The sequence below is a fragment of the Aedes albopictus genome, chromosome 1 (genome assembly GCF_035046485.1).
Source record: "Aedes albopictus strain Foshan chromosome 1, AalbF5, whole genome shotgun sequence".
Lineage (NCBI taxonomy): Eukaryota > Metazoa > Arthropoda > Insecta > Diptera > Culicidae > Aedes > Aedes albopictus.
In genome coordinates this window covers 67232541-67520898 of record NC_085136.1, presented here as the reverse complement: position 1 = coordinate 67520898, position 288358 = coordinate 67232541, and the positions used below count along the sequence as shown (strand labels likewise).

The window sequence follows — 288358 nt, the reverse complement described above, 5'->3', positions numbered from 1 at the left end:
ACTACTCAAATTAGAACAAATTTTATTCTCTCTTCTTGAACAATTTCTGGCGTATATTATCGTCGCAGCACCAAATCGAAGTTGTGACTCGTGCGACATGCGAAGTTGCAGATGAGAAGTAAATTTGAACCGATGAACGTTCATAACAGACTAAAACACAGACGACCCAAATCGAACTTTCCGTTAGCGAGTGATGAACGGTATTTTCTCCGGAAATTACACAAGAATTTCCTTGTGGAATCCCTTTAAAAATTGCACCCTGAACTTTTTTTTCTCCAAGATTCCTCCTGAATCTCTTGGGGGATTCCTCCTAGAAATTATTCTAGAATTATTTTAGGAACTCCTTTCGGGATTGCTCAGAGAAAGCGTTTCAGCGATCCTCCTCCATCCTCCAGCATTTTTTTTATATGGGATTACATATCTCCATGAATAAAACGCAATCAGTGAAGTACTAGATTTGTAGTATAATGATTTGTATAATCAGAAAGTAAATTCTCCGTTACTGCAATAAAATGGAAACCCAGAAAACTCGGTGGAAATCCTTAAAGGACGGAGTGAATTCCAGAAGGAACTTTTGGAGGAATACTGGTAGAAATCCCGGTTGAAATTCCCAGAAGGAGGAATTTTTGAAGCGAAGAGTTGCTATAATACAAATCCTTGAAACAACTCCTGGTCGTTCTTGAAAAATTTTGGAGGAATTCCAGAAGGAACTCCGGGAGGTATTCGTAGAAAAAACTCCTGAGGGAATTGTTGAAGGAGCTGAGCTTCTACAGGAATCCAAAAAAACTCCAAGAAACTCCTATAAGGAAATCCTATAAGGAACTTCTTGACGAATACTAGAAGAGAATTCTTGAAGATTCCTAGAATTAATTCTTGAAGGAACATCAGAAGAAATTGCTGGAGTAATTTCAGTAGGAACTCCTGGGGGTTCTTCGAAGGAACCTCTGGAGAAATTTAAGAAAACAAAACTTTAAATCAATCTCTGAAGGCACTCCTGGAGGAATTTCAAAAAGAGCTCCTGAATGAATCTCAGAAAAAAAAACCAGAAGGAAACCAAGGGGAATGACATATCCTTTTCTAATAGGAAAATCCGCATATATCTGTTCCTAACCGTCGCTAACCGCTGCTAACTGAGCTGCAGGTGTAGTTAGACGCGATTAACGATGGTAAGCACCGGATAACCAAACAACGGATTGTACCGGTTAGCAAAAGAAAATAGAAAACTGAGAAAGAAGGAACTTCCGTTGGGAAATCAGAAGGAATTCAGAAGGAACATCTGAAGGAATGCCTGACTAAATTTATGGAGGATTATCACTCCTGCAGCAGGCGAATTTGCAAGAATATTTTTACTAACTGAAGTTCACCCAGAAGCCCAACACTGTATATTTAAAAATAATGAGCTTTGCAAGGATTTCGCGACGATCGTGTAAATGTTCAATCTTTGACAGCACAATGTTCACACATCCAACAACAAAGGAAACCGATTAGTCCGGAATAAAACAACCAGTATTCGAATAAACTCACAGTTCACTTCGGAAGAACAATGAAATTAATCGAAATTAAATTTGACGGGTACTATTCTCAGGTCCGGTCCCGGAGCTCATTTTTTATAAGCACGGAACGCTCAAACGTTGAAATTTCGGGCATTAGTCCATTAGCTTGTGCGCCCTTGGATTCAATGTCTTGCACTCTGCCACAAGAAATTTGGCGTGCATTTGGTTGGTGATCTTCCGGATTTTTGTAAGCTATCCAATTCGATGTATGTATGTCAGCGTGGACATTAAGAAAGATGATATTGAAAGCCATTGTCAAAGGAAAATAGCAGTCACCAGGGCAAAATATAAGTTAATTTTGAGGGTGAAAATTTCAAATTTCGAAGTGAAACAATTTCGGCGACGTTACAATGAGGGAGCATTTAAATTCTTCTACAGATGTATTCGTAGATGTCATCTAATGAAATATAGCGCATTTAGTTCATCACTGGACCATCGCACGAGTTTTCATGAGTGCGAAAACGTAAATTAAAGTGCGCGATTGCAACAAATCAACTCGGTGTGTTCAGAGCACTTATTCAGCATAAATCAAAGAAATAATGCGCTGAAGTCATCAACTGGATTTGATGCAATCGCGCACTTTTATTAACGATTTCGCACTTATAAAGACCGAGTGCGCAGTCCAGTGGTGAACTAAATGCGCAATAATATTTTGTTTGTGTGTATTGTGAATCGATTATTTAATATTCGATTATTTTGGAACAAAAAACTTTGACACCCCTAATATCTTTTTTCAGAAATGTCACCTTGCACGGTAAACAAAAGTTGATCAAAATACAAATTTTGACTTTTTCTGACAGCAGGTGGTGCTGTAATCATTCGTAAACGGCGTCTCCATGTTGTTGTATGTGAAAACACGAAGTGACCTATATTGTTAATATAGTATATTTGATATCATTGAAACTGATGGCCTAATCAAAGTATGCTTGCAATGTGAATTTCTCTGGAAAGAAACGACAAACAATGATCATCGGCGTCGCATCCAAGGCATCCTTGATCCGATTGATGATAACTCGATAAAAAGCAGTATGTTGATGTAGTAATCTGATGAAACCAAGGATGAAACTATCGTTAAATGAAACGATATGTTTCATCTTTCAAGACGCTTTACGGTAAGCGTCTGTGTGAACCAAATTTAGACCAATGACTGAACCGCCTGCTTATTATCTATTTGCATTCTAAAATTCACAGTCCTTCATTATCTCCTTACATTATTCGTTAGTCCTACTCTTTTAAAAAATACTCAAAGTCTGATAAACGATAAATATTGATTTATTTTTTTACTAATTTGCTTTATCATTATTTTATTTTATACTACATAATGCAATCGTTATTTATCAAACACAACTATCCAAATATTGTATAAAGAAGCATGTCCTTAAATTTAGAAGGTTTCTTCAATTCACGAGTTGACCTCCTTGGTTCGTCATCCATAGTGGAATGCAGATCTCGTTTATCATCCGAATTCAAACCACCTGTATATGTCAAATAACGTATAAGAAAAATCCTAGAAAGTATTAAAGTATAATCAAATATAACTCACGATTTAATCTGTTTTCTTCGTTATTCTGTGTAGAGCTCTGTCCTTGTTCGTTCAAATGTTCGTTGGCCGATAGTAACTCCGTTGCAGATTCATTGAAGGTTTCTGGCACTCGCTTAGCGTCTTGCACATTCCTCGAAAACTGAACGCCTCTATCACTGCAAACGACTATTTTGGCACCATCTCGTGCCACTACAGTATACTTATCTGCACCAAACGTGGGATCACTTTTGCATCGTTTTGCCCTGCTTAAAATGACTGTATCACCAACCATAATATCAGACGGCTTTGCTCCCCTCTTTTCATCTGCATATAGCTTACTTTCCAGTTTTGAAAGCGCATCTTTTTCTCGAATTTCCGTACGATCCAAATTATTTTCGTGGTTGTCCCAGAGGTAGGGAAAGGAGCCACGAAACTTCCATCCTACTAACAACTCGAAAGGAGTGACCCCTAGGCGAGAGAGCGGTCTGACTTTATTATGCATATGTACATATTTGTCCAAAGCAGATTTCCAGTTGACTTTGTCGATTCTCGAAGCAGCAAGTGCTTCCTTTATTCCCCTATTTTGCCTCTCCACTGCTCCGTTTGATTGGGCACTCAGAGGAATAGATTTCCATATCTTGATACCCTTATCCTCCCATGTCTTGATGAATTTCTCGCTCTGGAATGGTGGCCCGTTGTCGCTTTGGATAGCTAACGGATATCCCCATACCTCGAATATACGGCTCAAAGCAAGATTTGTAGCGTCAGCATCCATTGTTCTCATTTCGATGACGTAGAGGTATCTCGAATAAGTATCGACCACCACCAAGAACTCTCCATAACCAAACTGCTTATCCGTAAAAAAATCAATTTGAAGGATCTCCCACGGCCCATTTGGAAGAGTTCGAGTGGACAATGGAATTGGTGGGTTTTTACGAGATAAGAGAAGACATGTTTCGCACTTTTTGACAAATTCGTCGGCTTCTTTGGTCATTCCAGGCCACCAAAAGTATTCGCGAAGAATACGCTTCATGGAAATTGCTCCCATATGGCCCTGATGAGCTGAACGTAAAGCCTTGCGTCGCAGACTTCCAGGTAGCACAACTTTGTTATCTTTAAATATCAAAGGACCCAGTAGTCTAAGATGTCTAGCTTCAGATTCAAATCTTCGCAATCCTTGATCCCATCGTCCGGATATCAAGGCATCCCTTACTTTTTGAAGCTCTTGATCAGCTTCTGCATCGATGGTAATTTCTTCCCATGAAATTTCCATCATGCCCACGTCAAGAAAATAGAGCAAGTGTTTCTCATGCGTATCATCAAACGGTTCTGTTCTTGAAGGGTGAATCTAAAATTTAAAAATTTGTCTATATTGAATATCCTTTAAACAAATGTTTGTAAATTACCAGTCTTGATACAGCGTCTGCAATGTTCATGTTCCCTGGTATACTTTTAACATCAAAATCGTAAGGCTGTAAACGTAAAGCCCATGCTTCAGCGCGGGATATAGCGCGTTTACCGATTCTGTGCTGCCCGTTGAAGATAAACACGTTTGCTTCTGCGTCTGTTCTCACAGTAAAATGCTTACTGGTGAGGTACATTGAAAACTTTTCAATTCCCCACACAATTGCTAACGCCTCTTTATGGGTATGTGGATACCTTTGCTCTGAATCTGAAAGGGCTTTAGACGAACACGCTATTATTCTGGCTTTGGATAGACTATCGTACTGGACCAAGACGGCTCCCAGCGCATAAGGAGAAGCATCGACGAATAACTCGGTTTCATCGTCTCGACTGTAATAGCCGAGAATTTCAATCGCCTTCAACGCCTGTTCTTTGAGATAGTTGAACTCACATTCTAAATCATCATCCCAATAAAACTGATCCGATTTTGCCAAATCTCTCAAGTTCTTAGTCTTGTCTGCCCTGTGGTATATGAATTTCTCGACAAAAGTGATAAGGCCGAGGAAGCTTTTTACTTCTGCTAAACACTGCGGCCTTCGGAAGTTCTTGATTGTGCTCACTTTTTCAGATTCAATACTCCATCCTTCCGATGACAGTGTAAATCCGAGAAAATCCACCGAAGATTGCGAAAATTTACATTTCGTTTGATTTATTCAGACGTTGTGATTTTCGAACCGACGCATGACTGAAATAAAAAACAAGCTGAAGACCTACATACAAAAGTACAATAATAAATTTACCCTCTTGAAGGTTTTTGTCATGTTCCTCTTGAGTCTCGCCGAATACGAGCACATCATCCAAATAATTAACTACTCCTTCACAACCAGCAAGGATATCGGTTTGCATTATCTCCTGAAAAATGTCGGGAGCATTGCATAACCCGAAAGGCAGACGGCAATAACGGTACATCGTATCTCCAGCGAAAAAATTGGTTAAATGACGGGAATCTTCTGCGATCGGCACGTGGTGAAATGCGCTTGTCAGGTCTATAGTCGAAAAATACTTTGCTCCGTGTAGTTCCATGATTATAGATTCGAATGTTGGCATCTTGAATGGCGTTCGAAATATGCACTTATTAGGGCCACGTAGATCAATCACTAAACGAATGTCGTCCTTTCCTTTCGGAACTACTAACAAGGAAGAACAGAACGACCGGTCCATAGAATCCGTCACCTTCTCAATAATTCCTGACGAAAGAAGTTCCTGTAGTATGCTTTTGGTTTTATCTTTGAACGCTGGAGGAATGTGCGTGAAAATGTTCCGAGCTGGAGCTATGTCCTTATTGTAACGTAGGCTTACTGGCGCAATGTTAAACATTGGAAACTTCTCGGATGATAGGCAATCAATTTTGTTGATATTCAGTTCACATGGCCAACTCGCATTTTCTACTACTGGAACATTTAGTCCAACTACCAGAACACTATACCTTGAAGCCGTATTGAAGCCCAACAGCGATCTTGTTTCGTTCACCACGTAAAACTTTTCAGTCAATACCGGACGGTCATCCGATATGAACAAGTTTGCACTGAATGTAGCAATAACTTGGATTGTAGTGCTTGAAGCATAACCTTTCAAAGGTTTATCCGTAGAATATTTCAAATCAAAAATGTTCTCAGAACTAGTGAGAATTTTATCAAAACATGCTTTCGTAAGGGTGTTAACCTGGGCCCCAGAGTCGATAAAGAATAGAACCTCCACACCTGCTACTTTAGCTATTATGAATGCGTCCTTTTCAGACTGAGGCTTGATTGAAGGTATTTCAATTTGATCAACTTTGAACGTACCTCTGTTCGTATCGTTATCAACAGTTGCTGGGACCAGATTTGATTGGGTCTTGAGATCTTGAGTTGTAACTACAACAACCGGAGTCTGATATTCCTGCAAATTGAAATCTCTCTTGTAATTAAACTCTGTTTTACATAATCATTTGTATTAAAACAAAACAAAATGCGTTTAGTATTCGTAATTATCTAATGATATTTTGTTTTATTTCAGTTTATAATTAATTGTTATCGATACGCTGATTGCTTTATCCTCAAATTATATAATTTATCAAAATTATTCATCTTTAGCTGAATCCTGTACCTGTGTCATCGCTTGTGTCGCTTCCTGGGCTTCATTCTCCATTTTCGCCAGTACCGCTATCTTCCGTGGCGGTTGATCGTCACTAGTGTCACTCGAGCGCTTCTGTCCAGATCTGTTTTGGATAAAACGTTCCGTACATGCGCGAGCAATATGCCCTACGCGATTGCATACTCGGCACACTTTGTCAGAAACAGGACATTGTAGTGGGGAATGAAAAACACTTCTGCACCTCCAGCAAAATTTTGTACGTGACGCATCCTGACCACGTGGCTCAAACCTCTCCCGTTGCCGCGAAATTGTTGGTAAGCACCGCGGCCACGAGTGTGTTGCGTGTAACTGGTTCCCTGATGTGAAACTGCGGCAACAACGGCGGGTTGCAGTGCTATTTGTTTACGTTGGAATTCTGCTTCGTTGAGCTTCTCGATCTCACTGTCTCGAACCATATCAATGAGATCTTTCATAGATCCCTGTTTGGTCCAATTCCGATATGCTAGAGAACGCACGGCACTATCATTGGTTCCCTTCGTGATAGTTCTTGTAATCGCCTCCATCTCCTCATCATTACTGTACTCACACAACTTGGCAGCTACACCGATACGACGTACGAATGGGATGTTCTCTTCATCTGGCGACTGGATTATGTTCATCATTTTGCTTCGTTGGGATAGTAGGTATGCTCTTGACCCGTAATAGTTGTCAAGACGAGCGATGGCATTCGAATACGGGGCTGTCTTTTCATCTGGCATGCTCGGTTCCGAAACCGTACCATTGAAGATCTCCAGCAGTCCTGCTCCAGCCTTGATTTTAAAAATCCCCATTTTCGTCCGCTCATCGGTAGTGCTGATTAGGTTCAGTGATGTGTCTAAAATCTCCTTCCAGCGCAGGTATGCTTGTTTGTCCACTTCGAATTCTCCTTCAGAGGGTTTACACTCCGGCACATTCAGCGTACTCATTGAAAGGTTCGTTACCGAAGCCATCATCAATGATTCACTTGCAGTAGCGGGCCGCTCGGTGCGAATTGCGCTGGACTGAGCTTGCGGGAAATGCTCTTCGAATTCCGTTACCGATGGCGAACCGAGATTTACGCTGTTTTCCATTTCTTGGAGTTTCGCTTTCAGGGAATTGATCTCTGCAATGGAAGCTTCTAGCTCTTTTTGTAGCTTTTTTCTCGAAGCCGACTTCTCGCCAGCTCCAGAACATTTTTTCGGATCCGTACGGTCGTTGCTAAAATGCATTGATTTACTAAATTGATTATTTTCATCTCGAAATGAACATTTCAGGACTTACCCGTTTCTCTTCAACTTTCTAGTTTCCATTATCGCAAATGTAAAATCGAAATATCATGCCAAAAAGAAACTACTTTTTCCTCGCTGCAGATGCCGAAAAGTGAACGATTTTGATGGATGTACTCGTTTTTTTTTTCACTCAACTAGTGTCAACAAACTCGTATCCAAGCAACTGTAAGCTCTACAACCATGTCGCTGAGAAACGACGCAAAGCGTCGCGGCTACAAATTACACTGAAAGTAAAACATCCGTTAACCTGCTATCTTTTGTCATTCATTTATATTTAACAATGTCTGCGTTTATTTTATTTTTTTTCTATTTATTTCTATTTTATTTTAAAAATTTGATAATATTGCTTAAATAAATGTAAATTACGCACAATATCTATATTGCACAATATTATCTGTTTTGCAAAACATTCATACTCTTTCAAATCAATAATGTTTTCAACTTAATTCTTGATACGCTTTTTCTTCAGTGTCCTATCTGAGCAGTTTTTTTTTTTCATAACAGCAAATGTCAAATCATTGCAGTTTTTGTCTATCATAGAAACGTGTTATTGTGGTTCTGCCCTTTTCCGTCAGAAACCAATGACTTTCATCTCCGCCCATTTCCGTCGGAGACTACTTTTATTTCAATTTTCAATGACTATCTGTCTTTGTCCATCAGAAGTCAAAAATTTTCATCTCCGCCCATTTCCGTCGGAGACTACTTCTATTCAAATTTTGAATGGCTATCTACCTTTGTCCATCAGAAGCCTTATAGTGTTGAATTTCGCTTTCGGATCCCTTTTTTTTTACCGGCTGCGCCATTGTAGTAATCTGATGAAACCAAGGATGAAACTATCGTTAAATGAAACGATATGTTTCATCTTTCAAGACGCTTTACGGTAAGCGTCTGTGTGAACCAAATTTAGACCAATGACTGAACCGCCTGCTTATTATCTATTTGCATTCTAAAATTCACAGTCCTTCATTATCTCCTTACAGTTGACAGCTGCGGTAGCTTTTTAAATCTTCCGTAAAACGGAAAGTTCTAGATTGAGTTTAAATAAGGGCGAAAGTAACATGAGAGAGTTCTCTTCATCGACTCTCTCTTCTGCAAATAAAAGTGACAAGATGCAAATTCAATCAAACTTTTTTACACTTAGACGCTAGATTGCATCGCAACCTAGCGATTTATGACCTAAAAGTGCAACAATACTTGCATCTTGTCACTTTGATTTGAAGAAGAGAGAGTCGATGAAGAGAACTCTCTCATGTTGCTTTCGCCCTTATTTAAACTCAATCTAGAGTTGCCTCTAAATTAGCAATATTGTAGCTGGTACACTGTATGGTGCAGAAATGGTTTTCACCAAACACCCTATGGTTAGTTTTTATCCGGGTATACCTGTATGTACTGACGAATGCTATGTATGTACTGACTCGAACCCTCGAACGCGTCCTGCTTCAGTCACGCCTTGTAAGTCGGCGACAACTTTCGCGGACCGGAGCTCCTACTCGTGAGCATCTTTCTTTTCTTGTTAAAAAAAATCTTGAAATCTGCAGGTTAAATCTGGGCTCCATAACATGTTGCAGAATGAAATACGTGTGGTTTAGTAAACAGTTAACACAAGAATGAAAATGTTATTTCTGACAGTAGCGGCACGGATTATCACCGGCCACTATGATTACTTATAATTAATAAATTTTTTTACGTACTCCAACGAGAATACTTGGCAGTACTATACTACCGTGAATCGCATATCAGTCCCATCTTTGCTGGATGTCCTATGCAAATGGGACAGATATGCGATTCACGGCAGTATATGAGAAATACAGGGGATGGCCAAAATGTTTGGGATAGGCAACTTTTTTTTCTCTCACAAAATAGTTCAACAAGCTATAACTTTTCATAGAGCTCATCAAAAAATCTCAAATTTTGACTGTTTGTCAACCTATTATGTGTGCATCATTGGTACAAATTTGGGCTCGATTGATTAATATTTCGCAGTTAGAACCGTTCGGGTAAAACACTATTTTTCAAACAACTCATTTTTGAGGTGTCATATCTCGGAAACCAGTGAACCGAATTCAATGAAATTTTGAACGTACACTAACAATATGTAAATGCTTCACAAACTATAAAAACATAGGTACTTTTAAAACGTTGAAAAAAGTTATCATGGATTGACACTTTTTGGATTTTTCTCGAAAAAATGTATTTTTTTATTAAATGTCAATAAATTTTAGTGTTGATATTAAAATATTTTCCACTTCTGTTCTCAAATTATGTGTAATCAGATATATTAGAGGCTATTTAGATTGAAAGAAGAACACATTTCATAATTTTTGTGTGGTATTGTAAATTTCACTTAGAAAATTTTACATTTTATAACGTCGTATTAAGTATCAATATACTGTTGATAAACGTTAAAAAATTCATTCAATTCGGTTCACTGATTTCGGAGATATGACAGTTTAAAAATGAGTTGTCTAAAAAATAGTGTTTTACCCGAACGGTTCTAACTTCGCAAAAAAATAATCAATAATAGGTTGACAAACAGTCAAAATTTGAGATTTTTTGATGCACTCTTTGAAAAGTTACAGCATGTTGAATTTGTTTGTGGGAGAAAAAAAGTTGCCTATCCCAAACATTTTGGCCATCCCCTGTAGAACCATGTACATAATTAATGACCTGACAAGTTGATTTCCAATAAAAGTATCTTAAAACCTGAAGAGTTATCGGATTATTATTCCCTACACAACAAAGGTGATGGGCCCAGCAGCCCAGATCCAGTGGTTAACTGACCCAGCAGCATCCAGTAGTTAACTGGCATCGACTTCCCAGTGGTTAACTGGAGGCAGCAGCGACGGAACGGTAGGATCTAAGCCGGAGCCAAGACTGGTTGGACAGACTACTTCCGAGGACTTGGACGAACGGACGGACGAACTCTACGACAGGATGGCTCCAGGCGGCTACAGTAGCAGCAGCAGCGATGGTCAGAGGAACGGTGGCTACGAGAGGGGAACTCTCGAGCGCACTATGCCGATGACCACTTTCTTCGTTGGTGGAGACAGAGCGAACATCTTCGACGGACAGGAGACCAGCTTCCCGGCCTGGTAGTGGCGTATTGAGCATCGGCTGACCAAAATGAAGCTAGCTCATACGTTGATAAGGACGCCCGCCGAAGAAACGTTCTTCGCTCCTGAGCCCGGCGCTACCACAGAGCAGGAGACAGAGCGGAAGGAGAAGCTGAAGAAACGGCTTGAACAAGACGTCGAAGCTCTTGATGAGATAGTGATGCTCGTCAACAACGAAGTGCTGAATAAGCTGATCGGCTTGGAGTACGCCAAGGAGGCTATGGACGTCTTGGTCAAGACGTACGAAAAAGCTGGGACCGCTTCCATGGTCAGAATGCGAGAGAGACTATTCTCGATCAAATATCGACAACAAGATTCGCTGCGCAAGATTTTCGACGAGTATATGACGTCGTCGTGAGGGAACTCGAACGGATGCGGTCCGGAATCACGCAGAAGGAGAAGGTCCACGCGCTTCTCAGTGCGGTTCCCGAGCGGTTCAACCACGTCAAAGGAGCGTTGCTGGTACTCTCCAACCAGGAACTTTGCCAGAAATCCATTACGGATATCAAGCGGATCAAACTGTTCCTTGATGCTGAAGCTGGGGAAGAAACGATGGCGGTTAAGAACGTTGCCCTCAAAGCCAAGAAGAGGACTACAACGCGTTGTTTTGGGTGCAACGAGACCGGCCATTTCAAGAACAAATGTCAACTAATCAAGAAGTTCATGGCGAAGGAGAAGCAGAAGCATAAGGAACAGCAGGAGAACAACAAGCGCGCTTTCGCAATGATGACGCAACCTAACGGCGGCAGCGAGAGGACGGACAACAGCAAACGAGTGCGGTTTGTCGTAGATTCGCGTGCGAGCGACCATATGGTGAACGACGAGCGCCTTCTGGAGGATATCCAAGATTTGGAGACACCGGTGATGATCACCGCCAAGTCCGGCGAGAAGCTTCGGGCTACGAAGACGGGGAAGATGAGGTTGAAGAGCGTTGTTGGTATGAATTAAATAAAGAATCTTGAATTGTACAATGTTCTTTTTACACTTGGTCTTGAAGAAAATCTCCTTTCGGTTAGAAGGGCGGGTAAAAATGGTAAAAGAGTTACTTTTGCCGGGGAAGAGGTCATCTTTCAATATAAAAAGGAAGTAATTGCTTCATGAAAGTTCACTGATGGTTTGTTCTACCTTGACTTTATTTGGGATGGAAAATCCACGGAATCGGGTTCATGCTCAGCATACGTTGGAAAGCGAGAAAGTCTTGAGACTTGGCATAGACGATTGGGGCATCTGAGCACTTCAGGAATAGGAAAGCTGATCAAGAAGGGAATGGTTGAGGGCATCAATCTACCTTTCGAAGAGTTAAGCGAAGCAGGCGTATGCGATGGTTGTTTGGCGGGAAAGCAGGCTGCTTTCAAGTTTCAGAATATGAAATTGCCAAGATCAAAACGACCATTGGAATTGATACATTCAGACATCTGTGGAAGCATGGAGCAAGAAACACACGAAGGCTACCGTTACTTTGTAACTTTTATTGACGACTACACGCATTTTCTGGTAGTTTACCCGTTGAAGCATAAATTCGAAGTCTTTGAGAAATTTAAGGAGTACGAAGCCATGGCAACAGCTCATTTTGAAACAAGAATCTCGATGCTCAGATGCGATAATGGTGGAGAATATACTTCCAACGAATTTCAAAGACACTGTAAAGAAAAAGGGATTCGGATGGTGTATACGGTTCCGTATACTCCACAGCAAAACGGAGTAAGTGAACGAATGAACATATCTCTGATGGAGAAAGTCAGAGCAATGCTCTACGAAAGCCTAAAGGTATGTGGAGAGAAGCGTTATACGCAGCAACATATCTGATCAACAGATCTCCAACCAATGGATTAGAAGATGACAAAACACCTTATGGCTAGTTTCCACCTGGTAAGTACTGTGTAAAAGGATAGGACAAGTAATGGTCAAGTAAAACTTTTGCAATCAAAATTACTTTAGCGTTCGCAGTTCCCAGAAGTTCCCCGTTATTTCTTTAAGGAGTATATCCAGGAGTTCCCCAGAAATTCTTCCAGGAGTTCTTCGGGAATTCATCAAGGGGATTTTCGAGAATTTCTGCAAGCGTTCCCCGTGAATTCTTGTAGGAGTTCCCCAAGAATTCTTGCAGAAAATCCCCTGGAATCCCCCAATGAGTTTCCAGAAAATTCCCCCAGGAGTTTCCCAGGAACTCATCTAAAATTACCTCGGTAATTCCACGAGAAGTTCACCAATAATTCCATCATGACTTCTTCGGGAAATTTTCCAAGAGTTCCTCTGAAATTCTCGTGCAATTCTTCCAGAATTCCTGCAGGACTTCCCCGAGAATCTTTGGATGGATTCCTGGAGAAATTTACCGGAGAAATCCCCGAAGCAATTTCTTGAGCAATCACCAGAGGATCTTCTGGAGCAAATCTCTAAAAATTCCTTCTACGATTTTTCCAACAATTTCTCCGGAGATTCCTCCAATAATTCCTCCGGAGATTTCTCCAGGAATTGCACAGAGATTCCTCCAAGAATTCCTGCGGAGATTCCTCCAGGAATTCCCCCGGGAATTCCTCCAGGATTTTCTCCGGAGATTCCTCCAGGAATAGGAGATTCCACCAGAAATTACTGCACGAATCTTTGGGGGAATTCCTGGACGAATCTCCGGAGGAAATTCCTGGAGAAATCTCCGGAGGAATTTCTGGAGAAATCTCCGGAGGAATTCCGAGAGGAATTTCTGGAGGAATTCCGAGAGGAATTTCTGGAGGAATTCCGAGAGGAATTTCTGGAGGAATTCCGAGAGGAATTTCTGGAGGAATTCCGAGAGGAATTTCTGGAGGAATTCCGGTAGGAATTTCTGGAGGAATTCTGGGAGGAATTTCTCAAGGAATCTTTAGAGGAATTGTTGGAGAAATTTCAAGGAGGTATTTCTGGAGGAATCTTCGGAGGAGTTGAATGAGGAATCTCCGCAATGTTTTTTGGAGGGATCTCCGGAGGAATCTTCGGAGGAGTACCTGGAGGAAACTTCGGAAGAGTTCCTGGAGAAATCAGCAAAGATAATCCGGAGGAATCCCCAAAGAAATTCCTGAAGGAATCCTCAGAAGAATTCCTGAAAAAATTGGCGGAGATAATCCAGGAGGAATTTTCGGAGGAATTCCTGGAGGATCTTTTGGGGGGATCTCCGGAAGGTTTTCCCCGAGGAATTTCCAAAAAAATCTCCGGAAGAGTTCCTGATGGAATCTCCAGAGAAATTTCTGAAGGAATCTTTGGAGATTCATCACAAAGAATCCTTTGTGGATCTTCATCAAATTTCCGTTCAATTCCCTGTGAAGCTTTGTCCCAGTATTTCTTCAAGAACTCCATGAACTAACCGTCAGAGACCCAGCAGAATTCCTCCCACCGTAGTGCGAATCCGTAGTCTGGGTTTTCCCCAGCAGCCCACCCAAAAGTTATAAATTAAATCATTTTCCCCACACGTGCGCGAAAAAGTACATTTCAATTTCAATAACATTTCCTGAGGAAACGAACGAAATTTCTTCAAGTCCAAATCGTAAACAACCTGGTGCCCTTTTCTTTCACATCCGTCTTACAGCATCGTTTCGTTAAAATGCTGTCATTTAAACAAATGTCAAAATTGCTTACGGAAAAAGGAGGAATTTTACTTGAGCGCTCTACTTGGGAGCTAGAAACTAAGCTTTATGAAATGTGGTTTGCAAAGCGCCCAAGTTTGAAGCACCTGAGGATTTTCGGCTGCACGGCCTTCAAACAGATTCCTAAGGAAAGGCGTCGAAAGTTAGACTCAAAAACTAAACCGTTGATTTTTGTGGTGTACGCAAACAATGGATTTAGATTATGGAACAAAGATACACATTCTATCGAAATCGGTAGAAACGTTGTATTCGATGAGTCTGTCATAGTCAATCGTGAACTTGGATCAGCTGATTCAAACCCTGGGAAATGTTCTGGTCAAGAATTGATTGTGGGTGCACGATTTGATGACAACAATATGTCTAGTGAAGATCTTGTGGAGCAACAATTGGATGAAGAACCAGAGGAAAATCTGAGGAATGCTGATTGCATTGAGGATCGTATGTTAGTCAACGATGACCTAGAAAATCGCGATTTTCTTGAAGAATCGGTTGGTGAAACTGATTATGAAAGTACGTATGAAAGTTAAGCTGACGATGAAGATGAGGAGCAGCAATCATTACGGCGAAGTAAAAGTAGCGGAAATATGCAACGAAGAAATTCCCCAAAACATCGAAGAATTGAAGAAAACCGCAGACTGGGAAGAATGGAAACTGGCGATTAAAAACGAGCTTGATGCATTACACCAAAATGAAACTTGGACAGTGGTTAACTGTGTGCCAAATGTATTAAAACCAATCCACTCTAAGTGGGATTTTGCAATCAAGGAAGATGGAAGACATAAAGCAAGGTTAGTCGCAAAAGGATGTTCTCAGCGGCCTGGATTTGGCTACAGCGATACATACGCACCTGTAACCAAACTAGAAAGTGTGCGATTGGCGCTACCCGGATAAAAACTAACCATAGGGTGTTTGGTGAAAACCATTCCTGCACCATACAGTGTACCAGCTACAATAAAGTGTATTGTAATGAAATGGTTCGCTATACTATACATTTACATTGGATTTTTATGTAACAATGTATCATACTGTTTTTCTTACGTTTGGACCATTCACTTTTCCGAAACATTATTTTTCCGTGAATTTTTAATTATTTATTCAGTTTAAGATTTTGTTGATGATTGTGACTGTTTTGATGCAAAGGAAAGGAAAGAGATAAAGTGAATAAGTGGAATCATTAATTTGAAGTAAATAACATGTTTAAATCAGTGGTAAACCAGATGTCCTAAAAACTGCAGGTCCAAGCAGGGGTCCAAGAGATATGGCGGGCTAGGTGTGTAGAGTGCGATGAGAGAAATACGAATGTAGGCCAACCCGGAAAAATGCAGGTCAGATTACCGTAAATCAGTGGATGAGTTTTTTTTTCCTGTTCGGGTCTGTCACTGCGACCAGTTTTTAGATCTATTGTGACATTACCCGTATCCTTAGTGTAGTGCATGTCGCATTACTCAATAGGGTCCTAAAATGAAAAATATTTTCCCGCTTTTGGTGCATAACACGAAAGAGCTTGGTTTTCTGATCTCAATGATAATTTTTCCGAACTTGAACAATAACAGAATAGTTAATAAACTCGAAAATAAAATAATGATGAGCAAGTCTTGTTTGACATTCGAGGTCAACCTTGACGTAACGAAAGTGAAACGGCGGGTTGCAAAAGACACCACATTGGCTCACTTTTGACAACAAATATGTTCCTGTTTGACATACACGGTAAACAAAATTTACCCAAAATTGAGTGTTAAACAAGGAGTGTTGCAAAAATTATTAAAATTTTGGAAAATATATTTTATGGGCTTTACCTAATAGGAATACTTAAAAAATGAGTAAACATGTCGTTTTAATCAATGCTTGATCGAATTATGCAGAAATTGAGATAGGCCTTTAGGAGCCTATTGCCATTGAAGGGCAATAAAGTATCGATTTTGATACAGTTTTTGTTTTGCTTTCTTGGAAATTTCTTTCTTATAGAAAACAAAACAAGAGCACTGATAATTGGCCATGCATCGGAAACCTAGCATTACCTAAGCTAAATTCTCCCCAGTGAGAAGCCCCGGGTTTTAACATTAGCAGCAATACCATTCCAATAATGGAACAAATGTTCAGTAATAAGGATTCTAGAATGTTCCTTGCGTACTAGCACTTTCCAGTCTTCGAAGAGTTAGTACATACATGTATCCCTAGCCCAATTTGATTTCCTTTTCAATGAGTTTAGACTCAGATGGTGAGGTTTTCAACTAAATGCAAAGTAAAGTTGGTAAACTTAGTTTAATTCAAATACTGGAAGTCATCACAACACCAGTAGCAAGGACTAAATACTATAATGCCTTTAATTACCAGAACACATATTCCAAAATTGAAAAATAGGACGACACTAGATTTCGGTTTGGTAGATCTATCACCGCAACGCAACCCAAAAAGGCGATCTACCCACGCTACGGGCTCCGTTAAGGTCTGAGGTCAAGCTCGTCCGTTAAAAAATTGATATTGTCACGTGTTGTCGTTTAGAAAGCACGTTATAGTTCTCTCAGAGAGGAAAACTTTTCCGCCTGATCAAGGATGGCAGGGTGGCCAAGATTGTGTGGGGGGAATCCCCACGACATGAATCAGTATCATAACTCTGGTTTCTATTTGGCCAGGTTTTCTTATAACATTTATATGTAAGTTTTGTATAATTATTCAAGCAAGTGAATAGTTGTATTCTTCATTCTGAAGAAAAAAATTGTAATAATAACTGTGGCAGGGCTCATAAAACAGTAAGCTGAGAAGCAGGCCGTATTCCAGTGTACATACGTTAGGTAAAGAAAAAATAAGAAAAATAAGCTGCTTTATAGTAATGAAAAGTAATGAAAATATCAGGGCAAGGATAGTTAGTATGGAATTACTCACGAATAAATTATTGTCAGTTTTGTATAATAAGCAATATTAGTACCAACAATCTTTTGACAATTCATAGCAGCTTCATCAAAACTATATAATATCACACAAAATAAAATCATAATTGTTGTCAATTTTGCCGAGTGGCAGAAACATGATCATTGGCAACCATGAAAACGATGATCCGTGCACATTGATTTCTATTATATCTTTACTCTCCTGCAAACCATAGCACAGAGCAAAAGGAAAGAAAAATCACAAGAGACCAATACACGACATAACGGATTTGACGTTTGAACGGGTGACTAAAAATAAACTCGTTTTTAGGCTGCCTTGATAACACAGCACCGCTCAGGCGTCAACCGGGGAAACAATTGCATCGGTCGGTACATACAATGCTCAGCCAGCTTGTTTAGAGAGGAGAGAACAATGAAGCACGGTAAAGCGGGTGCGTTTGGTAGCTGCTGAAACAGTAACAATTCTGGAGCTCGATTTGAAAAGGTCGTATGTGCTTTTGTCGATTAAAAATTCGATCAGTTGGATTCGCTTATTATAGCAAAAACCGTTGAAATTGAACAAAGTTGATACATACAGCAGAATCGTCACAAAATAGGCTTTCCGTTCCATCATTAAAAGTCTCCAAAATATCTTCCCTATTGCTACAATAACTAAAATAAACTGATCGAATTTTATATCGACAAATGTACATACGACCTATTCAAATCGAGCTCCAGAATTGTTTTGGAAATAATTTCACGCTGTTCGAGCGAATTGCTCGAATATACAAACATTCAATGATATTATTTATGAGCAGTTTGAAGTTTGTATGAATAAATATAATAAAATGTAAAAGCTTTCATTCAGCGCTACATCCGATATGTGTAATACTCAACACGTAACAATTTGGTCATTCACATAAACCATATTTCATTGAACTATGAATAAAAATCACGACTGCTCGAAAGCTCTCATGGTTTGCAGTCGTTGATGAAACGTGTAACTCTGGTGCATATGTGAGTTCAATGACCTTGCACGAAAATGTTGAAGTATTTGCACGTATATCAAATATACTATATTAACAATATAGGTCACTTCGCGTTTTCACATGCAACGACATGGAGACACCGTTGGCTAATGATTACAGCACCACCTGTTGTCAGAAAAAGTCAATAATTGTATTTTGCTCAATTTTAGTTTACCGTGCAATGCGACATTTCTCGAAAAAATATGTTAGGGGTGTCGAAGTTTATTGTTCCCAAATAATCGATTATTAAATAATCGATTTCCGTCATATTTGCCTATTGTAACGGCACCAGAATCGTTTAACATCAATATTTTAACTTTTAACCCTCAAAATTATCTTATGTTTTGCCCTGGTGGTTGCTATTTTCCTTTGACAAGGCTTTTAAGATCATCATCAAACAACATACATCGAATTGAATGGGTGAATCTGACGGAAGCTAACGATCCCTCCGCATCTGGTGGCAGGAATGAGAATCCTACGAAAAACGTGACTCCGCCAAAAAGCGCCATGGCGCAGCATAGACAAAGTGCACTTTATTCATTTTTTCGTGCCGAATTCCGCATCGTAGAGAAACAAACGAGCACTTTTTGGAAAGAAAATTTTCTTTCAGATGCGCTTAGATCCGATAGGTACTTACGAACAATATATGTGATTAATTTGAGGAGCTCTTGCTATGTCCCCGGCGGGCGATTTTTCGGATTTTTTGTTAGCTGGCCAATCCGGTATCTGTCGGCGTGGGCATCAAGAATGATGATAATGGAAGCCATTGCAAATGGAAAATAGGAACTTCTAGAGCAAAAAATGAGTAAAATTTGACGACAAAAAATTGACTTTTTAAGTAAACAAACTATTTTCCTCATATCTCACCAAGCGCCTCTTCAATTGGGGGTAATCCGAATTAGCCTATAGTTTACAAAAGATCCGGAAGATCACCAACCAGAGGCATGGAAGAGAATTTACTTCTCTGTACAGAAATGGCTCGTTTGTATTTCTATGGAGCAAAACTCGATAAAAAGTGAGACAAGTTCACTTTACCTATGCTTTGCTTTGACGGAGTTGTACTTTTGTCAGGGCCCTCCGCATCAGGAATGAGAACTCCATGAAAAGAGTGACTCCGCCAAACAGTGCTATGGCGTAGTATAGACAAAGTGCACTTTTTTCACTTTTTCTTATGGAATCCCGCATCGTAGAGAACCAAATGAGCACTTTCTTGATAGAAAATTTAATTCTTTTTTAGATGCGCTCAGATCCGGTAGGTACTTACGAACAATTTATGTGACTAAATTAAAGAGCAATTGATGTGCCTTCGGCGAACAATCTTCCAGATGTTTTCTTCGCTGGCCAATCCGATGTCTGTCGGCGTGGACATTGTGAATGATGATGTTCGAGGCCATTGCAAATGTAAAATATTCACTTAAACAGCGGAATATAAGTTAATTTTGAAGACACAAAAAAAATGAACTTTTGTTGTAAACAAACGATTTTCACCTTATCTCACATAGCGCCTCTACTATTGGGGGACATTCGGATTCGTCTTTATCACGCCAGAAAATGTTAAATAAGAGAGAATTAAATTTTGTTTTAATTTGAGAAGTTCAAAAAAAATCGATTATTGTTTAATCGATTATTTGAAAAGAAATGGGCATCCCCACCATGCAATGACAGTTCGACAGAATAAACGTCATTCGGATAGCGCATGCATTTAGTGTGTAGTAGTACCTCTTCTGCCGCTTGGTGGCGACACATTCACTAAAAAGGTGTCGCCAAAAATTCGTAAGAGTGACCTATATTGTTAATATAGTATATTTGTTTTATCCCTCTTAAAAATGACTGTTGCATCTACAAGTCGAAAACCAAAGGAATAATACTGATACTCTATGTAGATGATATTTTGGTGATAGCCAAGAATATTGACGATGTCTCTTGGATCAAAGAGAAACTAGGAAGATTATTCCAAATGAAAGATTTGTCGGAGGTTAAGCATTTCTTGGGAATGGATATAAATCGTGATTTTGAAAATCAGACGATAGAAATTTCTCAATCACAATACATTGAAAAACTTCTCAAACGGTTTGGAATGGCCGAGTGTAAAGCGGTGGGGACACCATTGGATACAAACACTAAATGGTCAAAGTCTGTGGAGAAAGTTACAGAACAACCCTATAGAAAATTGCTAGGATGCCTACAATATCTTTCAATTACATCTAGACCGGATATTTACGCTGCGGTTAGCATCTTGAGCAAATACACAAATTGTGCTACAGATTGGCACTGGTCTGGATTAAAACGAATTCTGAGATACCTACGAGGAACAAGCAATACGAAAATAAAATAGTATACGAGAAAGTTTGCATTAGAATTCTTTGTATTTGTATTTATTAGTTACACGTAAACCCGGTGGATAAACCTAGGGGCGAGACACTGTGCAATCCGGAGCAACTCTGAGCAATCCTGAGTAACTCTTTTCGCTCGAATCCATTCAGAAACGTCGATACGAAGCGAGAAATCGGGCAAGACTGCTCGATTTTTCACTGGTATCAGGCAACTTTTCGGGCAAACCAGAGTGATCCAGAGCTATCCAGAGGAATTCTGAGCAACACTTCGATAACAGAGTTACTCTCGCTGTATCTGTCTTGCCCCTAGGGATAAACCTTTCGTCAGGCCAAGGAAGCTTTGAAAAAAAAACCCTAATTAATCCACCTAGCGGTGATGGCGCCTTTCTCGTGCCTTCGAAACCCCATTTCAATAAAACTCATGCGAAATGTCTATGTATATCGCATTTTCATACAATTAACAGAAATCCATTTTATGATACCAGAAATCATATCGTTTATCTGGCTTTCAATGTTTGAGCCTCAAACTCATAAGATAAAGACGCTATCTTGAATTTGAAGCCACCATTTAGGATTAAAGATTGCCATCTTGGATGTTCTGGTCGCCATTTTTGGAATCCAGACATCATCCCCATACCAAATATACCAATAATGCATTGTTTCAGGCCCTAAAACTCCATTAAACAGCCGCGATATTGAATTCGGAGCCGCTATCTTAAATTTAAGATTGCCATTTTGGATATCCTGATCGCCATCTTGGACTCTGGAAGTCTTCCCCATACCAAATATACCAATATTGCACGGTTTTAGAGCCGAAAACTTCATTAAACAGCTGCCATCTTGAAACTGAAGCCGCCATCTTGGCTTTTAGATCGCCATCTTGTACATTCTAGTCCACATTTTTTTTACTCCGGACATCTTCCATGGTTTTAGAGCCTTAAACTTCTTTAAACAGAAACCATCTTGAATTTGAAGTCACCATCTTGGATTTCAGATCTTGGTCGCCATTTTAGGAGGCCAGACATCTTCCCCATATTAAATATACCCATATAGCATGCTTTAAGAGCCTAAATCTCTAGTAAACAGCCACGATCTTGAATTTTGAGCCGCCACCTTGAACATTTGGCTGCCATCTTGAATTTTGGGCCGACATCGTGGAGCTTCTGGTCTCCAGTGTTGATTTCCGCACAAAACTCGTCAACCATGGTAAAGTTTACACAAATCGCCGCAGTTTGATGTATCGCATGATGGGGCTAGTTCAGTTTAATATACGGCCAGTTCTACCGGTGCTGGTCCGGATCAATGAAATGGCCATAACTCCGGAACGCCTTGGCCGATCTGGAATAGTTTTATAGTACACTAAGTGTGCGAGAAAGGCAAAATACTACTTTCGAGTTTTTTTTTGCTTTAGTTATCTAACTAAACCAATAGATTCCAAGATCTTTTTGGTAGTAAATTTGATAATCTTTCAAATGCGATAAGTTTGACCATTTTCAAGTTATAGCCAGCTTGAGACAAGCAAAGTCAAAAACATGTAATGTTCAATTACTACGTAACGGTTGAGATTCGACCATATGCGTAAAACATTTTTTTCACCGGTCGGAACCTGTTTGCTTGCTAACGTTCATAAGGTTATCAAAAAATCATAGCCTTGCTGTGTCGCATACATAGGTGCAGTTCAATTTTATATTTATCCGCTTTCGGAGGTGTTCCATCGGTCACTGTTCATCGACGCGTTGGAGCGCCCCTTGAAGATGCAGCCGATCATAACCATAGCATTAGTTCATTCATTATTCATGATCAGTTTTTCTCGAACCACGAAGGTGTACACAAGTAATAAATAAAGTTCTGTTTTAGAAGTGTATCTTCGTGTTTGATTCGTGGCATCCACGATTTCTTGGCAAATCTGTCAGCCAAAGGGTGTCCGGCCTAGTTCCCACGGAACCCCAGCGAGTTTACGTTGGACTCAGCTCCGAACATCCGATCCCGCCGCCAAGCGGTATCCAGCAAAGGTCCCACCGAAACCCCAGCGAGTTTACGGTGGACTCAGCTCCGAACCTCCACTGCAAGCCAGCTTAGACCCAAGGAAAATCGAGCAAATTCCTCCGGTCTTCGCCCTCCAAGAAATACCCTATGTTCCCCAGACGGAACATATTGGTCCTCACGAACCGGACACAACAGCTATCGAACCAGCGAAGCCGTTCCTGCCGTGAGCAAACTGCAAACACGTTACGACAGGAATAGCACGCAGCGAGAAATTTTCGAATCAGCGACGCAGCTAGAAGGAGTGAGACGTGTGCTACAACAGACGAGTGTACCTCACTGGCAGCCAGTGAAGAGTGAGTGAATTATGTCAAATGAACAACATCCACCAGCGTCGTTGGCGCCGCCGCCGCCGTCGTCGGACCTGCGACACAACGCTGAAAGTGAAGTGCAACAAAATGAAGATGAACAGGACCTTCCTTCGCTACCACAATCCCCCGACAACAGTAGTGACTTCCGTGGATTTCAAGAGTGGGAAATCGCCGCCGATGCCGATACTGTGAAGAAAATTAGTGTGCTCGCCCGTCAACGTTCAGAAGTTCATCGCAAGCTGTTGCGGCTCCACAGTACGTTTCGACAGGGAAAGAGTTTTGGAGTGGCACAACTGAACATGATGACGAAAAAACTTGCTACGGCATACTCGGAGTTCACCAACGTCCACAATCAAATTTTGTGTCTCGTTCCGGATGAATCTGTACCAGAACAACGACGAACATCGGATGCGTTTGAAGATCTACACGATTACCTAAGCGCAGCTGTCGAAGATCTAATATTGAGGACGAAAACAGTAAACATCCCGCCGCCGGCTGCGCCGCAGGTGATTATTCAACAACAACCGTTGAAGGCGCCTATACCCACTTTCGACGGCAGTTACGAAAGCTGGCCGAAGTTCAAGGCAGTTTTTCAGGACTTGATGGCAAACTCCACGGACACAAATGCCATCAAATTATACCATTTGGATAAGGCCTTGGTAGGCGCGGCTTCAGGAGTATTCGAGAGTTCGAAGGTACGCTGCTGCCACCTGGAAAAAGTTTACTGTATGCGTGAAGGACCGATTTTCTAACATGGGAAGCATAGGAAGTCAGTTTTCAAATGCTTATAAAAAAATCAAAACAATATTTAATTAAAAGCGGGTGGGTGTACGTGATGAGAAATTCAATTAGCAAACTTTTTAGCATATAATTTTGATTAAAAAGTTTTTTCCTAGATTAGGTACTGATTGTGTAGAAAACGAAGATTCTTTACGCGTACATCAATCCGTTTTTAATTAAATAATGCTTTGAATTTTTTAGAAGCATTTTAAAATTGACTTCCTATGCTTCCCCATGTTAAAAAATCGGCGCTTCACGCACATGATCAACTGTGGTAATTTGCTTCGTAGTCCCCAATTAGATGAAAGCCTAGGGGCAAGACAGATACAGCGAGAGTAACTCTGTTATCGAAGTGTTGCTCAGAATTCCTCTGGATAGCTCTGGATCACTCTGGTTTGCCCGAAGGGTTGCCTGATACCTGTGAAAAATCGAGCAGTCTTGTCCGATTTCTCGCTTCGTATCGACGTTTCTGAATGGATTCGAGCGAAAATAGTTACTCAGGATTGCTCAGAGTTGCTCCGGATTGCACAGTGTCTCGCCCCTAGATGAAAGCATCATCAGCCAGGGCGACTACGGCCAAGCCTGGGCCGTGCTAGCAGAACGATATGAGAATATGCGAGTAATCGTTGAATCACACATTCGGGGACTGCTGAATTTGAAGAAAATGACTGCAGAATCGCATAAGGAGCTCCGACGACTGCTCGATGAGTCAACTCGACATGTGGAAAGTCTGCGATTCTTGAAGCAGGAGCTATCCGGGGTGTCAGAGCATATCATTGTCTATGTAATCACCAATGCTCTGGACAAATCAACGCGCAAGGCTTAGGAGTCGACTCAAAAGCGAGGAGAGCTGCCTCGATACAACGCAACCATCGCTTTCTTGAAGAACAGATGTCAAATTCTCGAAAATTGCGAACCTATAACACCGACAGCGACCGTTTCAACGCAGCAGGCGAACAAGCAAAAAATCATCATTCCTCCTTTGAAGTTCCCAGCACAAAAAAGCTACGCTGCAACAACAAGTCCTGCCGGTCTAGCAGAGTCCTGCGAATTTTGCAGTGGCGCACATTTGAACTTCCAGTGTCCCACAATGAAAAACATTCCGGTTTCCCAGAAGCTGGAAAAGGTTCGAGCCGCTAACGTGTGCTTTAATTGTCTTCGGAAGGGCCACCGGTGTGGCAACTGCCCTTCAAATAATACGTGCCGTAAGTGTCAAAGGCGTCACCATACCATTTTGCACGAGGATAACGCGGAGGAATCCAGCCATAATGGAAAGCCAATCACCATGTGCTCTATGCCGGAATGTCAATCGGAAGACAATGCTGTCCAGGAACCGACGCAAGATGTTTCGGACATGCCAGTATCTACAACGTGCTCCTTCAGTTGCCACCAGTCAACAAAAAACGTTCTTTTGTTGACAGCTGTGGTTCACGTTATTGACACGAAGGACCAACACCATGATTGCCGTGTGCTTCTCGACAGTGGCTCGCAGGTGAATTTCGTTACGGAAGAAATGGCCAACATCCTTGGATTTCCGAAGCAGCCAGCCAACGTACCAATTACCGGAATCAACGCATTGAAGACTCTTGCCCGAGAGAAAATGTTCGTCAAGCTTCGATCCAAGCATGGATCTTTCTTCGCTAACATCGAATGTCTAATTACACCCAAGGTAACAGGTGCAATCCCAACTGCTAAATTGGACATCACACGATTGCCTATTCCTGATCACATCGAACTCGCTGACCCAACATTCCACATTCCGGGAAAAATCGATTTGCTAGTGGGAGCAGAACTTTTCTTGGATCTTTTGAAACCTGGTCAACTCGTTATTGCAGAAAACATGCCGCAGCTGAGAGACACTCACCTAGGGTGGGTGGTTGCAGGTACAATCAATATTCCACATTCATCCGAAGAACCAGTACAGCATTCAAATCTCGCTTCCATCAACGTTGTGGAGAATATGATTCGCAAATTCTGGGAAATCGAAGAGGTACCTAACGTTTCGCCATTGTCAGCCGAGGAACAGTCTTGTGAAGATCATTTCAGGTCAACCACTCGGCGGGATGAAAATGGGCGGTTCGTAGTGAATCTACCTCTGAAGGATAATTGCGACGAAGTTGACGATTGCAGAGCTTTAGCGTTGAAAAGATTTCTTATGCTAGAAAAGCGATTGACACGGGACCCAGAGCTTCGTATGCAGTATGTAGACTTTGTTAGAGATTACGAAGCTCTTGGACATTGCAATGAAGTGCAGGAAGCCGATGATACGCCGAACCAAACTGTGCACTATATGCCACACCACGCTGTTCTTCGACCATCCAGTTCGAGCACCAAGTGCCGCGTGGTGTTTGATGCCAGCGCGAAATCATCATCGAAGCCGTCACTGAATGATGTTTTGAGGATTGGCCCCACTGTCCAAAGAGATTTGTTCTCCATCATGTTGGGGTTCAGATGCCATGTCATTGCATTCTCGGCGGACATTACTAAAATGCATCGCCAAATACTCGTGGCACCCAAGGATACTTGCTACCAACGGATTTTTTGGAGAGAGCAGCCTTCGGACCGTTTGAGAGTTCTGGAGTTAAAGACGGTCACCTATGGGACGGCATCTGCACCGTTCCAAGCCACTCGATGTCTGGTGCAGTTGGCTGAAGACGAGTCAACCAACTTCTCCATCGGATCCCGCATCGTAAAAGAGGATTGCTACGTCGATGATGTCTTGTCTGGCGCTAACACTGTTGAAGAAGCCATAAAATGTCAGTACGAACTGAAGGCAGTGCTCGCTGGAGGATGCTTCCCCATTCATAAATGGTGCTCCAACTCACCGGAATTCCTGGAAACAATACCCCCCGAAGAACGCGAAGGGCACCTGACATTGCAAGAATATGGTGCAAATGAAGCCATCAAGGTATTGGGTCTACTTTGGGATCCGAGCAGTGACCAACTTCTCATCGCCCACCACCATAATTCAACCCAAGATGAACCACCCACAAAGCGAGCCATCTATTCGCAGATAGCACGGCTATTTGATCCCCTTGGCCTGTTCTCCCCATTTATTGTCATAGGCAAACTTCTTATGCAGCAGCTTTGGAAGACCAATACCGGATGGGATGAAGTCGTGAACGAACGTTTGCAACAACAGTGGTGCTCCTTCAAAAGGGCACTGCCGCAACTAAATCTCATCCAAGTTCCACGTTGCATCCAATCACCAGAAGCTGTAGCCTTTGAACTGCATGGATTCGCCGATTCGTCGACAGTGGCCTACGGTGCCTGCCTATACATTCGTAGTGTTTTCTCCGATGGGTCAGCCACTGTTTGTCTTCTCACCAGCAAATCTAAGGTTGCGCCATTGCACGAGCTGTCCATTCCAAGGAAGGAGTTGTGCGCCGCTTTGTTATTGGCCCGTCTACTTGATAAGGTGTGTCCTGCCCTGCCTATGACGTTCCAGAATATAGTGCTTTGGTCCGATAGCACAATCGTTCTGGCCTGGATGAAAAAGCCATTAGATCGTCTACATATTTTCGTGCGCAACCGCGTCGCGGAAATTCACGACAGAACCAGAGAATACAAGTGGTGTTATGTTCGTTCGGAGTACAATCCCGCAGATGTAGTATCCAGAGGACAACTACCGGATGAATTGAAATGCAACAGTCCTTGGTGGAACGGTCCGGCATTTCTCAGCACGACGAGCTACGAAGTGGATGAACCAGAAGAAGTTCCCGAAGAATCGCTTCCGGAGATGAAGGATGTAATCGTGATGTCAGCCATACAATACGAACCGTTTCCGCTGTTTTCCAAGTACAACAACTTCCGCAAGATACAACGTGTCATCGCTTATGTTTTGCGGTTTGTCAGCAACTGTCGAAAGAAAACCCCATCAGAGCGCATCACATCAGTTCAACTGATGTGGCAATCTTCAAAACAGTGCAACAAGTTCACCTGATGGATGAAATCCAGCGCCTTCGTTCCAATAAACCTTGCAAGATAATTGGAAGTCTGCGTCCTTTCATCGAGGACGGGCTTCTTCGAGTCGGAGGCCGGCTCGCTAACTCCAAGCTACCTTATGCGTCGAAACATCCCATCATTCTGCCACATCAGGATCATGTGGTAAAGATGTTCCTAAGGACCATGCACGTCGAATTGCTCCATCCTGGTCAGGCAGCGCTCATCAACTTTATACGCCAGCGCTATTGGCTATTGAATGCCCGGTCAACAGTGAGACAAGTGACACGGAAGTGCGTAAAGTGTTTTCGTGTCAATCCCCAAGCATCCGCTCAATTAATGGGAAATCTACCTCGAGCCCGAATAGTACCATCTCCACCATTCGCTGTAACTGGCGTAGACTACGCCGGTCCATTTCTTGTGAGACAGGGAACCTATCGTCCGAAGCTTGTCAAGGCGTATGTGGCGGTGTATGTTTGTATGACGACAAAGGCAATACATCTTGAGATTGTCTCGGATTTGACATCTGATGCATTTCTGGCTTCACTGAGAAGATTCATCAGCCGCAGAGGACTCGTCCAACAGCTGCATTCAGATAATGCCACCAATTTTAAGGGAGCAAATCACGAGATGCACCGGCTCTACTGTCTTTTCAAGGACCAACAGGCACTCGACCAGCTACATCAGTACTGTGAACCACGGGAGATTGAATGGCATTTTATCCCGCCCGACGCCCCAGAGTTCGGTGGGCTCTGGGAGGCCGCCGTAAAGTCGGCCAAATTGCATCTGAAGAGGGTTTTAGGCAACGCGAAGCTGACCTTCGAAGAATTTGCCACCCTGTTAACCGAAATCGAAGCAGTGTTAAATTCAAGGCCGTTGTTCAGCATTTCAACCTATCCAGAAGATGTTCAGGTTATAACTCCAGCGCATTACTTGATTGGTCGTCCTCTTACTGCGCCCGCTGAACCGTCGTTGGAAACCATCAAGGTTAGTCGTCTCAGCCGTTGGCAGCATTTGCAGCTAATGCGCGAGCAGTTTTGGCGCACTTGGAGTAAGGATTATTTAAATTCGTTGCAACCACGTAAGAAGAATCGCAGGATGATGCCAAATCTACGATCCGGCATGATTGTTCTCGTGCACGACAAAACACTGCCACCTCTGAAATGGAAGATGGGAAGAATCAGTGCTGTTTATCCAGATGAAGAAGGACTGGTGCGAGTTGTAGATGTTTTCGTCGATGGATCCACTTTCCGTCGACCAATATCCAAGTTATCCGTTCTGCCTATTGAGGACAATGACTGTGGGGATTCTGACGAGTTAGTTGCAACGTCGTAGTTACAACGGGGGGAGTATGTTCCATCGGTCACTGTTCATCGACGCGTTGGAGCGCCCCTTGAAGATGCAGCCGATCATAACCATAGCATTAGTTCATTCATTATTCATGATCAGTTTTTCTCGAACCACGAAGGTGTACACAAGTAATAAATAAAGTTCTGTTTTAGAAGTGTATCTTCGTGTTTGATTCGTGGCATCCACGATTTCTTGGCAAATCTGTCAGCCAAAGGGTGTCCGGCCTAGTTCCCACGGAACCCCAGCGAGTTTACGTTGGACTCAGCTCCGAACATCCGATCCCGCCGCCAAGCGGTATCCAGCAAAGGTCCCACCGAAACCCCAGCGAGTTTACGGTGGACTCAGCTCCGAACCTCCACTGCAAGCCAGCTTAGACCCAAGGAAAATCGAGCAAATTCCTCCGGTCTTCGCCCTCCAAGAAATACCCTATGTTCCCCAGACGGAACAGGAGGGATACCCGGAACTGGTTACGGCACTACCGGCTGTCCCTGATGTGGTCCTAACCCATTTCTTTTATAACCAGTCATCAGGTTATCAGGAAAGCTATTATTTGTTGTATCGCATGCATAATTTTGGTACTCTTTTATATTTGACCACATCCGTCGAGACCTAGGGGCAAGACACTGTGAAATCCGGAGCAACTCTGAGCAATCCTGAGTAACTCTTTTTGTTCGAATCCATTCAGAAACGTCTCTACGAAGCGGAAAATCGGGCAAGACTGCTCGATTTTTCACTGGTATCAGGCAACACTTCAGGAAAACCAGAGTGATCCAGAGAAATCCTGAGGAATTCTGAGCAACACTTCGATAACAGAGTTACTCTCGCTGTATCTGTCCTGCCCCTAGGTCGAGACCCCCGGAACCAATTCCGGACAACTACCGGTTCAGATATGGTCTGATACTGCTTTCCTGCTAACCGTTCATCAGGTTATCAATAATGCCGCTGTTTGATGTGTCGTATGTATGGGTTTGGTTCACTTTTATATTTGGCCACATCCGTCGGGACCCCCGGAACCAGTTCCGGAACACTGCTGGTTCAGATATGGTCGGCTATTGTTTTCCTGCTAACCGTTCATCAGGTTATAGAAAATGCCGCTGTTTGATGTGTCGCATGCATGGGTTTGGTACTCTTTTATATTTGGCCACTTCCGGTGGGACATCCGGAACCGGTTCCGGAACACAACCGGTTCAGATCTGGTCTGAGAATGTTTTACTGCTAACCGTTCATCGGATTATCGAAAAAGCCGCTGTTTTATGTGTCTCATGCATGAGTTATGATCAATTTGATATTTGGCCACTTCCGGCGGGACACCCAGAACCGGTTCCGGAACACTACTGGTTCAGATATGGTCTGAGACTATTTTTCCGCTTACCGTTCATCAGATAATCGTAAATGCCGTGGTTTGATGGGTCGCATGCATGGGTTTGGTGCATTTTCATGTCTGGCCCCTTCCAGGGGTACCGGTTCCGGAACACCTAAATGGCCATAACTCCGGAACGGCTAGACCGATCCGAACCATTTTCAATAGGAAACAATGGGACCAGATGCCGCGTCGAATGAGCCGTCGATCGTTAAAATCGGTTGATATTTACTATCTAAAAGTGAGGTGACCTTTTTTGTACATACACACACACACATACATACACACACACACACATACACACACACAGACATCATCTCAGCTCGTCGAGCTGAGTCGATTGGTATATGAAACTTGCCCCTCTGGGGGCTCTATCGAAATTTCATTTTTGGAGTGAACATATAGCCTTTCGGTACACCTTGGTGTAGGGTAAGAAATCAAACTTTGAACTAGTCAAATTGTAATCTTAATTTGAACCATTTTGAAATTCATTAAAAAGACGTACTTTTTAGGCAAATATTGTCCCGAAAAAGATGTCAAACAGCTTTCCGTAATATAACCTGATAACATGGACTTTAAAAGCATTGAAAAAGGCTTTTTTGTCATGGAAAACAGGCAATTGCAAAATCACTGTGATTTCACCCATTTACCCCCAGAGAAAGCACATTTTCGGTGCACTCGTACAGCTCATGCATTGTATCACACGCAATATGTGAACACGTTAAATGAAAGCTTATTTATCGTAGAATCGACCAATTGAATAATATTCCGCATTATTTGTCATAAAATTATCAAATTTAAGTAATTCTTACTTGGAGAATGTTATCTTAAGTTGAACCATTTGTAATCTAAATTTGAACTAGTAAACGGGGGCGAGCTTCCAGTGTTGACCAGCAGACTGCGCTAGTGGTTGTTTTGTTTACTCCTGGGGGATGAAAAATTCCAAATTTAGTTTCCAAGTTCCTGAAGAGTTTAGAACATTCTCAGTTGAAATTCCACTGCCTAATGAAAAATAGTTATGGGAATTAGCAAATCCATGTGTTTTTCTATTGTTCAGCACGAAATTGGCTGTTGTGGGAGTAGTTCAAATTAAGATTAAAATTGGTTCAAATTATGATTACGATGGTTCAAATTAAGATTAAAATCATTGTTCACGAATAATCGAATTTTTCAATGAAATTCGGTGCAAATAAAAACTTTTTACCACTTAACAGAAAGCTTATACCCGTGGCTTTCATGTATATAAGATTTTGCCGCAGTAAATTATTTCCATGTGGGAGAAAAAAACACTCAAAATTTGCGCTACTTCGGAAAGCCACAATTTGGTTCAACTTTTGATTACCTACCCTACGAGAAAGGCAAAACATCAATTCTAGAATTTAGCTGTTCTTTGTGGATCTTTTGATTATTTTTTGAGATAGAACATGCTCAAAAAACTTCTACAACGACCTTTCGGTAGCTAAAAACTAGAAAAACCTATTTGCGAAAAGTGATCGCAAATAACAGTAGTTGTTGTATTAATGGACATGAATTTAAATAGATCGAATACAGTACTCACCACCACCGTTTCGAATCCCACCAAGCCGAGCTGCTTCAGCTTCATCGCGAACCCGCCGGTAACTCGGTTCTGATCCCGCACGTAGCAATTCCATCCACCGGCAACGACTGCAATCAACCGCAGATTCCCATCCGCGGCGTCATCCTTCAGCAGCTGCTCCCTGCTCAAAATATCCCCCGAGTACTGCTCCGGACAGCGAGCGGCCACATCCAGGAACTGCTTCCGGCCTTGGTCCCACAGGAGGATCACGTCCGGTCGCTGGAAGTGCGGCAGCAGATGTATTATGTGTGCGAATTGATGGCGGCTTTGGAAGGCGCTTTGGATTTCCAGCAGCATCCGGTCCGATTTGGTCAGCCGGTATTCCCGACTGGGAACGTAGTCCTGGGTCAACTTGGCCACCACCTTGAAGGGTTTTTGCGGGAAGTAGTTCCCGGTGTAGTTGGCGTTTTTTAGGTTGATTCTTAGGAAGGCGTCCAGAGATATGACTTCGCGGCCTGCGCCGGCAACGTTCCGACCATAGGTCATGAACAGGAAGCGCTTCTCGAAGGCGGCCGTTATGAGAGGTTCGCTGTAGATCTCCTTAAGGGTCATGAAATTGAGCAGGGAGAGGTAGCTCTTTGGATATTGGGTTATCTCCTGGATGCGGTTGGGCAGTTCTTCAATGATGGCCTTCAGCAGTGCAATGTCTTTTTGATCTGGGATGGTCAGGTTGAAATGGCCAATGATGAAAGCGATCCGCTCCATGTCCTTCAACCGCAGGAGTTGGATATCTTTGGTGAATCGTTCGATGATAACCTCGAGACTCGCTTGATGGCACAGATGGATGTCCGAACCAAGTAGAGCCAGATGCAAGCAACAAAAGAGGGACATCCTCGGAATCTCCGGGATTAAGGCCGTTAGAAGGCGCTCCATAGACGGAGCATGGGGTATCTTTGAAGAGTAGCGTAAAAGTTTCAAAATTGCCGCCAGGCTGATGTCCTTGACGTCCTTCGAGCTGTGGATCGTAAATTGATAGATCCGCTCGATCAACTCCACGCTTCGGACGGGCGTGGCCGTTTTGAAGAATCCCATGCAAAGGATTGCGATGTCGTCGATTTCAAAATCGAAAAAGTTGTCCTTCAAGTTGAACTCAATGTCGATCATATTTTCCACCGGCGTCCTCGTAAGATTGATGTAAAACACGGCCCGAACCAGCTGATCTCTCGGGAGCTTCCTCAACCTGGTGCTGATCTTCCACATTGCCTTCCCAACAAACTTCCCTATCTTAGCCACCTTCAAGGGATACCACTGATCCGCCATGTACAACAGCTTCTCCGTGTTCCACTTCGGTACCCTCGCCAGACACACCCGATCCGCTGCGTTCCACAGCTCCATGAAGTTTCTCGCATCCACCGCCGGCGTTTCCGGTCCAATCAGTGCCAACAGATGCAGCACCTCGACAATCTCCTCGTCCGTCAATTCCACCATCCGTCCGACCATCGCTTCCACGAATCCGTCGAATCTCTCATCGGAAACACACATGCCCTCCTGCTTGCAAATGTCCGCCACCCGATGAAACCAATCCAGAACTTCCCGCGTCGAGTACGCCTTCCAGTCGCTCACTTCCCCAAAGTCCACTGGCTTTCCAACCACCATCGCTCGCTGGGCGAGCGAGTGCACCCCAATCCCTGCCGCCACCGACACTTGCTGCTGCTGCTGCAGAATGCCATGGGCATAGTCGTTTTCCGTGTCGGAAAACTTTTTGGCTCCGATCGTGCCGGAAGTGTGCAACCAGGATTTCGCGGAAACACGACCGCCATCGCAACCTTTCAAGCGATTCACGAGAGGCACCCGGATCCGTTGGGAAAGAACACGAACTAGAGCTGGGGGGAACATATTGTGGTGCACACTTTATCACAGACTTTTACGCGAACCGATCACCATAATAATTCCCTTGGCCTTGCGGGGATTTGCAATTTTTGGGAACTTGTTACGTTACGGAACACTCCTTCGCCGCGCTCGCCGTCGCACAAGTAACGAATGAACGGAATCAAAACAAACAGTGTGCTGACAATTCGAAACATACACACACACACGTAAACTCGAACGCACGTGGCGCGGCGTGCACGCACACACACACGTGCATGCACAACCCTTCAGAAACCACCAGCTGGAAACAGCTGGTTGGCGCAGCGTGTGATTCCGGGATTTTCGACAGAAGTTTTTCCGGGAATCCAGGAAAAAGTTTGCAAATAGGGAAGATTCATTTATTACGTCCATCGTTTTTCGGGATTTCTAGACCCCCCCCCCCTCTGTCACGCTATTTTCCTATACCTAATACACGTACACTGAACCAGCACACCCTCTCAAAATCAACTGAAAACCAATATGCTCACGCCCCTTGACGATTGTCAGTCGGGTTTCGGATGACGATCATTCGGTCTGGCTCGCACTGGATGACAAGCAGTCGTATGCGCATCATTCGATTTTTGTAGGAACTGCTAGTCGCAAAGTGAATGTTAATCTAATCAGTGTCGAAGGGCAATAAGACGCAACTTGGATGCCATGAAATTTACTTTGTGGATGATGTACAGTAATTTTTGGAATTCATTAGATTTGTTCTTTTCATTCAATTCAAAAAAAAAATTTAACTCAAATAATTTTCTTTTGGTATTACTGGTATCACTGTATTAAATAATTAAATGAAAATAGGAGCAACCGTTTAAACTTATTCTCAGGTCATTTGTAGATTGGTTTGCCAAGCTTATGTTTAACAAATTGATTAGCATTGGCCAACGTCGTGAAGAGCTGCGTAGCCCCAAAAGTGATAGTGATAATTATGGTCACTTCCCGGCAATCCAAATTGAATTGAATTGTGAGCGATGTGAATTGCAGAGCCCCGTTCGTGGACTTGGACCTAGGGGCGAGACACTGTGCAATCCGGAGCAACTCTGAGCAATCCTGAGTAACTATTTTCGCTCGAATCCATTCAGAAACGTCGATACGAAGCGAGAAATCGGACAAGACTGCTCGATTTTTCACAGCTATCAGGCAACCCTTCGGGCAAACCAGAGTGATCCAGAGCTATCCAGAGGAATTCTGAGCAACACTTCGATAACAGAGTTACTCTCGCTGTATCTGTCTTGCCCCTAGGAGTGGATATAAAAGTAGGTAATAAAATGAAAATTGTGTTTAAAGTTATTGTGGAAATTCCAGAATTTGCAAATGTTTTTCAGCTTTTATGATGATGGAATCAGGGGCAACAGCTATGAAGGTGCGAGCAAGAACACGTGTCAGGATGAAACCTGAAGGTCCAAGTCTATAGACTTGGACCTTCAGGTTTCATCCTGACACGTGTTCTTGCTCGCACCTTCATAGCTGTTGCCCCTGATTCCATCATCATAAAAGCTGAAAAACATTTGCAAATTCTGGAATTTCCACAATAACTTTAAACACAATTTTCATTTTATTACCTACTTTTATATCCACTCCTAGGGGCAAGACAGATACAGCGAGAGTAACTCTGTTATCGAAGTGTTGCTCAGAATTCCTCTGGATAGCTCTGGATCACTCTGGTTTGCCCGAAGGGTTGCCTGATAGCTGTGAAAAATCGAGCAGTCTTGTCCGATTTCTCGCTTCGTATCGACGTTTCTGAATGGATTCGAGCGAAAATAGTTACTCAGGATTGCTCAGAGTTGCTCCGGATTGCACAGTGTCTCGCCCCTAGGCAGTCCGGTGTCCTCAAGATCTCACAGAAGGCACAAGTGGACAGGATTCTTCAACGCTTCGGGATGATTGACTGCAATGCTACGAAAACACCAATGGAGAAAGGTTTACAACTGAACCGCCTTGGACAACCTACTCAAGAACCGTACCGGGAATTGCTCAAAAGTTTAATGTACGTAATGCTTTGTGTTCGTCCCGATATTTGTTTTTCCATAGGCTACATGGGTCGGTACCAACAAGCTCCTACCGATGACCATTGGAATTGTTTGAAACGGATCATTCGATACCTAAAAGGAACCTCCGAGATGACCCTGGAATTCAAGAAGAACAATTCAGACGTTCCCCTGGAAGGATTTGCTGATTCTGACTGGGCGTATGACACAGAGGACCGAAAGTCAGTGAGTGGCTTCACTTTCAAGGTACAGTAGAAATTCGATAAGTGCAACATGTTTACGTTTCAGTTACCGAATGAAATTCGCTAACTGCAACGGCTGACAGCTGTCAAACAGTTATCAATTGCTGTTGGACGCAGCCAGAATGCACTCAAAAACATCGCAATGCAGCTGTAGTGCATCCGAAAAACATCGCAACTCAGTTGACGTTTTGTTTTTGACAGATAGTGGTGCGATAGCTGCAAAATTGTTGCACTTAGCGGACTTGCAGTTAAAAAGCATTGCAGTAAAACCGTTTGCACCAAGCGAACGTCTACTGTATTCGGATCAACTGTATCGTGGTCCAGCAAAAAGCAAGCAACGGTGGCTGTCTCATCAAGCGAAGCAGAATACATAGCTCTGAGCGGTGCAACAGCTGAAGCTCTTTGGTTATTTGGATTACTGGAAGATATGAAGATTACCCGTCCTGGAACAATCGTGGCTGTATAGGAATGGCCACTAACCCAGGGGGTGAGAAACTCGGCACACTTCATTTTGTGCCAATGTGCCGGCGATGTGCCGAAGTGTGCCGCCGTACTGGCAGTCATGCTGTCAGTTGACTTGAAACTTTTTATATAACTGGCAACTACGCGTTTGTTTTGGTTTTCGTTTTGTGTTCCATAAATGTTTTGTGATGCGGCCTGTATCCATTTTGTGGCTGAGAAAATGATGGTGGATGCCAGTGGATTCCGTACGTGATTCCGTACCAGAGTCCTTCATAATTGCCCAGAACTCGCGGCTAGAATCTATACGGAAAACTTACGATGCGGAAAGTTGGCCTTCGTCGTGAACCGGAAAGCTTTTCTGGGAAACCAGTTTCATAACCACCGCTGCTGTCTTGGGTGCTACCGGCTTTCAGGAAGGTAAGATTTGTGCATTCGTCAATATTGCATGATTGCGTTTAACGATTCTTTAATTTTTTAGATTCAAATACCATACCAAGAACAGCGACATCGCAGTCAACCATCCCCCAAACCAAAGAACTAGGTACATAAATTTGCACCGCACGCAGTCACCGACCGCATCCTGAAGCAATAACTGATGTTCCTGAAACGCTCCGGCTGCAGCTATTGTTTCGAAGAGAGACTAACGACCAACCATCCCAGTAGTACCTATATGGCTCGCACAACCAACTGGCCCACCTGAAGTACCAGCTAAACTACTACCTGATCTGGATTTATGGAATCGCTGCCGATAAACGGATCAATGTGACCTTCCGGGGAAGGAATTCACTCATGCATTATGGAAAGCTTCGAGTGTCATTTCTTGAACATTTCTCTCCATTTTATATGGATGTTGGACATATAATGACTAAATTGTCGAGATATAATAAATACAGTTTAATGTGTTAATATTTGTCAATCAAAGAGTATTACTTTTATTATATAATAAGCAATAAAGCATGTGAATATTGCATACAAATTACTACGAAAAATAAATTTCATGCACGTATATTTCGATTAAACTTACGTCGAGTTTGTACGTGTTTTATTTGAAGAGATTTTGTGTAGTATTTACTTGCTTCATTGTTCATTATTCAATTCGTTATTCAATAAATCTATTATGTTATCCTAGGGGCAAGACAGATACAGCGAGAGTAACTCTGTTATCGAAGTGTTGCTCAGAATAGGTGAATTTGACACAAACTTTTTTTACACGGAGACATCTAGCGAGAATAAGATGAACTAATGAAAAAAGTGGCCGCGTTGATTTCGCTGCAGCTCAGCGAACGCGATTCGGAATTTTCACGGAAAGTTCTCATTGTTCCCGCGAAGTGACCGGAATAAAAATGGAACCTGCCGAAAGAAAACAAAATTCTCTTTCCTCTGGTGAGTAAATTTTGGGACTAATGAAGAGGAAACATCTTTATTTTACATCAAGAAGAATATCCCCCCGTTGAGGTTATTGTTTTGTTTACAGAAAACGAGCGGAATGATTCCAGAGATGTTGACATCAGTTTGGGAGACATACTGGATTATGTCGGTGATTCCATCAGACCGCTTCGAGAAGGCCAGACCGTTTTTCAGTCGGGTCATGTTGTATGCATCGGGTATACTAAGTCAGCTGCGCATTTGGAAATAAGCGGATTTGTGCTTCAGAGCTCCCATCCGGGAGATGTCCCACACGAGGTGGATCTTCAAATCTGGCCCGATTATCGCCAGTGGGTACTACGATGCTCATGTAAGGCAGGAACTGCTAGATGTAAGCATATAATCGCATGCTTGCTCCACCTTGAAAAGTAAGTACTAAAACAACAGATTCATTATTGATTGCATTTAAAATGTAATAAAATCCCTCGTAGAGCTGGAGCAGTGGAGTATTTGACGTGTACGAGCTCCCGGCAAGCATGGGGAATAAGTAAGGCTGAGAAAACGCATTTGTGGAAAGCAAAGCGGATTATGGATCTGTGTTGCGTCCGGAAACCATCCACACCTGTTGAGGTTGACATTTCTAAGAAGGCTGAACTCCTTAGAGAATCGTTTCGGCGTATTTTGGAAGGTAAATATGTGAAAGTTTTTATAAATATGTATCATATCGTAAACTCTGGCGAATAGAAACACCTCCCTGTATACTTAGCATTGCTGAAATCGCAATTAAGTTAGTTGGAGGGGGGTCAGTTACGGCTTAATTCATACGCAATTAATTACTAATTAAATACTTAGGTACACTCTTTATCAAAAGTTTGGAGCAACCCCTCATTTATTTATTAAGTAGAGATAAAACTGAATCAAAAATATTTCTGCATAATACACGGTTCGTGGCTGCCGTTCTTTATCCTCGGTTACGCCCGATGCTCGCCAAGTCACGCTCCATCTGATCCGCCCATCGTGCTCTCTACGTCTTCTTGTACATGGTGCATTTGGTGTGGGTGTATTCCGCCAGGAATTGCTCCAAGAATAACTCCACGGATTCTTCTAGGAAGTCTTCCTAGGACTCCTTTTGGAATGCATTCAGGGATTCCTCCATAAATTCCTTCAGGTATTTTCCTCAAATAGGGGTAGGCGGGGCAATATGGACACCCGGGCCAGAATGGACACCCTCAAAATTTAAAATATGCTAACTTTTTCGAACTTTTAATGAATGGAGAATATAGTCCATTTGTCTAAAACGTAGTTTCAGGAAAGAAACATTCGAAATTAAAATTATACTTGATTTTACACGAAAAAGTTGTGTCCTCCGTTTTTTGTGCATGGAAATTATAATTTTCACACCATCTAAAATAAGATTTAGTGATGAATTTATTGCAGGTCGATTAAAACCTGATATTTCTAGAACACATGCAAGTAGTTTTGCTGTATCTACATGCTTAACATGTTCATATTTTCTTCTTTATTATATCAAAAATCAAGTTTGGAAATATCTTCTGCTGCCGGGGCAAAATGGACACCCACCTTTTTGAAAGGAGCGGCAAGGGAAAAATATAACCTAAATCACAAACCAACCAAATTCTTCGATTTCAGTATATTTTCGGTTAAATGTTCACTATAATAGACATAGGGTGAAACAAATTGGTCAAAAAGCGACAGCAGTGGAAAACAGTTGTTCTAGGCACAGCTGTACATGCCGACAAAAACGAAGCTTTATCCAAAACAGCCTGAATTTAAATTAACTGAAAAAAATGAACTACTTCGGCGTATTATTCATCCATAATAGTTGTTTTGTAATGAAATGACTTTATAGGTGTAAATAATGTACGAAATTCGTAAAAGTCTCATGGTGTCCATGTTGCCCCGTATGATTGAAGACGGTCATGAAAAACTAACATTTTTCATAACATTTTTTGAAGGGGATAAATCATTTTTCTTCGTGAGAATTCTTATGCAATAGATGCTAAATAGACTATAAAAGGATACATGTATCAAAAAACTAAACTTGTTTGACATCTTGCCAGGTAAAATTTGCAAAAAACCTTAGGGTGTCCATATTGCCCCGCCTACCCCTACCACCAAGGATTCCTTCAGGGATAACTTGAAGAATTCCGAAAGGAATTTCTGCAGGAGTTCTTCCAAGGTTCCATCGGGAATGCCTACAGGGATTCCTCCTGAAAATCTTTCAAGAATTCCCGTGCCTCCACAGATTTCACCAGAAATTGCTCAAGGAATTCCTCCACGGATTCCTGCAGAAATTCTTCCATGCATTCCTCCAAGAATTGAGGGATTTCACCAGAGATTCCTCTTACAATTTTCCAGAGTCTCCTTCAGAAATTCTTCCAAGGATTCCTTAAGGAATATATCCATGGATTCCTTCAGAAATTTCTTCACAAATTCCTCCTGAAATAAATACAACGGCTCCTCCAGGGATTCCACGAGGGATTGCTCCAAGAATTTTCCAGAGCTTTCCAAAAGCTCTTCCAAGAATTTTTCAGAAATTCATTCAGGGATTCCTCCATGGATTCTACCTGGAAATTCTCCAAAAAATATTCCTGGAAATCGTCCATGAACTCCTCCTAGAATGCCTGCACGGCTCCTCCAGAAATTCCTCCAGGTATTACTTCTGAAATTCTTCCAAGGATTCTTTCAGGATTTTCTCGAAATTTCTCCATGGATTCCTCCAGAAATTTCTTTAGTTACTTATTACTACAGCAATTTTTCCAGGGAATTATAAATAATTCTCCAGGAATTCTTCGAAAATCCTCCGGGGATGCTTCCAGGAATTCCTCAAAGGGTGTCTCCAGAGATTCCTCTATAGATTCCACCAGGAACTCTTACAGTAATTCTTCCAAGAAAACATCCAGGGTATCCTAAAATCCTACAGGAATTTCTTCAAAAATTTCTCGATGATTTCATCCAGGGATTCCTATATGAATTTCTCCACGGATTCCTCCGGGAGTTCTTCTAGTCTAGACATTTCTGCAAAAATTTCTCCTTGAAAGCCTAAACAAAAAGATTCGTCCAGGAAATCCTCCAGAAATTCCAACAAGTATTCCTCCATAAATTTCTTCAACAATTCCTCCAGAAATAATTACGGAAATACCTCCACAATTATCTGCAGTAATTCCTAGAGGAATTTCTTCAGGTATTCCTTCAGGAATTCCTCCACGGATAGTAAAATAGTACATTTAACACTGAAATAACACTTGTAATAATTTTTCCTAGAACTCCCCCAGAAATTCCTCAGGTAATTCTTTCACGGATTTCTCAAGAAACCCTTCCAAGGATTCCTTCAGGAATGCCTCCAGGGATGTTTTAAAAAACTCCTTCAAGGATTTCTCCTAAAATACCACCAGGTATTCAGCCTTCAGGAAATCCTCCAGGAATGCCTCCACGGATTCCTCCAGAAAATTTTCCAGGAATTACTCCAGAAATTCCACAAGGAATTACTTGACGGATTTCTTCAGGAGTTCTTCCCAGGAAACTCTTGCAGGGATTCCACCAGGGATGCCTCCAGGGATTCCTCTTCTAGAGATTTCTCCAGGGATATCTACAGGGATCCCAATGAATTCTTCCAGGAATGCCTCTAGAAACCCTCCAGGAATCCCTCAATGAATTCATCCAGGAGTTCCTCCACTGATTCGTCCAGGAGTTGCTCCTGTAATCCCTCCAGGGATTCATCCTGATCAATAGCATAGAAATGGTATAATATTATGCAGAATATTTTTTCTGGATATCATAGGTCATCCAAACTGTTCTTGACTATAGATCCTAAAGTCTACATGTGGAACGGTAACTTCTTTCATTATACAAAGCTACGATTTGTAATCTATCATGTCCAGTAAGTCTTCTGATAGTTCAATAGACAGTATCAGATCAGCCGGGATATCCTAGGTCATCCAAACTGTTCTAGACTTTAGATTTTAAAGTCTACGGGTGCAACGGTAACTTCTTTCATTATACAAAGCTATGATTTGTAAGCTATCATGTCGAGTAAGTCTTCTGTTAGTTCAATAGACAGTATCAGATCAGTCGGGATATCCTAGGTCATCCAAACTGTTCTAGAATTTAGATCCTAAAGTCTACGGGTGTAACGGTAACTTCTTTCATTATACAAAGCTACGATTTGTAATCTATCATGTCCAGTAAGTCTTCTGAAAGTTACAGTGGTTGTATTTATCAACTAAGCTTCACTAAGCGCTTATGCTAGTGTTTATCAACAATGAATCTACATTCTGACTGACTTGGAATGGAAGCGGAACAATCGGCAAGAACAAGTGAACTCCCCTACCAGAAGCAGGCATGAATCTACTGATCTGGACCGCAGCAAACTGGAAGATTGACCAGCAATCCGAGGCGCTCCAGCTCTATTTGACCGATGATAATCTGAGCGGGCCAACTGGCTGTCTGCTGCAACCGGACATGATATGTTTTTGAAAACATCTAGCTTCTGGAAAAATGGTATAATTTCGATTTCGAAAAGGAAATGCTTCGGGTATTCGGGTAATCCACCGGCGCTTCCTCCAGGGATTCCTCAGGAGTTCCTCCTGGAATTGCTCCAGGAATTCCGTCGAGGATTCCTCCAGAAATTTCTTCGGTGATTCCTCCAGCAATTTGTGCAGATATAACTCCAGGAATTCCTCCGGAGATTCATCCTTAAAATCCTTCTAGAATTCCTCCAGGAGTTCTTCCGGGAATTCCTCCTAGGATTCCTTCGGAAATCTATCTGGAAATTCCTTCAGAAATTTGACCAGGAATTCCTTCGGAGATTTATCCAGGAATTCTTGCGGGGATTCTTTCAGGAATTCCTTCGATTTTTTTTCCAAAATTTCTCCAGAAATGCGTTCCGGTATATCTACACGTTTTCCTTTTGGGATTCCTTCAGGATCGTCCGGTATTTCTTTAAGAATTCCTTCCAGGATTTCTACAGTAATATCTTACGAAAGATCTCCAGAAATTCCTCCAGGGATTCCTCCAGTAATTCGTTCAGGGATCCCTTCAGGAATTCGTTCGGTTGCAATACAGGAATCCCTTTGGGTATTTCTCCAGAAATTCCTATAGGGATTCCTAGAGACATCTAGGAAGATATTTCTTGAAAAATCCAGGAGGAATTTCAGGAAGAATTCATGGAGGAATTCCTGGAAGAATTCCTGGAGGAATTCCTGGAAGAATTCCTGGAGGAATTCCTGGAAGAACTCCTGGAGGAATTCCTGGAAGAACTCCTGGAGGAATTCCTGGAAGAATTCCTAAAAGAATTTCTGGAGGAATTCCTGGAAGAATTGTTGGAAGAATACGTATACGCCTATTTGAATAGAAAATGCCGTGAGATGGCGCGCAGGTGAAATGCGTGGTCACAATCGAAAAAAGTGTCAAGCGTGGTGTACTTTTTTTCAAAACATTGCAAAAATCTGTTTTTATGTGATTTTTTCTAGTTTTCAAGTTGAAAAATTAAAAGAATCTGGAAGAAAAAAATGAGAGCTTCAAGATGGTATACAGGAAGTGTTATTTAATAGTGGTTTAGTGGCTAATTATGTTATTTGCTTTTTTAACCCCCCCCCCCCCCCCCCCTCCCTTAGCCACGAAGGAGGAAACAAGCAGTGAAAATCCAGCGCTGCCTCATAGACACTTGCCGGAATCCTGCACCGACGCTGTTTCCGGTACCGCATCTGGAATGTCCATCCTTCCAAAAATGGCAGAAAGTTTTAAAAATCGACGGTACGCAAGGTCATCGGATTTGTAGAGACCATTTTACATCAGAGGATTTTCAGTCGTACAAACGATTCAAATTGAAACCAGCCGCGCTTCCAAGCATCTTTCCGACCACCGAAAAGACAGCGATTCCAAAAGAAGGATGCTGGATACCTGGGTGCAACGTTAAAGCGAAAAAGTTGTTAATCAAAGTGCCTACTGGTAAAACACATATTCGCGAGAAATGGATTCATCTTCTTTCATTGGATCGTGCTACTGTACGCGATGCGAGAATTTGTCATCATCATTTCCGCAAAGAAGACTGGGACTTCGGTAAGTCCTAAATGTCGGTAACCGCGCAAGCTTGATCCGAATATAATAGATTTTTCATTTTATAGTTACATCGACGTATCTGAAAGGAGGAGCAATCCCGTCCCGAGCTCTTGGGGTGTTGAGACAGGAAAAATGCATGAACAATCCAAAAATATATGTTGATCCGATGGTGCAACGGAAAATTGACACATCTTTTACACCCGAACACGGATATGCCACACAATTGACGCTTCCCCGCAGCAAGAGTATTTGTTTCGCTATTGGTTGTACTGCACGTTCCGGCAATGGGATAAAGCTGCACCGATTCCCATTGAACAACAAATGCTTGAACAGCAAGTGGATGCACGCAATTCGACGAACGACGAATCCAACAAAGCATTCGAGAATTTGCAGTAGACACTTCCTGCCGTCAGATTACCAAATAGGTAAATACCATACTTAATTTATGAGTGTTCTTTTACTAAGTTGTAAGTATTTTCGAAGCATCTTCATAAACGAGATTCTTAGTCCGGGGCTAGTTCGGGGCCCACGGCTTTACTTCCTTTCCGAAGTTAGCACTCACATTTTGTGAGTATGCTGGGAGTGGAATTTGATCCCAGGTCCCCGGCGTGAGTCACGGATTTCAACCATCACACCAGATCCGCTCCACGCCCATTTTTTTGTTAATCTCTTTCTCTTTGCAAATTGTAGTTAATGAAGCGAAATTATTTTATCATTGAAAATAATAAGCATTCAGTCTATTAGTATTCGATATGAACACGGAATGCTCATTTTTCTCCACCTAAAGTGCTTGCTCATTAAGCTGGGTCATTAATTAATATAAGTAGATTCAACTTCAATAATTCAAATGAAATGCAGTGACAAGTTAACCCAACGACCATTCGGCCCAATGACCTTCGGCCGAATAGCCTGACACCATACTTATTATAGCCCACCTGCAAATAGAAAAATACGAAACTAGGATTATACGTAGAAATTTCACATTAGTTCCGCCTAGGCACCATTAGCATAGTCTTACAGGCTATTCGTGCATTTACCACTTCAACCGTATTGCCCGTTGTGAAGATTTATAGATTCCGACGCTAATAAATGATTAGGCTCATTTTCAGCGTAGGGGCGTTAGAAATGTTTGTTTACAATGCAAAACTATCACCAAATGTATACCTAAAAACACAGCGTAAAATATTCACCAGGACGCGGTCTGGTTTTATATCTGTGGGCCCACGCAAGGAAAATTCACGCAACTAATTTTCGCGCAGGAGTCTAAACAGGTGGAATCTCCGCAATAAATTATCATCTATTTAATATTTGCAAACTTCAATTACCAATTTAAATATTTTTTTAATAAACCAAATGAGCTATTTATAATTCTGTGATTAATCATTAAGGTTCTGTTTTTTGTTATTTTCAATACTCTAGTATTTTCATTATGGTTTGTTCATTCTATTATGTTTGTCCGTGATACTCTTTAACAATATGTATTTTGAAGAATCAATACCATACTGCAATAAGCATATCTACATTACAATTCTTATTTTCATCTATTCCATTTTAGGAGGAAAGCGCTTAAAACCGGATGCTGTTCCGTCCCAGTACTTACCTCCAAGGACCACCTCCCCTGTAAGTTCTTCTAAGAACAGACTACGACTCAAACCCGATTCTAACAGGTCTACAGATGACTCTATTGTTACGTTGACGCAATTATCAGATGCCGAACATGAATTAACTGACAATCATGCGAATGAGGATTTTGGAAGACCTGAGTCGGTTACTGAGCCTACTGTAGCTGCTGGCGAAATCGATGCATCCACCATGAACGCGCCGACGAATGATTTCAGTAGTGATCACAAAACACCTCAGCATAAAGAAGACTCATTTTCAACATCTCAACAGAACATCGAAGGCGAAAAATCAAATCAAGATCTGAACCAATCAATCCCACCATTTATAAAAGAGGCCAAGAAGAAAATACGTAAACTTGGAAATAGGGCCACTCTAACGACATTAATTGAGTGCGATAAGGACGCTGTTATATGGACAGGTGTCTCCTCATTGAAACAGCTAGATGCTATTTGTGTTTCTGTTAAAACGGTTGAAGATCAGGTATACCGAAAACAATTACGAACGCACACTGTCGATCGTGTCATCCTAACTTTGACAAAGCTGAAACAAAATATTTCGTTTGCTGCTTTGTCAACATTGTTTGGTGTATCGCCTTCGACTGTATCGGATTATTTTAATCAAACTATTCATGTACTAGCAGAAATTCTGCAACAATTTATATACTGGCCAGAACAGGATGAAATCGAGCGTAATATTCCCTTGTGCTTTCGAGGAAAATTTGAAAAAGTGCGAGTCATTTTTGACTGCACAGAAGTGCCTGTGACGAGCCTAAAATGCATTAACTGTTGCATTTCTTGCTATTCCAACTACAAGGGCAAAAGAACCGTAAAATTTCTAATAGGGACCACACCAGCAGGTCTAATAAGCTTCGTCAGTAAAGCCTTTAGTGGGAAGGCTTCGGATAAACAAATTTTCAATGAAGAAAATGTAATTTGTCTTTTTGATGCGTACAAAGACGAGATTATGGTAGATAAGGGATTTAGCATTGAAAATGAATGTTTGGCAAAAGGAGTAAAGATACACATTCCACCATTTCTCCGAGGAGAACGTTTAACAACTCGTGAGGCCGTACTAAATGAAAGTATTGCAAAAGCAAGAATACATGTTGAACGTGTAATTCAACGTGTCAAACTTTTCGGAATAATGAATAGCACAATCGAAGCATCAGTGCTTCCGACAATTGATAAAATAATGATAGTAATTTGTGCAATAGTTAATTTGTCTTCCCCTATATTGCGCGACAACAAGTTTTAGCACATCCCATGTTACACTTCTATCAACAATAATTTATTGTTTTAATTTGTTCATTTGTTTGTCGAAAATAAACACATTTGGATAAGCAAACATCATTACTTTTATTACTTACACCCAGCATCCCAACTAACAAAATGTAGCTGCATAACCATTTTTCTATTTCTGTTAGAAATTTTCGTATTCATTTAATTAATTAAAGCGTGAATAAAAAAATATATATGAAATATTGCTCATTGTCATATTTTATTTTTCACACGAAAAATTGAATGATGGTATCTCTTGCATATTTATCAAAGTGCAACATTTTTTTCTGTCTTATTTGCTTAGATATACTATTTTTCTTTGGTTGCGATTTGTGGCAGAATATATGTAAAATAAATAGCACGCAGTGTATTGACTAGATTAATGGAAAAGTTTTTATCATAATCGATTTCTACTACTGCAAAATTTCCTTCGTATTTGGAAAAAATAATGAAATCACACTTTTGTATATTCAAAATGTGCATTCCTAATTGTACCTGGGCATAGTATTTATGTTTTCGATTAATTTCTAATACTGAGTTTACTTGTTTGACATAGCACTTTGTAGCTTGACATTCGTTAATCAACCATTCGATGCTGTGTTCAGCCCCTTTCAACGGACATTTAATTTCTAAGAGTAGGGTGGGGCGGGGCAAGATGGGTCAGTGCCATTTTCGGGCGCATTACTCATGTTTTGATTATGATAATAATTTTGTTAGATGACCAGCATGAATATACAAAAGTTTGGGGCATTGATTGAAACATTATTCACTCTCATTGGAAATAAAAAATAAAATGGTTTTTAGCCATTTTTCTTATGCGATACATTCCATATAATCTCCATATAAACGGCCGCGGGGCAAGATGGGTCAACTATAATTTTGAACGTATTTTTGGAGCATTCAAAAGTTATTTATTTTTTATTACAAGACTATCTCATAAATGACTTCAATCAAGCGGAATGAACGCTCAAAATTATAACATAAAATTATGATAATTTTTTAGTGAAAACATCGATTTTCAAGTCGCCTCAGAAACACTCAAATCGTAAAGTTTTTTATATTCCAAATAAATTTATAAAATGTTTACTAGTAGCTCTTGTTTACTCAGTATGGATATTGAGCATATATGAATGCGGAACAAATCTTATATTTTGACGTTTTTCGTTGAGAAAATGTGAATTACTTAAAAGGTGACCCATCTTGCCCCGCACGTTTTTCACGGCGCAAAATCGATCACTTTTTAAAACGGTTTGTTTAACATCATATTTTGTATTTAATGAACTTTTTATCGACTTTTAGCATAGCTAACTAGTGTATTAAAGAGTAGCGAACGAATGCAAACCAATCCGATTTGTATTTACAAAGTTATGATGATCCATCCTTAGGCGACCCATCTTGCCCCGCCCCACCCTACTTTGTTAAGCGGATCTATGCCATCAGGGCTAACTCCCATCCAGGAATTCTCCGGGCTCACAACAAATCCACATTTTTTTATCAAAGGATTTCGTTTTTCTTTGTAGCAACTAAACGCAGCTTGTTCCATATCTTTTCCATACTGAACTGCTTTTGTATGAAGTGGTTTTGGATTCAGATATGATTGAATCTTCTTAGTCCAATCAGGATTCTTATTTTTCGAATATGTAAATAGTTCATAGCATGAACTTCCTGTGACTCTAATAGACCTGTGTAATCTCCATGCGTTGTTATCTTGACACTTAGTCTGCTCGCATATTTTAATGATTTCCGCTACTGTTTTCACAACTTTCTTCTCGTAGAAGGCTTTGAAATTGTCTAAATCGTCTCTCGAGCTGCTGGATGCGTTTGAATCCCAGCCTGCAAGATGATCGCAATCGACAAGAAGATCGCGTAGCTCGTATTCGGTGATGTATATATTCATATCTATGTTCTGCAGTGGTCCAGAAGCAGGCCTAGGACAGCTCAGTTCTCTTCCTGTGATATGTTTTTGGATGGCAGACGTTGGTGAAACTGTAATTTAAAGATATTTTATGAAACATTTTCTCTAAATTGGTTCACATATTATATGAGAAACAAAGTATCAAAGACTAAATGACTAAAAATTTAGAATCTTACTCTTATTAGCTTTTTATTTCAAACGAAACTTGTTTAAATATTATCGTATATTTTCGGTTTGATTAGTTGTTCTAGGTAATTTAAAAAAAGTGTAATTGTAACTTCATACCTGTGGCAATAACCTTCTTAGCAACGTCACTCCCATCGTTAATATTTCATATTCATGATACGTATACGGAACGGTTGGTACGAGATGTCCCCGTTCTCTGATTTCAATAATAATAACAACGCTGCACAGTATGCCTGGCCGCTTTAACTCTTGCACTACATCTCTAGGATGTCCTCTAGGAACTCTTCCAGGAATTCCTCCAGGAATTCTTCCAGGAATTGCTCCAGGAATTCTTTCACGAATTCCTCAAGAAATTCTTCCAGGAATTCCTCAAGGAATTCTTCCAGGAATTCCTCAAGGAATTCTTCCAGAAATTCCTCAAGGAATTTTTCCAGAAATTCCTCAAGGAATTTTTCCAGAAATTCCTCCAGGATTTCTTCCAGGAATGCCTCCAGGAATTCTTCCAGGAATTCCTCAAGGAATTCTTCCAGGAATTGCTTCAGGAATTCTTCCAGGAATTCCTGCAGGAAGTCTTCCAGAAATTCTTCCGGAAATTCCTCCAGAAATTCTTCCAGCAATTCCTTCAGGAATTCTTTCAAGAATTCCTCGAGGGATACCTCCAGTAATTCGTTCAGGAATTCCTCCAGGATTTCTTCCAGGAATTTTCCAGGAATTCTTCCAGGAATACTTCCAGGAATTCTCCCAGAAATTACTCCAGGAATTCTTCCAGAAATTCCTCCAGAAATTCTTCCAGGAATTCCTCCAGGAATTCCTTCAGGAGTTCTTGCAGGAATTCCTTCAGGAATTCTTTCGGAAATTCCTCCAGGAATTCTTCCGGGAATTTCTCCCGGAATTCCTCCAGGAATACTTCCAGGAATTCTTCCATGAATTCTTCCAGGAATTCTTCCAGGAATTCCTCCAGGAATTCCTCCAGGAATTCTTCCAGGAATTGCTCATGGAATTCTTCCAGGAATTCCTCCAGGAATTCTTCCAGGAATTCCTCCAGGAATTCTTCCAGGAATTCTTCCAGGAATTCCTCCAGGAATTCTTCCAGAAATTCCTCCAGGAATTCTTCCAGGAATTCCTCCAGGAATTCTTCCAGGAATTCCTCCAGGAATTCTTCCAGGAATTGCTCCAGGAATTCTTCCAGGAATTGCTCCAGAAATTCCTCCAGGAATTCCTCCAGGAATTCTTCCAGTAATTCAGGTATTTTTCCAGGAATTCCTTCAGGAATTCTTCCAGGAATTCCTTCAGGAATCTTTCCAGGAATTCCTTCAGGAATTCTTCCAGGAATTCCTTCAGGAATTCTTCCAGGAATTCCTTCAGGAATTCTTCCAGGAATTCCTTCAGGAATTCCTTCAGGAATTCTTCCAGGAATTCCTTCAGGAATTCTTCCAGGAATTCCTTCAGGAATTCTTCCAGGAATTCCTTCAGGAATTCTTCCAGGAATTCCTTCAGGAATTCTTCCAGGAATTCCTTCAGGAATTCTTCCAGGGATTCCTTCAGGAATTCTTCCAGGGATTCCTTCAGGAATTCTTCCAGGGATTCCTTCAGGAATTCTTCCAGGGATTCCTTCAGGAATTCTTCCAGGGATTCCTTCAGGAATTCTTCCAGGGATTCCTTCAGGAATTCTTCCAGGGATTCCTTCAGGAATTCTTCCAGGGATTCCTTCAGGAATTCTTCCAGGAATTCCTTCAGGAACTCTACCAGGAATTCCTTCAGGAATTCTTCCAGGAATTCCTTCAGGAATTCTTCCAGGAATTCCTTCAGGAATTCTTCCAGGAATTCCTTCAGGAATTCTTCCAGGAATTCCTTCAGGAATTCTTTAAGGAATTCCTTCAGGAATTCTTCCAGGAATTCCTTCAGGAATTCTTCCAGGAATTCCTTCAGGAATTCTTCCAGGAATTCCTTCAGGAATTCTTCCAAAAATTCCTTCAGGAATTCTTCCAGGAATTCCTTCAGGAATTCATCCAGGAATTCCTTCAGGAATTCATCCAGGAATTCCTTCAGGAATTCTTCTAGGAATTCCTTTAGGAATTCTTCCAAGAATTCCTTCAGGAATTCTTCCAGGAATTCCTTCAGGAATTCTTCCAGGAATTCCTTCAGGAATTCTTCTAGGAATTCTTCCAGGAATTCCTTCAGGAATTCTGCCAGGAATTCCTTCAGGAATACTGCCAGGAATTCCTTCAGAGATTCTCCCAGGAATTCCTTCAGGAATTCTTCCAGGAATTCCTTCAGGAATTTTTCAAGGAATTCTGCCAGGAATTCCTCCAGGAATTCTTCCAGGAATTCCTCATGGAATTCTTCCAGGAATTCCTCCAGGAATTCCTCCAGGAATTCTTCCAGGAATTCTTCCAGGAATTCCTCCAGGAATTCTTCCAGGAATTCTTCCAGGAATTCCTCCAGGAATTCTTCCAGGAATTCCTCCAGGAATTCTTCCAGGAATTCCTCCAGGAATTCTTCCAGGAATTGCTCCAGAAATTCCTCCAGGAATTCCTCCAGGAATTCCTCCAGGAATTCTTCCAGGAATTCAGGTATTTTTCCAGGAATTCCTTCAGGAATTCTTCCAGGAATTCCTTCAGGAATCCTTCCAGGAATTCCTTCAGGAATTCTTCCAGGAATTCCTTCAGGAGTTCTTTCAGGAATTCCTTCAGGAATTCTTTCGGAAATTCCTCCAGGAATTCTTCCGGGAATTTCTCCCGGAATTCCTCCAGGAGTACTTCCAGGAATTCTTCCATGAATTCTTCCAGGAATTCATCCAGGAATTCCTTCAGGAATTCTTCCAAAAATTCCTTCAGGAATTCTTCCAGGAATTCCTTCAGGAATTCATCCAGGAATTCCTTCAGGAATTCTTCTAGGAATTCCTTCAGGAATTCTTTCAAGAATTCCTCGAGGGATACCTCCAGTAATTCGTTCAGGAATTCCTCCAGGATTTCTTCCAGGAATTTTCCAGGAATTCTTCCAGGAATACTTCCAGGAATTCTCCCAGAAATTACTCCAGGAATTCTTCCAGAAATTCCTCCAGAAATTCTTCCAGGAATTCCTCCAGGAATTCCTTCAGGAGTTCTTGCAGGAATTCCTTCAGGAATTCTTTCGGAAATTCCTCCAGGAATTCTTCCAGGAATTTCTCCCGGAATTCCTCCAGGAGTACTTCCAGGAATTCTTCCATGAATTCTTCCAGGAATTGTTCCAGGAATTCCTCCAGGAATTCCTCCAGGAATTCTTCCAGGAATTCCTCATGGAATTCTTCCAGGAATTCCTCCAGGAATTCCTCCAGGAATTCTTCCAGGAATTCCTCCAGGAATTCTTCCAGGAATTCTTCCAGGAATTCCTCCAGGAATTCTTCCAGGAATTCCTCCAGGAATTCTTCCAGGAATTTCTTCCAGGAATTCCTCCAGGAATTCTTCCAGGAATTCCTCCAGGAATTCTTCCAGGAATTCTTCCAGGAATTCCTCCAGGAATTCTTCCAGGAATTCCTCCAGGAATTCTTCAAGGAATTGCTCCAGAAATTCCTCCAGGAATTCCTCCAGGAATTCAGGTATTTTTCCAGGAATTCCTTCAGGAATTCTTCCAGGAATTCCTTCAGGAATCCTTCCAGGAATTCCTTCAGGAATTCTTCCAGGAATTCCTTCAGGAATTCTTCCAGGAATTCGTTCAGGAATTCTTTCAGGAATTCCTTCAGGAATTTTTCCAGAAATTCATTCAGGAATTCTTCCAGGAATTCCTCCAGGAATTCTTCCATTGATTCCTCCAGGAATTCTTCCATAAATTCCTCCAGGAATACTTCCAGGAATTCTTTCAGGAATTCTTCCAGGTCTTCCTCCAGGAACTCTTCCAGGAATTCCTCCAAGAATTCTTCCAGGAATTCTTCCTGAAATTCTTCCAGGAATTTCTTCAGGAATTCTTCCAGGAATTCCTTCAGGAATTCTTCTAGGAATTCTTCCAGGAATTCCTTCAGGAATTCTTCTAGGAATTCCCTTCAGGAATTCCTTCAGGAATTCTTCCAGGAATTCCTTCAGGAATTTTTCCAGAAATTCATTGAGGAATTCTTCCAGGAATTCCTCCAGGAATTCTTCCATTGATTCCTCCGGGATTCTTCCATAAATTCTTCCAGGAATTCCTTCAGGAATTCTTCCAGGTCTTCCTTCAGGAATTCTTCCAGGTCTTCCTCCAGGAATTCTTCCAGGTCTTCCTCCAGGAACTCTTCCAGGAATTCCTTCAAGAATTCTTCCAGGAATTCCTCCAGGAATTCTTCCTGGAATTCCTCCAGTAATTCCTTCAGGAATTCTTCCAGAAATTCCTTCAGGAATTCTTCCAGAAATTCCTTCAGGAATTCTTCCAGAAATTCCTTCAGGAATTCTTCCAGAAATTCCTTCAGGAATTCTTCCAGAAATTCCTTCAGGAATTCTTCCAGGAATTCCTTCAGGAATTCTTCCAGGAATTCCTTCAGGAATTCTTCCAGGAATTCCTTCAGGAATTCCTCCGGAAATTCCTTCAGGACATCTTCCGGAAATTCCTTCAGGAATTCTTCCGGAAATTCCTTCAGGAATTCTTCCGGAAATTCCTCCAGGAATTCTTCAGGGAATTTCTCCCGGAATTCCTTCAGCAATTCCTTCAGGAATTCTTCCAAGAATTCCTCCAGGGAAACCTCCAGTAATTCGTTCAGGAATTCCTCTAGGAATTCTTCCAGGAATTATTCTAGGAATTCTTCCAGGAATTTCTCCAGGAATTCTTCCAAGAATTCTTCCAGGAATTCCTGCAGGATTTCTTCCAGGAATTCCAACAGGAATTCTTCCAGGGATTCCTCCATTAATTCCTCCAGGAATTCTTTCAAGAATTTCTCCAGGGATACCTCCAGTAATTCTTCCAGGAATTACTCTAGGAATTCTTCCAGGAATTTCTCCAGGAATTCTTCCGGGAATTTTTCCATTAACTCCTCCAGGAATTCTTCCGGAAATTCCTCCAGGAAGAATTCTTCAAGGAATTCCTGCAGGAACTCTTCCAGGAATTCCTTCAGGAATTCCTCCAGCGATTCTTCCAACAATTCTTCCAGGAATTCCTCCAGAAATTCTTTTAGGAATTCTTCCAGGAATTCCTCCAGGAGTTCTTCCAGGAATTCCTCCAGGAGTTCTTCCAGGAATTCCTCCAGGAATTCTTCCAGGAATTCCTCCAGGAATTCCTCCATGAATTCTTCCTGAAATTCCTCCTGGATTTTTCAAGAAATATCTTCCTAGATGTCTCTAGGAATCCCTATAGGAATTTCTGGAGAAATACCCAAAGGGATTCCTGTATTACAACCGAACGAATTCCTGAAGGGATCCCTGAACGAATTACTGGAGGAATCCCTGGAGGAATTTCTGGAGATCTTTCGTAAGATATTACTGTAGAAATCCTGGAAGGAATTCTTCCAGGAATTCCTCCATGAATTCTTCCAGAAATTCCTCCTGGATTTTTCAAGAAATATCTTCCTAGATGTCTCTAGGAATCCCTATAGGAATTTCTGGAGAAATACCCAAAGGGATTCCTGTATTGCAACCGAACGAATTCCTGAAGGGATCCCTGAACGAATTACTGGAGGAATCCCTGGAGGAATTTCTGGAGATCTTTCGTAAGATATTACTGTAGAAATCCTGGAAGGAATTCTTAAAGAAATACCGGACGATCCTGAAGGAATCCCAAAAGGAAAACGTGTAGATATACCGGAACGCATTTCTGGAGAAATTTTGGAAAAAAAATCGAAGGAATTCCTGAAAGAATCCCCGCAAGAATTCCTGGATAAATCTCCGAAGGAATTCCTGGTCAAATTTCTGAAGGAATTTCCAGATAGATTTCCGAAGGAATCCTAGGAGGAATTCCCGGAAGAACTCCTGGAGGAATTCTAGAAGGATTTTAAGGATGAATCTCCGGAGGAATTCCTGGAGTTATATCTGCACAAATTGCTGGAGGAATCACCGAAGAAATTTCTGGAGGAATCCTCGACGGAATTCCTGGAGCAATTCCAGGAGGAACTCCTGAGGAATCCCTGGAGGAAGCGCCGGTGGATTACCCGAATACCCGAAGCATTTCCTTTTCGAAATCGAAATTATACCATTTTTCCAGAAGCTAGATGTTTTCAAAAACATATCATGTCCGGTTGCAGCAGACAGCCAGTTGGCCCGCTCAGATTATCATCGGTCAAATAGAGCTGGAGCGCCTCGGATTGCTGGTCAATCTTCCAGTTTGCTGCGGTCCAGATCAGTAGATTCATGCCTGCTTCTGGTAGGGGAGTTCACTTGTTCTTGCCGATTGTTCCGCTTCCATTCCAAGTCAGTCAGAATGTAGATTCATTGTTGATAAACACTAGCATAAGCGCTTAGTGAAGCTTAGTTGATAAATACAACCACTGTAACTTTCAGAAGACTTACTGGACATGATAGATTACAAATCGTAGCTTTGTATAATGAAAGAAGTTACCGTTACACCCGTAGACTTTAGGATCTAAATTCTAGAACAGTTTGGATGACCTAGGATATCCCGACTGATCTGATACTGTCTATTGAACTAACAGAAGACTTACTCGACATGATAGCTTACAAATCATAGCTTTGTATAATGAAAGAAGTTACCGTTGCACCCGTAGACTTTAAAATCTAAAGTCTAGAACAGTTTGGATGACCTAGGATATCCCGGCTGATCTGATACTGTCTATTGAACTATCAGAAGACTTACTGGACATGATAGATTACAAATCGTAGCTTTGTATAATGAAAGAAGTTACCGTTCCACATGTAGACTTTAGGATCTATAGTCAAGAACAGTTTGGATGACCTATGATATCCAGAAAAAATATTCTGCATAATATTATACCATTTCTATGCTATTGATCAGGATGAATCCCTGGAGGGATTACAGGAGCAACTCCTGGACGAATCAGTGGAGGAACTCCTGGATGAATTCATTGAGGGATTCCTGGAGGGTTTCTAGAGGCATTCCTGGAAGAATTCATTGGGATCCCTGTAGATATCCCTGGAGAAATCTCTAGAAGAGGAATCCCTGGAGGCATCCCTGGTGGAATCCCTGCAAGAGTTTCCTGGGAAGAACTCCTGAAGAAATCCGTCAAGTAATTCCTTGTGGAATTTCTGGAGTAATTCCTGGAAAATTTTCTGGAGGAATCCGTGGAGGCATTCCTGGAGGATTTCCTGAAGGCTGAATACCTGGTGGTATTTTAGGAGAAATCCTTGAAGGAGTTTTTTAAAACATCCCTGGAGGCATTCCTGAAGGAATCCTTGGAAGGGTTTCTTGAGAAATCCGTGAAAGAATTACCTGAGGAATTTCTGGGGGAGTTCTAGGAAAAATTATTACAAGTGTTATTTCAGTGTTAAATGTACTATTTTACTATCCGTGGAGGAATTCCTGAAGGAATACCTGAAGAAATTCCTCTAGGAATTACTGCAGATAATTGTGGAGGTATTTCCGTAATTATTTCTGGAGGAATTGTTGAAGAAATTTATGGAGGAATACTTGTTGGAATTTCTGGAGGATTTCCTGGACGAATCTTTTTGTTTAGGCTTTCAAGGAGAAATTTTTGCAGAAATGTCTAGACTAGAAGAACTCCCGGAGGAATCCGTGGAGAAATTCATATAGGAATCCCTGGATGAAATCATCGAGAAATTTTTGAAGAAATTCCTGTAGGATTTTAGGATACCCTGGATGTTTTCTTGGAAGAATTACTGTAAGAGTTCCTGGTGGAATCTATAGAGGAATCTCTGGAGACACCCTTTGAGGAATTCCTGGAAGCATCCCCGGAGGATTTTCGAAGAATTCCTGGAGAATTATTTATAATTCCCTGGAAAAATTGCTGTAGTAATAAGTAACTAAAGAAATTTCTGGAGGAATCCATGGAGAAATTTCGAGAAAATCCTGAAAGAATCCTTGGAAGAATTTCAGAAGTAATACCTGGAGGAATTTCTGGAGGAGCCGTGCAGGCATTCTAGGAGGAGTTCATGGACGATTTCCAGGAATATTTTTTGGAGAATTTCCAGGTAGAATCCATGGAGGAATCCCTGAATGAATTTCTGAAAAATTCTTGGAAGAGCTTTTGGAAAGCTCTGGAAAATTCTTGGAGCAATCCCTCGTGGAATCCCTGGAGGAGCCGTTGTATTTATTTCAGGAGGAATTTGTGAAGAAATTTCTGAAGGAATCCATGGATATATTCCTTAAGGAATCCTTGGAAGAATTTCTGAAGGAGACTCTGGAAAATTGTAAGAGGAATCTCTGGTGAAATCCCTCAATTCTTGGAGGAATGCATGGAAGAATTTCTGCAGGAATCCGTGGAGGAATTCCTTGAGCAATTTCTGGTGAAATCTGTGGAGGCACGGGAATTCTTGAAAGATTTTCAGGAGGAATCCCTGTAGGCATTCCCGATGGAACCTTGGAAGAACTCCTGCAGAAATTCCTTTCGGAATTCTTCAAGTTATCCCTGAAGGAATCCTTGGTGGTAGGGGTAGGCGGGGCAATATGGACACCCTAAGGTTTTTTGCAAATTTTACCTGGCAAGATGTCAAACAAGTTTAGTTTTTTGATACATGTATCCTTTTATAGTCTATTTAGCATCTATTGCATAAGAATTCTCACGAAGAAAAATGATTTATCCCCTTCAAAAAATGTTATGAAAAATGTTAGTTTTTCATGACCGTCTTCAATCATACGGGGCAACATGGACACCATGAGACTTTTACGAATTTCGTACATTATTTACACCTATAAAGTCATTTCATTACAAAACAACTATTATGGATGAATAATACGCCGAAGTAGTTCATTTTTTTCAGTTAATTTAAATTCAGGCTGTTTTGGATAAAGCTTCGTTTTTGTCGGCATGTACAGCTGTGCCTAGAACAACTGTTTTCCACTGCTGTCGCTTTTTGACCAATTTGTTTCACCCTATGTCTATTATAGTGAACATTTAACCGAAAATATACTGAAATCGAAGAATTTGGTTGGTTTGTGATTTAGGTTATATTTTTCCCTTGCCGCTCCTTTCAAAAAGGTGGGTGTCCATTTTGCCCCGGCAGCAGAAGATATTTCCAAACTTGATTTTTGATATAATAAAGAAGAAAATATGAACATGTTAAGCATGTAGATACAGCAAAACTACTTGCATGTGTTCTAGAAATATCAGGTTTTAATCGACCTGCAATAAATTCATCACTAAATCTTATTTTAGATGGTGTGAAAATTATAATTTCCATGCACAAAAAACGGAGGACACAACTTTTTCGTGTAAAATCAAGTATAATTTTAATTTCGAATGTTTCTTTCCTGAAACTACGTTTTAGACAAATGGACTATATTCTCCATTCATTAAAAGTTCGAAAAAGTTAGCATATTTTAAATTTTGAGGGTGTCCATTCTGGCCCGGGTGTCCATATTGCCCCGCCTACCCCTATTTGAGGAAAATACCTGAAGGAATTTATGGAGGAATCCCTGAATGCATTCCAAAAGGAGTCCTAGGAAGACTTCCTAGAAGAATCCGTGGAGTTATTCTTGGAGCAATTCCTGGCGGAATACACCCACACCAAATGCACCATGTACAAGAAGACGTAGAGAGCACGATGGGCGGATCAGATGGAGCGTGACTTGGCGAGCATCGGGCGTAACCGAGGATAAAGAACGGCAGCCACGAACCGTGTATTATGCAGAAATATTTTTGATTCAGTTTTATCTCTACTTAATAAATAAATGAGGGGTTGCTCCAAACTTTTGATAAAGAGTGTACCTAAGTATTTAATTAGTAATTAATTGCGTATGAATTAAGCCGTAACTGACCCCCCTCCAACTAACTTAATTGCGATTTCAGCAATGCTAAGTATACAGGGAGGTGTTTCTATTCGCCAGAGTTTACGATATGATACATATTTATAAAAACTTTCACATATTTACCTTCCAAAATACGCCGAAACGATTCTCTAAGGAGTTCAGCCTTCTTAGAAATGTCAACCTCAACAGGTGTGGATGGTTTCCGGACGCAACACAGATCCATAATCCGCTTTGCTTTCCACAAATGCGTTTTCTCAGCCTTACTTATTCCCCATGCTTGCCGGGAGCTCGTACACGTCAAATACTCCACTGCTCCAGCTCTACGAGGGATTTTATTACATTTTAAATGCAATCAATAATGAATCTGTTGTTTTAGTACTTACTTTTCAAGGTGGAGCAAGCATGCGATTATATGCTTACATCTAGCAGTTCCTGCCTTACATGAGCATCGTAGTACCCACTGGCGATAATCGGGCCAGATTTGAAGATCCACCTCGTGTGGGACATCTCCCGGATGGGAGCTCTGAAGCACAAATCCGCTTATTTCCAAATGCGCAGCTGACTTAGTATACCCGATGCATACAACATGACCCGACTGAAAAACGGTCTGGCCTTCTCGAAGCGGTCTGATGGAATCACCGACATAATCCAGTATGTCTCCCAAACTGATGTCAACATCTCTGGAATCATTCCGCTCGTTTTCTGTAAACAAAACAATAACCTCAACGGGGGGATATTCTTCTTGATGTAAAATAAAGATGTTTCCTCTTCATTAGTCCCAAAATTTACTCACCAGAGGAAAGAGAATTTTGTTTTCTTTCGGCAGGTTCCATTTTTATTCCGGTCACTTCGCGGGAACAATGAGAACTTTCCGTGAAAATTCCGAATCGCGTTCGCTGAGCTGCAGCGAAATCAACGCGGCCACTTTTTTCATTAGTTCATCTTATTCTCGCTAGATGTCTCCGTGTAAAAAAAGTTTGTGTCAAATTCACCTATTCTGAGCAACACTTCGATAACAGAGTTACTCTCGCTGTATCTGTCTTGCCCCTAGGATAACATAATAGATTTATTGAATAACGAATTGAATAATGAACAATGAAGCAAGTAAATACTACACAAAATCTCTTCAAATAAAACACGTACAAACTCGACGTAAGTTTAATCGAAATATACGTGCATGAAATTTATTTTTCGTAGTAATTTGTATGCAATATTCACATGCTTTATTGCTTATTATATAATAAAAGTAATACTCTTTGATTGACAAATATTAACACATTAAACTGTATTTATTATATCTCGACAATTTAGTCATTATATGTCCAACATCCATATAAAATGGAGAGAAATGTTCAAGAAATGACACTCGAAGCTTTCCATAATGCATGAGTGAATTCCTTCCCCGGAAGGTCACATTGATCCGTTTATCGGCAGCGATTCCATAAATCCAGATCAGGTAGTAGTTTAGCTGGTACTTCAGGTGGGCCAGTTGGTTGTGCGAGCCATATAGGTACTACTGGGATGGTTGGTCGTTAGTCTCTCTTCGAAACAATAGCTGCAGCCGGAGCGTTTCAGGAACATCAGTTATTGCTTCAGGATGCGGTCGGTGACTGCGTGCGGTGCAAATTTATGTACCTAGTTCTTTGGTTTGGGGGATGGTTGACTGCGATGTCGCTGTTCTTGGTATGGTATTTGAATCTAAAAAATTAAAGAATCGTTAAACGCAATCATGCAATATTGACGAATGCACAAATCTTACCTTCCTGAAAGCCGGTAGCACCCAAGACAGCAGCGGTGGTTATGAAACTGGTTTCCCAGAAAAGCTTTCCGGTTCACGACGAAGGCCAACTTTCCGCATCGTAAGTTTTCCGTATAGATTCTAGCCGCGAGTTCTGGGCAATTATGAAGGACTCTGGTACGGAATCACGTACGGAATCCACTGGCATCCACCATCATTTTCTCAGCCACAAAATGGATACAGGCCGCATCACAAAACATTTATGGAACACAAAACGAAAACCAAAACAAACGCGTAGTTGCCAGTTATATAAAAAGTTTCAAGTCAACTGACAGCATGACTGCCAGTACGGCGGCACACTTCGGCACATCGCCGGCACATTGGCACAAAATGAAGTGTGCCGAGTTTCTCACCCCCTGGAATTCACTCATGCATTATGGAAAGCTTCGAGTGTCATTTCTTGAACATTTCTCTCCATTTTATATGGATGTTGGACATATCGGGAGTAATTCGCGAATAGGGCGTAACTAACAAAGCAATAACAATGCGAAAACAACAACCGAATTTTGCTGATCAAATTTTAATTCCTATTTAGAAGTAATACAGAATAATTTAACTTAAATAAGGTTAATTGATACAGTTCTGACATAGTTTCTTGTTTTTCTAAGAACACTGCACGAATTTGATATTTTTTGCACTAAAACTTGCATTCATTTAATTACGCCTGAATTGATACCTGAGAAAGCTAATTTCGCCCAATACTATGCGCCTCGAATCGATATCATTTTCAGAATCGCCTTTTACTATTCGCCTTGTTTATGATTTTGACAGAATTTCGCCATTTGCTTTCGCCGTGTTTACGTTTTGATTTCAGTTTCGCCTTCTACTATCGCCGTGTTTACGTGTTGATTTCAGTTTCGCCTTTCACTTTCGTAAACAAAACACCAAACAAAACAAAGGAGTAGAAGGCGTAATTCTTGTTTTTGTTCGTTTGGAATAGAATGGGATTACGCCTTTCACTCAATCAGTGATTTTCAATAGTTAGAAAAGTGATATCAAGGAAACTTTGTGAGCATTTAGAAGACAAATCTAGCTACTTTTCACTCCTGCAATTACTCAAATTGTGTACATTTTGTTGGTTACGGCTTTTTCGCTAATTATTACGGATATAATGACTAAATTGTCGAGATATAATAAATACAGTTTAATGTGTTAATATTTGTCAATCAAAGCTAGAATCTAGGGGCGAGACACTGTGCAATCCGGAGCAACTCTGAGCAATCCTGAGTAACTATTTTCGCTCGAATCCATTCAGAAACGTCGATACGAAGCGAGAAATCGGACAAGACTGCTCGATTTTTCACAGCTATCAGGCAACCCTTCGGGCAAACCAGAGTGATCCAGAGCTATCCAGAGGAATTCTGAGCAACACTTCGATAACAGAGTTACTCTCGCTGTATCTGTCTTGCCCCTAGGCTAGAATCAAAGAGTATTACTTTTATTATATAATAAGCAATAAAGCATGTGAATATTGCATACAAATTACTACGAAAAATAAATTTCATGCACGTATATTTCGATTAAACTTACGTCGAGTTTGTACGTGTTTTATTTGAAGAGATTTTGTGTAGTATTTACTTGCTTCATTGTTCATTATTCAATTCGTTATTCAATAAATCTATTATGTTATCATCATTAGAGGACAGTATACTATACGCTGTTTATTATTAAAATATATACATTCGATGGCATCTTCCGGGCGCATCCAATCCAAGTTCGAAACCTCTCTGAAAGCCCTAGAAGCCCCTTTGTTTAAGTTTAACCGTTTAACAAGGTTTAACATTACATGAAAATACAAGAGCAACTTCCATCACAGTCGTGTTTTGTGAATCAAAGTGTTGTTTTGTCGTTTTTTTTTATTTTTTGTTGAAAAGGAAAACATGGGAGAAGTGATGCCAGTTTTATGACAGCTAATCTAAAAAAGTGCCAGCTTGTGCCAACAAGTGTGCCGAAAGTGTGCCCGGCACATTGTGCCGAGTTTCTCACCCCCTGATTAAGCATGATGTCATGGTTCGCATTACTATACTTTTTTTCTCAGTGTATTGACACAGACCCTGAGTAACTCTCTTCACTCGAATCCATTCAGAAACGTCGATACGAAGCAAGAAATCGGGCAAGACTGCTCGATTTTTCACTGGTATCAGGCAACCTTTCGGGCAAACCAGAGTGATCCATCTGCAGAGCTATCAAGAGGAATTCTGAGCAAGACTTCGGTAACAGAGTTACTCTCGCTGTATCTGTCTTGCCCCTAGGGTTAGACGTTAGGTTAAATAAGTACTGTAAGCTTTGCCCGCAGGCGCACGCGATTCTTTCCGGTGCTCAGGAATCTGGCCACAGCCAAATAGAAATTGAAAATTGCTTGCATCTATCGTAAACGATACATATATATATATATAAGTTCGCAATCATCCTTGTGGAATTCAAGCGAAATTTTAAACCCAAACCAAAACCAAAGATGACCACAATCAACGATCTTCCGAACGAGGTAAGTCGAATCTTTGCGGATGTTTGTAATCGTGGTTTTACTTAACCATTTACTGATGTCTTCAGATCCTCCTCATGATTTTCAAGTATACTAGGAATAAGAAGGACCTCACCTGTACCTGCAAACGCTGGAATGAGCTGATTGTAAATTTTCTGCGCCTGAGCATCTACCTCTATGATTGCGACCGTATCCGAAAATTTTTGGACACGACTTTTACCCGCCGCTATCACATGCTTTCCATCGATGATATTGATTCGGACTTTGACTGGCCGGATAGTTCAAGGCAGGTAGAAAGCCTGGGTCCCGAGCGTTTTTCCTTAGGATTAGGATGTGCGTTGTTGCACAAATGTCTGCAGCTGGTTCGGCAGTCTGAAGGGACCTTGCGGGAAATGAGTTTGTCCATCGGACCCGTTATGGCCAACAGTTTGCGGGAATTCTTGCCACAGGGTGATGAACCCAGTTCCTTGAAGAGTTTGGCGATCAAGTTCAATGAATGGCCGGACGATTGGATAGTGGAACAAATTGAGCCGATTGCCGATGAGGGATTGCAAGAAATTGCCGAGATGCCCAAGCTCAAATGGCTTGGGTTGGAGTACGAGGAGGAAGTGCGGAGGGATGATCAAACTGCCCGACGAATGTTTACTGATGAAATCGTCCGGAAGGCAAAAGCGCTAACATCGCTATCTTTAGTGAGCTCCCCTTACGATTGTTACCCGGATTTGCGGATCGTTCAAAGTTTTTCGACGCAGTTACAAGAATTATACTGTGATATTTCATCCCCATTCGCGGAAGATTTCTTCCAGCTTGCTCTTCCGGCAGTAAAAATCCTCACACTAAACTTCTTCTGGTGCAGCGAACGGCCAGATGCGACATGGTTCTTCAAAAACGCCAAGTCACTCATTGATCTGACTGTTTTCAATATCAGCACCGAAGAGTTCTTCCGACAGGGCGTCTATCGTGGCGCTGCTGCCGTCGAGCGGTTGATCATCAGAGGAGAAAAAATCCCCATGGACGGACTGCAGGGTATGGCCAGATTGAAGGAATTGGAATTGAACATAGATTGCAGGCAAATTGCGGTTCCTTGCTCTTCGTCGTTGCAGAAGCTGGTGATTAATGGGAAAACCAACGGCTTTAATTTCTACGGGGGGTTGGCGCAAAGTTTGCCTAACACTACGGAACTGTGCATCAACACCGAAGATGAGACGTGGAACGATGATTGCCTACGGGTAAGTTTGTCATTTTTATCATGTACAGCTAGCAGTACCAGACGGGCTTGGTGGTCTAGTGGCTACCGCTTCTGATTCGTATGCAGAAGGTCATGGGTTCAATCCCTGGCCCGTCCTTTTCATCCTACTTTGTATCTTTCTATCCACTTTCTCTCGCTCTCTCTCTTCTCTACATATACAACTAATGTATATTCATATGTTCATAGCCATCGCTAGAACCAGAAACGAATTGAAAAAAAAAGTCGTTTCCCTCCCTTACAACTTCTACTCACAGCACAGTGTTATATATAACGCCTATAAATTATGCAACCAAAGCGTGTTGTGCCGCCTTATTCACCTTATTCACCACACAATCTATCACGAACACTATAAATATCCCCTATCCATGGATCGCATCACCGACCCAACGGTGACTCCCAGATCTTCCATCCTTTCCGTATTAAAAATACCCCAGTCCGTGCGGGTTATGGGGACGCAGAGTGCTCTCGGTCTCTAGTAGCAACAACCAGTACACTCCAACATTCCTTTCCCTTCCCAGCTGACTATAAGGACTTGGCCGGCGCCGTTATTGATCAAATATGCATGAGCTGCTAAAATTGCACTTTGAGAATAAGTGGAATGTCCCAGCCTCTTATTCAGTTGGATCTCAGTGCAATTGGTACCAGTTCAGATCAATCACGGAGGAGCAACCATTGACATGTATAGTCAGAATTGATCATTGATCGTGATCATTTTTTATCATGTACAGCTAGCAGTACCAATAAAAAAATCGATAATTTGTTATGCTCATGTTTGGTAAATTTTAGCACATTTTCGCGCGTGAAAGGCGCGAGAATGAGAGCATAATCCATGCAGAATTTTCTAGCAGGACTAGGGTATTTTAGCTAATAGTGGACCCCTAGAATCTTGGCTCTTGTTCGTGGCTGGAAAGCGATAATTATTGGGCTAGTTATTGGTTGTTATTTAATGAAATTTGTAAACGTAAACAAGTCTGGGGGACCACTACTGCCCTTAAGGCAATTGCATATTGAAAACAAAGTAGTCGGCGATTTTTCAAATCGATCGTCTCACCACTGGGACTTTTTCATTAGTTTGTAACAACCACGTGACGCGAACGTTCGCTCTTAACTTTTCGCTTTAAATAAACCATTCTGTAAGTTTGTACCCCGTGCCTTTTCCGTGTTCCGGATAACCGATTCCGTTCAGGTTATGGGCTCTTCAGTGAAGGAAGGTGCTGGTATCCCCCAGCTGAACGGAACCAACTACGAGAACTGACGGTTCCGGGTGCAGCTGTTTTTGGAAGCCGCGGAAGTAGCCGAGACGCTTACGGAGGACGTGCCTGAAGCAGAAGGTGAGCCGAAGAACAAGTTTTTGAAGACGGACCGAAAAGCGAAATCCTTGCTGGTTGGATTTGTCGGCGACGAGTGCCTGGGAATCGTGCGGGACAAGACGACCGCAAAGGCCATGTGGAAAGCGCTGGAAGACACGTTTGCGAAGAAGTCGGTGGCGAGCCAGACTCTCTTGCGCAAACAGCTGGCCAGGTTACGCATGAAGGAAGGAGCGCCGATGAGAAGCCATTTTGCAGCGTTTGACGAGCTGGTCCGCCAGCTGAAATCCGCCGGAGCGAAGCTGGAAGAAAACGACCTGGTTTCCCAGCTGTTCCTGACGCTTCCAGACAGTTACGACCCACTTGTGACTGCTCTGGAAAATATCGACGAAAACGAGCTCACCATGGAAACCGCCGTCAAACAACGGTTGCTAGGAGAGGAGTCGAAGCGCGCCGATCGAGCGGACTACTCGATTGAAGAAAAGTCTGCCGCATTCGTTGGCGGCGGCGGCGGTGGCAAGAAGCAGAAGAAATTCAACGGAAAATGCCATCGTTGTGGAAAAACTGGCCACATGCAGCGAGATTGCCGTGTCAAGAAGCCGGACAGCAATGCGAATGCTGTTGTGGGAGGTAAGTCCGTTACCTTCATGGTGAACCACACCGAGCCAGTGCACGAGGAGCGTGCTGTTTTCATCGTCGATTCTGGGTGCAGCGACCACCTGGTGAACGACAGAAGCTACCTGCAAGAGGTGCGCAAGCTTAAGGAGCCGTTTGTCGTCGACGTTGCCAAGGATGGCGTGACACTGGTCGGTGAGTACGAAGGCGTCATGAGGGGCATCACTAAGCAAGGTGTGAGATTTGAAATGCAACACGTGGTGTGCTTGCCCGAGCTGAGGAGCAATCTTCTGTCGGTGAAAAAGCTTTCGAAAGCTGGCATCGATGTGCTCTTCACCAGACAAAATGGTACCGAGAAAGCAGTGATGAAGCACGATGGTGATGTGATCGCCGTCGCCCAGTTACGGCGAAATCTCTACGAGCTTGAACTGGAGTTGGAAACGGTGGACAAGTCTGCGAATATGTGCGCGGCGGAGGTAAGTTCGCTGTGGCACCGTCGTCTCGGGCATACCAGCCAACAAGCTATGGATACACTGGTGCGACATGACATGGTGACGGGTCTGGAACCGAAGCCGAAACGTGTTGGTTTCTGCGACACTTGCGTTCTTGGGAAACAGTGCAGAGAACCATTCGATGGTAATCGGGAGCGAGCAACACGGCCCTTGGAAAGGGTCCACTCTGACGTCTGCGGTCCGATTGATCCCCCAGCCTGGGACGGTTCCAGGTACTTCGTGTCGTTCATCGACGATTTTACGCACTTCGCCGTAATCCATCCGATCAAGAGGAAGTCGGAGGTATTCGAGAGCTTCAAGGAGTACGAAGCAATGGCAACGAACCATTTCGAGAAGAAGATCAGCAAGCTTACAGTGGATCAAGGCCGGGATTACTGTTCGAACGAGCAGTGTAAGTATTACAAGCACAAAGGGATCCAGCTGCAGCCGACCGTTGCATATTCCCCGCAGCAGAACGGCGTTGCGGAACGCTTCAACAGAACGTTGGTCGAAAAGGTGAGGACGATGCTCATCGATTCTAATGCGCCGAAGCGATTGTGGTCGGAGGCAGCGTTGATGGGTACGTACCTGCTGAATCGCAGCCCAACTAGCGCATTGGACGGGCACGTGACCCCCGCTAAAAGCTGGATGAAAGTGAAGCCCGATTTTGGAAAGCTGCGAATCTTCGGTTTCAAAGCGTTTGCATGGGTGCCAGACCAGAAACGGAAGAAATTGGACAGCAAAAGCCGCGAAGGAGTGATGATCGGGTACGCCCCGAACGGATATCGTCTCTGGGATCGTACAGCCAAGAAGGTGTTCATTGCACGAGACGTGAAGTTCAACGAACAATGTTTGCCGTTTCGTGACCAGGATGACGCCGAGAAGAATGTTCCACTGGTCATTCCCCTGCGTTACCAGCAAGAGGGGGAACACGAGGATGATGCTGCTGTGCACGTGCTGGAATCCGATTCTAGCGAGGAAGAATGCTATGGCTTCGACGAAGGAAGCGATGCCGAGTTTGAAGATGCACCATCCGGTGTGCAAAATCCTGGCGCGCTCCCTTCGCATCATAGAAGTGGAGACCGTGAGGGGTCAACCACGAGGCACAGCGAACGGGAGCGCAAGCTCCCAGGTAAGTTCCTGGATTTCTTTACTGGATTTAGAGCAACATCTGCTGGTAAAATTTCCCCTTTAACAGCACCACCATCGACGTACGGCGAGATTGCTGGCCGTGACGACCGTAGGACCTGGATGGATGCAGTCGAGGACGAATTGGCGTCCTTGGAATCCAACGAGGTGTGGAAGCTGGTAAAGCGACCGGCTTCAATCGAACTCCTGAGGTCCAAGTGGGTTTTCCGTTTGAAGGAGGACGAACATGGGAACGCGATCAAGACCAAGGCTCGACTGGTCGTCAAGGGGTACGTATCTCCAAAAACCCGGCATGGACTACCAGGAGACGTACGCCCCTGTGGCGAAGCTGACCACCATTCGTACGGTACTTGCTGTTGGCGTACAGCGACGCTGTTTTTTTCCACCAGATGGATGTCAAAACGGCATTTCTTCACGGCGACTTGCGTGAGGAAATTTATATGGAGGTTCCCGATGGTGTTTGATAAATCTGCATATACTGCTCAAAGTGGACTTCAACCTACAAGGCGGACACTACACTTCTGCGGAGGAAACTTCCTTACTTCAAACACTTCTTTCACGTTATATTAAAACCACTTGGAATTAGCTTGACTGTCTCGACTCACTGATGGACTTCGACTGACTTACTTTTATTTCATACTCGATGAGCGAACCGCTCTCTTCATCATTTTATCGAACGCACATATTCATTTGAGTGCCTAAATCTAAATCGTTTAACGGATACATAACAGTTCTTCCCTTTTTCAGAAATTGGATTAATCTAATTAATGCAATTGTAAATTTCAGATAACAATTATTGAAATAATTGAATGACCTATTCGCTTTCAGTGCGACATGCACCTAGCCTCTTCTTTGATCTAGTTTCGATAGGGCTTCTGATCATCACTTTCCTGTGTTTCGCCTGTCGTTCTTCCGATTGAAGTTGTGCTTCAGGAAACCCTGGGAAGTCTTGTTCTTCCTCGATAGATACACGTCGACGTTTCTGGTTATTTCTCACCGGCATAATCACCTTAGAGCGTCGATTCGGATGATACATCTTTTTTAGCTGACTTCTGTGTGCCGTCAAAACGTGGGTTCCTAACGCAATCATTCTGATCTCGTTGTCCTTTTTCAAAACAGCAATTACGGGCGAAGCCCATTCGCTCGCTTTTACCGGGGTTATAACGCCTTGTTCTTCCAACATATCCAGGTGTTCAAGAAACTTGTCCTTAATTTTGTAGGGCACTTGATACGCACGTTTGAATATTGGTTGATCGGGTTTAACTGTCAGTTCAGCCTCATACCCTACAATGGGATCTAAGGCTTGTTGCTCTTTGGTCGTCTGTTCAATGTTGTTAATGAATAGTTTTTTCCAATTTGGATAGAAAGCCTTGTTACGTTTAAGTTATTTCGTTAGATAGTATGCTTTGAGAATCTAATCAGTAAGTTAGTAAACGATAAAGAAACACAACATTGTAAAAGCACATTGCTCCGTGAAACACATTTCGAGAACCTCTGCACAGCCTTTTCATGCCACCACAGACAGCAGGTAATAGCTATCATTCAATGATGATCAGCCAATCATTAGCTTCAGCATACAAGACCGGTCGATGGGGGAAAAGCGGCAACACAGCAAACTCACATCACCACGACGCCGTTGGTAACAGCCTCCACACAATGAGAGAGAACTTTTCGTTGGAGTTGATCGAGCACACACACGAACCACGCCGTGAGAATGGAATAGTGTATTGCACTTCGAGAGAAGGCGAAATATGATCGACGATCGGCTCCATCATCCCGCCACATGGAGGGGAAGCACACGACGACCCGACACTCACACAGTCTACACTCGGTGGCGAGGCGAGCTCGCAATCGCAAGCAAAACGGGATTGCTTCAATCGACGTCCATCCGTGAAGCAAGTCAAGTGTGCAGTCCGTTTCTCCTTTTCGGAATCCGCAAAACGACAGTTCGGTCATACGGGAACGCGTGAATAAGTGCCGGTGATATTATCCAACGGAGAATCTGTCCCCGCCAGCATCAATCCGGAGACCATTGAGCAAATAAAGGTGAGCTTCAACCGCCATGTGGATCAGCTAGCCACTGGCCAACCAAGCTAAAAGTAGCCATCTTTAATTTACAGCGAGTCACCACGCCAAGACCACGCGGACAGAATTATTCTAGAATCCGAACTTTTACAACGAGATTGATCGTCGGCCAGCGGTGTAGGATCCCGCAGTGACGAGAGCAGGTGAGCCTATTTCCGACGCAGGAAGTTCCGCAAGTGGCCGTGATTTTTATGCCGCCCGTTCTACCAACAGATCACTGACACGCGGAACGGATAGGATCATTCGATCGGAGGAAGACCTAATCGGAAGGCAGAAACGGGAGACCCGAAGTCAGCCAAACAGATTACCATCGAGTGCGATTCGTGTTCCGTCCGATTACACAGCCGGAGTTAAGGACGTTCGGAACCGGTAGGGCAGAGGCGACAGAAACCGGACCTCGTCGTAGATCAGAGAGCCCCTCAAGAGGGTAAGTTTGATGCCGCCAGACCTGCAGAGACGTATCGATAACGCCCCAACGCCTGCAGGGCTCTTTTTTCTTGTAGTTTCATCCGCTCAACGAGCGCCGAGGACGAGCGAGGTCGCGAGGGTCGCGATGCCGTAAATCGATATTCCGTCCGGCCTATCACCGATTGCGAGTTGGTCAGAAGGAGGAACACCAACCAAACCGACGCGGTCGACGCCAATACACGCATTGAGAGGAGTTTTGGTCGGCAATCCGTCGATCGAGGGTCCGCAGACATGTTCGCTGGGAAAACAACGGCGGCGCAGCATCAGCGGAGCCAAGGAAGGCCCACACTGGAAGGATGTCCGGTGGAGTAAGAGCATGCAGAGTCCGTGAGTGCTAGAATTAAGAGCAATGTTGTTAGCCTAGGAGTTAAGCGCAGCGTAGGAGGTAATAGGACCCCAGAATAGGAGGCCATGTTTGGCGAAATACTAAATACATGTATTTAAAATGAGTTTGCTCTGTTTTGTGATTTTCGTGGTGCTTTAGCCCTCAGTGTTTGTGACTTTAGACCCCCTTAGCTTAAGGTAGTTCCGCTCTACCTAGTCGGGACACTTGCAACACTGGCGCCCAACTGAAAATCCACATAAGATAACTACCGTTTAGCGAATTTTTGGTTTTGTGAAGTTTTGGTTTTTGTGCTTTTGATTATCCGGCATTGATAATCATCAAAATTTTAGCCCTTACGCATAAGATTCGATACACAATATGGATTACACACACTTAACAGACGAAGAGGTGACGTATGAGTTGGCTCTGCGTCACGTGGTAAATTTAGGGCCTACCACCCACAGAGGGAAGGTCCTCCGTCTGAAGGCACTCATGCAAGAGGAAGCCTTAAGAGATAACCAGCCCACTAGCTCAGCCCATGTAATGAGTCCACAGTCCAACATTGAACACTGTGAAACTCAAATACAACAGCTGCACATTAGCACTGAAGCGGCCATTCGAACAGCCGATAGGGCTGCAATCAGTCAAAGCCGAACGCGTCTTACCCACTATCGCGACAGATTACGGTTGATCCACCCCCCGGTCGAACTGAGAGATCTGCATGGGATGTTAACCATGCACGTGACTGTTTTACTCAACAAAGTGAATGGTACTAGTGTAGTGAGTTGTGTACAACGAGGTGAGAATGAGGTGAACCACACAAGTTCAACGGGTGCCATAAGAAGAAGCAACAACGAAGAGGAAGGAGCAGTCGGTGGAACAGCGGATGCCACGATTCCAGTGGGCAACCATTCAAATCAGGAATCCACACCACCGCCAGCCTCACAGCCGCCTTCGATGACGTCATTTTCCGGCGGACAAGGACGAGGATTGCTGTTTTCTAGCTCATTCCGAGCGCGAGACAACGAAGACGCAGGGGAAACACAGCCTAGACAACGGAACACCTCACCACCGCCTCCCTATCTTCCCCGGGAGCGAGAAATATGGAACCGGCCAGCCCCAGAAGCACAGTCACGAGAAGTTCAGGAGCTGCAAGCGAGAATAGCGGAGATGCAGGAAAGAGAACAGCGGACGCGTGAAGAAAACTATCGAATGCGAGACGACCTGGAGCGGCTAATCCGGCGAGATCGACCAGCACCGGAACGAGCGGACGATCGCCGAATACAGAAGGCGGTACACAACTGGCCTTTCAAATTTCGCGGCGAGAAGGACACGACATCACTCAACGTGTTCCTAGATCGCGTGGAGACATTCGCGAGGTCGGAAGGCATGAGCGATGCCACACTCCTGAGTTCGATCAAGCATCTACTCCAGGAGGACGCAATCGACTGGTACTCGCGAGCAACATCGCAAAACCTGTTGCGGACCTGGGACCAGTTCAAGCGGGAGATCAGAAGGGAATTCCTGCCCAGCGGATACTCCCAAATTCTGCGTCTGGAAGCTAGCTTTCGATTTCAAGGAAGGGAGGAATCCTTTGCGAAGTTCTACCGAGATATCTCAGCGCTCTTCCGCTTCGTCGATCCACCCATTCCAGACGACGAAAAGTTCTTCCTGGTGAAGAAAAACATGAACGAGAACTACGCAGCCATCGTAACAGCAGCGAGGCCTCGTTCACTGGAAGAAATGGTAGAAGTCTGCACCGGATACGACGAGACGAGGATGCTTCTGAACAGGCAACGCAGGATTCCCATTCCGCACAGCGCGCTTCTGGAACCGAACTTCGCTACTCCAGTAGTAACCAGCAGACCACCACCGGTTCAGCATCACCAACAGTCACAGCGGTTCAACAGAGTTCACGCCGTGGAGGTAGAAGAAGGCGCATTCGAGCACGAAGCAGCGGAGGAAGGACCAGAAGACAATTGGCAGCACATCGACGAGCTGGTGGAGCAAGTCAACGCGTTGAAGTTGAACATTGAGCGGAGATCTGCGAGACCAAGCTTTGCCGCACGCGACGAAAGGCAGACAAGGCCAACGGATAGGTACAACCGGACAGAGGCTGACGTCCTGCGAGCAGCGCGGCAGTACACAAGAGAGGCGCAAACGCCGGCACAGCAGCAGCGGCCGCAAACCGCATCGTACCAGACTCGGCTACCACAACAACAGCAAGAACAGCCGCAAAGAGCACAGGGCTGGCATGCACGACAGTGGATGCCAAGCTCGGATCAGAGCGACAATAACCGAAGAAGCCAACGTATGCTGCCAGAACCAGCCAGGCAACGGGAAGATCGCCGAATACAACAGGAAGAAGCTCCGAACGGCCAACGAATAGCAATGCTTTGCTGGAACTGCGACGAGGAGGGTCACAGATTCATGGACTGTCCGAAGCCGCAAGCCATCCTATTCTGCTACCGTTGTGGAAGGAAAGGCTACTCGCTGCGCAGTTGCTTCACGTGCCGCATGGACGCGGTAAACTACCAAGCGGAGAACCAGCAGTAGAGGGGAGCAGCTCTCCGCAAAATCTCGGAGACCCCTCCGATATCCCGGAATTTCAAAACCTCAACTCAATCATTATCAATCCCGGAAGTGACAATCGACCGCACGCCGTCATATCAGTGCTGGGAAAGGAGTTGACAGCTTTGCTAGACAGTGGAGCGAACTGCTCTCTGCTAGGAGGAAGAAGAGTCGAACTGGCAGAGGAATGCGGATTGCAGAAAGGAACCGTCAGCGGCGGAATAAAGACAGCAGACGGCACGAGACACAACATCGCAAACTTCGTCTATTTACCGATCGTGTACAACAACCGCAACGAAGTTCTTCCAGTGCTGTTGGTGCCTTCGATTCCAGACTGCATCATCCTGGGAATGAATTTCTGGGACAAATTCGGTGTAAAAGCGGTGTGTTGCACACTCGAAGCGAAGCAGGAAGATCAGATCAGTGAAGAACAGGAGATGAAGCAGCTCAGTCCGGAACAGCAGAGGCGCCTGGAGCAAGCAATTCAGAAGTTTCCGAAAGCGGTAGATGGAAGATTAGGACGCACGAAGCTGTACGAGCATCGAATCGATGTAGGGAATGCACCGCCCCGCAAACAACGGCATTACCCCATGTCGCCGTACGTTCTGCAGGAGGTCAACAGAGAGATCGACCGGATGATTGCGCTGGACGTCATCGAGGAGGCGCAGTTCTCGCCATGGAACAACCCGCTGGTCGCCGTCAAGAAGAAGACTGGGCAGTATCGCGTCTGTTTGGACGCGCGTCACCTCAACTCTATCATGGTGAACGAGGGCTATCCGATTCCCCAGATTGCAGCGATCACCAACAACCTCAGAAGCAGCAAATACATTTCTTCGATCGATCTCAAGGATGCCTTCTGGCAGCTACCACTCCATCCAGATTCGAGACAACTGACAGCCTTTACCGTTCCATCCAGAGGCCATTTCCAATTCAAGGTAGTGCCTTTCGGACTGTGTACGGCAAGCCAAGCCCTAGCGCGACTTATGACCCACCTATTCGCCGATCTAGAACCGCTGGTATTCCATTACCTGGACGACATCATCATCTGCTCCGAAACGTTCGAAGAGCATATCGCTCTGCTCGAAGAAGTAGCCCGCCGGCTACGCCAAGCAAATCTCACGATTTCATCGGAGAAGTCCAAGTTCTGCCGGAAGAGCATGAAGTACCTCGGCTACGTAATCGACGAGCAGGGTTGGCGTGTAGACGACGAGAAGATCCAAGCGATCGTACAATTCCCGACTCCAACAACGCGCAAAGAGGTGCAGCGATTTCTCGGTGTTTGCAACTGGTACCGACGCTTCATCGCCGGTTTCTCGCAGCTAGCAGCTCCGCTAACAAACTTGACGTCAGGCAAGACCAAGTTCCGTTGGAATCCGATAGCTGAAGAAGCGTTCCTCAAGCTAAAAGCAGCTCTGGTTTCGGCACCGGTACTGGCGATGCCGGACTATAACAAACCGTTCGCCATAGCGTGCGATGCCAGCGACACAGCAATCGGAGCAGTGCTAACGCAGGAGATCAACGGCGAGGAACATCCCATCAGCTACTTCTCGCAGAAGTTGTCAGCGTCGGAGAGGAAGTACTCGGTCACGGAGCGGGAGTGCCTCGCAGTGATCCGAGCGATCGAGAAGTTTAGAGGCTACGTGGAAGGAATTCGATTCGTTGTCCACTGTGACCATGCAGCACTCAGCTACCTGAAGTCGATGAAGAACCCGACGGCTTTGATGAGCCGGTGGCTGTTGCGTCTGAACGCGTTTGATTTCGAGATCCGGTACAGGAAGGGTTCCATCAACGTTGTTCCAGATGCTCTCTCGAGGACGGTGGCAGAAGCAGTCTTCACGGTAGACCAAGTCCTGGATCCGTGGTACAGGAAGTTGGTGGACAGAGTAAAGAGCGAAGGAGATAAGTTCCCGGACTTCCGCATAGCAAACGACACGCTATTCAAGAACTGCCGTTGCAAGGACGAAGTGGGAGCAGTTTACCACAAGTGGAAGCAAGTCGTTCCGAAAGAAGAGAGATTCCAGCTAATCCGAAGATTCCACGACGAACCAGCAGCAGCGCATCTTGGTTTCTACAAGACCTGGCACAAGCTACAAGCCCACTACTACTGGCCACAGATGCAACAGGAGATTCACGATTACGTTATGAACTGTGCGACCTGCAAAGCGTGCAAGGCACCGGGAAGAAGAATGATGCCGCAAATGGGAAACCCAAAGCCAGCAAAGACTCCTTGGGAGATGATATCGGTAGACTTTGTCGGTCCGCTCACACGTTCCAAGCGAGGAAACACGGTGCTGTTGGTAGTAGTCGACTGGGTTAGCAAATACGTGATCGTCAAGCCGATGCGCACAGCGGATTCGCAGAAAATGGTGGAGTTCTTGGAAGAAGAAGTTTGCCTGAAGTTCTCTCGGCCACGGCTGATACTGTCCGATAACGGGAAGCAGTTCGAATCGATGGTGTTCAAATCCTGGCTAGCGAAGCACAAGATCGGTCACATGAAGACAGCGTACTACTGCCCGCAGGTCAATAACGCGGAACGCGTCAACCGCGTCGTAGTAACCTGCATCCGGGCATTGTTGGACGGCGATCATAGAGAGTGGGACGAAAAGCTACCGGCGATCACGGCGGCGATAAACGCTGCTCGGCACGAGGCGACGGGCGTCAGTCCACACGAAGCCAACTTCGGACGGAACCTGTTGTTGCACACGGATCTGTACACGCAGCAGGAACTCAACACGCCAGAAGATCCGAAGATAGCACAGGACCTACGACTCTCGGCGATTCGACGAATCCAGAAGCTAATCATCGAGCGGATCAAGAACAGCCACCAACGGGCGAAGCAGCGATACAATCTTCGCACAAGATCAGTAGCGTTCAAAGTCGGAGACTTGGTTTGGCGGCGATCGTTCGTACTCTCCTCGAAGGCGGACCAAATTAACAGCAAGCTTGAGCCGAAATTCGTTCCGGCCATCGTCAAGGAGATCATCGGGACGAACCTGTACGTGCTAGAGGATGTTCTGAGTGGCAAGAAGGGAAGGTTCCACGCGAAGGACATCAAGGCGGACTAAACGAACATGTGCAAGCTATGAAAACAGGCGGTGCCTGTCTACGATGAAGCGAACGCTGAAAAAAACACCACAATTGGGCATCATTACAGCGAAAAGGAGGGCAGAGAATTTCCAACCGGATTCTGCACTTCCGTTACATCGATTTGACGACTACATCTACTGGAATCTTCGTTCCCAACAGCGAGATTCCGGACCGTTCAAGCTATGTACACAGGCGGTGCCTGTCAACCACAAAGCAGCCAAGCCATCAGAAAACCAAACATTGGGAGATTTGATCACGAGAGCTGAGGGTGAGAAGCCGTCGCAATAGTGCTCCACCGCAGCAACACCGATTGTGAGTCGACAGCAAGGATTTCCGTACAGCCGTACGAGGTTCCACAATGTTAAAGCTATGTCCGCAGGCAATGCCTGTCAACCATGAGTACCACGCTCCAAAAACACGTAACAAACGGGAAAATGGTAGAAAGTCAGGTGTGATGAGCAATAACTTCTTTACGACTACCTCTCCACCTCGACAGATCAGCCGGCTTTGTTGTAGACCACGATCTTCGTCGGAAGAAATGAACGATTTGCGATTCCATCACCCGATCCGTCAGATGGCCGAACAGTAGCAAGTGGAGAACCAACATGCGGTACCCAAACACTTCCATCGCGCCAGGAGGTGTACCGTGAGCCGTTCGCCAAGCGAGAGAAATGGCACCCTGTGATTCTGGAAACGGGACGCAGGTTTCTCGTCAAGGCACCAGATGTATTCTCTGATAGGAGGAGTGGACACCCGGAGATCGACGACCAAACATCGGTTCGGCGCGGAGTTGAAGCTTACGGCCACTATCAGGCGCAGGGAGACAGCAGCTGGAGAGCTTTGGGAGAGCAGGAGGATGTAGCAAGAAGCCTACAGCGGGCACGGGAAATTGGAACCCTGAAAACCATCGTGAGTAGGGAGGCTCCAAATACCAGGACGAAGACACGCCAAACACCAGGACGAATCGACAGCCTACTGAAGGCGAGGGAGACTGGGACCCTGAAAACAGCAGTGAGTAGGGAGGCTCCAGATACCATGTCAAAGAGCGCCGCAACCATCAGCCTACAGCGGGCAAGGGAGACTGGGACCCTGAAAACAGTAGTGAGTAGGGAGGCTCCAGATACCAGTACAGAGAGCACAGCAGTCATCAGCCTACAGCAGGCGAGGGAGACTGGGACCCTGAAAACAGCAGTGAGTAGGGAGGCTCCAGATACCATGTCAAAGAGCGCCGCAACCATCAGCCTACAGCAGGCGAGGGAGACTGGGACCCTGAAAACAGCAGTGAGTAGGGAGGCTCCAGATACCATGTCAAAGAGCGCCGCAACCATCAGCCTACAGCGGGCAAGGGAGACTGGGACCCTGAAAACAGTAGTGAGTAGGGAGGCTCCAGATACCAGTACAGAGAGCACAGCAGTCATCAGCCTACAGCGGGCGAGGGAGATTGGGACCCTGAAAACAGCAGTGAGTAGGGAGGCTCCAAACACCACTACGAACATCCCAGCGAATCGACAGACTACAAAGAGCGATCAACATGCGGTACCTAAACACTTCCATCGCGCCAGGAGGTGTACCGTGAGCCGTTCGCCAATCGAGAGAAATGGCAACCCTGTGATTCTGGAAACGGGACGCAGGGATCTCGTCAACGCACCAGATGTATTCTCTGATAGGAGGAGTGGAGACCCGGAGATCGACGACCAAACATCGGTTCGGCGCGGAGTCGAAGCTTACGGCCACTATCAGGCGCAGTGAGACAGCAACTGGAGGGCATTGAGAGAGCAGGAGGACGTAGCAGGCAGCCTACGGCGGGCGAGGGAGATTGGGACCCTGAAAACAGCAGTGAGTAGGGAGGCTCCAAATACCAGGACGAAGATGCGCAGCAACCAACAGCCTACAGCGGGCGAGGGAGACTGGGACCCTGAAAACCGTCGTGAGTAGGGAGGCTCCAGATACCAAACGATCCAGACAACGAGTGAAGCGCAACAACACCCCGAGGAACCCTCACACCGAAACACACCAAATGGTCATGCCGTTAGCCGATCGAGACAAATCGAGCCCACCATCAAGAATTCGACCATCCTCACTACACAGAGCTATGAGTGGCACCACTACGAAGGAAGAGAACACGATCTCGGCAATCCAAGCACACCACGACTGGATGGTGCACACGAACCCTCAAGTGTTTCCAGTCAATTCGAATGCGTGGCCAAGGGTTAAAGATCTGGGGGTCGTCATGAAATCCTCATCCCAAAAGTAACGCGACCAGGGGCGCGGTAAAACCCTATTTCCCGGGCTCATGACGATTTAGATTAGTAAATTTTTCTTTTCTCAGAATATGCACAAACCAGAACAAACCAATTTTGTCCTTGTAGATAGTCTGTAAATATAGCTTCTTAATGTTTCGTGTGCGATTAAGCCTATTTTAGTCAATACAATAGGCTAGAATCCGATTTGAGTGTTTTGCCGTAGGATTCGTGGAAGCTGGACAAGGACATTGGTCAGAGACGATTTGTGAGGTCGAAGATTTTGCCAGGCGCAGCTGGCGTGAAGTTTAGTTCAGCATTAGGATTATGCAGTTTGGAGGATAGAGAAGATTTGGCAAGCGACCAAGGCTTGCGTATGAGTTTGGTTTTAGTTGAGGAAAAGATGTAACTTGAGGTCTGCTCAAGAGTTAGGTTGACCGACTTGTCTCTGACCATCATCCTAGAAGGATGACTGAAGATTTTGTGAATTTTTCATAAATCGTTTGATCACCGATTTATGAAAAATTCTTCCGCTACGGTAGAGTTGTGTTACGTTTAAGTTATTTCGTTAGATAGTATGCTTTGAGAATCTAATCAGTAAGTTAGTAAACGATAAAGAAACACAACATTGTAAAAGCACATTGCTCCGTGAAACACATTTCGAGAACCTCTGCACAGCCTTTTCATGCCACCACAGACAGCAGGTAATAGCTATCATTCAATGATGATCAGCCAATCATTAGCTTCAGCATACAAGACCGGTCGATGGGGGAAAAGCGGCAACACAGCAAACTCACATCACCACGACGCCGTTGGTAACAGCCTCCACACAATGAGAGAGAACTTTTCGTTGGAGTTGATCGAGCACACACACGAACCACGCCGTGAGAATGGAATAGTGTATTGCACTTCGAGAGAAGGCGAAATATGATCGACGATCGGCTCCATCATCCCGCCACATGGAGGGGAAGCACACGACGACCCGACACTCACACAGTCTACACTCGGTGGCGAGGCGAGCTCGCAATCGCAAGCAAAACGGGATTGCTTCAATCGACGTCCATCCGTGAAGCAAGTCAAGTGTGCAGTCCGTTTCTCCTTTTCGGAATCCGCAAAACGACAGTTCGGTCATACGGGAACGCGTGAATAAGTGCCGGTGATATTATCCAACGGAGAATCTGTCCCCGCCAGCATCAATCCGGAGACCATTGAGCAAATAAAGGTGAGCTTCAACCGCCATGTGGATCAGCTAGCCACTGGCCAACCAAGCTAAAAGTAGCCATCTTTAATTTACAGCGAGTCACCACGCCAAGACCACGCGGACAGAATTATTCTAGAATCCGAACTTTTACAACGAGATTGATCGTCGGCCAGCGGTGTAGGATCCCGCAGTGACGAGAGCAGGTGAGCCTATTTCCGACGCAGGAAGTTCCGCAAGTGGCCGTGATTTTTATGCCGCCCGTTCTACCAACAGATCACTGACACGCGGAACGGATAGGATCATTCGATCGGAGGAAGACCTAATCGGAAGGCAGAAACGGGAGACCCGAAGTCAGCCAAACAGATTACCATCGAGTGCGATTCGTGTTCCGTCCGATTACACAGCCGGAGTTAAGGACGTTCGGAACCGGTAGGGCAGAGGCGACAGAAACCGGACCTCGTCGTAGATCAGAGAGCCCCTCAAGAGGGTAAGTTTGATGCCGCCAGACCTGCAGAGACGTATCGATAACGCCCCAACGCCTGCAGGGCTCTTTTTTCTTGTAGTTTCATCCGCTCAACGAGCGCCGAGGACGAGCGAGGTCGCGAGGGTCGCGATGCCGTAAATCGATATTCCGTCCGGCCTATCACCGATTGCGAGTTGGTCAGAAGGAGGAACACCAACCAAACCGACGCGGTCGACGCCAATACACGCATTGAGAGGAGTTTTGGTCGGCAATCCGTCGATCGAGGGTCCGCAGACATGTTCGCTGGGAAAACAACGGCGGCGCAGCATCAGCGGAGCCAAGGAAGGCCCACACTGGAAGGATGTCCGGTGGAGTAAGAGCATGCAGAGTCCGTGAGTGCTAGAATTAAGAGCAATGTTGTTAGCCTAGGAGTTAAGCGCAGCGTAGGAGGTAATAGGACCCCAGAATAGGAGGCCATGTTTGGCGAAATACTAAATACATGTATTTAAAATGAGTTTGCTCTGTTTTGTGATTTTCGTGGTGCTTTAGCCCTCAGTGTTTGTGACTTTAGACCCCCTTAGCTTAAGGTAGTTCCGCTCTACCTAGTCGGGACACTTGCAACAGCCTCCATCCAGTCCCTTCCAAGCAGCGGAATAAAATCCCTCTCACTTTTCAACACTATCATTGTGCTTTTGATTTCAAGGTCGTTAATGCACACTCTTACAGAAATCTGTCCCACTACTGAAAGCTTAGCACCATCTACCACAACTAACTTCTTTGTACAAGTCAAAATAGGAATGTGTTTAAAATATTTTCTGTAGAGGTTCTCACTCAACACTGCTACAGCTGAGCCAGTGTCGATTTCCATAGTGAGTTTAATGTTTTCAATTACTACCTCCACTAAACATGGTTCAGTAATGCTATTCACGCACGAAATTTGCATGCAACTGATATCTGACTCCGCACTAGAATCACGTAGCTTCAAACGATCGAATTTGCTGACTTGCTGTGATTCTACAACCTGTACCTCATCAACAAACTTTACAGCGCTTCTATTTTGCAATATGTAACAATTCCGCCTTATATGTCCCCTACGCTTGCAATAGTTACAAACTGCGTTACTGTGCGTATTGCGATCATATCTGTCGCGGCTATTATCACGCTCCCGACTGCTATTCTGCCTGGTAAATCCATTATTCCTACCCTGTCCGCGATCAAAACTCCTGCTTCTTGAACGATATCGGCCTGAATATCCAGCTTGCTGTTGGTTGTAATCATCGTCTTTCTTTCTGCCTAACCGATATTTAACAGACATAACACCTGCACCAGGGTTAGTACTTTCAACTTCTTTGAAACGCTGGCCTGCTAGTTCACTACTTATTATTAACTTTTCAACCTCCTTCAGTTCGATATCATCCTCCGAAAGCAATTTTTTTTGTAAGTCCTTATCCTTCAACCCAAAAATCAATCTGTCTCTTATCGCCTCATTTTTGAACTCTTTAAAATTGCAATTTTCTGCCAATAAATTGATTGCCAACACAAAATTTTCTGTAGACTCATTTAGTCCCTGGAACCTATTTGCAAATTTATAACGGTACATTAATGCAGGTTCCGTTTTGTCAAAGCGAGCTTTAAGTTTTTTAACAATATCCTCATAAGATAGGGTGCTCACGTCTTGCTTAGGAAAGAGTAACTTGATTTCATCGAATAACTCGTCACCACCTAAGGACATGAACCAGGATGATTTTTCTTCATCTTTCACCTTGTTAATACGACAGAGAATCTCAAATCGCTCAACGTAGTTGGTAAAGGATCGGCCAGGTTGGTAGTGATCGATGGAACCAATGAGCCCAGAATTCGACATTTTAATATTTTATTCCTATAACGGAAAAGAAAAGGTCTTTCTTACTTACAGGAATTCAGCTACAATCCTTCGCTCACCGTACTATCTCACTAGGTATGCTGCTGCGCGAGTTGAAAATCCTCACTGCTCACTGCTCATGCAACGTTGAACTTCTCGCTCTCTCGCTGTCGTCATGCACTCTCAACCACCTGCTCACTCTCCGCTTCCAGCAACTAGCCTGATCAGCTCATGCAATGCTTGATCCCAGTACGCTACTGCCACGGGCTGCCGATCGTCTGTCTGCGCTTGACTCGATGAACTCACTCTCTGGAGATCTTGCTCGATCCCGATGTCCTCTTCCACGTAACGCACTCTTTACGTTCTTCCTAGTTATCACAGAGATTCTCGAACCGAGGCTGGCTAACCACTCGTTTGGTATCTTCGGAACTCACGATCCTAATTATCACACACGCTGACCTCACTTGCTACTGAAGGTAATTGAATATTCTATTGAGTATTGATGTCGCCGTAGACCAATGGCGTACCGATGAAAAAAGAGGCTGTGAAGAAAATTTAACAAAATGGTGTAACTATCGCGCCACTTAGTGATTTGAATGAGGTTCACAATACCAAATAGGCAAATATTAGCAATTTGTTAATTTGTTAGGTACTATTAATTCGCCCAACAGCACTCTAGTCTTTTCTGCGAAATGACTACGAGTTTCTCTCTGCGTTACCGAGTTTCTTCTAGCAAACAACTTCCAAAGACAACTCTTATGAATACTTACGTTTACTCACTCTAGAAATTAATTCCTGTCTGAGCTCGTTTACCTCGTCGCCAGTTGATAAATCTGCATATACTGCTCAAAGTGGACTTCAACCTACAAGGCGGACACTACACTTCTGCGGAGGAAACTTCCTTACTTCAAACACTTCTTTCACGTTATATTAAAACCACTTGGAATTAGCTTGACTGTCTCGACTCACTGATGGACTTCGACTGACTTACTTTTATTTCATACTCGATGAGCGAACCGCTCTCTTCATCATTTTATCGAACGCACATATTCATTTGAGTGCCTAAATCTAAATCGTTTAACGGATACATAACAGTGTTCAAGCTCTCTCTGGAATGGTGGTAGGCTGCAGAAGTCATTGTATGGGCTAAAGCAGTCGCTCCGCTGCTGGAACGATAAGTTCAACGACGTGCTGTTGAAACTTGGTTTCGTGCGCTCGAAGCACGATTACTGCCTGTACACCTGGTTCAGCGAGGACGGCAACGATGCGATATTTCTGGTGCTGTATGTTGACGACTTGTTAATAGTAGGCACCAATCCGGACAGAATCGAGGCATTGAAGAGAAGGCTTTCCCAAGTTTTCGAGATGACAGATTGTGGCTCGCTGAAGCACTTTCTTGGAATCAAAATCGATTACGACCAGAAGGCTGGTTCCATGCAGCTGTCGCAGGTGGCCAACATCGACCGGATTCTGGAAAAGTTCGGCATGGTCGATTGCAACTCATCCAGGACACCTATGGAGAAAGGATTGAAGCTTGAAGCAAACCGAGAAACTATTATCGCAGAGCCTTACCGTGAGCTTTTGGGAAGCTTAATGTACGTCATGATATCCACCCGTCCGGACATCTGCTACCCGGGAGTGTAGAATTAGCTTAAGTTAAAATACACATAAATACAAACAAAAAAAAAAAAAAAAAAAAATCTGCTACCCGGTCGGCTATTTGGGTCGGTTTCAACAACAGCCCGGCCAACAGCATTGGGTCTCATTGAAACGTGTTGTTCGGTACCTGCAAGGCTCGAAGAACTTGGTGCTGACATTAAAGAGGAGCGCAAACGCCCAGCCGCTAGTTGGATTTGCGGATGCAGATTGGGCCTCCGATACTACCGATCGGAAGTCAGTCAGCGGCTATTTATTCCAGGTGTTCGGCAACACCGTTTCGTGGTCCAGTAAGAAACAGACTACTGTGGCCACATCGTCGAGCGAGGCGGAATACGTAGCATTGAGTGCTGCGGCAGCTGAAGCTATTTGGCTGTCGGGACTTCTGGATGACCTTGGATTGAAGACCGTCAAACCCGTACCGATCTTCGAGGACAACGGAGAATGCATCGGGATGGCGAAGAATCTCGAGAGCAAACGGGCTAAGCACATCGACATCAAACACCACTTTGTGCGGGACCATATTGCTACTGGCGACCTCACTGTGAAATCCATTCCGACTTTGGAGCAACTGGCGGATATATTCACCAAAGCCCTGGACGCCAGTCAATTCGAAGCCCTGAGGAAGAAGCTAGGAGTAGACGATCGAGAGGGGGTGAAAACAAAGTAGTCGGTGATTTTTCAAATCGATCGTCTCACCACCGCAACGGGTGGGACTTTTTTATTAGTTTGTAACAACCACGTGACGCGAACGGTCGCTCTTAACTTTTCGCTTTAAGGCTGTGAACCGTTTCGCTTGTTCGTTTAACTTTTAGTTAAAATTTGACACTTCGATAGTTATTTTGAAAATAACCCTACTCGCGAGCAGGGTTAGTCTTGACAGTTCGATAGTTATGTCGTTTTCGTTTTTGCGGCGGTGGAACACCGCTTCGTGCTACACTATCACCTGAAAAAACGAACATTTTCGGTGCAGTTGCGTTGGTGTGCGTGAATAAAAACCAAAATATTGACAACTTTGCAAACGCTGATTGGTGGACACGGTGCGCACCTGCTACACTCTCGAATTTTTGAGTGCTGCACTATCTTGAGCGGTGCAGAAAAAGTGCTACACCGGTGTAGCACGAAAATCAAAAACGAACACTTTCGGTGCAAAAGTGCTACACCGGTGTAGCACCACCGCAAAAACGAAAACGACATTAGTTTTTGTTCGCAATGATTTGGCTGCGTACTGTATTTTGTTCCAAATAACTACTCTGTCAAATTTCAAATGGGCCACCGTCGTGGTTATTTTTTAACTTTTCAATGGCAAATAACTATCCAAGTGTCAAATTTTAACTAAAAGTTAAACGAACAAGCGAAATGGTTCACACCCTAAATAAACCATTCTGTAAGTTTGTACCCCGTGCCTTTTCCGTGTTCCGGATAACCGATTACCTTCACATATTATATCCTTCGTTCAAGAATTGTTTCTGCTCCCACTTGCATAACAGTTCCATGTTTGTTGGATTCCGTATTCATAGCGTAAATTCTTATTGTTTCAGGCAATATGCACCACAATGACCAACATACGCCGGCTGACGATCTACCATGCAATCGGAGAGTCGGTTACTGATATGAGCTATCGTTACATTGGAAACCTCCGCCAACTAGAATACTTCTGTTTGAAAACGGACCCAACTGCATTCATGTTTGGGTTGGCGCCAAATGACCTTAATTTTTCTAATTGGGTGTCATTGGTTTGGGCGTCGGAAATTCATCTTTCTGGCTTTCACAAGGTATATTTTGACTGTTTTATGTAAAATAAACTTTCCTTCTACAATACAAATTGCTTTCAGATTGACCAGAACCAGCTGCTGTGCTTTTTGAAGAATCCCAAATTGCGGCGCTTGACCTTGGAGCTGTGCGTACTTGAGGATGATGCAAGAAAGCTCCTGGGGGAGCACGAGATGACCGTTCCGCGCCCACTACCACACATTGCTTGTGATGGCTGGCGGTAAGTGAGTAAGATGAAACGAATGCTATCGCACCCAAAAGAGCAGCAAGTATGTACACGATTATTTCGTAGTGTTTCTATTATCTAAATATTACATGACGAGCTGTGAATTCAGTAATTTCTTTTAAAGCATAATCAGAATGAATTATATTCTTACATCATATCATCGAATGATTACTAATAAACCCCATGTAAAATCGGACTTACAAGACTTATAAAGAGAACTCTCGAACTTGGTTCAGGGAGCATCTATGGATGACGTTGCATTTTTTGGTCGCATCTGAACACGCGCTCCCCCTCCCCCTTTTTGCATTCTGAATCATACCTAATTATCTGGGAGAGACTGGTAGTGTTCCAGTAGGTTCGCTGGCAATAGGCCTTTTCATGTGACAGATCCGTGCATGCATTTGTTTACAAAGCTTGAACAACAGCTGCTAACAAGAACGTGTTATCTTCATAGAAGAACTGTCAAACGCCCGAACAATCAGCTGATTTAAGACGTCAAATGAAAAGGCCCATCGAAAACCGCAAGGGGGTTCACCTGTAGATGGACAGAAGGACAAAATGTTACAGCTGTTGCAGTGTTGGTAAAAACTCAAATCTCATGGTTGAGTTGTTTCACGCGCGATTTTTGACTCGCCAATCTCACCGCCGAAAAAAATCATGCATGACTCGTGATTTCACTCGTTGCTTTATTTCTTGGTGTTGTTATTATTTATGTACATCGTGTAATGTCTAGTTGAGAACCTCTGCATTGAGTTCGGTGAAATGAGAGTTTATCTCTTTCGGAGATTTGAGCTAAACAAGTTTCAGTGTATAAATTGTATCGCAATCGAGGAAATACAGTAGACGTTCGCTCGGTGCAAACGGTTTAACTGCAATGCTTTTTAACTGCAAGTCCGCTAAGTGCAACAATTTTGCAGTTATCGCACCGCTATCTGTCAAAAACAAAACGTCAACCGAGTTGCGATGTTTTTCGGATGCACTGCAGCTGCATAGCGATGTTTTTGAGTGCATTCTGGCTGCGTCCAACAGCATTTGACAACTGTTTGACGGCTGTCAGTCGTTGCAGTTAGCGAATTTCATTCGGTAACTGAAACGTAAACATGTTGCACTTATCGAACGTCCCGCATAATAAAATACAGTTTGTGTTAATATCCACACAGTATGTCTCCTTTATCTGTTACTGTTACTGTATCTCGAACAGGTGCTTTGATGTTGAAACTATGAAACTCGAAGCATTCAATCATAAAGAACGGTCTATGTAACGCATACAAAGCTGTAACAATATGTTATATTGTGCAGAAGTTGTTGAATAATATAGTGATGAAAACTCAGGAGGCATGGTGGCAATATAGAATGACCTTTTCTCAAACGGTTTGTGATTTTATTTGTGCAACACACTTAAACATGTGTATATCACTGTATGCCACTTAAATTGAACAGTTTGCCATATTGTTGCACACATTGGTATTTGTGAAAACGAACATTTCTGTTTGCAGCTTTTTAGAAAAAAAAAAACGAAATTTTTCGTGAAGTCGCTCGCGAGCTGAGTGAAAAAAAATCAACTAAAAACTTGCTGCGGTAAACGAGCTGTAGTGTCTGGAGCGGTCTGGTTTAGTCAGGGGTAAGTTTTGCACGATTATTCCATTTTTTGTAGTATAACTAATCGAATGTTAACTATATTGCAGAATTCGCGAATTTCCCCTATCAACATGAGCTTTATCCCGCCTGAATCTGATTGCCTGCGAGAGATCCCGCAAAATGAAAGTGAGAAGCATCCCTCCTGTTGTATGCAGAAACTGCATGGAATCCGCCCCATCCGGAAGAAGGCCTGGTAATCGTCGTAGGTGCTACCGGATCAAGGATGCCTCTCAAGTCGATCAATTCCGCGTGAAGGTCGACAAAGTAATGTGCTTTTAAGATAAAGTAGAGGTTAAATATTTATTAAATAAAAAAATCTCCGGTGAACGCATAACAGACTTTTTATTTTAACGGTTCAAATGCAGTAGAACCATATATCATAAGTTGAATTTACAGTAGACGTTCGCTCGGTGCAAACGCTTTAACTGCAATGCTTTTTAACTGCAAGTCCGGTAACTGCAACAATTTTGCAGTTATCGCACCGCTATCTGTCAAAAACTAAACGTCAACTGTGTTGCGATGTTTTTCGAATGCACTTTATCTGCAATGCGATGTTTTTGAATGCAGTTTGGCTGCGTCCAACATGAATTGACAGCCGTTTGACGCCTGTCAGTCGTTGCAGTTAGCGAATTTCATTCGGTAACTGAAACGTAAACATGTTGCAGTTATCGAACGTCTACTGACCATAAATCAAAAATACCACATACATTGTTCATTTTCCTTCCAGATTTATTGTTTTACTGTTCTCTAACCAATTGCCATGCAGTGAATTGTCTGAAAAACTGGATAATAAATTGACCATATCCTTGACTGTTTTGCGAAAAATTTGTTCGAGAAAATGAGCGATTTTTTATGGTAACCTATCTTAACCGCCTATTCCACATACTGTAATTTGGCGGATTACCATTTGTCAAACTGGCAAATCTGTACGTGGCATGGTTAGCTTATTGTTATCTCGGACCGCTTGAAAAATGGTTAAATTACTATTTTTAATACTCATATACAGTATGAGAAACGCTGTATTTACAGTTTGTGATTATGCGGGGTCTACTGTAGTGGTTTCGTAGCGCGGTTTCACGAACACTAATGCAAATCTACTGGTTGAAAATATGCCCATTTGATTTTGCTGGGAACAGCTGATCTTTGTTTACTATTTTCAACCAGTAACTCAAGAGGTGTTCGTGTAATGCAGCGTGTACGTACACGCAACACTACTAAAAGCAGAAACCACTATAGAGCAGTAGTATTTTGAACATCAACTGATGAACTGGTGTTTTATAGTTCTTTATAAGTTGGAAGAATCCCGCGTATCGGTATAGTTCAGTGACGTACGAGGATAAAAGTGATATTAGTAAATAGTTTTGTTCATCACCATTTCACTTTGTCGCGACCGCGGTTACAAATTGCCATTTGGCGAGATTTTTTCGGCGTAAGTGGTGTTAAACAATTGTGAAACCTTTAGCAAGCGTGCAAAGCAGTGAATTTGTTCCTTTTATGTAACAATAGGTGTCGTTTAGTACAGTGTCGGAACGGATTTTCAAAAGAAAATCTTTTTTCCGCCATACTATTCGATTTTGATTGTTACCGTGAAGGTGCTTTCTATACCCTGCGGAGAAAAAGAAAAGTGAAACAAATTACAGTAGACGTTCGATAAGTGCAACATGTTTACGTTTCAGTTACCGAATGAAATTCGCTAACTGCAACGACTGACAGCCGTCAAACAGTTGTCAAATGCTGTTGGACGCAGCCAGAATGCACTCAAAAACATCGCAATGCAGCTGCAGTGCATCCGAAAAACATCGCAACTCGATTGACGTTTTGTTTTTGACAGATAGCGGTGCGATAACTGCAAAATTGTTGCACTTAGCGGACTTGCAGTTAAAAAGCATTGCAGTTAAACCGTTTGCACCGAGCGAACGTCTACTGTAGTTGCTTCAAACGCCATATGCAAATTTGCATTTCAAAAGCGTTTGCATTTGGTTTGTGCTTTGTTCAGCATTTTCTTTTGTTAACCAACGCAAGCACCGTTCAGTGTGGCCATTTTTTGACGACATCACAGTCAACTGTGGTTAAAGGCGGTAAAATAAAAGATGATAGACGGCTTGCGGTAATGACGAGCACACAAATGTTTTCAAATTTACCATGGCAAAACGTGATCATCGACCAACAAACGCTTCTTGTGTGCGTTTTGTTTCCTTACTTATCAACCGGTTCGATAGCCGAGTGGTAGCGTGCGAGCCTGGTGATCTCAAGGTTGTTGGTTCGAATCCGGCTGCCAACAGACACTTTTTTTAATTGTAAATCGGGTCCATGGTAGAATTGAAAACATAAATCTGTTGAGATGAAACGAAAATCAGTCTGCACAAATCAAGTGGCGTTGTGCATTTAAGTTGACCCTCAGAATAGTAATTTCAACTGCAAGCCGCCTTTCAGTGTACCGTTTTGGCTTTGTGTTGGTGGCAGCCGAAAATCTGACAGTCTTGTGCTGTCGCACGATAAAAAGAATAGGAAGAAGATATTAAGTGATTTGTTTTTGTCAGCTTGAGTTGAGCCGCCGCCTTGCCGTTACGTAAATAGTGGTAGAAGAAAAGTGTTGACTGTTTGGGTCATTGCCCTCGAAGCAAAACAAGGAGCTTGGTGGAGTGCTTGGATTTACTGCTGCTGTTGCTGCTGCTGCTGGCGACCTGGGTAGTGAAGAAAACCCTGGAGGCGAGGATTTCTGAAGTGTTACTGCTGTTGTGACGGTGTCCGTTGCTGTTGTTGTTGCTGCCGGTTGGATATTGTGCTGTTTGGCCGTAATTTTGGACTAGCGACCGGATTGAAGAGCGATTTTTGTTTCACCGCTGTGATCAACAAGGTACGTTTATATTTTTCTGTTTCGATCATTTTTTTCAAAGCTGTGTAGACGAATTTGGTTGAGAATCCATTTTTTTGATTTTATTGTTTTGTTTTGTGCTTTATATTGATCAGTGAAAATGGCGATGGCCACCACCACAGAACCTATTCCGGGTACAATACCGTTTTCACAATACCTGGAACCAAGGGCGTAGCCAGCTTTTCGGCCAGAGGGGGGCGAGCACCCTTACACTGAAAACCACTTTGCAGTAACAAGGAGTTCAAATACTTCATCATTAAAAAAAATAAAAGTGAAGTAGGAAATATGGGTGATTAACAGGAATGGTTCAATGGAAGAATCATATATGATTATAATCCTGAGGAATTCCTCAAGATATTGCTTCAGGAATTTCTTAACAAATACCATCAAGAATTTGAATTTATCCAGCAGTTTCTCCAGATTTTTTTTAAATATTTTTCCAGGTTATTTTAATGTAGATATTCCAGCAGAAATTACCTTCGGAAAACTTACAGTAATTTCGTTGGGAATAACTTCAGAAATTTCTTCAATAATTCCTCCATAAGTTTTATTACGAATTTCACCATGCATTCTTTTGAGAATTTCCCCAGTAATTCTCTACAAATATCATTCTTAATTCCACCAGAAATCCGTTTGACAAGCTCCAGAAAATACTTTAAGAATTTCTCCGAGAATTCTTTCAAAAATTCCAATCAAACTAAGATTCATGCCACAAAAGTTCAGCCTATTGGACGCAGTGGCTTAATTTCCCCAACAGGGGAGGAAAAAAAAAGATTCATTTCCTTGAGGAATACCCTAAGAAATTTTTGGAGAATTTTTTTCGAAAAATTCTTTAATGAATTCCTTCGGAATTACTGGAAAAAAATCTTTGAAAATTTCTAAAGGAATTCCTTTGGAAATTCCTGGAGGAATATCTTTGGAAGTTACTAGAGGAATGCATTCGGAAATTTTTATAGGAATCATTAAAACAATAATTTCAGGAATTTATTTCGAAAATCTTTGAGGAATTCCACCGGAAATTCCTTGACAAATTCTTCAGAAATTTCTTGAGGAATTCTTTCATTTCTAAAGCTCCTTGAAAAATTCCATAAGACATTCCTTCGAGAGTTCTTCTACGATTTCCTTTAGAATATTCTTCGGGAATTCCTTGAGGAATTTTTTTGAAATAGATTTAGAATATTCCTTGAGGAACTCCTTCGGAGTTTTCGTGGGGAATTCTTCCGAAAATTCCTTGAGGAATACCTTAAAAAATCCATAAGGAATTTCTTTAAAAATCTTTCAAAACTTCCTTGAAAAAATATTTCGGAAATTCCTGAAGAAATGCTTTTTGTGATTTTTTTATTTCCTAGAGGAACTCATTCGGAAATTCTTTGAAGAATTCCTTTAAAAATGCCTTGATAAGGAAAATTCGGAAATTATTAAAGGAGTTCGTTTGGATTTTTTTTTGACATATGTCTGTAATGTCTTATGGAATAACTTCGGAAATTTCGTGAGAAATTGTTTGATAAGTTGTTTAAGGATTTTTTTCGGTTCTTTATAAATCTTTACGAAATTCCTTCAAAAATGTATTGCGGAACTGATACGAAAACTTGAGAAACTTCTTCAAACATTCCTTCAGAAACAGGTTTGGGGATTATGTGAGAAAATCCTAAGGAAATTTTTTCAGGACAACCGTCAAAAATTTTTGGAGGAATTCATTCGGAAATTTTTGGAGGTATTTCAAGGCAAATCCATAAGAAATTTCTTTGGAAATTCCGGGAGGGATTTCTTTGGAAATTCGTAGAGGAATTCCTTCGGAAATTTAGGAGAAAATCCTTTGAAAATTCCAGGAGAAATTCATTTGAAAATTCCTGGAAGAATTCCTACGGAAATTCCTGGACAAACTCCTCCGGAAACTAATGGAGGAATTCCTTCGGAAATTGCAGAAGGGATTTCTTTGAAAATACCTGGAGGATTTCCTTCGGAAATTCCTGAAGGATTTCCTCCGGAAATTTCTGAAGAAATTAATCCGGAAATTCATGGAGGAATTTCTCAGGAAATTCCTGGAGGAATTCCTTTGAAAATTCGTGAATGAATTCTTTCGGAAAATTTCTGGAGCAATTCCTTCGGAAATTCATGGAGGAACTCCTTCGGAAAATGCTTTAGGATTTCTTTCGCAAAATTCCTGGAGGAATTCCTTCGGAAATTTATGGAGGAATTCCTTCGGTATTTCCTGGAGGAATTCCTCCTGAAATTCCTCGAGGAATTTCTTCGAGGAATTCTCTCGGAAATACATGGAGGAATTCATTCGGAAAATCTTGAAGGAATTCCTTCGCAAAATTCCTGGTGGAATTTCATCGGAAATTCATGGAGAAATTCCTTTGGATATTTCAAATGGAATTTCTCCAGGAATTTTCGACAGAAATTCTCCTGGAATTTCTGAAGGAATTCTTCCTGGAATTTCCAAAAAAAAATCCTTCAGGAATTTCCAAAAGAGTTTCTCCAGGAATTTCCGAAGGTATTTCCAAAAGAATTCCTCCAGGAATTTCCAATGGAATTACTCCGGGAATTTTTAAAGAAATTCCTCTAAGAATTTCCGAAGGAATTCCTCCAGGAATTTCCGAAGGAATTCCTCTATGAATCTTCAAACGAATTCGTCCAGCAATTTCCGAAGGAATTCCTCCCGGAATTTTTGAAGGAATTCCTAACGGAATTTGTAAAGGAATTTCTCCATGAATTTTCGAGGGAATTCCTCTTGGAATTTCCAAAAATAAAATCCAAAAAGACTTTCCGGAAAAAAATCTCCAGGAATTTCCGAAGGAATACCTCCAGGAATTTCTGAAGGAATTCCTCCAGGAATTTCCGAAAGAATAACTCCAGGAATTTCCGAAGGAATTCTTCCTGTAATTTCCGAATAAATTATTCCATCAATTTCCGAAGGAATTCCTCCTGGAATTTGAAAAGGAATTCGTCCAGTAATTTCCGAAGAAATTCTCCCAGGAATCATAAAAAGCATTCCTATAAGAAGTTTAGAATGATTTTTTTTCCAGGAATGACCTAAGGAATTCATCCAAGGATTTTCTCAGGAATTCCTTTATAGATTTCTGAAAGAATTTCTCCAGAAATTTCCGGAGGTATTCATCCAAGATTTTTCGAGGGAACTCCCCAAGGAATTTCCGAAGGAATTCCTCCAGAAATTTCCGAAGGAATTCCTTCAGGAATTTCCGAACGAATTCCTTCAGGAATTTCCGAAAGAATTCCTTCAGGAATTTCCGAAGGAAGTCTTCCAGGAATTTGTGAAGGGATTCCTAAAAGAATTTTGGAAGGAATTCCTTCTGGATTTTTTAAGGAATTCCTCCAGGATTTTTTGAAGGAATTGCTTCAGGAATTTCCGAAGCAATCCCTCCCGGAATTTCCGAAAGAATTCCTCCAGGAATCTCCAAAGGAATTCGTCCAGCAAATTTCCGAAGGAATTACTCCCGGAATTTCTGAAAGAATTCCTCCAGAAATTTCCGAAAGTATGCATCCAAGATTTTTTGAAGGACCTCGCCAAGGAATTTCCGATGGAATTCCTCCAATAATTTCCGAACGAAGTCCTTCAGGAATTTCCGATGCGATTTCTCCAGAAATTTCCGAAGGAATTCTTCCAGGATTTTGCAAAGGGATTCCTCCAAGAATTTTGGAAGGAATTCCTCCAGGAATTTCCAATGGAATTCGTCCAGCATTTTCCGATGGAATTCCTTCAGGAATTTCCGAAAGAATTCCTCCAGGAATTCCTAAAGGAATTTCTCCTGGAATTTCCGAATGAATTCCTCCGGGAATCTCCAAAGGAATTCGTCCAGCAATTTCCGAAGGAATTCCTCCCGAAATTTTTGAAAGAATTCCTTCAGGAATTTTTTGAAGGAATTCCTAATGGAATTTCCGAAGGAATTCCTCCCGGAATTTCCGAAAGAATTCCTTCAGGATTTTCCGAAGGAATTCTGCTAGGAATTTCCGACGGTATTCCTCCAGGAATTTCAAAAAAAATCAAAAAAGAATTTCCGAAAAAAATCCTCCAGGAATTTCTGAAGGAATTCCTCCACGAATTTCCGAAGGAATTCCTCCAGGAATTTCCAAAAGAATACGTCCAGCAATTTCCGAAGGAATTCCTCCAGTAATTGCCGAAGAAATTATTGCAGAAATTTCTGAAGGAATTCCTCCTGGAATTTCCAATGAAATTCGTCCAGCAATTTCCGAAGGAATTCCTCCCGAAATTTCTGGAAGAATTCCTCCAGGAATTTCCGACAGAATTCCTCCTGGAATTTCCGAAGGAATTCCTCCAGGAATTTTCAATGACATTCGTCCAGCAATTTCCGAAGGAATTCCTCCAGGAATTTCCTAAAGCGTTCCTCCAGGAAGTTTGGAATTATTTTGACCAGGTATTTCGTAAGGAATTCACCTAAGGATTTCCTCACGAATTTCTGTATGGATTTCTGAAAGAATTCCTCCAGGAATCTCCAAAGGTATTCATCCAAGATTTTCCCAAGGATTTGCCCAAAGGAATTTCCAGGAATTTCCAAAGGAATTCCTCCAGGTATTTCCGAAGGAATACCCTCAGAAATTTTCGAAGATATTCCTCCAAGAATTTCCAAAGGAATTCCTGCAAACATTAAAAAAAATACGAGGATGCAGGAGAATTTTATTTTTACTAGTCAAAAACAGCTCTGATCATCTAAGTTTTTCGGTTAAGTTAGAATATAGTTGCTCGGTCAGGGGGGGGCCACGGCCCCCCCCTGCCCCCCTCTGGCTACGCCCTTGCCTGGAACAACTAGAATGGCAGTTTCTACACAATAATTACAATGCTGATCGTTATAAAACTTCTTTTCTTGCTGTTTGTGGGACTGAGGTGTTTACTCAGCTCAAACTTCTGTTCCCTGGGAGCGATTTCAAGGACTTATCTTACAAGCAATTAACTGATGCGCTGAAAAAGCGCTTTGATAAAAAGGATTCTGATGTGATCCATACCTACAAATTTTGGACGCGTAGGCAAGCTCAGAGCGAGAAATCTGAGGATTTTGTACTTTCGGTAAAACAGCTTGCTGAACGTTGTGATTTTGGTGCCTTTAAGGAGCGAGCCCTTCGTGACGCTCTGGTAATTGGTGTGTATGATCGTCAGCTACAAAGGAAACTTTTTGATGAGGAAGATTTGACATCGGAAAGAGCAGAGAAGCTGATCGTAAATCAAGAGTTATCTTCTGTCAGGACAAGGATTATAGATCGTGATGATGAGCGAAAAAACAGCGTGATTGCCAGATTGGGTCGAAGGGAAGTGCGTTCACCGGTTAGGACGAGTTTCAGAAATAGAAGTAGGAGTAGGAATTGGGATCACAATCGGTCATTTTCTCCTAGAAGCAAGAGTCGTGATAGAAGTTCCAGTAAAGTTTTTGTTTGCTCCTTTTGCAATAAAAAAGGGCATACAAAAAAGTTTTGTTATAGACTAAAAAGGAAAAGCCCTCGAAAAAACTACCATGATGTAAAATTCATTGACTCACAAAAGCCTGCAATTGTTGCGCACACATCTGGCCTTTTCAAAAGATTAAAGGACGAAATGAGTGCGGATTCGGAAGATGAAGAATCATCGTGCATGATGATTTCCTCAAAACATAGGGTCAATGAGCCATGTTATGCTGATGTGGTAGTTGAGAAGCATAGAATTTCAATGGAGGTAGATTGCGGTTCCGCGGAGAGCGTTATATCAGAGGATTTCTATCAGCGACATTTTAGAAGATGCCCGATTAAATCATGCAGGAAAAGGTTGTTCGTTATAGACGGAAACAAGTTAGATGTTCTAGGCAAAATAAAGGTAGTAGCGGAGCTGAATGGCATGACGATGGAGTTGTTCTTGGTGGTGTTGCGATGCAGAAAGGATTTCATCCCACTCATGGGCAGAACATGGTTGGATCATTTCTATAACGGTTGGAGGAGCACATTTACTGGTTCATCAGTACACAGACAACACGTGAATGCCTTATCGGAGGAAGCAACGATGGAAGAGATAAAGCATATCGCTTGGTGGTCGTCCCGAATAGATTTTTACAATTCGTGGTATCGTGTATATTATAAGCTTTCTATTCAATGAATGATAATCATACAAGTAATGATAGCCCAATGATCAAATGATGTGAACTGTGAAAATATGATTTTTCAATACTTTTCATGTATCATAGAACAAATGATTATGACACATCCAATGATAACTTTACAATTTGAATGATTCGGTTTGCCTAAATTCACTGTCTTTGGCTAAAAAGTTTGGGTTAGAAAGATGCAGAGGAGTTGTAGAATCCGCATCCTAATCAGTGTACGCTAAGCGCATGGCAGTGATCATGGAAAACTGCACTCGATGACGCGCTGCAATTCATATTTTGCATATTTTGCAGCCTTTTTGTGATGCAATGATGGTACCACACATATTAGCGTAGGATGAAGCATGCATTCCTAAATGTTTGCGAGTCATTACTCAAGCATTAGAAAACGTACCTGAAACAACAAATTTGTGCGTCGACCTTCTCGGCGTTCCCGGCGGTGACCCGCATCGAGTCCTTAGTTGAACGTTCCTTCATGTTGTTTCTGCATACACTTTCGGTTAACTTTCACAAAACTGCCTTCTAAATATTCGCGAGCACATTGTCGATGTGGTCCAACAAGAAAAGCACTTCTAAAAAACGGAGTCACCAGCCCAGCAGCAGCCAACAGTTCGATTCCCAACCGGGTAAAAAAAACTCCCAGCACTACCAATAAACACAACAGATGACGTCATGAACTGTACAGTAGTTGGATCTGCAGGGGTGTATCATTTTTTAAGTCGGTAAGGCAGAGCTGTGAAATATTTCAGTTTTTGTTTTTATTATTCAGTGTATCATAAAATAAATGATAAAGTGATCATAATGTGTACAATTTGATGAAATTTTTGTTCGTGAAAATAGCCGTTTTTGAATGGTAACGATACTTAACAACCCATTCGGTCTATCATTCCAACTCCGGATATGATTCCTGTTATCATTAATATGATTCACATTATCATTGGTTTATGATCCATTTTATGATTCCACGAATAATAAGAAAATGATTGATTGTATCATAACTGTATGATATCGTTTTATTCGGGGTGTCCTTTCGGCGCACAGGCGTCAAGTTAAAGTGCCGGTAAGCACTCGTGGAAAATGTAGTACAGTAGACGTTCGCTCGGTGCAAACGGTTTAACTGCAATGCTTTTTAACTGCAAGTCCGCTAAGTGCAACAATTTTGCAGTTATCGCACCGCTATCTGTCAAAAACAAAACGTCAACAGAATTGCGATGTTTTTCGGATGCACTACAGCTGCATTGCGATGTTTTTGAGTGCATTCTGGCTGCGTCCACCAGCATTTGACAACTGTTTGACGGCTGTCAGTCGTTGCAGTTAGCGAATTTCATTCGGTAACTGAAACGTAAACATGTTGCACTTATCGAACGTCTACTGTACCCGATTGGTTTTCCACGAGAGCCTCAGTACAGGCTTTTGACAGCAACAACAACAGTAGTCCAGAAGGCCAAGAACAAGCGAAGGATGCAGCAGATTTGGAGTACCTCGGTTTTGCAGCCGACTAATTTTTGTTTGGAGAAGATTTGGCTCCAGCAACGAGTTCGAAGGGGGAACAAGCGCTCCACAAAAGGAAAAGAGAAGAGGACAACGGAGAAACGGATTCGGACTCCGACTTTTACGGATACGCAGCGGATTCATTGATTTTCGAACAATTTCCTGCATTCGAAGATGCTTTTCGTGAAAGTTCTTCAACTTCAGTGAAACCAGTCAGGAGTACCAAGAGAAAAATTAAGAAACGAAGAAAAGTGGATTATTTATATTATTAGCTTTAACACTATGAACTTCAAGCATGTAAAAGTATAATAAAAAAAAGAGAACTAATGCAGACGGGCATAAATAGCGTTGCTGTCAGATTTTATCCATGTATTTAAACTGTTAGGTTTTATCTTTTTTCAAAGGGTGAAGAAGTTGTAATGTCTAGTTGAGAACCTCTGCATTGAGTTCGGTGAAATGAGAGTTTATCTCTTTCGGAGATTTGAGCTAAAGATATGTACAAGTTTCAGTGTAGGGTATCGGGATGCTTCGTTGGCATAGTCCCCTCGTTCGGCCTATCTCAATGTAAACCAAAAACTCAAACAAACAAGCATAACTGAATATCGGAAAAGCTATGCGCCAAACAACTGTAACATTTCGTTTCAATTTTAGCACTTTGGAACATTAAAACTGAATGAAAATGTCACTTCGTTTAGCTTTTGTAGACGCCATGATTCTTCGGCTTAGTGGGTAGCCCATACACATGATCATAAATGGCATGATTCTGGAACATTTCGAATTGACTTTTCAATAACTGAACATTTGATGCGACGGTCAAAGACACTATTTTGAACTTGTGTATTTGTTTTCAACGAATAATAACTATTTTACAAATTGAATGTGGGCCGAATATTGAGGACATTTTTTTCACTATGTACCCAAATCTTGGCCCATCAGTAAAGTGACGTCAAAAACAGCGATAAGAAAACGTCTACAACATTTCTTGCGTAAGAACCGGAAAGAACGAACAGGAAGAAAGATTTTGTGTGCGGTGACTGTAAAAGTATAACACAATAATAGGGTTGCGTTGTTTTCGTTACTAAATTCAGAAAGAACTTTAGTTAAAGTGATTTATTTATAGTTTTTTGAAAATTTGGCTCCGAAAATATAATTTAAAAGTAAGATTGGTGAACAAACAGAGATAATACTTCAGCAGAAATATTGAAAAAATGAGATAATTAGTGGTTCTAGTGCATGGAAAGCAATAGGCCAACGTTGTATCCACTAATAGGCCAATTTTTGTACCATAGACCAACGTTGCATACCATCGCATCGAATCTTTTGAACTTAATTAAGTAAACTCTTGAATATTTACGTTAGTTTACTTTCAATTGGTGAAACATGCATTGCCTAGAGTGTGTAATAGGGTCGACATATTATTTCTAGTGCTATTAATTCATGAGTTATGGTCAAAATTGTCAAGGCGGCTTGCAAATTAGGCCAAGGAATGGTACATATACCCTATAAATTGTATCGCAATCGAGGAAATAGAGCAGTAGTATTTTGAACATCAACTGATGAACTGGTGTTTTCTAGTTCTTTATAAGTTGGAAGAATCCCGCGTATCGGTATAGTTCACATCGAAGTTTTTAGGATTGCATGATATGTAGAACAAAAGCATATCTAGCGTACAACAACATTGAATGACGTTCAAATTGATTTGAATTCGTTTTACAAGCAAATGAGATTTTGGCGCTTGACTCGTGAGAGCGAGATTTTGCATGAAAAACAGTGCAACAGGAGCCCAACATCAGCGCTGAAAGAGAATAAAACGCCGTATGAGATGTGGTATGGACGAAAACCCAACATCGACAAGATGCGAGTCTTCGGATCCGCGGCGTACACTTGGGTTCCGAAAGAAAAACGTGGTAAGTTAGATTCCAATTCGGAGAAAAATATCATGGTTGGATATATGTACGGCAAACGGGTACCGAGTCTGGGATCCACGTAAGCGGAAAATTTCGATTGCAAGAGACGTTGTGTTCGACGAGCAGCGAGTTGGTCCTGCGGTACCGATTGTTCCAAAGAAGGTGCTGTACAGAAACGGAGAAGCAAGTGATCCGGATGAGCAACCTGAGCCCAGGCTGGAATCCACTCCGGTAGCGGATGACGTTCAGCATGACGAAGCAGTACCGGATGTGCGGGAAGATTATCTGACACCTGACGAGGACGACGATGCTGAACCCGCGCTCCCTTCGCAACCAGAACGTGTCAACTGCCCAGCAGAAGTGATCACGAGGCGAAGCGGACGGGAGCGCAAACTTCCCGGTAAGTTGCTTGATTTTATCACCGGCTTACAAGTTTCTACCGCTGCTGAATGTTCTACAGGAAAACCCGACGACCATGACCATTCGACACTAGCGTTTGCGTTGAGCGCTGAATCATTCGTGGAGAACTTGCCAGGGACAATCGATGGGCTACGACAGCGAGACGACTGGAAGCACTGGAAGCTGGCCATCGCAAGCGAGCTGGAATCGTTGCGGAAAAACAAAACATGGGAGCTCATTCCGAAACCACCAGGCAAGAACATCGTCGACTGCAAGTGGGTTTTCAAGGTCAAGAGAGATGAAACCGGTAACATCGACCGGTACAAAGCCCGCCTGGTCGCCAAGGGCTATTCCCAGCGGAAGGGCTACGACTACGACGAAACTTATGCACCTGTAGCGAAGAGGACCACGGTGCGTGTGCTGCTGGCGGTCGCGAACCAGATGGGATATCACATGCACCAAATGGACGTCAAGACAGCGTTCCTGGATGGACTGCTCAAGGAGGAAATTTATATGCGACAACCCGAAGGCTTCGAACGAGGTGACCCCGGCCTTGTCTGCCGCCTGAAGAAGTCGCTCTACGGATTGAAGCAGGCCCCACGGAGCTGGAACTCGGAATTCCACAACTTCGTGCTTCAGCTTGGCTTCCAACGTTCCAATCTGGATAGCTGTCTCTACTGGAGGAGCGATGGGAAGAATGTCGTCTACCTCCTTTTGTTCGTCGATGACATAATCCTGGTGTCCAACCGCCTGGATATAATTTCTGGAATGAAGAAAAAGTTATCAGCAAGATTCGAAATGACAGATGTCGGAAATTTGAAGAATTTTCTGGGACTGAAAATCGATCGCGATCAAGCGAAGGGAATGATGAAGATCAGTCAACCGAAATACGTCATGGACCTGCTGGAGCGTTTTGGCATGGCGGACTGCAAACCGGCAACGACACCGCTGGAACCAAACCTCAAGCTGGAACGAGGAGAAAACCAAACCGTGACCACCGAACCTTATCGAGAGCTGATTGGCTGCTTAACGTATCTGGCTCTGGCATCAAGACCGGATATTAGCGCGGCCGTGAACTTCTTCAGCAGATACCAATCTGCTCCATCAAGAAATGTCAGCTTCATTTTCTTCGTGCCTTTTAGGTAGCGGAGGATTCGCTTCGCCGCAGTCCAGTGAGCTTTCCCCGGATCGTTGACGAAATGGCTTACGGCGTTAACAGCAAAGCTAATATCCGGCCGAGTGCCTTGGGCCAAATATTGCAGGCCGCCGACTAGTTCCCGGAAAGGAACCTTCTCCATCTGCTTCCGCTCTTCTTCCGACTTTGGACTCATTTGCTTCGTGAGCTTCTGTCCCGGGTCCGCTGGTGTGGTAACGGTGTTGCAGTCAGTCGCGCCGAACCGATCTAGGAGCTCGTTGATGTACTGCTCTTGGTCCAACCTTACTACGCCGTCCTCTCTGGTTACACGAATTCCGAGAACTTTGTTGGCCAGTCCCAAGTCCTTCATCCTGAACTTCTTGGTCAGCTGCTTCTTCAAACTCTCCTCCCAGCGCGCGTTGTTCGAAAAAATGAGCAGGTCGTCCACATACACTGCTACTATCGGGATACTTGTGCCTTCGATCTTGTAGTAGACACAGGTGTCGTATCTGGACCGCTTCAACCCGATTCGCTTGAGCTCAGCATCCAGCTTCAGATTCCAGACCCTGCTGGCCTGTTTGAGGCCGTACAATGCCTTCTTCAACTTGCAGACTTTCGTTGGCGCCTTCTGGTCCACGAACCCTTCTGGTTGCTCCATGAATATTTCCTCGTCCTCTAGGTCTCCCTGCAAGAACGCCGTCACGGCATCCATCTGCTGCACCTTCAAATTCATCCTGGCCGCCAGGGACATGAGGTAGCGAACGGTGGCGTATCGCACTACAGGTGCATAGGTCTCATTGTAGTCCACACCCTTAACTTGAGAGAAGCCCTTGATTACCAGGCGGGCTTTGTATCTCTCCACCGTCCCATCGGCGTTGGTCTTCACCTTGTACACCCACTTCGACCGCAAGGCCTTTCGTCCGGCAGGTAGCTTCGTCAGCTCCCACGTGCAGTTCTTCTGTAGGGCGCCATACTCCGACTGCATGGCCTCCTTCCACCGGTCGCTGCCTTCACCGGAAATCGCCTCCTGGAACGTATTCGGCTCATTGAACACCACCGGATTGGCAGTATGGGGACCATCGTACTCTGGGTTCAGTTCTGAAAACTGTTGAGGATTTTTAGGGGCGGCACTGCAGTTCATAATAAAGTTTCGATACTTGCCTGGGGGCATGCGCTCCCGCTCACTGCGCCTTACCAACTTGCGTGGGTCCTCTGTTTGTGAGGGGAGCGCAACAGGCTGCGACTGCTGAACGGGCTGCTGCTCTTGAACATCGGTTTCCTCCCCCTCCGGGTCATCGTAATCGGACTCACTACTATCTTCATCATCGTCGTCTTGCACCCCGGGCACGTTCCGCTGATCTTGGTCTTGATCTTGGACGACTGGCTGAACGACCACATCAAGTGGAACATCTTCTATGGTCGCTTCTTCAAACTCAGGAATCTGGTTGATCGCACTTTCGTCCAGAAATATGACATCCCGGCTGACGATAACGTTCTTCACCTTCGGACTTATAGTTGAATCGAACTTGACAGTTTTCTCATGAGTTGTTATGTACACATTTCATAGTTCAGTCAAATTGGAGCCTCAATATTGCAATAATGGTTAAGCACGCTGTAATGATACTTATGTACCTCGTCACCCACTTCATGCAACTACATTAGTGGTCTAATAACACTTAGCGCGCTAGGCATAGTTCCATCGTGCCGCTCAAAGTGTTGCCACAAATAATGCTTAGTTTGCAAAATCCGGTTATCTGGCTGGTGGGACATGGGAGCTTAAGCTTCAACTGTTAATGCAATGAGAGGCTACTCAGACTTAGACGAGTTTAGGTTAGTTTGGCTAGAACTGCCATTATCGAAGGAACATGACGAGATAATATAACATTATATGGTTTATCTAATGTAAAACAATACAACATAGGGAACGTTCAAAAATTACGTCCAACATTTGGGGGAGGGGGGGGGGTCTAGAAAAGTGTGACAGTACGTGTATTGGGTATAGGGAAAATGCGTGACAGAGGGGGGAGGGGGGGTCTAGAAATCCCGAAAAACGATGGACGTAATTTTTGAATCTTCCCATAACAAAAGAGAACCATTCCAAAACCATGATTAAATTTATAACCAGTAGTGAAATTACAATTAAAAACCTTGTTAAAAACAATATATTTACGGTACATTTTATTGTTTAAAACCATACGTGTACCATACAATGTACGGTATATTAAAGCCCACGTATCAGTATTTCGAACAATTCATTTACAATAAAATGTATGGTTTTGTTAAAAAATATATATGGAGAAAAATATTTTTTTATATTGTTACGATACTTAACAACCCGTATAGTATATTGTAAAAATCTCATTTACAATTCACTGTATGGTGTCTAACATTACATCTTATTGTTTTTGTATTTTTTATTTTTACAGTGTTGTTTATTGTAACAATATGGTTTTAAATAGTACTGTTACAATACAACATTCGGTTTTTCTACTGAATTTTTTATTCGGGTGTACACTCGGTACGTTTTGGAATTGCTGCTGTAGCCCATGAAAATTCCGGGCTCGGACTTTGGATCCCACTTCCTCCTCTTCTCTTTCGGCACGTGAAACATTACCTTGGATCCAAATACGCGCAGATGGGCTAGGTCCGGTCTTCGTCCGGTAAACGCTTCTTCTGGTGTCACCGGCAACCCTTTCGTTGGCGATCGGTTGATCACATACGATGCCGTCGCAACAGCTTCGGCCCAATAGCGCTTCTCCAATTTCGCGTCACACAGCATACTCCTCGCTTTCTCCACAATCGTCCGGTTCATACGCTCAGCTAATCCATTCTGTTCCGGGTTATATGGAACGGACATCTCGTGCTGAATACCGGACTGCCGAAGAAACTGCTTCATAGGGTGATTCACATATTCGGTCCCATTGTCCGACCGCAACTACTTCGTTCTTCGGACTGACGACCTTGCACGCTTCCTTCGTAAACGTCACGCTGTAACCGTTTTGGCACATTCTACTTACCGACAGCAAATTTACTGCTAGATCCGGTACGCACAGGACATCGCTCATGGAAATTTCGCAGGTTGTGGCTCCAACATCCGCCGACACGTTCACCAGTCCTTTGGCGACCACCGGCACCGTCGCATTGTTGGCCACGTTGACGCTTGACGAAACACTCACCGCATCCTCCAGAAGGTTTCTGTTCCGGCACAAATGAGCGGTTGCTCCGGAATCGAATATCCAATCTTCCTCTGCTGCCGCCGCGGCCATAGTGGACGGCTGGCTTGCATTGAGCGCCGCGAAAAATGCGGCATGTCCACTGTTCTTGCTGTACTTCTCCTTCTTCTTCTCGACGGCTTGACTGGAACACTGGGATGCGAAGTGGCCCATTTTCTTGCACCGGTAGCACTTCACATTGGCTTTGTCGCTGCCGGCCTTCGGACCTTGCTTGGGCTTACTCAGGAACGCTTCTCCGCCTTGTTTCGTATCGCTTGAAACTTTCACGTCTTGAAGGATCTTCGCCTTGACGATGTCCGCTGTCAGCTTAATTCCGGATGACTCCAGGCCGAGGATCATCGGGTCGTACTGTTTCGGCAGGCCTTTCATTAACAAACTGGCCAGCCAAGCGTCATCGACCTTGAATCCGACTTCCGCCAACTGATGACTAGTCGTGAACAGCTCATTCACGTACTGCTGCGTCGTCTGGCAGATGATGTCCTCGTCGCGCTCAGCTCCAACCAGCCGGATTCCTGTGAGCCTCCTCAGCAGACCGATCTTGCGTGTCGACCCACTGTGCTCGTACGTGTTCCGAAGGTTGTCCCACGCCTCTTTCGCATTCTTGGCATCCCGCACCAATCCGTATATGCTCGAATCGATGCTGAGACATATAGTCGCCAGCGCTTGGTCGGAGATTTCATCGCTTACCGCCGGATCACCTTGAGCTTGCTCCTTCACTGCGCACCAGGTCCGCTCCTTGATTAGGACCATCTTGGTGGCGAAGGACCAAGAACTATAGTTTTCCGATCCTCGCAGAACCTCTCGCACCGGTAGGGAAACCGATCCTCCTGGATGTCTTGACTGTCCACCTTGATTCGAGCCGGATCCAGGACCATTTCGGATTGCTTCAGGGTTTGACATTTCCGACGATGGGGCTTGAAAAAATTTTCTTCACTAACAGAGCCGTATCCTTGGTAACGGCTAGGGCTCATAACCTATTGAATAATACGTCTGCTAGGTTTGGTAGTCTAATACTTAATGATGTTTATTGAACTTATGTAATCATGACATACTACAATTCGATGGTTACTATTCTATCAAGAAATCACTGGAGTCATCTGAAGCGCATTCTCCGATACTTGAAAGGAACCATTCACCATGGTTTGATTTTTCGGAGGAACCAAGAAACGGAACCACTAGTAGGATACGCTGACGCTGACTGGGGCAACGATCCTGCCGACCGCCGTTCAGTATCAGGTAACGTCTTTCAAGTATTCGGCGGTACTGTTTCCTGGATGACCCGCAAGCAGAGCACCGTTGCATTATCATCTACCGAAGCGGAGTACGTTTCCCTCAGTCAGGCGGTATGTGAAGCAATCTGGCTAAGGAACCTCATACTGGAGCTCGGAATCACACTAGAACACCCTGTAGTTCTGTATGAAGATAACCAGTCGTGTATCTGCATTGCACAGGAGCCGCGAGACCACAAAAGAATGAAACACGTGGACATTCGCTATAATTTCATTCGTGAGAAGCTGCAAGATGGTACGTTCAAAATCAAGTACATTTCAACAACTGAACAGCTAGCGGACTTGTTCACCAAGGGACTGCCTCGTGGACAGGGCCCTGACAGCGCCATAGTAACAGCATGTATTCACTCGTAGCCAGCATAACTCGATTTCAAGCGGTGGGTCCAACTTGTCAACCGCATTAGCAACGGATCCAAGCCGTCAAAAGTGTAAACATTTGTAGTTTGTTTTCTACCAACAAGTTTGGTTGTCAAAGTTGGAACGGTTGGAACTACAAAGCCGCATAGCAAATCACTCGCCTCTGGTTAGGTCTCAAGGGGAACGAAAATATACCGGGCAAGCGACTGCCGGAAAGACCAATCTCGTCGCATCCAAGCTCCACGTCGCATCATTGGTCCACTGTATCGTCGTCTTCCTGCTTCCCGTTCTCCATGTTGTCCCTCGTGAGATCACCGGATTGCTGGCAGAATTCAGCTGGGTCTCAACCAGATTTCTGTGCCTCAGTTGGAGTCTGGTATTTACGGTATTTATCGTCGGAATCACCTGATGGCTAAATGGGTTTTGCGAATTTTGCTGGAGCTGAAGCGTTTCTTCCGACGAGCGTAATAGGCCTCGATACCTGTACCAGAGATCACCAGGTACATGGTAGGCCTCCCTTGCCCAGTAGAAATGCGGGTGGGAGTCTCCGATGCGTGTATGCAACGGATTTCAATTGGAGCGAAGCAGGTCCAGCGAAAGCAGGGAACCCCAGCTTAATTTCGGCCGATCTCGCAAAAATAGAGATCATAGAGCGGAACAACGACGGTATACTGTAGGAATTTTGGTTCTCCAATAGAGGAAATGAAAAGAACTAAACCCAAACTTGTCCATTTATCCCATCCCTCAAATGTTGATAACGGGAACGATAGAAAAAAAAATCTGATTGATTACATGCTGTCACTATGGCGCTGTCAGGGTCCTGAAAAAATCAGACAGATAAACTGTGTTTGCTGCGATGTAAAAGTTATGCTCTTTATGCTTTTTATGGTTTTTATGCTTTTGAAATTTAATGCTGGCTACGCAATAGAAGGCGGCGTATCAGCCCCCTGCTCGTGCACCTTTCGAGATGCTGAGATCCAAACTAGGATTGCACGGTTGAGCAGGGGTGTTGGATGGCAACCGACAATCTAGCGTAGCAACGTAGATAAACATATCGTAGTAGGCTTAGAATAATTTTAAATAAAATTTTCTCACTTCCACTGTAACACTAACCGAAACCAGACGTGTTTTACTGGCTCTGCCAATTCAATAGATTCAAGGTCGACGACGAGTGGTTGGCCAGTCTGCTGCTGATGGGGCTCCCCGAGGCGTATGAACCAATGATAATGGGCCTCAAGGCGTCCGGAAGAAGGATCACGGCGGATGAGGTGAAGGCCAAGATACTGCAAGACGTCAAGATTTCCGCCGGTAATGGCTCAAGTAAGCAAGATGGTGCGTTTTATTCCGAGCGGAGAGGATCGAAGTCGTCGTCCAACAAGGCCGGCGTGAAGTGCTACAAATGCAAGCGATTGGGGCACTACGCTGCGGAATGCCCGATAAAGGACGAGAAGAAAAGGAAGTCGAAATCCGACGCGCATGTTGCTTTCACCGTTAAAGAGTCTTCTAACAAGCGCGAGGTGAGTTGGATTTTTGATTCGGGTGCCACTTCGCACATGTGCAGCGGCGAGGTTACCCTTGAAGATGCGAAGAAGGTCCAGCAGCAAATCAGCGTGGCGAACAATGCTGTGTCGACGGTGAAGGCCGTTGGCAGCGTGAAGCTCGATGCGGATATCCGGGATGGCACGTGCAAGGTTACTTTGTTCAACGTTCTGAGCATCCCTGACCTGGCGCTCAACTTGATTTCCGTGAGTAAAATTTGCAACAATGGCTACACAGTCACGTTCATGAAGGATGCATGCGAGGTGCGTTCCGCTTCCAACGAGGTGGTGGTCATTGGACGAGCACGTGATGGTCTCTACAGGTTGAGCTTGGCCGGGAAACAAGTTTCATGCGCGGCAAAGGAAGAAAACGGCATGCTGTTGTGGCACCGACGGATGGGGCATTTGAATGTGCACAGCCTGAAGACGCTTTGGTCCATAGCAACGGGGATCGATTTTGATGAAGCAGAAGTGAAGCCCTGTGTTGCGTGTTTGCAAGGTAAGCATTTTCGTCACCCCTTCAAGAAAAGTGGAAATCGCGCAGGAGAAGTGTTGGAACTGGTCCATAGCGATTTGTGCGGCCCGATGGAGAATGCGTCGATCGGTGGCAGTCGTTATTTCCTAACGTTCATCGACGACAGCAGCCGCAAGATATTCGTCTATTTCCTGAAGTCGAAAAGGGAAGTACTGGAGTGTTTTCAAGACTTCAAATCGCTGGTGGAGAACCAAACCGGCAAACGGATCGAGCGCTTACGGACCGATAATGGCACAGAATACGTGAATGGCGAGATGGAGAAGTTTCTTCGTAGGTCCGGAATCCATCATGAGGTGACGGTGCCGTACAATCCGGAACAGAATGGTCTTGCTGAGCGGGCAAACCGTACCATAGTCGAACGGGCGCGATGTCTTTTGTTCGATGCCAATCTGGAGAAACGTTTTTGGACAGAAGCTGTTTCAACTGCTGTGTTCTTGATCAACCGATCACCGACGAAAGGTCTGCGAGTGACCCCGGAGGAGCGATTCAACGGTGTGCGGCCCTGCGCGTTTTCGGCGCCAAAGTGATGTGCCATGTGGCGAAAGCGAAGCGATTGAAGTGGGATCCGAAATCCGAAGCTGGCGTCTACGTTGGTTATTCCGAACGTTCGAAAGGTCTTCGAGTGTTCAACACAAGAACAGGCAAGGTGTTCGTGTCTCGGGACGTCGTCTTCCTGAGTGAAGCTAGCGGGGAAATGCCATGAAGCAGTCGGAACGTGTACCTGGAATGACGATGGAATTAGTGAGTGACGAAATCGTTGAAGGTAATGAAGTTGCTGGAACGCCAACGGTTTCCGGCGGTACCACCGATGAAGAGCCAGAGAACCCACTGGCGGATGACGATTTGGAAGACGAAACGGACTACGACAGTGCAAATGACACCATCGAGACAGTTCGAATGAATTCGCCTGCGCTCCCCTCGCAACAAGAAGAGCAGCAACATGCTGTCAGGCGCAGCGTGCGGGAGCGCCGTACCCCAGGCAAGTAGGGTGGGGCGGGGCAAGATGGGTCACCTAAGGATGGATCACCATAACTTTGTTAATACAAACCGTATTGGTTTGTATTTGTCCGCTACTCTTTAATACACTAGTTAGCTATGCTGAAAGTCGATAAAAAGTTAATTAAACGTAAAATATAATGTTAAACAAGCAGTTTTAAAAAGTGATCGATTTTGCGCCGTGAAAAAAAGGCGGGGCAAGATGGGTCACCTTTTAAGTAATTCACATTTTCTCATCGAAAAACATCAGAATATAAGATTTGTTCCACATTCATATATGTTCCATATCCATACTGAGTGAACAAGAGCTACTAGTAAACATTTTATAAATTTATTTGGAATATAAAAAACTTTACGATTTGAGTGGTCCTAAGGCGACTTGAAATTCGATGTTTTCACTAAAAAAATATCATAATTTTATGTTATAATTTTGAGCGTTCATTCCGCTTGATTGAAGTCATTCATGAGATAGTCTTGTAATAAAAAATAAATAACTTTTGAATGCTCCAAAAATACGTTCAAAATTGAAGGTGACCCAACTTGCCCCGCGGCCGTTTATATGGAGATTATATGGAATGTATCGCATAAGTAAGAAAAATGGTTAAAAACCATTTTATTTTTTATTTCCAATGAGAGTGAATAATTTTTCAATCAATGCTCCAAACTTTTGTATATTCATGCTGGTCATCTAACAAAATTATTAACATAATCAAAACATGAGCAATGCGCCCGAAAATGGCACTGACCCATCTTGCCCCGCGACCCATCTTGCCCCGCCCCACCCTACCTTAAATTTGATATGACCTATAGTGTACTTCCTGAAACGTTTGTTGCATACCATGTAATCGACGAGCATGGCCTTTTGTGACAACTTCATCCATTTGAGATGCCTGACTACGCCAGCTTCGACAACGAAGCTTAATAAGGCATTTATGAACATTGTAGAGGAGAATCCTAATCTCATTTGGATGTGCAACGAATGCGCGAAATTGATGAAGATGATGCGATTCAAATCAACCGTCACGTCACTCGGAAATGCAATTAACGCCATCACCGAAAAGCAAGAGACCGTGCATGCCGAAATACAAAAACAGCTGACCAAACAGGGTCAACAGATTGCCCAACTGTCTAGACGAATAGCTCTATCTTCTCCTTGTCGTCAAGATCCTGATCGTGTCCTTCGTGGACCCCCTCCGAAAAGGCGCCGCGACGATGATTCGGCCGGCAACAAGCCGCTCCTTGGGGGCATCAAGATCGCGGACACTAATGTTATCACCGTTCCTGAACCTGTTGAGTTCTGGGTGTTCTGGGTGTATCTCTCGCGGATTCATCCTAGCGTCCAACCAGATGCTATCGAAAAGTTGGTGAAAGATTGTTTGCAGAGCGAAGACAATGTCAAGGCTATTCCGCTTGTGAAAAAAGAAGTTGACACTAGCCGTTTGAACCTTATTTCGTACAAGGTCGGAGTTGACCCGAAGTTCCGTGACGCTGCATTGAATGTTGCAACGTGGCCTAAAGGAATCCTGTTTCGCGAATTCGAGGATCTGAGTGCAAAAAACTTGTGGCTGCCCCGTCAGAATACACCCACCCTCTTGGTCCCTCAAGAAACCGGAACACCATTTTCGACGCCGATTACCGATGTGGACCTAACGTGTTAACTCTAACGAATACACCATCCAGCAAACCAGAACGCACTGCCTGTCGCATTAGGGGAGCCCCTGATCCTCTCGACCCAGTCGCGCATGCAGTTTCCAGCCATCGGAGTCGTTCTGGTCCTGTTGTCGAGATTGGTGACGGGGTCTCCCAACCTTCTTCCCCAGGCAAGTATGCATTTATTAGTGACAGTTTGTCGCCTGATCGAACTCCGTGTTCCAGTGATTCCCCCGAACCTGTTGAGGATCTCAGCTCCGTCGGTCGAACCAACAGCGAGCAACTACCCTCCTCTCTCATCCAGCAACGTTTCAACTGCACCATCCCACTGACTCTACAGCCAGGACGCATCGTAGACAGTCTTTTGGAAGCCCCTGATTCCTCTAGCTCAGTCGCGTTCAATCCTGCCAGCGTTCATCACAGCCGCCCTGGTCCTGCAGCTAGATGTGGATTAGGGGTCTTCCGAGCTGCGACCTCCGGCAAGTACTGTGGACCCTGCTAACTCCAATCCCGACGACGATGATCAGCTCTCCTTTCTCGGCTACCCGGAACGCACCGTAGAAAGCCTCATGGAAGCCCTCAATCCCTCCGACCCAGTCCTGCCATGCGCTGCCCTCGTTCATCATAGTCGTTCCGGTCCTGTGGTCGGATGCGGCGAGAGGGTCTTCCAACAACCTGACTACGGCGAGTATCCTTGTCTATCAGAAAGTTACCAGTCACTGGCTACTGTACAAACAACTTCCAGGACACCCGGAGATGCTGCTACGACGCGAAAAGAGGACATGGTTGTGTACTACATACCAGAATGTCGGCGGCTTGAATACAAGTGTCGAAGATTACCGCTTGGCCGTTTCGGACGGCTGCTACGACATTATTGTGCTCATCGAGACCTGGCTGGACTCTCGTACGCTTTCAAGTCAAGTATTCGGATCCGACTATGAGGTGTTTCGCTGCGATCGCAACTCTAATAATAGCAGTAAATCTTCCGGAGGTGGCGTGCTGGTAGCTGTTCGTTCCGGATTGAAGGCCAAAGCGATCGTCAACGACTCCTGGACCTGCTTGGAGCAAGTATGGATCTCCGTCAAGATGATCGACCGTACATTATTTCTATGCTCGCTGTACATACCTCCTGATAGGGTTCGGGACACTGAACTTATCGAAACTCACTGCCAGTCTGTGTTCACCATTCTGGATACCGCCCTTCCTACTGACGATGTCCTTGTAGTGGGCGACTTCAATCTTGCTGGAATCTCTTGGAGGCCATCACATAGCGGCTTCCTCTGTGTCGATTCGGAACACTCGCAGCTTCATTCTGGCGCAATAAGCATTTTAGACAGTTATAGCGCAGCTACGCTCACTCAATTCAATCACGTGTTGAATGAAAATGGACGAACCTTGGATCTATGTTTCGTGAGCACTCGAGATCAGGCACCTTACACTGCAGTGGCACCCTGTGCGCTGGTCAAAGACGTTCCTCATCATCCTCCCTTGATTATCAACGTGGAAAATTCGCTTGTCCATGACTTCGAAGATGCCGTTGCCTCCGTATCTTACGACTTCCGGAGGGCCGATCATCGTAGCATTGCTGAGGTGTTGACAAGTATTGACTGGGAACACGTTCTCGACCCGGGCGATGTTGAGACAGCCGCACTCACCTTTTCAAATATCCTGGCATACGTCGTAGACAGGCACGTCCCTAAAAGGATACAAAGCAAAGCTTCTCGGTCTCCCTGGCAGACCAGCGAACTACGAAAGATGAAGACGATTAAGAGAGCAGCCCTGAGACAGCTCACCAAACACCGCACGCTTGCTCTGAGAAACCACTACGTGAGGCTCAACCATGAATACCAGCGAACCAGTCGCCAATGCTTCTAAAGGTACCAGCGTGATATTCAGCTCAAATTCAAATCTCATCCGAAATCTTTCTGGAAGTATGTCAACCAACAACGTAAGGAATCCGGACTTCCCGCAACAATGCAGTGGAATGGAGTATCAGCTTCCACTCCTCGGGACATTTGTCGGTTGTTTGCCGAGAAATTTGCTAGCGTGTTCAATGAAGAGAGCTTAAACGCCGACGAAGTTTCTATCGCCGCTAGAAATGTTCCTCCAAATGGCCAAATGTTCAGTTCCATTCATGTCAACGATGGTATGATCTCCAGGGCCGCATCGCAACTCAAATCATCCAAAAGTCCTGGACCGGACGGCATTCCATCGGCATTCCTAAAAAAACACATCTCCTGTTTACTAGATCCACTTCAACGCCTCTACCGCATGTCACTCTCCAGCGGCGTATTCCCTTCCTGCTGGAAACTCGCTCATATGTATCCTGTACACAAAAAAGGAAGCAAACGTGACGTGGATAACTATCGTGGAATTACTTCATTGACTGCCATCTCCAAGCTGTTCGAGCTCATCATCATGGAGCCTTTGCTCTCACATTGCAAACATGTTTTGAGCCCTGACCAACACGGGTTCACTGCTGGTCGCTCCACTTCCACGAATCTGCTTTGCCTCACTTCACACATCACTCAGAGTATGATCGAACGTGCTCAGACCGATGTTATCTACACTGACTTGTCAGCAGCCTTCGACAAGCTGAACCACGCCATTGCGATCGCAAAACTCGATAGGTACGGCATTGGCGGGAGTCTCCTAGCTTGGTTCCGCTCATATCTAACCGACCGTCAGCTGATTGTGACCATAGGTGACTGCAAATCGAACTGCTTTAACGCTACCTCCGGCATACCACAAGGAAGTCATCTTGGTCCATTAATCTTCCTGCTCTATTTTAACGACGTCAATTTCGTGATTGAAGGCCCTCGGTTGTCGTATGCCGATGACATGAAGATCTTTCTTCGGAATCACTCAACTGATGATTGCGTCTTCTTGCAACAGCAGGTCACGCGTTTTGCTAACTGGTGCTCATTGAACCGAATGATTGTAAATCCAACGAAGTGCTCTATTATTACGTTCTCACGAAAGTAGCAGCCGATTATCTTCGTATACAGCATGCTAGGCACAGCTCTCGAACGTGTGCACCATGTCAAGGACTTGGGAGTCATTTTGGATTCGACGTTGACATTTAGGCAACATATCTCGTACATTGTAGAAAAATCGTCCAAGACCCTAGGGTTCATCTTCAGAATAGCCAAAAACTTTTCTGATGTCTATTGCCTGAAATCTTTGTACTGCTCCCTCGTGCGCTCTACGTTAGAGTACTGCTCTACAGTTTGGAGTCCCGGGTACAACAATGGCGTCGAGAGGATTGAATCTGTCCAGCGACGCTTTCTCCGGTTTGCTGTACGACGGCTGCCTTGGAGAGACCCGTTCCGATTACCCAGTTACGAGAGCAGATGCCAACTGATCGATCTAGATCTACTGCGTACAAGGAGGGATGCCGCCAGAGCATTGACGATCGCTGATACGTTACAGGGACGAATAGATTGCGGAGCGTTGCTGGAACAAATCGACGTAAATGTCCAGCCGCGATCACTCCGCAATAGCATCATGCTGAGACTACCACTTCGACGAACTAACTATGGACTACATGGAGCTTTTGGGGGCTTGATGCGCGTTTTCAATAGGGTGGCGTCCTAGGGGCAAGACAGATACAGCGAGAGTAACTCTGTTATCGAAGTGTTGCTCAGAATTCCTCTGGATAGCTCTGGATCACTCTGGTTTGCCCGAAAAGTTGCCTGATACCAGTGAAAAATCGAGCAGTCTTGCCCGATTTCTCGCTTCGTATCGACGTTTCTGAATGGATTCGAGCGAAAATAGTTACTCAGGATTGCTCAGAGTTGCTCCGGATTGCACAGTGTCTCGCCCCTAGGTGGCGTCATTCTTCGACTTCCACTTGACACGCAACGCACTACGTCGTAGTTTTTTTTGTCTTTTTTTAGCAACAGAAATAACTGACGAATTCATTGTTATGTACCTTAGTTTAAGTTTCAATACCTTGACTGCGCTATTATGTTCCAACTTGTTTGTGTTTGACCTTTGAATTTGTTTTCTAATATTATTGTTATCATAATTATTATTATTATTTTTAAACCATCATTGGGGCTCTAGTAAGCCTGTTGATGTAGATCAAATAAATAAATAAATAAATAGAGCATGAACGAGCAACCGATCCACAATCGGTCCACGAGGCAATGGACGACGACGATCGTGAGCTGTGGCGTGAGGCCATGGAGGCTGAGATGCAAGCGTTGAAGACCAACAAAACGTGGAAGTTAACGGAACTACGGATTAGCAAACTAATATTCTAGGGCTTACTGGTCCAAGTGGTCTACTTTCAACTGCCGAATCTGAATATCAAATTAAATAAAAATAATTTTCGAGTTTTGGCCACCTGAATCTCTTTAGTGCTGTGGGAGATTGTGTCTCCTGGAAGCGTGTTGCAGTGGTGCTTAGTTGTTGCTTCTCTCATGTTCCGAACCGCGTGGCACCACAGTACAGGCAAATCACCGTGTCCAAAACCACACTGAGCTCAATTTCCGTCACCAAGTATGTAACTTTTCTTCCGAGTTTTAGAAATTTATTACCAATAATTTATTGAAAGCTATAATTTAATACAAACGCATTTACAAATATAATTTTAAATTCTAACAATTTGAACGCGTCCTGCTTGCGCAAGAAAATTTTTACTTCTAATCCAACATGCAAATTTGAACCTGCTTGCTGCGATTGCGGCTCGCGCGGTTTGTTAGGTGCCACGGCAACCCGTTCACGTGGTCGCGACGGTTGGGTCGACGTCGAGCGTCGGCACTCGGCAGTGCCCGAGCAAAAATATTCGCGCTGCTTATAGTGTTCGTAACACTGGTGGTAGTGTAGTGTTCGTGCCATGGTACAACTTGTCAAGAAAATGATTTCAGTGCTGTTGCGATTAACTTTTACACGTGCTTTTACAAAGCGTCTGATTTTATTGAAAGCTAATTACAAACTGAAAATTACAGAATGAAAATTCCGTTGCTATGGATACTGGTTCTGCATGACTACTTTGATAGGGAATACAATTCAAATTCAAATATGCTATAAGATTTATGGCTGGTTGTGGTATCTGCTTAATATTATGGTTTGGTAACATCTCCCTCCTAAGAGAGAACGAAGTCTTGAAGATGTCGTGGAAGCCTGATAGTTCTGGTTGGCCTCGGTACCAACGGTGTAGAACTGCTGGAAGGTCCAGGTCGGCTGACGGATTCATTTCGCTCATCAGGAAGGTCAGGTAGCTCTTGTGCTGACAAGAACGACGAATCTTCCGCAACCATCAGTGGTGCTAGCGGTTCCACGGGTGGCATTGCATTTGGTGTGATTCCAAAATCGTTCAACAAAACAAATAACGGTAGCTCAATTTCCGCTTCTTCTTGTTTTCCAGAATCGTTGCTTCGGATTTGATCGATGTGCGACCGAATCAGTCGCTTCCGTCCAGAGGGTGCGTCGAGAAGTACGTTGTAGTGTACATTCCCAATCGCCTCGATCACAACTCCGGACTGCCACTTCCAGCTGGTGTTATTCCTGTGAACCTTCACAAGAACAGTTGCTCCAGCAGAAAATCGTCGCGTTCGGGAAGGTCCGGCTGCTGCCGGTGGATGTGGAGTTGAAACAGAAGGCTTGAGCAGATCCAACGTAGTCCGCATGCGCCTGCCATTCAGGATCTCGGAAGGGGACTTACCCTCGAGCAGGTTGGATGGAGTTGCTCGATAGACCTGCAGAAACGTTTGGAGAGCGGCAGATGCTGGTAATCCTTCTCCCTCCTGGATTTTGCGGAGTGACCTCTTGAGCGTGTCGACGAACCTTTCCGCTTGCCCGTTCGACTGGGGATGGAACGGTGCGGTGCGGAGGTGGATGATGCCCAAGTTCTCGCAGAAGGAACGGAATTCGTAGCCGGTGAACTGCGTTCCGTTGTCGGACACAATCACTTTCGGTATGCCGAATCTGGCAAAAGCCTCTTGAAGGAAACCAATCGTTGTAGAAGCAGTTGTCGATTTCGTCAGGAAAATCTCCGGCCACTTGGAAAACGAGTCGACCACAACCAGATAACTGAACCCGTTTGTCGGTCCAGCGTAGTCGACATGAATGCGCTCCCAAGGTCCTTCAGCGCTCTGCCACGGATGTGGCTCTGCTTGTGGTGGAGATTTCTGCGCATTTGCACAGCTGGAACAGTTGCGAACGTACTCACCGATGTCGTCGTCAAAGTTCGGCCAGTAGATACTACCCCGAGCGATGGCCTTGACTCGCTCGATGCCGGGATGACCTCGGTGTAGTTGCTTCAGCAGCTTTTTCCGGAAGCACTCCGGAATTACCAGTCGTTCCATCATCATCACGCAGCCTTGAACTACTGATAATGACTCCCGCCGGTGGAAGAACGATTGTAGCGCCGAATCGTGAATAGATTTTCCGCTTTTCGGCCACCCAGTTTTGATGAACCGGACGAGCTGCTGCATCGATGGGTCCTCCGACGTGGCTTGTTTGACCATTTGGAACGTGATTGGCAACTGCTCGAGGTTACTGTCCAGAACGCATTGAAGATCAGGCTCAACGTTGAGGCTTGCTACCACGAATTCTTCCTCTGGACGTTCGTGGTTACTGATGAGCCGCGATAGTACATCCGCGTACCCGAAATTGTTGGTCGATACGAACTCGATGTCGAAATCGTACCCGAGCAGTGTGAGCGCCCATCGCTTCAGCCGGTTGGCCGTGTGAATGGGAATGCCTTTCTTCGACTCGAAGACTTTCACGAGTGGCTGATGGTCAGTCTGCAGCTTGAACCTTCGTCCCAACAGCATGCGGTGGAACTTGGTGACAGCAAAGACCAGAGCGAGCGCCTCTTTTTCAATTTGCCCGTAGTTTTGCTCTGCCGACGACAGCGTCTTGGAAGCATGAGCAATTGCCTTGATTCGTCCGTCTGGGAAGCGATGCATGATGACCGCCCCTATGCCGGTTTTGGATGCATCACCCGCCACGATAATCTCGAGCGAAGGGTCGTAGTGGGTGAGGAGCAGGTCCGACTGCAGAATGCGCTTGATGTCGGTGAAAGCTTGCTGGCATTCGGCGCTCCAGACAAACTTTGCGTCCTTCTTCAAAAGTTGGTCTAGTGGCCTTCGAAGTTGGTGCATTTCACGGATGAATTTTCCGTAAAAGTTGACCGCCCCCAGGAATGATCGCAGGGTGGAAACATCAGTGGGACGCGGCATCGAAGATATGGCTGCTGTCTTCTCTGGATCTGGACGTAGTCCGTTCTCGTCCACTATGTGCCCCAGGTACTTGATTTCGTCCTGGTAGAAATGGCACTTTTCCAGCTTCAAGCGGAAACCGTACTCCTGTAGACGGTTGAAGAGAGTGCACAGCGTCTCATAGTGCTGCTCCTTGGTCTTGCTGAACAGGATGAAATCGTCCAGGAACACTTCGACGCCTTCAATCCCAGCGATCATGGTGTGCATCAGCTGCTGGAATGCACCGGGTGCTGACTTGACACCAGGAGCCAGCCTGTTGAAATGGAAGAGGCCCCGGTGTGTGTTGATGGTGAGCAGCCGCTTTGATGCTTCATCGACTTCTACCTGGAGGTAGGCATCCGACAGGTCGATGATGCTGAACACCTTGCTTCCGGCCAACTTCGAGAAGATGTCGTCCGGTGTTGGGAGAGGAAAGTTGTGTGCTTCCAGCATTGCGTTCAGCCCGGTCGAATAGTCGGCGCAAATTCGAATTTTACCACCAGGCTTCCGAACCGCAACGATCGGTGCTGCCCAGTCGGAGTATTCTACTGGCGAGATGATACCCAACTGCTGCAGACGTTCGAGCTCCGCATCGACCAAAGGAATGGCGTTGTACGGTACCGGGCGTTTGGGTCGGAAAACCGGCCTGGCATCTGGTTTCAGGTGGAGGCTGACTTGAGCTTTCTGGCAGTGCCCAAGAGTGTCCTGAAAAACTTCGGGGAACCGCATGAGGAAGTGCTTTCCAGAAAAGGAGTTAGAATTGGATTGATTCACCTGATTGACAAACGATGACAATGGCTTCGTCCACATGTCGAAGAGGTCCATCCACTCCGAGCCGAACAGGTGGAGTCCCTTGACCGACGTGACTCGGCACAGCCCAGGCTTGATGACGTCGTTGACACCTACGAGGCAGGTGAATTCCCCCAGCAGAGGAAGAGGGTCTCTGGATGCGGAGAGTGCTTCGCAGGTCGATGGCTTGAGTGATGGCGATCCAACCTTTCTCCAGGTCTCTTCACTGATGATGGTGATTGGTGACCCGCTGTCAAGCTGCAGTGTGGCTTGACGACCGTTGAGCGTTGTCGTGACGAACCGGGTGAGTGCACCGGTGTGGCTTACCGTGTGGACGATGTTGGCTTGGTACTTGGTCTTCTTCTGGTGCTTCTTACCCTTCTTCTGGTTGGAGTTGTCACCAGCGGTCGGGCTTGATGGCTTGGTGAAGCAACCGCAGTACCCCTCCTTATGTCCCATGCGGTTGCATGATTTGCAGAGGTGGCTGCTAGTGGTGTGCCGAGACCAGATTTATCGATATAATCGATATCGGTTTACCCAATTATCGATATCGAAACGATATCGGTTTCCAATTATCGATATCGAATCCGATATCCGATAATGAATGAAATATGACATTTTATTCTAAAATGTAGTAATTATATACATTTTACGGTTTCTGTTTCGCTGATGACTTTTTAAAGTGAAAATATTAACTTTTGAAGCCATTTCAAAGACAAATGCTGAGAAGAGACTGACATGGCATTTCCAGTTATTAATTTTCTTGTAGCCTTGATGCAACAGCGGGAAGCCATGTTTATTAACCCTCGAGCGATCGCGCTGTTGTATTTTGTACAACACGTTGAAAAAATCTCGCTTTTTGTACTCAGCGTTAGCGTGGTGCTGACGCAGGTAGCCAACCGCGCAAGCACATAACATAAGTGGAACTCCATGGTCAGAGCGAAGGAAAAAGTTGTATCCTTTTCCAGCACGCGAAACTGTTATATCTATATATATAAAAATGAGTTTGAAGTTTCTTTGAGGCAACAAAACTCAAGAACGGGTGGACCGATCAGCATAAGTCTTGCATGGTTCGATTCGTATTCGTGGTGGCTGTGTTTATATGTTCAAAAAGTTACAAAAATGAACTGAAAAATGTAAGAAAATTGATAAAGTGCTGATTTTTTATAAGCTGGGAAGGAAATCAACACGATCGAAATGAAACCAATCTAGAGTGCGGTGCTATTTTGAGCTCAACAGTTGTCAAACCACCACAAGACGGCAAGACAAAGTTTGCCGGGACAGCTAGTCTTTCATAAAAGGCGTCGAACTGTCACTTATTTTGGTAAACAAAAAACATCTGATCCAACCAGTATTCCAGTTTTGGCAAAGAATACAGGAACGAAGATTGGCATCTGAGATATGCGCAAAACTAGCTGCTGGAAATCCACTTATTCATGTTGTTATAAATTCATGGAAATCTTCGAAATAAAATATCCACGCTTCACATATCGATCTCCCTTTATATTTAAAGCCATAAAACGTACTTTCGACTTGAGTTTACAAAGTTTTATTACAATTTATGCTCTGTTTTAGATTTCCACGTGCTGCCAGTCTAGATCTATGAGGTCTTTGTTTTACTTCACAGCAATGAAAAATGGTATACATGCTGAAAAATAGTATGGCAATAATGTTATAATGCGTTTGACATTTCGGTGCCCTGTATACCAGCGTACGAACTCGGAAAGGCATCAACTTTTTGAGCCAGAGTTCCACTTATGTTATGTGGCGCAAGTTACGGAAGGTTAATACTCTCAATACAGATTTCTTAATTGCTCTACTCTTCCCTTGTTGACCCTTAAGTAAATAATATTGTCACTTCGCCACTATATCGAACGTCGCACAATTCGCGACGTTTTTGGAAGTAGTGTGCATCTATCTCCTCTCCTTGTCATCAGCAACAAAGCGCAGGAGTCCCAAAAAAGTGGCGACCCTTTTGGAAAAAGAAACATGCAATTTTTGATTGATTGTCTTTCTTGATTCCAACCGAATAGACAATATGCCGTTAAACCTTACGTTGAACTATCCATTCGTAATAACTCCACTGAAACGTCAGCTGATTTCCTAAATCAGCGAGACTTGAAAATTTTCTCTTGCTGCAAACTTATGCCGTTTTTCTTTATTATCCAGTTCCAACCTGGGTTGAAACTGGATCAGATCACAGTTTCAACCCCAACCCGACTTCGGTTTCGTTTGTACTAAAGTTTGTTTGACGTTGTTTGTTTACACATTTTCCGCCAATCCAGTTCCAACCCAGGTTAAAAAAGAAAAACGGCATTAGTTGGCTAAATAGCACTGATGGACTGTCCGATATCGCGCGGAGAATATCGTCGATATCGGATTTTAAATTATCGGATATCGTATCGATAATTTGAACCCGATAATTATCGATAATATCGGATTTATCGATACAGTAGACGTTCGATAAGTGCAACATGTTTACGTTTCAGTTACCGAATGAAATTCGCTAACTGCAACGACTGACAGCCGTCAAACAGTTGTCAAATGCTGTTGGACGCAGCCAGAATGCACTCAAAAACATCGCAATGCAGCTGCAGTGCATCCGAAAAACATCGCAACTCGATTGACGTTTTGTTTTTGACAGATAGCGGTGCGATAACTGCAAAATTGTTGCACTTAGCGGACTTGCAGTTAAAAAGCATTGCAGTTAAACCGTTTGCACCGAGCGAACGTCTACTGTATCGGCACACCCCTAGTGGCTGCTGTATGTGCACTCCTTGACAAAATGCATCTGTCCGCATTGCCAGCAGGGCGTCTTCGGGGATTTGGCTTCCGGCTTGAACGAGGGCCTCGGAGCGTCGCTCGATCTCTTCTTCTCGCTGACGGCGTGAACTGCTGCTTTCGAGCTGGCTGGATGCTCAATCAAGCTGGTGTCCGCCTTCAGATTAACGAGCTGCTGGAACTCGTCGATGAGAGTTTGAAGAGTCACTGGTGCGTCCGGTCTCTCATGCTCCATCCGGGTGAGCAATCGCGCTCGAATGTCCGCATGCTTGGATGCCTTCAGTCCGGTGACGAAAACCAGACATTTAAACTGATCGATGGTCAGGTTCGCAAAATCGAAGTCTTCGCACGCTCGATTGACTCGTCCGCCGTACGTGATGATGTCGTCACCCTCACTTTTTGATAGTTGAAGGCACTGGAACCGCCGGCGAAAAAGTGAGGTTTGCTCACCGAAAATTTTTTTCAGCGTGCTCACCGTGTCGTCGAACGTGACATCCCTCGGCAGCCGCGGAAGGATGTAGTTAAGATACCGGCTGTGGGAGGTGGTATCCAACTTTCGCAGCAGCAGACGAACTTTGGCTGCGTCGTCCAAATGGCGTGCGTCGCTTTCGAAAAGGTCCGTGTAGCGTGCGAACCACTTCTCGAATGTGACGCCATTTTCTGGGTCGAAAACGAACTCGCTGATGTTCGAGGAGAGCGCTTCCAGCGTGTGTTCCGGATTCTGCTGATTCGGAGCTGCAATCCGCTGCAGAAGCTGGGTGATGTGGAAAATCGCCGTTTGGATGTCCTCGATCGGCTGTCCAGCTGGTTCTCCTCCTGCGCAAGCCATTTTGGATGATTCGGTGCTGCTGTGGGCTTCGATTTTCGTCTTTTTATTTAAAACCTCGCCGCCAAAAACTGTTGCGATTAACTTTTACACGTGCTTTTACAAAGCGTCTGATTTTATTGAAAGCTAATTACAAACTGAAAATTACAGAATGAAAATTCCGTTGCTATGGATACTGCAGAACCACATGACTACTTTGATAGGGAATACAATTCAAATTCAAATATGCTATAAGATTTATGGCTGGTTGTGGTATCTGCTTAATATTATGGTTTGGTAACAAGTGCTATCTTGATGGAAGACAATAATCAGTATGGAACTAATTTCAAGATAATTGTATCATTGGATCTGTACATGTTGATGATATTACAGCCGAGTCCAAGGAATTTCGGATCACATCAACGCGTTTGTTTAGCCCCAACCACGTGTTTGCAATATTATAAAAAATCGACTTATAAGTACTTACACACCATCTAGTGCACATGCCTCATTGCTTGGTAAATGCATCTCCTTCCCGGTACGCCAAACTACCTCGTATCCGTTTGCCCTTGAGTGCCATTCCGTAGGGAAGCAGGGCCGGCTGCCGGACGAAAATGCCCCTCCGCTCCGGGGTCCAGGCACGGAACACCGCTTCCGATTCGGCCGGCAGGTTGATGGCAATCCATCCGGCCGACGATAGGACCACATCGGCCACGGATACGTGCTTCTCCTCGCCGTACAGGAGTATGTCCGGTGCGGCTTGCAGCGGGGGCCACTTGGCCAACCGTTCCGGGTCGGCTCGTGGCACGCGGAGGTACTCCGTGCCCAGGAGACTCCGGTAGACTTCATCCGCGTTGACGGTGTCGCAGATCAGCGTTGGGAGGTTCGGGGAAGCGTACAGGAGAACGCGGGTCGACTCGGGACCTTCGATGTAGTCTAGGCGACCGAGACCGGCTAGGAATAGGGTCAGTCCGGTCTTCATGAGGTAGGCTCTCGGGCGGATCATTTGCTTCGGTAGGGTTAGGAGAAGTTCGTCGGTGGTCAGGAGATTCGTGATCTGTTCCGGTTGGACCACTCCGGGGGTATCGTAGCACCATTTGCTGTTGATGAAGTCCTCGCTTTTCTCGTTCAGGGTCAGGATGGGCGCCGCACCGCCGCCCCTTTGCGCTACCGAGAAGTGATCGAAGCCCTCGGACTTTTCCGGGGCGAAGGTTTGACCGATGTGTCCGATGAGGGTGGCAAACTGAGGAGATCCGGTGTTCCGGGCTTGGTGCTTGCGAAGTTTCTCCTCTTCGATGAGGATGGCTCGTTCGGACTGGAGGCGCTTCGAACGAAGATACAGACGGTAGTCGGAAGGTCTCAGGATGGGGAATTTCAGCATTTTGAGGGTAGTTCCGGGCCAGGGACAGGCCGTTGCCCGTTGGACCAAGTCGGAAGCTTTAACTTTGCAAAGATCCGATCGGAGCAGCGCGTTGAAGAGCGAACTCTTGCCAACGTTGGTGCAGCCGACCAGGTAGACATCGCCGCGAGTTCCCCAAACGTTGTGGATCTTGGTGATGAGCTGTTCGACTCCGTAACCGGTGGTAGCCGAGATGAGGGAAACGTGCTTGATGTTGTTCTTGGTGAAGCCGGCATCCAGGAAGGTTTTGGTCAGATTGTTGCGTATGTTGTCCAGGTAGCCCGGGCAGTCGCGTGGAATTAGGTCCACTTTGTTTCCGACGACGATGATCGATCGGCTTGGGCCAAGAATTTCCGATAGGCCTGGCCAGATGGAGCACGGGAAGTCCAGGAGGTCGACCTAAAAAAAAAACGTCAGAGCGTGAGCGGAAAACATTTGAAGAATGCCCTTAGAATCTTACCAGTAGCAACACCAGCGCTTTCTTGTCCCGAATCGACGATATCATCTCGACGTAATCGTCCGGCGACACCGTCACGTTGATGGCCGTGTTGTAATTCTTCAGAAAGTGGCACCGCTGACAAATGCTGATCTGCAACTGTTGCTTCGTCCGTCCCTTGTACAGCTGACTGGGCAGATAGCCGGGAATGCTCGGTTCGGCGCACTGCAACAACGCTCCGCAACCACCGCACGGAATGTTCGAAACCGGTTCCCGCGGATCCGGTGTCCCATAGAACGACTTCCGATCGTCGTCTTCATCCTCATCGTAGTACTCGTAGTCGGACATCCATTCGCCCGTTGTCGGGGCCACATCTTCGGGGATCTCCTCGCGGGGTGCCCTCTCGACCTTCCGCACTAGCTTCTGGTAGGGGAAATAGTCAACCACCTCTTCGGATTCCTCGGCGTCCACGGGGGACGGTTCCTGCAGCCGTTCGCCATACAACTGCTCCAGAGCGATCGGGAAGGGACGAGCCCGGATCTGGTGCGTGGCATGATCACGCCGAGCCTTTTCCATCCGCGACTCTATGATCTTATTGCGCCGGTAGCCCAGCTTCAGTGTGTTGTCCTCCACAAACGAGCTGTAGCGGATTTTGTCCTTGAGCTGCTCGAACAGCTCCTCCGACGAGCTGGCTTCGAACTTCCCGCTGGTGGAGGAACATTGCCGTACCAATAGCACTGAACGATGGAACGATTTCCTCACGTGGTTTATGGAATATTGTAAACTTTTCACAGAATTTCGTAACATTTTACGCACTTGAATCTATACCGTTTCGACTGATAAGACTGCGACGAAGCGCGAAGCGAACGCCGGTGAACTAAAAATATCACGCTGAATGTTTTTCGTGCTTTCTGTTGTGATTCCACGATTCGCGTGATTCGGTAGCGCACGTGTTCCAAAAACATCGCATGTGGCTGCGTCCCCAAAATTAGTTAAAAAAAAACGCAAATTTCCCTCCGTGCTCTTTGTTTTTTTTTGTACTCTCATCCGTCACAACAAAAAATCGAAAAGTTTCGTTCGCGCGCCGGGCCCGGAAGATTTCCAATCCGCGCGTCGGTACCGTTCGTTCGGTCCTGGTTCCCGACCACGGAAGATAAATGAGTGAGTGTCCGTCATCTTTCCGTCGGTGCCGGAGCTGTCGTCTGCGATGACGAAACGTCGCCGCCAGCTGTATGTGGTAGTGGTCTTTTTGCTGTTTCTGCTGCTGGCGATCATCTTCGTGGCGAACTTTTTCTTCATCAACTGGTTGAGCGGCGCCGCGGTGGATGACCGGCGGCCATTGCCGGCACCGCCGCCGGATGTGGCACACCGGAAGAACGATGCCATAGACGATGAACAACAGCATCAGCCACATGAGGGATTGAAGGCTAGTCGGGCGGATGGCATCCTGGGAGCGGTGCAGTTCCGGGTGGGGAAACTGAAAGCCGTGTTCCGGAATCGAAATCCGCGCTATTATCCGGTGAAGCGAGGACTGCTGCGGTCGTTTTCCGCCAAGAGCTACAACATATCAACCGTTTGGAAGACGGCCGGTACGGTAAGTGGAATAAGTTTTTTTTTATGACCAAGTACAACACAGCTACAGTAGACGTTCGGTAAGTGCAACATGTTTACGTTTCAGTTACCGAATGAAATTCGCTAACTGCAACGACTGACAGCCGTCAAACAGTTGTCAATTGCTGTTGGACGCAGCCAGAATGCACTCAAAAACATCGCAACGCAGCTGTAGTGCATCCGAAAAACATCGCAACTCTGTTGACGTTTTGTTTTTGACATAGCGGTGCGATAACTGCAAAATTGTTGCACTTAGCGGACTTGCAGTTAAAAAGCATTGCAGTTAAACCGTTTGCACCGAGCGAACGTCTACTGTACACTATAGACACTATAGATTCCATAGACTCGCGGAGACATTGTTGAGCAATACGATTTTAGTGTGTTTTGCCGTGAATTTAGAGTGTACCGAGCGAATATGACGTCACAAAAACCACTGTCGTTATTGAAATCGTGACGTCATGCTCGTTTGGCTACACGAACTGGCAGTTCGTTTGGATACACTGAAAAAACTGCAAATATTGTATGCATGTGTCGCACACATAGATTTTTGCAATTTGTTAAAAATATAATTAATATGTGTATTGACACATAGATAACCCTTTTTCATGTGTGGACACACATAGTTTATATAAGGTCCATAGATTTTATGTGCGATCCAGCGTGGTAAACGATTATGTGTGAACAAATAAAATTTATAAATCAAATCCATGGATTTTTGCCAATAAAAATGTGTGGAATTTTTGCAGTGTACAGTAGACGTTCGCTCGGTGCAAACGCTTTAACTGCAATGCTTTTTAACTGCAAGTCCGGTAATTGCAATAATTTTGCAGTTATCGCACCACTATCTGTCAAAAACAAAACGTCAACTGTGTTGCGATGTTTTTCGAATGCACTTTATCTGCAATGCGATGTTTTTGAATGCAGTTTGGCTGCGTCCAACATGAATTGATAGCCGTTTGACGCCTGTCAGTCGTTGCAGTTAGCGAATTCCATTCGGTAACTGAAACGTCAACATGTTGCAGTTATCGAACGTCTACTGTACAGTTGTATTCGCCTTCGCGAGTCAATGGAATCTACACTGAAAAACAAGAGAACCCAAATTTGAGTACAGTAGACGTTCGCTCGGTGCAAACGGTTTAACTGCAATGCTTTTTAACTGCAAGTCCGCTAAGTGCAACAATTTTGCAGTTATCGCACCGCTATCTGTCAAAAACAAAACGTCAACCGAGTTGCGATGTTTTTCGGATGCACTGCAGCTGCATTGCGTTGTTTTTTAGTGCATTCTGGCTGCGTCCTACAGCATTTGACAACTGTTTGACGGCTGTCAGTCGTTGCAGTTAGCGAATTTCATTCGGTAACTGAAACGTAAACATGTTGCACTTATCGAACGTCTACTGTAATTTTCAAAGAAAATATTCACAAATCCCATACAACCTTTCGATATTATTTTTAGCTCATCCAAGTACAGTAGACGTTCGATAAGTGCAACATGTTTACGTTTCAGTTACCGAATGAAATTCGCTAACTGCAACGACTGACAGCCGTCAAACAGTTGTCAAATGCTGTTGGACGCAGCCAGAATTCACTCAAAAACATCGCAATGCAGCTGCAGTGCATCCGAAAAACATCGCAACTCGGTTGACGTTTTGTTTTTGACAGATAGCGGTGCGATAACTGCAAAATTGTTGCACTTAGCGGACTTGCAGTTAAAAAGCATTGCAGTTAAACCGTTTGCACCGAGCGAACGTCTACTGTAGTAATTCTAAATAAAAAAAAACAAGTTAAGAAAATGTAGACTATTTCAACTGTCAGTGTAATTTATTTTTAACTACAAATTTTGAAAGAGGGAAAAGCCTCTTTGAGTGATTTCCTCATCTACGAAATCTTTCTCAAAAAGGCACAAATTATCTTTTCAAAAAATCGTTATACATAATATAAACTTAAAACTAAAGGCTCCTCCGGAAAAGTATCCATAGTCGAGCCGTGATCTTGATGCGGATTTGTCATGGGATGAACCAAGGTACAGTAGACGTTCGATAAGTGCAACATGTTTACTTTTCAGTTACCGAATGAAATTCGATAACTGCAACGACTGACAGCCGTCAAACAGTTGTCAATTGTTGTTGGACGCAGCCAGAATGCATTCAAAAACATCGCATTGCAGATAAAGTGCATCCGAAAAACATCGCAACTCTGTTGACGTTCTGTTTTTGACAGACAGCGGTGCGATAACTGCAAAATTGTTGCACTTAGCGGACTTGCAGTTAAAAAGCATTGCAGTTAAACCATTTGCACCGAGCGAACGTCTACTGTAATATTTCTACGACGAAGAAATTTTGAACATCAAGGACAGGAATCGACCTAACGGACGCAATTCTTGAAAACTGGAAAAAATAAATTTTAAAGAGTATCAAACAGCATAACCAATTTCTATAAAATATCTGTGAAGAATTTTCATCATGACGTAAGAATTACAACCTATAATATCTCTAACAGATACTGGCTATTTCAATGAGATGTAACAATGTTTCACTCGTTTTATTTTATTTTTTAATTTTCAACACAAAACTTGTAGAGGCATTCATTATATTTTAGCCTTTTTAGTTTTTCAGCCGAAGTTATAATGTTAACATAGCAAATGAAAAAAAATGTTATCATTGTTTTAGTTGATTAATTAATGTATGTATTTTAACAAAAACAAATGCTTTGGGAATTACAATAAAAAATTAGATAAAAGCACAGTTTTTGAATGGTATTAAAAACTCATCTAAAAATTTATAAAGCGATATTTTTTGTCGTATTTTCAATGTAAAGTCAACCACAGTGTTAGAAATGTAGACTATTTCAACAAAAATACTACAGTAGACGTTCGCTCGGTGCAAACGGTTTAACTGCAATGCTTTTTAACTGAAAGTCCGCTAAGTGCAACAATTTTGCAGTTATCGCACCGCTATCTGTCAAAAACAAAACGTCAACAGAGTTGCGATGTTTTTCAGATGCACTACAGCTGCATTGCGATGTTTTTGAGTGCATTCTGGCTGCGTCCAACAGCAATTGACAACTGTTTGACGGCTGTCAGTCGTTGCAATTAGCGAATTTCATTCGGTAACTGAAACGTAAACATGTTGCACTTATCGAACGTCTACTGTATTTGGATTAACAAATATTAATGTCGAAAAGTTTTCGTGAGTTTTCAGTTTGTATTAATTGATTTGTATGAAATTTGTGAATATTTTCTTTGAAAAATTACTATTAAAACAGCACCAGAAATCAAAGTGCCTTATCAGACCCGATTGTTTAGTCACTTTTGGTCTATTCTGGACATGATAAAGCATTGAAATTTTGATAGCACGACTATTCAAAAAATATTCAATAGTGAAAATAGTGAAAAAATTCAAAAAAATTGGTTTATTGGAGCAATTTTCAATTTTATAGAGTTGGTGTCTTCGGCAAGATAGTGTATTCCAGTAGTACCTACAAACTTGTAGAACATATCACGTTGAAATTTTACGATATAATCATGGAAAAGTTCAAAAAACTGATTTTGAGGTTGTTGTTTAAACTTTCATATTTTCTCCAAAAATATGAAGTCCAAACTACAGTAGACGTTCGCTCGGTGCAAACGGTTTATCTGCAATGCTTTTTAACTGCAAGTCCGCTAAGTGCAACAATTTTGCAGTTATCGCACCGCTATATGTCAAATACAAAACGTCAACAGAGTTGCGATGTTTTTCGGATGCACTACTGCTGCACTGCGATGTTTTTGAGTGCATTCTGGCTGCGTCCAACAGCAATTGACAACTGTTTGACGGCTGTCAGTCGTTGCAGTTAGCGAATTTCATTCGGTAACTGAAACATAAACATGTTGCACTTATCGAACGTCTACTGTATTATTGGAGTTGCAACGCAGCTCAATGATCATCAAAGTAATCATTGAAAGTTTGTTAGTCAGTAAGTGTCATTAGAAATAAAGATTATTCCATGTTCAACCACAAATCAAGATAGACGTGTTTTTTACTACTCCGGTACGGTTCACTTCGCTCGTATAAGCCAATAGGTTGTGGGCCCAACCACACGAATCGGGACCGGTGAAGTTTTGAAGATTTTTTCAACCGTCGGACAATTTTTTGGAGAAAATGGAAAAGTCGTTTGCAAAACTCAACGGGACCAACTACGACAACTGGAGTTTTCGTATGAAGCTACTCTTGTTGAAGGAAGGAAGTTGGACGGCCCTGAACGATCCCAAACCCGAACCCGTAACTGCTGCCTGGAAATCGAAGGACGAGCAAGCGCTGGCGACAATTGGACTGGCCGTGGATGACAACCAGTTGGTCCACATCAGGAAGGCTCAATCCGCTGCCGAAGCTTGGGAGACTCTGGAAAAGTTTCACGTCAAGAGGACACTCAGCACGAAGGTTTCAGTTATGCGGAAAATTTGTCGACTGCGTCTGGAGAAGAACGGAAACATGGAGGAACACATTTCAAGCCTGACAGAACTTTTTGAGAAGCTGAACGATCTGCAACCTGAAAAAATTCTCGACGATCAGTGGCTGGTATCAATCCTCTTCAGCAGCATACCGGACGAATATGAGACCCTGGTTACCGCTCTGGAAGCAAGGCCGGAAGAAGATCTCACACTGAACCTGGTGAAAGGGAAGCTGATCGATGAATGGCAAAAGCGAGAGCAACGTTTCAAGACTGAAGATACCTCCGAAACCGCTTTGCAAGTCGGGAGAAAGAGTGCTGCTGACCGGTGCTACTTTTGCAAGAAACCGGGTCACCAGAAGATCGATTGCGAGAAGTTCAAGGCTTGGAAGGCTGAGAAAAATAAACAACCGAAGATCACCAAGAAACAGAAAGCGAACACCGTGGTGCAGGATGACGACACAGAGGAGAACTGGGCGTTTTGGACCGGAAATATGATGAAGCATGAGGACAAGTGGATTCTGGATTCTGGAGCAACGTGCCATATCTCAAACCGTCGCGAGTTCTTCGACACCCTGGATGAAACGGTTCTGGAAGCTGTTTGGGTTGCTAATGGGATGAAGGCTGAATCCAAAGGTCGTGGATCTGGAAAGATTGTAGTGTTGGATGGTGCAGGCAACCGCCGAGTGATAATGCTGGAAGCAGTGCTGTATGTACCTGACATGAAGTCGAACCTTATATCCGTCAAGCGACTGGTGAAGAAGGGATTCAGTGTGACGTTCGATGAAACCGGAGCGAAAATTGTCAGAGACGGAACGATCGGTGCAGTTGCTGAGTTTGAACGAGGTTTGTTTGTAATGAAGCAATGCAACGAGTCTGCGTCATTGGTGACTTCGGCTAGCGAGTGTATCCATGTCTGGCATCGGCGGCTAGGCCATCGAGATTGCGATGCAGTTTTGAAGCTCAAAGATTTGGCCCTTGGAGTGTCTGTGAAGGCGTGTAGCTGCAAGGAAATTTGTGAAGCGTGCATTCAAGGTAAAATGAACAGAAGCCCTTTTCCGAAGACATCTGAAAGTCAAACGACAGCAGTAATGGATCTGGTCCATACAGATATTTGCGGACCGATGCGGACTACAGTAGACGTTCGATAAGTGCAACATGTTTACGTTTCAGTTACCGAATGAAATTCGCTAACTGCAACGACTGACAGCCGTCAAACAGTTGTCAAATGCTGTTGGACGCAGCCAGAATGCACTCAAAAACATCGCAATGCAGCTGCAGTGCATCCGAAAAACATCGCAACTCGGTTGACGTTTTGTTTTTGACAGATAGCGGTGCGATAACTGCAAAATTGTTGCACTTAGCGGACTTGCAGTTAAAAAGCATTGCAGTTAAACCGTTTGCACCGAGCGAACGTCTACTGTAGTACCATTGGGGGACGAAAATATTTTCTGACATTCATCGATGACTACAGCAGATACACGGTAGTCTACATCCTGCGGAACAAATCAGAAGCCCTGGAGAAACTGGAGGAATACGTAGAGATGGCGAAAACACAGTTCGGCAAGAAACCGAAGGTAATTCGTTCCGATAATGGAGGTGAGTACACTGGCAAACGTGTGAGATTATTTCTGAAGCGGAACGGGATTCTTGGTCAGTTTACTGCTCCATACACCCCTCAACAAAATGGAGTTGCGGAAAGAAAAAATAGGCACTTGGTGGAAATGGCCCGATGTATGCTGATAGATGCCAAGATGGACCATCGTTTCTGGGGAGAAGCCATCGTAACAGCAAATTACCTGCAGAATCGTCTACCTTCTCGCTCGATCTCTGGTACACCATATGAGAGATGGTTTGGCAAGAAACCGAATTTGGGACACATTCAACGATTTGGAGTGGATGCGTACTGCCATGTTCCGAACGAGAAACGAGGAAAGCTGGACAGCAAAGCAATCAAGCTCAAGTTTGTTGGATACAGTGAAGTCTCCAAGGTGTACCGGCTAGTGGATCCAAGAAGCGGAAAAATCACGGTGAGTCGCGATGTCAAGTTCCTGGACAGTTGCCTACCAACGGATGGTGTGGACTTGGAAGAGCTCGTGATTCCTTCACAAAGCGTGCGTGTTGAGGACGTTCTACAGGATGATGAAGTTACTGATCCAAATGTTGGAGAATCCGATGATGATGACGAGTGGGGCGATCCTGAAAATAACAAACCGGATGACGTAGCAAAAGATGCGCCTGTAACCCGACGATCTGAAAGAATAAATCAAGGAAAACCACCGGAAAGGTACGTGTGCATAGCTGGTCCATTGATTCAGGAGGAGCCGAAGACATTCAAGGAGGCAATACAGTAGACGTTCGATAAGTGCAACATGTTTACGTTTCAGTTACCGAATAAAATTCGCTAACTGCAACGACTGACAGCCGTCAAATAGTTGTCAATTGCTGTTGGACGCAGCCAGAATGCACTTAAAAACATCGCAATGCAGCTGTAGTGCATCCGAAAAACATCGCAACTCTGTTGACGTTTTGCATATGACAGATAGCGGTGCGATAACTGCAAAATTGTTGCACTTAGCGGACTTTCAGTTAAAAAGCATTGCAGTTAAACCGTTTGCACCGAGCGAACGTCTACTGTATCCTGTCCGGAAAGTATCCAGTGGAGAAAGGCAATGGAGGATGAACTCAATTCGATGGACTGCAATGAAACATGGGACCTGGTTGACCTGCCCAGAGGAAGGCGTGCTATCGGCTGCAAATGGGTGTTCAAGGTAAAGCACGACAAGAACGGCGAGGTAATCCGGCACAAGGCAAGGTTAGTAGCTCAAGGTTTTAGCCAGCGATATGGAGCCGACTATGACGAAGTGTTTGCTCCCGTAGTCCGCCAAACAACCTTCCGTACCCTGATGTCTGTAGCGGCCAAGAAACGAATGGTGGTCAAGCAGTACGATGTGAAGACGGCGTTTCTATACGGCAACCTTGAGGAGGAGATATTTATGAGGCAGCCGCCTGGATATGCTGTAGCAGGTATGGAGAACAAGGTTTGCCGACTGAAGAAAAGCATATATGGTTTGAAGCAGGCTGCACGTTCGTGGAACCAACGACTGCATGAAGTGTTAGAGGAAGCTGGATTTCGTAGATGTGAGTCGGATCCGTGCTTATACAAGAAAGAAGTTAATGGAAAATGGTGTTACATACTGGTCTACGTCGATGATCTAGTTGTAGCAAGCGAAGATGAGCAAATTATCAAACCCCTGGAACTGGCATTGAGGAAGAATTTTGAAATCAGCAGTCTCGGAGACATCCAGTGGTACCTGGGAATTGAAGTGGAGCGAGATGAAGCAGGAGACTTCTACCTTTGTCAAAGAAAGTATATCAGTGAAGTTGTGAAATCCGCCGGGCTAGATGATGCGAAATCGTCCAACATTCCGTTAGATCCCGGTTATGGTAAGAATGATGACAAGCAGATCCCTCTCCCAGACAACAAGCAGTACCAGAAGCTAGTAGGACAACTTTTGTACATCGCAGTGAATACTCGACCTGATATTGCTGCAGCAATCGCCATCATGAGCCGAAAGACTGCTCCCACTCAGCAAGATTGGACGGAGTTGAAGCGTATGGTCCGGTATCTTAAGGGAACGATTAACGTGAAGCTCAGACTGAGCAAAATGGACGATCATTCAGGACTGATAGGATACGCGGATGCAGACTGGGCGGAAAATCGCGAGGACCGAAAATCAAATAGTGGATTCATCTTCAAGTTCAACGGAGGAACACTATCTTGGGCATGCCGTAAGCAGACATGTGTATCACTATCGACAGCTGAAGCGGAATTTGTGTCACTTTCGGAAGCCTCACAAGAAGCAATCTGGCTGCAACGGTTACTGAAAGACTTAGGAGAAGATCAACCAACCATTACAATAAATGAGGATAATCAAAGCAGCCTCAAAATGCTGGATTCCGATAAGTTCAGCAATCGAACCAAACACATAGCAACAAGATTCCACTTTGCCAAGGATTTTAAGCAGACTGGGACAGTCAATTACGTTTATTGCCCCACTGAACTGATGCTTGCTGATTTGATGACCAAACCACTCTCCAGAGTTCGCGTTGAGACCCTACGTAAGAAATGCGGATTAGAATAGCAGCGTTGAGGAGGAGTATTGGAGTTGCAACGCAGCTCAATGATCATCAAAGTAATCATTGAAAGTTTGTTAGTCAGTAAGTGTCATTAGAAATAAAGATTATTCCATGTTCAACCACAATTCAAGATAGACGTGTTTTTTACTACTCCGGTACGGTTCACTTCGCTCGTATAAGCCAATATGTATATGGTGTCTTCAACAAAGATACAGTAGACGTTCGCTCGGTGCAAACGGTTTAACTGCAATGCTTTTTAACTGAAAGTCCGCTAAGTGCAACAATTTTGCAGTTATCGCACCGCTATCTGTCATATGCAAAACGTCAACAGAGTTGCGATGTTTTTCGGATGCATTACAGCTGCATTGCGATGTTTTTAAGTGCATTCTGGCTGCGTCCAACAGCAATTGACAACTATTTGACGGCTGTCAGTCGTTGCAGTTAGCGAATTTTATTCGGTAACTGAAACGTAAACATGTTGCACTTATCGAACGTCTACTGTACTTGAAATTACTTGTTCTACAACTTTGCTGAAGACATCTACCCTCTAAAAAAAATATTTTGAAAAAAATTTTTTTTTGCTCGGGTTCACCCTACATTTTTACCATACAGTGAATATGCATAAACATAGAGACGATATTTCTGAACACATCTTCCAAAGACACCTATATGCTAAAATGTCATCTAACGACTCTTAGAGGTTTTGATCGTCTTTTTACCCTTCTTACACCCATAAGAAGGGTATAAATACCGCTTGGAAAACCGACTTTCGATCCGAGGCCCGCAGGGCCGAGTCACATATACCAATCAACTCAGCTCGACGAATTGAGCAAATGTCTGTATGTGCGTGTGTGTGTATGTGTGTGTGTGTGTGTATGTATGTTACAAAAAATGTCACTCACGGTTCTCAGCCGTCTGTTGACCGATTTGAGTTCTCTTGGAAGCAAATGAAAGCTACTACTTCCTAGTAGAACGCTATTGAATTTTATTTTGATTGGACGTTCGGTTACCGAGATATCTTTCAAAGAGTGCTAGGGAGTAGTACACCTTAATTATTTTAGATATTTTTGACAAAGTGTATCACCATAAATTTCTCAGCCGTCTATCAACCGATTCGGGTTCTTGAGGCCCGAAACGAAAGCTGCTGCATCCTAGAAGAACGCTTTTGAATTTCATTCCGATTGGACATTTTGTAACCGAGATATCTTTCGGGGAGTACTTTGGAGTAATAACAACTTAACTTTTTAAGAGGTCTTTGACAAAATGCTTCATAATAAATGAATCAGCCGTGTGTCAATCGATTTGAGTTCTCTCAGCATCAAATGAAAGCTACAGCATCCAAGTAGTATGCTATTAAATTTCATGCCGTTTGGACATTTTGTTTCCGAGATATCTTTTCACGAGTACTAAGGAGTAATGAAATTTACGCTTTTGAGAGATTTTTGATAAAATGTATCATAATAAATTTCTCAGATTCTCAAGATTCTAGGAGATTATGGCTGGCATTTCTGGTAGTTGAGCCCATTGTCGATGATTCTATTATGGAAAGCAATCAGCTTGATGCCATGATCTACAATATTTTCTAGAATGACCAAATATCACAATCATACATACGAATAATACAACAATAGTTTTAATAAGTGTAAGAAGGGTTCTGTTCACCATAGGTGGATTAATTCAGGTTTTTCAGAATGATCCCACTGTGCGATGTTGTCAAAAATAAACAAAGATGCTTCTACCCAAAGGGGGTCCTTGACCCCAATAAGCCAATTTTGGGTAAATGTCGGTTTACTCAAAATTGAGTTGAATGAGGGGGGGTCTTGGGTTGAATTTACCTACTCTTGAGTATATTTTTTAGCTGGAGGTAAAGGCAATCTACCTAGCGTGAGTTTAATCGATTTACTCAAATTTTGGCTTATAGTCTATTTTACGAAACGACAACAGTGTTTATATTGATATTAACACTCACGGGCTTGGGCGCAACCTCCTGTCAAATTTTCATTCATGAAATGAGCGTTCAGCTGATCCGAAACGTCTCGTAAAATGGCTCATTGGGCCGAACTATGGAATTGCGTCAAAAGAACTCAATTTTGGGTAGTTTGGCGGCAGGGTTCCTGATTTCCACTATTTATCTTCTTCCACACTCGAATACAGTCAGCAGCGAACGGTTGTCGCTTTAGTTTGTGTGTTTGCTTGTCAGCGACGACAGAAAACATCGGCGAACGGTGGGAAGCCATACATGGAATTTAAACATTCGTCCACATTCGCATCGCAAGCGATGGAGAGGTGATGCGATTCGTGAGTGATATTGCGCGTACGAATACAGTAGACGTTCGATAAGTGCAACATGTTTACGTTTCATGCGAGGTATGCACGTCAAACAGAATCGCTCAAGTAATTTTCGTTCAGTGCATTATTTTTCCGTGACCGGAATGGTCAAGAAATTTAACACAGCAAGCCCCATTTGATTTGACGTTTCGTTTCAGCTCCGTACCAGGATCCGGAATAAAGCAACGCTTTATTATTTCTTGAGCGATTCCTTGTCTGAATTTTCCACGCATCGAGATAGGCCAAGAAATTTCTTGCGATCAGCGTACTACCCATCAGTTACCGAACGAAATTCGCTAACTGCAACGACTGACAGCCGTCAAACAGTTGTCAATTGCTGTTGGACGCAGCCAGAATGCACTAAAAAACATCGCTATGCAGCTGAAGAGCATTCGAAAAACATCGCAACATAGTTGACGTTTCGTATTTGACAGATAACAGTGCGATAACTGCAAAATTGTTGCACTTAGCGGACTTGCAGTTAAAAAGCATTGCAGTTAAACCGTTTGCACCGAGCGAACGTCTACTGTATTTGAAGTTTTCAAAAAATGTTCATTATTTTCTTTGCTAATCTAGCATTTCAACAACAATGCACTAAAAACGTATGCATTACAGTAGACGTTCGATAACTGCAACATGTTTACGTTTCAGTTACCGAATGGAATTCGCTAACTGCAACGACTGACAGGCGTCAAACGGCTGTCAATTCATGTTGGACGCAGCCAAACTGCATTCAAAAACATCGCATTGCTGATAAAGTGCATTCGAAAAACATCGCAACACAGTTGACGTTTAGTTTTTGACAGATAGCGGTGCGATAACTGCAAAGTTGTTGCAGTTACCGTACTTGCAGTTAAAAAGCATTGCAGTTAAAAAGCATTGCGTTTGCACCGAGCGAACGTCTACTGTACATCCGAAAACATCGCTTCAGTTAAAGTTTCGTTTTTGACAGATAGCGTTGTGTCGTCAGTAGCAGTAGGCGTGCAGAATTTGAATTTGAATGTGTAACTCACAGCGACGCCTAAACCCATCACAGTAGGCGTAGTATTGATTGATGCACCAAGCGAAAAGAAGAAGAAGTTTTGACATCCAAGCGGTGTGCCGGCGATGAGATCCTCGTTGCTGACTGGTCGATGGATGTTAACGGCACACCGCTTGGATGTCAAAACTTCTTCTTCTTATTGCTTGGTGCATCAATCAATTCGAGAGTTCCAAGGTACGCTGCAGCCACCTGGAAAAAGTTTACTGTATTCGTGAAGGACCGATTTTTTAGCATGGGGAAGCATAGGAAGTCGGTTTTCAAATGCTTCTGAAAAAATCAAAACAATATTTAATTAAAAGCGAGTTGGTGTACGTGATGAGAAATTCAATTAGCAAACTTTTTAGCATATAATTTTGATTAAAAAGTTTTTTCCCAGCTTAGGTACAGTAGACGTTCGCTCGGTGCAAACGGTTTAACTGCAATGCTTTTTAACTGCAAGTTCACTAAGTGCAACAATTTTGCAGTTATCGCACCGCTATCTGTCAAAAACAAAACGTCAACAGAGTTGCGATGTTTTTCGGATGCACTACAGCTGCATTGCGATGTTTTTGAGTGCATTCTGGCTGCGTCCAACAGCAATTGACAACTGTTTGACGGCTGTCAGTCGTTGCAATTAGCGAATTTCATTCGGTAACTGAAACGTAAACATGTTGCACTTATCGAACGTCTGCTGTACAGTGCAAGTTTTGTTTTTGTTATTTTTTTGTTATTTTTTTTAACACCATATGAACACATTACAGTAGACGTTCGCTAGGTGCAAACGGTTTAACTGCAATGTTTTTTAACTGCAAGTCCGCTAAGTGCAACAATTTTGCAGTAATCGCACCGCTACAGTAGACGTTCGATAAGTGCAACATGTTTACGTCTCAGTTACCGAATGAAATTCGCTAACTGCAACGACTGACAGCCGTCAAACAGTCGTCAATTGTTGTTGGACGCAGCCAGAATGCATTAAGAAACATCGCAATGCAGCTGAAGTGCATCTGAAAAACATCGCAACTCTGTTGACGTTTTGTTTTTGACAGATAGCGGTGCGATAACTGCAAAATTGTTGCACTTAGCGGACTTGCAGTTAAAAAGCATTGCAGTTAAACCGTTTGCACCGAGCGAACGTCTACTGTATCTGTCAAAAACAAAACGTCAACAGAGTGGCGATGTTTTTCGGATGCACTACAGCTGCATTGCGATGTTTTGGAGTGCATTCTGGCTGCGTCCAACATCAATTGACAACTGTTTGACGGCTGTCAGTCGTTGCAGTTAGCGAATTTCATTCGGTAACTGAGACGTAAACATGTTGCACTTATCGAACGTCTACTGTAATTGTAAAAATTACACACATATACAAGTACACAGTGTCTAGACGCCATGTCAGTGGTTGGTGAAGTGGCAACAACAAAAATTAAAAAAAATCACCCTCAAAATCTACCCACCACCATCCAAAATCAGATAAACCCCCAACAAACAACACGAATGAACCATAACACGTAAAAAATAACAAAAACAAAACTTGCAGACAAACCACAAAATTTATACAGTAGACGTTCGATAAGTGCAACATGTTTACGTTTCAGTTACCGAATGAAATTCGCTAACTGCAACGACTGACAGCCGTCAAACAGTTGTCAAATGCTGTTGGACGCAGCCAGAATGCACTCAAAAACATCGCAATGCAGCTGCAGTGCATCCGAAAAACATCGCAACTCGGTTGACGTTTTGTTTTTGACAGATAGCGGTGCGATAACTGCAAAATTGTTGCACTTAGCGGACTTGCAGTTAAAAAGCATTGCAGTTAAACCGTTTGCACCGAGCGAACGTCTACTGTACCGACAGCCCACACTGAGCCAACTTTCCCGATCCGAGTTATATGTCAGTCTGATATTATTGCACTATTAGTATATCATATGAATTTAATCTAAGGCCGAAAATAAGTAGTTAGAGTTATGTGCAACGCATGTAGTATGGCTCTCAGGCCTCTATGTTATTGTTATATGCAATACATTTTGTTTCTACTCTCTGTGAAACGAAATTGATTTCATGTGCTTATACAATATTATTCACTGTGGGCTGGTCATCCACTTTTATGTGCATCGCATATAATGTGGATTTGCCCTTCACATATTTATTACGGTGACAGTAGTGATTCCGTTTAAGGTCGAATTTCAAATTTCAGCGCTAACTTTGCAATTAGGCGTAAATGCTTGAAGAAAAAAAATATCACGTCACTTTTGATGCTTCAAAATGCATGCATGCAAATAAGCGCCGAATGAGAAGAAAAACTTTCTTATTTGACGTGGTAAGATTTTTCGATCAAGAATTTACACCTAATTACGAAGCTAGTGCCATTTAAGTTGAAAACACTAAACCATTTTATATAAAATTTATTGAACATTTAGATCTTAGCTTTTAACATTGATTATATATCGTTTTCTTCAAGATAAAAATCATATCTTTTTCTAAAATAGTATCGGTTATCTACAGAATGAATAGTTATAGGAGGTCCATCGAAATCTATAGAGTTAAGAATCTGTTTTAACCTACTGCAGTGCATAGCTTCATGTGCCATAAGGTGATCATTGAATGGGCCACATTGCCACAATTGACCTACAATATACATGTTTTCCGCGATCGTTATTATTTCTAGTATTTCATATAATTCTGTTATATGGTCTCTTGTTCTCGTCAAAAATAAACCTGTCTTATAAAGAGTTCCTTTGAAACGACAATTATAGGACACTAAAATTTCACGTTCAGAGTCGAATGGAATAGGATATAGCAGGTTCAAGTAATATGATCTACAGGATAGCTTGGTTGCTATAAAATCACCTTCAACGGAAGGTTTCAAAAAGCTTGAAGTCATAACGTCATAAGCAAACTGTAATGAAGACTTTAAACATAATGTGTAGCAAATATTTCGTCTTGATGACGTGACGTTAGCATATTGCTTGTGCTCTTTGTGTTTTGCTTCAAACCGAAAACAAGACATATTCAGGACTGGACCACATTCTTCAATTACAGACGGATAATGAAGCAGCAAGTGTTGCTTAGGTTTGAGTTTTTCATCAAACAATTCTGTATATAATTGTTGGTGCTTCGTAATAGTTTGCCTGAACTGTTCAATATCTACCTCACCGAATGAAGGAAGAAGTGCGAAATCAACCAGTTTTACTAGTGTTTTACAAAATTCCCAAACAGGATCATCTTTAGGAAAAAAAGGTCCCAGTATAAAGGATATGAAGAAACAAAACGACTTCATCTCACTAGCAGTTGTACGAATAGTTATAGATTTGGATTTCTTCGTCTTAAGATATGTTTCTTCTAAATCTGGCATTCTGGATAAAGTTTCATCCCTAGCAGTTAGACTGATTAATCTTCTCCGTGTGTTTACTTCGCTTAACGATGCGAACTTTTTTTCAAAAATGCAATAGTTTAGCACCTCTGTTAGTCCATACTTGCAGACGCCAGTACTGAACAGATCATGCATCGGATCCACGCTAATATTCTTAACGACGCTAAATGACGGGAGCTGATTAAAAATAGATAATCCTTTTATGCCAGTGAGTGCCTGGTTCTGTAGTTGTGCATCGACTCGGTAATTTTCTTCATTACGCAAATAATCAGTATGCAAGCAATCATCCTTCTGTAACTCACTCTTTGGTCGCTTGCAGAATCTACAATAAAATGTAGCACTAAAACTACCGGAAAAGAGAAGAAACGAATGGACCCCCAAGTTATCTCCTAAAAATAACGAAAATACAAATCTAATGATAGTTTGTGTCCCGTTATAATTGATAAGAATTCCTTCTTCTTCCATCTCTTTGAATATGTCTATAAGTTGTTGCATAAGTTTGTTAATTCCTACCTCGTTAATGTCAATCTTTCGAATCATTCCTGCGATGAATATGTTACGAAGCCTTGAAGAAAATTCTTTGGGTATGACAGGAAAACTATAATACAACCCACACACCGAATGACGCTTATTATGCGAACTAAGTGGATCGTTCACTTCGAATTCGTCGGCGTAAAAAGAAATAGGAATAAGCAGGTCTGTTCCATACTTCTTTCGTACATCCTTCCAAGCCTTACCATTGATGAAATTATGGATACGATTCGATTTTTCAAGCTCGTCAATATTTTTTAAGGTTACATCTAAAACGTTATCCAGTTAGAAAAATGTTTTGATTTGAAACGCTATCGGCATGAGAACTAAGCTAGATTTAATAGAGCTTTCCTCGTTTACAATCGACAATGTATTTGTTTCTTTTTCAACGGTTATAATCTGAGGCTTTTTAAAAACATTCAATTTTTCCAGGTAATTAAACAGTTTGAATTCAGTATCGATACCATCAAAAGTATGTTTCAGCTTTTGCAAATAATGATGAAACTGATAGTTAACGTCGGGAATGGGTGAAAGCAATCCTAGGTTTTCGATTTGCTTAGCTATTTCAGTATACACATTTTTCGTTCCTTGTTGAATTTCAAAAACATCGTTCCTGGTCAGATTTGGGCGCTTGTGCAAATTTAAACTATATTCTACAACAAGTCTATCGATTTTAGCCAAAGTTTCAATAATTAAACTATCTGTATGATTTGTTTCGTTTTGCTCAGAGTTATGATTGCCAATGTCTTCGGCGGAGGTTGGTGAGGGTATTTCTTGAACATTTTCTCTACATGTTCCTGATTGGATGCGCTTGTGATTCAGCAAATGCCTTTTAAACGAATAGTATTTTTGAAAAATTTGTCCACATTTATCTACTGTACATATACAACGATGATTATTAGGTATGTTATGGAATTCGTTTAAATGTGATATATATCTCTCCACTAATTCGAATGTAGTCGTACATTCTTTCACAAAGCATACAATATCATTAGACATGTTTGACGTTATTAAGATGAATCACCAACTTTTCGATGTTGGAGTACTTTTCGGGAACGTAAACACCATAGACACACCGGACAACGAACAGCCAAATCAGCTTCGTGATCTTTGAGTGTTGCAGTCCGAGAACAAGAGCCAGCTTGATGTAAACGTCCACAGCGCGCTTCAAACATGTGAATTTGTAGCTTAGATCCCCGTAGCAAACAATAAAGTGTCCCTGCAGCTCTTTGTAGTTTGCGCCAAGTGCTATTAATTTGGGCGCAGGCGGTAATCCGAGGTCCTTGTGTCGTGCATAGAGTTCTTGCAATTTTTGTTTGGCGCCCTGTTCCGTGTTGTCGAACAGAAATATCTCTTCTTGAGCGGATGCAACGGTGGGTTTATAGCCTGCAGTAACTCTAACCGGCGGTAGCACACAGTTTAACAATATCAGGACTGCACACAAACGAGAATCTAAAACGGTAAAAGTATATGTAGAATTTTGTTTATCTTCTTTGAAATATGAGAATGATTACCGTCGCTCAAGCTGGTGTTCGTGACATCATGCAAAATCCTGATCGAAAATTCGTCATTCACGTGGATTTTCAAATAATCAATAACGTGAACCAGTAAATCATCCCAAACCTCGATCCCGTTCTTAGCGGTGGGGTATTTCAAGTCAAAGTCGTCGTCAATCTGAAAGTATAGAAAATATACAAATAAACACGATACATTTTATGAATCCACTTTTGTACTAAAGATTGAACTAGCAAAACAATATAAGAATCATCTTCAAAATACTCACCAGTTGACATCCAAATTCGCTTTGCAGGTGCTTCCAGATCTTACATTTGCGCAAATTTGACTCTGCTGTAGACTTCCCCATGAAATGGTTGCGTGATTCGAAGCTTTCCTTCCATTTTTCTAGTACAACGCCCCACGGTCCGTCGTTGAGCATCAGCCAGTTCAGAGCCAGTGAGGACGCTTTGTTCTTTTTCGTTTGATCAGCTCCTGCCCGAATTCGCTTTGCATAATCTTCTTCTGATTTATCCCGTTTGCGTGCTTTGGCTTTCAAATTACATATCTTGTTGTAGATGATACCGCCTGGATTCCTTTTAGCACCACCTCTTTCCAAGTAGTATGTCACCTATTTTATAAAATAATAAATAGTTTTAGTCTTAATTTAGTCTAGTTCATATATTAAATCTATCCTCTATATTTAATCATTGTATATCGGAAAATTTTACCACAGACAAACAAACGTATAAATTGGAACAAATTGATTTAAAAAATAGGTTATTTTTATGAGCCAATTTAACCACACAGAATATTAAAAAAATGTAACAATTTTACAGAAATAAAGAGAATATCATTGCACACATCATTTAAGCATACCAAGGTGTACATATACGCATAATTTATGAGTTTGGTTTAGCGCAAATTGTGCTGTGCATTGGTATTAACGTTTTTACCTTTTTTTCAGAATGGAATACTGCTGTGACAGTAGCTGCATATTCTTCAAGATCTTCTTGTGTCACCCGTGTCCGGTTCGCCAAGTGCCATTCTGCAACTATTCCTGCCAGCTCGTGTTGTCGTCCGGTTGACAGTTCTCCAACTTCTGATCGACGAATAATATCCTTTCCGAGTTCAGTCGAGTTCAATAAATGCAGTAGTGCTGACGGACTGAACAATTTCCGCCCGACTAAATTCTCGTCAACTACGCCCAATCCACTACCGCTACCACTACATCCGGCAGCATTTTGATCACTCGAGTGCTGAAAACAAAAATAGAAAAGAAAACCCGTCAGTTGTAGCAATGAAATGTGCAAGTACTTTCAGATTAATATAACTTGATTTCACTTCTCGCATGCGAGAATAATTCAAACTTGTTTTGAATACATACTTGTTTTATATTTGTGATGTCCTTCAACGATACAGAGCCTCCTGGAGCATTGCTCGACAGCACGGATGTTTTTCGGACAAGTGGTTCCTGAACCTTGATGCTCGATTGGATAGAATTCGTACCCTCCAATGCCTGGCCGGAACCGTGGCCACTGCAGTCGTCTGACTCGAGGTTGCTAAGAAGCTAAAAGGAAAGGAAAAATACTGTTAGTCATAAGCACCAATATAAATTGAAGCTTGCGGAAGTACCTGTCTGGATTGGTCTGGAGATGCGGCGCTCCCCGGAGCTTTTACAAACAGCAAAATCGCCGAATCTTGCGAAGTGCTGCTCAGCAAGGATGTCTGATTTTGAGATGGGTGTTGGCTTTGGGTGATTAGTGTCCGTTCCGGGTATATTGTTTCAGACTTAACACTGACTTGGGTACTCACCAAAGCCTGCCCAGTACCGTGGCCGCCGCCGTCATCAGTATCGAGGTTGTTGAAAAGCTACAAAAAAAAAAGAAAAAAAAACATAAATACAATTACCGCCATTCACCGCTCGTTTCACGGTAATTAAATTCACAAAACTACCTGTTCGGTGTTCGTGGCATCACTTAGAAACTCGCCGTCTTCTGGAGCATTCACCAACAGTGTAAATGTCGGATCCTGTAGACTGCTGCTCTGCGTTGGTTGTTCCGCTGCGGTTATCTCCTGACTGACCGGCCGAAGGAGGGTAGAACGGCTGGGCCCGATCACAGACTCAGTTAATAGAATCTGTTCCGCTGCGGTTATCTCCTGACTGACCGGCCGAAGGAGGCTAGAACGGCTGGGCCCGATCACAGACTCAGTTAATAGAATCTGGTCAGACTTGCGGTAACTGCAGCCGGCATCGAAGGAACACGATCTATCCGAGGTTTCTACTTTCTCTTGGCCGTCACTGATTTTTACAAATTCAATCGATTTTTCTGGCAACGGAAGCGGATCAGATGCTTCGATCCGAGAGGCGGCAGTTTCTCCTGTCAAATCCTGACGTTCATCCGCAGGGATCTGCTCGTGTTTCGGTAATGTTTGAAGCGCAAGTTGCTGCATTGAATAGATAATGTAAATATTCTTAGCAAAATAATTATCATGCAGAAAATAAACACTTACATTTTTCTGTTGCCACTGATATATGCGATCAAAAATTTGTTTTGTGTTCCACACGTAGCCTTCGCTTAAACAGGTGCGCTGTAAAGCTTCTTCCAGCTCATCAGCGGTTATTGTCGACAACTCTTGAATTCCAATATTCAAATCTGTAAAGGAATTAAAAATTAGTTACTTTAAAACAAACAGAATATTTAACTTACCCCCAAGAAGATTGAAAAAACTGATCGGCAAACCGGAATCCTCCAGCAACTGCTCCACTTTGTCCGCCATTGTTGTTTTTTATCATGCCACCGAAATGCTGCCGTCAACATGACAAACACGCATATAATTTCCACTGGGCTGTGCGCGTGTCAAAGTTATATGCAAAGCCAGTGTACTGGCCATGTAGTGTGCATATAACTTCGACATGGGCTAGTGTTATTAAAATTTATTAGAACAGTGTTCAATGTGAACTGTTTGTGACATGATACGTATAACAATTCAGTTGAAATGGCAGTGTCAGACTTGAGATATAACTTAAATGTAGTTACTGATAGAATAGGTTGACAGAATTATTTCAGTGCACAGCCCAGCAACGGGCTATGAAACGCTAGCGGTACGCCTATAGTGAGTATTTTTTGTAAAAAACATAAACCACAATCCCAACATAATAAATAAACCCCAATTTTAGATCTCCCTGAGGAAGGCCCAAACCAAGGGCTGAAACGTTGGAAGATATAAAGTGATTCCGCCTAAAAATCCATTTTGACCGGAAACAGCCAATACCAGAGGGACTATAAAGCATTGCAGTTAAACCGTTTGCACCGAGCGAACGTCTACTGTTCAGTAAACGTTCGCTCGGTGCAAACGGTTTAACTGCAATGCTTTTTAACTGCAAGTCCGCTAAGTGCAACAATTTTGCAGTTATCGCACCGCTATCTATCAAAAACAAAACGTCAACAGAGTTGCGATGTTTTTCGGATGCACTACAGCTGCATTGCGATGTTGTTGAGTGCATTCTGGCTGCGTCCAACAGCAATTGGCTTCTTTAGCGGTGTTGAGATAATAAGGCAATCCATGAGACAGATGCGATCAGCTGATTTTCTTTGTTTACCATGTATTTTTGACAATCGTCGATCGGGGTGACAGTTGAACACAAAGGAATTTGTTAAGCACCGAGAACACTCGACGAAAATTTGTTAAGCTGCTCGTACACTGTGTTTACAATTTCAGCTGTCACCCCCATCGCGATATGTCGTCATGGATTGCCTTATTCCATATTCTGAATCTGCATGCCAAACTGAGCCGAAATCCAAATTTTCATGAATTTTTAAGCCCGGGAACCTATTTAAAAATCAATTTGAAGTTTGTATGGGAGCGATTTGTCGAACCACCCCTCATCGCATTTTGTACATGTCGGAATTAGACGACAAACTATTAGTCTTAGTAAGTCATGAAATATGTTTGTATAGAAAATAGAAAATAAATTTGTCATTCTTGTTCCAACTGCCAACTGAAGTAGTTTGGTCTCTGGCACTCACCATATCCTACCAAAAGGTTTTGGGCCCAGAGAGTTCGGATAGTGAGGAACATATTTTTTCAAGACTCAAGAAAAAGTTCTAATTCAAGAATCACAAGAAAAAGTCTCTTCAAGTTTACTTCAAGATGGTCAACCCGGCGGAGAATTCCCAGCAAGGCGGAGGTGGAGACGCTACCCGGAATCGGATCCACGCAATCCACGGTACGACAAGCCTACCGGCAATTGAACTTCTGCTTGGCCGTGAGAACTGGTCAACGTGGAAATTTGCGGTACAAACGTTCCTGGAACTGGAAGATTTATGGGAAGTCGTGAAGCCAACGCCGAATGCCGATGGAACCGATCCGGTGGTGGACGCTGTGAAGGACCGAAGAGCGCGAGCGAAAATTATCCTTTTGCTCGATCCGGTGAACTACGTGCATGTGAGGGAAGCGAAGTCCGCACGGGAGGCGTGGTCGAAGTTGGAAGCAGCATTCGAGGACTCTGGATTGACCCGGAAAGTCGGACTGTTGAGAAAACTCATAACAACCTCCTTGACAACCAGCAACTCCATGGAGACGTTTGTTAACGACGTCATAGCAACCGCACACCAACTACGTGGGATTGGCTTCGAGATCACCGACGAATGGATTGGGACACTTTTGCTGGCCGGTCTACCTGAGGAATACAGTAGACGTTCGATAAGTGCAACATGTTTACGTTTCAGTTACCGAATGAAATTCGCTAACTGCAACAACTGACAGCCGTCAAACAGTTGTCAATTGCTGTTGGACGCAGCCAGAATGCACTTAAAAACATCGCAATGCAGCTGTAGTGCATCCGAAAAACATCGCAACTCTGTTGACGTTTTGCTTTTGACAGATAGCGGTGCGATAACTGCAAAATTGTTGCACTTAGCGGACTTTCAGTTAAAAAGCATTGCAGTTAAACCGTTTGCACCGAGCGAACGTCTACTGTATAGGCCGATGATTATGGCTCTCGAAAATTCCGGAGCGGCGATTACCGGTGACTTCATCAAGACTAAACTGCTGCAGAAAATCAGAGTACCATCGTCGGGCGCCGCGTTTACCAGCAACAAGCATGGACCTGAGGATTGCGGACTGAAATTTGACAGCAGCCAGGCTGCTGCCAAACCTCCAAAATGATCAGAGTATGCCTAGATACAAGTTTGGTTTGTAAAGCCACGCTAAAACAAGTAAAACGTTCAATGACACACAAACTTTTTCATCCTGAACGAGAAGGGTTTTCAAACGTTTTTCTGTGTGAAATTAATATGTAATGCTAGCCCAAAGTTTATGCAATATATTTTAAAGCTTGGTTAAAACCAAAGCAAATGATAATATACGTTTTATTGTAACTTTTGCTGTAGGAAATTTGGTTAAACTTTGTGAGAAGTAGTTCGTGCGTGTACTTTGAAATTGATTTCCATAGAGATAAGCAACTCAACAACGGGGAGCACTCGAAGAAAACATACGTGTTCAAATTGAATGACCAAAATAGTTGAGTCCGCACACCTCAGGCATGAACGGAAACCAGCCAAGCAGAGTGAGAAGCCAAATCCATCTTCAAGCAAGGGTCCGAAGTGTAGGCGGTGTCACAAATTTGGTCACATTGCCAGGGATTGCTCGTCAAGAGAGCCGAAGAAAAGCGACGGAAATGCCTGGTGTACGGTGATGTCTGCGATTGAAGAGGACGACGACGATTGGTACTTCGACTCGGGGGCTTCCAATCACTTTGCGAAGACGGCTCAAGCTCTTGAGGAATCTACCAAGTGCGGTGGTACCGTCGTAGCCGCAAACCGCGGAACGATGAAGATAGTCGCAAAAGGAAGCATGAAGTTGAAGCCCGCCTGCTGCCCGGACGAACCAGCAATCACGGTGAATGAAGTGCAGGTAATTCCGGATTTGTCAACGAATTTACTCTCCGTGAACCAAATAGTGGAACGGGGACACACGGTGACGTTCACCAAGGACGGTGTGAGCGTCGTCAACCCGAACGGTGACGTTATTGCGACTGGTAGTAGGAAGCGGGGCCTGTTCAAGCTGGACCTGGTGCAGTCATCGTGAGCACTGGCATGTGCGTCGAATGGAACTGCAACTCTGTGGCACAAGAGGCTTGGCCACATCAACTACGACAGTCTACAAAGGATGAAGCGTGGATTGGTTTCCGGCATCGAATACGCAGAGCCGCCCCGGAGCAACGACAAGTGCAAGGTATGTGCTATGGGTAAGCAGACACGTTTGCCGTTTAGCAAATCCGGTTCACGAGCGTCGGATCTACTCGAGGTGGTCCATTCGGATATCTGTGGTCCGATGGAAGCCAAATCGCTGGGTGGCAGCCGCTACTACTTGACCTTCACGGATGACAAGTCTCGTCGAATCTTCGTATATTTCCTGGAAGAAAAATCAGCACAGAGTGTATATGAAGCATTTGAAGATTTTCGTTGCATGGCTGAGCGACACACAGGGAAGAAGCTGAAGACGATACGAACCGATAATGGCAAGGAATTCACGAACCGGAAGCTGGAGGACCATTTGAAGCATCTGGGAATCCGTCACCAAACCACGGCGGACTACACACCTGAACAAAATGGTTTGGCGGAGCGAGTCAACAGGACCATCGTCGAACGAGCGCGGTGTATGCTTTTCGAAGCGGGGCTGCCGAAAACGTTTTGGGCTGAAGCAACAGCAACGGCCGTGTATCTCATAAATCGGTCGCCAACCAAGGGGCATTCAGCGACACCAGAGGAAGTTTGGAGCGACAGGAAGCCAAACCTGGCACACGTACGAGTTTTTGGTTCGAAGGTAATGGCGCACGTACCGAAGCCGAAGCGCAAAAAGTGGGATGCCAAAGCATTCGAGTGCATACTCACCGGATTCGACGAGGATACAAAAGCATATCGTTTGTGGGACCCGAAATCGAAGAAGATCATCAAGAGTCGAGATGTTACCTTCGTTAGCGAAGCAGGAGAAAAACCGTCATCTTCTAACAGCATGCAGCTTGCAGAACCGGAACGAAAAGTCGTTAGACTGGATCTGGGGGATCCATTTCCGGTACCAGAGGTGTCCGAACCGGAAGCAACCGAAGCAAGACACGTCGAAGATGACCAGGTGCCTGCGGAAGAACATCAGTCAAGCTCTGAAGATGAGGATTTCCTTGACCCAATCAGTGACGTGACAAACTCTGCGCTCCCTTCGCGATCATCTTCAAATCCGCCCCTGTCACAGGCGTTGAGGCGCAGCGGACGGGAGCGCTACCTACCAGGCAAGTTAAAATATTTTTTCTTTCCGAGTAGAGGACTTCCTTCCGATCAATATTCAGACCATCAACCCGAGTCTGATGGAAACGAGGATGTTATCGACCTGCCTGGGCCGGCAGCTCGGCCTACAGCTAGTGGCCCGCAACAGGGACTAGCAGCGAGACGTCAACCGCCAACCGGTGGTGATCCACGTACCCCGTCCGAAGCATTGAAGGGACCTAAAGCGAAACTGTGGAAGCAAGCGATGGACGACGAGTACCAGGCACAGATCGAGAACAACACTTGGGAGCTGGTAGAACTACCGGCGGGCCAAAAAGCCATCGGCAGCAAGTGGATCTTCAAATCGAAGGAGGACGAAAAAGGGAACATTGTGCGACACAAGGCAAGACTGGTTGCTCAAGGTTTCAACCAGAAGTTCGGCGTGGATTTCGACGAAGTCTTTGCTCCCGTTGCCAAGCAGGTGACCCTCAGGACGTTACTCACGGTGGCCAGCCGTCGCGGAATGCTTGTGAAGCACATGGACGTGAAAACCGCATACCTGCATGGGAAGTTGGATGAAACCATCTACATGCGGCAACCGGAGGGATACGCCATGGGAGGACCAAACACGGTGTGCATGCTCAAAAGGAGCATATACGGGCTCAAGCAATCCGCACGAGTATGGAACCAAAGCATCGATGCAGTCCTACGAAAAATGGGGTTCGTTCCATCAGCAGCAGACCCATGTCTGTACGTGCGAAAGAAGGGCAACACGTTCACCTACATACTACTCTATGTGGACGACATGTTAGTAGTTTGCAGGACAGAGGAGGAGTTCAAGGCTATACACCGGGCACTGCAACAGCACTTCAACGTGACGGCATTAGGAGATGTGAAGCACTTCCTAGGAATCGAGATCGAGAGGGATGGTAACGGATTCCTGCTGAATCAAGAACAGTACATCCTGAAGCTCGCGGAACGATTTGGTCTGGAGAACGCTAAGCCATCAAAAATACCGTTGGATCCTGGCTACCTTCAGCAGAAGGAGGAGGAGAAGGAACTACGTTTGCCGAACAACACCCAATACCTGAGTCTCATCGGCGGTCTGCTGTATGTAGCGGTTCACAGTCGGCCGGACATAGCAGTAAGCGTCTCCATCCTGGCTCAGAAATCAAGCTGCCCTACACAACTGGACTGGCACGAGGCCAAGAGGGTACTCAGGTACTTGAAGTCGACCAGTAGCCACAAATTGACACTTGGATCCACAGCTGACGGGCTCGAGATGTATGCGGATGCCGATTGGGCCGGCAACCATCGGGACAGGAAGTCCAATTCCGGTTTCCTGATACGGCTTGGAGGTGGCATCATTAGCTGGGCATCACGCAAGCAAACCTGTGTGGCGCTGTCGTCGACGGAAGCGGAGCTCGTGGCCTTAACTGAAGCATGCCAAGAATTGAGTTGGTTGAAGAAGCTGATGATCGATCTCGGCGAAGACGTGTCGTTGCCAATACCCACATTCGAAGACAACCAGAGCTGTATTCGACTGGTGGAAAACGGAAAGATTGAGAAGCGGTCGAAGCACATCGCCACTAAATATTTCTTCGTTCGTGATCTTCAAGAGCAGCAGCAAATCGTTCTGAAGTATTGTCCCACCGAGTTCATGTTGGCTGACATACTGACGAAACCGCTGCAGCACCTACGATTGAAGTTATTAAGAGAGAACTTAGGTTTACTAAACTATATTGTCGAGGAGGAGTGTCGGAATTAGACGACAAACTATTAGTCTTAGTAAGTCATGAAATATGTTTGTATAGAAAATAGAAAATAAATTTGTCATTCTTGTTCCAACTGCCAACTGAAGTAGTTTGGTCTCTGGCTCTCACCATATCCTACCAAAAGTACAGTAGACGTTCGATAAGTGCAACATGTTTACGTTTCAGTTACCGAATGAAATTCGCTAACTGCAACGACTGACAGCCGTCAAACAGTTGTCAAATGCTGTTGGACGCAGCCAGAATGCACTCAAAAACATCGCAATGCAGCTGCAGTGCCTCCGAAAAACATCGCAACTCGGTTGACGTTTTGTTTTTGACAGATAGCGGTGCGATAACTGCAAAATTGTTGCACTTAGCGGACTTGCAGTTAAAAAGCATTGCAGTTAAACCGTTTGCACCGAGCGAACGTCTACTGTACTGGGTGGAGCTGTCAAACAGTTACCCAGCTGTCAAAAGGTGATTTCAAGAAATCTCTTTGAAATTGATTTTAGGTATCAAAATAAAGTTCTAAAAATCTGAAAAAAATCATAGTGGCTCAGAAAAAGGTGCTCTTTCGTAGGGGTAGGCGGGGCATTATGGACACCCTAAGGTTTTTGCCAACTTTACCTGGCAAGATGTCAAAAAAGTTTAGTTTTTTGATACAGTAGACGTTCGATAAGTGCAACATGTTTACGTTTCAGTTACCGAATGAAATTCGCTAACTGCAACGACTGACAGCCGTCAAACAGTTGTCAAATGCTGTTGGACGCAGCCAGAATGCACTCAAAAACATCGCAATGCAGCTGTAGTGCATCTGAAAAACATCGCAACTCTGTTGACGTTTTGTTTTTGACAGATAGCGGTGCGATAACTGCAAAATTGTTGCACTTAGCGGACTTGCAGTTAAAAAGCATTGCAGTTAAACCGTTTGCACCGAGCGAACGTCTACTGTACATGTATCCTTTTAAAGTCTATTTAGCATCTATTGCATAAGAATGCTCACGAAGAAAAATGATTTATCCACTTCAAAAAATGTTACGAAAAATGTTAGTTTTTCATGACCGTCTTCAAGCATACGGGGCAGAATGGACACCCCCATGGGGCAATATGGACACCATGACACTTTTACGAATTTCGTACATTATTTACACCTATAAAGTCATTTCATTATAAAACAACTATTATGGATGAATAATACACCGAAGTAGTTCATTTTTGTTCAGTTAATTTAAATTCAGGCTGTTTTGGATAAAGCTTCGTTTTTGTCGGCATGTACAGCTGTGCCTAGAACAACTATTTTCCACTGCTGTCGTTTTTTGACCAATTTGTTTCACCCTATGTCTACTATAGTGAACATTTAATCGGAAATGTACCGAAATCGAAGAATTTGGTTGGTTTGTGATTTAGCTTATATTTTTCCCTTGCCGCTTCTTTCAAAAAGGTGAGTGTCCATTTTGCCCCGGCAGCAGAAGATATTTCCAAACTTGATTTTTGATATAATAAAGAAGAAAATATAAACATGTTAAGCATGTAGATACAGCAAAACTACTTGGATGTGTTCTAGAAATATCAGGTTTTAATCGACCTGCAATAAATTAATCACTAAATCTTATTTTAGATGGTGTGAAAATTATAATTTCCATGCACAAAAAACGGAGGACGCAACTTTTTCGTGTAAAATCAAGTATAATTTTAATTTCGAACGTTTCTTTCCTGAAACTACGTTTTAGACAAATGGACTATATTCTCCATTCATTAAAAGTTCAAAAAAGTTCGCATATTTCAAAATATTGAGGGTGTCCATTCTGCCCCGGGTGTCCATAATGCCCCGCCTACCCCTATAAAATCAAAAAATCGATACATTTTTCTTAATTTAAAAACCCAATTGACAACTGTTTGACGGCTATCAGTCGAATTACATTCGATAACTGAAACGTAAACATGTTGCACTTATCGAACGTCTTCTGTAATATACAGTAGACGTTCGATAAGTGCAACATGTTAACGTTTCAGTTACAATTGACGTTCGCTCGGTGCAAACGGTTTAACTGCAATGCTTTTTAACTCCAAGTCCGCTAAGTGCAACAATTTTGCAGTTATCGCACCGCTATCTGTCAAAAACAAAACGTCAACAGAGTTGCGATGTTTTTCAGATGCACTACAGCTGCATTGCGATGTTTTTGAGTGCATTGTGGCTGCGTCCAACAGCAATTGACAACTGTTTGACGGCTGTCAGTCGTTGCAGTTGCCGAATTTCATTCGGTAACTGAAACGTAAACATGTTGCACTTATCGAACGTCTACTGTAGTGATGCGATAACTGCAAAATTGTTGCACTTAGGGTTCATTCACAAATGTCATAACGCCAAAATTAGCCTTTTTTGATACCCACCCACCCCCACGTTACACTGTTTATATGGAGAAAAAATATTTTTGTTCGAGCTGTAACACCATGAAGGACACCCACCCACCCCCTCCAGCGTTATGACATTTGTGAACAAGCCCTTAGCGGACTTGCAGTTAAACCGTTTGCACCGAGCGAACGTCTACTGTACACACAAGTTTTGAGGTGATTGGAAGAATAATCGGGAGTTACGGTCTAGTTATATTTCTCACTGAATATTGTCAGTGACAGAAAAAAGAATGAATAAGTGAGAAAATTCATTCACTAAAACGAGTTTTATGTTGATCCCTCAGTTGAGAATATTCAAAATTCACGTTGAATTTCACTCATTGAAAATGAAAATTTTAAACTCTGATTTAAATGCAAAATTTTGATCTCAACAGCAGCAAAAACTTTCTGGTTTAAAACAGCATATGCACTGCGGCCATCGAAGAGGTTTGAGCAATACATCTATATTGCGAATCTTTTCTGAAATCCGCATACTGGCCAACAACTTGTGCGCCGACAGCCCGTGCGCCGGGTTGTGCGCCATACAAAATGTAAATAAGCAAGTGTCAAATTGGTTTGCGCCAAGAGCTCTATCTCTCTTAGGGTTCGAATCCATTTTTTTGTCTAAAACATTGGACTTTCTTATGTCTGGAAATAATGTACAACAAAGATATTATTGACGATAACAACGCTCTTACTTCATTAAACCACTGATTAATAGTGATTTGGCTAGTGAAAAACTTGGCGCATAGGCAATCGGCGCGCAAATTGTGCGCTGGTTTGCGGATTTGAGTTAATCGTCGCATATAGTGCCCAACACACATTATACCCTGGCGTGCAACCTAGAGGTCGAAGAGAAACTTGTGGAAATGCTAAAAATTCTCGAGAAGCTCAATAAATAGATTATTATGTACCTACGTATTCCTACCGCGTGCAGTGTGCTTGTGCTATCTTTTAAACGGCTCCAGAAGAAGAGAAGTTTATAATTTTCTCTGGCTTGATGGACGTCATTATGCTCACCCTCCTGTTGTATTGAAATTATTTAATTGCTTCTAGTGGCCCACCGGAAATGAAATCTACCCGCAAAAAGATGAACGTCTCGGCAAAGTCATTCGAGCACTGCAGGAAGCACCGATACTCTCGGCTAGGAATACCCCCAGAGGTACCCAGTTGAAGCTTTTGTTCGACTTGGCCGGGAAACAAACCGTTCTGTTCAAACCTAGTTGGTATCGGCGAGATACCGTCATTGAGGGTACGGTCTACTCGGGAAAAGACCGCCACAACTCGGAAGTGGTGGCGTTTCATCTGGGCGCCGTACTGAATCTGCGCTGGACGCCGATCGTCGTGGGACGAAGGGTTTCACTGCAGGAAGTCTATCGATTAGCAGACGATGAGCTGAAGGCGACTATGAACAGTAGGTTTTTTAGGATCGGGAGTTATTTTGCTTTACATAATTATCGAACTTGTTTCAGAGAATGATACTCGGCAGTGCGTTTACGGCAAATGCCATTACTGCAAACCAAGTGAAGCTGTCTGTGATGATCCGGAGACGGATCAACTAGAAGGAGCACTGCTTCTGCTGGTGCCAGGAAAGTTTGCCAAATACCGTTCACCGTGGCAACGAACCTATCGGGATGGCGTGCAAGCAGAGTGGGAACGAGCCGACGGATATTGTGGCAAAGTCAGGGAACGGCTTCCTTTGGACCGGCTGTTAGATCTGGTTGATGTAGCCATTTTCGATTTCCTCATTCAGAACGGTGATCGGCACCACTACGAAACCCGGGACGATCGAATTCTGCTCATGGATAACGGGAAAGGATTCGGGCATCCTTTCAAGGACCATTTTGACATACTGGCACCACTGTATCAGTGTTGCATGTAAGTTCGAGCGTAAAATGGTTTGATACATCAATTTTCTTAATTGTCAATTATTTTTCAGGATACGAAAGACCACGTGGGACCGTTTGCAAATCTTTTCCGGAGGAGCCCTTACAGAAACGCTTCAATCGTTGAGTGAAATAGATCTGCTACATCCCCTGCTGACCAAAGACCACTACTACGCCATAGAGCGACGGTTACTACTCATCTACACAACCGTTGAAATGTGTCGCGAAAAGTACAATAGCAAAATCTTCAAATGACCAGTCGTTTTTTTGTTGACTTTCTTTCCAATAAACTTTTTAAAACTCTTACTATTATGTACCGTCTATTTAACCTTTCTGACAAATTTCCTGTCGATATCGCAGTTTGAACCCTCGTCCAACGTTTTCCGCATTGGTTCGTACGCCCACAACCAGAGGTCCCCCACTGTCATCCGTTACCGGACTGTTTCGGGTGTAATCCTCGGTGGTGGCACCATCGTTGAGCCGTTCTCCACACAGCCGCAGGTAGTTGATGGCGATGAAGTCGTCCGGGCAGTTGTAGATCTCGACGCCGGCTGTACCCGGGCGGATCAAGCTGGCGCCATCTGTTCGTAAGAAAGTGAGTTGTGAATTCAGGCGAATTGCTCAATGATCTTTGGAATACCTTCGTCTAAATTGACAAGCTGGAATTGGTTCGCTTCGCCATTTTCGCCGATGTTGTCGAACGTAACGGCACAGAAGTTTGGTGCACGCCGGATACAGATCGCGTAGTTTAGGTTGTTCTGCGAGAGGAAAATAAATAATCAAGACGTTCATGATGGGTATTGTGGATAGTAGACCGTTCGATAAGTGCAACATGTTTACGTTTCAGTTACCGAATGAAACTCGCTAACTGCAACGACTGACAGCCGTCAAACGGTTGACGTTTTGTTTTTGACAGCTAGCGGTGCGATAACTGCAAAATTGTTGTACTTAGCGGACTTGCAGTTAAACCGTTTGCACCGAGTAAACGTCTATTGTATAACTGTCAAGAGAGAAACATCACTTTGATAAGGACGGGATCATCTTGAAGAACGGACGTCATCGAAAGGTGGAAGCAGCACTACGACGTACACTTGAATTGTACGGGGATCGCAGATATGGTGGACTAAGGTAGCGAGAGAAATGACTACGTCAGTACAGCAGAGAACTACAACTCTCACGTTGAGAGAAAGTAAGGATGCTATCGAGCAGCTCAAGAACAATAACTCAGCTGGTAAGCTTGGTTCCGGAGCTGAACTCATCAAGGTGGGCCCCTCCATTTATCAGATCGTTTCGTGGAATTATCGTTAAGGTTCCTCCACAGACAAACAGACGTAACACTCTGATAATTCCCATCGTACACCGATATAACGATGTTTTTCAAAATTTGATAGTTGGCCAACTGCCCAACCGCGGCGCTTGCATCGTTTTTGTTCGAGTTTGACGTTTGCTCACTACCGCCACCTAGTTGATGGTCGGCCAAACTTAGTCCTTTTAGCATTGGGCGAATATGTCTCCGGGACTGTAATTTGAATCGATAAATGTTCGAAGTGTTACGTCTGTTTGTCTGTGGTTCCTCATTCACTGTGAGGTGCTGAATCCATTGGTAATTGAAAACTTTGAAAAGCTGATCGAACGAATTCATCAAACAAAGTTTATGACAGTGTACTACAGTAGACGTTTGCTCGGTGCAAACGGTTTAACTGCAATGCTTTTTAACTGCAAGTCCGCTAAGTGCAACAATTTTGCAGTTATCGCACCGCTATCTGTCAAAAACAAAACGTCAACAGAGTTGCGATGTTTTTCGGATGCACTACAGCTGCATTGTGATGTTTTTGAGTGCATTCTGGCTGCGTCCAACAGCAATTGACAACTGTTTGACGGCTGTCAGTCGTCGCAGTTAGCGAATTTCATTCGGTAACTGAAACGTAAACATGTTGCACTTATCGAACGTCTACTGTATCAACACTGTTGTCGTTTCGTAAAATAGACTACAGTAGACGTTCGATAAGTGCAACATGTTTACGTTTCAGTTACCGAATGAAATTCGCTAACTGCAACGACTGACAGCCGTCAAACAGTTGTCAAATGCTGTTGGACGCAGCCAGAATGCACTCAAAAACATCGCAATGCAGCTGTAGTGCATCTGAAAAACATCGCAACTCTGTTGACGTTTTGTTTTTGACAGATAGCGGTGCGATAACTGCAAAATTGTTGCACTTAGCGGACTTGCAGTTAAAAAGCATTGCAGTTAAACCGTTTGCACCGAGCGAACGTCTACTGTATAGGTCACTGCAAGGTATTTACATATTCTAAGGTAGTCTTAGATGTCAAAACTGGCTGAGCGGCCATTATTTTTTCACCGTGTGAAATTCTGAAAACAAACACCCCCCCTCAGCAAATTCCTTTGAAATTTGGCTTCCTCTGCTTTTCTCCACAAACTAAACGTCCTGCTTAACCTTCCATTATATAAAAACCTTGGGTCACTGCATGAAATTCTGCCCTTCTCTTTCACTCTTACAGAAATTTTGTAAACAACAAGGCCAAGAAACTTCAAAATTTCATACATAATCAAAACAGTGCAGTGCCCTATAGACGAGTGCACCGATGAACTGAATTCATCGCGGTTCGAGAATTTTGACACTAGAGCGGGGCCATTCCCAATCAGAATTGTTCAATTCTGATTGGAAATCGTTCACTTCTGATTGGAAGCGACCCCGCTCTAGTGTCAAAATTCTCGGACCGCGATGAATTCAGTTCATAGGTGCACTCGTCTATTGTCAGGAGTTTATTTTTTGACATCCCTAACAGGGCATTTAAAAGTACGCTGCCATCGCTGTCAGCTGGATGCAGCGCACTGCACTAAAACATCGCACATGCAATTTGCTGTCAAAACTTGTTTACATCTTGCATTTTTTTGTTTGTTTTGATTCCAATTCGGCTGGGTGGTAAAATTTTACAGAAAATCACCCATAAGAATCAGTGAAAAGTGGTTTTTACCGTGATTCCCGCAATAAACTAGATAAAATTTGTGTGACAAAGTGTGAAATTCACTCAACAAAAGTGCGGAGAATGTACCGCGGCTGATTCGTCAGGAATACTGCGCTAGAATAAGGTAGGTGTTGATGAAAAGTTCCAAAGGACGACGCGATCTTACCAGATAACTGGGCTTCTTCTCGGTGACCACCGCGGATTGATTGTCGTAATTGAAGGATTTTATGTACCCGTTAATCCCGGTGTAGTACTGCAGGCAGCCTTCCGGCGCTTCCGCCGATGTGAGCTGTTTTGAAGGGATTCATTGTATTAGCTTGCTTTTAATATGTACCATTTGAGACGGGAGATTGACGTGTTTACCTGCGTTATCCGTATATTGAACGCTTTGGCCTCGTTCGAGTTGGACACGGCAGTCAAATGAAGAAAATGAGAATAATCTCGATCAATTTGGATGTACACTAGAAGGAAGAAAAAATCTAGTTAAAATTCGATCTGTTCTAATTACAGTAGACGTTTGATAATCGCAACACGTCCAAGTTGCAATTAAACACTTACGATGCTGTCCACTGTTGACGCCGCACAGAACGGGCCATTTCTGAAAGCCGTTCTGCACCGTCACGATCAGCTGATCGCCCAGGCAGTTTCCCTCCGTGGGTGGTCCCATTTCGAAGAATATGAACTCCAGCAGAACCTGACGCACGTTCCATCGCAGGGCCACGGTGAAGGTGCACGTCAGCTTGGTGCGCACCGCCGCCGGATAGTTCGGACTCTGGAAGTAGCTGATGTTCTGAGCCGTTTGGTCGTTACAACCTAGCTGAACTGGAAGCAACGGCATATCAACGGGTTGGAGCAAAAAGAGGCTGGCTGACGAATTTCGCGCCAAATTGTCCAGCAGTGCACAGTGGGAAAAATCGACCCAAAAAACGGATCTTTTAACGCCGCTGGTTTCGGTACGTGAAGTTGATCATTTCTGACGTAAAAAATTACGAGAAATCGATTGGTGCTAAATTCATTCACCGCACGGCACGGGAAGTGGTCCATTTTGCCCCATTTTGCCCTTTTTTCGTACAAAAAGAGAATCAAAATGTACTTTTAAACAACTAATGTGACTGTAGATCGTTGAAAATAGCTGCAGGTGTAATTAGAGGTTTATAGAAATCATAAAAATTTATGAAAGATCCTTTGAAATGCTTATTTTGCCCCATATGCCTTAACAACTGCTGGAAATTGTGAATTTTATATACCATGAATGGACTTTTAAGGTTACTGATGTGAATTTGATTTTTTTGCATAAACAAGAAGCGCTAGATCTGTTACCACCATAATCATATTCAATAGTTGTCCAATTTGCCCCATTTTGACATATTATTATAGAAAAATGAGATTTAAAATGCATTTATAAAAAACAGATACTGCTATGGAACGTTGAAATTAGTTTTAGTTGCAATTGGAAGCTAACAGTTATCATGCGCATATATGAAAGATATTTTCCTATTCATACCATTCCGAAAATGATTCCAGTATAAATCGATGAACCCCATTTGTATATATCCAAGATGTTTCAGGACTTCATGTATTGCATCCAGCGACATTACAAAATGTTACATCATAGCAACCAAGCAACCGATAAATCTAAGCAATCTAATGTAACTTGATTATGACATTCAATATACTCTCAATTCATTCTTTGTCCAACCTTCAAATAAGTAAGACTTATCCACGGACATTTCAATTGGCGACGAGAAGTTAGAACTCACGAAGATGCCAGAAGGAGATAACGCCGTTCCTGGAATCCAGCAAGTCATTCTTCAAATGGCCCAGCTTCTACAGCAGATGGCACAACAGCAGCAGCAAGCACTTCCGCAGGTTCAATCTCAAGAGCAAATTTTGGAGTCCCTGTCCTCAAACATAACCGAGTTTGCCTTCGACGAAGAAAACGGAGTGACGTTTGGACGTTGGTTTGACCGCTATCAAGACCTCTTCGAGAATGACGCCCGCCAGCTGGAAGACGCCGCAAAAGTTCGCCTACTCCTCCGGAAGCTGGATACTCCTTCGCATATCCGTTACATCAATTACATACTCCCGAAGCTTCCAAAAGACGTGACGTTTGAAGACACCGTGAAGATTCTGAAGAAAATCTTTGGAAATCAAGTCTCCACGTTCCGGAAGCGTTTCCAATGTCTCCAGTTGGTGAAGAGCGAATCTGAAGATATTATCAGCTATGGTGGACATGTCAACCGAACCTGTGAAGATTTTCAATTCCAAAACCTTACCCTGGACCATTTCAAATGCCTCATGTTCGTCAGTGGACTCAAAGCCTCAAAATACGCCGATGTTCGAGCAAGACTTCTTTCGATCCTGGAACACGAGAAACCTGAAGCACCAGCCACTCTCCAGTCGTTAATTGACGAGTATCAACGCCTCATCAACCTGAAGGAAGACACAAGCATCATCGAACAGCAATCCAGTTCGAAGTCAGCGGTTCACGCCATCAGGGACAGGAAGGGTGCAGCGTCTCAGAACAATTTCTCGAAGCAAGAAAGTAAGAAGCCGAAGACACCTTGTTGGCAGTGCGGACAAATGCACTTTGTGAAGGAATGCGTTTTCAACAACCACCTCTGCAGAGACTGCAACCGTGTCGGCCATAAGGAAGGATACTGTTCCTGCTCCAAGAAATCAGCAAATCCGCTTAAGACCACACAATCACAATCAACCATCAACAAGAAACGAAAGAAGGGGAAATCCAGTGTTGAAGCCAAAGGCGTGTTCGTTGTCAACCACATTGAACACCGGGAAAGCAAGCGGAAGTTCGTTACCGTGGCGATCAACGGAGTACCAGTCAGTTCCTAAAAAATTCAGCCCAATGATGTTCAATCAGTACGAAAACGCACACAAATAAATGAATGCAGTCTCCCACCAACATGACACAGAGAATGAATATGACAAAGAGAAGGCAAGACAATGAGAGCGACGCCTCGTAGTGTAATCAACTGTACAGTAGACGTTCGATAAGTGCAACATGTTTACTTTTCAGTTACCGAATGAAATTCGATAACTGCAACGACTGACAGCCGTCAAACAGTTGTCAATTGTTGTTGGACGCAGCCAGAATGCATTCAAAAACATCGCATTGCAGATAAAGTGCATCCGAAAAACATCGCAACTCTGTTGACGTTCTGTTTTTGACAGACAGCGGTGCGATAACTGCAAAATTGTTGCACTTAGCGGACTTGCAGTTAAAAAGCATTGCAGTTAAACCATTTGCACCGAGCGAACGTCTACTGTAGCTGAAGTTCTGTTTTGATCTTCAGTTCGAGCTCGGTGAATATGAATATGATTTTTTTGATTTGGAAATGACTTTTTTGTGATTTTAGGAACGCAAATGTCGATATGTTGCCCTAATTCTAGTATTTATGCTTGCTTTAAGTGAATGGTATGCACCAGCAGCACTTTTTGCTTTTAAATCGTGCTTAAGCCAAAAATATCAATTGAAGATGAATATGCTGACTTTGAATATCAGTCCGTGGTAAATATTCAGTAGACAGCGAGGTAATGAATTTTTCATCGCTTGAACTTCAGAGAGTGGCGCAGGGGTTGTCGAGGCGATAATCAAAACAAAAACAAATCTACGACGCAAGAGCCTCTGGGCGTCGGTTGGGATGACTGTAATTTGATAAATTAAGACACTGGTACCAGTCCCTCTTCAACTCGATTCGGCCAGCGACATCTCCATTGTTTCGGAAACTGTCTGGAAGCAACTCGGCAAGCCGGCGATCAATCCATCATCAAGCCAAGCCTCAAACGCATCGGGTGATCCACTATCCCTAGTCGGTGAGTTCGAATGTGAAGTATTCATCAAAGGAGAAACGAAGCGAGGCAGATGTTTCGTCACATCCGTACGTGATCTGAATCTGATGGGCATTGAATGGATTGACTTGTTCAACTTCTGGTCAATTCCGTTTGATTCCATTTGCAATCAAATCGTGATGCCTTCCAAACGTGAAATCGATCGAGAGATTCAGCAGCTGAAATTCAAGCACAAAGAAGTTTTCAACGAGACCCTTGGACTGTGCAACCGCACTAAGGTACAACTGCATCTCAAGCCCGGAAGTAAGCCAGTTTTCTGCCCAAAACGACCCGTTCCGTTTCATTCCGTACCGTTGGTTGATGCTGAACTCAATCGTCTTCAAAGCCTAGGAATAATCACACCTGTGGATTTCTCGGAGTGGGCAGCCCCCATCGTAGCTGTGAAGAAACCGGATGGCAGAGTTCGCATTTGCGCGGATTACTCGACAGGCCTGAACAACGCTCTGGAAGCCAACAACTATCCCCTGCCGGTACCAGAAGAAATTTTTGCCCAGCTGGCAGGATGTCAAGTCTTCAGTGTGATCGACCTGTCCGATGCGTATCTTCAATGCGAAGTAACCGAAGATTCGAAACAACTTCTGACGATCAACACGCATAGAGGATTGTTTCGCTTCAGCCGCCTGGCCCCAGGAGTCAAGTCAGCGCCAGGGACATTCCAGCGGATGATAGAAAGTCTCATCGCGGATCTTCCTGAAGTACGTCCTTTCATCGATGACATCATCATCTTCAGCAAGGACTGGAAATCTCATGTTGAATCGCTGAACAAGTTGCTGCAAAGACTGACGGATTGCGGATTTCATCTGAAAATTCAAAAATGCAAGTTTTTCCAAACTGAAGTCCGTTACCTAGGACACATCCCCGATCGCAATGGTATCCGCCCTGACCCGGAAAGAGTGGAAACAATCTCGAGCATTCCCCCACCAACGAACGTATCCGAGCTGAGGTCCTATCTTGGAGCCGTGAATTACTATGGCAAATTCGTACGGAATATTCACGAGCTGCGTCATCCCCTGGATCAGCTGCTGCGCAAGGACGTCAAGTGGAACTGGAGTGCCGATTGCCAGCGATCATTCGAACAATTCAAGGAAGTGCTGAAATCCGATCTTCTCCTGACCCACTACAATCCGAAACTCCCAATCGTCGTAGCTGCAGATGCATCAAAAACTGGAATCGGTGCCGTAATTTTCCACAAGTTTCCGAACGGTAGCATGAAAGCCATTCAACACGCTTCACGCACTCTCACCCCTGCTGAGCAAGCCTATAGACAACCGGAAAAAGAAGCCCTAGCCCTCGTTTACGGAGTAACCAAATTCCACAAGATGCTGTTGGGTAGAAGATTTACACTCCAGACGGACCACAAGCCGCTTCTGTCAATTTTCGGATCGAAAAAGGGTATTCCGGTGCACACGGCAAATCGCTTGCAGCGCTGGGCCCTCATCATGCTGAATTACGATTTCGACATTCAGTACGTCTCAACAAACGAATTTGGATGTGCTGACATGCTTTCCCGCCTTATCGATAGAAGCTTGCGCCCAGAGGAAGACTACATCATTGCTGCCGTTTCGCTCGAAGAAGACATGGCAAGTATCCTCAACACCACAATCGAAGCAGTTCCAGTTTCGTTTCCAGCGCTCCGAGATGCCACGAGTAAATGCGAAGTTCTCCAACAAGTCAAGAAATACATTGTTGATGGATGGCCAGCTAATCCAAAGCAAGTTGCCGAAGCTGTTCTTCCGTACTACAATCGACGTGAATCCCTCAGTATTATCAGCGAATGCGTGATGTTCAAGGAAAGGGTGATCGTTCCAGAGCCTTTTCGGCGACGCTTGCTGCATCAATTCCACCAAGGACATCCCGGAATGGTTCGTATGAAGACTATCGCACGAAACTACGTTTACTGGCCTGGACTGGATGGTGCAATCGAGGACTATGTTCGACGCTGTAGTCACTGCGCTACTGCTGCTAAGGCTCCCGTCAAGGCGAAACCAGAACCATGGCCCACACCAGAGAAGCCGTGGACACGTATACACATCGACTACGCTGGACCGGTTGATGGCAACTACTTTCTGGTGGGCGTTGATCCCTTTTTTTGGAATCCATCACATCCTCACGGCACCATACCACCCGCAATCAAACGGATTGGCTGAACGTTTTGTGGACACCGTCAAAAGAAGCGTGAAGAAGATTTGCTCAGGAGGAGAGTCCCTAGAAGATTCACTTCAGACGTTTCTAACCGTATACCGTTCCACTCCAACACCGGATCTTGGCGGACAGTCACCTGCTGAAAGAATGCTAGGAAGACCAATGCGAACAGTAGCAGCTCTTTTGAAACCTCCAGAACGTCAGCAGCAGTCCAAGAAAGTCGAACGGAAGGGTGATGTTACCAACCGTCAGGATTCTCCAAGATGCTTCAAACAAGGCGATACAGTGTATGCTCAAGTTCACCAAGGCAATTCGTGGACCTGGATACCTGGTAGGATCATCGAGCGTATTGGAAAAGTTAATTACAACGTTTTGCTGAATCGAAATAGTCGACTGATTCGGTCGCACATCAATCAACTACGAAATCGAGTTGAAGTTGAAGAGCAACCGTCACATCAAGATTCACCACTCACGGTTTTCCTCGATGAATTTGGTCTTCAACAAATGCCGACTACAGAATCAAGAAGTAAAGTTCAAATACCTGCTGGAGTAGATGTTCCAATGGTTCCAATCGATGAAGTTTCTTCCTTACCGATGCCCGAGTTGGTAGAACCCATACCCGAACAAGATGAGCTACAAAATGAACCCGAACCAGAATCGGAAGATGAAGAACCTCGTGCAAACCCAGAAACGCCGGAACGCCCTAGACGATTGCTTAGGCTCCCATCCAAGCTTCAAGGATATTGGTTGTTTTAAAGGGGGAGATGTTACATCATAGCAACCAAGCAACCGATAAATCTAAGCAATCTAATGTAACTTGATTATGACATTCAATATACTCTCAATTCATTCTTTGTCCAACCTTCAAATAAGTAAGACTTATCCACGGACATTTCACAAAACCATACAAAATATGTTATTATCCAGCAGTTTTAGGGGCATGTAGGGTAAAATAGGGAAAATATCTTTCATATATGCGCTTGATAACTGTTAGCTTCCTATTGCAACTAAAACTAATTTCATCGTTCCATGGCGGTATCTGTTTCTTATTAATACATTTTAAATCTCATTTTTCTATGATAATAGGGCAAAATGGGGCAAATTGGACAACTACTGAATATGATTCTGGTGATAACAGACCTAGCGCTTCTTGTTTATGCATATAAATCAAATTCAAATCACTGACCTAAAAAACCAATCATAAATATATAAAATTCACAATTTTCAGCAGTTGTTGGGGCATATGAGGCAAAATAAGCATTTCAAATGATCTTTCATGAATGTTTATGATTTATATTAATCTCTAATTACACCAGCAGCTATTTTCAATGATCTACAGTCGTGTTAGTTGTTTGAAAGTACATTTTGATTCTCTTTTTGTGCGAAAAAAGGGCAAATGGGGCAAAATGGACCACTTCCCGTGCCGTGCGGTGAATGAATTTAGCACCAATCGATTTCTCGTATTTTTTTACGTCAGATATGGTCAACTTCACGTACCGAAACTAGCGGCGTTAAAAGATCCGTTTTTTGGGTCGATTTTTCCCACTGTGCAGTGGTTGATATCTTCTCAGATAATCAATGGAATCTTGTAGAAGTTACCCAAGAAACAATTCAAACCATCATTAAGCATGCCAGTTTAGCAAAAATATAAATTCCTCCTAGAGTGCCTCTAAATAAATCTTCACGAATAAATCAACCTCGTAAACAAGTTAGCAAACAATTCGTCAGCCTCGTCAAACCCCTCCGTAGATAACACTTACAAACGCAGCACACTCCGAAACCTCCGGCGCAAAGATCCATCGGCACCCCGCCCAGCTGGCTGCATTCCATCTCGTGATAGCATATCCCATAAAACGTGGCCAGCTGCTGTTCGCGCCTCGCAATACACGGTCTGTTTTCAAACTTGATCACGTTGAACACACTGAACAACGACAGCGGCGACTTCAACTTCTCGATCACCCGGCTCTCGGTCGAGTTCGGCACCAGGCTATTGAGGAGCAGGGCCCTCAATCGATCACCCAACAGCTCGAAGGCCGTTTCCACCCGCGTCGGTGGCCGCATAATGTTTTCACTTCCAGTGGTGCTGGCCGCCACCACCGCTTCGATCAGTGGTGGCGTTGACTCCAGTTGGTGGATCTTAACCGTGGTAATGTTATCGTCGCTTATCACTAGGGTATCGTTTTGAACGTTCGGTGGAACAACCACCAGGGTCGGAGGACTGGTATGCAGCGGCGGTTGTTCGTGCTCTTGTTGTGGCCGTTTGGGTTTACTCGAAAACACGGCCGTTGGATCGTAACGCAGCCCGTACTCTACTTTGTAGTCGATGTACTGCAGGTGACTTCGTCCGATCAAGTCACGCAAGCGGAACCGATCGGGCGCCAAAGTCGGTGAAGCGAAGCTGGTCGGTGGCTTGCTGGTGGTGGGATGGGTCGGAAACGTGGTCGGCGAAGCACTGTGGATGGCTGATTTATTTGTGAAAGGTGAAATGTAATTATTTATTATATGATTGATTAGTGAGAAGCAAAAAAAAAAACGGTGTTTTCAATTGCTTATGGTGGTCCGGTTCAAATTTCTGGAGGAATGCTCCCCGTGCAAACTTCTGAATAAGTTCTTCCAGGATTTTTTTTTCGTAAAAATTCCTGAGATCTTTTGGGAGGATGTTCTTGAGGATTCCTTAGGGAAATTTATGTAGGATTTTTGGTTGAGTTTCTGGGAGAAATCTCATACAATTTAGAAGAAATCCTGGCCCAAAATTTCAGAAGAATCTTCGGAGCTATTTCTAGAGAAATATTTTGATGATTTTCCGGAAGAACTGAACTCTGTGTTGAAAACACAGAGAACAGACATAACACTTACAACAAATTTCATCAAAAACATCGTCACGAAAACGTAATCGCCCAATAGGCCATATGAATAAAGTTGAGTAAATACTCTTTACTAAATCTATGTGAAGCCGTGGAGCAAATCTCTGTGAAACTTCACAGAGATCTGAGTAAAGAGTATTTACTCAGCTTTATTCATATGGCCTAATGCCAAAAGTACTGTGTTTGGCCGGGCCGCCACTAGATGGCGGTAGTGAGCAAACGTCAAATAGGAGTAAAAAACGATACCAGCGCCGCCGCGGAACCTCGGAAAAAATAATATCCTGTTTTCGGAGGAAAGATTTCTGGGGGAATTTTCGGAGGATTCTCTGGATGGATCCTTAGAAGAATCCTCCAAGTAAATTTTTGACACATCCTTGAAGGAATATGTACATACTAGCAGAAACGTTGAAGGGAATCCTAGTCAGAATTTTTGGAGGAATCCTCGCATGAGCTTCTCAAAAAGAAATTTCAGGAAAAATCCCAAAAACATCTCGAAGAACGAAGATATTTCTGGAGGATTCTTCATAGAAATTTATGAAGGTTTCATTAGGAATTTCTAAGAGAATAATCCTTGGAGAAATTTCTAGAGGAATTCTTGGAAGAATTCTAGAGGACTTTTTAGTTTAATTCTTGGACAAACAATAGATAAACTTTTAGAAGCATTCTTTGCAAGAACCCTCGGTGGAACTTCTGTAGAAACTCGTTGAATAATCCTTGAAAGGATTACTTGAGGAATCATTGGAGGAACGTTCTTCCTTCAGAAGGGAAGTAAGCCGTGTGTTCGGACGATTTGCCTTTAGCGCGTACACACAAATATTGATAGCAGCTTTATTCTCGGTAGCAGCTTCAATGCTGAAATCTACTTTATTTAGATTAAAGATATTTACAAATAATAATAAAATATTTACAGTTTGGTGCCCATTTCACGCTCTTCGAAGGAATCGTCCTCTCTAGCACTTCACTCTTAACAACTGATTCTTTTTATCGACCTTTGTTGCCAGTTTCACAAAAACCCGTCACAACACCGTGGGTCCCGGACCCCGGTGGTGAACTACCATAGGGCTAAAAATCTTGTTAACCTTTCGTAACTCGCGCGGTTGACCACCACCGTCAGCACATTGCTAATGCTGAGTACAAAAAGCAAGATTTTTTCAACGTGTTGTTGTACAAAATACAACAGCGCGTTCGCTCGGGGGTCATACAGATTTGATTGAAAAATAAAACCTAATTACATACTTTGTTGTAGTCTAGACTAAAGACACTACAGTAGACGTTCGCTCGGTGCAAATGGTTTAACTGCAATGCTTTTTAACTGCAAGTCCGCTAAGTGCAACAATTTTGCAGTTATCGCACCGCTGTCTGTCAAAAACAGAACGTCAACAGAGTTGCGATGTTTTTCGGATGCACTTTATCTGCAATGCGATGTTTTTGAATGCATTCTGGCTGCGTCCAACAACAATTGACAACTGTTTGACGGCTGTCAGTCGTTGCAGTTATCGAATTTCATTCGGTAACTGAAAAGTAAACATGTTGCACTTATCGAACGTCTACTGTATATGCAAAGACACGAAATGTTCCAATTGGAATTCCAAATTTGCTGTCAATGTCATTCCAATCGAGCACGAGACCTGTCAAACGCGCTTTAAAAGCATTGCTCGACAGCATCACCGTCATGATGCGACAATCATCATCAACAGCAGCAATCATCAGATTTCGTGTCTTTAGCATACAGTGTCTTTAGTCTAGACGTTTGATAAAAAGTGACATTTTTATGTTTCAGTTTAAGTGCCTCGGCGAGTATTCCAAATTGACGAAAAGGTCTTTTCACAAGATCTTTCAAAACAGCTGATCTTGAGAGTGCTTGAAGGTTCTCAAATGATAATACAGTAGACGTTCGCTCGGTGCAAACGGTTTAACTGCAATGCTTTTTAACTGCAAGTCCGCTAAGTGCAACAATTTTGCAGTTATCGCACCGCTATCTGTCAAAAACAAAACGTCAACCGAGTTGCGATGTTTTTCGGATGCACTGCAGCTGCATTGCGATGTTTTTGAGTGCATTCTGGCTGCGTCCAACAGCATTTGACAACTGTTTGACGGCTGTCAGTCGTTGCAGTTAGCGAATTTCATTCGGTAACTGAAACGTAAACATGTTGCACTTATCGAACGTCTACTGTAGTAAGAAATCAAAGCTCATTTTTCTCAGAGATGGCGCCACCACATTAAAAGTACAGTAGACGTTCGCTCGGTGCAAACGGTTTAACTGCAATGCTTTTTAACTGCAAGTCCACTAAGTGCAACAATTTTGCAGTTATCGCACCGCTATCTGTCAAAAACAAAACGTCAACAGAGTTGCGATGTTTTTCGGATGCACTACAGCTGCATTGCGATGTTTTTGAGTGCATTATGGCTGCGTCCAACAGCAATTGACAACTGTTTGACGGCTGTCAGTCGTTGTAGTTAGCGAATTTCATTCGGTAACTGAAACGTAAACATGTTGCACTTATCGAACGTCTACTGTAAAATCAATTTTCTTGTATGGACAAATCGTGGGCTGCGTCTCCGCTGCTAGCAACGAATGTTGTTGTTTTGGTTCCCTTTACCACTTGTTCCCATCAAGGTCATGTTGCCAAAGGTATGCGCACAGATAATGATGTGAAACAGATCAAGGTACAGTAGACGTTCGATAAGTGCAACATGTTTACGTTTCAGTTACCGAATAAAATTCGCTAACTGCAACGACTGACAGCCGTCAAATAGTTGTCAATTGCTGTTGGACGCAGCCAGAATGCACTTAAAAACATCGCAATGCAGCTGTAGTGCATCCGAAAAACATCGCAACTCTGTTGACGTTTTGCATATGACAGATAGCGGTGCGATAACTGCAAAATTGTTGCACTTAGCGGACTTTCAGTTAAAAAGCATTGCAGTTAAACCGTTTGCACCGAGCGAACGTCTACTGTATAAATAGGCATAAGGTACGCACATCAATGTTCGTCGGCCAATATACTACACACTCGTTCCGCATCGCAGCGATTTGTGCCTTGGGACAAAAAGTTGCAAATTAGAAACAAAATCATTATCCCTACGCGTTTCTTCTGGATTCATTGCAGTAACAGAGAATTGATTACATCACCATACAAATTTCAAGTTGTTTACTTCTTTTCTTCTGACTGGCATTTTTCACCCGTGTTGCGCATGATGTTTCGAGTGAATAGGTGCCAGGCGGCGCCGCTGTATATGTGAAAAACACATGGAACACGAGCGCCATCTATGATTCCGTAGCGCAAACTTTTCTGCTTGTTTACACTGTTATCACGTTTACCGCATTTATCAGAAAAGCGCCACTACCGGCACTTAAGCAAAGGCACAGCTGCTTACTTCCTATTGTGGAAATTGAGTGTTTGTGGATGCCCCCAAGGGGGAGTCTTATCACCGCTTTTGTGGAATCTCGTAGCAGATACGATATTGAGGCAACTCAATAATAGCGGTTTTCCTACTTATGGTTTTGCCGACGACTACCTAACATTGTTACAGTAGACGTTCGCTCGGTGCAAACGGTTTAACTGCAATGCTTTTTAACTGCAAGCCCGCTAAGTGCAACAATTTTGCAGTTATCGCACCGCTATCTGTCAAAAACAAAATGTCAACCGAGTTGCGATGTTTTTCGGATGCACTAAAGTTGCATTGCGATGTTTTTGAGTGCATTCTGGCTGCGTCCAACAGTAATTGACAACTGTTTGACGGCTGTCAGACGTTGCAGTTAGCGAATTTCATTCGGTAACTGAAACGTAAACATGTTGCACTTATCGAACGTCTACTGTAGTTGGTATGTGCATCAGCACCCTTTTCGACCTGATGCAAAACGCCCTTCAGGTAGTTGAGGGTTGGTGTCGCCAATATGGCCTTTCGGTTAATCCGAGTAAAACATCTATTGTTCTTTTCACGGAAAGACGAAACCGTAGTGGCGTTCGACCTTTGCGTCTCTTTGATTCTGAAATCGATGTGACTGAACAGGTAAAGTACGTTGGGGTCATTCTTGATTCCAAGCTTTCCTGGACACCTCACATTGAGTTCAGAATCAAGAAAGCTTGTATGGCCTTCGGGCAATGCCGGCGTACTTTTGGTACAACTTGGGGTCTAAAACCCAAGTATATCAAATGGATTTACACAACTGTGGTTCGGCCAATATTGGCTTATGGATGTCTTGTGTGGTGGCAAAAGGGCGAAGTGAGAACGGTCCAATCAAAATTAGGCCATCTCCAAAGGATGTGCTTAATGGCGATGTCTGGAGCGTTCTCTTCAACTCCCACGGCAGCGCTCGAAGTTCTCTTTGACGTTGCCCCACTACACATTCATCTCAAACAAGAAGCACTTTCTTGCACTTACCGTCTACGGGTACTCGGTCTACTAGAGGAAACTCCTGTGAACCGCACATCAACACACACCTCGTTGTTTTCACTTTTGGTGAATTGGGACAAGTGATCTTACAATTGCTTGTAATTTTCCGTATAGGACATTTTCCACGAAATTCCCTTCCCGGGAAGAGTGGACATCTGGATATTTGGAAAGAAGTATTTCAGACGGCATCGTATGTTACACTGATGGCTCCCTTCTCGAAGGTCGAGCAGGTGCTGGTGTTTATTCTCGTGAGCTAAGGCTGTATTAGTCTTACTCACTTGGTAGACACTGCACCGTTTTTCAGGCCGAAATCTTTGCTCTTATGTGCGGAGTGCAATCAGCACTTCAGCAGCACGTAATGGGCAAAGTAATATACTTCTGTTCAGATAGCCAGGCTGCTATTAAAGCACTTGCTTCGGCCAACTCCAGGTCGAAGATAGTTATCGCTTGTCGAACTCAAATCGAGGAGCTGAATTCAGCAAACGCTGTTCACCTTCTATGGGTACCTGGTCATTCTTCAATCGCTGGAAATGAATTGGCTGATGAGTTAGCTCGCTCTGGAGCATCACATGACTTCATTGGCCCTGATCCAGCTATTCCGATATCGAAGTGTTGGATTAAGCTTCAGATTCACACCTGGGCTGTCACTCAACACAGACAATATTGGAATAGTTTGGAGTCATGTCGTCAAACCAAATTGTATAGTGCTGAGCCATCTCTACGGGTGGCGAAGTATCTAACTAATCTGTCTAAGCAGAATTGCAGCATGCTGGTCAAAGCATTGACTGGCCACTGCCGACTCAGCTATCACATGGCGAATACTCAACAAGCTGATTCATTTGCCTGTGATAGCTGTGAATCCGATTATGGAACTTCGTATCATATGATATGTAACTGTCCAGTTTTCGCGCAACTGCGTTTCCGAGTATTCGGTAAACACTTATTAAGTGAAACTGACTTCAGAAACCTGAATCTTCAGGATATTCTGTTGTTCTTAACCCGCTGTGGTAAAGAGCTATAGGCTCTCTTTCGCTTTATGCGTTATTACAGTGCCCTTTTCAGGGCGCTGTTTGAACCCATTGTGGTACGCTTGTGCGTTAGTACCCTCTCCCAGGGTATTTTTTCCTATTTCCCTACCTGTCCCTATCCCCATCCAAATCCTTTTTCCTTCCTTTTCCCGCAGGTAGATGATGAAATAGGCTGTTATTTTGGCGATGGCACAAATGTCCCAAATGGAGGATAACGTGCCTCTGGAGCCGGCCTTCTGATACCTGATACCTGATATGTGAATGATTAAAATTTAGCTGTCGAAGCCTACATTTGTTGTGAAAATCTGAGAGCAATATAATATGGATTTCTGCGGTGGCCACTCCGGTGAACACGTGGAACAAATATGACTATTTATTAGGGGCTCATATAACCATAGCTGTAAAGGCATTCTGCATGAGGGTGACGGGCTAGATTTACGGTCGGCCTAGGAACTTTTCATAAGTGAAATTACTCTTACTTCCTTGGGCATATAGTATCCTCGTGCCTGCCACACGATATACATACGTAAAATAATGATTGGCAGAGAAAACTCTCAGTAAATATTAGTAGAAATGCTCATAAAACACTTAAGCTGAGAAGCAGATTTTTTTTCCAGTAGGGATGTTACGCCAAGAAGAAGAAGAAGATGACTATCAATTTCTTTGTGTATTACAAGAACAACAGACATGAAAATCCACGAAGGTTGCACCATGTGGAGTCGGGTTTTGGAGCGAAAACTATACGAACATCATTGTCGTTACCCAATTGACCACCTTCCGGAATCCCTTTAACCCGTTCCACATTGACCAGACCTGCCCAGAATCCTTCAAAAATGGTCTTGAACAAAATGTTTCTCATTTCAGTGAAGCGTGCAGAGAAGTTATGCAATAAAATGTATAAAGGGTATACATTTGTGGATTTTCAAGTCCATAGCAATGATGAAAACTAAAATTTCGGGTGTTCCGGATTTCCGGAACCGGTTCTCAATAATTAGTCAATATTAATGTCTATAATCAAAGTCCACGTGAATACCTATCCAACGATCCTTGGACGGTCCTGATTACTTGTTTGGTTGCAAAGTTATAGCTTGCCAAAGTTAGGGTCTCTAAAGCGGCATTTTTCAGTTGAAGCAGGTTCCCGGTGGCCACAGTGGCCAAATCCGGATTTCTCCGGTGGTTTTGAAAACTAGACTTGTGCCCCTTTCATTTGAGCCAAAGAGATTCAAAATCGGACAAGCCACTGATTTTTGCGAGCTGTTCAAAGTTTGGGGTCAAAAATGACCCCAGGGTCTTATTTGTAACTTTTTTTTATGGGAGCGCCCCTAGGGGTCATTCAATATTTTTGATTTTTGGGAAAGGTTTATTTCCGCGAAAAAATAATTGTCAGAGAATTTCAGAGTGCTAGGATTCGTTAAACAAAAGCTACAGAGAATTGAAATTTGAAAAAGGTCAAAAAAGACCCCAAGACCTTACTAAGGTTAATCAGGATAACAGCCAGCAAGCATTACTCACATTTCAACTTGAATTGCAGATAATAGACAGATACGGAATCTGTTGTCTTGAGTTTCACGATCTGGTTGTTCAATTTAGTAAAGGAAGACCTCAAAACTTCACACACAATACTAGTACTTTATACTACACAAATTAGTTGCATTAGTTTTTGAGACATTATCGGCTACATACTGTTCTGTTAGATCTTTGATAATCTCCTACATCCAGTACCTACCATTGCTCATCACACTATTCCATCCGGATAAATTCGCCATCAACTCATTATGCTCACTTACACCATGAGCCAGAAGTTTACCGTCCAGATCATCAAACACTTCCTTCCCGCTACTGCCGGCCAACTTGTGAAACTCCCAACACAGCATCGATAGAACCAATCCCAGCGAACACGACGACGACAGCTTCCACATTTCACCTTCGAAACAAAAAAATCAAATCTTCCAAAGTCAACATCCGAACAGTGACTAACGTGGGGGACCTTGAAACCTAACCCAACTGTCGATGATTTCACGCCGTTCGTTCGTTGGTGACAGATTTCTCACCGAAGATGACGATGCGCCGCCTCACCTGGGAGCTGCATTTCGGTGCGCTACTGCATCGCCACACCGGTGGCCAATTATGAGCTGAAGCAGGCCGTAACCGCGAAACAACCGAAAAGAAGTCTGATGCATAATACAAAACCGCAGCCAGCGCCACGCTCTCACCTAGATATCTTAAGCGCGGCACGTGTGTTTAGAGTAGGCAGGTACCACCCGGATGATATTACCACGGCGGTGTGGTCCGCTGAAGAGAGTGAAAGAAGTTTGCTCACTCAATAGCAGCGATTATATGGTGATTTGGGTGTTTGGTCGATTTGAATAATTACAGTTTAAACGCTTCAATGTTTTTAATTAGTTGTGTAGGAGCCATATGTTGGAGGCAGGTGATGATGATTTCTCTCCCAAAGCGGTTTCTCTAATTCGGATGTGGTTACGGATCTAGCTACATATCTGTTTCGTTTAGCATACAACACAGCTAATGATCATCGCATCTTTATCTTTCGTTGATTCTTGGTCGAAGTATGGAAATCAGTACGAAAACTAGCAAGAATAATAATTACTTTGAACAATTCATAAGAAGTCTTTTCGGCAATTGTGTTACGAATTCTTGCGCCTTTTTCTTTTAACCCTTTGAAGCCGGAGGGGCCATATATGACCCCAACATAGTAACGACAGTATAAATTTACACATTTACTAAAATAGATCGCTGTCTTCGGCAAAGTTGTTGCAAATTGAGGTAAATGGGAATATTAGTACTTGGGACTTCATTGACAACCTAGAAAATCCTGAATATCATGAAGTTTGGAGAAACAAAATAATTGACATGCTAGTTGTTCTAAAAGCTGAATTTGGATATTGGTTACGTTCATATGTATTCATTTAACCTTCGTCAAGGATACCAAATGGTTTTTTATATACTGGGATGCTCTAGGTGTTCCAAATTTAGGCTGACCAGATAGTAACAACATAAAAACGGGACATACAAAATGTTTAAGACTGAAATTATAAATTGTTTCATATGCACATTAGGGAACGATTATGTTCCAAATGTTCTCTGATATACAAATTCGTGTGCTCTGGTAAAAGCAAAATACAAAAGAGATGAAACCTGCAAGCGTAAACAATGATTTGAGACCACTAAGTTATCTTTGAAGTCATATTAAACAAACATTATTGCCGTACAACAGACGAATAAGCCGACCTTAAACTTGATTTTAAAATTTTGGCTGAATAAGCTGTTACTTAGCTGTCATTTTTACTTGAAAAGGAATCAATCGAGTGATAAAAAAGTTAGTGTGCAAAAGTTAAATAACTTTAAAACAAAGAAAAGACAAAGAAAATAGAAGTTTTTTCCGCAGTATTGAAAAATAATGTTCAACAAACTTCTAAGAAATTTAATTTTGAAGACAATTGAGGGCAGTAAGATTCATAAACAGTTAGAAAACAAGAGTTATCTTAGTTAGAATCCAAATCACATTTTATTCATCGCCTCTTTATTCCATTATTTTTGGCAAAAACTTGGAGTAGCCATTTTTATGTGATTTAAAACCATGCGAGCACACAAATCTGAATAACTTTCGAAATTTATTCGCACCAAAATAATCATAAGAATATGTCTCGAAGTTATAATAATTTATCGATTAATTATATTTTTGCAATTAAAGAATGACTGAGAATGCTAAAAATTCTGTATGTTTATTTTTGAATGTAATTATGTATTTCATTGTAGTCGTAGTTTGGTCCATTTTTATTTTTTTCTTTATACTTAGGCCGATGCAAATATTTAATTTGTTTTATGTCAACCCCCCCTCCCCCCCTTCACAATTCCCAAAATATTGAAGGGGCGAAAAAAAATGGCGGTCCATGGCTCCATTTTCAATAGAAAAAAATGTTTACAAGCAACTATTTTTCAATAGTTAAAAAATATTTTTTCAACAGTTGGTGTAATTTTAAAATTTTCAACAGTTTTTTTTGTTTGTTCCTTATTTATGTTTGTGTGGCTTCGTGGTCGTACGACTAGTGTCACCAAGCATTTAGTCGCATCGTGCTAGGAGCGCGGGTTCGATTCCCGCCACAGCTGTCAGGAAAAGTTTTCGGCTGTGCCACTGGGCGTTGCATGCTAGTCCATTGTCTAGTGTCGTGCGTCCTTTAAAGAGCGAATAGCTCACTGGAAGTACTAAACGTGTCCGTATCTTAAAAAAAGTGTTGATGTCATTAAAGCTTCCGATAAATCACATTATTGGAATGATTATTTTGTTTAACTTTAACTCCTTTCTGCAATACTTAATAATTTCTGTTAAAAAGATTCGTTGACTGAGAAAAAATGAAGAAATTGACAACTTATTCTAGTGAATTCCTGTATAATTACTGAAGAATCTAATGGGTATATTCTAATGTAATACAACACTCCACAAACCACATTTTAAACTTGTTGAGAATTTGAATAAAAACATGAGAAACCTATTGAACTGGGAATTTCACTAAGTTCTTAGGGAAAGTCTCTTTAATAAAGACAAATCAATCAATAAGTTCTTAGGCAATATTTCTGATACATTAAATAATTAATATTTAACTCGAAATTCCAACAGGGTGAACTCCACTACCTGGAAAAACCTGGAAAAACGGGAATCCTCAGGGAATTTTATTTACCAGGGAAAAACTGGAATTCTCAGGGAATATCTTCTCAGGGAAATTTTACTCCGATTAAAAATAAAACATTGGGTAGTATGAATGAAGAGTAGTGAACTTTACTACTTGTAGAAGGAAAAGTCCATAGAGATTACTGAATGGTTAGTATGAATGAAAAAGTTTTCGAGTAAGGACTATATCGATAATTATAAGTACACCTGGAAATTTCTGTATTTCAAAATGCTTCATATATTTTGTAAATTAAATTCAATTACATTGTTTATTGTCTGATGGTCAATAACTAGTCAAGTAGCTTTTGAATTTGGCAAAGGAAATGGCTGAAATTTCGAACACAAACTTCTCAATCTACATTCCTTACATAGGCAAAATTTAAAAAAAAAATCGAAGCACTATCAACAACTTTATTCCCGAAACATTTATTGGGACTGATCGTGATTTTAGCTCCTCAGACAGCACTTAGTCAGTACCCCTTATTGTTTCAATGGGGCACGTTCGGTGTAGTACTAGAATTGAAGTAATGAGCTGAATTTTTGTATGGTGAGAAGGTCAATTCTCTATTTCTGCAAAGAAATGGTTCAAAAAGAGTGGGTATTGTGATTCTTTGTCTAATTTAATGCTGTTTGAGCAAAACTTTGGATAACTATGATGTTTATGTTGCAAGAAATGGAGAAAACAACAACACGGTTACTCAAAGTTTTGCTCAAACAGCATTAAATTAGGCAAGAAATCATAATACCCACGCTTTTTGAACCATTTCATTGCAGAAACGGAGAATTGGCCTTCTCACCATACTAAAATTCAGCTCATTACTACAAATCTAGTACTTCACCGATCTGTCCTATTGTATTGTTAAAAGTATTATACCAACAATCATCAAACTTTACAACTAAAATATACACATAATCAACTACCTTTCATTTCAAATTAGCAGAGGCATTTAAAAGTTGTGAATAGGCAAACATTGCACATGAAAATCACGAAACATTTTCACTAACACTCACCCCTATCAACACCAGTAGCTTTCAAACCAATTGAGAAAACTTGATGAAATTTTGGAAGAAGGTGTCTCTATAAGTATCATAACTGCTTGCGAAATTTCATAATTATCCTCACAGAACTTTAAAATGTAGCGAAAACGAACCATCTATCAAGCGAATGAAAGTATTGCATCGATTTTTATGAAATTTGGCACAACTTACACTCCCGTTCAAAAGTTTGGGGTCACCCCCTCAAAAACATGTCATTTTTTTAGGCCCATATCTCCGCCAATTTGTGTCCGATTTCAAAACCCTAGGTTTCATTCAAAAGATAATAAGTCAAAGAAACTTTGAACATGATTTAAAAGAAACTTTTTCAAAAAATTTTGTATGTAAACTTAACCCAAAGTTGCCAAATTTTCTAAAAAATGAATATAAACTTACGGCAGTGTCGCTGGAAATGGGGTCGACTAAATTTTAAGATGAGAGCGGTAATATGACCCATTTTCTATTAGCTTTCAACTGCTTTTTACAGAACTTAGCTAAAAAATCTAGAAAAAAAGTTATTAAGTAAATTAACTTTTCATGTCATCGACCAAAAGTTTGGGGTCACCCCTCAAAATGATGTATCGGCCAAAAGTTTGGGGTCACTATCGTAAAACATGGAAAAGTGATTTGTTGATATCTTTGTCATCTTTCATTCAATTTTAATTCTTCTTGGCTTATTTGAAACAAAATGAATGATACTTACTGCATAGACATTGAACCACACATATTTGTTGAAATTTACATACTAAAACTTAACGTAAAGTTGCCTCATTTTTTGAAGCGTGGTAAAATGTGCTAACTTTACATAACATTTTTATATACAAAAATCGTTAAATACGTTAAGTTGAAGACATCAAACGTAAATTTAGTTAATTATCTTTGAAATGAGCCAAAAATAATTAAAATTGAACTATAGATGACGAAGATATCACCAAATCACTTTTCCATGTTTTACGAAAGTGACCCCAAACTTTTGGCCGATACATCATATTGAGGGGTGACCCCAAACTTTTGGTCGATGACATCAAGGATTAATTTACTTAATAACTTTTCTTCTAGATTTTTTAGCTAAGTTCTGTAAAAAGCAGTTGAAAGCTAATAGAAAATGGGTCATATTACCGCTCTCATCTTAAAATTTGGTCGACCCAACTTCCAGCGACACTGCCGTAAGTTTATATTCATTTTTTAGAAAATTTGGCAACTTTGGGTTAAGTTTACATACAAATTTTTTTGAAAAAGTTTCTTTTAAATCATGTTCAAAGTTTCTTTGACTTATTATCTTTTGAATGAAACCTAGGGTTTTGAAATCGGACGCAAATTGGCGGAGATATGGGCCTAAAAAAATCACATGTTTTTGAGGGGGTGACCCCAAACTTTTGAACGGGAGTGTATATACATACACTACCCGTCATAAGTACGGACTCACAAAAAGTATTGCAACAATATTGCATCACCCTGACTCACCTCGATATCTCTAAAACCAGAACATCTACTAAAATGCCTAGAATTTCTATCGGGATAAATAAGGATAGAAGTTGTCGCAGAATTCTCCTAGAATTTTTTCGGGATTCATCTTGGAGAATTAAAGCGGTTCCTTCCGATGTGTCGCGATGTTTCTCTTGGGACTTACCCAGGAGATCTTCCCAGAATTTCTCTCAGAGTTGCTACAGGCAAAGAATAAGAATATCAAGAATGCCCACTCCGCTGATGCTCGGGGGGACACTACCGCAGCGCTATCTGCGGATGAAAGTTCAACCTTCATGCGTTAGCGTGCGTTACTGATTGTATGCAGATACCAAAACATACGCACACCATCTTCTCTTATGACAAATCACAAACACTGTTACATAGTGCTTCCACCTTCTAACGCTTAGAGAGCGCCACTTGTCTTGTCGCTTGACGTTTACATAGAAAAAGGCAAAAGAAGGCATTCTTTCTATTTTTATTCTTTGCTACAGGGGTTATTCCTGGGAGTCTTACTAGAGTTCCTCTAAGGATTTCTTAAGGAGTTTTTCACGAATTTTCTGCAGGACTTCCTCCCAAGATTTCTTTTCAAGTTTTATCCCCTATAATATCTTAAAGAAATTTCTGAGAATATTCTTCTAGAGTTCATTCCTTGTTTTCTACAGGAGTATCAGCTGGGATATTTCTTAAAGGTTCTCGCGGGTGTAGGGATCAGGGGCACGGGAGTTCCGAGGGATTTCCAAAGGATCGGAATTAGGAGGGCGAATCCGGATATAGTAATACACTTACACTGAGTTTATTGACAACCGTTCACCAGTACCGTCAGAGCAAAAGTGTCCTGTTTATTGTCGGTTGCTAAGTTCTCTTTTTAATCATAGCTTACTCTAATGTTAGTCTCTACAATCTCCCCTTGTTTTTATTGAAATATTGTTACCTCTAATATTCCTTATATTTAAACATCATAGTATTAATTTCTAACATTATTATGGTACATAATCCTTAAAATGTTGTGGTTCTCTTCGTGATCTTTTGCTTGAATTATTATCAACATCTTCAGAATCAGATTGCAATTCCAATTCATCTCCGTCTTCAATAACAGTCACTATTTTCTTTAGGTGAGCAACATTACGCCTATACTCTCTTCCGGTTTCACAAGATTTCACTGTACAGTCTGCTCCATTTTTACGCGTCACTGTGAATTCCTCGTTGATATAGTCAGCATCCAGCTTGTTGTTCTTCTTCATCCTTTTCATCAGAACTTTGTCGCCAACTTAAATCTGACTTTGATTCGCTCTACGCTTCCTATCGCTATATTCTTTTCCTTTTTCCTTTTGTAATCGATCCATATCTCTCACCTCTTCATCATTCAATTGATATAATGGTACCTGCGGCAGCTTACTTCGAATACGTCTTCCAAACATCAATTCAGATGGTGATTTACCAGTCGTGGGATGATTCGTTGCATGATAAACAAGCAAATATTGACTTAATTCCTGCTTCCAGTTCTTTCCTAGTTCTTGAGCAATGCGAAGCCTTTTGAGAATTGTTCTGTTTTGCCGTTCTACTTCTCCATTTTGTTGAGGCCAATATGGTATTGTATTAACCAATTGAATCCCGTTTTCCAAGCAAAAACTTTTCAATTCGTTACAGTTTTCACTCAGCTGGGGCCCATTATCGGCTCTCAACGAAACTGGAAGCCCGTACCGACCGAAAATAACGCTCAGTTCTTCAATTACAGCTTGAACATTTATCGTTGTCATCTCCTTAACTTCCACGTACCGACTGTAGTAATCCACTACTACAAGTAAGTATTGCCCGTCAGGTAGCGGGCCAAGGAAATCAACTGCAACATCTTGCCAAGGTGCTGAAGGCAACTCCTTTCTTATCATTGGTTCCGGAGCATCAGGTGCAGATACCAAACAGCAACCCCGACATTCTTTTACAAATCTATCAACATCTTGATCAAGTTCCGGCCACCATACATTTGTTCGAAGATGAGTTTTCATCATTCTGCTCCCTGGATGGCCTTCATGCGCCAATGCTAGAATCCTACTTCGAAGCTTCTGTGGAATGATCAGACGGTCCGTTCTGAGCAAAACATCTCCAACTTGGCACAGTTCTTTAGCGATAACTCTGTATGCAATTGGAAGTTCCGCCTCCCGATTCACTTTGATCAAGTCTTGTATATTTCTAATTTCTTCATCCTCCATCGACGCCTGTTTGATTTCATCCCAGCTTAACGCAATCGAGTTGGCTGCAGATGTTACAATTTCTCGGATCAGCAATTCCTCACTGCTATCGAAAGGTTTTGGATCCAGAACTGCCAGTCTGGACAACGCATCAGCTGCATTAGTTTCTCCAGAAATATGCACCACATTGTACTCGAAAGCTTGTAAACGAAGCACCCATCTCTCAATTCTAGCACATGCTTTGGATCTAGGAGTAAACAGGAATTGCAATGCTTTACAGTCTGTTACTAAATCGAACTGTCTTCCCAACAGATACACTTGAAATTTTTCAACTGCCCAAACAAGTGCTAGTGCTTCCTTCTCTGTCTGGCAATATCTTGATTCAGTATCAGTTAATGATTTTGAGGCATAACTAACAATACGGACTTGTCCTTGGGTATCATATTGGGCAAGGATAGCTCCTAGACCTACGGGGCTTGCACCGGCCATTACAGCCGTGCGATCTTTCACGTCATAATACCCAAGTTGCCCAACCTGACTCATGATCTTTTTGATTTCCTCAAACGCCTTGGCGTGTTCCGATCTCCACTCAAAAGGTACTCCTTTTTGCGTTAATTTTCGAAGAGGCTCGTCAATAGTCGCCAAGTTAGGAATGAACTTGTTCATGTAATTAGCGAGACCCAGGAAACTACGTACTTCAGCTTCATTCTTCGGCTCACGGAAAGAAAGAACAGCGTCAGTCTTAACTTTTGAAGGGAAAATACCATCAGCGGAGACGGTATGACCTAGGAATTCTAGCTCTTTGACCTTGAACATGCACTTATCCCAATTCAGTTCCACATTTCGTTCCTTTAATCGATTTAGAACCTAAACACAGCAAATTGTTCAATTTAATTCATTATTCAAAATATCAACAAAAATTAGATCAATAAATTAAACTACCTTATCTACACGACGATCATGCTTTTCCTCGGTAGATCCTTCGATAATGACGTCATCTAGATACCAATGCGTTCCCTCGCAGCCAGTGAGAATCTCGTCCATTGTCCGCTGGAACGCTTCCGGAGCAGTCACTAAACCAAACGGTAATCGCTTGAATCTGAACAGCCCAAGACTTGTTATGAAGGTTGTCACATCTCTCGACTCCGGTTCCAACTCTACTTGCAAGAATGCTTCACGGATGTCTAACTTGCTTCGAATCATATCTTTTCCCAAACGAGCCAAATATTCGTCTACTACCGGCATTGGATGGCGTTCCCTCAAAACCGCTTCATTAACTCGACGTAAATCCAAACACAGTCTTACATCACCATTCGCTTTTCCGACAACCACCAGCGGCGATACCCAACTCGTTGGTCCAGTCTTGACTTCAATTATATCTCTTGCAAGTAGTTGTTCCAGCTTAGACTTGACAGCAGATTCTAGCGGAATAGGAACTCTTCTCAGAGGTTGGAAAACAGGTTTGATTTCAGGATCCGTGTGAATTTTGACTTGCACACCAGAGATTTTGGAAAATGGCTTGACTTCCTCCGTTACCTTATTGACATCCAATCCAACCTTGAGTATTCCCAACAGCTTCGAAGTTTCGTCACCCAACAAGCATTGTTGGCCACCAGTCACAACGAAAAATTCAGCCTTTGCGCATTTTTGGCCTACACGAATATCAGCAACAAATGATCCGGACACATTAAGCAAATTCTCACTTCCGTATGCCTTGAGCTTTCGATCACATCCTTTCGTTGACGAGTATACCTTAATGCCAGCTTCCTTGAACTTGTTCCATGCTTCCGGTGTAACCAAATTACAATCTGCTCCCGAATCCACCAGCGTATCCCAACTCACACCACCGATGCAACACGCAATCATATTCGCTTTGTTTCCAGAGTAAAACGCGTAGTATGTTTTTTCCGATTCCACATTTTCTGCCTGCCTTTCCGAATTCGTCTCAGTGGATTCCACTAGCCGTATTTTCTTTGACTCCTTCTGTCCGCTTTGATTGAAAGCACCTCGTTTCTTTCCTTTCCGACAAACCGTTTCGAAATGGCCACGCATCTTGCAGTTTCTACATTCTTGATTCCGTGCTGGACAGTGAGGTGAGTTGGAAAAATGACCGTGTCTTCCACAGCTGAAACATGCCACACGATCTCGCACATTTGGATTGTGATTACCCGTTGAACTTCTCACAATGTGGTTTATCTTGCCGCCGGAAGTCTGCACATTTGATCCATCAGCCTTGCGTTCTTCAATACGGTAAATCTTCTCTTCGGATGTTGAAAAACTGGAGAGGCCTCTCACTTGTTCTTCCACACTTTCGATCATAGCTCCCAAAGCTTCTATCTGCGGAAGCGTTTGATCCTCCTTCAAAATCCGGCTTCGCAACTCATTAGACGTACAACCTTGAGCGATTACGTCTATCAGTGTGATTTCAGTTAAAACCTTCAACATTTAATAAATTAAAATTCACATATGCTTAAATAAATATAATATGGTACCTTCGCGATATCTGATGAATACTTCTCAAACCCGCATTCAGCTACCTGTTGGCGTAGACGAAGCACGAACTGCGCAAATCGTTCATTCTTCTTTTGCCTCATTTCGCGTAAACGATGTCTTTCAAGAGTAGGGTAGGGCGGGGCAAGATGAGCACCCTAAGGATCACGTTGAGTTTATTGAAAGTTAACACAATTTTACAAAGTACCTCTCAGTAGTTCTTTTCTATATCTTGTTTTCTATCACCCATAAACATGGGAGGGTTCAAAATTCACAATAAGGATGATTTATTTGACTTAACAAAAGAGATGTTTTATGGTCAGTTCGAACATGCTACGGGGCAAGACGAGCACCCCTACGGGGCAAGAAGAGCACTTCATTAAAATCTCAATATTTCAACAATAAATTGGTCATACACTGATTGATATAGTGAACCTTGTGTATAGCTATGGTATCACGTTCTAAAATTATCATTTTTTTCGATTATTAAAAAAAAGATGCGGTTTTATAATACTTTATACAAAATGACCCGAAAAACAATAAACGATTATTATGTTGCTTGTTTTTAGAAATTTACACAACCAAATAGTTGCAGAGGTTACGGAAACCAATGTTCGGCACTATTGAGTGGATTACAATAATTTCAAAATATTTTCTATATTACCATCAGGGGTGCTCATCTTGCCCCACTATAGGTAAATAACTAAAATTGAATAAATTTTAATGTTTGTTTTAAGAAAATATTTTCTAATGTAAATTAAAATGCTTTGCAGTAAGCTAGTAATGTTGGCTGATAACTAAAATTATGGCAAAAATTTGATTCTGACATAAAGACCTTATTTTATTCTGATGATTTCTTATAAGAAAATGCTAAAAATCCACGCTATCGACTTATTTGACGATATTTTTTAATTCATTCATTATGAAGTACCTTTTATCAGGTTTACAAACAGGATGAACATTATTCTAACGGATTATGAAGTTGTTTGGGCTAAATTTATCATAAAAGTAGTAAAACGGAGGGGTGCTCATCTTGCCCCGGGTGGCCATCTTGCCCCGTCCTACCCTATCTTGTCGAACAGGTTTAAAAAAATCATCCAATCTTTCTACCGCAACATCATACCACTGCTTCTCAATCGATACCAAAGGAAACTTCTCCGTGTCTGGTAAATTGGCAAAAACCCGTTGCAATTGCGGGCCGCCAAGATACAGCATTTTAGCTCTCATAATCTTCTGTTCTTGAATATTATGAGCTTCAAAATAACACTCAAGTGTGCCCTTCCATGATTTCCATTCTCTAGCCAACCGAGAGCGCTCGATTTGCTCACAACAAAACGGCGGTATAGCTCGAATATCCGTTTCCATCTGTAACGTGTAAACACATCATTTTACTATCATCCTTTTCTGATGATTTTGCTTCATCAAATGAATTCAAATAGTTCGTTTGTCGTTACCATAGTAACCTTCAAAACATTTTTTTTCCTGCTTTTACAAATTCCGCTTCCGTTTATAAATAAATTTCTACTTTCCACAAATCAATCAAAAACATAATACTACCAAATGTATTCAAAAATCGATAAATCTGATCACCACCATTGAAATCAAAACTCCATTCGATGGATTGAAAATCCGAACGCTACTGACTCAGTAGAAACTCCATTTTCTGGATCCAAGATCCCGCCGCTACCAAAATGGTAGAAACTCCTTTTATGGATCCAAGATCCTATCGCTACCAAAAATGGTAGAATCTCCAAGCTGTGGATCACTCCAATCGCTATCAAATGATAGAAACTCCATATTAGATCCGAGATCAAAACGCTACCCAAAATGGTAGAAACTCCATTTTTCACCAACGAAATTTTGAATTCATTCAATGCTAAAATAATCATAAAATATAATAAAATTACCTTCGGCTTTCACCTCGTCGCCAGATTGTAGGGATCAGGGGCACGGGAGTTCCGAGGGATTTCCAAAGGATCGGAATTAGGAGGGAGAATCCGGATATAGTAATACACTTACACTGAGTTTATTGACAACCGTTCACCAGTACCGTCAGAGCAAAAGTGTCCTGTTTATTGTCGGTTGCTAAGTTCTCTTTTTAATCATAGCTTACTCTAATGTTAGTCTCTACAGCGGGGTTTATTTTGCAGTTTTACTCGAGATTTCTCTAGGACTTTCTCTTGAAACTTCTCTCTTCCGGGAGTTGCTCCTAGAATGTCTCTCAGAGCTTTTCTGATTTTACTACTTTATCTTAAGATTTTTTACCGGAGTATCTTCAAGGATTTCTACAGGAGCTGTTGCTGATATTTCTCATTTAATTCTTCCCGTGATTTCATTCAGAGCCAGGCTGTTCCTCGTAGTTGTACCAAATTTCTTTTAGTGAAATACCTGAGATTATTTTTATCTCTGCATTATGCCTAGAACTCTTTCCGGAATCTTTACCGGAAATTGTCCCGAGATTCTGGATACTGCTTTTGGAATTTATTCAATAGGTACTCCCAGAGTTCTTGCAAGGAGTTTTCCACGGTTTTTTTTTCTCAGAACGTCTTCTGGGATAACTTACGAAATTCCTTATAAGAAATTCTTGGAGAAATATTCGAAGGAGTTCAAGTGAAATCTTGCGAGAAACTCCGCAAAGTCTTATTGAAGAAAGTTCGACAGGAACTTAAAAAAACCTGAGTAAAAATTAGACATCTAGGATAATAGTTCTAAGAGTAATCCCTAGAGGAAATATTTAGGACATCCAAAAAGAAACTCTGAAAACCTCATGGAATCCTGGGAGCAACTACGGGCGAAATTCGGAAAACTATCTGTAAAAATCTAGAGAAAAACTGTTGGAAAGCTATCCCGGAAAACAACTACTGACGTACGTGAAGGAACTTGAATAATTTTGGATGGATCTTCAGGAGAAATGTAGCGAGAAACTCTGGAAGCATATCGGAAAACCTCTGGAAGAAACATGGGGAGGTACTCCAACAGCTATGTCGTGAAAACTTCTGCAAAAATCCAGGAAGGAACTCTGGGAAATCTGGCAGAAACCTCAGGAACAACTCTCAGAAATCTTGAAAGATGTTTACCTAATTTTTGGGGAAATTTTGGTATAGTTTTTGAAAAGTATATATTTTTTAGAAAATTTGTGTTATTTTTTAATTATAAACTTTCAAAATTCCACCTGGAAAACCTGGAAAACTCAGGGAAATTTATTTCGAGTTATAAGTAGACCCTGATTATCTATAATTTAAACTGAACTTGTTTTTTGTTAACATTAAGATACTCATGCTCATGCTCACAATAAGATACTCCCCAAGTAACCAGTAAGCATTTAAAATGGCATTCCTGCAGCATTATAGTTGACCTTATGACAAGGCATTTAATGCTAATTGGCAGTGCTTGAATTTGAGTGAATATGAATAGTACGATCAGTCATCAGCGCCAACCATCACTACGAACGAACACGCACAGGGAGCAAAGAGAAACCGAACCAACCGTGACCACTATTCCTCATCGGTCGGTTGGCTGGTGAAGCATACTGACTGGTAACCATTATTTCTCGCTTGTTGCGGTGAGGCTGAAGATGCGTAAATGATTCAGTGGATTTATTTTTGCTCAAAACTTGTAAAAATAATCAATTTATCCATAAGAGTATGATGCACGTGACTATTTTAATCGATTTAATTCGAGTTTATGTCGTTTGCACTGTAATAACGAGATAAAAATCAAGTATATTCATTGCCGTATACACCGGCGAAGAGAGAGATTCAGAGAGCCGCACGGCGCTGAATCGTCGTCCCTCACTCTCACTCATATTTTTTATTGCTCCCGCTCCCACTTGCTTCTGAAGCATGTGAGCCAATGAAGGCATGAGCAGGCATGGAAATAATCGTTCACGATTCATTCATTTCCAGCTCTCTCACAAACATTCTCGCGGAACGAAACACAATCCCAGCAATCCTGTACATAGTGTGTTACGCACTCAGGCGAATGAAGGGGAAAAAGCAAATACACGAAAATTATGGCAGCGTTCATCGTTGTTCACGTTCACCCGTTGACTCATTCGGTACGGGACTGCAATCCCAAGGCGAATGTCTTGAAAGGATCACACGTGAATGCATTCCTTCAATCGCGGCGATTCTTTCGTTTCGTTCGTCGTACTGCTGCTGATGCTGATGGTGCTAGTTTTATCTATCCCGTTTGTTGGGGGTATTAAGCAATTGCGTGTTTTAACTAATTAGAAAATTAACTAGTATCGATGGTTAATATAGTAGATGTATGAGTAGTATGGCTAGTTATTCTACTGTAAATATGAAAGGGTCTATAGATTTCCACGTAATTTGAAATCAGGCAATTTTATTAGTGCATGTGGATAACATCGCCAAACGTACATTATTGATTTGGGCTTATAGCAAAGATGGGCTAACTTCTGATTTAGGAAAACAATATTATAATATAACCGGTAAAGGGCAATAAATTATCAAGTTTACATACTTGACAAAGGAAAGAAAATACTACCGCTATATTGTACCGTGTTTTAATATATCAGGAGAATTATTACTCTGGTTTATTTATGTTTTTAATGTTAATCAAAGATTTCACTATTTCACTAATTTTGACAGTTACATTTTGGCCAAGGAGTACAGGGCAAACAAAAATATTTGTCACTCTCAAAAAACAAATCAAAGAAAAAGCCGCAATGTATTTGTCAAAAGTGGTCAAATATTTATCGTTCAGGCAAATCAGGCACAAATCGGCGAGTTTGATCCTCATTAATGTCCCGGCGGCGCGGTAGACATGCATGCATTCAAGTGCGGTAGAAGTATGTAGAAATATTTTCTGATAGAAAGCTAGCACATCTCATCTTGATACATGGTACAATAGTAGATATATTTTACCGAATCAACCGTTTCCGCGCCGCACCATCTGCACAATGTCACCGCCAAGGTCAACGCATTTTTCCCCTTTGCCCTCGCACTACCAAGGAAATATAACACGAATAGACATACTTTACCTTCCCATCTAGCAATAAATTAAGAAAACGCACCAAACCCGCAAAATAATATTGCCATAACAATCACGCGAATGCAATCTTTCATTCACACTGAATCTAAAATTTGATTCGTGTGTGAACGTTCGCGTAAAGATTCATTGAATCACGGCCCAACCGAAGAACCACGATCGACATGATTCAATTGCTTCGGTGCCATTCTCTTTATGCAATCATTCTTTCTGCAGTTCATTTGTATTGAGACTCGGTGGAGTTCATTGGAACGGTTTGATCCAACCGTGAGCGAACGATACAAAGCAATCAAAACAAAGAGCGCAGTTGGCAAGATGAATGTGAGTGAATGAATTTTCCCGTGCCTGGGCATGAGGTGGGCAAAACAGTTCTTTTAAGGGAATCGTTCTCAATTGAACAGTTCTTTAGAAAGAACTAGTTCACGTGAACCGTTCGTTCGTTCAGTAGTTTTTATCTTTGTTTTGTAGATCTAATGTTGAACTAGTACTAAGGTACCTTACCAAAATGTTACAGACCTACTCTCGTCAAGTTATTTCACGTGATATTTACAAAATTAGAGGAACATTTTAATGTTTGCAAATTATTTCTCAATTGCCGTTCTCGGACAAGCTGCCCGAACTGTCATAGGAGAATTAATTTGCGAGATGGTTTAGTAGAGCATTGACAATATTCACTCTCTCAGAAAACAAACATTATCTTTGAAAAATATTAGTGAACGGTTCTGAGGGACATTCAATTTTCTTGTTTTTGAGAGAACGGAGAACTATCGTTCTTTTCAAACGAACGATAGTTCATTCATTCATTGCAAAGAACTAGTTCTTTTGAACCGTTCGCGAACGGTTCGCCCATCTCTAAGGCATATTGCTACCGCTTTGGGTTGAAAAGCGCCGGTCAAAGAAGAGCAAATTTTGATTCGTCTGAGGTAAAACGCTTCAATTTTCAAGCGCTGCAATTGGCCGTATATACGCCTAAACTGCTATCCAACAGCATGTTGTGGCAAAATAACGGACTGTCTGAGTGCAACACCTTCAGGAACGTCGTATCAAAATGTCAAGGAAGCGTAACGCCGGTAACGCCTCATCGAGCTAAACAAAACAAAAATAGATTTAGGGTAAGTGTACCAATTATGGCTATAGTACCAATTCTTCGCCATAGTTGATTTTTACCCTTTAACGATATACATCAACAATAAAAAAAAACTGTGAACAACAGATCACGTTCACAAAAGATGGTTGCACTCATTTAAAGTACACATTTTGCTCAAATTATGGTAGAAATAATTCATTTTCCTTAAAATTTCGGCTTCCTTGCACCCTTTTTCGCCATAGTGTACCAATTATGGCTAATCCCATAAGAAATGCATGCAAATAGTGCGAAAAGCAACCGAAATTAAAAAATGTAGCCATAACTGGTACAGGGTTCCTATCATTGGCACACGCTGTAATAAATACTAAAAGTAGTTTTGGCTCCGCTTTTATATTTTTCCTGCAAAGTATGGACACTAAACTATCTTTTAACATATTGGTGACATTCGTTGGTCTTCTTGTTATTTTTGGACAAATAGTTTCCCTTAGGTAGTGCCATAATTGGTACAGGCACCCTACGTCTGCTTCTCGCTCTTTCGACGATCCTGCTTCCTCCACACTCCAGCTGATTCAGGTTGCTTGTTTTTAGTGTTATCGGGGTTTGAACTTATGGTCCGGTGATTATTCAAACATGTTTTCTGCTCAAGTTGCAGCTCCACGCTCCACACTCAGGCAAATAAACCTAAGATTATCATAAGGTCTAACTTATGAATTGACCTCTAAACAATTCATAACGGCTAGAACGATTTTCATAAGGCCGGTCTATGACGCAGAATCGACTCACAGTTTGGCTTTTATACACATTTAGCAACACGATATTCTCAAGCGTCGATAGCCGCGTGGGTTGGGCACGGGCTCAGTGATCTCGACGTTCATGGATCGATTCCAGTCTGCAGCATTTTGTGATTTTTCTGCTCTTTTCATAAGTTTATCTTATGTAATTAGGTCATAGTTAGCATGTTCAATTTTCATAAGGTATTCTTATGGCATCCATAGTTTACAGTTATGGCTAAAATACATAAGGTATTTTGATGAATTTCGGTAGTTTACTTCGCTGAGTGCAGGATACGCTACAGTTGGTCTGACGGCGTGCGCTAATTTTATCCCCAATATAAAGAATGGTGGAAAATAGCTTCAGTTCCGACACCCAAAACATGTTTTCAAAGAGACATTTCATTCTTTATTACACCAACGAAACTAACCTTAAAATTCACAGGTCATTTTGACAGATGTAACATGAGCATGAAAAGGACGGCAATAAGATCGATAAAGTAGAATATATGATCCGTCTTTTTCATGCATGTGTGTGGTCTGTCAAAATGACCTGAGAAGTGTCAAACATTTTCATGACTAGCTTCGTTGATGTAATGAAGAATCGTGTGTAAAGCGTTTCCATTCCCTCTTCCATCAATAACATATGATTCCCTCTTTCGAATAATCTTATGATCCGCCGAAGATCCACCTATTTGGTACACATTTTCCGACAAAATGAGGTGTTGTAATTTCTCGATGGCAATGCTCCCAATCCAAAACCAGCTGCAGCAATATTTGCTTCGGAGCATTTGGATGGATAAAGGAAAACCGAAACAGCAGCTCAGAAGTCCAAATTTGTTAACATAGGCATAGATTCTATAAGAGAGAGGCTCCATGTGCTGTCAAATGCATAACATATTGTCGTCGCGGTTGAACCCCGAAGTTTTCCCACACCCGACAATCGAATTTTCTCAAAATTCATACGTAAAACCTAACGTCGGACATAATGCGCTGGACAGCGGACCTGGCCCTCTATCCGTAGGCTGACCATCCGTCCCGTATTTAACGGGACAACAAAATTTTCAAACACTTGTCGCTGGAGCATAGTTAACGTTTTTGACTCAATTATTCGTTCTTTCCAGCTCAAATAGAATTATTAATCACATGCAGTTCTGATTTTGGACATTGATTTCCGTTTTGTTGTGTTTCCAAAATGTGTCCCGTATTTAAACGGGACAAATCTGGTCAGCCTATCTATCCGGCGCACTGTGCCCGACGTACGTCCGACACACGGTTTAGGAGAAAAATCGAATTTCGCGTGTCAAAAATTCCGATTTTCAACTGCACGAACAATATCTCCCATACTCCTTGCTCTTAGCATTTACAGAGCAGTTGTAAAGCATTTTGATTGCCTCCCCCTCAAGCAGTTGAAATACTAATTAACAGCCGAAGCCTTTTGAATAGCACAGCTAATGCTGATTAAAGGCAGCTATGCATTCGAGCTGCTTCTGTAGGGCAGCAAGCAGTTCAAATTCTCAATAAGGTCTGCTGTACGGCTTATTCAAATGCTTAGTGGTTCTCGGGTCGTTTTCCGAAAAATATGGGACATTTTGAGCTTTTTATATAATACGACGGGACAACCCTAAAAGGTCATAAAAACGATACTGTCCCGTTGAATACGGGACGTATGGTCAGCCTATCCAAACTGTCCTATAGTGAAGTCCTTCAAATCTACAAGAATAATTTTACGTGCTTTCGCCATAAATAATAGCATTGCATAATCTACTGGACTTCGTGAAGCCATTTATGTACACTATAGGGCTATTCCAGGTCAGCTACATTGGAGTTCATAACTTCAGGTCTACACTCGTAACGTTAGCCATATCTGTTATACTGAGTGACTTTGCATTACCAATCGCGGTTACTGGACCAACCTGAAGTCTATAAGATATTATTATAAACCTTGGGACGTCCAAACTGTCCTGAAATTTATCTTATAGTAGTAATTCTCACAATGAACTGTAACATTACACATCCAACTGTAATCCGTAATCCCGCTGGTATTTCATGAGTCCTTTCAGCAAGATACGTTTGAGATAATCCAGTTCAACCAAACTACTCCGGAGACCATAGTTTCAGGTGTACACTTGTGATACTAGCTTTGCCACTTTGTTCAGTAGTTTTACATAATCAACTGTATTTACCAAAGTAGTTCGAGGAACAATAAGCGTTATTATTTGTTTTTGGGATATGGTCTTCTTTACTGTTATGGAGCTTAGTTGATAAAAATAACCACTGGTGATTTCATAGTAACGTTACACAACCGAATAGGATCTATGAATCTTTTAACTCTCAAGATTCACTCCATGATAGTTTTGTCACAGACAAACAGACGTAACACCTCGAACATTTTTCGATTCAAATCATAGTCACGGACACACGTTCGCCCAATGCTAAAAGGACTGAGCTTAGCCAACCAAGAACTAGGTGGCGGTAGTGAGCAAATGTCAAACTCGAACAAAATCTATGCGAGCGCCACGGGTGGGCAGTTGGCCAACTATCAATTTTAAAATAGACCGTTAAATCAGTTTACGATGGGAATTATCAGAGTGTTACGTCTGTTTGTCTGTGGTTTTGTGATAATTTCCCAACAAACATTATCGCTGTACAACAGATGAATAAGCCGTTCTTAAGCTTGATTTTGAAAATTTTGGCTGAATAAGCTGTTATTTGGCTGCCTTTGTTACTTGGGTTAGGCTATCCAATCTTTCATGGGGTACACATTTTTATATCTACACTTGCAATGCAAGCCTGCAACATTGAATAATGAAACAAAATAAATCATATTTACTAATATTCTTCAAAGACTAGTTATTTAGGTATTGTTTTGTACCTTTGAAACATTTAAGGTTGTACAAACTTTTATAAACCTCATTTTTTGAAATCTCAAATTCATTGTAGTCGTTGTTTGTGCTATGAAAAGTTACGTAACGTAGTCTAACCCAACCAGATCCGTGAACATCTGTGAAACTCGGGGCAATTCAAAAATACCTTTGAGATATTTCAGGATTACTAAACTTCCCTACAACTAAGCACTTCCAGTTAACATTTGTAACAAAATTCTATCCCGCTTCATAGAGTAACCCTAAATAATCAATCATGTTCACTGAATAGTTCAAGGTCACAAGGCATTCTTAGAAATTTTTAGGTTTTATTGGTCATCCTAAGCGTTCTGGAGCTCAGTTCTTAAACATTTATGGCGATGATAGTAGTTCTCAAGCACAGGCACGAGACCTGGACTCGAGAAGGACATGTTATTATAAGTTTTATTTTTTGTGTTAAATGTGCTATTTTATCTTATGTTCTATGTTTAATGTACATTTATAGTGCTCTGGAGTAAAAGAGCACCATGAGATCTAAGTCCCACCAACACTCCGACATCCGCATGAATTTGTGCTGACGCAGGGGTATATTCGGTCAGACGTGGACACAAACAATTGCAATCATCACTTCCTTATCCTTCCCCATATTGACCTGCAATCTGACGTGGCAGGCGCCATTGTCGTCTAAAAAAATACATAGAAGATCACCTACGCTCACACACTGAAGATGCTTGTTAGTCCTCGGCGGATATCTCATTAGTTCCTTGTGTGAGTGTAGCTGGTCTGGCGATACTGGAGTAGCATCTACGGGCGGTCAATCAAGCTTAAGCTCAAGTTAATTAGGAAACTTTTGTCTACTAATGTTTCAGGCAAGAAATTTTGCAAGTCTTCGACAACTTTTTCAGAGTTTCCTCAGGAATTTCCTTAAGCAATGTTGCTATTTTTCACCAGTTGAATCAAGGAGACGACAGCATATTTTCTCTTCATGGAGCTTGACAGGTTCGATTGTGCCTCCTTACGTGGAGCATAAATTTATACTCCAGTAAAAATGTTCACCAACACAATCGTGAAAGCAGAATGTTTACCTTTTTACGAGGGATATCGGGTCAAAACGCTTATTTTAGATTAGATCTCATGAATGTGTTGAGCATGAAAAAGCGGAATAAATTAATAATTTTGAATTTTAGAGTGTCGGTATTTAAATCAAGTTCCTATAGAGTACTAATTCTTTGTGAAAACTAAAGGCACACAACACTTCTTTTCGCAAAATTTCTCCACCATGGTGCGTTTTTCTTCATTTGCTCCCGCATGCTGTATTGAGTCAATGTTAGTATTGGTGAGCTCTGGTTGCGCACGATAAGCGCCAACAAAATCAGATCACCGTAGCACCCCCGTGGGTTGAATGCTCATCACAGCTCATCATTTGTATTATAATCGCGCATGATTGTTCGCAACGCGCTTGTTTGTTCGGCTCAGCCATATCGAATGGAATAATTAGACACGATGTGGCCCGAGCGCTTGCGGTGCACACAGAAAAAGCATCCGAATATACTGAAACAACCGTGCACACATACCAAGCCAACTATGTCTCGTGGTGAGCTCATCATGCGATGAAAAGAACGGCTTGACTACAAGGCTACTCGCGTATGTTTTCACAAAGAAGCATCTTCTCGGATTCTTCAGGGACTTCTCTAATAAAGTAATGATTATTTTTCAGAAATTAGGAATCCGACAATTCCTTTGGTAACTTCTTAAGGAATTCCTCCGATGATTTCTTCAAAAATTCTTCTATAAATTCGTTGTTACTCAAGAAGTTCGTAAACAGTTCACGGAGGAATTGCCAAAGAAATTGCCAGAGATATCTAAAAAATAAATACAAAATCCGGAAAAAATCCTCAGGAACTTTCTGAAGAAATGCCGAAGCAGTTCGTTATAATTAAAAAATAAATCCTGAAAAAATTGTCGAAAAAGTTCCTAAGGCATCCACTAGATAGAGGAATTCCTCTTAAGTAAGCTATTGCCAAAAGAATTACCAAAGAAAATTCCTGATGCAGTTCTGTTACAAATAACTTTTTTTTTCTTGAATTTCTCAGGCAATTTCTTAAAACACTTTATTTGTGTTTTGAAGAAATTTTTCTGGCCATTGAAGAAACTTACCTGCACCTTTGGGTTCGATCAGGATTATTATTGTTATAATATTTTATAAAGAACTAAGATTATGAACAGGATTATACCACTGTGAATCCCATATTTGTCCCATATGCATAGGAACTTAAGCAAACATGGGACTGATCTGTAATTCACGGCAGTATATCACAATTAGTAATAAATATCTGGGTTTGTTATAATTATGTTATATCATTGAAACTTTGTCATGAAGAGATTGATACCGCTGGAAAATTATAAATGTGAGAAATACCTGACAGGCGGATTTACAGTTTTTTCTTCTGTTTCTGAATTATAGATTTTGTACATCATTCTCCAAGAGATTGCAACCCTCCCTCCCCAAAGACCATGGGATCGGAACAGTCCCAACTGCAGCAGCAAGCCGGCGAAGCCGGCAGCAGTTCCATCCGCGGCGGAAGCCTCCGGGCTCAATCTAGCAATGCAACGCCGACGCCTTCGCGGTCGGCGGCCGCATCCGGATCCAAACTGCTCCGAGGGAACACCATAGCCGTTGCGGAGATTTCCGCTCTTAGTCTGGACGACGGAGGCCCCTCCTCGACGGGGACTCCATCGTCGGCGTACATCTGTGATTCGCGACCGGTGTCGCCTCCGATGAGCGTATGCTCCGATTCGGACCTACCGTACATATCCTACACGGACAAACCCATTGGAGGTGAGGGGACATAAGCTTAACTAGATCATTGAATGGTATCTCATAGATTTGAATCTTGTATAGACCTAATTCGGACAAATGACTAACATGCTCTTGCTTTCGATCTTCCCGCGTCTTTCTGTGCAGATTCGCCCAAATTGCGCAACAAACAGCAAGCCAAAGCGGGCAAAATCCGCCCCAGCAGTGTGATCGTGGGCCGAAGCCAGGAAGCGATGCGCTCCGGTAGTGGCGGTACCGCTGCCATGCTCATTGGCCGACAGCGACCTTATACGGGCAACACTTCGTCGTCATCTGGTGGGGGCGGCGGCGGTGGTACTGGCACTAGCAACACAGTTTCAGGGGCGGCGGCCTCTTCTAGCCACGCGCACAAAATCGTGGTGGTGAAGGCGGCCGCCGTCAAAGAGACCGGAATCGAGAAGGATGACGACATCGTGCGACTGCAGGTAAGTCCCATGCAGTATATGGGTCGGTGGTGGTATCTCGGGTAGGAGTGAACAGAAAAGCAGGGATGAAGAACTCTACTGTATTATAACGTATTCATTCGATTCCGGACGGTCTGAAAATCGCGTGCCTGCCATACGATATACTCATTTAAAAAATGATCATTGGCAGAGAAAGCTCTCAGATAACACTCTGGAAGTTCTCATAGAAAACTTACCTGTAAAGAAGGCTTTGTCCCATTTGAAAATTTACGCCAAAGATAAGAAGCTGTTTCTTTTCATGAAAGACTAGGTACATGGAACTTGATATCTGGGATCCGCTATTTTACTGAACATACAAATTTTAACAGTGTTGTCAGCAACTAAAGATATGTTGAACCATAAATAACACCCTTTATGGTTTTGGCACACTCTCCAATGCTTATGGAAATTTCTTTTAGTAACGTTCATGAGTGTTGTGGTGATTCCGATGATACTTAGTAGGCCGATAATTGAAGGGAGCAGCCTGACAGCGACTTCACTTGAGGACACACGCATTGGCTCCGATACGTATTGTCACTTTCCTGTGTTCAATAAAATAATCATCCGATAATTGTTTAGTTCATTGCTTATTAATCAATGTACAATACCACAAATGGCGACGAGATGAACCTGCAGCGTTTTGGAAAATATTCAGTAAGTAGAATCCAACAACCTTGGACATAACTGGTGAAAAAAGTCTAGCCGAATAAGTTGTTGCTTAGGCAACAAACTTCGGCTTCCAGTATTGAGCGACAAAAAAATCAAGTTCCTTCGCAAGGGACTGCCCCAGGAACGGATTCCATCCGTTGAGTTGGGCGAAAAACTAATCAAGTTCCTTCACAAGGTACTGCCTCAGGAACGGATTCTATCCGTTGAGTTAGGCGACGACATTTCCAAGTTCACCTGTGAAAGGTGAACTGCCTCAGGAGCGGATTTTATCCGTTGAGTTAGGCGACAAATATTGAAGTTTACCTCAAAGGTGGACTGCCTCAGGAACGGATTTCATCCGTTGAGTTAGGCGATAAAACTTCCAAGTTTACTCAAAAGTAAACTGCCTCAGGAGCGGATTTTATCCGTTGAGATAGGCGAAAAACTATTCTAGTTCATATAAAAGGTGAACTGCATCAGGAACGGTTATTTCCCGTTGAGCCAGACTATCATGGATTGCCCATAACACGAGTATGGATCGAAATGATTCCGAAAATGAAACCCAGAGAAATTAATCCTGTTGGCAGTAAAATGAAGCCGATACCTTGGCCGGTACAGCCATCACGCAATGAAGATGAAACGGGAATCTGTATGGCGAAATCATGAGAGTAATTCTTTGAATAAATTCCGAAAGCAATCCACGAAGGAAACCCGGGAAAAGTCCCTGAAAGAATCCCGGGAGACAACCCAGAAATCCAAAAGAATCTCTAAAGAAATCTTGGCGGAAATCCCAGAGGAATCCCTGAAGGTATCCCAGTAGAAATTCCGAAACTCTCTGCCCGTTTTTCCGGTGGTGGTTGAGTGGTGGCTCATTGGGAAGTGGCCATGCCAGTGGAAGTGATATCGAAAAGCTGAAGCAAGAATCTCATCCTTCGTCTTCTTCGGCGCCTACATCTCCCGAAGCATTCTTGGAAGAAATATCGGGCATATCAGGAGGATCAATCGACAAGCAAAGTCTTATGAGAAGACGTCATCCGTTATAGATCCAGCAACCCGATGCACCACCAAGGTTGGGCACCGACACGTCTTCTTCCTCGTAAGATGATTCAACCTTCCTAGCACGGAGATTATTTCCACGATCAATTGGTAGAAAGAGGGAGATGTGGTGATTCCGATGATACTTAGTAGGCCGATAATTGAAGGGAGCAGCCTGACAGCGACTTCACTTGAGGACACACGCATTGGCTCCGATACGTATTGTCACTTTCCTGTGTTCAATAAAATAATCATCCGATAATTGTTTAGTTCATTGCTTATTAATCAATGTACAATACCACAAGTGTATTTTACTTGAGCAGTGTTGCCAGTTTTCATATAATTGTGAGTTTTTAGGCCCGGTTCTTTTAACACCCCCCAAATCGCCATAAAAAGAAGTCAGAGTGTTCATCTTTGTTTAGATTTTCATGTAATTTTTGATTAATACTGTCCAGCACGTTGCAATTCAGCAATTCTATAAGAACTATACAACCTGATCTTCATTTGTAACCCTGTTCTACTCGGGTACTGCACCATATTCAGTTTCCCCATCATCTGGCTGTGGAAGGCGTTGTTCTCTCTAAGGCGCAGGCGCGGGAGTGGTTCGGATTAGCAAAGAAGTGCGCCACTTCGGGGTCGATGAATAATTTATCACCATTTATTGTTTGTTACTTTATATTCTCTGTTTTGTTTTTACTGTAGCAGCAGCAGCAGCCAGTCGTTAATTGTATGTGCGCGCCAGTTCTTGCTATAAATATAATAATCGTTAGTGTGAACCAGGCGGCGTGAGCGAATCGGGATTGGTGGCATGGGTATTGAAAGCTTAAATTAGGGGTCTCTCTCTGTTTTAACTGTGTTCTGGTTCGGAGTTGGTTTCACTTATTTGGCAGTTGTAGCGATTGTGTCAATTCCGACCGAACATCACTCGAAAGCACCAATCTGGGACAAATGAGTTGTATAATTCAATATTGTAAATTAGCCAGGTGTGTGCTCGTTCGAGATATTGCTACAACTTGCGGACAGTTAGCCGGCCTGTCATCAGCCGGTATACGCTGCGGATGAGAGAATACTTAGCTGTATCTCTGACGGCTGGTTTGCGTTGGTTTACGATGGCTGCTTTTGGAGATGGGTGCGATCGACACCGTTGTTCTGGAATTGAAATTAAGATTGATTTCAATGTTAGATGAATCTGCATTATGAAGCATTGAAGATATTTAAGATGTTTGATTTGAGGAGGTGGTATTTATAATTAATGTTACAGACAAACATACGTAATGCTTTGAACATACTTTCAGTAAAGTGTGACGACCCATAGAAAATTGCAGAGCTCTAATACGAAAAGTGTGACATCCCGGACAGACGAAAATAACAAAAGAAGATCAAATTTTGCCATTAAAAATGAAAAGCTGAATGGCAAAATTTGTTATTGGTTTGTTGGGAATAAGAGCTAAAAGAACAAAAATAATAACTGACTTTGTATCGGAAAATAACTCAATAATAACTAATTTTGTCATTATAAGAACAAACCAAGGACAAATATTTTTAAATGTAGAATAACTGAATCAGTTATTATCGAGCTATTGAGAACAAAGTAAGTACAAAATAAGCTCAGGGTGGCCAGCGAACCGGGAAAAAGCCGGGAATTCGGAATCACCGGGAAAAAACCGGGAAATATTCGGGAATTCAGATTGCCACCGGGAAAATTTTGCATTTCCAGGAATAATTCCATACTGCTCTATTATTTCTAATTATTAATCACTTTTTTTTATCATCCATGAAAATAATCTGTAATGCCAAGCTTGTTGCTGGTTTAACAGAAGTTGCAATATTTCGATATATTTTATTGAAAATACGACTTGCGTTATATTTAGATGTTGAGAATTTTAAAATCATAATATCGGTTGCTGAAGTCGATCTGTTAAGTCATTTTAAAAGTTATAACTGTTTTTATTCTTAGTTTTCAGCAAATCAAGAAGAAACAATAATTTATAATTCCTGCGTAATAATGTAAAGAGTTTCAGTAAACTTTAGTAAAGGGCAATCTTCCTCTGAATTAGTCTTGTACCGATGTCACCAAAATACAAAAATGCTACAAAAACTAACAAGGGCACTCACATGTTTCTTTTCACTTGTCTACATCAAATTGAAATTGTGGGAAATGTATTTTAACAACAGCAACAAGGAATTGATGAAAGACAGACTAAATGAAGTAAATAGGACGTTGTCGTTGGCTAAATTTTAACAACAGTTATGTACAACTAAACTGAAACCTAGAATCAGTACTTGGCCAAACGTAATTCTAAGCAGTTTTTTGGCAAGTGTTACTAAAACAAATAATGTTATTATATGGAACATGAGAGACGAACACAAAACAATAAAGCCTATAGGCTTCTGAAAAAAAATGTAAAATTGTTAAAAGGAATTAACGATTGCTCAAAGGAATTCAGCAATAAGGCCAGTTTCGTGTTCAAAAGGAATCGCTCAAGAAAGTTTTAGACCAATTCCTGGAATAAAAATTCCACAGTGACAGCCATTTGAATTGTCATTCCTTCGCAACTGCGTACTGCGAAGAAAAACGGTTTCTTGGGCGATTCATACAAGAATTTCTGTAATATAATTGCTTTCCATCAAAAGTTTGAATATTTTTCAAAGAAGCCTGTGTGCCAAAAATGGCTGAATCTGAACATGTTGTTTATATTAAGTTGATATGAAACATCTTTAAAATTTTAACACAAGTATCAGGCATACTGTATCAATTCTAGTGGAAATGATGTTTTGACGTTCAAACTAAAAATGAGAAGAAATGTGAAAGTACTTTACAGTTGCACAAATGTACATGTAGAGTTTTTACAGAAACCTATGTTTCATTGGCATTGCAAAAAAAATGTCATCAGGAATTAAAATTCTTAAGAGATTATTTCTGAATTTTATCCAAAAGAATCTCTATAAGTTCACCCAGGAGTTTAATTGAAAATTCAAACATATGTTAGTTCTGAAATTTATCCTGGAACAGCTCCTGAACCGATAGGGATTATTTTATTCAACACAAGTAAACAAACAAGTAAAACCGGGAAAAAATTGAAAATTTCGGGAAAAAAACCGGGAGAAAACCGGGAAATCAAAATCTGAAATTCACTGGCCACCCTGATACCTATAAAGATCATAATAATTGTAAATTTTGTTCTTATGATTGGAAAAAGTGTATTTGAGGTTGAGAAATATTTTGTCCTTGGTTTGATCTTATAATTACAAAATTAGTTATTATTTACTTTATTTTCTGGAAAAAAGTCAGTTATTATTTTTGTACTTTCAGCTCTTATTCCCAACAAACCAATAACAAAATTTGCTCTTAGTCAATATTATATTTAAATTTGATCTTCTCATGTTATTATCTCTGACAAAACAAAAAAAAAAAACAAAATAACTCAATAATAACAAAATATGTTATGATTGAAAAATATGCCATTGGGATGTTATTGTACTTGGGATCCCGAGCAGGAGAAAATAGCTGAAGAATAACTAACTCAGGTATGGAAAACCGAATACCTACAACCTGAATGAGGTATTAAGTAGCCCTGCATAAGAGGTAAAATACCTCAAATAATAACTGGTGTGTATTCTGTGCAAAACGCGTGAATAATGACATCAGTGGCCGAATTCCGGCGCACTTTTTCTTCGAAGAGAAGAAATTTTCTTCCATTGCCTACCAGCAAGAAAATTTTCTTCTCTTCGAAGAAAAAGTGCGCCGGAATTCGCCTACAGGTATGGCAATACCTCAATAATAATCGGCGATTTTTTCATACAAATAGCGTTTTTTCCATAATTGAATAATACCTCAAGCAGCCCTCAACACCAAACCAATAACTCGTTGTGGTATTGTATCAATACCTACAAAATACCAAAATAAGTTATTTTCAATACCTGGACACCCGACCAATACCTTGTCTTGGTATGATACCTGACTTTGTTATGCTCCAGTTATGTGATAGTTATTTATTCCTGCTCGGGATACTCATAAGAACTTATTTTGCTATGATTGCATATTTTGTTATTATTCAGTTATTTATTGTTATTTAATAATAACTCAAAATAACAAATTTTGCAATGATAACATTTTTTGTTCTCGACGAGCTATTTAGTGTTATTCATAAACAACATGAGAATGATAAAATGAGATATGATGGCAAAACTTGTTATTATTTTGTACTTGGCTTATACTTTGCCTCTACCCGGGATAAAGGGAGGGGGTTTGAAAATAGTGTTTTTACGTGACGTAATTTATTAACGTTTCCTGAAACCTGCACAAAAATTCCATGTCGTGTGTCGCAAACATGGTACTGGGATTAGCAACGCCATTTACGGAAAAGCTTGGGAATCCCTAGACTGCCCCTATTCGCATAACAGTCCCATGTTTGCTGGGTTTCCTATTCACATGGGACTGTTGTGCGAATGGGGGCAGTAGAGGTCTTATCGTTAAAAAATCTCTAGAAATCCCTAGAGAAGTTTCTAGTGGAATTCAAGGAAGAATTTCTACAGGAATTCTAGTAGAAAATTCTTGAGAGACTTTGAGAAATCCCATGAGAAATTCCCGATGCAATCTCTGGAAATATTTCCGGAGGACTCCCTGAAGGATCCCTATAGAAACTTCTGGAGGAATTCCAGAAGAAATTTCTTGGAGAAACCCTGGGTAAACCTTGGTGGCACACCAGGATAAATTTTTGATGGAGTTTTCAAAGAAAATGTCCAGAACAAATCTCTAGAGGAACTTCTGGGAAATGTATCCCTGGCGGAATTTCAGGAGCAAGCTTTGGTGAAATTCTTCCCTGGAAAACATTTAGGAATTCCTGGATAAACCCTTGGAGAAATCCCTAGAGGATACATGAGAAAATGGCTGGAGGAATTATTGATGGAATTTCTACAGAAATCCTTAAAAAGAGAGGAGAAAATATTTCAGGCATGCCTTGGTGATTTCTGGAGGAATATCTGGTAAAATTCTCGGAAAATCCCCGAAAGAATACCTGGAGTAGACGTTACAGTAATTCCTAAATAGATATTTGATGGTGTCGCCTAGCCGACGAACGTCTAACTAAAGCCGCCGTTGCCAGATAGTTCTTTACCTGCTGAATACTTCTAGCTCGTTAGAGTCTCGAGACATACGCGCTAGAACTTTCATGACACTAGGCACCATCTATCGGATAAGTCACGAACCTGAGTCTATGGCTATCGTCAGAAAGTTCAGATAGGTAGCTTGTTGAACAACGTTGGCGAAGACGGCCTCATTCTATCACATCAGGAGATGTAGAGGTTTGAACATTTTCCCACTGGCGTCACCTAGCGGACTAATATCGAACCAATGTCACCATTGATTGTTCGTTCTTCGTTTGCTGCGCAACTTTGCTGAAAACGGCATACTTCTAGCTCGATAGAATCTCAAGAAATACATGTTTGGACTTCTTTGGCACTAGGCGCCACCTAGCGGATAAATCACGAACCCTAGACTAGACTCAATTGCCAGACAGTTCTTAGCATGATGAACAACTTTGCAAAAGACGGCATCGTTCTATCTCATCATGATTCTGAGATATAGAATTTTGAACATTTTTGATACTGGTGCCACCCAGCGGACGAATCTCGAAACAAGGTCACCGTTTGCAGAGAGTTCTTAGTTTGCTGATCAACTTTGCTGAAAACGGCACACTTCTAGCTCCTAAGAGTTTCCAGATATATGTGTTTGAACTTTTTTGACACTAGGCGCCACCTAGCGGATAAATCACGAAATATAGGTTCAACTGTCAGATAGTTCTTAGCTCGCTGAACAACTTTACAAAAGACGGCATTATTCTATCTCATTCTGAAATACCGTCAGTGTACCAGTAGCCGCTCGTGTTCCAATAGCCGCTCACCGTCTTGAAAATGATGTTTATTGGCATAAATATGTATGATTGTCTTCATCCATGTATAATTCGGCACGCATATTTTGAATATCCGTGAAAAAAAGATTGTATTTTTGCAGGGAACTCTGTTTTCTACACTCGTGAGCGGCTATTGGAACACGAACGGCTACTGGTACACTGAGGGTATAGAGGTTTGATCGCGGACAAATCTCGAATCAAGGTTGCCGTTGTCAGATAGTTTTTTACCTGCTGAATAAACTATTCTTCTATCTCATTGGGATCTTGAGGTATACCTTGTGCAAAGTAAGTGGCCAATCTTGGTACCCCGAGACAATCCGGAATAACTCCGGAACCATGTGGACTAGGTTCCCATGTCCCCGGAGTCTTGAAAAACTATGATTTTCAGGAAGTTTTGAAATTTTCATCAAAATCCGTCAAAAGACAAAAAAGTTATCACCATTTTTGTGTTTTTCCGAAGGTGAAAAATATACGTTGGCTGGATGAAGGTTAAGGAAACTCTCCCAAGAATTCATTAAACGATTAGAAATGAGATTTAATTACAAATTACTTCAGGAATTTGAATAGCGTACTTTCAGAAACTATTTTAGGGGTATACCATAGCATGTCTTCTTGAAAAAAAAAAGAAAATGCTCTGGATTTTATAATCAAGTACCACAGTTTCCTCCAAGAAATTCCCGCATGAAGTTCCTCCAGGTTTCATTAATGCTCCTTAGCAGTTCTTGCAGGTATCCTTTTATGAAATTCTTCAAAGATTCCCACAGAAATTTGTCCAAAGGTTTAAACAAGATTCTTTCGAAAATTCAGGAATATGAAAATTTCAGGAATATGAATATTCAGGAATATGAAAAATTCAGGAAAATTCAGGAATATGAATCGGTTATTTATTCGATTTCTTGAAACATTGCTCGAGAAAAGGGTTTTTAAGGAAAGTACCTCCAAAAGTTTCTCGAAGCAGTTACAGATTACTAGATCAAGGAGTTTCTACAGAAGATTTTCCAGAAAGTCCTGAAGCTCCAGGATCACTTTAACGAATTTCTCCAAGAGTTTCTCTGAGAGCTTTTTTTTTTAAGTTTTTCTGAGAATTTCTGCAGAGATCCTTCAGGAATTTCTCCGAATATTTCAAATTTTTCAAATAATTTTAAGAAAATCAAAGTTTCCTTTTCATTTCGTTGTCGTTTATTCTTAAATTTTACTTTACTTTTTCAGAAATTTCCTTCAGAAACCTCTAGAATTCTTAAATATGTACGTCCGAAATTTTCTCAGGGAATTTCATCTCTTGCTCCACAACAGTGAATCAAAATTCAACCATTCCGCAATAATAATGACAATGTCGCAACCTGTATTTTTTTGCGACAAAACAACCCATGCGACATAAGTTTGTCCCAACTTGAAAATAATGGGATTAACATCGTACACCACGAGTTTAGAGATTTTTAAGCCTTGCATTGCGATTTTCGAACGGTAACTTCGAATCGGTAAACACTGCAACTCTGGTGAAGGTCTATCATCGAACAGTTTCGACTTTGGGTTAGTAATAATTGATTATTCACGAGTTGAAAATTACGCAACAAATTCAGCTTCCGTTTTATCTGCAACAAACAATTTCGAGATCATGTCATTATCTGTCACCAGTAGGGATAATGACTAATCGTCGCACCTTCTTTGTTGCTTGTTTTGTACCTCTTTTGTCTGACAATTCTCTTCACTGCTCCACAATTTTTGCAAATAGTTTCTATAGAAATTCTATCAAGAATTCTGTAGCAAATTCCAGTAGAAGTTAAAGGTTTTTTTTACAAAATACTTTCGAGAATTCTTCTTGAGAATTGCTTTGTTCTCAAAAAAACTGCGGAAGGAAATTCCAAAAAAAAAAGCATGAGAAATTCCTAAAATAATGGGCGAAAAAATACCCAAAAATAAAAAAAAAAACTTTAAGCTTAATGAAAATATCACAAAGAATTCAAAAGTTCTCTCATAGGAATTACAAAAAGAATTTACTAAAGCATGGCTGAAGGTCTTTTCAAAGGAATTACCGTAGGATTCCTCATATAAATTGCTCGAGTTCTCAATGAAATTGATAAAGAAATTTCCAAGGGATTTACAGAAGAATTTTTAGGAAGCTGAAGAAATTCCAAAGAATTTTCCGAAGAAATTTTTAAAGTATTACCAAAGAATTTTCCAAAAATTGCTTGAGAATCTTCAAAAATAAATTTTGCCAACAAATTGCAAAGGAATTAGCGAAGAAATTTACAAAATTATGACTGAAAGATTTGCCGGAACCATTTCCGAAGAAATTGATAAGAAAATTTCCAAATAGTGATTTTTTCTGAAAAAATCCTTACTGCAATTCGGCACCAACATTTCAAAAGGGCGTAACTGCTTTTGCAGCCAATGCCTTCTCACAGAGCTGTGGGTCGTATTTCATTCATCTCACGCAATTCACATCCATTAATCGAAAGAGGAGGATTTTATCTTTCTATTTGTGCTAGTGGATTGCTCGAGAGGGATGGGATGCGCACCACAGCTTTGTGAGAAGGCATTGGTTGTAAATGCAGTTACGCCCTTTTGAAAAGTTGGTGCCGAATTGTCGAAGAAATTCCTAGAGGCATCCATCCCTGGAGGAACTCCTGGAGCAATTTCTAAGAAATCATTGATGGAATTCCTATTGCAATGTTTGAAGATCTGCAAGGATATCAGATGAAATTTGTGGAGAAATCCATGGAATTCCTGAAAAAAAAAGTTCTGGGAAAATATCTGGAGCACCTCCAAGAAGAATCACAACAGAAATGAGTTGATAAATTCCAGCACGAGTTCCAGGATAATTTCAAATGTAATTCCAGAAGCATTACTGTGGTGAAGGTAGTGAATAAGTAAAAGGGAATAACAGAAAAAATGTTAATGCAAATAAAATTATTATAATAATAATCGACATATGAAAACGGGAGCGCCTAATACTATTCCTTGACAGGAATGCAACATGTCACACGCGACGTCGAGGAGGAAAGGAAGACGACGCAACATAATATAAAAGTGACACGTCGTGAACGAGGAGTCAGTTGATCGACGATTGCAGAGCGGAGCAGTAACCCACAGTGATAGCAGCAACAGGGCCGAGGCTTCTTTGGAGTGCTAATTCCGTAGCTGGTCAAAAGTGAGGTTTTGGGAGTTTTCCTCGCTTAGACCAGCTAAAGAAACAGCACAACAGAAGCGCCCACACAACTACATCCCGCTCCACCGGTTAGTAAGCGGGTGGAACCGCTTTCTACCAGTTGGAGCGTCGAGCTGAAGTAGCCAACGGAAGATGCCGGAAGCCGGTCACGACAATTACCAAGAGATTTTGGTATAGGAATACCAAGAGGTAACCCGGGAAATCCTTAGTGGATGCCCAATTGGGAAATCTAATAGAGGAATCCTAGTGAAATCTCTTAAGGAATTCCTATATGAGTAATAACTGAAAACATTGATAGAGGAACATTTTTAGAAATTTCTTGAAGGAACCATGTAGGGATCCTAAGAGGAATTCCGGAAAAATCCCTAAATTTATTCATCAGTAGGTCGGATCCAGAGGCACGTTGTCCTTCATTTGGGAAATTTGTGCCATCCGTAGATTAATTCATGGATGAATGCACGGAGTATTTCATAGAGGTATTATTTGCAGAATATCTACAGAAATTTTCTGAAAGATTCTGAAGGATGTAACAAATGAAGTTATTTTTTTGAATGAGTGTAATCAGTTTCGTACCTTTGAATTCCGCCCTATTTTGCTAATCCTTTGACGGATACGCGTATTTCGACTACCACTTGTAATCTTCCTCAGTGTCAGTGATAGACAAGCGGTAGTCGAAATACGCGTATCTGTCAAAGGATAAGCAAAACAGGGCGGAATAAAATGTACGAAAATGAGTGTAATCATCATTCAAAGAGGGTATTCTGCTTAGAGGGTTCGAAAAGTCGGTACAACAAATTAAAGTTATGCTGTACACTACAAATGCATCGCGCTCACACGTGAGGCGACATGCACGGAGTAACTTGTAATAAAACCCTACAAATGTGCTATTTTGTATTTCGTATCGCATGCCACATTGAACACTGCTATGAAAATAAAACAGAACTCTACAAATGTACAACCAACACAATAACACAATAAACATGCAACACTTAAAATAAATTGTGCCCAGTTATCTAAATAGATAACGTAGCCCAATCCCAGGATGACGACTTACTGGCCGATTGCCTTTTGTTCGCAGTGCTAGTTGTTCGGTCTAGGAATTTCTAATCCTAAGGAGGCATCCTGCTTCTGACTATAATACAAGACTTTCTGATGTCCGTGCTAGGAGACGATTTGCGCGTCTAGTACTTGTTCGTTGCCCGAAACGGCCTGAGCACTACATATGCTAATTGAATACTAGGGACGGATTCACAAACCACAGTATAATATACAACATAAACTAACAAAATTTTTACTAACTACAGTTGACTCTCTACATCTCGATATTGAAGGGACCATCGAGATAAGGAGAGATCGAAGTCGAGAACCAATTTGTAATGCACACTAGATTGAAAAATCGTCCGTAACTAGGAAAAACCATCAACAGGTGTCACTTCGCCTTCCCAGAATGATTTGCACCTAAGAAACGAGATCTAGCAACCTGTAAAAACGGACATATCGACATATGGAGAGAAAATCTAGAACAAAAACGATTGAGATCGCATCGAGATAGAGAGATATCGAGATAAGGAGATATCGACATGTAGAAAGGTAAAATGTACGCAGATTGAAGGGACCGACCAAACCATCGAGATAGGGAGAGATATCGAGATGTAGAACATCGACATGTGGAAAGTCGACTGTAATATAAACTTAACACGCTCTATGCAAAACTAGAAGAATTTTCCATTAATTTCATTCTCCAATTCATGGAAAATTCTTAAAACTACACACTCAAAACAGATTTGCGGGCTCGGCAAAAACGCGCACAGCCGTCTGCTCAGTAAAACTATCAGCTGATATCCCAGCAAAAGGTGACATTTGTTAGCTGACTCTCAGCAAAACGATTGCCGAGACTCAGCAATGAACTGTCAAAATTGCTGAGATCTCAGCAAAATTGTAGTTTGCTGATTACTCGGCTGTGCAAATCTCGGCAAAAGAATGGAAAAATGCTGGTATCCCGGCAATCTGAATTAAGTGTGTATTTTACATACGCAACAACTGGGGATATCAAAGGAAGAATGCATGAACAATTCTTAGGGAAATATCTGAAATGGTTCTTATGGAAATTTCCAGAAAAATTCTTGAATGAACTCCAGCAGAAATTTCTGGAATAATCAAAGCAGAAAAATATGGAGAAATCCCAGCAGGATTTTTTGGAATAATCCTTCGGAAAATTCCTGGATAAATCTACGTAGTAATTCTTGAAGGTATTATTGGAGAAATTTTCAGAGAACCCCTTGGATACATCGCTATAGGAGTTTATGTAGAAATTCATGGAAAAAGCCCTACAAGGAATGTCAGTATAAAATATACAACATAAATGTCATCATAAATCCTAACAATTAAACCTAGTGGAATCCCAGATATGCCGGAAAGAAGAAGTGAATTGGTAGACTTGTAATCACGACAGCACGCAACGTTTATTGTTTGTTAAATTAAGGCGAAACTGGATCCATTTCCTCACTTTTTGGTTTTTGATTTTTTATACAGTGATAGACATTCGTTTAGCCGAGAACAAAAAAAGTGTCAGGAAACTCATACAAAAGATTTTATGATAAAACTTTTTTATCGTAGTAATAGTATATCTAGTACAGTTTTATAAAAATGTGATACATTAAACTTACATATACACTGAAACAAAACCGAGGGTAAAAACCCTTCAAATTTCATTTTTTGCCTAGACATTCGTTTAGCCGAGGTAAATGAAAAATTGGATTTCAATAGATTTTTTTGCAATTTCGTGAGTATATTTCGAGAATATACTCCAAGGCATTTAGTTTATGACGTGTTAGCAAGATATTTGACCTTGAAAGTTTATTTACTTGTGAAATTCAGAGAAACATTATAAAAAAATGTCCCGATAAGGAGAAGCGACGATAAACAAATTTATTTAAGAAAACTGATTTCTGTAAACACTCAAACGTAAGCTAGATTAGCAGTTTTGAAAATATGGCACAGAATTATTGTCAGAAATGTTCAAATTATTGCATAAAATGTCATGAAAAAAATAAGTATATTGGTTTTTGGTTGGTTAAACTTTAAAATGGGATTGATAAAAGCTAAAATAAATAGTTCTGCATTGAAATAAGTACGTGCCCTAATGCCTGTGGAGTATATGTGTTTGATACTACCATTACTAAATGAGTTAGAAGACTGCAAAGTGAAAGAACTGCAAGAAGTGTCAGATTTTGTGTACCCTGTTTATTCAAATGCAGATGCTCATACAAAAATGCAAGATTTGGTTAAATAATTGGCTTATTTCATTCAATCTGAAGAAATATATTATAAATGAGTCTTAGTTGTGAACCACATTCATTTTTAACATGATTTATTTGAAAAGAATGTCTAAATTATGAAACAAGTAGTTCATGCTAGAAATTTGAATACTTTCGGTGCCATTTCTCGAAATGTGAGCCGTCCAATGTATATTATTTCAGCCAGAATACAGTCTAGAAGATATTGGGAGCTATTAGAAGACGTAATAGTAGTAAACGCTGTGATTTATGCAAGTGGAACCATCATATTTCATCAAAACAATACTTAAATACGTGATTTTTTGATGGTTTGTGTTATTTTTTTTCTATTAAAAACGTTGTTTTTCGTAAAATTTTAACCTGCTTTGGTCATGAAACTTTCATTAGATTCTTTTGAAACACTTTCGATAAAAATAACTACATCAAATCTCAATTGAGAAACATTTAAAATATTATGACATATTTATATGAGATGCATGCAAAATTAATATGGCAACACTTCCAAAAACGATCTAATTCATGATTAACAAGTCGATCTATAATGCAGATCACCATACAAAATGACTTTGTTGGATATTTTTCGAAATTTGATAGTTTTTTTTATTATGGAATTCTAAAAATTGTACAATTCGGCTAAACGAATGTCTAGGCAAAAAATTACATTTGAAGGGTTTTTACCCTCGTTTTTGTTTCAGTGTATATGTTAGTGTGATGTATCACATTTTTATAAAACAGTTCTAGATATACTATCACTACGATAAAAAAGTTTTATCATAACATCTTTTGTATGAGTTTCCTGGCACTTTTTTGAATTTTTTTAGCCTCGGCTAAACGAATGTCTATCACTGTAAAATAACGAAGCAATATTTTCAAAATCGGTTTTCGTGCACATGTAGAGTATGGATCAAGGTATCTCCTGATTTTTTTTCGTGGTGAAGAATGAAAAACAGAAACCATTTTTGAATAAAATTTCACAGAAAAATGGTTTCTGCAAAAATGGAAAACTTTTTCCACCACAAAAAAAATCAGAAGATACCTTGATCCATGCTCTACATGTGCACGAAAACCGATTTTGAAAATATTGCTTCGTTATTTAATAAAAAATCAAAAACCAAAAAAAAAAATGAGGAAATGCTTCCAGTTTCGCCTTATGAAGAATAGTCTTTAGGTCCATATAGTTCATCATAATTATTTCATAATTGTCACTATTGTACCATATAGTAATAAGAGTATCCTCATGTATACAAACTAGCATACAAATGGACTCAGACGTATTGCTCGCAATATCTGAATCCGAATCCTCGCGGAATATAATCTACGCTACTCTTTGAGCCTCGGAGAAATTACGATAACTTTGGAACATCTATTTGGTGATCTAGAATAGATCATCCAAACTATTCTGAAGTTAAGATCTTCAAGATCTACAAGCTCTACTGTTCTCGATTGTCTCTGTTGTACCTCTTAATATTATAAGTATCTCTTTCCCGAGCCGGAATGAATAACTACCACATAACTGGAGCATACCAAAGTCAGGTATCATACCAAGACAAGGTATTGGTCGGTTATCCAGGTATTGAAAATAACTTATTTTGGTATTTTGTAGGTATTGATGACATACCTCAACGAGTTATTGGTTTGGTGTTGAGGACTGCTTGAGGTATTATTCAATTATGGAAAAATCGCTATTTGCATGGAAAAATCACCGATTATTATTTAGGTATTGCCATACCTGATGTCATTATTCACGCGTTATGCATAGAATACACACCAGTTATTATTTTAGGTATTTTACCTCTTATGCAGGGCTACTTAATACATCATTCAGGTTGTAGGTATTCGGTTTTCTATACCTGAGTTAGTTATTCTTGAGCTATTTTCTCCTGCTCGGGTTATGTTGTTATCTATGCGTCCACTGGCATACAAATTCTCTTCATGGAGTTTTAAAGCATGAATCGCAATTTTAGCACATTTGAATTGTAGCGAATGCTCGCGGAATATAACCTAGGTTACTCTTAGTGCCTCAGAATGCAATTATATGTATTTTCTCTAGTAGGCGGCGCTAGCGATCATAAAACTTTTTGCTTTGATAGGCTTTGTATCAACAGCTATTGCCAGTATCGTCGCGCTCGTGTTGTGAATATCCAGCGTGGTTGCATAAGTTGAAACCATTCTTGGGTTAAGTGCGGAGTCTTTGGTGAAGTTGATCAGAACAGCAAGATCTTGCTCGAGCTATCCGATAGTGAACTAGTTGATTTATCCGCTTGATGGCGCTTGTATTCCAGGCATTAAGAAATCACATAATTATGCAGGTCGAGAATCACTTAGTGATAGATTTTGCATCACACCCGCAAAAATAGGCAACAAAACTCACTTTATTGGTAAAAATCCTCGCAAACGACGCTATTTTTCGAGTTTATTATGTGTATGTTGTCTTTATCCGTACGCGTCTGTTAAATTCCTTTTGTTATTTATCACGCATCACCTTGCGAAGCCAACGAGCTTAGGGACCATTCATAAACCACGTAGAATTTTTGGGGAAAGGGGGGGGGGATTCTGGCCAAAGTCTACGCTCCGTACCGGGTGTTCTTGGAACACCTTCAGTTTATTCAGAAAAATGTTCTAAATAGATCAATTTTAAAGCTACATAAAAACTTATTTAGCCAACTTGCTCAAAATTAATAGAACTACAATTTTGCCGGAAAAAAATCCTGCAAATTGTAAAAGTTTAGTTTTAAATTTCTTTTATAATATGGATCATTCGTATTTTCATGCACATTAGAATGAGTGCTTTATTATTAGGAACTACTTTGTATAAGACAAGTTTTATTTGTGTGATACATACGTGTTCTATTTTAACCTGTTAATATTTCCCTAAGAGTAATTCGCATTTGGAGAGCATCATGAGTCTCATTTTGATGGCCTATTTTCAGGTCATTTCGGGCAATGATCATCTAAAAAATATGCGACTCGTTCCCTAACAGGGACATCAAGATGTAAACCTCTCGTACCCGAATTAACTCAAGCTATGAAAGCAGCCAGCGCTGCGAACAAAATGAAACTTGCCAAAAAATATACAATTACAGGAATGACTGATGGACCAATAACAAATATGAAACCTCATCATCCTATCATCGGAAATTGTTATCCACAAGGGCAACAAGGCGCAGTGCATGTTATGCGCTGTATATGTCCGTATGTATGTATTTTATTACGCATTCATAGTGCTCCAGTACAATGTTATATTTCTAATATGCATTTGCAGTATTTCATAAATAGCATTTGCAGGGTTTCGTAAAATAGTACCTAACCGCAAAACCCACGTGGATATTGTAAATAGTGTAACTACGTTACGGCCATGAACACTTGCAGTGATCTGCACAATTACGCTGTGAAGCAAGATATCATGTCCTTTGTAATTATTTACTTATTCCAAGATCGACGGTCCAACATTGGAATTACTCTGATCGATTTGGAGGTTTTGCTTGAGTTTGTTCTGCCGCCAAGATCGAAGGTCTTATATGGTTTCGAACTACCTGGGCACCCACGTCGATTCCCGCGGCACCTCACACTCTCACAGTAAAACAAATCAAAATATTATGCAGAAATATAAAAATTTGGATTTTGATGCGGGATTAAGGACAAGGTTGCAAAGAATCGAAAATGGCAGCAAGTATGGCAACCTATTCCCCGCACCACCCCCCCACCACCCCTTGTCCACGATCTCCAACATCCCCAGAGGCCGCTCAGAAAATACAGCATTTTGTGCAACTAACCTGATTGGAAGTCCTTGCATATTGCTACTGGCAAGAGCACGTACGATAATCCTTCCGAAATTTCGATTGTTAAAATAATATTTAATCCAAATCTTCAGATTCTTGCCAAATTTCAAATCGCTCCAAATGTTGGTCTTCTTCTTGTCCGTTTTGTTTTTTCTTCACTGATTTTGAACACCGATATAAATCACCACTTTTGATACATTTCCGCACATTGAATCAGCCCATAAACTTGATCGATTGATGATAACACTATGTATTTTCACCCACTTCATTTATTTTAACTGCACAACCAAGATTTATTCAATTTTTTGCCGTAGAAATCGAAGTCAAAAATCAATCAAAACTGATTCCGATCGCGAGTGTACTATACTAGTATGTTTACGTAGTAGTGCTCACCGCCTTGCAGTGATGTCGACATAAATAATAAGGTACGCGATTGATTACTTTTTTGAACCTTGAATTTTGTGACACAAAATTACAAAAAACACGTCGAAACGATTATTATAATTGTTTAATACAGTTTAGCGAAAAATACATTTGTAAAATGTGAAACTTTGTTGAAAAAACTGCATTTTTGATCACTATCGCTTTTCACAAATAAAAAAAAACCCCGCTACTAGCAACCCTGCTCTTACTGTTAGCGCTGTCAAAAAACGTAAACAGAATAGTTTTGTAATCAGTCCAATCAGTAGAATCGTGAAAATGCCTCGCGCATCAAGAACGCGGCGGGCCGCGATAGTCCGCGAAAAGTGCAAAAAAGCGATAAGGAATTTGAAGGACCCCTTATCCTGGACCTACGAGGATCCATGGAACTCGGAATATATGAGAAACCCCGTAAGCGAGCCTGTAAGTACACCGCTTTTGGATGTCGATATTGTGCAGCCTTATCCGTTACTCGGCGACACAAGTGATGCAGCAAACGGCTGGGAGGAAGATGATGATTCGCTTTCGTTCACCAGCTTGGAGCTACCTACTGGTACGTATGCCAATCAAACCGTAAATAAATATTCAGTAATCTTTATTTTGTAATGATTTTTACAGTAGATCTACCAGTAGATGTTTCGTGTTCACCTCTTCGCCTTTCAATCGACGAACTAATTCCGGTAGGTGTGCCAGGTGTACCCTGTGAGGACTCGTTATTCATCGTTTCAAGTAAGTATCTGTCGTTACATGTTGACCCTATGTAGTCTTATGATGTGTTGTGATTTTAGCTCTGGATGGTGCGACAGACGTGGATCAAAACAGGTGTACATCTGAGAACGCAGGCGGATCTCACAATAACCAGACAAGGATGAATGATCGACGAAACATGGACGCCAGCATGTTAGCAGGCAGTGTGATCGACCTGAACTGTGCAAGTGGAAGCACGTCGGCGCCCTCCTCAGGTAGGACATAATTGGAATAATGACCACCCATATAGTACGTCACGCTAAGAGGGGAAGAAGGAAGTATAAAAATGTGACAAGCAAATGTAATTAGATCGGATAAAACCTTGTGAAAATTCCTTGTTTTAGCCTGACGTGCTCAATGAATGCTCTCTCATAGGTAATTTTATTTGATTAAAATATGATCAATTTTAGGTACGCAAGGTGCGGAGCATGCAATGGAAGAAGAACAAATTTTATCTCATCAACAACCTTTGGAGCGATACGATGACCACTACTCCTTCGACATGGTGGCAATGGGCATGAAGGCTGGATCGGAAACGTCTGGCAAACGTAAGTAGTTTAGATTACAGGGGAAAGTGTAAGAAAATTAAATTGTGGTCCACGAACTACCACGTACGCTTCCTCAGGAGTCCAAATCTCATAAAGCATTGATTATTTTGAGTGTTCAGGGTTAACGCCCTGACCGTTTCGATTTGAATGTATGTGGAATTTAATGTTATTTGACTTCAACGACTACTAGCCAAAATCATATGAAACATTATCACTGAGTATTTTGGACGTTCAGTGTGAACACCATGAGCGTACCAATTTGGGTGTAAATGGGATTCCATGTAATGCGACTACCACGATCACCCTCTCAGTAATCAAAACCATATAAAATACTAGTTCTGAGTATTTTGGGCGATCAGTGTAAACACCCTGACCCTACTAATTTGGGTGTAAATGGGATTCCATGTAATGCGACTACCACGACCACCCTCTCAGTAATCAAAACCATATAAAATACTAGTTCTGAGTATTTTGGGCAATCAGTGTGAACACCCTGACCGTACTAATTTGGGTGTAAATGGGATTTGATGAAATGCTACTACCACGACCACCCTCTCAGTAGTCAAAATCATATAAAATACTAGTTCTGAGTATTTTGAGCGATCAGTGTGGACACCCTGACCGTACTAATTTGGGTGTAAATGGGATTCCATGTAATGCGACTACCACGACCACTCTCTCAGTAATCAAAATCATATAAAATACTAGTTCTGAGTATTTTGGGCGATCAGTGTGAAAACCCTGACCGTACTAATTTGGGTGCAAATGGGATTCCATGTAATGCGACTACCACGACCACCCTCTCAGTAATCAAAATCATATAAAATACTAGTTCTGAGTATTTTGGGCAATCAGTGTGAACACCCTGACCGTACTAATTTGGGTGTAAATGGGATTCGATGAAATGCTACTACCACGACCACCCTCTCAGTAGTCAAAATCATATAAAATACTAGTTCTGAGTATTTTGAGCGATCAGTGTGGACACCCTGACCGTACTAATTTGGGTGTAAATGGGATTCCATGTAATGCGACTACCACGACCACTCTCTCAGTAATCAAAATCATATAAAATACTAGTTCTGAGTATTTTGGGCGATCAGTGTGAAAACCCTGACCGTACTAATTTGGGTGCAAATGGGATTCCATGTAATGCGACTACCACGACCACCCTCTCAGTAATCAAAATCATATAAAATACTAGTTCTGAGTATTTTGGGCAATCAGTGTGAACACCCTGACCGTACTAATTTGGGTGTAAATGGGATTCGATGAAATGCTACTACCACGACCACCCTCTCAGTAGTCAAAATCATATAAAATACTAGTTCTGAGTATTTTGAGCGATCAGTGTGGACACCCTGACCCTACTAATTTGGGTGTAAATGGGATTCCATGTAATGCGACTACCACGACCACCCTCTCAGTAATCAAAATCATATAAAATACTAGTTCTGAGTATTTTGGGCGTTCTTATAAAACAGTATCTTTGAGTACTTTAGATATCGGGTACTTTTGATTGATTTTATTTATTTATTTTTTTTTTCATTTAAATGCATATGTTATATTATGTTACACAAGTTTTTTTTTATAGGAAACTTTTTGTTTTATTTAATTCAAATGTGATTAAATTATTCGTTAGTTCCAGTTTGTTTTCGAAGATCGGGTTTTGAATATAGTATACCGCATTTAGTTCACTACTGGACTGCGAACTGCGACATTATAAGTGCGAAAACGTAAATAAAAGTGCGCGATTGCATCAAATCAGGTTGATGTCTTCGGCGCACTATTTCTTCAATCTATGGAGAACAAGTGCTCTGAAGACACCGAGTTGATTTGATGCAATCGCGCACTTTTATTAGCGTTTTCGCACTTGTGAAAACTAGTGCGATAGTCCAGTGGTGAACTAAATGCGCTATAACTAAGAATTGATTATTATCCTGTTTTTTTTTTACTATAGGATCAGATGTTGAAAGCTCAATGAGCGATGATCTTCGTGGCCATTGCTCTGAACAGCCACCAACAGGTACCCCCGATCCTGATGAACAATTCGAATATAAAGGTATACGACTAACCAAATCGAAAACAAAAATCATTGAAATTCCTGCTCTTGTCGCTGGACAAATGATTGATCAAAAGCTAGATTGTTACTGCGCTGCTTGCATAAAGTGGGCTGCATATCGAAGTTCAGCAAGCATATCTCAAGGCGAGGAACTAAAACATTCATCTGAAACAAGCGCTGAAACTCCAGTAGCTGAAAGAATGACCCAAATTTATCGCTGTTTTGGTTCATTACGACCAAGGAAAAAAGTTATTGAGCGGCTCGGGTGTTTTGTGCCAAAATGCAAACGGAAGCGTGGATTGACCAAAAAAGTTGTCAAGAAGAGGTAAATATTGTGTGTGTGACTTTCGTGTAATGTAGATGTGCCTTTAAGGTTGAAGGATTCTTCATTGACCTCTTCAAACCTCCCCCCCCCCTTGTGCACGGGCTTGCCACTGTGGAAATAACAGATTTGAACGAGAAAACTACTTTCGAATTTTCGATGATGACAGTTATATCAGAGACGAATCTTCCAACCTTAATGACTAGAATGGTTGCATATTTGGGCATATTGGATATTTAGAAAATATCGAACTTTCAAGTATTACTAGTTTTTTAGCAAAAAAAATTGTTCCTAATATTAGAGCATCCTAAATTCTATTAACTTGGAAAAAATGCCCCATTATTTTGTAAGTCCCTTGTATCCCTATCTCTCGATGTTCAGTACTTTCACCCCTGTAGGATTATTGTAAGTTGAGGAAGTTTTATTTTTTCGTTTCAAGGGTTCAGGTAATAGATGCCGATGAATATACAAAAACGGAATTGTTTCAAGAGGATCTCATTCAAGGACGTCGAATAGTTGACTATGAATATTTCATTAAGTGGATCACAATGGCCCAGGCTGTACATTCGCAAAAGTGCAAAGGTCTGTTGTGTCCATATGAAGAAAGTTTTAAATCTATGGTCTCCACGTTATTCTTGAAATGTAATGTGTGTGATGTCATCGTGTGTGGATACTCGGAAAAACCTAGCTCAAAAAAGAGACTAAGGTTTTGCCTTGACTGGGGAATTCTCTGCAGCGGTGGAACATTTACAATGGCAGAAGAGCTTTTTTCCTTTCTCAACATGCCGTTTACATCCAAAAACTCGTTCATTAGGGATGAGACCTCTATGGATGGAGTAATTGAAGCAGCGCTCGAACAATCCATGAATAATGCCATCGAAGAAGAGAAAACGGCAGTTAGTAAGGAACTTGAACAGCATGGTTTAGTACCTAACCAACAAGAAATGGTTGAGTCATGTGCGGCTTTGGATGGCTCCTGGGGCCAACGAAGTAACGGTCACCGATATAATTCGGCATCTGGATGTGCAGCAATAATGGGTGTCAGATCCAAGAAGGTTTGCTACGTGGGGGTCCGAAATAAAAGATGCTTTGCATGTTCTCTGAATGTACGCCGAGCTAAGAATAAAAAAGAAATACGGAACCATAAGTGTTATCGTAACTATAAAGGGGCTTCCGGAGGCATGGAACCTGATATAATAATCGAAGGATTTGAAAAACTACACAAAAAAGGAATAAAGTTTACTACCGTGGTAACAGACGGAGATTCTACAACCGTTGCGCGACTGAAAAATAAATGCAAATACGGTTCTGAAATTCGCCAACAACTCTGTTGCAACCATGCGATGAAAAGCCTTGGAAAGCGTCTTAGAGAAGTGAGTATTTCATTTGAAACACAATAATAAAGCAATTCAGATATGAAAAAAAATAGGGGATTCACTAAACAACGTAAACCGCTGTGTGTGTCAATATTAATCTGCATAGGGTAGTGCACGTATTTTGGCCCAGGGCAGGTATTTTGGCACACCTTGGGAATTTTATCATATAATCTCTACAAAATCGCAGCAAATTATTATTTGAATCTTGGCAAACTATTAATGGAAGTTCCAATAAAAAATTGCCAATTTGTAGAGAATATATGATAAAATTAATAAAATGCCCAAGGTGGGCCAAAATACCTGCCCTGGCCAAAAACATCGCGATCATGTGGCGCTCTTACAAGAGATAGACAAACTGATCGGGACACGCAAAGTTTTCTCATGTTGTTGACGACGATGAATTGAAGAAAGTAATGGTATGCATATTTTTTTTTTCTTCGTATTAATAATTTCACATTAAGGCAAACGTTTTTAAAACCTCATTATATAAGTCATAAATGATCAAAATTTCATTGCATTCGGCCCATTGAATCAGGAGATATACATTTGTTGTCTAAAAATAGTCTAAAAATAGTCTTTTACGAGAACGGTTCTAGCTTCGTGAAAGATTAACCAATCGAGCTTAATTTGTACCAATGATGCACATATAACAGGTTGCCAAACAGTCAAAATTTGGAAATTTTTGATGCACTCTATGAAAAGTTACAGCATGTTGAACTTTTTTGTGAGCGTAAAAAAAGTTGCCTTTCCCAAACATTTTGGCCACCTCCTGTGACAGTTGGCTATAGTATAATTATGCCTTTTTCTAGAACCTTCATAACTTCGTGAGTAATAGCCCGATTTTCTTCCAAATTTGGACCACTAAAACACAACTAGTTGATCAACTTACTGTGAAAATTTGGGAATATTTTATGGACTTTTCGAAAAGTTATATTTAGCTAGTTGACCATTTTTTGAAAAGTGAAATTTTTTGCCTGTCCCGATCATTTTTTCTATCCCCTGTAGATTATTCCATTTACAATTTCCATAAAACATTTTGATATGCAGAAAATGGATCAATGAAGCAAACTTTTCTCGGAGCTCTTGCCACATCAAAACAAAGGATCCACCATATATTTTGACAGTAGTCGAGTTTTGTCAAACACACAAGGCTACAGTGGCGCTATCTGTTCATTTCATAGTTATTTTAATGATCCATTATAACTTACGCAGCGCTTTACACTTCTTGGTAAATTTCCCAATTATAATATAAACCTATAATAATCAAATTGCTTTTTTTACTATTGTTTTACTATTGTCAGATTTAAGAAAGTTGTTTTTTTATTTACAGATAAAATGTCCGAAACAATTTTCTGATATTGTATCAAAGTCAATTGAACGCATAACACGAGGAATTCGATCAGCTATTAAGCATTGTGCCGAAGAGACAAACGGTCAAGATATCGAGGGTTTGAGACACGATATAAGGAATGCCCCCTTCCACGCCTTCGGTTCTCACGATGATTGCCGATCGTATTTTTGTACAAACAAAGAGAATGTCGCTGATTCTCGCGGGATAATATCTGATTTGAAATGCGCTGGAATATGGGATAAGATCATGTTGGCTGTAGAAAAAACTGCCGCTAAAGCCGAGTTTTTTAGCGAAAATCAAACAAGTAACTTGTAAGTCGTTATAGAACAACATAGGGTGACATTGGGTATTATCAGCAGGTTTGTTCCCTTCGTCATGAGAGGTTTTTGTCGACCGAATCACCTGAAACTTGGTCGTGTAATTCGGCTTGGTTGTGAAGGATTTGAGGTCAACTTTGAGTTCAATAGGTCTCAGAAACACCCCATGACGAAAAGAACAAAACGACCGAAAATATCCAAGTTCCACTAGCTGATATAGTGTTATGACTGTTTTTTTTTCACTAGGGTTGAAAACTTGTACTGTAGGCTGAGTAAGTACAATGTGGGCAAGCGGATCGATACAATGAGCAGGGGCTCATATCAGAGGAGAGTGTATATAACAGTACTTCAACATAATGAAGGTTACAAGTGGCACGACAGATCTATGTTCGAGTATACCGGAGAGAATCCCGGATACTGGCTTCGTCGTTTGTTCCAACGGAAAACTGCTTCATTTTTGTATACTAAAAAAATGCAGAACAGTTCAGGCTTTGTGAGGCGGAAACCAGTGCCATATGACGAAATAGAGAAAGATTATGGAGTTGATGCAGTAGAAGCTTCTGAGCAAGAGATGAACATAATTGTTGACGCTTCAAGCATGAAGCGAATGTATGAGGTATTTTATTGCATACTTTTATTGACTTTTTCTAACATCTAAGAAATTTTATTTAATGTTTCAGCCGAGCGAGTCTACTAAACAGTTATTGAAAAAGGACGTAACTATGTCACAAATGGAGGAGTTTGCATTTGGGCGTATATTGTCTAAATATGTTCCGGAAATAATAAATTCAAGGGAATCTACGAAGCAGAAAAAGTGCGATTTCATTCTCCAAACAACAAATACGTGGAATTATCTCAAGACGAATCGTCCGATCATCAGTCTTATTCTGCGTTCTTTGAAAGATCGACATTCGATTGTGATGGGCGGAAACAGAATATATATTGATTCATGCCACAATTTTCTCTGCTGTGTGCCAGATGGTAATTTTATGTTCATGTTAATTCACGCGCATCTTTCCAACTTAACTTAAGTAACTAAGCAAGGGTGACAAAGGGTATTATCGGCAGGTTTGTTCTCGTCATGGGGGGTTTTTGTGGGTAAAATTGCCTGAAATTTGGGCATATAACTCAGTTTGGTTGGGAAGGATTTGAGGCCAACTTTGAGATCAAAAGGTTTCAAAAAACCCCCCATGACGAAGAGAACAAAACTGCCGAAAATACGTAAGTTCCCCTATCTTCTTAATTTCCTTTATTTTTTGAACATTACACCCGATTTTATTGTGCACGGGTCGTTTTTCTGCCATAACTAAGTCAGTTTTCAACCAATTGACTTGATTTTCCATACCTATACGGATAATACTAGCCGTGTCGCACTGTGTATACATTTTCATGCCTCTTTCTACTTCTTCTTTGTGGCTCGATGTTCACATTGGAACTTGGTCTGCCATTGCCACTTAGTGTTCTCAGAGCACTTCAACAGTTATTAATTGAAGGGCTTTCTTTGCCTGCCATTACATGAATTTGTGGATTGGCGATCCATCGCCTCAACCACTAGGGTACATAGACCCTGCAAATTGCATATAAATCGGTTGAAAATTGACTTAGCTATGGCCTAAAGTCGGCTCATGCAAAAAAAAATCATTTGTAAATACATACATAAATACAGTGAAAATACATAGTGCACGTTTTATTGAAGCGTTGTGATACATAATTAAAAATGAAAGTAGGAAAAAATATTCTCTGAAATTTGTATTAGTCGTGAATAGTTGCGCGAGAATTGTTAAAAATATATTTATGGAATGATGTTTAACTTCAATTTTGTATTTATAGCTGTATCTGACGATGGTTCAACGGTGCTGTTGATAAAAAGAAATCATCGGAAAGCAATAAAAGAAGCCGTGCGCAAAACTAAAGGAAAAAAACCGATGGTTGACAGGGCTACGTTTATTGAAGCACAGGCAATGATGCACATATGTGATGCGACGAAATGTGTGGTCGTTATGCTCGATTCCAATCACCAGACTGATTATCTTTTACATGAGCTTGCTTACGATGACACGTTTTTCAAAGCACGCCTCATTGCTAAGATCACAGAATTCTTCGAAACCTTCATATCAGTAAAGGTTTCGACTAATGAATTGAATGTAAAGATATGATTAGGATTAAGATTAAGATTTGATTGATTAAGAATAAAGAGTATAAATAACCCGAGTAATACATATTTATTCCCTCTCAATTATGACGTAAACATATTCCTTCACTTTTGTTTTAAACTACTATCTGCAATACCCAAGCTAATAACTATACCGTCCCGTTACTTCAGCATGGTACATAAATATAAGCATTGGAAAACTAAATGATAACAAAAGTTACAAGATCATTTAGGTGGATTGATCACAGCTCTGATGTAAACACTGTTTTGACAGTTATTTTTTTTATAAGTAGTCGTGAATGAAATTGTAACACTAATACAATCAATATATGTGAATAACGTTTTCGTTCACCAATACTACCAAAAATTTTGTAAACACTCAAGCAACCTTCACCTTAACCCTCAAAGGGTTATTACCGCATAGAAGAAAACAGGCATAGTGTGCGTTTTTAAATTTGTTTGTTTGGTGGAGATCTCAGGTGAATATTCAACTGTCACTGTTGGACGTAATGGCTGACGGCTGAACAAATGCATAATGATGGTTTTGAACTGGATCAGGGGATATTCTCGTTACACCAAGTCAAGCGCCGGTGGTCGATTTCGTCGATCGTTAGTGTGGTGTGTGTCTCTCTAGCCAGAGCTAGATATCGTTGGAAATAAACCGATGTCTTGGTCTCTGCTGGGGCTCAACCCGATCCAGGCACGATGAACTTATTTCACAACGTTTTTGAGGCCATTTTCGGAGCAGGATACCGTTTGATCTCATCAAGCTCTAGTAAAACGCGTCAGTATTTTACAACCTTTTTCAAGTATGGAAGCTGAAGAATTTCAGAGAATCCACCAACCCGATTTTTTAATAGAATACGATAGAGCATCTGTCTCAGAACAACTGGACTGGACATACAGGGGATACTCAAAATAACTGGGACAGGTAAAATTTTCACTTATCAAAAAATGTAACCAGCTGTAACTTTTCGAATAGGGCATCGAATATTATCAAATTTTTACTTTAGGTTCATCAACTAGTTGTATATCACCGGTCAATATTTGGAAAAGATCGGACAATTCTAATCAAAGTTATAAATGTTCTAGAAAAAGGTATAATTATTCGATAGCTAACTTTGAGCTGTTATATCTCCGGATTCAATAAACCGAATGCAATGAAATTTTGATCATTTATGACTTATATAATGAGCTATTAAACACTTTTGACTAAATTTAAAATTATTTATACGAAAGAAAATCATAACGACTAGATTATTTTTCTAATATAACACCAATTTATCCAAAATTTTATCATCGTTTCAAAATTCGAGATTAATTACTATCATTTTATTTTAATTTCCTACAGTTCATTTTAATTTCCTCTAATTAATTGACTTGAATATATTTATGTTTCAAAGGAAACCAACCCAATAGCCGGCATTAAATTGAAAAAGTAATAGGATGCATATGAAAAATAGATAAATTTACTAAAAAAATAGAATAAATGAAATCGCTATAACTTTTTTTCTCATTAATAATTTCAAATTAAGTCAACAGTTTTTCAAAGTTCATTATATAAGTCATAAATGATCAAAATTTCATTCCATTCGATTGCATACAATAGAAGGAAGTGTTTTTCTCATCTCTAAAATTGAAGATTTTCCCTCAGATCCATTAGTGGTCATTTGTTTACCAGGCGGTTGTTTCGAAATTTGAATAATCCACAAGACAAACGAGATCGACAAACAATCCAAATACGGTAACTAGCCTGGGCAGCTGGCGATCGCTTGCGAAATCTGTCGCCCCAAAAACACATCAAATCTATTCTTCTGTCTGAAAAATGACCATTCTCTGAGTCACGTTTGCGGTCCGCGCATTGTCCGGAATCGGAGCCAAACCCCAGACGACGCGATCACGCCATTAACGGAGCAGTGCTCATGTCGATCTTCACCACACAACCAGTTCAAATATTTTTCCAACGAATTCGATCGTTTGTTCCTCGCAAACTCGAGTAAACACACCACGACATGATATGAAATCTACCTCCTCAAAATCTTGTGCACCAAGAAAAAATCAAAGCATTTTCCCATTTTTAGAAACCTACCTTCATAAACAGTCAATGTTCTCCTCCGTCTCGCACGCGGTGGGGACACTTCCGCGGGTAAACACCATAAAACACCACAGTCAGCTATTCTCTTCTGCTACCCGGACTCGTTAGAAATCTCTGCACACCAACACTTCCCCACATCCGACATGCAGGCACCATAAAACTCCGGTTCTAAACTTAGGTTAGGTAGTTAGATCCCAAGAATATTCTCACTTTCGACTATGTCTCACACACTCCCCCTCAAAAACAAACACTTCCGCACAGACGGCGGCAGTTCCTCACGTGTCCACAAACAAAAAAAAAGTAAACTCCCGTCAACTCGTTTCCTACAGATTTGGTAATCCGACTCCCACGCGCTGTGTAGCGGCCGATTCCCGCACGCTGGCGGTTTTGCGCGGCGCACTGCTATCGTCGGCCACCGCCACACCGTTGCAGAAGTTGATGCTCGATCGAAGGTGGCGCTGCGAGATGCGCTTGTGCTCCGGAACGTCCGAACCGCCGCCGCCGCCACCGCCGGGAGTTCCCGGTGGGCTGAAGTTCAGCTCCGTCGATTTGTAGCTCCTCCGGTCGTCGTCTTCCTCGAAGTCCTCGTAGCTTCCGGTGTAGCGCGCCGAGTAGTGATACTCGGATGATCCTCCCGGGGAGGACAGCTGGCGCCGAAGCCTATCAGCCCCTCCGTTGGACATGGGGCTGTACCGGGGAGGGTCGCCATGGTCTGGGGTCTGCGGCGTGTGGTACCCGTTGGTGTAGGGCTTGGTTGGTGATCGAGCCTTCGGAGGTGATCGATCTCCCGGTTCGTCCATGTCGTAGAACTGGATCCTCGACTTCAGGGTGTTCTGGCGGCGCGTTTTGGCCATTTCACTGACGTCGTCACTTTGCTCCCGGAGAAACTGTTCTATTCTTAACTTTTCCCGCTGTCGGTCCCGTTCGATCTCCGAGAAGGAGGAATCGCATTCGTCGTAGAACGCAATATGGGACTCGGCGTTGCTTTTGTGGCGTTGCTTCAGAACATCTGCCGATTCGTACTCACTCGCGGGGCTTGCACATTCCTGGGTGGGCGTAGACATTATCGACGACGCCGCCGACTGTCGACGGCTGGACGTTTTGTAGATCTCCTCCGGATCCTGCAGGTACTCATCCGGCCAGTAGAAGCTGGACTTCTGACGATCTGGCCGACCCGATGCACGGTTGATCATGCCCTCGGTGAGGCCGTGGAAAAACTTCTGTCCGGCCATTACAAAGCACTCATTCTTGATTCACTTGAGAAACTAAGTATAAACTAAACCACTTCAATCAATCAATTCACTGTTCGCAAACGTTTCCCACACACAGAACGATCGCGGCGATCTTCTGAACACTGGTGCTCTGCTACCTCCGCTGACGGTTGAACATTCTTTACTCACTCCCACCACTCTCTGCTCTGCACGATCGATCGTAGGTTTGTAGGTATGTAATCTCTAACCAGGCACACGTTTTCGATTTCGGCACCGAACCGACCGATCCGTACCATCCGACGCGAAACAGTTGAGTAAGCGCCTGCCCGTGGAAAGCAACGTGGGGAACCTGTTGTTGCTGCACCAACCGCTCCGATCGGATCCAGTCCAGTCGGTCGGTAGCTATAGCCAGTGTGGAGGAGTATAGGCGCGCGCGATCGTTGGTGCGCATCGGACGGTTGGGTTCGGTCGAGCAAAGCGAAACACGGTGGTTGGTGTTGCAGTGTCGGAAGATTGATGCATTTTTCTTATGATGAGTTGTTGTAGGTAAATAGCTTGAGATGCCTTTCGCATGGTTCTTTGGTACTGTTTAAGATGCGATCATCTTTGGGGTAATAATCATAAGCCAAACTATGCGTGATTTGACGTAATGACCATATGAAGTGATATAACAAGTTAGAGAGATTAGGCATAATACACGAACACATGGATGCTATTAGGTTTATAAGCTTATACATTATACATAACTGTACAACATTGTTATCGTAAGTTGCATTGCAAGACACGTTTTTTTTTTTAAATTTAAACATATTTCAATGATATATGTACGTGCACATTGGTCTAGCACCCAGATTCACAAAGAAAGCTGCATTAGGAGCCTTTAAGAACGCATTTTTCGCATCTCTCGTACATCAAGCTGTACCGTTAACTAGGGAGAAATTGTTCATTTTTTTATCTACACTGTTGAATACCAACAGCTATCTTTGAAACATGTACTGAAGGGACAACATCCCATAAGGATTTTGGAAGCATCTCAAAAAGAAACTGTAAGTATTCCTGGAGGATTGTTGAAGAATCCCAAAACGAATCTAGAATCATTCCAGAAGTCTTCTGGAAGCATCCTATAAGGTATCTGGAAGCATGTCTGAAGGCATGCTTGAAGGATTGTGGAATTTCCTAAAATAAATTTGGAAGCGTCCCGGGAGGGTTTTGAAAGCACACCTGAAGGATTCTGGGAATAGGGTAACCAATATAATTTGGACCCCCTGTGTCCTATTATCACAACTTACACAGGTTTAATGATGGGATGAAGGAAATTTTTAGAATCATTCGCTAAATAAGATCGCTCTGCACGGGCAGCAACCATTTCCTCACTGGAAATATCCTTATTTGCCTTGAAATTATTTTTTGCCAATCTCGTCATCCGTGCGAGTGCCGCATCATGTTTACAAAAAGAGATTGCGGTGCTGAGGAAACTTGCAGATGTAAACAAAAACGTTTATCATTCTAGCGCATTAAATTCGCAAAGTTCGTCTAATCAGCCTTTGTCAATCAAGTAATTAGGATGTGATTCAGCATATTCAAGCGGCAATTTCTTCCAAAATAGTTTCAAACGAGTTTAAACACCGGGTGTCCAAAATATATACTGAAGAGGGTCCAAAATATATTGGGGTGTCCAAAACAGTGAAAACTGATGCTTCAAAATTCAGTTATTTTCATCAAATTTTCAGCCAGAAATGACCTTGTGGGTATTTTTGACGGACAGTGGAGGCTTTTACAAACATACTAACATCATCATTATGTGTAAATACCCTCTGAATCTGTTTGATTTTGAATCAAATTCAAACCAATATCCTCTAGGGGTCCAAAATTGAACCGTTACCCTATCTCAGAAGGATTTAAGAAGCATCCCAAAAGAAATCCGGAAGCATCCCAGAAGGCTTCTGGAAACATCCATACACGCAAAACAAGAAAGGCTACCAAAAATTGAGATATGCCTTTTCTACCAATTAATGTATTAAAAACGTACAGAAAATGTGTTAAATCATAATCTATTCGTTGTATTAAGATGCGCTACACGGTTCCACAGGTTCCATACCACTACACACAAACACCGCTATTCAAACCCGAGAAGTTGAACCGGGTTGTTTCTAAAAATAACTTTCGCTTCGCTGCTGAGCTTCGCGTCCTATGGACTTATAGAGGCTTGCAGCAAAAACCTAACCTCATCGAATTCTCATACGATTTGTAAACATTGCCCTCAAAATTTTTTTGAGGGCAAGGACGGCTTTATGGACCGACGCCGAAGGAAAGAAAGAGAAGGAGACAATGATGACGTCAGTGTGCAAGCGCTCAGCCACGGTCTTCTTTTTCCTTTGAATTGCTTCTTCTTTTCATCTGTAACTGCGGGCACTGTTTACAAAAAATGACATTCATGAACATCCAGCGACTGAAAGTTCACTAGATGTTCACGGATCTTGCCGGATGCAAGATGTGAGCAGTGATTTTAGTAAACACGGCCCGCAGTTATCGTTTCACAGCATGCTGTCAGTGGGCGTGTGACGTCATCGTGGATAAGTTCATTGTCTACTAGAAATTTTCCACTAGTAAACAGCCAGGGCCGGATTTAAGGGGGGGGGGGGGGGGGCAGGGGGGCCATGGCCCGGGCCCCCACATTTCAGGGGCCCCCACAAAATGTTATTTCAAATGGGAAACGAAAAAAGGTAGTGCTAGAAACATCTTGATTTAATGTTTATCCCAAGTACTACTATGTACTCTCAAGATGTGTGTGAAATATTGTGCTTCAAATTAGAAAGAAGTAGATATAAACTTTTCCAGAAAGTTGTTAAGATTTCTAAGATTTGAATTGATCATTCTTGTGAATTGCTTAAGTTATTTTAACGAAAATACATAACAAAATCTTCACCTGAATTCTGAATGAAATCTTAAACGCTATGGAATAGAGTCGAAAAGTTTCTAGTGAAAATTCGTGTTTATTCTGTCGAAAATTATAGGTGTTATTTTTAAAAATTTCCCACATAGTTCTTTGAAGATTTGTTAGTGTTTCTATCAGAATAAAAGAAAAAAAATTAGAATTGTAGAGTTCGATTTCGTTTACCAAACTTATGAATTATTCAAATCGAACCCCAGAATTGATGACATATTTTTTTGAAGAAACAAGCAAGATTTTTAGGTCAGATTTAGGTGGAGAACTGATCCGATTTTCTTCCATATGATTAAATCCATTTTTCTTCCTGGCTTGAATGTGTAATTTAAGGCGAACTCTTAACAAATTCATAGGTTCCTTATGAAAATTGCAGTAGATATTTGTGGAGAAATTGTTGAAAGATCCTGAAATATTTAAGGACAAGGTATTTGGAGAACATTGCTCAAAATTTCTAGAGCACCGTTTTTTAGAACCGTTGAATGGATTTCGATTAAAATGCATCACGCTGTTGACATTAACTGAACAATAAGCGTGATGCATTTTCATCCAAATCCGTTCAACGGTTCTAAAAAACGGTGCTCTAGAAATTTTGAGCTATGTATTCCAAATACCTTGTCCTTAAAGTTTTCTAAACAATTTTTGTTTAAATTGGCTGAAAATTCGTCCGCCGAAAATTATTATGAAATTTTTCTATTCAAAGTAAAACAAAAATGCCATCAGGAACTTATTCTGGATTTCCGATGAAATTTCTTCAGCAGCTTTTAGTAGAATTTTCGCTAAAAATAACACTATGGATTTTTTGCCTCTCGAAGTTTCACAAGGAGTTCTTAACAATTATTCTGCGCATTCACCAGAAACTCCTCTCGAAGTCGCGCTAGGAATGTTTATGCTTAAGTTCTACAAAAAAAGAAACCTGATAATCGGTCAGCAACTCTATAGATTTCATCAATGATTCCGCAAGAAATTCTATTTGTAGGTTTTGCAATAACGACCCCAAAAATAACGCTTTAAATTTTATCTGAAATTTATCGAAAATGTCTCCTATAAATTCTATTTTTAAATTCTTAAAGGGCTTTCTCATAAATTTCGACTTGATCAATGTAATCTAATACTATAAACACTCTCGGATAAAGCCTTATTTACTTGATAAAATTTCGTTTAAAATCGTCTTCAAACTAGATTTTCATATCTGGATCTCTGTTATGCTTAGTTTATAGTGGATGCCTTTTTTCTAGTTACGCTTATTAAGCTTCAATAACATCCCTGATTTTTGGAAGATTTTTCCATATTTTCTGGATTTTTCTACAATGAAAAAAAAAATATCCTCTAAAAAAGGCCCCCACAACACTGTGGCCCCGGGCCCCCACATTTGTAAATCCGGCCCTGTAAACAGCACACTGCAGGATGCGGGCTTTTCAGTGCACAATGGACTTATCCACGGTCTTCTTTTTCCTATGGATTGCTTCTTATTTTCTTCTGTAACTGCGGGCAATGTTTACAAAAAATTACATATTCATGAACATCCAGCGACCGAAAGTTCACTCGATGTTCACCGGATCTCGCCTGATGCAAGATGGGAGCAGTGATTTTAGTAAACACGGCCCGCAGTTACCGTTTCACAGCATGCTGTCAGTGGGCGTGTGACGTCATCGTGGATAAGTTCATGGGTTTAGAGCCGTATTTACGAAGACAAAAATGTTTTTGCCAAGTTCTGTCATTTTTTTTTGCATTAGGCTGATACAAATTTCGATTTTCTCTTTTGTCACCGCCCCCTCGGAAAATTTTGGTCAAAATTCAACATTTTGAGGGGGGACAATAAATTATTCAAAAAAATTTAAAATTTCAAGGTGAAATTAGAGTTGCACAGAAAATTTCTTAACAAATCCGATGAGTTTATAGATTTTACCAAATTGTTTGGGTATTTCTTCGTCAAATACATTTATTATTTATTGTCCTCCCCCTTAGCGAGCCAACGAGTATTGTGACAAAAGAAGAAAATGAGATTTGTTCCAGCCTTATTGTGAAATGAGTACGGTCACTCGAGTGTGGCTTATCCAAAATCTGCTGATTAATTATTCTCTATACAATTTCAAAATGTTGTACAAAGTTGTAGCAAATTTGCAAAAAAAAAAACATTCAAATGATTACAACTTTTTGAAAAGTATTCATTAAGTTGCAACTTCTTTTCCCTTTTGACATACTTTAGTCGAGTACAACTGTACATGAAGACCAATACATTAATCATAAACTTTCAAAATAAAATTGAATTCGGTTCGCTTAATCCCAAGGTACAGTAATTTGATAAACGGAAGCCACATAATAGGTATTCTACTAGAAGGGCTCTTATTTCGTGTAGAGTTAATCAATCAAGACCAAATTTGTACCAATTATATCTACACGCAACCTGAGATTGGCAGATTCTAATACAGTTGGGTATGAAACATATGCAAATATTGTATTAGGGCCTTGCAAATACAAAAATTGGTAGGTGACAGTATACCAAAAATTGTATTGGCTTCCTAGAATCTGGAAAAGGAAAATATCGCATGTGTGCGTGTGCTCTGTCGCACTGGTTTCTCATTATTTGTTCTATTTTTAGACTGATCATGGCAGCAGCGGCGGCATCAAATACCAATACATGTTTAAAAAGAAATACAGGCGGCGACGGGAATCGAACCGAGGCACTATTATGATGTTACACAGTATCCTGAGCTCTAACCAGCACGGCTATAACTGCACATGAATAATCAAGAGGCTGAAAGCCATCATCATCAACACAAACGTGGCTTGGTGATGGAAGTGATACAGCCGCCACACTGCACAATGGGTCCAGAGCCGTATTGGCGAAGACAAAACTGTTTATGCTTCAGCATTATGTTTTTAGACACATATTGTGTTTTAGAAAGTTTATTTTCAATTGTTGACCCTGTTCCCTATTATTGTTATGTTAGGGTGGTTCGTCTGGTTAAACTGATTCAAATATCTGCATTCTAATAATTTTATTTGCGATGCCATGATGGATGGTGATGGATTGTTTAAATAGAAATTCCACCAATAAACGGCAAATTCTAAATTTCATATATCTCAGGACTCTCACCACTTAGAAAGTTGGTGTCTTCGACAACGTTGTTAAGTGAGTCAAGGGCTTACAGTTAATGGTTCACTAGGCGGCGCTAGTTACACATTTGCAAAATCATTCAAATGATTGACATTTTTTCGTGAAGAAATCAACAAGCTGTAAGTTTGTTTTCTTTGAACGTGTCTAAGTCAAGTCAAAGGTTTTTCATAGAGCTATGTATTAGTCATAATTGTGCAATGTCGCATTTCATTCGGTTCACTTGATCCAGAGATATAGCAATTAAACGAAGAACTAGTTTTTGACTTCCGTTTATCAAATTACTGTACCTTAGGACTAAGCGAACCGAATTAAATTAAATTTTGAAAGTTTGTGACTGATGTATTGGCCTTCATGTATCGTTGGACTCGACTAAAATATGACCAAAGGCAAAAAAGTTGCAATTTATTGAAAACTTTTCGAAAAGTTCTAATGATTCGAATGTTTTATCCAAGGGCTGAAAGTCTTTTTAATAAAGACAAATCAATCAAATCAATCGAATGTTTTATTTTTGTAAATTTGCTATAACTTTGTTGTTTGTTTTCTGATATTGTATAGAGAATAATTAATCAGCAGATTTTTGGATAAGCCACACTTGATTGACCGTAATCATTTCACAATAATGAAAAAAAAAAGAAATGACAGAACTTGGCAGAAGCATTTTTGTCTTCGTAAATACGACTCTAGACCCATTGTGCACTGAAAAGCCCGCATCCAGCAGGTTGCTGTTTGCAAGTGGAAAATTCCATGTAGACAATAGGACGCGAAGCTCAGCAGCGAAGCGAAAGTTATTTTTAGACGCAACCCGGTTCAACTTCTCGGGTTTGAATGGAGGCGTTTGTGTGTAGTGGTATGGAAGTTATGGAACCGTGTAGCGCATCTTAATACAACGAATGGATTATGATTTATCACATTTTCTGTACGTTTTTAATACATAAATTGGTAGAAAAGGCATATCTCAATTTTTGGTAGCTTTTCTTGTTTTGCGTGTAACACGTTGAGGAACAAGTAATTAAAATTTGAATAGTTTTGGTGTGCTTTATAAAATGTAACAACTTGCTAAAAATGTTTTAGGCAATTTATCAAACTTGGCATGCTTTTGTATATACCACTAGGCGGCGCTAGAGATCAAGCAAATTTTAAATTTCATATATTTCAGAACTCTGGTCACTTACAAAGTTCGTGTCTTCGACAATGTTGTTTGGTAGGTCAAGGGCGTACAGTTAATAGTCCACTTGTTTCGAAATTTCGCCACTAGGAAGCGCTAGTTACACATTTCCAAAATTATGCAAATGAACGATTTTTTTCGTAAAGTAATCAAAAAGCTGTAATTTTGTTTTCTTTGAACAGCCAAGTCAAAGGTTTTTCAAAGAGCTATGTATTAGTCATAATTGTGCGACATTTCATTTCATTCGGTTCACTTAATCATGAGATCAGTTTAACGAAGAACACTCAAATATGAAACATTCTACTAGAGTCGCTCTAACTTCATGTAAAACTATCCAATCGAGTCCAAATTTGTATCATTCATAGCTAATTTGTTATGCAACTAGCAGATGAAATTTGAGAATTTTCCCTACACTTTATAAAAACTTACAGCTTGCTGAATATTTTCCAGATAATAAGTAAAAGTTGCATGCTTCTACTAATTTGCAACTACCGCCGTCTACTGGCAGAATCTTGAACCAATCAGCTAATCAACTGAAAGGCCTTAAATGAACCAAACAACATTACCGAAGAAACCAACTTTCTAAGTGATCAGAGTCCTGAGATATATGGAAAACAAAAATTGATTTATCGTCAGCGCTACCTAGTGGTGGAATTTTTAATCAAACGGCCCATCAAAAGTAAGACCTTGGCTGACCTAACAACTTTGCCAAATACACCGAATATTTAAGTGATCATGGTGTTAAGATATACGGTATGGAAATTTCGCAAGTGCTACGTCTTGCTGTCTGTGATATCTGTCATGCCAGAGACAAACAGACGAAACGCTGATAAAATGTTTATACCAAATATCTCATGGTCTTAATTACTTAGAGAGTTGGTGTCTTCGGCAATATTATTTGGCTGGTCAAGAACTAACAAATGATGGGCCGTTTAATTCAAAATTCCACCACTAGGCGGCGCTAGTGAGCAAACAAATCTTATATTCCATATATCTCAGGAATCTGATCACTTAGAAAGTTGATGTCTTCGGTGATATTGTTAGGTTGGTTAAGGCCTCTCAGTTGATTAGCTGATTGGTTCATGGTTCTGCCAGTAGGCGCCGCTAGTTGCAAATTAATTGAAGCATGCAACTTTTATTTATTATTTTGAATATATTCAGCCAGCTGTAACTTTTTCTAAAATACACCAAATATTCTCAAATTTTACCTGTCAGTTGCACAACTAGTTAGCTATGAACGGTACAAATTTGGGCTCGATTGGATGACTTTACATAAAGTTGGAGGAACTCTAGTAAAGTAATTCATATTTGAGTGTTCTTCGTAAAATTGCTATGTCGCTGAATTAAGTGAACCGAATGAAATGAAATATCGCACATTTATACTAATATATAGCTCTTTGAAAAACCTTTGACTTGACTAAGACACGTTCAAAGAAAACAAATTTACAGCTTGTTGATTACTTCACGAAAAAAATCAATCATTTGAATGATTTTGCAAATGTGTAACTAGCACCGCCTAGTGATGAAATTTCAAAACAAGTGGATCATTAACTGTAAGCCCTTGACTACTGATTAACATTGACGAAGACACCAACTTTCTAAGTGGTGAGAGTCCTGAGATATCTGAAATTGAAAATTTGCTTGACCTCTGGCGCCGCTTATTGGTGGAATTTCCATTAAACGATCTATCACCATCCATCATGAAATCGTCAATAAAATTATCAGAAAACAGATTTTTGAATCAGTTTAACCAGATGAACCACCTTAACTAAACAATAATGGGGAATAGGGTCAACAATTAAAAAGAAACTTTCTAAAACACAATATGTGCCTAAAAACTTAAAGTTTAAGCTTAGACAATTTTGTCTTCGTAAATACGGCTCTGGGCCCATTGTGCAGTGTGGCGGCTGTATCACTTCCATCACCAAGCTACGTTTGTGTTGTTATTGATGGCTTTCAGCCTCTCGTTTATCCATGTGCAGTTGTAGCCGTGCTGGTTAGAGCACAGGGTACTGTAATTCACTATTATAGTGTCTCGGTTCGATTCCCGCCGCCGCCCGTATTACTTTTTAAACACACAGTACGAACAAAATCTGTAAATTTATGACGAACTGAATGTAACAAATTGACCTCCATCGTGTTCGATAGAAATTTATGTGTGATCTTAAAATTACACTGCTGATTGCTGAGAGAAAAGTGTTAATTAAGCACGGACTTTTCAGAGAAACTTAAAAAAAACTTTATACGAGAATCGAACTCAGATCTTCCGAGTGAGAGTTCACGCCTAACCCCTCTAGGCTGTCTCACCAAGCTGAAGAGAAGGCAATCATCGATAAACATGTTCCACCATAAAGGAACAAACTGTTGTACCGCTTCGACCACAGAGAGCGAGAGAGCAGTCTTCGCAGCGAGGCAGACGACTGAGCGTAGCTGTCCTCGTTTACGTTACTGCATGTAAATTTCAAGCGAATATGCCTTAAAAAATGTAAACAGTACGCATGATTGGCTGATTACTGAGCGGACACTGTCATCTCTCGGTAAATGGCTGTAATTTTGTAGCATCTGCTATAATTTTCAGTCGATGCTTAACTTACGTGCTGTTTAATTTTCATGATTTCTTTCTGCGCATGTTTTGGTAATTGATGCCGCCGCTGCTGCCATGACTAGTCTAAAAATAGAACAATAATGAGAAACCAGTGCGACAGAGCACACGCACACATGCGAAATTTTCCTTTTCTAGATTCTAGGAAGTCAATACAATTTTTGGTATACCGCCACCTACCAATTTTTGTATTTGCAAAGCCTTAATACAATATTTGTATGTGTTTCAAACCGCATTGTATTAGAATCTGCCAATCTCCGGTTGCGTGTGGATATTACAAAATTATTTGCTGTGAATGGGCTTCAAGAGCGTTCCAGACTCCAGAGGTGTTCAAGAGGAATTCAGAGTGTTGAGGAGGTCCCTGGAGTATATCAGGGTGTTCCAGGGGGTTCAGAAGCAATCCACGGGTTTTCAAGGGATTTCAGGGTCGTTCCTTGAGTGTTCTTGCGGGTTGAGTGGGTCCCATGAGTTTCCAGGAGTGTTTCAGGGGCTTTTAAAGGCGTACTTTTCTTCTGTCGATTTCGCTGCTAATCAAATCTTTTCAGTCATTTTTGCATTCATGCTATAAACGATTTCAGTCCACTAGAGCTCTCTTCAAATGAGAAGCTATTCCTTGTCATTTCAATGAATTATCACTAGCTGGGAGGGACTAACTGGGCACAAAACACAAAAACGTGGAAAAAATTCCGCCAGAGTGAAAAAATATCGGATGTCGGGTCAAAGTCGGGTCAAATTTTATCAAATGTTGGACCACTGTTAGATCCACATCGGATAACTGTTGGTTCTATGTTGGGTTTGGTGCCCAAAATAAAAACAGGTCAATGATAGGTTTATGTCGGGTTATACGTCATCAATTACGAACAAAGCTTCAACCGTTCAACCGTTGCAATTAGCGAGAACAGTCCAACATTAGGATGAGCTAGCTTAAGGAAGCGTTCAACATTTGGGTTACAGATTTCCCATACAAATGTTCTTTTTTCTCTTAGAGAATGGAATTTGTATTCCATTCAATGGACAGTATAAGGAACAAGTAGATCTAGAGGTTCACTGGATATTTTCAACTAAAGTGGAATTATGCACGGAAAAACAAACGAAAACCAAAATGCCAGTACTAACCGTTCAACAATTGGCGAATTACCCTAACATTCTGATTTTTTTTAAATAAAAAAAATCCTGGAGAAACTTCTGAAAGAATTATGAACTCATGATTTTGTAAAAATAAAACGCTGTTAGAGTTTTTAGAATCCGTGGATGGTTTTCTGAAACAATCCCCGGAGACATTTCTGAAATAATCCATGAAGGAGTTTCTTAAGCATGAAAGGTTTTCTAGAAGAATTCTTGGTGAAATTTCTGGAGATCCCTTCTATTTCTGGAGGAATTTGAGAAGAAAATGTCATGGAATTTATTCCTCCAAGAATGTCATTTCGTAAGTTGCCATATGCCAAATCATCCAATGAGATATGCCAAGAATAAGTAAGAGAAGATGTTTGCAGACCTTGTCCAATAATTCAAAGCTCCACAGACCTCATAAAAATGCAGCCAAGAATGTTGTTGATAATTCGTTATGGTTTACAAAAAACTCGCTTAATACTTCGAGAAAACCCTCAGAGTATTGCAGTAAGAAATCATTAAAAAACTAGCATAACCCGGCAAACTTTGCCTTGTCTACTTTGCCATTCCAAGTCGAATCCCCGTCCACAAAATTCATGAAAAATCGAAATTCAAACATTTTTAATTTATTCATGTTTTTTGGCTCATAAACTAACAGAACAAAACAAAGACGACCCAAATCGGACATTCCGTTCGCGAGTTATGCGTGGTCTCACGTATGCCACGCCGCGGCGCACACGTCTATTTGAACAGTTTTATTGTGGTTTACATATAGGAGAGTTTTGTCACAGACAGACGCCTTATTCTACCAACTTTCCATCGTTTCGCTTTTTAACGGACTATTCAAATATCCTGTTGTTCGCAAATCTATCGCTCATGGCGCTCGCATCGTTTTTGCTCCTGTTTGACGTTTGCTCACTACCGCCATCTCAGTGGATTTACGAAACACAACATATTTAGCATTGGGCGATTATACTTTTGTGACGATGGTGTTAATCACACTTTGTTCCAAGTGATACGTCTGTTTGTCAGTGGTTTTGTTTACTCTTAAAATCTGGCTCATGGATATCTTCTAGTATACTGTAAAACATTTCATCAATGGTTTTCATAAAAGTAGTCATAAAACTGTGAGTTTTAATTATAACTGTAATCGAACGTTAATAAAAATCAAACAAAACCAATCAACAATGGAATTGTTGCTTGGGTTTCGCTAAGGGAACGTCCATAATTTACGTCACGCTTTTAGGAGGGGGGGGGGGGAGGTCCAGCAAAGTGTGACTGACGACCCGTACGAAAATTGTAGAGGTCTCATAAATAAAGTGTATCAAGGGGGGGGGGGGGGGGTAGCTCGTTTGAAAATTAACAATTTTTGCATGACGTAATTTATGGACATTTCCTTATACGGGAAGATTGGCTTTTATTCGAACGCAACTATACACGGGAACCAGGATCTAAGTTGTTCTCCGCGACGTCTGGGGCCGGAGCTGTGACATTTTCCTGATTCGATTTCGCCTGTTGCTGCTGACTGACAGGTGTGCGAAGCATAGTTGACGGTGGCGGAAGTCCTATTAAAAAAATCTTAAAATCTTTGGCATTATGCCTTTGTTTTCTCTTTCGGAGCGCGGCGCAACTACTGTTCCATATAAACCGGCGCCTGGTATAAATTTCAGTCGGCAGTCTTAAAGGCCACTTTAGGAAGGCCTCGATCAGCACTCACCTGAACTGCTCAAAGCCGATACCCCGAGAGTTCCACTAGTAACTTGAATTAAAATACTGTTTCTATAATAATTTCTATTATTACTTTATTTAAAAACTAGCAATTTAACACTACAATTCCATTTTACAATTTGCAACTAGCTGAAGGCACGCGTGTGGTTCGCCTGAAAATTTTCTTTGAGGTTTGAATTTCTCCTCGTTTGCTATGATCGCGAGCCGCTCGTTGACATGGTAACTGTGGATGACGTCGTCGCGCCAAAGTACCCGAACAAAACATTCAGTTGGAGGTACTGTTGGCAACAGGAGTCATTAGGAGTGCTGACGTGAAAGGACCACTTACATACTTTTGTCACATGGTCGAAGTTGTTTTTAGCAGTTGCTTGATAGCGGAGGATAATTATATCATCTGAATTTACCGTTGCGACGACTTAAAGCGATTAGTCAATCGCTCTCTAAAATCTCCATTGAATAACCTGTTACCTATACCGCTGAACAGTACCGATTTTGGTACAATGACACCCCTTCTGACGGTAGTAATCACTAGCGTGCTAAGAATCCAGATGTACTACAAGTGTCGTTGAACAAGGGCATCTAAAGCCATTGCCCACGCACCACATTATTGGCGGGAATGGGAGGCAGCAAATGACGATGACGACGACGACGACGACGGCGCGACAGTCTTATTACACTTCGACACTTATTAAGGCACAAGGCCGTAAATCTGCCTACGACAAATGTGTATCACCAACAAACAAGTTCATAGGTTGTAGGTGTAATATGCGTCTTTGTTCTCCGCTGTTGTGTGGTTTTTGCGTCGTCTTCGGTTCTGGCCAAGTTCGGAGATTTTGAGCTAGCAGAATACAATTCCCGCGAAGATGATCGATGTCGATCGCTATGTAATGGAATCGATCATTCAGATATTCAGGGAAGCCTCAGATGGCGTGCATGTGCGGTACATGTAATTCGTGAGGAATCGCAATCAATTAGCTCCCCTTTTTGCAAAAGTGAATGTAGAGTCATTGCGTCCACCACTGACTGCAGTCACGCGAACTGGATTGCATGCAATCGTATGTAGCATCAGGTACTTCACCAGCAGCGCGGTATAGAGCGAACCCGGAATGACACTAGCAGCGCGAAACAGAAAGTACCAAAGCCAAACCGGCCCCCACATTGTGTGTTGTGAATAATTCATCGTTGGTGCGGTGGTGTTGTTCGCATTACGCAATTTAAATTCTTAAACGACCGGGTAAATACTAATCAGCATCCGCAGCCAGGAGATCTGGTCCCCGCCGACACTCGTCAAGTTGTAGATCTACTACGTGATGTAGATCACTTCAAGATCGCAGCTTCAAAACCAGCTCCATTAGTAGTCAGTCGCGATCGTTTGGATTGAGACATTTTAGGATTTTAGTCATTTCAGTCGATCGCTCATGCCATGCTTTATGGAGCTAATCGGCTTTGCTTTGGCTTCTTTTTATCATAATTGCAATGCTTGGTTAAGTGATTCAACATTCCAATATGTGGGTTAGGGGCGGCGGATGTGAGAAGAGTGCGGATAACTTTCGCATCCCTCGGTGGAATTCATTGTCGACACATATACCCATACATACATGAGTGCACTGATTCTCGTAAAGTTTCTCGCTTTTGGACGAGTAATGCTATCGGCGGCAAGTAACAGTCTAGCGTAGTGTTAAGCCTGCTAGGTGTCTTGCTCTCACCCACGCTTCGTGTAAGGCATATAAATGCCTACCTACCGGATTGATCATAAAGATTTCTTTTATTGATCAAGCTCCAAATGTCGTATACCTACTGGCGGTGTACGCGTCGCGTTGCCTGCCGATCGATTTTCCCTCTGCGGCCACTTACAGTAGGAGTTCCATAGGTGAAACATATTTTTATTTTGCTTCTACACAATTGTACAGTAGACATTCGATAAGTGCAACATGTTTACGTTCCAGTTACTGAATGTCATTCGCTAACTGCAATGACTGACAGGTATCAAACGACTGTTAATTCATGGTGGATACAAACTGCATTCAAAAATATCGCATTGCAGCTGCAGTGCATTCGAAAAAGATCGCAACACAGTTGACATATTGTTTTTGACAGATAGCGATGCGATAACTGCAAAATTGTTGCAGTTACCGAACTTGCAGTTAAAAAGCATTGCAGTTAAAGCGTTTGCACCGAACGAACGTCTACTGTATAGCACCGTTATATGTCACAAACGAAACGTCAACTGAGCTGCGATGATTTTCCAACGCACTTCAGTTGGAATGCGATGTTTTTTAATGCAGTTTGGCTGCGTCTGTTCGATAAGTGCAACATCTTTACGTTTAAATTACCGAAATTAATCCGCTAACTGCAACGATCGACAGGCTTCGAACGACTGTCAAATTATGTAGGACTTAAAAACATCGCATTGCAGTGAAAGTGCATTTGTGAATCATCGCAACTTTCTTGACGTTTTTGCTTTCACTGCAATACAGTAGACGTTCGCTCGGTGTAAACGGTTTAACTGCAAGTTCGCTAAGTGCAACAATGTTGCAATCATCGCACCGCTATCTGTCAAAAACAAAACGTCATCAGAGTTGCGATGTTTTTCAGATGCACTTCAGCTGCATTGCGATGATTTTGAGTGCATTCTGGTTACGTCCAACAGCAATTGACAACTGTTTGACGGCTGTCAGTCGTTGCATTTATCGAATTTCATTCGGTAACTGAAACGTAAACATGTTGCACTTATCTAACGTCTACTGTACCCCACTGTGGATTTAGAGCAGTGGTGTGTCTTTTGAGCGCACGTGTAGGCATCCGCAGATAGTCATAATAAACGAACGAACGATCGAGTGGTGGTGATCGAATGAAAGCTACGGCGCTAGCTGGCTGCAACAGTCAGTAGGCTCTCTCGCGACTATCGCGGAGGCTTTGTAAGTCATAACGAGCGAGCGACGAACCGCGACCGCGAAACATCCAATAATCCAAGCGGATAATGTTTCGATTCGATACTGACTGAGGATACGTGATATGCAGGTGATCTGCCTGCGGTTGCCATCGGTGAGCGATGAGAAAGATCACAACTTTTTATTAGGGAGCTACAATCGACTAGATATACTGCTTCTTATACACCCAGGCAAATAAACCTAAGATTATCATAAGGTCTAACGTATGAAATGGCCTTTAAACCATTCATAACGGCTAGAACGATTTTCATAATGTCGGTCTATGACGCAGAATCGACTCACAGTTTAGCTTTTATACACATTTAGCAACACGATATTCTCAAGCGTCGATAGCCGCGTGGGTTGGGCACGAGCTCAGTGATGTCGACGATCATGGATCAATTCCAGTCTGCATCATTTTGTGATTTTTCTGCTCATTTCATAAGTTTATCTTATGTAATTAGGTCATAACAAGCATGTTCAATTTCATAAGGTATTCTTATGGCATCCATACTTTACAGTTATGGCTAATTTTCATAAGGTATTTTGATGAATTTCGGTAGTTTACTTCGCTGAGTGTACAATGCTGTATTGAAGCTACCACTACAGATGGATACATTTGCATCAGCGAATAGGTAGGTATGTACCTAATTTCATTTTCATTCGTTCTTGAGTGCGATGTGAATTGTAGTAGAGGCTTCTCCTAAAAAAAGCCCGAAGCGTTGCATCGTGTTGACGTCGTGTATTACGCGAAAGATGCCACACAGGTTTAGTGAGCTAGTGCAATGATGCCAGATTTGATTTTTGTTTGAACTATGAAGATTTGTATATTAGGCTTCTGTAGACGCCACTACAGAATATGGTTTCTGCCAACTGAAAAAAAAAATGCTTACTAAAAGAAAGAAGTTTTTTCTGCGATTCCTCCGAGAGACCTATCTGTAACTCTTTCTAAAAGTTCTTCCGCAATTCCCATTGAAGTTCCTTTAGGGATTACCGCAGTTGGTTTTGAGGTTCCTGTTGTTGCTCTTTCTAAAATTGTTTCAGGTGTTCCATTTGGGATTGTCCCTTTTAGGCTCTACAAAAATACATCTAGGAGTTCATTGAAAATTCTTCGAGAATCTCTTCATGAGTTCCTGGGAAATTCCTCAAGGAATTCTGTGGGAATTCCTGCAGGAGTTTATCGAATATTTTTTCAGGAGTTTCCCAAAAATTCCTTCAGGAGTTTCTTGGAATCTTCTTCAGGAGCCCCTCGGGATTTTCTGCAGAAGTTTTCCGAATGTTTCCCCAGGAGTTCTTCTAGTAATTCCCCGAGAATTTTTCCAGTTCCCTTTGAATTCCTCCAGGAGTTTCTCGGAAATTCCTCCAGGAATTGCTGCAGGAGATTATTGGAAAATTCTTCAGAACTTCCTCAATAATTTCTCCAGGAAATCCTCGGGAATTTTTCTTGCAGTTCCTCGGGAATTGTTCCAGGAATTCCTCGAGAATTTCCCAAGGATTTCCTATAGAATTTCTTCAGAGATTCTTCGGGAATTTCACAGGAGTTATGTATGTCATCTGAGAATATCTCCAGTAGTATCATCGGAAATTCATCCAGGAATTTCACTAGAAAATTTTCAGGAATTCTTCTAGATGTTCCCAATGAATACCTCTAGGAGTTCCTCATAAATTGCTCCAGGAGCTCCACGGGTATTCCTTAACCCGGGAGCGGTCGCGTCGTGTACTGAGTACACGCACCATGAAAAACGCACGCATGTGGTGCATAGCGTGAGCGCGGCTTCGCTACTGGTAGTCTTGAGGGTTAAGTATTTTCTTGGGAATTTCTCAAGGTGCAATTTCCGAGAAACTCCTGCAGCACTTCCCGGGGAACTCCTGGAGAACTTTCTGAAGGTATTTCCGAATAACTACTAGAGGAGTTCCTGAGGAACTTCTGGAAGAATTCCCGATGAACATCTGGAGGAATTTTCGAGAAACTCCTGAAGGCACTTTCGAGGAACTCCTGAAAAAAAATCTCGAAGAATTGTTGGAGGAATTTCCAAGGAACTCCTGAAGAAATTTACGAGGATCTCTTGGGAAATTTCCTGACGAACTCCTGAAAAAATTTCCGAAAAACTTCTGCAATAATTCTCGCAGAATTGCTGGAGGAATTGTCGAGGCACTCCGTTTCAGAGGAACTCATAAAAAAAATCTCAAAGAACTCCTGGAGAATTTCCCGTGGAGCTGCTGAAGGAATTTCCGAGTAAGTCCTTGAGGAATTCCTGAGGAGATTCTCGAGGAACTCTTGTAGGCATTCACAAGAAACTGCTGAACAAAGCCTCGAATAATTACTGGAGAAATTACCAAGGTACTTCTGAAGAAATTTGCAAAGATCTCTTGTAGAATTTCCTGAGGAATTCCTGAAGAAATTTCCGAGAAACTCCTGCAGAAATTCCCGGGGAATTCATGGGGGAATTTCCGGGACAGTCCTGTAGCAATCCACGGAAAGCTTCTGGAGGAATTTTCGAGGAGCCCCTGGATGAATTCTCGACGAACTCGTTGAGGCATTTCCGAGGAATTACTGAAAAAATCTCGAAGAACTCCTGGAGAAATTCCCGAAAAGGAGCGGTAATCAGATGATTCAATGATTCATTTATGAATAATCAGATTGAAAATACTTTTTCTAATTTTATGAAGGAAGAAACGGGACCAACCGTACCAATAGTTTCGTTTTAGATGGGAAAGGGTTATTATTTTACAGAATCGTTGGGAGCAGCTGTGCTAAGAAGTTTTATTGCTCACTCCTTAGTGTTCCTTCTCCAGAGAAGAGAAATAAGTATTTAACCTTTATTTAAAAACCTAAGCTTAAGCGCCATTACTCGCCCTTTGAAATTGAACTAAAAGAAAGTGTGGGATTTTCTACTCTAATGTAAGTAAATATTATATCAACAAGAATATGGGCAAGAATTCACAAACATCTAAAAACAGCATGAAACGAACTCACCGGAATGAATGCTGATAATGTTCCTTCAGGCTTACTGTAGTAAACTAGCGAATTTGCAATAATGGTTTAGTACAGTAGACGTTCGATAAGTGCAACATGTTTACATTTCAGTTACCGAGTGAAATTCGCTAACTTCAACGACTGACAGACGTCAAACGGCTGTTAATTGTTGTTTGACGCAGCCAAACCGCACTCAGAAGCATCGAAATGCAGCTGTAGCGCATCCGAAAATCATCGCGACTCTGTTGACGTTTTGATTTTGACAGATAGCGGTGCAATACTGCAAAATTGTTGCACCTAGTGGACTTGATGTTAAAATGCATTGTAGTTAAAGTTCGATCGGTGCAGCGAACGTCTACTACAGTAGACGTTCGATAAGTGCAACATGTTTACGTTTCAGTTACCGAATGTAAATTCGTTAACTGCAATGACTGACAGCCGCCAAACAGTTGTCAATTGCTGTTGGACGCAGCCAGAATGCACTCAAAAACATCGCAATGCAGCTGTAGTGCATCCGAAAAACATCGCAACTCAGTTGACGTTTTGTTTTTGACAGATAGCGGTGCGATAACTGCAAAATAGTTGCAGTTACCGGACTTGCAGTTAAAAAACATTGCAGTTGAACCGTTTGCAACGAGCGAACGTCTACTGTATATGGGAAAATATGGAATGCGATCACATTCGATTAGACCAAAGTTTTTCAACTTTCATTTGAGGTCCTGAAAATCGTTCAACATTTGACGATGTCTAGGTTTTGCGCATATAATTTGAACTTTGTACAGTAGACGTTCGATAAGTGCAACATGTTTACGTTTCAGTTACCGAATGAAATTCGCTAACTGCAACGACTGACGGCCGTCAAACAGTTGTCAATTGCTGTTGGACGCAGCCAGAATGCACTCAAAAACATCGCAATGCAGCTGAAGTGCATCTGAAAAACATCGCAACTCTGTTGACGTTTTGTTTTTGACAGATAGCGGTGCGATAACTGCAAAATTGTTGCACTTAGCGGACTTGCAGTCAAAAAGCATTGCAGTTAAACCATTTGCACCGAGCGAACGTCTACTGTATGAGATTTTGATGGCAGCTTCACTGGTGTTCCATCTTGTACATACGCTGGCCCTAAACTGGAGAACGCGAATTTCGAGCGGAGGACCACATCGCCAACACTTCATTCAAATACCACATCTACAGTAGATTTTCGCTCGGTGCAAACGGTTTAACTGCAATGCTTTTAAACTGCAAGTCCGCTAAGTGCAACCATTTTGCAGTTATCGCACCGCTATCTGTCAAAAACGAAACGACAACTGTGTTGCGATGTTTTTCGAATGCACTTCAGCTGCAATGCGATGCGGGCATCACACCACATACAGTAAACGTTTGATAAGTGCAACATGTTTACGTTTCAGTTACCGAATGTAATTTGCTACAGTAGACATTTGCTCGGTGCAAACGGTTTAACTGCAATGCTTTTTAACAGCAAGTCCGCTAAGTGCAACAATTTTGCAGTTATCGCACCGCTATCCGTCAAAATCAAATGTCAACGGCGATGCGATGTTTTTCCTATGCAGTTTTGTTGCAGTGCGATGTTTTACGAATGCACATTGGCTGCATTATGCAGCGACTGACAGTTCTTTGACGTCTGTCAGTTGTTGCAGTTATCGAATTTCATTCGGTAAGTGAAACGTAAACATGTTGCAGTTATCGAACGTCTACTGTACCTGCAACGACTGACATGTGTAAAACGACTGTCAATTCATGTCGGACTCAGCCAAAATGCACACAGAAACATTGCATTGCAATAAAAGTGCACTCAAGAGACGAACCAGCCATGGGCTGAAAGTCTCTATAATAAAGATAAATCAATCAATCAAATAAAAGTGCACTCTAAAACAACGCATCTCGCTTGACGTTTTAGTTTTGACAGATGGCGGTGTGATAACTACAAAACTGTTGCAGTTAGCGGACTTACAGTTAAAAAGCATTGCAGTTAAAACGTTTGCACCGAGCGAACGTCTACTGTACTGCCGTCGGACGCATAAATGTCACATGTTATATTTCGTCATTTTTGAGGTTTTACGTCAAAAGTCATATTTTAATACGTATTTTTGAAATATTTTGTCAACATATGAATTTATTTACATTTTGATGGTTGAATTGCGTTGGCCGTAATCAAATGCGACAATCGCCAAAGTTTATATTGTTTCTCTATTGTAACATGTGACATTTATGCGTCCGAGGGCAGTGTAGTACTTTGTTTGCATTCCTTTTATTGGCTCTCACATTTCCATCGATTTGTATTCGTCCTATCCAGCAGTCTGAAAATGTCATAAAAATTCATTCTAGGCATGTGTCGATTGCTTAATACCTGCCAATCTGCCTACATAGGCATGGTGGCACTACCCACTATTGAAAATCGACGATCGACGACATCGAACAGACAGCTTGGGGCTGCAATAAACAGCGACTACCTTTTTGTTTGTCGACACGACACAACGACAATCGCGTGTGGGATGTACAGTATCGGACAATAAAAATGCACCAAAGCCATTTTCCCATACAAACTAGTCAACTTTGGATTGCCATATCCCAGTTATGTCTCAACCGATTGTTTTCATTTTTCTGTGGCGAATCACAAAACATTTCAATTTTCAAAAACTATTGAAAAAGTTCAGTGATAACTATTGATACAAAAGTTACAGATAGGTTGAATTTTGACGATAAAAAGGCACCAAGACAAAAAAATATGTAGCCAAAAATGCTGAAGCCAAATCACTATACTGTCTTCGGCAAATATGTTTCTTGTGTGATGACCAATAAATTTGCTGAGGACACCATAGCTATCTGACTTCAGCATTTTAGGCTACACAATTTTTTGTCTTGGTGCATTTTTATTGTCAAAATTCAACCTATCTGTAACTTTTGTATCAATAGTTATCACTGAACTTTTTTAATAGTTTTTGAAAATTGAAATGTTTTGTAGTTCGCCACAGAAAAATGAAAACAATCGGTTGAGACATAACTGAGATATGGCAATCCAAAGTTGACTAGTTTGTATGGGAAAACGGCTTTGGTGCATTTTTATTGTTCGATACTGTAGCAACGAGGTTTAGGCTCAGCAGCAGCGCCCTTTAGGCGATAAACGATCGTCTTGCTTGAGTCCCTAATGTATAATCGTCGACGAGACGGGACGGGTAGCATTCAGAGAAACCGACTGCAACAACAGCAAAAGCAACATATCAATTCCGCCAGCAGCACCTTCAACAGCTTTGCAATAAAACCGCGACGTTTTAGCGGTTGCTCCGTGCAGTCCAGAAGAACCCGAATGGAATTTGATATCAGCATTTTATCAAAATCACATTCAAATTGCAACGGCTGGCAGACGTCAAAGATCTGTCAGATGATGCTAAGACACTGGCATTCAGATACAGTAGTCGTTCTGTAACTGAAAACGCTTCAATTGCAATGCTTTTTAATTTTCAGTACAATTAACAGATCTTTGCAATCGGTTGAAAATTGTTGGTGCAGTTCCTAATTTTACCATGCCCAACTAATATTTTTGCTTAAGCGAGCTTTCTTCCAAGGACGTTTGCTCCATATGCTTTTATGCAGCTACTTTTGTTAGTAGGGTGGTTTCTGTAGAAACTACAACAAAATTTATTTCAGTGTAGACGTTCGCTCGGTACAAACGCTTCAATTGCAATGCTTTTTAACTGCAAATCCGAGAACTGCAACAATTTTGCAGTTATCGCACCGCTATCTGTCAAAAATGTAACGTCAACTGTGTTGCGATTTCTTTCGAATGCACTTCAGGTGCAATGCGATGTTTTTGAATGCAGTTCGTCTGTGTCCAACATCCGTTTGACGCCAGTCAGTCATTGCAGTTAGCGAATTCCATTTGGTAACTGAAACGTAAACATGTTGCAGTTCTCGAACGTCTACTGTGGCGGATATATAAGAAGCATTGCTGTTAACACATTTGCCGTTATTGAATATCTTCTGTACTGAAACGTCTGGCATCGACTGACAACTGTATGACGTCTGTCAGACGTTGCAGTTATCGAATTACATTCAGTAATTGAAATGTAAACACATTGCTATTATTGCATGCCTATTGTATGCTTAGACTAAGTTAGACACCGGCTATACTGAAACGTCTGGCATCGACTGACAACTGTATGACATCTGTCAGAAGTTGCAGTTATCGAATTACATTCAGCAATTGAAATGTAAACACATTGCTATTATCGCATGCCTATTGTATGCTTAGACTAAGTTAGACACCGACTGACAGATTTATGACGCCTGCAGTTGTAGTAGTTAACGAATTAGACTTGGAAAGTGCAACATAAACATCTTGCACCTAGTGTTGCACTTGTTTTGTTATTCTCTCCCATTCGGGAAGGCAAATACAAAAGATTGTCTTCTCTCCTGCAAGCATTGGTGTCCGATCGCTCCATCGCGTCAAACCTCCTGTTGAGTGCTCATGTTTTTTAGCGCGTTACATGGTTGTAATTTATCGCTTCACCACGGCTGCGACGCTGGGCGCATGCTAATTCTGATTTATCATGGTATTTAATTCAAGCTTTTGTGATCCTTCACGTGACCCAAATCCCCATTTTTGGGACAGTGCTCGTGCAATTACACCCAAAAACTTTCGTTTTTCTCTCTTTCAGAGCGTTCCGATGTTTCTGCCGGTGATGCGCGGTACCCTGTCGTTGCCGGCGAACCGTGATCCGGAGGTCCTGGAGCGGCTGCACCCGAACCACATGATCAATATGTGCAGCCGGTTGCAGAGTCATTTCAACACCTGTGCCACCCAGGTCGCAGCGGAGCAGCAGCAAATTACGAATAAAATCAAAGAGGTAAGATCGGCTTAAAACGCACCGTTCGAAATAGAACGACACTACTCGATCACACAGAGAAAATATTGTAAAATCAAACATATTTTGAGTTAAAGAAAACGTAATGCCAGTTTGTTATGGCCACACAAACTGTTTGAAACAAACGTAACAGCACATTTGGCATCAATGCTGGAAAAATATGCCTCATACAGTAGACGTTCGATAAGTGCAACATGTTTACGTTTCAGTAACCGAATGAAATTCGCTAACTGTAACGACTGACAGGCGTCAAACAGTTGTCAAATGCTGTTGGACGCAGCCAGAATGCACTCAGAAACATCGCAATGCAGCTATAGCTCAAACTCATGAGTTTGTGGCTATAGTGCATCCGAAAACATCGCAACTCGGTTGACGTTTTGTTTTTGACAGACAGCGGTGCGATAACTGCAAAATTGTTGCACTTAGCGAACTTGCAGTTAAAATGCATTGCAGTTAAACCATTTGCTCCGATCGAACGTCTACTGTATTACAAATCTTAAATGTACAGTAGACGTTCGATCGGTGTAAACGCTCAAACTGCCATCTGTCAAAAACAAAATGTCATCTGAGTTTCGATGATTTTCGAATGCACTTCATTCAGCTGTGATGCGATGTTTCGAGTGGATGCCAGAGCGTCTGACATAAACTGTCAGTCGTTTGACGTGTATCAAAAGTAAACATGTCCCACTTATCGAGCGTCTGCTGTACATGTTTGGAACCGATTCTTTTCTCATAGCTTTTGCATTTTGTCCGGTATTCCCCCTGAGGCGCAACACAGACTACAGTGGCGGCTAATGAATACTCATTTAACGGCGTTTCTAATGAGCACTTGCTTTGCCCGTAGGTGGACCAGGAGATATCCAGCGCGTTGGCCCAGCTGGTCCAGAAGCAGAAACTGTACACCTCCTACGCGGAGACGTTCTCCAAGGTGCGGGTGATATCGCAGCAACTGACCCGGTGCAATGACATCCTGAATCAGAACATCGAGAGCATGGAGTATCTGAACAATCTGCTCGAGGTGGAGGACCGGTTAGAGCCGTTCGTGTGGAAGACGGAGTAGTAGGTGTTACGTTGGGGGTGGGGCTCAGCGGTTCGTACGTCGGGTAAGTAAAAGCAACAGTATGTAACCAAAATTAGCGCTGGTGATCGATACTAAGTATAGGATCTTGCAATTTTATATTTAAGGAGAACGGGAGCTAAGAAATTTGGCAGAAATAATTCATTCCTACTTGCATGCAGGCTTGACAGAAACTCCCTCGCGAGAAAATGAGGAAGCGATTTCGGCGATTTTCTGAGGAGTGAAAATAAAACTCAGAAATCCCAACGCAAATCCTCAACAGCACCGAGCGCGAGCTTGCCGCGCAGCGAGGAGTTCGTCCAACACTCATAATTGCTTGTTGTGTTTCTCACGCCCACTCACACTCAAAAAGCTCTCGCGAGTTCCACTCCCATACAGAGAAAGACTCTCGAGGCGAAAATCGCACTCAAAAACCCGAAATAATCATCGGCTCTTTTTTCGTTCCCCTCTTCCTCGCTCAGTTTTAATTGCCTCTCTGTTTGGGGTTCGTTCGCTCCCTCGCGACGAGGCAAAAGCAAAACACCGCTCTAGAGCATGTTGCAAAACTCTTTTGATTTCGAGGAGGATTATCAAGCCTGCTTGCATGCGCTTTTGCTGTAGTGCGATGTTTTCCGAACGCACAATGACTACATCCAGCGGTAACTGTCAGTTCGTTAAGGTCTGTCAGTTGTTGCAGTTGCCGAATTTTATTCGGTAAGTGAAACGTTAACATTTTGCATTCTTTATTACTCCAACGAACCTAACCTCAAAATGACTGACAGCTTCCAGGTCATTTTGACAGATTTAACATGAACATGAAAAAGACGGCAACAAGTTCGATAACGTACAGTAGACGTTCGCTCGGTGCAAACGGTTTTACTGCAACAATTTTGCAGTTATCGCACCGCTATCTGTCAAAAGCAAAACGTCAACTGAGTTCCGATGTTTATCGGATGCACTACAGCTGCATTGCGATGTTTTTGCGTGCATTTTGGCTGCGTCAAACAGCAATTGACAACTGTTTGACGGCTGTCAGTCGTTGCAGCTAGCGAATTTCATTCGGTAACTAAAACGTAAACATGTTGCACTTATCGAACGTCTACTGTAGAATATGTGATCCGTCTGATTCGTGCATGTGTGTGGTCTGTCAAAATAAACTGAGAAATGTCAAACATTTCCATGGCTAGCTTTGTTAGTGTAATGAAGAGTTTGTCGAACGTCTATCGTATCTAGCATTCATTGTGGGTGTTTATGGGTATGGCTGCTGCCGCTAAGGCATCGAGTACATAGGGTTAAATATTTGACAAGGAATGAACTGAAGAATATACACCTGTTTGACACTAATGAAAATTCGATCGAATCAAACCAGATGATTGAGCATTATTGGGTTGTTTCTGATCAAACATTTAACTCTGTGTACTAGCATCATAACATTCGCTGTGGTTGCAGCGTTTGTGCTTATCAAACGTCTTTCGTGCCTGCTTTCAATTCAATTTAAAGAATCTCATTGTATATAAGAGACGTTCGAAGAATACAACATGCTTATACAGTAGACGTTCGATAAGTGCAACATGTTTACGTTTCAGTTACCGAATGAAGTTCGCTAACTGCAACGATTGACAGCTGTCAAACAGTTGTCAATCGCTGTTGGACGCAGCCAGAATGCACTCAAAAACATCGCAATGCAGCTGTAGTGCATCCAAAAACATCACAAACCTGTTGACGTTTTGTTTTTGACACATAGCGGTGCGATAACTGCAAAATTGTTGCACTTATCGGACTTGCAGTTAAACCGTTGGCACCGAGCGAACGTCTACTGGAAAAAGAGAGAAACTGCAAATTAATCGCGACTGCGTTGGCGGCTGACGCAAAGCCTTTACCTATTGCAGCATCGCAGTGGAAGCATTTGCAATTATCGAACGTCTACTGTACCAACATGATTTGAATTATTTCTGCCTATTGGCTGGCAGTATTATCACCAAAAGCATATGCTTATTTGTTTAAAACGATTGCCATAAAATAATAACACCTTAATTGAGATTGTAAGCCTTTGTGCGCGTATTAGGATTCCAAATTCCTCGTAGGTTAAGCTATCGTATTCCCTATCAGCTAGCCATCAGAATTAAACTGTTAAACAAGAATGACAGATTCGTTTTTATTTAGATGACAAATCCTTTCAGTATGTGTAATATGAATTTTCCTTAGATGAATTATTTTTCATGAAGAAGTTTGTATGAGTTCAAACTTGAAATATTTCGGATAGACTTCGAAACTTGTTCTATGAGTATCTGCACAGAGAACAGACATCCAGGCTAGAACAAATTTCATTCAGAAAGTTGTGTAAGGATTTGAATCTTCACTTGAGTAAGGTTGCAAACCAATACACGATGAAAACACTAACGCCACCAAACACCATATTGCCACATGAATTGAAACATTTCAAGTGGTGAATTTAATTAGTATGGGAAATTAACCGATTGCAGCGCCACGATGTTGCCACTTGTGTTGCCGATTTGAAATGGCCGTTAAATTCCTTACACAGTTTCGGAACTGGACTTGGATGTCTGTTCTCTGTGGTATCTGGCAGTTAGGCGTTACACTCTCAGATACGAATTTCGTGTTGTTTTTGGAAAATCGTCGAAAATTCAAACTTATTTCTAATTCTTTGGTAGGCTAGGCAGAATCTTTCGGAAAGCGGAAGGAATGCTTACTTAACTGAGCGATACAACATCTTACAAAAAATTAGTATGTTTATTAGAAAAGCAATGCGAATCGTAGTAATTTCAAAACCTTTATTATCTATTTTTAGGGCATATGTATGTTGAAGAGCAGGTAAGCAATTTCCAGGCATCGAAAAGCGTGAAAGTGATTGAGGAAGGGAAGAAAATCCGCCTTTTTGGAATTCTTGAGTTTGACGTGAGACCAGACGGACAAATATAAAATTTAGTCGGATTCGAAACAACGGTGGAATTGGATCATGAAGATGATTGAGTATCCACCATCAGTGCAAGGATTACCTATGGTTGCAGAGTCATACCAAAACGGAATAATCTACCTGGGGCTACAGCTCCTTGATCGGATCCACTGCTTCGCTCGCATGTGAAGAATATCCAGCGTAATCCCCCAACGCTACAATGCATCCCAACACAGCACGAGCACATCTGCTGATCCTCAGTCAGAGAGGTTATCCGAATGCATCTTCATGACGACAACCAGGAATGCGTCCGGTTGCTGCTAACCATTCGACAGAGACTACGTTAACCAATTCCTAAACGCCAGCAAAATCGCTGTGGCATGCATCCAGGAAACATGACCAGTCATATGCACTACCACCTTCAGTCTTCGTTTCGCAGTTTTTTGTTACCGGAAATGAGGTTCGATACCAGACTTTCTAAAAGTTGTATGTAATGTTGTTAATGGAAATCCAGTACTCCATAACAGCCTATTAAACTCCACGCGGAGACTAAAGGTCGGAGGATCGTTAAGCCTACGAAAAAGTTTGCATATCTAGCAGGACCTGCAACTTACCGATTTGTTCAACGTTCTAGTGTCACGCAACTTCCAAGCAAAATGTCACTCAATCGATGGAATTCCGATATCAACATGAATTCCGGCCTGAACGAACCAATTTTAAATCGATTTAGTTCTAAATTGATAAACTCTTCCATGAAGGCAAAGACTGTTTCAATTTGTACCGAAGGCATGGCTGTGAAGCCCGATTTGTCATATAACGCGGCTTCCCTGACTGTGGTACACAGCAAAAATATGAGACAAATAATCCTATGATACTAGCCACGGAAGCAGTTGTGGTGATGGTTTCTGGAATCACACCTTTAGACAAGAAACAAATGATCACTTTTGATGACTCTACAACAAAAAACGTGAATGTTGATGAAGCATAATGTCGTATTCAAAGGTGCATTATCATCATTCAAACACATCAGATAGCTTAAAGAGGTAGATTGTTCATCCACGTCACGGCTCGTTCCAAAGCTAAAAGAAAAGTTCATAAACCAGGCTTCTTTTGTAGCAATGAACGTGGCACAAGCTACTAGCACATTAAGTAAGTCGGTGGCTGCTGGAATAGAATATTAAGTTGAAGTTGGTGATCTACCGTTGGCTGCATTAAGAACTTTTGCGTTTTCCCTATTTTTGATAAATTATTAGACATATTCAACTGCAGAAATACCAGTAGTACTGCGAAGGAAATTATTTGTTGACTCAAACAAATTTAGAAAAAAAAATGTGATTTGGAAATATTGGTGATTATATATTGGACCATCTTCAAAGTAATCCCAACGGTGAAGCATTAAAAGAGTTGCTCCAGCTGAAAGACTACTGACTGCAGCTCCTTCGGATCTTACCAGACACATGGAGTCGCGGTGATCACCGATCGTAGATTGATCACATAGCCATGCCTGTCATCCGCAGTTCTTATCGACCACAGTGTTTCCGTGTAGAAGATGACACAAATGTCACGGATCATCGTGCACTGACTGGTTATGCACTGCAAGCCCCGCAAGGCTCAAAATAATTCAATCCCTCGTGATACTATCACATCAACAACTCCGACTTCCGATACAATACAAGTCAGTCTACTAACAGCAGATTCGCTTGAAAAATCGCGATACCACCGAGAATTCGCAGAGAAGGCTATTCCAAGCAATGGCTTACTAAATAGGAACATCAGGAGAAGCAAGTGCGTGCATTCTTCGTTAATTTGGAAAATTTTCCTCCGCAGGATCGCATTCGCATGACGTACCGATATCTACGACAACATCAACGCCGCAACAATCGCAAAAAGCCTCACTGCATATCAATTCAAACCTGAGAATCGATATTGATGTCCGGCGCAAATGTTTCCGAAATACGCCTCCTTCCTGAACCTAAGCCACCGCCCCCGAATTCAGGGCGTACGTTAGGGAACGTTGAAAGGACAGTTTCGATGTCTTTTCTACGGCAACACAGAGCTGCATCGAGTGATTCATCAACTACTGCGGATATTCTGGAACAACAACCAAGTACCCCTCCGAGAAATGATTCGAACATTGCAGATATCCTTACCAAAGATACCGCGTCCATCAAGTCCTGAGGAGTATCGGAGAATAACATTATGTCAATCCGTTTACAAGGTGTACCCCCGGTACATGCTGAAGCAACTGAAATAGTACCTCGGAAATGTGCCGAATTATCAATACACGTATCACCAGAACCACTCGGCTGAGCACCACCAGATCTTTACAGTCAAACAAGGTACAGTAGAAGAACCCTCTTGAAGAATCCCAGGTTAAATATCTGGAGGAATACCAAAAGTTATTCCTGAAAAACCCACAAAGAACTTCTGGAGGAGCTCCTGAGGGATCCCCAAAAGAAAGAAGTCTTTCCAGGAAAGCAAAAAGTCAATGATTCGTAAGATAGCTCGTAATGCAAAATCAACAAGATAGAAATTATTAGACGGATAGAAAAAAAAAGAAGATGGAATGTGACACAAGAAGTATGAAGAGCAAAGTAAAAAGCTAGAGTTTTTAAGCATGATTTGGTGGTTTTGTGTTTCATATGAATGTTGACATAGTTTGGTATGATGTACACGGTACGAAAGGAATCGTATAAAAAGATATAAAAATATTTCCACATAAAATGTGTATTTGGCCTAATCTACAAAATTGTCATTCAAATCATTTCATTCAAATTGACACTGTGCAAAAGAAAACTCTTATTTTTTAATGATATGCTATTTTTCTCACTCTTAACTATATATCTATCAATAATAAAATCGTTCAACAACAGAACTAGTCGTTTTAGATTGGCTTCCGAATCTAGACGACCGTGTTCCGTTCAGAAAAATATCCTCTTCAAGAAAAAGTGATACACTAGATACAGTACGGCCATCATCAGAAACACTCGTATCCAATACAGCTGTCGAATCTTCCGCCGGGCCTTCGCCATACTATCCAGGTCATCCTTGAGCACAAACTTCCGAATCCCAAGCATGTACTGCTCCAGGTACGAATCCCAGCTCATGTTGGTCATATCGAAATCAAATTCCTCCCCATCCTTGGCCCGCTGAACCTTCCGCATCAATTGCTTCATATTGTCGCTCTTAAAATCCCACTGGTGCATGGCAAAGAACTCCCCGGTGTCAGCGGCCTTCTGGAACCGTTTCGCAATCTTCGCCATGATGGGTTTCGATCCTTGCATTCGCATCACGATGTCGAAGAGGTACGCCGGCAGAAAGTGCAGGAACAGTTCGACGATCTTGTGGATGATCCGGTTCGTTCGGTACTGGAAACCCGGGTAGAGCATCACGTACTTGGTCGGGTTCTTGATGGCCCATTTTTGGGTGATTTCGCCGTATTTGTACCACTTGATCGGATTGATCGGACCGGACGTGCAGTTGTACACCCGGATTGGATTGGACCTGAAAGATTTGAGAGAATGTTGATTAGATTTTTGGAGACATTCCTCGGAGGAATCCTTCGCGACATTCCTCGGAGGAATCCTTCGAGACATTCCTCGGAGGAATCCCTGGAGACATTCCTCCAAGGAATCCCTGGAGACATTCCTCGGAGGAATCCCTGAGGAGACATTCCTCGGAGGAATCCCTTAAGACATTCCTCGGGGGAATCCCTGGAGTCATTCCTCGGAGGAATCCCTGGAAACATTCCTCGGAGGAATCCCTGGAGACCTTCCTCGGAGGAATTCCTGGAGACCTTCTTCGGAGCAATCCCTGGAGACCTTCCTCGGAGGGATCCCTGGAGACATTCATCTCCGAGTGATCCCTGGAGACATTCCTCTCGGAGGAATCCCTGGAAGACATTCGTCGGAGGAATCCCTGGAAGACATTCGTCGGAGGAATCCCTGGAAGACATTCGTCGGAGGAATCCCTGGAAGACATTCGTCGGAGGAATCCCTGGAAGACATTCGTCGGAGGAATCCCTGGAAGACATTCCTCGGGGGAATCCCTGGAAGACATTCCTCGGAGGAATCCCTGGAGACATCCCTCTCGGAGGAATCCCTGGAGACATCCCTCTCGGAGGAATCCCTGGAGACATCCCTCTCGGAGGAATCCCTGGAGACATCCCTCTCGGAGGAATCCCTGGAGACATCCCTCTCGGAGGAATCCCTGGAGACATCCCTCTCGGAGGAATCCCTGGAGACATCCCTCTCGGAGGAATCCCTGGAGACATCCCTCTCGGAGGAATCCCTGGAGACATCCCTCTCGGAGGAATCCCTGGAGACATCCCTCTCGGAGGAATCCCTGGAGACATCCCTCTCGGAGGAATCCCTGGAGACATCCCTCTCGGAGGAATCCCTGGAGACATCCCTCTCGGAAGAATCCCTGGAGACAACCCTCTCGGAGGAATCCCTGGAGACATCCCTCTCGGAGGAATCCCTGGAGACAACCCTCTCGGAGGAATCCCTGCAGACATCCCTCCCGGAGGAATCCCTGGAGACATCCCTCCCGGAGGAATCCTTGGAGACATCCCTCCCGGAGGAATGCCTGGAGACATCCCTCCCGGAGGAATCCCTGGAGACATCTCTCCCGGAGGAATCCCTGGAGACATCCCTCCCGGAGGAATCCCTTGAGACATCCCTCCCGGAGGAATCTTTGGAGACATCCCTCCCGGAGGAATCCCTGGAGACATCTCTCCCGGAGGAATCCCTGGAGACATCTCTCCCGGAGGAATCCCTGGAGACATCCCTCCCGGAGGAATCCCTGGAGACATCCCTCCCGGAGGAATCCCTGGGGACATCCCTCCCGGAGGAATCCCTGGAAGACATTCCTCGGAGGAATCCCTGGAAGACATTCCTCGGAGGATTCCCTGGAAGACATTCCTCGGAGGAATCCCTGGAAGACATTCCTCGGAGGAATACCTGGAAGACATTCCTCGGAGGAATCCCTGGAAGACATTCCTCGGAGGAATTCCTGGAAGACATTCCTCGGAGGAATCCCTGGAAGACATTCCTCGGAGGAATCCCTGGAAGACATTCCTCGGAGGAATCCCTGGAAGACATTCCTCGGAGGAATCCCTGGAAGACATTCCTCGGAGGAATCCCCGGAAGACATTCCTCGGAGGAATCCCCGGAAGACATTCCTCGGAGGAATCCCCGGAAGACATTCCTCGGAGGAATCCCCGGAAGACATTCCTCGGAGGAATCCCCGGAAGACATTCCTCGGAGGAATCCCCGGAAGACATTCCTCGGAGGAATCCCCGGAAGACATTCCTCGGAGGAATCCCCGGAAGACATTCCTCGGAGGAATCCCTGGAAGATATTCCTCGGAAGAATCCCTGGAGAGACATTCCTCGGAGGAATTCCTGGAGAGACATTCCTCGGAGGAATCCCTGGAGAGACATTCCTCGGAGGAATCCCTGGAGAGACATTCCTCGGAGGAATCCCTGGAGAGACATTCCTCGAAGGAATCCCTGGAGAGACATTCCTCGGAGGAATCCCTGGAGAGACATTCCTCGGAGGAATCCCTGGAGAGACATTCCTCGGAGAAATCCCTGGAGAGACATTCCTCGGAGGAATCCCTGGAGAGACATTCCTCGGAGGAATCCCTGGAGAGACATTCCTCGGAGGAATCCCTGGAGAGACATTCCTCGGAGGAATCCCTGGAGAGACATTCCTCGGAGGAATCCCTGGAGAGACATTCCTCGGAGGAATCCCTGGAGAGACATTCCTCGGAGGAATCCCTGGAGAGACATTCCTCGGAGGAATCCCTGGAGAGACATTCCTCGGAGGAATCCCTGGAGAGACATTCCTCGGAGGAATCCCTGGAGAGACATTCCTCGGAGGAATCCCTGGAGAGACATTCCTCGGAGGAATCCCTGGAGAGACATTCCTCGGAGGAATCCCTGGAGAGACATTCCTCGGAGGAATCCCTGGAGAGACATTCCTCGGAGGAATCCCTGGAGAGACATTCCTCGGAGGAATCTATGGAGAGACATTCCTCGGAGGAATCTATGGAGAGACATTCCTCGGAGGAATCCCTGGAGAGACATTCCTCGGAGGAATCCCTGGAGAGACATTCCTCGGAGGAATCCCTGGAAGACATTCCTCGGAGGAATCCCTGGAAGACATTCCTCGGAGGAATCCCTGGAAGACATTCCTCGGAGGAATCCCCGGAAGACATTCCTCGGAGGAATCCCCGGAAGACATTCCTCGGAGGAATCCCCGGAAGACATTCCTCGGAGGAATCCCCGGAAGACATTCCTCGGAGGAATCCCTGGAAGACATTCCTCGGAGGAATCCCTGGAAGACATTCCTCGGAGGAATCCCCGGAAGACATTCTTCGGAGGAATCCCTGGAAGACATTCCTCGGAGGAATCCCCGGAAGACATTCCTCGGAGGAATCCCCGGAAGACATTCCTCGGAGGAATCCCCGGAAGACATTCCTCAGAGGAATCCCTGGAAGATATTCCTCGGAGGAATCCCTGGAGAGACATTCCTCGGAGGAATCCCTGGAGAGACATTCCTCGGAGGAATCCCTGGAAGACATTTCTTCTAAACCACGCAATACAAGAAGGCCAAATGCCAGAATGCCAAATGGTCTTAGAAACTATACTACTGAAACGATAACTCTTACATGGTCATAGCGTTTTCCCAAGCGGCCGCAATCAGGGTATTGCAGACGATGTCCACTGGAATGACGTCCATCACGCAGTCCTGGTCGCACATAATGCTGCTGATAGTTCCTCGTCCGATCTCCATCATGATACCTGAAAATCAGACCGTCATTACTTGGACCAAGACTTGAACTGAACTTCTCAAACCTGTAATCCCGTAAACGTTATCCACCCATCCCGGGTACGGTTCCTTCACCGATCCGGTCACAATCGACGGCCGCACGATACAGATCGGCAGCTGGCTGCTGTACTCCGATACCAGCTGTTCGGCAATCGACTTGGTCAGCGTGTACGTATTCGGATGGCTTCCCTGCAGCTTCTCGGACAGTGCATTGATCACATCCCCGGGCAGGATGTTGACGCACTGGATGAACGAGTCGGCATTCATCGTCGGCGGGTAGACCACTTCGTCGATTTCGCGCCTGCTCGGGTTACTGTAGGCGGTCGAGACGTGCACTACGCTCTGTAGAAATTCAACTCATTGTATCATACTCGTTGAGATTCTCATCTCCTCCCCATCTACCTACCTGCAAATTAAACATCTTCACGCACAAATCCAGTATCCGCTGCGTTCCGATGGCGTTCAACACCGCAGCTTCCTTCAGCCCTTCGTTGAACCGCACCGTAGCGGCCACGTGGAACACGATGTTCACGTTCTCCACCAGCAGCTGCCGGTCCATCTCGGACAGTCCCAGCTGCGGCATCGTGATGTCGCCCCCGATGCAGACCATCTTCTCCAGCACGTACGGAGCCTTCGCCCGCAGTCGATCAAAGGCCGGGTGCTTGATGAACTCCCGGTATCGCTGTTCGCTCGTCAACCCACGCTTTGGTCTCAGCAGGATGTAGATGTGCTTGATCCCATCGCAACTACGCAGTAGCTTCTCGATCAGCACCTTCCCAAGGAATCCTGTTCCTCCGGTCACGAAGATGTTCTTGCCCTCGTAGAACGGACGGATCTCGTACGTCTCACCGAATTCCTCCTCCACAGAGACCTTGTCCCCATCTTCCTCGTTGTTGTTCAGATCGGTTTTGCCCATGGCCTTGCTGCTCTTGATCGCAGCGGCATTCGTTGCTTCATCATTGCCGACTGACGATTTCAGAGAATGGAAACGATTCGCAATGCTCTCCACCTGCGCTAATATCGGTAGATCCATACTACGATGGAATCGGAAATATCAGCTACGATTAGTCTCGTCACGTTTTGCCGGATTTTTGGATCGTTCTATGCAGAGATGGATGCAACAAATGGATTCTAGCGTGCGCGTGTTTGATGGGATCAACCGGTACGGTTCGTTAACATTTGGATTGTTGTGATTGAGGCTTGAAAGAAATAAATGTTTTTGGACAATTAACGGAATATCTTTTCACATTGATCTAAATACCAAGCTCTTAAAATTAATTTGACTATGCTTGCTTCCAAAAATGATTTTGTTTTTTTTTTCAACTTTGAGTACAACTTTTACAGCGTTTCCTGCCGGGATTCCTTCACTGAATTCCATCAGGAATTTCTCCAGGAATTTTTCCAGAAATTCTTCCTATGATTCCTTTAGGGATTGCATGGGGGATTCCTTTAGGGATCTCTTTCCGGATCCACTGATTTCACTGAGATTCTTTCAAGAATTCCTCTTGGTATTCCTCCGGCGATTTTTTCCGAGATTCCTTCAAGGATTTCTCGTGGAATTCCTTCGGGGATATCTTCAGTAATTCCTCTAGAATTCATTCAGAGATTCTCTCGTGGAATTCCTCCACGATTGCTTCAGGTATTTCCCCTAGGGTTCCTTCAGGGATTCCTCCCGAGAAGTCTACGAATATTGCCAGGATTCCTCATTGAGTCAAAGCTCATTATATAAGTCATAAACGATCAAAATTTCATTGCATTCGGTTCATTGAATCCGGAGATATAACAGCTCAAAGTTGGCTATCGGATAATTATACCTTTTTCTAGAACCTTTATAACTTCGTGTAGAATAGCCCGATCTTTTCTAAATATTGACCACTGATACACAACTAGTTGATGAACTTACAGTAAATTTGAGAATATTTGATGCTCTTGTCGAAAAGTTACAGCTAGTTGAACATTTTTTGAAAAATGAAAATTTAACCTGTACCAGTTATTTTGAGTATCCCTGTAGTCATTCCCAGCCGCCTGGGAACCGTTTCCCATATATCTTCGACTTAACTTTTTTCTTTTATGTTATGTAAAATGATATTTTTAGAGATTTGACTCAATGAGGAATCCTGGCAATATTCGTAGACTTCTCGGGAGGAATCCCCGAAGGAACCCTAGGGGAAATACCTGAAGCAATCGTGGAGGAATTCCACGAGAGAATCTCTGAATGAATTCTAGAGGAATTACTGAAGAAATCCCCGAAGGAATTCCACGAGAAATCCTTGAAGGAATCTCGGAAAAAATCGCCGGAGGAATACCAAGAGGAATTCTTGAAAGAATCTCAGTGAAATCAGTGGATCCGGAAAGAGATCCCTAAAGGAATCCCCCAAACAATCCCAGAAGGAATCATAGGAAGAATTTCTGGAAAAATTCCTGGAGAAATTCCTGATGGAATTCAGTGAAGGAATCCCGGCAGGAATCGCTGAAAAAATCCCAGAGGAGTCTCTTATACGAGATGGAATTTTTGGGGAGATTCCCATAGAAAACTCGCGAAAATCGATGAAGGAATCCCTCTAGGGATCCCAGAAAGTATCATAGGAGAAATCCGACAAGATTTTCGTGAAGTAATCTTTGAAGAAATCCTTAAATGAATTCCTGAAGGAATGCCACGTGAATTCCTTGAGGTCATCCCAGGAACGCCTGAGAGAATCCTGAAAGAATCTAGAGTAGTCCTTAAAAGAATGTAGGAAGGAATCAATAAAGGAATCTCGGGTGCAAATTCCTCAAGAAATTCTGAGAGTGATCTTTTAAAGAATTTCAGCAAAAGCCCCTTAAGGAAACCCGGAAAATCGGTGAAGGAATCCCAGGAGGAATTCCTGAACGGATCCGGGAAGAATTTTGAAAGGAATCCTGGCAGATCATCGAAGACAGAAATGCTTGAAAGTATCCCGAGAGGACTCTCAAATGGTGTCCCGGGAAGAAACCGTGTCGGACACCTAAGAGAAACTTCTCAATACATCCTGTGGGAAATCCGTAAAAAACTCTGCAGAAATCAGCTATGAAATCAGGACAGGAATCCCGGTAGAATTCCCCGAAGTAATATCGAAGGAAATCAAAAAAGAAAAAAAACGGAGGGATATATGAAGGAAAGGAAGGGAGAGATCCCTGATGGAACCCAAGGAAAAATTTCTAAAACAAATTCCCAAAATTAAGGGGAAGGGGGAGATATGCCCGGAGATATTTCAGGTGAAATTATGGAAGGAATCCTAGAAATAATTTTAAAGAATTTGAACCTTGCAGGAATCACGGAAGAAATTTATGAAATACCATTTTTTGAAGAAATTACGGGAGGAATCAACCCTAATAAAACTGTATTATACACTGGCGATTGGGTGAATGATTGTATCATTCCGTGTATGATCAAGATGATAACCCGAACTGCCGTAATTCTGCAAAGTGACGTAAGCGACATTGATAGTTTTGGCTCATTTTGGTTATTATTCAGAAATCTTTGGTTAATCCTCTAAGTTTCTTTCCATAGATGATAGATTACGACTAGATCTTGCATTCTAATACAGCAGGCATACCACAGTGCTATTTTTACACCAGATATTGAATATAATATACCAAAAAATATCGACATTTTGAATGGCGCTTACGTCACTTTGCAGAATTACGGCAGCGAAAGGATTGTTAAGCACGTTGTATCATATTTTTCTATTAGGGAATGAATACCTGCAGAAATCTCTGAAGGAATTCTGGGAGAAACCACTTACAGAATCATGGACAAAATCCCTGAAGAAGTTCCTTAAGAAGGCATTTCGAAAGAAATCCCTGATAGTATTCCGGGATGATGAGGAACCCCTGCACGGTATCCAAGGAAGAATCTTCGCAAAAACTCCTGATAAAATCAATGCAGAAATCCATACAGAAACCTTCGAAGAATCTCCGAAGGAATTTTAAAGCAATCCTATAATAATCGTTAGCAGAAACCTATGAGAAATTTCTCAAACAATCCCGGAGGAATTCTAAAAGAAGTTCCCAGAACAATACTTTAAGGAATCCTGGGATGGATCCTGTGTGGAATAAAAGGAGAAATTCTTGGATGTGTCCCTAGAAGATTTGCGGAAGAAACTTTAAGGCAAATCCTGGTAGGAGATGTAGGGAAAGTCCAAAGTAAAATATCAGGAGGCTGGATATTTTCACAGAGAAATTCCTGTGGAAGGACATGTATGTAGACGAAAACATCAACGATATAAATAATTCGGCAAAAGGTTATTGCAACCATAACAAATTGCAAATGCTCCATAGAAAATCAAAAAGCGCTCCATAAAGAATGAACATATGTTCCATGAAAATGTGCAATGTTACCCATAAATAATCGTCATTCTGCACCTTGTTGCGTAAACTACTATTTTGCTAACTCCCGGTTTACACAAAGTGCCTCAATTTTGAGCAACCGCACTTTTTTGTGAAAACAAATCCGCACATGTTTCGGAGTCAAAGCTGCCAGCACGAAAGTGAAAGCAAACGAGAGAAGATGCTCTAGCTTTCGGTGCGGGAGCGTGGAGCAGATTTTTTCTTCTCTTGTTTTGCTCTGAGGAGGATTCCATCTCTGTCCTACAGACGCAGCCGAAGGTACCATTGGGTACGTGGAAAGAAGTCAATGAAATGAGTGGTTCAACGAGGAGTGCAGAGAGATTTTGGGTCGGCGTCGGTGGTGTAGTGGTATGCGTGGTTGCCTCTCACCCCAGTCGGTCGGGGTTCAATTCCCGTCGACGCCGATGGGATTTTCTGAGACATAAAATCCGTGATCACGTCTTCCCTCGGATAGGAAGTAAAGCCGTAGGTCCCGGCCCATGTGTTGATGGGTTCGATATGTAGGGTCCTCAGGTGTGGTGGCTGTCTCCCTGGGGCGTCGGAATTTAAGGCTTAGCTCCTAGACCCAGCCGACGTAAAACACAACTGGCGCCGAACGGTGCTAGTTGGCCAGAAAGAAGAAGAAGAAGAAGAAGAGAGATTTTGGAAGAGAAGAACACAGCACTGGCGGTAATGCTGCAGCAAGGAACCCGGCAGAATGTGGAACGATCTGAACAGAAGCGGAAACAGCAGACTGCCTCTTTCGGGGGAAAAAAGCGCCGCCTGGGAGAAGCGGAGTGCGAAGAAATGGAACTGCTGTGCCGTTCTCACGAAACACGGAAGTTATACCAGAAGCGTGGAAACACGAAAGTTAACGCATTCCGCAACGGTTTCGGGCTGCGAGCTATGCCGGGATAAAGACGGGGGCCTTATTACGAAAAATAGTGAAGCACTACAAATACACAATAAATATAACATGCTGTATTGGAACACTACAAATGTGTAATAAATTAGAACATCACATGAGGACATACACAATACATAACATAAATTTTGCCCTGTTACCTTAATGGGTAACAATTTCCGAACCCAGAATGACGAGGTTTCATAATTGTTGTTGGTCCATCAGTCAATCCTGTAATCGTATTTTCTCTGGCAGGTTGCCTTTTGTTCGCAGCATTAGTTGCTTACATAGCATGTGTTTTGTCTAGGAATTTCTAATCCTAAGGGGGCATCCCGATTCGGGTTTCATCACTAGAGTTCTATAACTTGAAGTTTGTACCAGGGAAAGGTATACCGTCTACCCCCGTTGGTTTGACCGCATCTAATCTGAACACTTTTTAATTTGACTCCCGTTAATCTGCACATAGTTCAAACTAGAAATGGTTCAAACATCATTCTGTCCATGGAACGGGGTGAAACGGAACGCAGAATCAAAACAAAACAGCAAATAAGGTAACCAAGAAAGGGTTTTTCGATGTCCATAGGATTGCTAGAAGTTCAAATTAAAAATGAACCCCGTTGGTTTGCATTAGGTATCGTTCAAACCAACGAGGGTAGACGGTACATCTCTAGTACTTAATCACGGTCCGAAATAGCCTGAATGTTGGCAATCGATAAAGGATTGCGGGCCTCTATTCTGCCAGAGCCCTATAAATGTACATTAATACTAGGGAAATATTTACAAGTTAAAATAGCACATTTAACACAACAATAAAACTTGTAAAACAACCACACCCAACGGAAAAGAATTTTTTGTGGATGAAACCATCCACAAAAATTTCATACGTACTCAAATTATATAAAAACTTTTATGGAAGGTACCCTTAACATACAGGGTGTTAGGTTCCTGAGTGCAAACTTTTTAAAGGGTGTTAGAGAACCATAAATGGAGAAAAAAATTGTTCTACGCATATGGTCAAATCTTAACCGTTACGTAGTTATTGAACTTCCCATGTTTTTGACTCTTAATGCCTTAACTGGCTATAACTTGAAAATGGTCAAACTTATCGGAGTTTTTAGATCCTTATTCGAAAGATTATTGAGTTTTCTATCAAATGGCATCTTTGAATCGATTGGTTTAGTTAAAAAACTAAGTTTTCTAGAGCTAATAGCTCAAAAGTAGTGTGTTTTAATTTATTTTTGTCAATTATCTTTGAAACATGTGTAATAATTTAAAATTCTTTCTTAGGCAAAGTTGTGGCCCCTGTTCCACTCTACAATTCGTTCTTTGACTTCAAACTTCTATCTCTTATCGTTTTGTTGCAATTTCGATTTTAACATCTCATTTCAGATCATAATTTTGCAACTATCATGGAAAGCACTTTTTTGCGCATTATGCCACACATTTAAATCAAAATTGCAAGAAAACGATAAGAGCTAGAAGTTTGGTGTCAAAGAACGAATTGTAGAGTGTAATAGGGGCCACAACATTGCTAAAGAAAGAGTTTTAATTTATTACGCATGTCTCAAAGATAATTGACAAAAACCAATAAAAATACACTATTTTTAGCTATTTTGCTCTAGAAAACTTAGTTATTTAACTAAGCCAATCGATTCAAAAATGCCATTTGATAGAAAATTCAATAATCTTTCGAATAAGGATAAAAAAAACTTCGATAAGTTTGACCATTTTCAAGTTAATGCCAGTTAAGGCAACAAGAGTCAAAAATATGGTAAGTTCAATAACTACGTAACGGTTGAGATTTGATCATATGCGTAGAACAATTTTTTTCACCATTTATGGTCCTCTATCGTCCTTTAAAAAGTTTGCACTCAGGAACCTAACACCCTGTATAACTTACCTCCAACTTCAACAAAGACTCTTCTGTCCTGGTAGAAGATTTTGAAGTTGGTTCGGCTAGACCTACTGCAATACACCAGGAACACAACAAAACTGTACGTAAGCTACAATTCCAGATCGAACAGAATAGTCCATTATTGGATTTTCGATCTTGGCGGCACTAGTACGAACCCAAATAAAAACTCCAAATCGATCAGAAAAATTCCATTATTGGATTATCGATCTTGGATTGACTAAATAAACACAAAACAAAATAACTGGGTTCTTGCTTCACAACGTAATTGTGCAGATCAGGCAAAGCTTTCCATTTCCGTACTCCGTCACGATCGCGACGAAAAATCTTCTACATCTAAACACAAGCCTAACCTAATACTATTGCTATATGTACACTATTTACAATGCCCGCGTGGGTTTTCCGGTTGGGCGCCATAACATGTGACACCTACAAAACCCAAGCCAATATATATATATATTGCCCTTTTACCCTAATGAATAACAATTTCCGAACCCAGAATGACGAGGTTTCGTAATTGTTGTTGGTCCATCAGTTAATCCTGTAATCGTATTTTGTCTGGCAGGTTGTCTTTCGTTCGTAGCATTAGTTGCTTTCATAGCTTGAGTTTTGTCTAGGGGGCATCCTGAATCAGATTTTAATGTGGGACGTCTACACCCAACTAACAATTTAAATTCCTTTAAGATTTGTTTATTTTTATGGAAGCTTTATCATAGCATGACCAATTCATGAAACATTTATAGTTGTTTTTATCAAGAGAAAACAATCTCCGTTCGTATACGGTTTTTAAGTTTTCTCCAAGTTAATTTTGAAAATCGCGCATAAAACAACTTGATTCACTAAGGCATTTAATCTTATTATAAGTTTTAAGACGTATTTGAAGTTATTTTCAACACATAACATCAACAAATTTTATTAAAAGTTTATGCTTCGTTTATTCAAGTATAATTTATCTGAGTTATTCTCCTTTAAAAACTTCTTGAAGCTTTCAATTCTTGAGCTAGAGCCACTACCCTGGAACAAGAACTAAGCGGAATAATAAAACAACGAACTATCTTATTAACTCAAATAACAAATTATGCAACAAATTGGTTGTAAACAACTTTCTTAAGCAAATATAAACACTCAAACGTTTTTGCTCACTGTTAATTTAGCCGTTTTGGTGCTCAAATGTAATCATATCGACGAAATATTAATTTTAAAGCCAATCAAAAATGCGAGTAACTGCTGCTGTGGTCCAACCTTCAGTAGTTACTCACACAGGCCACAGCAACTTGAATCGAAAATGAAATGGGTACTTACTGTGACGCTTCTCATGCTTTTGCTAAATGGTGTAATTTTAGTAGGCTGCACTTATTTTTTAATGCAAAATACACGAAACTATAATAGAATTGCAGGATGTACGCGAATTCTACAGAAACAACTTTCTAGCTCCAAAAAGGTAAACAAACAATTGTCAAATGCTGTTACTCTTGAATAAAACGAATAAGTTTCATATAAGACGAACAAATCTGCCTTAAGATCATCACTAGTAAAAACTATCTTCGATAAAAGCTGTAGATTTTATGCAAGGCAACTTGGTTCCATCATAGCTTTCAGGTGGGTTGGATAAAGGTAATAACAATTGATGGCGACTGCATGAGTTTTGTTCGCTTGGAACGGCAGCCATGTTTAGAAAGAATTGAAAAAGTGGCGTAGCCTTTTGTTTTTATATGAAATTTATGTCTTCGTATATTAATGATTTATATATTATTTTTGAGGCGCTTTGTTTTTTTCGTATGTTTTGGGTGGCATATCAACGAAGAAGTGGATATTTCACGGGAAATTTTGATTCCCTGTCATCAATGATCTGTCAGGCAATTTAGCCATTTCAATTTGATGAAAATTAATTCGTAGTTCAATTTACATTTCATCCATGAAACAAAACTAGTTCGCATCTGCATAACGCTTAGGTAACAAAAATCATTTATTATGCACTATTAGCACTTCTGGGAAAGACAGCTAAAAGATCAACATGCCTCATGCTATTCTTTTTAAAGTTTTATGAAGTTCTTATAGCCAATCAACAGTACAAGTACATAAATACAACTAGTTTCAAAGCAGTCTTCAAAAGCAGCCTTGGAGATCTCCTGAAGAGTGGGCCAGGTTAGTCTTATGGATATTTCATGCCTATTTTATCACGGATTTGCAGAACATAGAGCTTTATTGCTAAGTTTTATTATTCTATCTTAGAAATTACTTCAGGATTGTCATAAAAGTTGAATTGTTACTTGGGCACTTTGATGTCCCTGCTAGGGAAGGGTCTACACATGTCTTCCAGTTATTAATTGCCCGAAATTACCTAAATGTAGGCCATCAAAATGATATCACTGATTTCTCATAGTGCCCTATCATTTCATAGCACTATAAATGTGCATTAAACTTGCTTAAAAGTTTACAAGTTAAAAACGTTCGTACAATACAATAAATAAAACTTGTAATACAACCACATATAACGAACGTTGGACGGACCGGTGGAAGCAACACTTCGATCAGCGCCTGAATGGCGTGGAAATCGTAGGCACGGGAGACCACGACAACGCAACGGTGGTAAGGACTACGCCAATGCAGCAGAGGACGGAAATGAGCCAACTCCCACGCTGAGGAAAGTTAAGGCTCAAATCCCACAAAGGCGCCATTCACAAATTACGTAACGCTCTAGGGGGAGGGGGGGGGAGTATGGCCAAGTATACCATACAAAAATTTTCTGGTTTTCATACAAAAAAGCGTTACGGAGGGGGGAGGGGGGGGGGGTCGAAAAATGTCGATTTTAGCGTTACGTAATAAATGGATGCTGCCAAAGCAGCTGGTAAGGATGGTATCACGACTGAACTCATCAAGATGGGCCGGGAAAAGTTGGCCACTGGTCTGAAGCAGTTGATAGTCATGATCTGGAAATCCTAACCAGCGACCATTTGGAATGTGAGAACTTCAGGGTGATCACTATTTTGAATGCTGCCTACTAAGTGCTATCCGAGATCAACCTCCGTCGTCTGTCACCTAAAACGAATGAGTTCGTGGGAAGTTATCACGCCGGCGTCATCGTCGGCCGGTTGACAACGGACCACAGTGTTGACCGTATAGAGCTATGGAAAATCATAGACGAGAACGGCTTTTCTGTGCAGCTTCAAAACATGTGCCATGTACAAAACGCCTCTAAGACCGGTGGTCCTCTACGGGCACGAGAAATGGACAATGCTTGAGGAGGACCTGCAAGCACTCGGAGTTTTTGAGCGAAGCGTGCTAAGAACGATATTCGGGGATGTGCAGGAGATCGGTGTGTGGCTGCGGTCGTTGCAAACCATGAGCTCGCGGCACTATACGGCGAACCCAGCATCCAGAAAGTGGCCAAAGCCGGAAGGATAAGGTGGGTAGGGCAAGTTACCAGAATTCCGGACAACAGCCCTGCAAAGATGGTGTTCGCTACCGAGCCGATTGACACAAGAAGGAGTGGAGCGCAGCGAGTACGATGGCTAGAACTCGAACTGCCGATTCTGGTGTGATCGAGGATGAAGAGCTGCAGTCGCAAACTGAGTATTGTGGCATACTTATTCCTGTTATTAGGACTGTATATTAGTATCCAAATATGACGAATCTGTGAAATACGAATCATGAACGTACCTAAAAACTACGACTTTAAAGTATACACACAGTTTCTATGTTGGAGATTTTTTTGTCAAAACATGAAATGGAAGCTCAGAGTGTCTCCCTTTGAATTGCTGCCAAAGGAAAAATGTCCTATAGTGGGTAATCGACGATGTTTGAAAAATGAGTACTTTAAAGAGAATAAAATGAGCACCAATAGAATGTGCAAACCCTTTGTTTTCATTTGACTTCTGGATTAGTAATGTTTTCACCTTCTGCCTTAACACACAACACCGTGAGCAGCAAAGAAATAAGACATTTATTTCAAAAACTATCCTATTATCCGACCTTCTAGTCACTTGGGTAACCTCAGAAATGCAATAGGACGTTCTCAATTATAGCTCGTTATCATGCACTCTCAGTTAATCTTAAGAAAATTAAACCAATCGCATAATAACACACATATTTTCAACCAGTCTATGCAACCTGCAAGAATTATTGTACGCAGCAATCGTGATTATGTAAACACACAAGAGTGAGAGACGGTCCATATCACCAAGCATTAGTTAGTAGACTCTGCTGCAAGAAGGTGGCCCTCCGTGTACGGGAGCCGGACCGGCCCGTTCAACGCAGAGCTAGCCACTACTCGGTAATAATAAAACTGCAATTGCACTAACTGGCATACTGCAACTGCTTAGCGATTGCACTCATTATGCAACGGTTCATTTCACTGCTTAGATCGAACCCAGTCCGTGAACCATCATCGCTGTCCAGTTGTATTGCCATCAAGAGATGTCCTGCTGCGTTACGTTGGGTGTCACTTAAGGTCACTTTTCCACATCTACACCTGAGAACAACTAGGCTTATGCAACTTTTTTTTTGTAAAGTCCTGTCTGAACTATGCAAATTCCATCACTTGGTTTTTAAGAGGATACACAATGGTCCAAATGTCACGGTCACCATATTCGCACTCTTTCCCAAACAAAAACGTCAGTGTTTCACCACTTGCATGCATCACCCCTACCACAAAGGGTCCACTGACCTTAGGACGAAACTGCACAAAAATCGCGTACACTTTACCCGACGAAGTCGTTCGACTGCTACTAGCGGTCCCTCTAAACTACACACTTCAAGAGCTCACCACTTTTCCTAAGCAAACCGTCCTAATCGCGCGCAAAAACAGAACTGACTGGGCCTCAGATGGGAAAGCATTTTTCTGCTAAACTCCTCCGATGAGGCACTCAAGCTGGCTGACTGGCGTGCGCACTCCTTTACATGGTTCACCGACGCCCGCCGCTGCTGCGGCCGACGCAGCAGGCGCTCGCTGTCTAGGATTGTCCGATTTTCTACTGTGCGGCGTCGCGCTTTTCCCGCTCACTGCGCGCAAATTTTCGTTCGGGTGAGTTGGTTTCACGGTCAAGCGACGAACCCTTCAGCAAAACTGTTCGATTCACCTACCCAAATACAATGCCATATATTTGTATAGGAGGGAAAATGAGCTCGAAGCACCCCTATTGGGACCCACACTGCGTTGCAGTTTTCCCCATTGGCCACCAGTTTACTATAGGTAGCCATCTGAAAAATTGAAGGAAAATACCTGTTTTGATTGCACTTTTTCTATATTTGTATAAAATGCGGCAGCCGCACCGTCGTCGTCAGCAAGCGCCATCACCCTCTGCCCTTCGCCCAACGCTGGTCGCATTTCGCTGCGGTAGGGGCAGTGGGATTGAACGCGCATAGGGGAACTGGGGGTAAGACGCCCACGTTAAGGAAGAGTCCAATTTTAACCACGAAACACTTTATAATACATAATTTTTTGGTACTAACATGAAGCACCAACATGTTTCCTTCCAAATGGAAGATACCATAAACCAGTTTTATGTTTTACTACTGAAAAATTCAAATTTGAAAAAAGTTTGATTTTCAAAATTTTAGTTTTGATGCGGGGTAAAACGCGCCACTAGTCACAGCTAACGCCAGGATGCCAAATTGTGAACATATATTTGCGCGCCTGGTTTATTGACAACTGTTATTGTTCGTGAATGGTATACAGTCATTACATAATTATGGATCACCTGTAATTATGGGTCAATTCCATGTAAACGTCATAGTGAGCTGTTTTATCAATAATTACTACAAAATGACGCATGGCTGTGTGATTAGTGAACTTATTTATAGTAAAAATGTGCTGTTGCTTGGTTCCAACTTGTGTTCTACATAATTTGTGCCAGAATTTGGATCTAAATGGCTATTTTAATGTAAATAACTAGGGGTGGGCATTTTACCCCACATATGCCTCAGAAGTTTGGACCCTTGTAAAAAAGTTGTAAGGGTCAAATTTGATACTTTTTCCGCTTGGTACACAAATAATGGGAGTGTGCAAACAGTTTGTGGGGATAGCGAGAAAAAATTCTTTTAAATGATGTTAAAAAGTGCAAACATTTGACAGGCTAAAATTACATCAAAAGTAACCAAAATCTTTTTTCGAAGTTTTTGTACAATTTTTTTTAGTAAAAATATGTAAACTCAAATGCAAAGAAGCATTTTTATTCTTATTTTAGCGATTGCAATTGAAAAAAGTACTGAAAATAACGTGGTTTGTCTAAAACAGGGGTGGCGCAACTTGCCCCCTATGGGCGTTATGGCCGCAGTTCCCCTACTAGGAAAATACCACATTGCAATGAATGCCACTGCCCAAAAAAGCATACATCAAGCCTAACTTTACCAAACACCGTATGTAACATATGTAAACAAAACAGAGATTTACACATGGACGCTGAATTTCGTTAAGGACTACTTGTATCACTCAACTATGGGGGTGATTTGTGAAAAAAATACCCGGTTCTGAAAAGTGTGTCATCTTGTACAAAAAATTCAGAGGTCTCATTCTCATACAAAAAGTGTGACGCAGGGGAAAGGGGGGTTGAAAATGGATATTTTTTGTGTGACGTCATTTATGGACGCTCCCGTATCCGTCCAGCTTTCGCCACTTTCAGGATGTTGGGTCCACCGTAGAGTGCAGCGAGCTCGTGGTTCATCCTTCTCCGTCACACACCATTCTTCTGCACGCCGTCGAAGATCGTTCTTAGCACACGTCGCTCAAAAATTCCGAGTGCTTGTAGGTTCTCCTCGAGCATGGTCCATGTCTCGTGTCCGTAAAAGATCACCGGTCTTATTAGCACCTTGTACAAGGTTCATTTGGTGCGTGGGTCTGCAGCTTCTTCTGGAACCCGTAGTGGGCCCGACTTCCGCTGATGATGCGCCTTCGAATTTCACGACTCACGTTGTTGTCAGCCGTCAGTAAGGATCTGAGGTAGACGAATTCCTCCACCACCTCGAAGGTATCCCCGTCTATCTAATCTAATCTAATCTAATCTAATACAAACGCAGCCAGTACGAGAAAGCATCCTGGAAAGTAATCGGGTTAGATCATGCCCGATTACTTTTCTTGTCAATATTAAGGCTTGCAGCATATCAAAGATATGACACAAGCGTCAAAGCGGCCAGGCCTACTGCGTTGTATTTGCCAAGATGATGCAAAGATGATTCTTTGAAGTACCTCGAGTTTTGAATGATTGTTCTTTCGTCGAAGTAATTCTTGAATCTACAGGGGAGGAAGGATGCGTGGACATACCGTGCCAAACGCTCCAGATTGTATATGGTCAATATGGTTGAAATATATGTAAATGTGTCATATTGGATGATATTTAATGTAAATTGGAAAGGTCTCACCCATTTACTGAGTAGCTTTGTAGTACAACGTCGATCCTACAATTCGTTGATTCAGGAATCGCTGCGACACTGCTATCACTATAGATTATAGAAACATTCAAACAGTAACTACAACTCAAACAATTTGTCATCGCCAGACCATATGCCGGGTGCTTACACTTTCAAACTTAACTTATCTGAATACAAGATTTTCTCTATTCAAAACACGCGAACTTTTCATCTAATTCACATTATGAACGACACCAATAGGAAAACAAATTGTGCAGCATCACCGCAGCTGGAAACTGATTTTCATCAACAGAAACTGTTTCAGCTCGAGATCCACGATATACAAGCGCCAGCCAAACGCAGAGAAACACAACTTCTTCACAGCATATCTTCTGAGGCGCTAAAAGATTTCTTCGATATTTTTTTTAATAAGTACTTGCACTTTTTACCATTCCACCAGAGGTGGAATAATGTTCATGCCGTCCGCAAAGCGCACAAATTGACCGGATTTTGTGAAACTCGTTCCCCTGCTGTTGAGCCCGTATCGTCGCATCACACCTTCCAGAGCGATGTTGAATAGTAGGCATGAGAGTCCATCACCTTGTCGCAGCCCCCGGCGAGTTTCGAATGAACAAGATAGTTCACCCGAAACCTTTACGCAGTTTTGCACACCGTCCATCGTTGCTTTAATCAGTCTATTAACCTTCCGTAACTCGCGCGGTTGGCTACCTGCCTCAGCACCACGCTAATGCTGAGTATAGAAAGCGAGATTTTTTCAACGTGTTGTACAAAATACAACAACGCGATCGCTCGAGGGTTAACTTAATAGACTAAATAGTATTAAGCTTCCCAGGAAAGCCGTTTTCGTCCATGATTCTCCATAGCTCTGCGCGATCGATACTGTCGTATGCCGCTTTGAAGTCGATAAACAGGTTATGCGTTGGGACCTGGTATTCACGGTATTTCTGAAGGATTGGCCGTATGGTGAAGAGCTACCCGTTGTCGACCGGCCGTTGATGAAGCCAGCTTGATAACTTCCCACGAACTCATTCGTTTTTAGTGACAGACGACGGAAGATGATCTGGGATAGCACTTTGTAGGTAGCATCCAGAATAGTGATCGCTCTGAAGTTCTCACATTCCAAATGGTCGCTTTTCTTGCGAATGAGGCAGATTACTCCTTCCTTCCACTCCTCCGGTAGCTGTTCGGTTCCCGCAGACAGCGGGCCAACTTTTCTGGGCCCATCTTGATGAGCTCAGCTGCGATACCATCCTTACCAGCTGCTTTGTTGATTTTGTGCTGATGAATGGCATCCTTTACTTCTCTCAGCGTGGGAGTTGGTTTATTTCCGTCTTCCGCTGCACTGGCTTCGTCGTTTCCTCCGTTGCCGTGGTCTCCCGTGCCTACGTTCTCCACGCCATTCAGATGCTCAATCAATTTTTCTCCCAAAAGAGGCGGGCCTGATGTTTCCGCCTCTGTTTGTAGCGTTCCACGTTCTGTCGGGTCCCTCGCTGCAGCATTACCGCCCGCGTTGCGTTCTTCTCCTCCAAAACCGTTTTACACTCTTCGTCGAACCATTCGTTCCGTCGATTCCGTTCCACGTACCCGATGGTGCTCTCGACTGTGTCGTTGATGGCTGCTTTCACTGTACTCCAACAGTCCTCTAGAGGGGCCTCATCGAGCTCGCCCTCGTCTGGCAACGCGGCCCCGAGATTCTGAGCGTATGCTGAGGCGACATCCTGTTATTTCAGTCGCTCTCTAGATTGTACCGTGGCGGTCGCTGGTACCGTACATTGTTGATGACGGAGAGTTTTAGGCGCAGTTTGACCATTACCAGATAGTGGTCGGAGTCGATATTAGCGCCACGATAGGTCCTGACGTCGATAATGTCGGAGAAGTGCCGTCCATCAATCAGAACGTGGTCGATTTGCGATTCTGTTTGTTGTGGTGATCTCCAGGTGTAACGATACGGAAGGCTGTGCTGTGTTACATTTAAATAAATGTCCCATAGTTAGATAACCAACATTAAAATTGTTTTGTGAGTGTTTAGGAGTTAAACCGTTAAATTGTTAATAAAAATCCTCTTTTTGACATGCCGCGAAACACCGGACTCCACTCCGACAGCGATAAACGCGAGTTTGCTCCCCCCACGGCAATTATAAGGGGGAAAACGCAATGACCGAGACTTCGGTTGGGAGTTTCCGCCCAAGGTAGACCCGAGCGATCGTGAAGAGGGGTCGAATAGAGAACCGTCGAACAGAGCGCTCTCTTGTGTCCTAACCGTCGATGAGGATAGATCGATCAAGTGATCCCGCCGCGAGTGAATTTCCAACGCCATATGACCGCCTCGTGGTCGTTATAGTATTAAAGTGCGGTCGGGAGTGAACCCTGCTGGGCCAGTGGCCGAATATTCGGAAAGCGGTCCTCCGGAACCTTGCCCCGCGATTAAAGTGCGTGATTTTACGGTGAGGCCATTTGATAAAGTGCCGAAAAAGTGCGGTGGTGAGCCCCTGGGCTGAAGATCGGCTATAGACTGGCCAAAGTGGTGTGATCTGAAAGTCGGTAGTTCTGGGCCGGTGATAAGCGGCCACTAGGAGCTAAGAAGTGATATAGCTCAGTGAGAATATCACCCGTGAAACCGTGAGCCGCGGGGAGTGGGAATCGTGAGCCCTTCTCCCCCCTCGGCGAGAAAAGTTTGTGAGAGTGGTCCGGTAGCAAGCCGATAGTGAGCCATGCGTGAGCGGGAGTGCCAGGAGCAGACCGGTCTGAAGAGCGGCGGAAGGAACCCCTTCCCAACCTAAATTGCCCGTCTCGGATAGGGAAGCAAGGCTAGCCCCTGAGAGTAAAGTCACCAGGCGAGTCACATGCTCTTTCCTCTAAGTAACCTCAAACTTACAGCTGGAAGAAGGTGCTACGAATGGCCATGTTCTTGGAGGCGGCGAAATCGATGAGGCGTAGGCCATTTTCGTTCGTCAGCTGGTGGGCGCTAATCTTTCCAATCGTCGGTCTGAATTCCTCGCGAAAGGAGCGACGCGCTGGTCTTCAAAGCCGAGGCGGACACATACGCCGAGGTGCTGAAGGCCATGCGGGGCGAAAAGCAGTCGGCAAGGTCAAGGTAGCTTGGTCAGTGTGCCCGCTCAGCATACACGAGCCGCCAGTGGCGTGCTTCAAGTGCTTTGAGCAAGCACATAAGTCCTGGGCATGCAAAGGCCCTGATCGGAGTAAACTCTGCAGAAAATGCGGAGTAGAAGGCCATTTCGCCAGGAAGTGCACCTCGGCACCAAAATGCTTGATTTGCACGGCTAACAAGGGCCACATGACGGGCGGGCCTAAAGGTCCAGGCACGCGAGGAGGTCGAAGTGCTAAACGATAATGCAGGTTACACAGCTAAACCTGAACCACTGTGAAGCTGCGCAGCAGTTGCTGTGGCAGTCAGTCTCGGAGTCAAGTACAGACATCGCCCTGCTAGCTGACCCCTACCGCATCCCACCCGCTAACGGGAATTGGGTAGTGGATAAGGCTAAGCTAGCGGCGATCTGTACAACCGGTCGTTTCCCGATCCAGGAAATAATTTCCAGGTCGCACGAGGGCTTCGCAATAGCGGAGATAAATGGGGTGTATTACTGTAGTTGTTATGCCCCACCCAGACCCAGGTGGCCGATAAACCAGTTCTCAGCAATGCTGGATACGTTAACAAACGTGCTAGTAGGTTTGAGTCCCGTGATCATCGGCGGAGACTTCAACGCCTGGGCGATTGAGTGGCGTAGCCGATCGACTAATATGAGAGGCTGGGCATTACTCGAAGCCATGGCAAGGCTGAATGTGGATGTCGCGAACGTAGGTGAAATAATGACCTACAGTAGGAACGGTGCAGAGTCCATCATTGACATGACCTTCTGGAGACCGGGTTTAAACCCTAGCTCAGACTGGAGGGTCGAAAATGGGTACACGCATAGTGACCACCTGGCTGTACGATATAGGGTGGAACATGGTGGAAGGAGGACGCAGCCGAAGGTCATCGACAGCCATCGAGGATGGCTGACCTCGCACTTCGATAAGGTGTCATTCATCGAAAGGTTACTTATGGAGCCCAACACCGACGATCTGTCCAGTGAAGATCTAGTCGGATCTCTAAGCCGTGCGTGCGGTGCCGCGATGCCTAGGCGTGTCCTGAAATCGCAGAGCTCAGAGCGTCCTGCCTAAGAGCGAGGAGGAGGATGCAAAGAGCTCGTACCGATGAGGGTAGAGCGGAAAGAGGTGAGGCCTATAGGGTGGCTAAACTGGCACTGAGCAAAGAGATTACGACACGAAAACGAGCGTGTTTCGAAAATCTCTGCCTGGCAGCCAACACGACACCCTGGGGCGATGCCTACAGAGTAGTCAAGGCCAAAACGAAAGGAGCGTCTGCGCCCCCGGAACGCTCACCCGTGATGCTGCAGAGGATCGTGGAAATGCTGTTCCCACGCTACGATAACAGACCATGGGCTGCCACCCCCTTCTGGCCGAATAGACCAAGGGGAGGTGTAGGGATGAGATTAGCTGGAATGCCGTTTCAACGGCTATCACCCATATCGTCTGGGAGCTACAGAGGAGGTGGCGCGTGGACTCGGAGAATGGCTAGTCCAGATGCAGTACAAGAGGTGGTCCAGGGGATCGAAGTCGGCTTCGTAGGTCATACCGGTGCCCTGCGGTCGAGATCGACCCTTACAGTGATTAAGTGGCCGCGGAGAGGAAGTCCCGGTAGCGGTGCTGTCGTGGCGTCGGTCTACTGGGTTGGATCTGAGCCCGCGGTTGGAAAGGGGTCCCCGGCAAGGGTCGGGGTAGGTGAGATCCTGCTGTCTGCAACCTACGGGTGCATCTGATAGGGCCTGAAGGGTAGTGATACCCTTCCTTTGCGGGCAGGTCAGATCGGGTTGCACGTAGTCCTGGCTTCTACCGGCATTGTAGAAGACGGCCTCATCCCCACACTACCCTAACCTTCCTGTTAGGGTGTCTGATGAGCAGATTTATCCCCCTATGGTTTAGAAGAAAAAAAAAAAAAAAAAAGGCCAAGGGGAGGTAGCCCCAGTGACGAACGATGAGCTCATCGTAATTGCGAAGTTGCTCAAGTTGAACAAGGGTCCGGGTCTGGACGGTATCCCAACGGTAACCATAAAGTCGGCCATCGAGGCATGCCCTGATATGTTCAGAATGGCTTTGCAGATGTGCCTAGACAGTGGGGAATTTCCGGAGAGGTGGAAAAGCAAAGATTGGTTCTGTTGCCCAAACACGGGAAGCCACCCGGCGACCCGTCGGCATACAGACCTATCTGCCTACTGGACACCTCCGGGAAACTGTTGAAATGAATCATCATGTCGAGGCTACTGGTCTATACCGAGAAACCAGATGACTCTGGGCTCTCGGATAACCAGTTTGGCTTCCGGAAGGGTCGATCGACGGTGGACGCTATTAAGGCCGTAACGAAAGCGAACAGGAATCCGCTATTGCGCGGTCGTCACGCTGGACGTTAAGAATGCGTTCAACAGCGTCAGCTGGACCGCCATTGAGTGCGCAATACACCACCTAGGAGTCCCGGTTAGCCTATGCCGGATATTGGAGAGCTACTTCCAGAATAGAGTGCTAATCTATGACGCCGAGGAAGGCGAGAGGAGCTACAAAATCACCGCAGGGGTCCATCTTGGGCCCGGTACTATGGAACGCGGCGTATGATGGCGTATTGAGGCTCAAACTTCCACCGGGCGTAAAGCTGGTCGGCTTCGCCGATGATATTACCCTCGTGGTATACGGCGAGTCGATAGAGGAAGTGGAACTGACAGCAACTCACGCAATTGGCATAGTGGAGGATTGGATGAGGTCGAGACATTTGGCACTCGCGCACCACAAAAAGGAGGTGGTGGTGGTAAACAACCGCAAGTCTGAACAACATGCGGTGATCACCACAGGCGGGTGTGAGATCAACTCCAAGCGCTCATTGAAGCAACTCGGAGTCATGATCGATGATAAGCTGAACTTTGGTAGCCACGTGGAATATGCTTGCAAGAAGGCGAGCATGGCGATTACGGCATTATCGAAGATAATGTCAAATAGCTCGGAAATTGTCTCGAGTAAGCGTAGACTTCTCGCGACAGTAGCGGTCTCCATACTACGGTATGGTGCTGCTGCATGGTCGAGTGCGCTAGTGGTCAAGCGAAACGTAGAGCGGCTCGAAAGTACGCACAGGTTGATGGGCCTTAGAGTCATCAGCGCATACCGTACGGTGTCAAAGGACGCGGTATGCGTGCTGGTGGGTATGATGCCCATAGCCCTTGTGGTGTCAGAGGATGAGAAGTGCTTCGCGAGATGCGGCACGAGGTGCGAGACGGATTTCCAGAACATCGTCGATGTTGAAATGGCAGAGGGATTGGTCATCCTCCAGCAAGGGCAGATGGACACACAGGCTTATACCGAGCGTGTCCAAGTGGACGAGCAGGCCCCATGGCAAGGTGAATTTTCACATGACACAATTTTTGTCAGGTTATGGGTGCTTTTGGTGGTATCTGCACAGATTCGGACATGCAGGTTCTCCTACATGTCCGGAGTGTGCAGACTGCGACGAGACCGCGAAGCATGTGCTCTTTGAATGCCCACGCTTCGTGGAGCAAAGGTCGAGTATGCAGGAGGTATGCGGTAGAGACATCACTCCCGACAACATTGTTGAAAGGATGTGTACGAGGGAGGACAAGTGGGATGCCGTTTCTTCCACGGTATCTCGAATCGTCCTTGAACTACAGAGAAAATGGCAAGCCGAACAACAGCTAGTTGAGTTGGCTCCCCCTCCCCATCCAGGAGCTTGAGCCCAACGGGTATTCTATGTACTAGCCAGGGCCTCCGGGGAAGAGCGAACAACTTGAGGCGGTAGCAGGTGGAACGCTTACCATTAGAGTGTACTCATTGTACAAAGTCATCCCCCTTCTTGAAGTCATCCCTAACGGGCGTACCGCGAAGGTAAGGAAGAGAGAGAAAGAGGTTTTAGTGTCGACCCACATCACCTGAGGACCCACCTCTCGGGTAGCTGTAGAAGCAGATTTCCTCTTTCTATACTAAAAAAAAGACCCACTATTGACCGACTGCCCAGAGGAAAACCGACCGGTTCCTTTCCCGGCCGCGGGAATTTGTAAGGCCCGAACAGGAATAAAATAAATTTAGCCACAGACAAACAGACGTTAAAACTCGTACATTTTTTTGAAAATACTTCGCCTAGTTTCCCTTTATCACCACCTGGTGAATGTTTCTTAAAACACTGCTATGGGCAACATCTCCAGCAGAAGGTGCTTGCGTGAAATGTACCCCTTGTTGGCGCATTTAACGTTCGCTCTCCACGTGATTTCCAGTACAAGTGGTCGCATGCTGCCGACGACGCACGCCGGGCCTTGCAAACATACACATTATTATTATTTTTATTTACAAACCATTCGGGGGAGCTCGCGCCAACCGACCCAGAGCAGAGGAGGCTAGCATACGCTAGCATACGCGTTGATACACCTAGTACTTGCATGGGGCGATGGAGCGGTCGGTGAAAAAATGCAACTGCAATCCATATCGCTGGCGCATGCATGCTTTCTTCCAAAGAAGCGTAAAGCGAGGAACCCGGTTGCGTTTGCTTGGACTTAGGTGTCTTAGATATTAGGTACCTACCCGTTCACCCACCACGCTCACACTGTCTGCACTGCTGCATCGGTGACGTACTTTTAAACCATGTATTAAATCTGCAAACCAGTATGAAGTAAATGTCTACCTTTGGACCGGTGCACCGCGGTGGTGGTACTGTACGAAGAAAGTTGCATGCGCTGCACTCTATCTGGATGGAAGACGATGACGACGGGAGCACTGTATAACAGTTTCGTATCACTTTTATATGAGCGAGATTTGCACTTGATACGGAAGGTATTGGAATTGTTGAAAACTAGTCTTTCGAACGGAGTGCAATGAGAACTATTCTCAAAATTTGTGGTAACGAGCAGTGTTGGTAAAAACTCAAATTCTCAAATCTCATGGTTGAGTTGTTTCACGCGCGATTCTTGACTCGCCAAACTCACCGCCGAAAAAATCATGCATGAGTTGACTCGTGATTTCACTCATTGCTTTATTTCTTGGTTTTGTTATTATTTACATCGAAGCTTTTAGGTTTGCATGATAGAACAAAAACAAATCTATCGTACAACACCAAAGAATGTTGTTCAAATTGATTTGAATTCGTTTTACAAGCAAACGAGATTTCGGCGCTTGACTCGTGAGAGCGAGATTTTGCATGAAAAACTCGCACGTGAGAAAACGATTCAGAATCGCGCGCGAGTTTGCTCACGCAGGAGCGGTTCATGAGTGTGCTTTGAGTGTGAGTTTACCAACACTGGTAACGAGCACACATCCGGAACTGTTGCAGTTTTTTCCACACTAGCGGATATTTCGTTATCGCGGCATTGTACAATCATCTCTAGCTGCGAAACGAACGTGCGTCCCTCAAAAAACTTGTTCTCAACGGAAGAAGATATCTTTGGATGGCAGTAGATCTCCAAACAATGTGGAAGAATGAGAAAATAGACATACAGAATCATTTTCCGGTTTTCTGATAACGCTAGATCAGCATGTGCGAAATGTGCGGCAACTAATTAACTCATGTCCGGTCTCGCTTTGTCAATTCAATTGATTCTTTGGAAATTTCAACAGGAACCGGTGACGCGAAGCAATACATAAAGTGGCCGCTCATATGTTTTGTTTTAAATTTTGTATGTGATCTACGTTAGCCCTTTGAAGCTGGAATTTTTCCAAGCGTTATTATGGAGTTTTTTCTACATTTTTCTTTAGTTTTGGTGGTCAATAGCATAAAAACGGTAGAATATTATACAGAATATTTGTTCTGGATATCCTGGGTCATCCTAACTATTCTTGAGTTTTGATCCTTAAGGCTACGGGTGTAACGGCAACTTCTTTCATTATACAAAGCTACGATTTGTAATCTATCATGTCCAGTAAGGCTTCTGAAAGGGTAATAGACAATATCAGATCAGTTGGGATATCCTAGCTCATCCAAACTGTTCTATACAGTGGATTTTGTAACACTACTTAACGTAGTGGCAAAAGCTATTATCACAAGTCTCGTCAGGTCTACGAAGCTATGGTCTCCGGAGTAGTGTTGTTGATCTATCATGAAATTCATGACTCATGATATACCAGAAGGTTTTCATATTACAGTTTAAAGTTCATTTGGAGAATACCTACCAGTGGCGTAGTGTTATATCTTGGCTATGATATTTTGGAGAGGCAAATCCGTTCAGGTTCGCGTAGTGGATAAGACTGATCTTTATTCATTAAAAATTAATCTACGATGCCTAACTCTACACAGCTTATTTTTAAGGGGAGGTACCATATTCGGTGTATAAAACGCAGTTCAAAACATAGTCAACCAATCGCGTACGATTTCCGTACGTCTTGGTGACGAAGGTTACTAAAAGGAAATATGCAAGAAATTTGGGTGATGTTATGCCACAACAATCATGCTGTGTTTGGGTCGTACATTCTAGACCACCGGAAAAGAAACATGTGGTAGCAATAACTTCGAGTGTAACAGTTTTCTCTGGGACAACAAGTGCGGAAGGCACTTGTTGTTTATTCTTGTGAATTCATGAGTCTGCTTCTCATGCTATTTTTCAATGTCTACTTGGAGGGTCTGTGTAGAACAGATAGTTGTGAAATTTGAGATGGTTTCTTATTTCACTTTAGCAATTAGAAACTGTTGAATGATATTATGCTACAGTAGCTAGGAATTTGGGCCCTGGTGCGGAACCACATTTGTGGGCCCCCATGGAAATTACAAATGAAAATATTTTACAATGAGAAATCTATACATTTAACTCTCGAATCATCTTTCAGGAGATCCTCAAAATTTTCCTTTGACGATTTTCCACGGAAGTTAATTATTTCTCCATAAATTCTCCAAGGATTTCACAATTATTCCCTCATATCACTCTTTGAGAGATTTCTCCAAGAATTTATCCTGGCATTTCCTCAAATAT

The 288358-nt window shown here is 42.5% G+C and overlaps 16 protein-coding genes, 4 long non-coding RNA genes and 1 other non-coding gene across 27 annotated transcripts in view; 7 read left to right on the top strand and 14 right to left on the bottom strand.

Moving 5' to 3' along the window:
• LOC109414681 (uncharacterized) overlaps nt 1-34248 on the bottom strand; it is a 52009-nt gene extending 17761 nt beyond the window's left edge. Inside the window, exon 1 of the transcript XR_003892298.2 lies at nt 32213-34248. This is a non-coding gene — a transcript (uncharacterized LOC109414681). The remainder of the gene's footprint in view (nt 1-32212) is intronic.
• LOC134285087 (uncharacterized) lies at nt 2714-3305 on the bottom strand. The gene is made up of 2 exons (XR_009996132.1): nt 3097-3305; nt 2714-3028 (listed from the first exon to the last, which is right to left on the bottom strand). It is a non-coding gene; the product is annotated as an uncharacterized LOC134285087 (long non-coding RNA).
• Nucleotides 6468-8204, bottom strand: LOC134285085 (uncharacterized). The gene is made up of 2 exons (XM_062845126.1): nt 7912-8204; nt 6468-7848 (listed from the first exon to the last, which is right to left on the bottom strand). The coding sequence occupies exons 1-2, from the start codon at nt 7938-7940 to the stop codon at nt 6780-6782; spliced, it is 1098 nt and encodes a 365-aa protein (XP_062701110.1). The 5' UTR covers nt 7941-8204; the 3' UTR covers nt 6468-6779.
• A 2081-nt stretch (nt 34249-36329) lies between the features above and the next one.
• LOC134285079 (uncharacterized) lies at nt 36330-37773 on the top strand. Its single transcript, XR_009996127.1, has 2 exons — nt 36330-37211; nt 37273-37773. It is a non-coding gene; the product is annotated as an uncharacterized LOC134285079 (long non-coding RNA).
• A 7917-nt stretch (nt 37774-45690) lies between these two features.
• LOC115257492 (uncharacterized) lies at nt 45691-60068 on the bottom strand. The gene is made up of 4 exons (XM_029857138.2): nt 59872-60068; nt 59462-59780; nt 59202-59398; nt 45691-49126 (listed from the first exon to the last, which is right to left on the bottom strand). The coding sequence occupies exons 1-4, from the start codon at nt 59909-59911 to the stop codon at nt 48522-48524; spliced, it is 1161 nt and encodes a 386-aa protein (XP_029712998.2). The 5' UTR covers nt 59912-60068; the 3' UTR covers nt 45691-48521.
• A 207-nt stretch (nt 60069-60275) lies between these two features.
• Nucleotides 60276-62296, bottom strand: LOC115266650 (uncharacterized). Its single transcript, XR_003897374.2, has 2 exons — nt 60838-62296; nt 60276-60776 (listed from the first exon to the last, which is right to left on the bottom strand). It is a non-coding gene; the product is annotated as an uncharacterized LOC115266650 (long non-coding RNA).
• Nucleotides 62297-69559: 7263 nt separating this feature from the next.
• On the top strand, nt 69560-73617 carry LOC134283953 (uncharacterized). The gene is made up of 3 exons (XM_062844767.1): nt 69560-70215; nt 70290-70397; nt 70468-73617. Exon 3 carries the CDS (start codon nt 71426-71428, stop codon nt 73601-73603), a length of 2178 nt encoding a protein of 725 aa, XP_062700751.1. The 5' UTR covers nt 69560-70215; nt 70290-70397; nt 70468-71425; the 3' UTR covers nt 73604-73617.
• Nucleotides 73618-78930: 5313 nt separating this feature from the next.
• Nucleotides 78931-81118, top strand: LOC115260363 (uncharacterized). Its single transcript, XR_009996126.1, has 3 exons — nt 78931-80167; nt 80242-80349; nt 80420-81118. It is a non-coding gene; the product is annotated as an uncharacterized LOC115260363 (long non-coding RNA).
• An 89-nt stretch (nt 81119-81207) lies between these two features.
• LOC134288529 (uncharacterized) lies at nt 81208-83562 on the bottom strand. Its single transcript, XM_062853639.1, has 2 exons — nt 83241-83562; nt 81208-83012 (listed from the first exon to the last, which is right to left on the bottom strand). The coding sequence occupies exon 2, from the start codon at nt 82471-82473 to the stop codon at nt 81208-81210; it is 1266 nt and encodes a 421-aa protein (XP_062709623.1). The 5' UTR covers nt 82474-83012; nt 83241-83562.
• Nucleotides 83563-110518: 26956 nt separating this feature from the next.
• Nucleotides 110519-115353, top strand: LOC134284986 (uncharacterized). Its single transcript, XM_062844737.1, has 2 exons — nt 110519-114857; nt 115102-115353. The coding sequence occupies exon 1, from the start codon at nt 112029-112031 to the stop codon at nt 113145-113147; it is 1119 nt and encodes a 372-aa protein (XP_062700721.1). The 5' UTR covers nt 110519-112028; the 3' UTR covers nt 113148-114857; nt 115102-115353.
• Nucleotides 115354-116365: 1012 nt separating this feature from the next.
• Nucleotides 116366-119731, bottom strand: LOC134288522 (uncharacterized protein K02A2.6-like). Its single transcript, XM_062853611.1, has one exon. The coding sequence runs from the start codon at nt 119729-119731 to the stop codon at nt 116366-116368; it is 3366 nt and encodes a 1121-aa protein (XP_062709595.1).
• A 2293-nt stretch (nt 119732-122024) lies between these two features.
• LOC109413718 (uncharacterized protein K02A2.6-like) lies at nt 122025-122882 on the bottom strand. Its single transcript, XM_019687454.2, has one exon. It carries the CDS (start codon nt 122880-122882, stop codon nt 122025-122027), a length of 858 nt encoding a protein of 285 aa, XP_019542999.2.
• Nucleotides 122883-123212: 330 nt separating this feature from the next.
• On the bottom strand, nt 123213-125656 carry LOC109401932 (nitric oxide-associated protein 1). The gene is made up of 2 exons (XM_019674559.3): nt 124718-125656; nt 123213-124656 (listed from the first exon to the last, which is right to left on the bottom strand). The coding sequence occupies exons 1-2, from the start codon at nt 125498-125500 to the stop codon at nt 123367-123369; spliced, it is 2073 nt and encodes a 690-aa protein (XP_019530104.3). The 5' UTR covers nt 125501-125656; the 3' UTR covers nt 123213-123366.
• Nucleotides 125657-125732: 76 nt separating this feature from the next.
• LOC109401895 (glycosaminoglycan xylosylkinase homolog) lies at nt 125733-157212 on the top strand. Its single transcript, XM_019674505.3, has 4 exons — nt 125733-126287; nt 156077-156434; nt 156493-156898; nt 156960-157212. The coding sequence occupies exons 1-4, from the start codon at nt 125901-125903 to the stop codon at nt 157159-157161; spliced, it is 1353 nt and encodes a 450-aa protein (XP_019530050.3). The 5' UTR covers nt 125733-125900; the 3' UTR covers nt 157162-157212.
• Nucleotides 144580-146847, bottom strand: LOC109418491 (uncharacterized). 3 transcript variants are annotated; one of them, XR_009996046.1, is made up of 3 exons: nt 146322-146847; nt 145246-146267; nt 144580-145180 (listed from the first exon to the last, which is right to left on the bottom strand). XR_009996046.1 is itself a non-coding variant. In XM_062844736.1 (3 exons), exons 1-3 carry the CDS (start codon nt 146389-146391, stop codon nt 145555-145557), a joined length of 717 nt encoding a protein of 238 aa, XP_062700720.1. In that variant the 5' UTR covers nt 146392-146847; the 3' UTR covers nt 144580-145554. The 3 variants fall into 3 exon arrangements, 2 of the variants coding, with proteins under 2 accessions (XP_062700720.1, XP_062700718.1); XM_062844736.1 differs by having other exon boundaries at nt 144580-146058; nt 146125-146267; XM_062844734.1 differs by having other exon boundaries at nt 144580-146267.
• Nucleotides 157210-168494, bottom strand: LOC109401834 (uncharacterized). The gene is made up of 6 exons (XM_062844732.1): nt 167667-168494; nt 160453-160716; nt 160258-160355; nt 160061-160183; nt 157547-157664; nt 157210-157487 (listed from the first exon to the last, which is right to left on the bottom strand). The coding sequence occupies exons 1-6, from the start codon at nt 167965-167967 to the stop codon at nt 157231-157233; spliced, it is 1161 nt and encodes a 386-aa protein (XP_062700716.1). The 5' UTR covers nt 167968-168494; the 3' UTR covers nt 157210-157230.
• Nucleotides 159814-256193, top strand: LOC115255743 (BLOC-1-related complex subunit 5). The gene is made up of 5 exons (XM_062844733.1): nt 159814-160018; nt 198260-198634; nt 198761-199077; nt 252789-252977; nt 253840-256193. The coding sequence occupies exons 2-5, from the start codon at nt 198310-198312 to the stop codon at nt 254053-254055; spliced, it is 1047 nt and encodes a 348-aa protein (XP_062700717.1). The 5' UTR covers nt 159814-160018; nt 198260-198309; the 3' UTR covers nt 254056-256193.
• On the bottom strand, nt 167975-186165 carry LOC134288520 (uncharacterized protein K02A2.6-like). Its single transcript, XM_062853604.1, has 6 exons — nt 186064-186165; nt 184514-186007; nt 184336-184438; nt 175923-176120; nt 168177-168368; nt 167975-168042 (listed from the first exon to the last, which is right to left on the bottom strand). Exons 1-6 carry the CDS (start codon nt 186163-186165, stop codon nt 167975-167977), a joined length of 2157 nt encoding a protein of 718 aa, XP_062709588.1.
• On the bottom strand, nt 201088-230032 carry LOC109401897 (uncharacterized). Its single transcript, XM_019674507.3, has 2 exons — nt 228319-230032; nt 201088-201927 (listed from the first exon to the last, which is right to left on the bottom strand). Exon 1 carries the CDS (start codon nt 229554-229556, stop codon nt 228648-228650), a length of 909 nt encoding a protein of 302 aa, XP_019530052.3. The 5' UTR covers nt 229557-230032; the 3' UTR covers nt 201088-201927; nt 228319-228647.
• On the top strand, nt 218065-227598 carry LOC115253741 (uncharacterized). 4 transcript variants are annotated; one of them, XM_062844727.1, is made up of 7 exons: nt 218065-218316; nt 218512-218649; nt 220610-222406; nt 223740-224071; nt 224324-224693; nt 224758-225058; nt 225908-227598. In XM_062844727.1, exons 3-7 carry the CDS (start codon nt 221582-221584, stop codon nt 226231-226233), a joined length of 2154 nt encoding a protein of 717 aa, XP_062700711.1. In that variant the 5' UTR covers nt 218065-218316; nt 218512-218649; nt 220610-221581; the 3' UTR covers nt 226234-227598. The 4 variants fall into 4 exon arrangements, with proteins under 4 accessions (XP_062700711.1, XP_062700710.1, XP_062700713.1 ...); XM_062844726.1 differs by having other exon boundaries at nt 218065-218649; XM_062844729.1 differs by having other exon boundaries at nt 218065-218649; nt 223740-224693.
• Nucleotides 253991-275831, bottom strand: LOC109414688 (putative fatty acyl-CoA reductase CG5065). Of its 2 annotated transcripts, none has more exons than XM_062844731.1 (5): nt 275614-275831; nt 264209-265001; nt 263829-264144; nt 263642-263774; nt 253991-260470 (listed from the first exon to the last, which is right to left on the bottom strand). In XM_062844731.1, exons 2-5 carry the CDS (start codon nt 264833-264835, stop codon nt 259888-259890), a joined length of 1659 nt encoding a protein of 552 aa, XP_062700715.1. In that variant the 5' UTR covers nt 264836-265001; nt 275614-275831; the 3' UTR covers nt 253991-259887. The 2 variants fall into 2 exon arrangements, with proteins under 2 accessions (XP_062700715.1, XP_062700714.1); XM_062844730.1 differs by having other exon boundaries at nt 275632-275831.
• Between the last annotated feature and the right edge of the window lie 12527 nt (nt 275832-288358).

Bases quoted from the DNA above. Each gene is read 5' to 3' on its own strand.
- LOC134285085 (XM_062845126.1), bottom strand. From the start codon at position 7,940: ATGGAAACTAGAAAGTTGAAGAGAAACGG. The intron at 7,849-7,911 runs GTAAGTCCTGAA...AATGCATTTTAG, and splicing joins AGAAAGTTGAAGAGAAACGG to CAACGACCGTACGGATCCGA.
- LOC115257492 (XM_029857138.2), bottom strand. From the start codon at position 59,911: ATGGAACCTGCCGAAAGAAAACAAAATTCTCTTTCCTCTG. The intron at 59,781-59,871 runs GTGAGTAAATTT...TTTTGTTTACAG, and splicing joins ACAAAATTCTCTTTCCTCTG to AAAACGAGCGGAATGATTCC. The intron at 49,127-59,201 runs GTAAATATGTGA...TTTAAATTACAG, and splicing joins GTTTCGGCGTATTTTGGAAG to TTTCACCAACGTCTGCCATC.
- LOC134283953 (XM_062844767.1), top strand. From the start codon at position 71,426: ATGGATTACACACACTTAACAGACGAAGAGGTGACGTATGAGTTGGCT.
- LOC134288529 (XM_062853639.1), bottom strand. From the start codon at position 82,473: ATGTCGAATTCTGGGCTCATTGGTTCCATCGATCACTACCAACCTGGC.
- LOC134284986 (XM_062844737.1), top strand. From the start codon at position 112,029: ATGCTGCTACGACGCGAAAAGAGGACATGGTTGTGTACTACATACCAG.
- LOC134288522 (XM_062853611.1), bottom strand. From the start codon at position 119,731: ATGGGACATAAGGAGGGGTACTGCGGTTGCTTCACCAAGCCATCAAGC.
- LOC109413718 (XM_019687454.2), bottom strand. From the start codon at position 122,882: ATGGCTTGCGCAGGAGGAGAACCAGCTGGACAGCCGATCGAGGACATC.
- LOC109401932 (XM_019674559.3), bottom strand. From the start codon at position 125,500: ATGTTACGAAATTCTGTGAAAAGTTTACAATATTCCATAAACCACGTG. The intron at 124,657-124,717 runs GTAAGATTCTAA...TTTTTTTTTTAG, and splicing joins AAGCGCTGGTGTTGCTACTG to GTCGACCTCCTGGACTTCCC.
- LOC109401895 (XM_019674505.3), top strand. From the start codon at position 125,901: ATGACGAAACGTCGCCGCCAGCTGTATGTGGTAGTGGTCTTTTTGCTG. The intron at 126,288-156,076 runs GTAAGTGGAATA...AATTGCTTCTAG, and splicing joins TTTGGAAGACGGCCGGTACG to TGGCCCACCGGAAATGAAAT. The intron at 156,435-156,492 runs GTAGGTTTTTTA...AACTTGTTTCAG, and splicing joins GCTGAAGGCGACTATGAACA to AGAATGATACTCGGCAGTGC.
- LOC109418491 (XM_062844734.1), bottom strand. From the start codon at position 146,391: ATGGCGGACAAAGTGGAGCAGTTGCTGGAGGATTCCGGTTTGCCGATC. The intron at 146,268-146,321 runs GTAAGTTAAATA...ATTCCTTTACAG, and splicing joins TTTTTTCAATCTTCTTGGGG to ATTTGAATATTGGAATTCAA.
- LOC109401834 (XM_062844732.1), bottom strand. From the start codon at position 167,967: ATGCGGCCACCGACGCGGGTGGAAACGGCCTTCGAGCTGTTGGGTGAT. The intron at 160,184-160,257 runs GTAAACACGTCA...CCTTCAAAACAG, and splicing joins TCAATATACGGATAACGCAG to CTCACATCGGCGGAAGCGCC. The intron at 157,488-157,546 runs GTATTCCAAAGA...TCTTACGAACAG, and splicing joins GCTTGTCAATTTAGACGAAG to ATGGCGCCAGCTTGATCCGC.
- LOC134288520 (XM_062853604.1), bottom strand. From the start codon at position 186,165: ATGAGGCAAAAGAAGAATGAACGATTTGCGCAGTTCGTGCTTCGTCTA. The intron at 176,121-184,335 runs GTATTTTCCCTT...TTTGTTTCGAAG, and splicing joins TCATACCGTCTCCGCTGATG to GTGAAATGTGGAAGCTGTCG. The intron at 168,369-175,922 runs GTAGGTACTGGA...CAAATAAATCAG, and splicing joins GAATAGTGTGATGAGCAATG to CCATCCACAGTGCTTCGCCG.
- LOC115255743 (XM_062844733.1), top strand. From the start codon at position 198,310: ATGGGATCGGAACAGTCCCAACTGCAGCAGCAAGCCGGCGAAGCCGGC. The intron at 198,635-198,760 runs GTGAGGGGACAT...CTTTCTGTGCAG, and splicing joins CACGGACAAACCCATTGGAG to ATTCGCCCAAATTGCGCAAC. The intron at 199,078-252,788 runs GTAAGTCCCATG...TCTCTCTTTCAG, and splicing joins ACGACATCGTGCGACTGCAG to AGCGTTCCGATGTTTCTGCC.
- LOC115253741 (XM_062844727.1), top strand. From the start codon at position 221,582: ATGGCCCAGGCTGTACATTCGCAAAAGTGCAAAGGTCTGTTGTGTCCA. The intron at 222,407-223,739 runs GTGAGTATTTCA...TTTTATTTACAG, and splicing joins TTGGAAAGCGTCTTAGAGAA to ATAAAATGTCCGAAACAATT. The intron at 224,694-224,757 runs GTATTTTATTGC...TTAATGTTTCAG, and splicing joins GCATGAAGCGAATGTATGAG to CCGAGCGAGTCTACTAAACA.
- LOC109401897 (XM_019674507.3), bottom strand. From the start codon at position 229,556: ATGGCCGGACAGAAGTTTTTCCACGGCCTCACCGAGGGCATGATCAAC.
- LOC109414688 (XM_062844731.1), bottom strand. From the start codon at position 264,835: ATGGATCTACCGATATTAGCGCAGGTGGAGAGCATTGCGAATCGTTTC. The intron at 263,775-263,828 runs GTTTGAGAAGTT...TCTGATTTTCAG, and splicing joins TAACGTTTACGGGATTACAG to GTATCATGATGGAGATCGGA. The intron at 260,471-263,641 runs GTAAGAGTTATC...CAAATCTTTCAG, and splicing joins TGGGAAAACGCTATGACCAT to GTCCAATCCAATCCGGGTGT.